The 288,358-nt window shown below is 43.1% G+C and overlaps 4 protein-coding genes across 12 annotated transcripts; 2 read left to right on the top strand and 2 right to left on the bottom strand.

The window, feature by feature from the left end:
- Window positions 1-9,317: 9,317 nt before the first annotated feature.
- On the bottom strand, window positions 9,318-122,547 carry MEIKIN (meiotic kinetochore factor). Its single transcript, XM_029216812.1, has 12 exons — window positions 122,436-122,547; window positions 122,195-122,288; window positions 121,706-121,793; window positions 119,961-120,021; window positions 116,236-116,373; window positions 108,898-109,017; window positions 99,321-99,360; window positions 91,086-91,150; window positions 82,635-82,705; window positions 67,397-67,477; window positions 56,756-56,875; window positions 9,318-9,362 (listed from the first exon to the last, which is right to left on the bottom strand). Exons 1-12 carry the CDS (start codon window positions 122,545-122,547, stop codon window positions 9,318-9,320), a joined length of 1,035 nt encoding a protein of 344 aa, XP_029072645.1.
- Window positions 122,548-126,138: 3,591 nt separating this feature from the next.
- On the bottom strand, window positions 126,139-188,749 carry ACSL6 (acyl-CoA synthetase long chain family member 6). 9 transcript variants are annotated; one of them, XM_029216512.1, is made up of 21 exons: window positions 188,192-188,264; window positions 170,531-170,751; window positions 167,043-167,157; window positions 166,288-166,352; window positions 165,908-166,009; window positions 165,307-165,406; window positions 164,542-164,720; window positions 163,487-163,519; window positions 162,091-162,142; window positions 152,795-152,868; window positions 151,002-151,079; window positions 149,544-149,678; window positions 149,009-149,143; window positions 147,839-147,934; window positions 146,603-146,675; window positions 144,662-144,750; window positions 143,817-143,933; window positions 140,711-140,854; window positions 139,592-139,693; window positions 138,573-138,644; window positions 129,334-129,802 (listed from the first exon to the last, which is right to left on the bottom strand). In XM_029216512.1, exons 1-21 carry the CDS (start codon window positions 188,259-188,261, stop codon window positions 129,665-129,667), a joined length of 2,190 nt encoding a protein of 729 aa, XP_029072345.1. In that variant the 5' UTR covers window positions 188,262-188,264; the 3' UTR covers window positions 129,334-129,664. The 9 variants fall into 9 exon arrangements, 7 of the variants coding, with proteins under 7 accessions (XP_029072349.1, XP_029072343.1, XP_029072345.1 ...); XM_029216513.1 differs by lacking the exons at window positions 151,002-151,079; window positions 188,192-188,264 and adding exons at window positions 151,137-151,214; window positions 188,644-188,749 and having other exon boundaries at window positions 129,337-129,802; XM_029216511.1 differs by lacking the exon at window positions 151,002-151,079 and adding an exon at window positions 151,137-151,214 and having other exon boundaries at window positions 129,337-129,802.
- A 56,783-nt stretch (window positions 188,750-245,532) lies between these two features.
- On the top strand, window positions 245,533-247,327 carry LOC114892128 (interleukin-3-like). The gene is made up of 4 exons (XM_029216813.1): window positions 245,533-245,697; window positions 246,834-246,926; window positions 247,055-247,090; window positions 247,208-247,327. Exons 1-4 carry the CDS (start codon window positions 245,533-245,535, stop codon window positions 247,325-247,327), a joined length of 414 nt encoding a protein of 137 aa, XP_029072646.1.
- An 11,624-nt stretch (window positions 247,328-258,951) lies between these two features.
- CSF2 (colony stimulating factor 2) lies at window positions 258,952-261,362 on the top strand. The gene is made up of 4 exons (XM_029217908.1): window positions 258,952-259,139; window positions 259,240-259,281; window positions 260,018-260,143; window positions 260,928-261,362. Exons 1-4 carry the CDS (start codon window positions 258,981-258,983, stop codon window positions 261,033-261,035), a joined length of 435 nt encoding a protein of 144 aa, XP_029073741.1. The 5' UTR covers window positions 258,952-258,980; the 3' UTR covers window positions 261,036-261,362.
- The last annotated feature ends 26,996 nt before the right edge of the window (window positions 261,363-288,358 follow it).

Genomic DNA, 288,358 nt, shown 5'->3' on the forward strand with positions numbered 1-288,358 from the left:
CCGAATTTTTCACGTGTTAATATTTTTTCCACATTTATCCTTGAATCTGAAGAACTTCATACAGTACTGTAAATTTAACTTACATTGAGTTTGATGTCAGTTCTTGTGAAGAGCTTCTGCATGTAACAGACACACAGTTAAAGAACACAGCAGAGTACAACATTTGCAGGACCAATTTTGGAACCAACAGATGTGACCTCTCATTTGCCATCTTATATATCAGTTTTACCAGCTCCTTCTAAATGTGTGTATTATTTGTAAGGAAAAGAAGGAAAACCCTAAGACTTGTCTAATAACTTAGTGGAGAATGTGTGTGTTGGGTTTAGGATGGATAGCAAAGTCTTTTTGAGCTGTGTTATCTAACTTGTATATACAACTGTAATTAAAAGTTTGGATTCACCTGTTTCTCGGGGTTTACAATGATGAATCATTTGAAAACTCTGGAAATGTGACTAGGATATGATTTAAGACTGTGGAAGTGAAGAAGCTCTTCAAGTGCTAAAACTAAAGACTTCCAGTTTGGGGCTCAAATTCAGTTAAGTACTGTTTGTATGCCAGGATATGTGAGATGTAAATGTAATAGGTCACTTTTCACCCTTGTAGCTATAAAATAAAAATTCTGTAAAATAGAAATAGATTGTACTACTGAATTAACAAAAGTTATACTAAAGTATCATGTTTAAAAAAAGATGTTTATATATATATATATATATCATGTTTATATATATATATATATACACACACACACAGAGTTAAGCTGTTGCTGTTACCCTGTCTGGATTTGAAAAATGTGCTGATATATATATATATACACACACACACACATCCACATATATATATATGTGTATATATATGAAATACACACACACACACATATATATTATATACCCGCACACATCTAAAATGGCCTAAAGCAGACATCCATGTAATTACAGCTGCAAAATGAAGACATTTCGGAGAGAACATTGTATCATAGTTCATTCATTTGCAGTGGATCTTTGTTCCTTTTTACTGTGGTAATTTTAGAAATGAGTGTCAAGTTTGAAATTAGATCTGCTAAGTTGGGGTTTTGCTGCTTGAACTCGGCACTGGGTCCTCAAATAAACTGATGTGAATGTAGTATTTTCCCCTGTGTGAAGAAGCAGCCGCACCCCAACAGAATAGGAGGAAAAATCTAGAACTGTTTCAAGTTTTATCTTTTTGTATATGAAAATAATATAATAATAATAATAATAATTTTGGTCTGAACACTCAAAAGAACTTCCTAGATACAACTTAGTTTTGATTTGTTGAATAATTAAACCCAGAATTGTGACATTACCTGCTGTCATAAATTAATATGATAGGCCAAAAAGATCAAATTAAGAGAAGTTTATTTTTATCATTTTACTGAAGTATAACATACACACAGAAAAGTACACATATGTGTACTATACAGCTTGTTGGGTCTTCAGAAACTTAACACACCCATGTAACCAGCATCCAGATAATGAAACTGAACACTACCAGTACCCTAGAATTCCCTCTTATAACGCTTTCCAGTTAATACCCGCTCCCCAACAAGGACATCCACTGTGGTGATTTCCATCATAGTTTAGTTTGCCTAGTTTTGTACTAAATATAAGTAATATTAAATGTACTGTATTGTGTTTGGCTTCTTATGTGGGACTCATCAATATTGTTGCAAGTAACTATATACTGTTGATTCTCACTGCTATATAGCACCCTAATGAATGAATATACCACAGTTTATTTGTCCATTCTACTGTTGATGGGCATATTCGGATAGTTTCCAGTTTGAAGCTATTACCAACAGTGCTGCTATGAACATGCTAGTATATATCTTATGATGAACATATGTACCCATTACAGTGGATACACTGTATATATATATACAGTGTCATATATATGTTAGCCACCCCTGTCATCACCCAATAAGCCAATGAACAAAGTGGCCATCATGGCAGGGATGGAGGTTATTCGTGGTCTCAGCAAAACAGACTGGAAGTGGAATTGCTGGGTCTTTAGTGTCCAGGGAAATGGAATTGCTGGGTCTCTTTTCCATCTCAGTGAAACTTCTAGGGTTCCAGTGGTATTAGAGATATGCCTTATAAGGTAAAGGATAAGTTGTTGCATCTGGCCTCTCCTACAACCAAAAAGGAGACAACATGTAGTGGGCCATTTTAGATTTTGGAGTCAACATATTTCCTCATTTGTGTGTACTACTCCAGCCCACTTACTAAGTGACCTAAAAAGTTGCTGGTTTTGAGGGAGTTTCAGAATAAAGAGAAGGCTCTGCAAAAGGTCCAGGCTACTGTGCCACTTGTACCATATAATCCAGCAGATCCAATGGTGCTTGAAATGTCAGTGGCAGAAAGAGATGCTGTTTGGAGCTTGTAGGTGAATAATCACAGTACAGGCCCTGAGGATTTTGGAGCAAAGCGCTGCCACCCTCTGTGGGTAATTACTCTCTTTTTGAGAAATAGCTTTTGCTCTGCTACTAGGTCTTAGTAGAGATTGAACACTTAACCGTGGGCCACGAAGTTACAATGAGAGCTGAGCTACCCATCATGAATTGTGTGTTGTCTAATGCACCAAGCCATAAAGTTGGCTGTGAAGAGCAGCACTCTGTTAGCAAATGGAAACAGTATATATGAGACTGAGCTCAAGCAGGCCCTGAAGGCACAAGTAAGTTATATGAGGAAGTGGCCCAAATGCCCATGGCCCCCTACTCCTGGTACATTATCTTCTCTCTCCCTGCCTGCTTTAATGGCATCATGGGGAGTTCTCTATGGTCAGGTGACTGAGGAGAATAAAGCTGAGGCTTCGTTTACAGATGGTTCTGCAAGATATGCAGACACCACCTGAAAGTGAACAGCTATAGCACCTACAGCTTCTTTCTGGGACATCCCTGAAGGAAACTGGTGAAGGGATAAAGTGAGCAGAACTTCAAGCAGTACATTTGGTTGTTCACTTTGCTGGAAGGAGAAATGGCCAGATGTTTGATTATATACTGATTCATGGGCTGTGACCAATAGTCTGGCTAGATGGTCAGGGACTCAGAAGGCACATGATTTGAAAATTGGTACCAAGAAAATATGGGAAGAGGCATGTGGATAGAACTCTCTGAATGCGCAAAAAACATGATGATATATGTGTCCCACATGAACGCTCACCAAAGGGTTATCTAAGCAGAGGAAAATTTTCATAATCAAGTGGATAAGATGACCTGTTATGTGGATACCCATTAGCTTCTTTCCCCAGCCACCCCTGTCATCACCCAATAAGCCAATGAACAAAGTGGCCATAGTGGCAGGGAGGGAGGTTATGCATGGTCTCAGCAAAACAGACTTGCACTCACCAAAGTCAACCTGGCTACAGCCACTGCTGAGTACCCAATCTGTCAGCAGCAGAGACCAACACCTAGTTGGTCTCTGATATGGCACCATTCCCTGGAGAGGTCAGCCAGCTACCTGGTGGCAAGAGGTTGATTACATTGGTCCGCTTCCGTCATGATCAGGGCAGCATTTTATTCTTACTGGAATAGTAAGAATAAATTACTCTGGATATGGATTTGCCTTCCCTGCACATAATGCTTCTGCTAAAAATCACCAACCAAAGATTTATGGAATGCCCTATCCACCATCATGGTATCCCACAACATTGTTTCTGATTACAGAACTCACTTCACAGCAAAAGTAGTTTGGCAATAGACCCAAGCTCATGGAATTCACTGGTCTTACCATGTTCCCCACCATTCTGAAGCAGCTGGCCTGACAGAATGGTGGAAAGGCCTTTGGAATACTCAGTTACAGCACCAACTAGGTGGCAATACCTTGCAGGGCTGAGGCAAGGTTCTGCAGAAGGTTGTGTATGCTCTGAATCAGCATCCAGTACATGGTACTGTTTCTCCCATAGCCAGGATTCACAGGCCCAGGAGTCAAGCGGTAGAAATGGAAGTGAGACTATTCAATACTACCCCTGGTGACCCACTGCAAAATTTTTGCCTCCTTTTGCCATGACTTTATGCTCTGCAGGTCTAGAGGTCTTAGTTCCAAAGGGAGTAATGCAGGAGTCACAACAATGATTCCACTGAACTAGAAATTAAGACAGCCACCTGCCCACTTTGAGCTTCTCATGCCTCTGAGTCAACAGGCAAAGAAGGAACTTACTGTGCTGGCTGGGGTGATTGATCCTGACTACCAAGGGGAAACTGGACTACTACTCCATGATGGAGGTAGGGAAGAGTATGTCTGGAATACAGGAGATCATTTAGAGCATCTCTTAGTACTACCATGCCCCATGATTAAGGTCAATGGAAAACTACAATAACCCAATCTAAGCAGGACTACTAACAGCACGGGCCCTTCAGAAATGAGGGTTGTGTCACCTGACCAGTTAAAGAACCACAACCAGCTGAGATGCTTACTGAGGGGAGAGGGAATATGGAATGGGTAGTGGAGGAAGGTAGTTATAAATACCCGTTATGACCACATGACTAGTCAAGCAAATATCTTTGTTTTCTTCTCTCTCTCATGCCCATATCATATAACATAAGTTGTATTAATATCAGTTAACTTTGTATCATAGTATTTAAGTTATATGATATCAAGCAGAAGAACAAACATCACCCATCCTCTTCTGGGGAAGGAGTTAGTACATTTTCAGTTTTATTTACAGCAGTTGTATTATGTTAGGCAGAAGTATGACTTTGTTATTGTCTTTATTTGGAGATTAAATATGGTTTAAGGAAATGTGTATGAATGCATAGTTGACATGGAGTGGACTGTGATGGTTAGTTGTATGCGTCAACTTGGCTAGGCAACATTACCCAATTAAATTAAATATTAATCTTCGTGTTGCTGTGAAGGTATTTTGTAGGTTCAGCTAACATACGTAATAACTAACTTTAAGTAAAGAAATTATCCTTGATAATGTAGGTAGGCCTCATCCAATCAACTGAAAGACCTTAAGAGCAAAACTGAGGTTCCTCTGAAGAAGAAAAATTCCTCCTGAGGACTGACCGTATCATTAGCTCCTGCCCAAGAGTTTCCAGCCTGCCCTAGAGTTTTCAGCCAGACCCTCCAATTGCATAAGTCAATTCTCTGAAATAAATCTCTTTGTATACGTATACATAGTTTGTGGCTATATATGTCCTACTAGCTCTGTTTCTTTGGTAGAATTCTGACTGATACGGCATCTACTATTCCCTACCACTATGCTAAAAAAGCTATCAGAGATAGACATAGAAAGAAGTCTAGTATGTGGTTTCTGTCCTTTAAAAATTCATAACCTAAAGAATATGAAAAGTCAGCATTGTAAATTATGTCAGGTAGTAGTATATTATTCAGTGTCAAATGAGTGTCATCGAATTAAGTAGTCAAGGAACTTAGAGAAAAATAAAAAGATCTCTGTGGACTTCAGGAGTGCTCAGGGAACATTCTGTGGAGGAAATGGGGACAAGGATCAAGTTATACATAACCTATTAAGTTTCAATTGCTTCACTGCCTGCTTACCTTTCGAAGGTGCCCAAGCTCCATCGAGTAATTAGACATTCTGCCTGATATGCAGTGAGAGAAGTACAGAAAAACCTAAACTTGGCGTTTAGAAGCCTTTAAAGATTGAATTCCTCTCCACCACTTGGAAGCAGTGTGATCTTAGACAAATTTCATACTATAATACTTTAAGCTTCAGATTCTTAATATATTAAATGAGGACAGAGTATACATCCTGTCATCATAAAGTAATAGTTAGAAATAAAGAAGTTATAATAAGGTGCCTTTCACAGAGGAAGTGCTCAACCAATGTTAAGTGAATGCAAAAATATCTCCATATCTTTAAAAATGAAATATCTACTAAATATGAAACCCAACAACACTAAATTTCAGATAGTTATAAGAGGAAGTATCCTAGATAAACACACTTTAAATCAATGGCATAAGCTAATTTTTCAAGAGATGAAGTATCTGACTTTCAAAAAACTATTTTGCTCAGGTTCTGAAACCTGACCAAGTTTTTAACAATTTTACCATTTCCACTTTATGCCAGAACTCTCAGAATACAATCTATAATTGAACTTCCTGTATACATAAGGAATTTACAATTAAAAAATGTTTGGTGTCTTCCAAAAAGTAGGTTCTGCATTCATACTACAGTACCTTCAGGAGTATCTTTAGGAAGAGAATATTTCTTCTTCCTTACAATAACAGCTTTACTTTCCACTTGTCTAGTTCCTGGTGATGCTTTAATAATACAACATATTTCTGATGTATTTGAAGGAAACTGCAAAAGAAAAAAGCAGATATTGCATATTTTTTCCAGGTACTATATCTATAGAGTGTTTTATTTTATTTCAAAGGCAAATAGTCTCGATATCCATATATTTCATAGATATTAACAATAGAAAGCATCTATGAAATGCTTATTTCACTCCAGACACTAGGTAATTGGTTTTTAAACATTTGCTTATTTAATATTCACAAGAACCAGCAAAGCAGATTATATTACTCCCATTTGTAAAACAAGGAAACTTATGTTCAGAGAGGTTAGATAACTTATTTAAAAACAGAGAGAAAGTAATGAGTTGAGATTCAAGCACTCCAAAGTGGGAGAGAAAGTTTACAGGATTTACTGAGTTAAAACATAAATATAAATTTAAGTCAGAGCCAAACACTAGATTTCTTTGATTTCCCAACTCAGTTAATTTTTTTTGAAATTTTATGAGGAATATTTATTTCTTCTATAATTGATAGATTAAATTAAATCACCTTTTTATACCACTTTACATCCCTTCCCCCATAGCACTAACGTTTAGTCTTTCTAGTGGTTACCTTTATAACTTTTTTCTACATTGAAGTGTAGCTGATTTACAATATCATGTTACTTTCAGGTATACAGTGCAGTGATGATTCAGATAGATAGATATATATATATATATATATATATATATATATATATTTTCAGATTCTTTTCCCTTATAGGTTATTATAAAACACTGAGTATAGTTCCCTGTACTATTCAGTAGGTCCTTGCTGGTTATCTATTTTATATATAGTAGTGTGTATATATTAATCCCAACCTCCTAATTTATCCCTCCCCCCACCCCCCCCTTACCCTTTAGTAACCATAAGTTTGTTTTCTAGGCCTGTGAGTCTCTTTCTGTTTTGTAAATAAGTTCATTTATATTGGTTTTTTTTTTTAGATTCCACATAGAAGCGATATCATATGATATTTGTCTTTGTCTGGCTTACTTTACTTAGTATAATGATCTCTAGGTCCATCCATATTGCTGCAAATGGCATTATTTCATTCTTTTTTATGGCTGAGTAATATTCCATTGTATAAATATACCACATCTTCTTTATTCATCTGTCGATGGACATTTAAGTTGCTTCCATGTCTTGGCTACTGTAAATAGTGCTGCAATGAGCACTGGGGTGCATGTACCTTTTCAAATTATAGTTTTCTCTAGATATATGCCCAGGAGTGGAATTGTAGGATCATATGGTAGCTCTATTTTTAGTTTTTAAAGGAAACTCCATAATGTTCTCCATAGCAGCTGTACCAATTTACATTCCCACCAACAGTGTAGGAGGGTTCCACTGTAGTTTAGATTTGCATTTCTCTAATTAGCAATGTTGAGCATCTTTTCATGTGGTTTTTGGCCATCTGTATGTCTTCTTTGGAAAAATGTTTATTTAGGTCTTCTACCCATTTTTTCATTGGGTTGTTTGGTTTTTTGATACTAAGCTGCATGAGCCGTTTGTATATTTTGGAGATTAATCCCTTGTCGGTTGCATTGTTTGCAAATACTTTCTACCATTCTGTAGGGTGTCTCTTCATTTTGTTTATGGTTTCCTTTGCTGTGCAAAAGCTTTTAAGTTTAATTAGATACCATTTGTTTATTTTTGTTCTTATTTCCATTACTCTAGGAGACGGATCCAAAAAGATATTACTGCGACTATGTCAAAAAGTATCGTGTTTATGTTTTACTCTAGGAATTTTATACTATCTGGTCTTACATTTAGGTCTTTAATCCATTTTGAGTCTATTTTTGTGCATGGTGTTAGAGAATGTTCTAATTTCATTCTTTTACATGTAGCTGTCCAGTTTTCCCAGCACCGCTGATAACACTTCTGAGCACCAACAAGGTCACAAGACCCAGCCTAGCCAATCAATGTATTCCATGTCACTAGACACAGTGACTGGCTCAGAACAGGACACCGTAAATGGGCCAACAGGAAGAAAGGAATGCTGAACCTGAGATTGTGACAAAAAACCAGAATCGTTAAAGGGGGCCAAAATGGTCCCAGATTGATACTCAACCCTAGCTACACTTGTAGTAGAAACAGATAAAAATCTTAGGAGGATGAGATCTCCAATTTAGGTCCATAGGATTCTCATCAAATAAGAGCAACAAAATAAATGATCAGGGTCAAGGTCAGTGTCAGAGTTGTTCTTCAAGATTCAGCTCAGAATAGTTTTAAGCAGAAATGATGGACAAAATACATTTCACATCCTCATATAATTTTACTATAACAACAAGAAAGTAAGTACCAAAGGGGCTGTAAAAAACGCTATTGGTAATTTGATAGGGATTGTCAGTTAATTTAGACAATATCCCGTCAAGCAGACCGTCTCTAGAATAAAGAAATACCGTATCTTTCAAACATGACATATCTTGTCTCTTAGAACTCAGAAGTAGAGATACATATTTATGAAGGGCTCCTCCTATTTTAAATAAAGATTATACAGAAACCTCTTCAAATGTAAAATTCATATCATCCTCTGAAGTGGACATCTGCAATTTTCCTGCCCAGAATTCATTTTCCATCCTTCTGATACTGAACAGTACCAGAGTTTTCTTGGGAGAATCTACTCATTCAGCCCTTTGGCTGGTTGGAGAACCACTGGGAGAGACAGAAAGGTTGATGAAACCTGGACTTCACTCATGAGGAGTGCACAGGTACTGGCTTGCCCCCAGGCAGGTAAGACAGAGGTCTGCCCCAGCAGCTGCTGGGTTTCCAGCAGCCACCTCACAGCACTCCCCAACCTGAGTGAAGTGAACGCCCCAGCACAGTTCACTCCATGCCACAGCGTGGCACTGAATGTAGGGCAGCAGCTCAGGGGAAAAGACTCGACCTTGGGATGCAGAGGTGACCCGGTTCTGGGGCAGAGCCAAGGTAGAGCAGCAGTGCTGACTGCTGGTGTTTACTCAAGCAGCGCCCCAGAAACAGCCCAGACTTCTGACAACAGCACAGCCACTGGGTTTCCCCGCGACCACCTCGCTATGTACCCCAGCCCAAGCTGAGTGTGGCTCACTCCATGCCACACCACAGGTCTATATCTGGAGCAGCCATGACCTGGGAAAAAATGTGACGAACACAGGCAGAGCATTGGACTTCTGTAGGTACACAAGCCCTCCTTTGGGGCAAAGGTCCTGGTGCAGGGAGAAGGAAAAACAATTAAATACAGAGCCAGCATGAGCCCAACCCTCAGGGCTTCTACTCCAGCAGCTTAGGATCAGAACCCGCTGTGACTGGGTTGTGACAGCCATGCAGCAGAGAGGAAGTCCTGCCTCACAGCCTGTGCAAGTTCTAGCCCCTCCATCTCCAGCCCCACCTCCTCCAAGGTGATAGCTGCCAGCAACACTGAAGAAAGGCATGACTGGAGTCCACATCAAATCCATCCCTCCCACCAAAGGCACTGAGCACATACAGTCTACAGAGAAAAACTCCCATGTAAGAACACCCCTTCAAGACCATAACAGGTAACTGTTTGATTTAAATTCAAAGAGGCAGAGAAAGTTAAGTAAAACAAAAAGGCAGAGAAACTGCCCTCAATTGAAAGAGCAAGGGAAAAAACCCTGAAAAACAAAAATAAGCAATTTACCAGATAAAGAATTTAAATCATTGGTAATAAAAATATTAACTGAACTAGGAAAAATAATTGATCTAAACACTGATCATTTTAACAAGGAAAGAGAAAATACAAAAAAGACCTCATCAGAAATGAAAACTTCAATAGTTGAAATCAAAAAACACACTAGAAGGAATGAATAGCAGACTAAGTGATACAGAAGAATGCATAAGTGACCTAGAAGATAAAATAATGTAAATCATCCAATCAGAACAGCAGAAAGAAACACAAATTTTTTTAAAAAAAGCAACTTATGAGATCTTTAGGATAATATTAAGTGTGACAACATTCACATTATAGGGTTTCCAGAAGGAGAAGAGAGAGAAAAGGGGATTGAAAATGTATTTGAAGAAATTAGGCTGAAAACTTCGCAAATCTAGAAAAGGAAACATATATCCAGGTACAGGAAGCACAGAGGGTCCCAAACAAGATGAACCCAAACAGACCCATAGCAGGACACGTCATACTTAAAATGGCAAAAGTTAAAGATAAAGAGAGAATTCCAAAGGCAGCAAGAGAAAAACAAAGAGTCATATACAGGGGAATCCCCTTTTCGCTATCCTCTGATTTTTCTGCAGAAAGTTTGCAGGCCAGAAGGGAGCAGCATTATATTTTCAAAGCCCTAAAAGGGAAAAACCTACAACCAGGGGTACTCTATGCAGTAAGATTATCATTTAGAATAGAAGGAGAGATAGAGAGCTTCTCAAACAAGGAAAAACTATAAGAATTCATCAATATTAAACCTACTCTAAAAGAAATGTTGAAAGGTCTCTAAATGGAAAAGAAGTAAGAATCTAGAGGAAAGAGAAAATTCCACTAGGAAAGGCAGGTATATAGTAAGGATTGAAGATTACTTAAATAAACCACTGTGCAGATTAAAAGACAAAATATTGTAAGAGCAACTACAACTACAATTACCAGCAAAAGGATAAGCATGAAGATGTAAAATATGACATCAAAAACACAAAATGTTGGGGAGGGGAGTAAAAAATGGAGATCTTTTAGAATGTGTTTGAACTTAAATGAATACAAGTTTAAAACAAGTAGATATAATCATGGGTCAATATTATTTCTATGGTAACCACAAATCAGAAAGCTACAGTCGATAAAGAGAAATCAAAAAGAAATGTACCCAAGTACACTACTAAAGAAAATCATCAAACCACAATGGTAGAAACAAAAAGAAGAAGAAATCAACAGAGAACAACTACAAAAAACAACTGGAAAAAAGTAATAAAATGGCATAAGTACATACCTACTATAATTACTTTATGTGTCAATGGACTAAATGCTCCAGCCAAAAGACATAGTGTGGATGACTGGATTAAAAAAGACTCTTCAATATGCTGCCTATCTGAGGCTCACTTCAGGGCTAAAGACACACACAAAACTCAAAAACTGAAAGTGAGGGGATAGAAAATATATTTCATGTAAACAAAAACAACAAGAACGTGGGGGTAGCAATACTCATATCAAACAAAATAGATTTTAAAACAAAGGCTATAACAAAGATGAAGATTAATTATCATTCACAATGATAAAGGAATCAATACAAGAAGAGGATATTATACTCATTAACATATATGTACCCATACAGGAGCAACTACATATATAGAGCAAATACTAACAGACATAAAGAGAGAAATCAGCAATAATACAATAATAGTAGGGTACATTAACACCCCACTGGCATCAATGGACAGATCATCCAGACAGAAAATCAATAAAGAAACAGTGGTCTTAAATAACCCAATGGACTGGTTGTACTTAATACATATCTATAGGACGCTAAATCCAAAAACAGCAGAATACACATTCTTTTCAAGTGCACATAGAAAGTGCTCCAGGATAAATTACATATTGGGCCACAAAACAAGCCTCAACAAATTTAAGGGGATAGGAATTATTATCATGCATTTTTTTCCAACCACAATGGTATGTAAATACAAATCAACTACAGAAGGAAAAATGGGAAAAGAACAAACGTGTGGAGACTAAACAACATGATACTAAAAAACCAATGGGTCTATGATGAAATCGAAGAGTAAACCAAAAAATACCTCAAGACAAATGAAATGGAAAAAAAAGCTCCCAAAATCTATGAGATGCAGCAAAAACATTTCTAAGAGGGAAGTTTATAGCAATACAGCCTTCTTCAAGAAACAAGAAAAATCTCAAATAAACAACCTAACATTCCACTTAAAAGAATTAGACAAAGAAGAACAAACAAAGCCCAAAGTCAGCAGAAGGAAGGATAAAGGTTAGAGAGGAAATAAGTAAAATAGAGAGAAAAAACCATAGAAAAGATCAATAAAACCAAGAACTGTTTTTTTAAAAAAGATTTTAAAAATTGATACACTTTTAGCCAGGTTCATCAAGAAGGTAAAAGAGAGGACTCAAAATAATTAATGAATGAAAAAAAAAAATTAATGAAAGAGGAGAAATAACAACTGACAACAAAGAAATACCCCCCAAATCATAAGATAATACTATGAACAGTTAGTATGTCCACAAATTGGACAACCTGGAAGAAACTGACAAATTTATAGAAACATACAACCTGCCAAGACTGAACCAAAAAGCTACAAATAATTTAAACAGACCAATCACTAGAAGTGAAATAGAATCTGTAATTTAAAAAAAGCTCCCAGCAAACAAAAGTCCAGGAGCAGAGAGCTTCACAAGGGAATTCTACCAAACATGTAAAAAAGAATTAATACATATCCTTCTCAAACTATTCCAAAAATTGAAGAGGAAAGAACACTCTCAATTCATTCTATAAGGCCACCGTTGCCCTGATACCAAAAGCAGACAAAGACACTACAAAAAAAAGAAAATTACAGGCCAATATCTTTGATGAATATAGATGCAAAAATCCTCAACAAAATATCAGCAAACCAAATCCAGTAATATATAAAAAGGATCATATACATGATCAAGTTGGATTTATTCTAGGGTCACAAGGACAGTTCAACATTCGTAAATCAATCAGTGTGATACACCCCAATAACAAAAGCAAAGATAAAAATCACACGATCATCTCAATAGACACAGAAAAAGCATTTGACAAAATTCAACATCCATTCGTGATAAAAACTCTCATCAAAGTGGGTACAGAGGGAACATATCTCAACTTAATAAAAGCCATTTACAACAAGCCCACAGCTATCATACTCAATGGTGAAAAGCTGAAAGTCTTTCCTCTAAAATCAGAAAGAACACAGTGGGCAGAAGATGCCCACTCCCACCAATTCTATTTAACATAGTAATGGAAGGCCTAGCCACAGCAATAAGGTAAGAAAAACAAAGAAAATGTATCCAAATTGGAAGAGAAGAGGTAATACGATACTTTGTATAGAAAATCCTGAAGCCTCTACACCAAAATTATTAGCAATAATAAATGAATTTAGTAAAGTTGCATGACATGAGATTAATATACAGAAATCTGTTGCATTTCTATACACAAAGAAAGTAAAAAAAAACAAAAACAATCCTGTTTAAACACACATAGAAGAGAATAAAATAACTAGGAACAAAATTAACCAAGGAGGTGAAAGACCTGTACTCTAAAAACTATAAAACATTGATGAAAGAAACTGAAGATGATACAAAGAAATGAAAAGATATCCTGTGCTCTTGGATTGGAAGAATTAATATTTTTAAAATGGCCATACTACCCAAATCAATCTACAGATTTAATGCAATTGCTATCAAAATAAACATGACATTTTTCACATAACTAGAACAAATAGTCCTAAAAGTCGTATGGAACAACAAAAAGACCCTGAGTTGCCAAAATAATCTTGGGAAAAAAGAACAAAGCTGGAGGTATAACGCTTCCAGACTTCAGACTATACTACAAAGTTACAGTAATCAAAACAGCAGAGTAGTGGCACAAAAAGAGACACATAGATCAATGGAACAGAATAAAAAGCACAGAAATAAACCTACACAACTATGGTCAATTAATCTATGACAAAGGACACAAGAATATACAGTGGAGAAAAGGCAATCTCTTCAACAAGTGGTTCTGGGGGAAAATGAACAGCTACACGTAAAAGAATGAAATTAGAACATTTTCTAACACCGTTTACAAAAATACAAAATTACAAAATGGATTAAAGACCTAAATACAAGACCAGAAACCATAAAACTCCTAGAAGAAAACAAAGGTAGAACACTCTTTTACATAAATAGTGGCAATATTTTTTGAAAATGTCTCCTAAGGCAAAGAAATAGAAGCAAAAATAAACTAATGGGGCCTAAGTAAACTTAAAAGCTTTTGCATAGTAAAGGAAACCATAAACAAAATGAAAATACAACCTACAGAATGGGAGAAAATATTTGCAAATAATATGACCAACAAGGGGTTAATATCCAAAATATATAAACAGCTCATAAAACTCAATATCAATAAAAACAAACCACCCAATCAAAAAATGTCTAGAAGACCTAAATAGACATTTTTCCAAAGAAGACATACAGATGGCTAACAGGCATATGAAAAGATGCTCATCATCGCTAATTATTAAAGAAATGCAAATTGAAACAACAATGAGATATCACCTCACATCTGTCAGAATGGCTATCATCAAAAAGTCTACAAAAAACAAATGTTGGAGATGATGTGGAGAAAAGGGAACCCTTGTGCACTGTTGGTGGGAATGTAAATTGGTGCGACCATTATGGAAAACAGTATGGAGGCTCCTCAAAAAGAAAAAATTGAACTACCATTTGATCCAGCAATTCCATTCCTGGGTATATGTGCAGAAAAAAATGAAAACACTAATTTGAAAAGATACATGCACCACAATGTTCACAGCACCACTATTTACAATACCTAAGATATGTAAGCAACCCAAGTGTCCGTTGACAGATAAATGGATAAAGAAGATACAATATATACATACACACACACACACACACACACACAAACATATATATATATATATAAAAAATGAACCATTAGCCATAAAAAAGAATGAAATTCTGTCATTTGTAGCAATATGGATGGACCTAGAGAATATTATACTTCATGAAATAAGTCAGACCAAGAAAGACAAATACTTTATGACATCTCTTATATGTGGAGTCTAAAAAAATAATAATACAAATGAATATATATATATACAAAACAGAAATAGACTCACAGAGATAGAAAACAAACTTGTGGTTATCAAAGTGGAGATGGCAGGGGAGAGGGACAAATTAGGGGGACTGGAGTAACATAAAAACTACTATGTATAAAATAGATTAACAACAAGGATACATTGTAGAGCACAGGGATTATAGCCATTATTTTACAATAACTTATAATGGGGGTACAGTCTGCAAAAACACTGAATCACTATCTATACAACTGAAAATAGTATAATATTTTAAATCAAGTCTACTTCAATACAAACAATTAATTACTTTTAAAAATTAAAATAAGATAAAATCAGCAAAAGGAAAAGGCACATAGGGTGGAGTCCAGAAGAAAAGGCATACAGAACTGAATTCAGGAGGATAAGCTTCCAGTTGTCCACTCCTAGTTGAAGTCACATGGAGAACACTTATTTCTCCCATGTACAAAGTACTGCCAACCAGGGAAGCTCAGTGAGCCTTGGCATCAGGGTTTCTATTTGGAGTCAGTCACATAAGCATGCAGTGCCTGCATGACTGACCTCAGCTACTCAGACCCCAGTCCCCCAGAGGTCAAACTGATACAAGGTGGCCCAAAGCCTCAGGCAACAAAAACAGGTGTTTACCATAAATCACTTGCTAGCATAAACTATCTGGCCTGGCTCAGAACATACAAAAACACTGTTATCAGTCAGGATATGCCAGGGGCTCAGAGGTCATCTCCCAGGAGCCTCACCACAGGATAGGCCTGAGGACCTTGGGAAAGTGCAGATCTGATGATCTAACCCTTTCCTGCATACATATAATATACAAGGAAATGACAATTAGGGTAACAGAAGAGTCCCAACAGCAGTATGTAAGAGAGAAGACAGTGGAATGATAGCATCACAGAGCAGAGAGAAAAATCGCTCTCAACAAAGAAGTATGTACCCAATAGATGCAGAAAAAAATTTTAATAAAAATCACATTCACATCATAGCAAACTAGAAATAAGGGGAAGTTCTCAACCTAGTAAAGGATGTTGGTAGTCCTGAGTACTGTTTCTCAAAGACTTTTTATTTTTCGTGGAGAACATACACCTCCTATTCCCCTTCTGATTCAGTAAGGACACATGAGTATTTCTGGCCAATGAGTTTCTGTTGCGGCCTCTCCCGTTGCGAAGCACAGGTTCCAGACGCGCAGGCTCAGCGGCCATGGCTCACAGGCCCAGCCGCTTTGTGGCATGTGGGATCTTCCCGGACCAGGGCACGAACCCGTGTCCCCTGCGTCAGCAGGCAGACTCTCAACCACTGCGCCACCAGGGAAGCCCTGGCCAATGAGTTTAGAGCAGAAGTAATGAATGTCATTTCCAGGCCAGAATATTTAATTGCCAATGTAAGAAGACATTCCAGAGTTTTCTTTTTTTTTTTACTGGCATAATTTCTAGCAATATTCAAGATGCAGGCTGCTCTATGAGCAGGGCCCTAAGTCAACCCAATGAACATAGAGCATGATCAAGAAATGAACCTTTATTCTTTCAGCTGCTAAAATTCTTTTACTTGTTTCTTACCACAGGTTATCCAGCTTAGTACAAGTTATCTATAAAATAAGTTGCACAAGCTTTAAGCTTAACAGGGAGACTTTTTTTTTAACATCTTTATTGGAGTATAATTGCTTTACAGTGTTGTGTTAGTTACTGCTTTATAACAAACTGAATCAGCTATATGCATACATATATCACCATATCCCCTCCCTCTTGCGTCTCCCTCCCACCCTCCTTATCCCACCCCTCTAGGTAGTTGCAAAGTACCGAGCTGATCTCCCTGTGCCATGCAGCGGCTTCCCACTAGCTATTTTACATTTGGTAGTGTATATAGGTCAGTGCTACTCTCTCACTTCATCCCAGCTTACCTTATCCCCTCCTGTGTCAAGCCAATTCTCTATGTCTGTGTCTTTATTCCTGTCCTGCCCCTAGGTCCATCAGAACCATTTTTTTTTAAGATTCCATATATATGTCTTAGCATATGGTATTTGTTTTTCTATTTCTGACTTACTTCACTCTGTATGACAGAACCTAGGTCCATCTACCTCACTACAAATAACTCAATTTCATTTTGTTTTATGGCTGATTAATATTCCATTGAATATATGTGCCACATCTTCTTTATCCATTCATCTGTCGTTGGACACTTAGGTTGCTTCCATGTCCTGGCTATGTAAATAGTGCTGCAATGAACATTGTGTCACATGACTCTTTCTGAATTATGGTTTTCTCAGGGTCCATGTCCAGTAGTGGGATTGCTGGGTCACATGGTAGCTCTATTTGTAGTTTTTTAAGGAACCTCCATACTGTTCTCCATAGTGGCTGTATCAATTTACATTCCCACCAACAGTGCAGGAGGGTTCCCTCTTCTCCACACCCTCTCCAGCATTTATTGTTTGTAGATATTTTGATGATGGCCATTCTGACTGCTGTGAGGTGATACCTCATGGTACTTTTGATTTACATTTCTCTAATAATTAGTGATGTTGAGCATCTTTTCATACGTTTGTTGGCAATCTGTATATCTGCTTTGGAGAAATGACTATTTAGGTCTTCGGCCCATTTTTGAATTGGGTTGTTTGTTTTTTTGATATTGAGCTCCATGAGCTGACTGTATATTTTGGAGATTAATCCTTTGTCAGTTGCTTTGTTTGCAAATATTTTCTCCCATTCTGAGGGTTCCCTTTTCATCTTGTTAATGGTTTCCTTTACTGTGCAAAAGCATTTAAGTTTCATTAGGTCCCATTTGTTTATTTTTCTTTTTATTTCCATTTCTCCAGGAGGTGGATCAAAAAGGATCTTGCTGTGATTTATGTCATAGAGTGTTCTGCCTATGTTTTCCTCTAAGAGTTTGACAGTGTCTGGCCTTACATTTAGATCTTGAATCCATTTGGAGTTTATTTTTGTGTATGGTGTTAGGAAGTGTCCTAATTTCATTCTTTTACATGTAGCTGTCCAGTTTTCTCAGCACCACTTATTGCAGAGGCTGTCTTTCTCCACTGTATACTCTTCCTCCTTTATCAAAGATAAGGTAATAATACGTGCATGGGTTTATCTCTGGACTTTCTATCCTGTTCCATTGCTCTATATTTCTGGTTTTGTGCCAGTACCATACTGTCTTGATTACTGTAGCTTTGTAGTATAGTCTGAAGTCTGGGAGCCTGATTCCTCCAGCTCTGTTTTTCTTTCTCAAGATTGTTTTGGCTATTCAGGGTCTTTTGTGTTTCCATACAAATTGTGCAATTTTTTGTTCTACTTCTGTGAAAAATGCCATTGGTAGTTTGATAGGGATTGCACTGAATCTGTAGATTGCTTTGGGTAGTATAGGCATTTTCACAATGTTGATTCTTCCAATCCAAGAGCATGGTATATCTCTCCATCTGTTTGTATCATCTTTAATTTCTTTCATCAGTGTCTTATAGTTTTTTGCATACAGGTCTTTTGTCTCCTTAGGTAGGTTTATTCCCAGATGTTTTATTCTTTTTGTTACAATGGTAAATGGGAGTGTTTCCTTAATTTCTCTTTCAGATATTTCATCATTAGTGTATAGGAATGCCAGAGATTTCTGTGAATTAATTTTGTATCCTGCTACTTTACCAAATTCATTGATTAGCTCTAGTAGTTTTCTGGTAGCCTTTTTAGGATTCTCTATGTATAGTATTATGTCATCTGCAAACTGTGACAGTTTTACTTCTTCTTTTTCAGTTCGGATTCCTTTTATTTCTTTTTCTTCTCTTATTGCTGTGGGTAAAACTTACAAAACTCTGTTGAATAACAGTGGTGAGAGTGGGCAACCTTGTCTTATTCCTGATCTTTGAGGAAATGGTTTCAGTTTTTCACCACTGAGAACAATGTTGACTGTGCGCTTGTCATATATGGCCTTTATTATGTTGAGGTAGGTTCCCCCATGCCTACTTTCTGGAGAGTTTTTATCATAAATTGACGTTGAATTTTGTCAAAAGCTTTTTCTACATCTATTGAGATGATCATATGGTTTTTATCCTTCTGTGTGTTAATATAGTGTATCACAATGATTGATTTGCATATATTGAAGAATCTTTGCATTCCTGGGATAAACCCCACTTGATCATGGTGTATGATCCTTTTAATGTGCTGTTGGATTCTGTTTGCTACTATTTTGTTGAGGATTTTTGCATCTATGTTCATCAGTGATACTGGCCTGTAGTTTTCTTTCTTTGTAACATCTTTGTCTGGTTTTGGTATCCGGATGATGGTGGTCTCGTAGAATGAGTTTGGGAGTGTTCCTCCCTCTGCTATATTTTGAAAGAGTTTAAGAAGGATAGGTGTTAGGTCTTCTGTAAATGTTTGATAGAATTTGCCTGTGAAGCTATCTGGTCCTAGGCTTTTGTTTTTTGGAAGATTTTAAATCACAGTTTCAATTTCAATGCTTGTAATTGGTCTGCTTATATTTTCTATTTCCTCCTGGTCCTGTCTTGGAAGGTTGTGCTTTTCTGAGAATTTGTCCATTTCTTCCAGGTTTTCCATTTTACTGGCATATAGTTGCTTGTAGTAATCGTTCCTGAGCCTTTGTATTTCTGCAGTCTCAGTTGTTACTTCTCCTTTTTCATTTCTAATTCTGTTGGTTTGAGTCTCCTCCTGTCTTTTTTTTTTTTGGTGAGTCTGGCTAATGGTTTATCAATTTTGTTTATCTTCTCAAAGAACCAGCTTTTAGTTTTATTGATCTTTGCTACTGTTACCTTCATTTATTTCTGATCTGATCTTTATGATTTCTTTCCTTCTGCTAATGTTGGGGGGTTATTTTTGTTCTTCTTCCTCTAACTGCTTTAGGTGTAAGGTTAGGTTGTTTGGGATTTTTTTTGTTTCTTGAGGTAGGACTGTATTGCTATAAACTTTCCTCTTAGAATTGCTTTTTCTGCATCCCATACGTTTTGGGTCATCGTGTTTTCATTGTCATTTGTTTTTACGTTTTTGATTTCTCCTTTGATTTCTTCAGTGATCTCTTGTTACCTAGTAGTGTATTGTTTAGCTTCTGTGTGTTTGTATTTCTTACAGATTTTTTCCTATAATAGATATGTAGTCTCATAGCATTGTGGTCAGAAAACATACTTGATACGATTTCAATTTTCTTAAATTTACCAAGGCTTGATTTGTGACCCAAGATATTATCTATCCTGGAAAATGTTCCATGAGCACTTGAAAAGAAAGCGTATTCTGTTGTGTTTGGATGGAATGTCCAATGTCCTATAAATATCAATTATGTCCATCTTGTTTAATGTATCTTTTTTTTTTTTTTTTGCAGTACGCAGGCCTCTCACTGCTGCGGCCTCTCCCATTGTGGAGCACAGGCTCTGGACACGCAGACCCAGTGGCCATGGCTCACGGGCCCAGCCGCTCTGTGGCACGCGGGATGCTCCCAGACCAGGGCACAAACCCGTGTCCCCTGCATCAGCAGGCAGACCCTCAACCACTGCGCCACCAGGGAAGCCCTAATGTATCATTTAAAGCTTGTGTTTCCTTATTTTCATTTTGGATGACCTGTCCATTGGTGAAAGTGGGGCGTTAAAGTCCCCTACTATGATTGTGTTACTGTCGACTTCCCCTTTTATGGCTGTTAGCATCTGCCTTATGTATTGAGGTGCTCCTATGTTGGGTGCATAAATATTTACAATTGTTATATCTTCTTCTGGGATTGATCCATTGATCACTATGTAGTGTCATTCTTTGTCACTTGTAATAGTCTTTATTTTAAAGTGTATTCTGTCTGATACGAGTATTGCTACTGCACCTTTCTTTTGATTTCCATTTGTATGGAATATCTTTTTCCATCCCCTCACTTTCAGTCTGTATGTGTCTCTAGGTCTGAAGTGGGTCTCTTGTAGACAGCATATCTACAGGTCTTGTTTTTGTATCCATTCAACCAGTCTATGTCTTTTGGTTGGAGCATTTAATCTATTTACATTTAAGGTAATTATCGATAGTATGTTCCTATTACCATTTTCTTAATTGTTTTTGGTTTGTTATTGTAGGTCTTTTCCTTCTCTTGTGTCTCCCACCTACAGAAGTTCCTTTAGCACTTTGTTGTAAAGCGGTTTGGTGGTGCTGAATTATCTTTTGCTTATCGGTAAAGGTTTTAATTTCTCCATCAAATCTGAGTAAGAACCTTCCTGGGAAGAGTAATCTTGTTTGTAGGTTTTTCCCTTTCATCACTTTAAATATGTCCTGCCACTCCCTTCTGGCTTGCTTTCTACTGAAAAATCAGCTGTTAACCTTATGGGAATTCCTTTGTATGTTATTTGTTCCTTTTCCCTTGTTGCTTTTAATATTTTTTCTTTGTATTTAATTTTTGATAGTTTGATTAATATGTGTCTCGGTGAGTTTTTCTTTGGGTTTCTCCTGTATGGTACTCTCTGTGCTTCCTGGACTTATTTCCTTTCCCATGTTAGGGATGTTTTTCTACTATAATCTCTTTAAAGATTTTCTCAGACCCTTTCTTTTCCTCTTATTTTGGGACCCCTATAATTTGAATGCTGGTGTGTTTAATGTTGTCCCAGATGTCTCTGAGACTGTCCTCAATTCTTTTCATTCTTTTTTCTTTATTTTGCTCCCTGGCAGTTATTTCTGCCATTTTATCTTCCAGTTCACTTATCAGTTCTTCTGCCTCAGTTATTCTGTTATTGATTCCTTCTAGAGTATTTTTAATTTCAGTAATTTTATTGTTCATCACTGTTTGTTTGCTCTTTAGTTCTTCTAGATCCTTGTTAAATGTTACTTGTATTTTCTCCATTCTGTTTCTGAGATTTTGGATCATCTTTACTATCATTACTCTGAATTCTTTTTCAGGTAATTTGCCTATTTCACCTTCATTTATTTGGTCTTGTAGGTTTTTACCTTGCTCCTTCGACTGTAACATATTTTTTTGTCATTTCAATTTTTTTTTTTAAATGGGTGGTGCTGTATGCCTGTCTTACTGGTTGTTTGGCCTGAGACATCCAGCACTGGAGTTTGTAGGCAGTTAGACAGAGCTGGGTCTTGGTGCTGACATGAGGACCTCCAGGAGGCCTTACTCCGATTAATATTCCCTGGGGTCTGAGGTTCCCTGTTCGTCCAGCAGTTTGGACTCAGAGCTCCCACCACAGGAGCTCAGGCCCAACCTCCCCCCTGGGAACCAAGATCCCGCAAGGTTCGTGGCACAGTGAAAAAAAAAAAGAAAAAAAAAGGAAGAAAGAAAGAAAAAATGGAGCAGTAAAATATCAAAGAATAAAAAACAAAATAAAATTAGAAAGATAAAGAATATATTAGGAAAAATAAAACTGTAATTGAAACAACTGCAACAAGGTAAAATAAAACCACAGGAAGAAAAAGAAAAAAAGGGGGGGGCAACAAGCTAAAAGGAGAGATCACTAACAAAGTATAAAGTAAAATAAAATTAGAAAAATATTTATTAGGAAAAATATAAAGAATCAACAATAATGAATCAACAAGTTAAAACAGGGCTTCCATGGTGGTGCAGTGGTTGAGAATCCACCTGCCAATGCAGGAGACATGGGTTTGATCCCTGGTCCGGGAAGATCCCACATGCTGCGGAGCAACTAAGCCCGTGCACCACAACTACTGAGCCTGTGCTCTAGAGTCCGCAAGCCACAAGTACTGAGCCTGTGTGCTGCAACTACTGAAGCCCACGTACCTAGAGCCCACGCTCCACAATAAGAGAAGCCACTGAAATAAGAAGCTCACACACCACAACAAACAGTAGCCCCCACTCACCGCAACAAGAGAAAGCCCACTCACAGCAACGAAGACCCAATGCAGCCATAAATAAATAAATATTTATTAAAAAAAAACAAGAAAAAACACCAAAATAAAACAAGGTAAAACAGCACCCCAATCAATAAAACAAGGTAAAACAGCACCCCAAACTAAAAGAGGAAAAAAGAAAAGGAAAAAGAAAAAAAAACCTTGGCTATGGGGGCAGAGTTTAGGCAGGGGGTGGAACTTAGGCAGGGGCAGGGTTTAGTGTGGGGCAGGACCTAGGTGGGTAGGGTGGTGACGTTTGAGACTGGGGCGGGGCCTAGGCGGGTGACATTCAAGTGTGGGGCGGTCCTCTGCTTAGGAGCTGTGTGGAAGGGGAGAGGCAGCATGTCCAAAGGAGAGCCTCTGGAGTGTGGGGTTCCGGAGTTTGGAGGTAGGGCCCTGGGTGGAGGTGTAGGGGTGGGGCTTGGGCTCTGCACAGCAGGAGGGAGGCTCTGAATGCAGAGGATTAGGCCTGGGAGTCCAACAGGCTTCTGGGACAGGGAAAGCACTGGCCCGATTCCCTTCCGTTCCTTCGCACCCCTCTCCCACTGTCTCCCCAGGGTCTCCCCCATTGCTGCTGGACCCCTAACAGTGGGTGGGTACTGCTGGGTGTAGGGACTCCTTCCCTCCCCCAGCCACCCCTCAGGGGTGCCATCCTGGAGGTCTGGCCTTTACTTTTGCTCCGCCTTCCCTCCCTCCCTCCCACTCCCCTCAGGACTCCTGCAGCTGGAGGGGGCCTAGGTGGGCAGAGGATCAGGCCCAGGATCCCAGCAGGTTCTTGGGGGTCCAAGTGGGCAGGGGAACCCTGGCCACACTCCCTTTTGATCCTCTGCCCTCCCAATGGTTCTAAAATTTCCCCCTTTGGGCATGGGATCCCTTCCCCTCCTCCAGCTGCCCCTCAGGGTGCCAGTCCTGCCCCGCCTCCACTTCTCCTCCCCCTTCACTCCCCCCATGCCCCATGTCCTACCCGGTCACTGGGGTTTCCTCCTGTCCCCTTAGGTGTCTGTGGTCCCCCATGGGTGCCTGGTAGGTGCCCTAGTTGTGAGGAGATGCAAATTCTGCGTCCTCCTAGTACGCCATCTTGACTCGCCCCAACAGTGAAACCTTTTAAACAATTTCCCTTAAGATCTCAAATAAGAAATACGTTGTACTGGAGGTCTTATCCAGGACAATAAGGGACAATTCTCATGGAAAAAACAAAATTGTTATTATGCACAGATGATATGACTGTCTACATAGAAATCCAAAAGAATCCATATACATATATTAGCATTAATAAGATTTAGCAGAGTGCTGGCTCTGCTAAATATATACAAGTCATTTGTATTTCTATACTCTATAAACAAAAAGTTAAAAATGAAATTATAAAAAGACATCATTTACCACAGCATCAAATAATATAATGTACATAGGAATATGTTTAACAAAAAAAATACAAGGTCATTCTGGTTAAAATAATAAAACTTTATTGAAAAATATTGAGGAACACTTAAATAAATCAGGAAATATATAACGTTCATGGAATGAAAGATTTAGTAAAGATGTTAGTAATAAAAATAAAAGTAGAGCTTCCCTGGTGGCGCAGTGGTTGAGAGTCCGCCTGCCGATGCAGGAGACACAGGTTCGTGCCCTGGCCTGGGAAGATCCCACATGCCGCGGAGCGGCTAGGCCCGTGAGCCATGGCCACTGAGCCTGCGCGTCCAGAGCCTGTGCTCTGCAACGGGAGAGGCCACAACAGTGAGAGGCCCGCGTACCGCAAAATAAATAAATAAATAAATAAAATAAAATAAAAGTAGAGGAATGAATGGCACAAATCTTAGGACAGTCATTACTTATGGGAGAGGGTTAATGGAATCATAGTGAGACTCCTCAGGTTTCGGGGGGGGCGATATTTGTAATGTTCTATTTAATTGTCTGTATGGTAGGAGAACACAAGGGTGTTCATCTATTTTTTTCCATACACGTACTCTTTTATGAATGCTATATTTACATAAAGAGAAGGCAGTCGAATTCCCAGACCTACTCTCCTACTTCTTGTAACTGCTCTTCTCCAACTCAATCAAAAGACTGTAGGATTTGTCTATGAAAATGGTATAACAGATGGTTTCCTCTCTAAGGAATTTCCAGAAGTTGAAGTGGGAGGTACTGTACTAAAAGTAAGTGGTGCTGGGCTTCCCAGGTGGTACAGTGGTTAAAAATCCACCTGCCAATGCAGGGGACGTGGGTTTGATCCCTGGTCCAGGAAGATCCCACATGCCATGGAGCAACTAACCCCGTGTGCCACAACTACTGAGCCTGCGCTCTAGAGCCCATGAGCCACCACTACTGAGCCCGTGTGCCACAACTACTGAAGCCCACGCACCTAGAGCCCATGCTCCACAAGAGAAGCCACTGCAATGAGAAGCCTGTGCACTGCAACGAAGAGTAGCCCTGCTTGCCACAACTAGAGAAAAGCCCACACACAGCAACAAAGATCCAACTCAGCCAAAAATAAAAAAATATATAAAATAAATAAATGTATTTATTTATTTATTTATTTGCAGTATGCGGGCCTCTCACTGTTGTGGCCTCTCCCGTTGCAGAGCACAGGCTCCGGACGCACAGGCTCAGCGGCCATGGCTCACGGGCCTAGCTGCTCCGTGGCATGTGGGATCTTCCCGGACTGGGGCACGAACCTGTGTCCCCTGCATCGGCAGGCAGACTCTCAACCACTGTGCCACCAAGGAAGCCCAATAAATATATTTATTTAAAAAAAAGAAATTTGGGACAAGAAGGAAAGTAGATTACCAGCTTAATCTAATCTTTCAGATTGCTTCTATTTTTCTGTCTTTTTTCTTTGAATTTTATTTTATTTATTTTTTTAGACAGCAGTTTCTTATTAGTTATCCATTTTATACATATTAGTGTATATATGTCAATCCCAATCTCCCAATTCATCACAAAAGTGGTGCTGAGACTCCCAACCCTAAGAGGCTTTTATCCTCCAGGCAAGAGATTGAAAGATTTTGCTCTCTGCAGTCCAAAAGGAAAGAGCTAATGTTGCTGATACAAGTAAAAGGTTCAGCAAAATCACCCTACAATGAATTTCACAGTTGACAAGCTCTACCCAGGAACTAGGGTGTCCAATCAGCTTTTTAGATCCACAATCTTAAATATGAGTAGAGAGATAGAGAAAGAGAGAGAGAGAAAGAAAGAAAGAGAGAAAAAGAAAGAAAGAAAGGAAGGAAGGAAGGAAGGAAGGAAGGAAGAAAGAAAGGAAGAAAGAAAGAGAAAGAAAGAGAAAGAGAAAGAAAGAAGGATGGAAGGAAGAAGGGGAGGGAGGGAGGAAAGGAGGGAGAGAAGGAGGGAGGGAGGGAGAAGAGAAGAACAGAGGGGATGGGAGGAAAGAAGAGAGGAAAAGAGGGAAAAAGAAGAAAATTAAAGAAAAGAAGGAAGGATACATCTTGGAGGAAACAGAGACTACAGTAGTAAAAGAAAACATCGACATTAGCTAATTAACATTACAAGATATGGCAACCATGAAAAAAGTGTATTATAAAGCGACATCCAGAGAACAAAAAGGAGCTCTTGTACATTACAAATATTATAGCATTAATGCAAAATCTTCAATATAAGATGTGGAAGATAAAACTGAGGGAATCTCCCAGAAAGCAGAACAAAAGGATAAAGAGATTATTTTAAAGATAAGAATTTGAAAGGGCTGGTACAGGAAGTCCACTATGCAAATAATAGATGTTCCAGAAAAATGAGAAAGAACAGAGAGAAGGAGATTATCAATGAGATAATATGAAAAAAAATCCCCAAACCAAAGTGTTTATGCTTCCAGGTTAAAAGAATCCACCATGTTCTAGCATAACACATGGACAAAAACCTATACCAAGGAACATGATCATGAAATTTCAAGACACTGAGGATAAGGAGAAGATCCTTCTGACCTCCACAGAGGAAAAACTGTTCATTAATAAAAGACTAGGAACAAGAATGATTCTCAAAATAATACTGAAAACCAGAACTATAATAGAATTATGCTAGCAAAGAAAATTATTTCCAACCTAGAATTCCCCAACCAGCTTAAACTACCAATCATATGTGAGGATGGAATAAAAAGATTTTCAATCTCTAACAATTTCTATACCATGTTCACTTTCTCAGGAGGCTAATGGATGATCACTTCCACCAAAATACGGCAGAAAGAGAAAGCTACAGGATAGAAGAAACAGGAGAGAGGCAAAGTAAATTCTTAGGATCATTGTATAGGGAGATCCTAGGAAGATAACTATGCCCCAGGCATAGTTGAAATTCATAGAAAACTTCATGAAACTGAAAATCCTGAGGGGCCACATGGATAACTGGCAAAGAGTTTAGGATTGATTAGACAGAAAAACAAGAAGACAAGTTATGGGTTGAATTGTGGCCTCCCAAACAAAGATATGTTGAAGTCCTAACCCTCAATACTTGTGAAGGTGACCTAATTTGAAAATAGGGTCTTCACAGATTTAATCAAGATAAGGTCATTAGAAGTGGGCCTTAATCCAGTATGACTGCTATCCTTCAAAGAAGAGGAAAATTTGGACACAAAACACACATGGAGAATGCCATAAGAAGACAAAGAAACACACAGACAGCCACACAAAGATAGAGGCAGAGATTGGAGATATGCTGCCACAAACCAATAAACGCCTGGGGCTAAGAGAAGCCAGAAGAGGGAAGGAAGGATCCTCCCCTAGAGGCTTCAAAGGGAATATGGCCCTGCCAACACCTTGATTTGAGACTACTAGCTTCCAGAACTGTGAAAGAATAAATTTCTGTTCTTTCAAGAAGCCACATAGCTTATGGTACTTTTTTATTGGAGCTCTAGGGAACTAATACAACAAGTAAACAAGATAAGTATTTACTCCAGAAAAAACAAGGAAAAGTGGTCATAGTTTACCAAATACCATAAATAGGGTAGAACCTCCATTGATTTTAAGATTTACGAAACTGAATTGGAGAAAAACTTATTAAGTCTCAGTCTCATAAAACGGCCATTTTCAGAGTACCTGGGGGGAAAAAAAGGAAAATCTTTTCTCTGTCATCCACCATCTGACTCCAAGGCTGACATTCACCTGAGGTTCCTATCTGTATTAGTTGTTTATAGTTTGAGGTTGATTGATTGGGCCAACATCCATTTTGATAGATTGGTGCTCTATACCCCTGCCTGAACCATTAAGTATTTTGAAGATAAACCTTTTCCCAACTCAAAGACTCAGTGCATTTCCAGAATGAAAATCTTCTATATATGTAACTGATATTTGAGGTTGCTTTGATTTCCAGTATTTTTTAAAAATATGTTTATTTATTTTGGCTGCACCAGGTCTTAGTTGCGTCACGTGGGATCTTTGTTGCAGCACGCTGGATGTTTTAGTTGCAGTAGCAGACTTCTTCTTAGTTGTGGCATGGGGACTTCTTAGTTGCGGCACGTGGACTACTAGTTGTGGCATGCAGACTCTTAGTTGTGGCATGAATGTGGGATGTAGTTCCCTGGCCAGGGATCAAACCTGGGCCCCCTGCATTGGGAGCATGGAGTCTTACCCACTGGACCACCAGGGAAGTCCCTGATTTCCAGTATTTTGAAGGAAAAACTTGGAAAGTGCTATCAAAATATAGAGAAAAAGGACCAAAAGAGGCAAACAATGAGAGAAAAGATAGATCAATACAGAAAACAACAAAAAAGTTAAAATAAAGATTATTTGTATTAGAACAGAGAATAAATGAAATTAAGCCATAATCAGAGATACACTAGAAAATGTTTGAGCTAAAAAAGAAATTATATGAGAGGAATGAAAGGGTTCAACATATTCCTAAAGTCCCTCTTCCCCTTTTATCCTTCCACTTTTAATGAGATATAGTTGCCATATAACACTGTATGAGTTTAAGGTGTAAGCATAATGACTTGACATATGTATATATTGTGAATTGATTATCACAGTAAGTTTAGTTATTATGCATCACCTCATGTATTTGCAAAAAAGCTGTTTTTCCCTTGGGATGAGATCTTTTACAATCTACTCTCTTAGCAACTCTCAAAGATACCATACAGAATTGTTCCCTCCTCCAATCAAAGAGAATGACATTAAAGTACATCTTCAAAAGAAAGATGTTTTCTAGGCTTGCATGGTAGCACAGTGGTTAAGAATCCACCTGCCAATGCAGGGGACGTGGGTTTGAGCCAGGAGCTGGGAAGATCCCACATGCCATGGAGAAACTAAGCCCATGTGGCACAACTACTGAGCCATGCACCTAGAGCCCACGCTTTGCAACAAGAGAAGCCACCGCAGTGAAGCCTGCGCACCACAACAAAGAGTGGCCCCTGCTCACCACAGCTAGAGAAAGCCCACGATCAGCAACAAGGACTCAACACAGCCAAAAATAAATAAATAAATCTATGAAAAGAAAAAAAAGAAGAAAGATGTTTTCTGCTAACAAGTTACCAGGTAGAAAAATAAACAAGTTGTCTGAAAAGGAAAATAAACTAGGCTGGTCTCCTCAATACTAAAGACACAAAAAATAATTATAGTGGGCTCTGACAGCTATTGTTTTGTCTGCTCAGCATGCTTCTCATCCTCTTTGGGGTTATAACTTTGCTTTCTGACTAAAAATGTGGGCAAGTGACCTAGGGTTGGCCAATTATAATTTGACATTTCCCTGGCAATGACAATTGGTCCATGAAGCAGGCATGTGATCCAAGCAAAGCTAACTACAGTCCTTACCGAGGAGGTAAATACATATACACAGAGAAATAAACCTCTCCTCTTCAATCCAGGCAACGAGGAAGAAACACCCACCTTAAATGACAAGTTATACCAGAGGGACTTTGTGTGTGTGTGTGTGTGTGTGTGTGTGTGTGTATAGAACATTTCATCCAAAAGCAGCACAATACAGTCTTTTGAAGAGCACATGCAACATTCTTCAGGATAGACCACATGCTAGGCCACAAAACAAGCCTCTGTAATTTTAAGAAAATTGAAACAATATAAATTATCTTTTCTGAGCACAATGCTATGAGACTAGAAATCAACTGCAGGAAAAGAAAACTGCAAAAAACACAAACATGTTGAGGATAACAATATGCTATAAAACAACCAATGGATCACTGAAGAAATCAAAGAGTAAATTAAAACAATACCTGGAGACAAATGAAAAAAACCACAACGATTCAAAATCTGTGGGATGCAGCAAAAGCAGTTCTAAGAGGGAAATTTATAGCGATACAAGCTTATCTCAGGAAACAAGAAAAATCTCAAATAAATAACCTAAACTTAAACATAAAGGAACTAGAAAAAGAAGAACAAACAAAACCCAAAGTTAGTAGAAGGAAAGAAATCATAAAGATCAGAGCAGAAATAAATGAAATAGAGAAAAAGAAAACAATAGAAAAGATCAATGAAACTAATGGCTAGTTCTTTGAAAATATACACAAAATTGATAAACCTTTAGCCAGACTCATCAAGAAAAAATGAGAGGGGCCAAATCAATAAAATCAGAAATGAAAGAGAAGTTATAACTGATACCACAGAAATACAAAGGATCCTAAGAGACAACTAAGTACAATTATATGACAATAAAATGGACAATATAGAAGAAATGGACAAATTCTTAGAAATGTACAATTTCGCAAGACTGAACCAGGAAGAAATGGAAAATATGAACACACCAATTGCCAGTAATGAAGTTGAATCAGTAATTTAAAAACTCCCAACAAACAAAAGTCCAAGACCAGATGGCTTCACAGGTGAGTTCTACCAAACATGTACAGAAGAATTAACACCTAACCTTCACAAACTATTACAAAAAATTGCAGAGGAAAGAATGCTGCCACACTCATTCAAGGCCAGCATAACCCTGATACTAAAACCAGACAAAGATACCATACACACACACAAAATTACAAGCCAATATCACTGATGAGCATAGATGCAAATATCTTCAACAAAATATTAGCAAATTGAATACCAACAATACAATAAAAGGAACATACACCATGATCAAGTGGAATTTATCCCAGGGAATGCAAGAATTTTTCAATATCCACAAATCAATGTGATATACCACATTAACAACCTAAAGAATAAAAAACATACGACCATCTCAATAGATGCAGAAAAAGATTTTGACGAAATTCAATGTCAATTTATGCTAAAAACTCTCCAGAAAGTAAGCATAGACAGAACACACCTCAACTTAAGATATATGACAAACACACAGCTAACATCATACTCAACAGTGAAGACCTGAAAGCATTTCCTCTAAGATCAGGAACAAGACAAAGATGCCCACTCTCGCCAATTTTATTTAACATAGTATTGGAAGTCCTAGCCATAGCACTCAGACAAGAAGAAGAAATAGAAGGAATCCAAATTGGAAAGGAAGAAATAAAACTGCCACTGTTTGCAAATGACATGATACTATACATAGAAAATCCTAAAGATGCCACCAAAAACTACTAGAGCTCATCAATGAATTTGGTAAAGGTGCAGAATACAATATTAAAATACAGAAATCTGTTGCATTTCTACATACTAACAACAAACAATCAGAAAGAGGACATTTACCATTGCATCAAAAAGAATAAAATACCTAGGAATAAACCTACCTAAGGAGGTAAAAAACCTATACCCAAAAAACTATAAGATATGAAACTGAAGACAACAGAAACAGATGGAGAGAGATGCCATGTTCGTGAATTAGAAGAATTAGTTGTTAAAATGACCACACTGCCCAGGGCAATCTACAGAGTCAATGCAATCCCTATCAAAGTACCAATGGCATTTTTCACAGAACTAGAAGAAATAATTTTAAAATTTGTATGTAAACATAAAAGACCCCAAACTGCCAAAATAATCTTGAGAAAGAACAGAGCTCGAGAAGCCACCCCCGCGACTTCAGACTGTACTACAAAGCTACAGTAATCAAAACAGCATAGTACTGGCACAAAAACAGACACACAGATCAATGGAACTGAATAGAGAGCCCAGAAATGGCTCTCTTATGGTCAATTAATCTACAACAAAGGACACAAGAATATACAATGAAGAAAAAAGTCTCTTCAACAAAAAAGAGGAAACTGGAAAAACTGGACAGCTACATGTAAAAGAATGAGGTTAGAACATTCTTTAACACCATATACAAAATAAACTCAAAATGGATTAAAGACCTAAACGTAAGACTGGAAACCATAAAAATCCTAGAAGAAAACATAGGTGGAACACTCTGTGACATAGATCTTAGAAATTATTTTTTGACTCTGTCTCCTAAAGTAAAGGAAATAGAAGCAAAAATAAACAAACAGGACCTAATTAAACTTAAAAGCTTTTGCATAGCAAAGGGTTTTTATACGTAACTCATCCTTCCTTCATATGGATAAAGAGATTTTCAAATAATAAAAGCTCTAAAAATGTGTCACTGTATTCTTCACGAAAATCTTGTCTTTAGACACACCTCACCTAAGAAATAAATGAAACTTAAGAACTCAAAAAAGGGAGGCTCCTGATATAAGACAAGGGGTGCCAAATACTGAAACATGATACCTGTTAATAATTGTAAATTTAGCTACAAAACTGAATGCAAATATTTTAGTTAGGAAGGAAAGGTATACTAAAATCATCATTTTAAATGCAGGGACTCAAATGATCGTGTTTTTCCCTGAGAATGAATAACATGTTAAAGTAGACTTCTGAAAAGTTTAAAGGTGAAGCTTCTGGATCAAGATAGTTTATTGATTATATATAAAAAAGAATGAAACTACATATATATATGTGTATATATATATATATATATATATATATATATATATACACACACACACACACACACACACATACACACAATGGAATACTATTCAGCCATAAAAAGAAGGAAATTCTGCCATTTGTAACAATATACATAAGCCTCAAGAGCATAATGCTAAGTGAAGTAAGACAGCAAAAGACAAAAACTGTATGAACTCATCTATATGTGGAATCTAAAAACATCAAACTCAGAAACAGAGTAGAATGATGGTTGCCGGGAGCTGAGGGGTGGAGGAAATGGGGAGATGATGGTCAAGGGATCCAAACTTTTAGTTATAAAATGAATAAATCCCAGGGATCTAAGTAAGGTACAGCATGATAACTATAGTATACTTGAATGTTGGCATGAGAACATAGTTTTAATGTTCTCACCATAACAACAACAAAAAACTAAATGGTAACTGTGTGAGGGGAAGGATATGTTAATTAACCTTATTGTAGGGTATGTATACACACACACATAATAGCAATATATACATGTATGAAATTATCACATTGTAACCTTAAATTATACAATATTTTATGTCAATTATATCTCAACAAGAACAAAAAAGAAAAATCAGAGGTAAGTTTGTGTTGTTCTTCCCAAAAGCACATCAGGAAAACTCTAAACCTAGAATTAATGGCATGAACAAATTGAGCAGCAGTAGGCTATGGGATACAAACCAAGATAATTTAAAAATTTATATGAAAACATCTAGACCAGTTGAATTTCATCATGAACAGCACTTCTGCAGGTTTTGTCTTCTAGCTCCCCCTTCCTCCAAATTACTCTCTAAAGCACTAATCTCAAAGTTTATTCCATACGATCTTATTTGTTTTGCCATATCTACACAGCAATTTTACTATTAATATTTTCTTTAAATTAACTAACTTTTTATTTAATTTTAAAAGGACACTATTTTATATACCTCATATAAGTGGAATCGAGAAGTATTTGTCCTTGTGACTTCCCTGGTGGTCCAGTGTTAAAGAATCTGCCTTCCAATGCAGGGGAAGGCAGGTTCGATCCCTGGTCAGGGAACTAAGATCCCACATGCTGCGGGGCAACTAAGCCCATGCACCACAGCTACTGAGCTCGCACACCTCAACGAAAGAGCCCACGTGCCACAAACTACAGAGCCCACACACTCTGGAGCCCGTGCACCACAACTACAGAGCTCACGTGCCCTGGAGCCCATGTACCACAACTAGAGAGAGAAAACCTGCATGCCACAACCAGAGAGAAGCCCGCGCACCACAATGAAGAGACTGAGCCCCACAACGAAAGATCCTGCATGCCACAACTAAGACCCGACACAGCTAAAAAAAACAATTAAAGAAAATAAATAATAATAAATTTTAAAAAAAGTATTTGTCCTTCTGTGAATGCCTTATTTCACTTAGCATAATGTTCTCTAGGTTTCTTCATGTTATCCTGTATCTCAGGATTTCCTTCTTTTTAAAATGCTGAATAATGTTCCACTGTCCACCACATTTAAAAAAAAAATCTATCCATCTGTCAATGGGAGATTTAGGCTGTTTGCACATTTTGGCTATTGTGAATAGTGCTGCAATGAACCTGGAGTGCTAATAGTTCTCTGAGATACTGATTTCAATTCTTTGGATAAATACCCATAAGTGGGATTGCTGGATCATACAGCAGTTCTATTTTTAATTTTTAAAGAAACCTCCACACTGCTTTCCATAGCAACTGCACCATTTCTGCATTTCCACCAACAGTGTACAAGGGTTCCAAAATCCCCACAACTTCTCTAACATTTGTTGCCCTTTTTATAAAAATAGCAAAGAACAGAATTGTGCTTGCCAGAAACTGGGGCGGGGTGGGGGGGAGGAGTTGCTAATCAATGGATATAAGATTTCAGTGATGCAAAATGAATAAGCTCTAGAGACCTGCTGTATAATATTGTGCCTATAGACAATAATCTTTAAAAATCTGTTAAAAGGGTAGATCTCATGTAAGTATTCTTATCAAAATAAAACTAAAATAAATATAACCAAACAAGAGGAAAATGTGCATTATTTTCATGAATGGATAATTATTAATACTTGTCATAAATAAAAGGTAATCCTAAAAACAAATACAATAAAGGGCTTCCCTGGTGGCTCAGTGGTTAAGAATCTGCTTGACGATGCAAGGGACATGGGTTCGAGCCCTGGTCCAGGAAGATCCCACATGCCGCAGAGCAGCTAAGCTCATGCGCCACCACTACTGAGCCCATGTGCCACAACTACTGAAGCCCGCGTGCCTAGAGCCTGAGCTCCCCAACAAGAGAAGCCACCGCAGTGAGAAGCCTGTGCACTGCAACAAAGAATAGCCCCCGCTCGCCGCAACTAGAAAAAGCCACATGCAGCACTGTGAGAAGACCCAATGTGGCCAAAAATAATAAATAAATAAATTTATAAAAAACACAAATACAATAAAAACACAGCAAAGTTACTGAATTTTTGAATTTTGAGATATACATTTTTATTGAACTATACTGACAGTTTATTAGTAGATCAAATTTGACTCTAAATGACAAATTTAAAAGAAAGTTTGAGTTACTTAATTCTAACAAAATCATAAAGGTCAAAATCAATAAAATGGTATTCAAAACTCTAAATTGACCAACTTCTTCTCACCATTCGGCTTTATCTTGTATCATCCTCCCACTTGTTTTCACCACTCCAGTCATGATAGCATTCCCTCAGGCCCTTATAGTCTTGATATAAGGATTAAGGGCTTTACACCAAGTAGTCCTGAAACACCCTTCCTAACCTTCCTTGCCTAGATTACTCTTACTTATCATTAAGACCTAACATCAACTTTTAGTTCCTTAGAAAAGCTTTCCATTACCTTCTCAACCAGGCCAAGTGCCCCTCTCATAGGTTCTCATAGTACCATGTACCGCTCTCTTTGTAGTACTTGTCAGAGTTGTAATTTTCCTCTTGTGTCTCTCTTCCCCACCAGACAGAAAGGAAGATACTTTGTCCGCATTTCCTTTTTTTTTAAAGATTTTTTTGATGTGGATATTTTCAAAGTCTTTATTGAATTTGTTACAATACTGTTTCTGTTTTTGGGGGGGTTTTTATGTTTTGTTTTTTTGTTTCCAAGGCATGTGGGATCTTAGCTCCCTGACCAGGGATTGAACCTGCAATCCCTGCATTGGAAGGCAAAGTCTTAACCACTGGACTGCCAGGGAAGTCCCTGCATTTACTAATGAAGAATGCCTTTGATGGACTCATTATTAGACTAGACACAGCTGAGGAAAGAATATTTGAGTCTGAAGATAGTACAATAGAAACTTCCCAAACTGAAAAGCTAAGAGAAAAAAGACTGAAAAAACCATAATAGAATGCTAAGAATTGTGGGACAACTACAAAAGGAGTGACATATACATAATTGGAATTCCAGAAGGAGAAGGAACAGAAACAACATTTGAAGCAATGATGACTAAGAATTTTCATAAATTAATGTCAGACATCAAATCACAGATCCAGGAACCTAAGAGAATACAAAGCAGGATAAATGCTCAAAAAACTACATATAAGCATATCAGATGTGAACATAAGAAAATCAAACAGAAAGAAAATATCTTGAAGGAAACCAGAGGGGAAAACACCTTACTTATAGAAGAGCTAAGATAAGATTTACAGACCTCTCCTCAGAAATCATTCAGGAAAGAGAAGAATGAAGTGAAATATTTAAAGTGTTGACAGAAAAACAAACAAAACTAGAATTCAGTACTCTGTGAAATTATCCTTCAAAAGTGAAGGAGAAATACAGACTTTCTCAGACAAACAAAAATTGAGGGGATTTGTTGCCAGTAGGCCTGCTTTGAAAGAAATATTAATACAATTTCCTCAGGAAGAAGGAAAATGATATAGATCAGAAAATTGGATCTACATAAAGAAAGAAAGAGCAATGGAGAATAAGTAAGTGAAGATAAATTAAAACTTTTATCTTTTTAATTGAAAAATCAATTGTCAGTTAAAATAAACAATCAATTAAAAACCAATTATTAATTGTTCTAACAGATAACAGTTTGTTCAAAATAATAATAGCAATAATATATTCAATTATGAACACTTATGTAAATATCTTAGGTATAAATGTACATATGCTTATGTATAATGAAATGAATGACAACAGTGATATAAGGGATGGGGAAAATGAATTAGGATTATTTTGTTATTATAAGGTACTTGCACTACCTGTGAAGTGGATAGTGTTATTTAAAAGTGAACTTGGATCAGCTGTAAATGTATACTGAAAACACTAGGGTAACCACTAAAAAAAGTAAAAAAGAAGTATAACTAATGTGCTAAGAAAGAAGAGAAAACATAATCATGCAATATGCTCAATTAAAACTGCAAAAGGCAGAAAAAATGAGGAAGACAAAAATAGGAACAAAGAATGGGGCAACAAATAGAAAAACAGTAGCAAATATGCTAGATATTTATCCAATTATATCACTAATCACTTTGAATGTCAATGGCCTAAATGCACCAATTTAAAGACAGAGATGGTCAGAGTGCATCAAAAACCACAACACAACTATATGTTGGCTACAAGAAAAACACTTTAAATATAAAGACACACATAGATTAAAACTAAATAGAGAGATGTGATGAGGTAAATATGGCAGAATAGGAGGACCTGGAGTTCACCTCTCCCCACAGATACATCAAGAATACATCCACAAATGGAACAATTAGCATAGAGAACCTGCTGAACACTAGCAAAGGACCTCGGACGCCTAAAAGGACAAGAAAAGATCCCCAAATAACCAGGTAGGACAAAAGAGAGTAAAGGAAGAAAAAGAAAAGAGGAAACAGGATGGAACCCACACCACTGCGGGGGAGCTGAAGGAGAGGAGAAGCCCCCTCACCACAGGGAGATCAGCTGAGATAGAAGGGGAGCTTCAGGAGCTACTGGAGGAAAGTGCAGCAACTGGTCTGTGGCAGGCAGAACAGAGCAAGACTTACACAAATGGTCTGTGCCACAGCTCTGCATGCCCCAGCCTAAGATGGGTGTCCACCAGTGCTGACAGGGGTTGGGTGCTAGAATGTGGGGTTTGGAGAGTGGACCGGGGGAGAGGACTGCTGTTGGCTGCATGGAGACAGCCTGAGGGGACGGCAGTGAGGAGTTATGCAACCAAGAATGCTCCTGGAAGAAGCTTGGACTTCCATAGAAACGAGGTGCATTTTGAGTGATGCATGAAGGGCGGAGCCGCCATCACAGCTTCTCCTCACACACCAGCCCCTGCCTCCACAGGCACTAGGAGTGGCTCCCGCTGGAGCAAGGGCACTTGCTGGTGACCCAGTTGGTCACCGCCTCCTGCCCCTCCCACCTAAGTGAGCGAGCATGCCCCAGTCAGTTGCTGCCCCAACCCCTCCCACTGAAACAAGCCAGAGCGCCCCCAGTGGCTGTCTTCGCCCCCTCTTGCCTGGGCAGGGAGCAGATGCCTGAGGGTGGCCCATAAGCAGAGGTGGGGCCAAAACCAAAGCTGAGTCCCAGGGGCTGTGTGACTAACGAAGAACTGAAATCTCTCCTTACAGCTGCACAAGCTGTAGATTAAACCCCTGCAATCAGTTGGTAAACCCAGTACCTGCAGAACATCTGAATGAACAATGAGTGCTCCCACAACTGAGATGGGTCTAGCTTCAGCAGCTGTGGACTTTGGGGGCAAGTACACATGAGAGTTGGGGCAGGTCAGAGTCTGAGCTGCCCCCACAGTGCCCACAGCAGGTCCACAGACCTTCCTCAAGGTCTTGGAGGGTCTCCTGGGGAGGCGGGAGTTGGATGTAGCTCACCATGGGGGCAAGAACACTGGTAGCAGAGACCCCAGGGAAATTTTGTTGTTCTACTTTTTATTTTTATTGTTCTTAAATTTTTTTAAAGCATTTTTTATTTTTCTATTATTTTATTATATTTATTTCTTGTATGTTTTTGTTTGGATTTGGGGGAGGTTCTGTATTTTTGGTTGTTTTTGTTTGTTGTTTTCTTTGTTTTTTGGTTTTTTGTGTTTTTGTGTTTTTGAATTTTTCTTTGGTTGGTTGTTTTCTTGTTTTTTGTTTTCTTTGGGTTTTTTTGTTTGTTTTGTTTTTATGGTTTGTTTTGGTTTTTGTTTGTCTGTCTTGTTTTGTGGTCTCTCTCTTTTTTTTTTTTGGCCACGCTGCACAGCTTGGGGTCTTGGTTCTCCGGCTGGGGGTTGAACCCAAGCCCCTGCGATGGGAGCACCGAGTCCTGGCCATGGACTGCCAGGGAATTCCCAGCCCCAGGGAATATTAATTGGTGTGAGCTCTCCTGAAGGTCCCCATCTCGGCACCAAGACCCAGTACCGCCTAACAGCCTGTAAGCTCCAATGCCAGAATGCCTCAGGCAAACAACCAGCAAGAGAGGAATACAGCCCCACCCATCCCATCAGCTGACAGGCTGCCTAAAGTCATACTAAGCTCACAGACACCCCAAAACACACCCTTTGACATGGCCCTGCCCAGCAGAGGGACAAGACCCAGCTCCACCCACCAGAAGGCAGGCACCAGTCCCTCCCACCAGGAAGCCTACAAAAGCCCCTGGACCAACCTCACCCAGCAGGGGGCAGGCAACAGAAGCAAGAGGAACTATTACCCTGCAGCCTGCGGAAAGCAGACCACAAACACAGAAAGTCAAACAAAATGAGACAAAGAAATATGCTGCAGATGAAGGAACAAGGTAAAAACCTATAAGACGAACTAAATGAAGAGGAGATAGGCAATCTACCTCAAGAAGAATTCAGAGTAACAATAGTAAAGATAATCCAAGATCTTAGAAAAGGAAAGGAGGCACAGATCAAGGAGATACAAGAAATGTTTAACAAGGACCTAGAAGAACTAAAGAACAAAGAAATAGTGATGAACAATATCATAACTGAAATGAAAAATACACTAGAAGGAATCAATAGCAGAATAACTGAGGCAGAAGAACAGATAAGTGAGCTGGAAGATAGAATGGTGAAATCACTGCTGCAGAACAGAATAAAGAAAAAAAGAATGAAAAGAAATGAGGACAGTCTCAGAGACTTCTGGGACAACATTAAATGCCTCAAATGATAGGGGTCCCAGAAGAAGAAGAGAAAGAGAAGGGACTGAGAAAATATTTGAAGAGATTATAATTGAAAACTTCCCTAACATGGGAAAGGAAATAGTAACCCAAGGCCAGGAAGCACAGAGAGTCCCATACAGGATAAACCCAAGGAAAAACACACAGAGACACTTATTAATTAATCTAACTTAAACAAAAATTAAACACAAGGAAAAAAAAATAAAAGCAGCAAGAAAAAAGCAACAAATAACATACACGGGGATCCACATAAGGTTATCAGCTGATTTTCCAGCAGAAACTCAGCAGGCCAAAAGGGAGTGGCATGATATATTTAAAGTGATAAAAGGGAAAAACCTACAACCAAGAATACTCTACCCAGGAGACTCTCATTCAGATTCAACAGAGGTATTAAAAGCTTTACAGACAAGCAAAAGTTAAGAGAATTCAGCATCACCAAACCAGCAGTACAACAAATGCTAAAGGAACTTCTCTAGGCAGGAAACACAAGAGAAGACAACAAAAGAGGAAAGGAAGAAAAAAGACCTACAGAAACAAACCCAAAACAATTAAGAAAATGGCAATCAGAACATACATATGGATAGTTACCTTAAATGTAAATGGATTAAATGTTCTGACCAAAAGACGCAACTGGCTAAATGGATACAAAAATGAGACCCACTGTTTACAAGAGACCCACATACAGACTAAAAGTGAGGGGATGGAAAAAGATATTCCATACAAATGGAAATCAAAAGAAAGCTGGAGTAGCAATACTCATATCAGACAAAATACACTTTAAAAGGCTATTACAAGAGACAAGGAAGGACACTACACAATGATCAAGGGATCAATCCGAGAAGAAGATATAATAATTGTAAATATATATGCACCCAACATAGGAGCACCTCAATATATAAGGGACATGCTAACTGCCATAAAAGGGGAAATCGATAGTAAAACAATAATAGTGGGGGACTTTAACACCCCACTCACACCAATGGACAGATCATTCAGACGGAAAATTAGTAAGGAAACACAAGCCTTAAATGACAGATTAGACCAGACAGACTTAATTGATATTTATAGGACATTCCATCCGAAAGCAGCAGAATATACATTCTTCTCAATTGCACACAGAACATTCTCCAGGATAGATCTAACCTTGGGCCACAAATCAAGCCTCGGTAAATTTAAGAAAACTGAAGTCACATCAACACATCTCACAACGCTGTGAGATTAGAAATCAATTACAAGAAAAAATCTGTAAAAAACACAAACATGTGGAGGCTAAAAAGTATGTTACTAAATAATCAATGGATCACTGAAGAAATCAAAGAGGAAATCAAAAAATACCTAGAGACAAATGACAATGAGCACATGACAATCCAAAACCTATGGGATGCAGCAAAAGCAGTTCTAAGAGGGAACTTTATAGTAATACATCTTACCTCAAAAAACAAGAAAAATCTCAAATAAGCAACCTATCCTTATACCTAAAGTAACTAAACAAACAAGAACAAACAAAACCCAGATTAGCAGAAGGAAAGAAATCATAAAGATCAGAGCAGAAATAAATAAAATACAGGCAAAGAAAATAATAACAAAGATCACTGAAACTAAAAGCTGCTTCTTTGAGAAGATAAACAAAATTGATAAACCCTTAGCCAGACTCATCAAGAAAAAAAGGGAGAGGATGCAAATCAATAAAATTAGAAACGAAAAAGAAGTTACAACAGACACCACAGAAATACAAAGGATCATAAAAGACTACTACAAGCAACTATACACCAACAAAACGGACAACCTTGAAGAAATGGACAAATTCTTAGGAAGATACAACCTTCCAAGACTAAACCAGGAAGAAATAGAAAATATGAACAGACCAATCACAAGTACTGAATTTGAAACTGTGACTAAAAAACTTGCAACAAACAAAAGTCCAGGACCAGATGGCTTCACAGGCGAATTCTATCAAACATTTAGGGAAGAGTTAACACCTACCCTTCTGAAACTCTTCCAAAAAGTTGCAGAGGAAGGAACACTCCCAAGCTCATTCTACGAGGTCACCACCACCCTGGTACCAAAACCAGACAAAGGTATCACAAAAAAAATTACAGGCCAATATCACTGATGAACATAGATGCAAAACTCCTCAACAAAATACTAGCAAACAGAATCCAACAACACATTAAAAGGATCATACACCACGATCAAGTGGGATGTATCCCAGGAATGCAAGGATTTTTTAATATACACAGATCAATCAATGTGATATACCATATTAACAAATTGAAGAATAAAAACCATATGATCATCTCAATAAATGCAGAAAAAGCTTTTGACAAAATTCAACACCCATTTATGGTAAAAACTCTCCAGAAAGTGGGCATAGAGGGAACATACCTCAACATAATAAAGGCCATATACAACAAACCCACAGCAAACATCATTCTCAGTGGTGAAAAGCTGAAAGAATTTCCTCTAAGATCAGGAACAAGACAAGGATGTCCACTCTCACCACTATTATTCAACATAGTTTTGGAAGTTTTAGCCATGGCAATCAGAGAAGAAAAAGAAATAAAAGGAATCCAAATCAGAAAAGAAGTAAAACTGTCACTGTTTGCAGATGACATGATACTATACATAGAAAACCTTAAAGATGCTACCGTAAAACTACTAGAGCTCATCAATGCATTTGGTAAAGTTGCAGGATACAAAATTAATACACAGAAATCTCTTGCATTCCTATACACTAACAATGAAAGATCAGAAAGAGAAATCAAGGAAACAATCCCATTGCATCAAAAAGAATAAAATACCTAGAAATAAACCTACCTAAGGAGGCAAAAGACGTGTACTCAAAAAACTATACAATACTGATGAAAGAAATCAAAGATGACACAAACAGATGAAGAGATGTACCATGTTCTTGGATTGGAAGAATCAATATTGTGAAAATGACTATACTACCCAAAGCAATCTACAGTTTCAGTGCAATCCCTATGAAATTACCAATGGCATTTTTCACAGAATTAGAGAAAAAATTTTATGATCTGTATGGAAACACAAAAGGGCACAAATAGCCAAAGCAATCCTGAGAAAGAAAAGCAGAGCTGGAGGAAGTCCCTGACTTAAGACTATACTATAATACAAAGTTACAGTAACCAAAACAGTATGGAACTGGCACAAAAACAGAAATATAGATCAACAGAATAGGATAGAAAGTCCAGAGATAAACCCATGCACCTGTGGCTACCTAATCTATGACAAAGGAGGCAAGAATATACAGTGGAGAAGAGACAGTCTCTTCAATAAGTGGTGCTAGGAAAACTGGACAGCTACATGTAAAAGAATGAAATTTGAACACTCCCTAACACCATACACAAAAATAAACTCAAAATGGATTAAAGACCTAAATGTTAAGGCTGAATACTGTAAAACTCTTAGAGGAAAACTTAGTCAGAACACTCTCTGACATAAATTGCAGCAAAATCTTTTTCAATCCACCTCCCAGAGTAATGAAAATAAAAACAAAAATAAACAAATGGGATCTTATTAAACTTAAAAGCTTTTGCACAGCAAAAAAAATAAAACCATCAACAAAATGAAAAGAGACAACCTATGAGACAACCCTGAGAATGGAAGAAAATATTTGCCAACGAAGCGACCGACAAGGGCTTAATCTCCAAAATATATAAACACCTCATGCAGCTCAGTATTAAAAAAACCAAACAATCCAATCAAAAAATGGGTGGAAGATCTAAATAGACATTTCTCCGAAGAAGACATACAGATGGTTAAAAATCACATGAAAAGATGCTTGTCACTAATTATTAGAGAAATGCAAATGAAAACTGCAATGAAGTATCACCTCACACCAGTCAGAATAGCCCTCATCAAAAAATCTACAAACAATAAATGCTGGAGAGGCTGTGGAGAAAAGGGAATCCTCCTACACTGTTGGTGGGAATGTAAACTGGTACAGCCACTATGGAGAATAGTATGGAGGTTCCTTAAAAAACTGAAAATAGTGCTAACATATGATCCAGCAATCCCACTCCTGGACATATATCCAGAGAAAACCATCATTTGAAAAGATACATGCGCCACAATGTTCATTGCAGCATTACTTACAATAGCCAGGACATGGGAGCAACCTAAACGTCCATCAGCAGCAGAATGGATAAAGAAGTTGTGGTACATATATACAATGGAATATTACTTAGCCATAAAAGAATGAAATACTGTAATGCCATTTGCAGCAACAAGATGAACCTAGAGATTGTCATACTGAGTGAAGTAAGTCAGAGAAAGACAAATATCATATGATATCACTTATATGTGGCATCTTAAAAAAAGGGTACAAATGAACTTACCTACAAAACAGAAATATAGTTACAGATGTAGAAAATAAAAACTTATGGTTACCAGAGGGTATGGGGGGGAGGGATAAATTGGAAGATTGGGATTGACATATACACAGTAATATATATAAAATAGATAACTATTAAGGACCTACTGTACTTAATAGTACAGTAATTAAGGACCTACTGTACTTACAGTACTCTGTAATGGCCTATATAGGAAAAACATCTAAAAACGAGTGGATATATGTATACGTATAACAGATTCACTTTGTTGTACATCTGAAACTATTGAATAACAACTTGTAAATAAACTATACTCCAACAAAAATTTAAAAGAAAAAGTAAATGGAGAAAGATATAACATGCTAACACTAATCAAAAGAAAGTAGTAGTAGCTATGTTAATATTAGATAGAACAGACTCCAAAGTAAGGAAAGTTATAAGGGGTAGAGCAGGGCATTACGTAATGATAAATAAGTCAATTCTTCATGAAGACATAAAAATTCTTAATGTGTATGTACCTAACAACAGAGCATCTATATGAGGCAAAAATGGATAGAACAGAAAGGAGAAATGGATAAATCCACTATAGTACCTGGAGACTTTAAAACCCTCTCTCTCTGAAATAGATCCAGCAGGCAGAAAACAAGTGGCGACATAGTCGAACTCAACAGCACCATCAATCAACTGGATACATTGGACATCTACAGACTATTTCATCCAACAACAGCAGATTACACATTTTTATCAAGCTCACATGGAATGTTCACCAAGATATATCACATTCTAGGCAACAAAACATATCTTAACAAGTTTAAAATAATAGAAGTCATACAGTATGTGCTAATAGGTCACAATGGAATGAAACTAGAAATCAGTAACAGAAAGACAGCTGGAAAATCCCCAAATACTTAGAGATTAATACTTAGAGATAAATAACACATGGGTCAAAGAAGAAATCTCAAGATATATTTTAAACCATTTTGAACTAAATGAAAATGAAAACACAACCTATGAAACTTTGTGGGGTACAGCAAAAGCAGTGCTTAGAGGGAAATTGATAGCATTGAATATTCATATCAGAAAAGACGAAAGACCTAAAATAAAGAATCTATGTTTGCACCTAGGAAAACAGAAAAAAAAAAAAGAGAGCAAATTAAATCCAAAGTAAACAGAAGAAAAGAAATAATAAGAATTAGAGCAAAAACCAATGAAATTGAAAAGAGAAAACCAATAGAGAAAATGAACAAAAACAAAAGCTGGTTCTTTGAAGAGGTCAATAAAATTGACAAGCCTCTATACAGGCTAACTAGGAAAAAAAAGGAGAAATGACCCAAATTATTACTATCAGAAATGAAAGAGAAGACAATACTACAATAGAGCCCACAAAATTTAAAAGGATGATAAAAGAATACTATGAACAACTTTATGCCTACACCTTTGATAACTTACATGAAATGGACCAGTTCCTTGAAAGGCACAATCTTCCAAAATGCACTCAAAGAAAAGACAACCTGGATAGCCCTATATCTATTAAAGATATTGAATCAATAATGAATAACCTTCCAAAACAGAAAGCACCAGGCCCAGATGAGTTCAATGGTGAATTCCACCAAACATTTAAGGAATGAATTACGCCAATTCTCTACAATCTTTATCAGAAGACAAAAGCAGAGGGGACACTTCCTAACTTATTCTCCAAGGCCAGCATAATCCTAATACTAACACTAAAAAAAGACATTACAAGTAAGAAAACTATAGACCAATATCTCTCATGAACATAGATGTAAAATCCTCAGCAAAATATTAACAAATCAAATGCAACAATGTATAAAAAAGAATTATACACCAAGATCAAGTGGGATTTAACCCAGGTATGCAAGGCTGGCTCATCATTTAAAAATCAATTAATGCAACCTATCACATTAACAGGCTAAGGAAGAAAAACCACATAATCATATCAGTAGATGCAGAAAAAGCATTGACAAAATACAATACTCATTTATGATTAAAAACTCTCAGTAAACTAGGAATAGAGGGGAACTTCTTCAACTTGCTAAAGAACATCTATTAAAAAATACCTACAGCTAACATCATATTTAATGGTAAAAAACTTGAAACTTTCCCACTAAGATCAGGTATAAGACAAGGATGTCCCCTCTCACCACTGTTTTTCAACATTGTACTGGAAGTCTTTGCTAATTCAAGAAGGCAAGAAAGGAAATAAAAGATATTCAGAGTGTAAAGAAGGCATAAAGCTGTTGTTATTTGCAGATGACATGATTGTCTATGCAGAAAATCCAAAAGAGTCAACAACAACAACAACAACAACAGCAAAACTCCTGGAGCTAGTAAGCAATTATGGCAAGGTTGCAGGATACAAGGTTAATATACAAAAGTCAATTGCTTTCCTATATACCAACAATGGACAATTGGAATTTGAAATTAAAAACACATTACCATTTATATTAGCACCCCCCAAAATGAATTATTTAGGTATACATCTAACAAAATATGCATAAGATCTATATGAGAAAAACTATAAAACTCTGATTAAAGACATCAAAAAAGAATGAAATAAATGGAGATATATTTCATGGTCATAGATAAGACAACTCAATATTGTCAAAATGGCAGTTCATCCCAACTTAATCTATAGATTCAGCACAATCCCAATAAAAATCTCACCAAGTTATTTTGTGGATATTGAAAAACTGATTCTAAAGTTTATATGAAAAGGCAAAAGACCCAGATTAGAGAACACAATATTGAAGGAGAAGAACAAAGTCAGAGGACAGACACTATCCAACTTTAAGACTTATTATAAAGCTATAGTAATCATGAGAGTGTGATATTGGCAAAAAAGTGGACAAACAGATCAATGGAACAGAAGAGAGAACCCAGAAATAGACCCTCATACATACTCAACTGATCTTTGACAAAGGAGCAAAGGAAATACAATGAAGCAAAATACTCTATTCAACAAATGGTGCTGGAACAATGGACATCCATATACAAAAAAAAAAGACAACATAGGAGAAAACCTAGATGAACTTGGGTATGGTGATGTTTTTTTAGATATGACATCAAAGACATGATCCATGAAAGAAATAATTGATAAGCTAGATTTACTTAAAATTTAAAACTTCTGCTTTGCAGAAGGGAGTATCAAGAGAATTAGAAGAAAAGCCACAAATTGGGAGAAAATATTTGTAAAATGTACATCTGATAAAGGACTGTTATTCAAAATATACAAAGAGGGACTTCCCTGATGGTCCAGTGGTTAAGAATCCACCTTCCAATGCAGGGGACTAATGATCCCTGGTTGGAGAACTAAGATCCCACATGCCGGGGGGCAACTAAACCTGCACGCTCTAGAGCCCATGCGCTGCAACTACTGAGCCTGCACACTCTGGAGCCTGTGCACCACAACTAGAGAGCCCGTGTGCTCTAGAGCCTACGCACCACAACTAGAGAGAAGTCCCCACGCCGCAACGAAGAGCCTATACGCCTCAGCTAAGACCAGACACAGCCAAATAAATAAATAATAAAAAAACAAAAAAAAAACAAAAATCCCCCAAATATACAAAGAGCTGTTAAACTCAACAATAAGAAAACAAACAACACAATTAAAAAATGGGCCAGGGCTTCCCTAGTGGCGCAGTGGTTGAGAGTCCGCCTGCCTATGCAGGAGACACGGGTTCGTGCCCCGGTCCGGGAAGAACCCACATGCCGCGGAGCGGCTAGGCCCGTGAGCCATGGTCGCTGAGCCTGCGTGTCCGGAGCCTGTGCTCTGCAACGGGAGAGGCCACAACAGTGAGAGGCCCGCGTACTGCAAAAAAAAAATGGCCAAACAGCTTAACAGACACCTCACCAAAGAAGATATACAGCTGGCAAGTAAGCATAGGAAAGGATGCTCCATATCATATTTTCACATCAGGGATATGCAAATTAAAACAACAATGAGATGCCACTACACACCTACTAGAATGGCCAAACCCCAAAACACTGAAAACAGTAAATGTTGGTGAAGATGTGGAGCAAGACAAACTCTCATTTCTTGCTGGTGGGCCTGCAAAATGGTATAGCCATTTTGTAGGATAATTTGGTGATTTCTTACAAAACTAAACATACTCCTACCATTTGATCTAGCAATTTCACTCCATGGTATTTATCCAAATCAGTTGAAAACTTATGTCTACACAAAAATCTGCACATGGATATTTACAGCAGCTTTTATTCATAATTGCTAAAACCTGGAAGCAACCAAGATGTCTTTCTATGGGTGAGTGGATAAATAAACATCCAGACAATGGAATATCACTCAGTGCTAAAAAGAAATGAGCTATTAAGTCTTGAAAAGACATGGAGGAACCTAAAATGCACATTACTAAGTGAAAGGAGACAAACTGAAAAAGCTACATACTGTATGTTTCCAACTATATGACATTTTGGAAAAGGTAAAACTATGGAGATAATTAAATTAAAAGATCAATGATTGTCAGGGGTAGGTGAGGGGAGATGAATAGGTAGAGCACAGAGGATATTTAGGGCAGTGAAAATACTCTATACAATACTATAATTATAGGCGTACCTTGTTTTATTGCTCTCTGCTTTACTGCACTTTGCACATACTGTATTTTATTTACAAATTGATGTTTTGTGACAACCTTGTGTTCAGCAAGTCTACTGGTGCCAGTTTTCCAATAGCATTTGCTCACTTCATGTTTCTGTGTCACATTTCGGTAATTCATACATATTTCAAATATTTTCATTATTATATTTGTTATGGTCATTAGCGATCAGTGAACTTTGATTATTATAATTGTTTTGGCATTTTTTAGCAATAAAGTATTTTTTAATTAAGTTTTTTTAAATTTAATGCTACTACACACTTAAACAACTACAGTATAGTATAAATATAATTATATATGCATATAATTTTATATGCAAGTTTTCTGAAACCAAAATACTTGTGTAACTCACTTTATTGTGATATTCACTTTATTGCTGTGGTCTGGAACTGAACCTGCAATAACTCTGAGGTATGCCTGTAATATCATTATACTTTTGTCCAAACCCACAGAATGTACAACACCAAGATTGAAGTCCAATTTAAACTATGGATTTGGGTGATTATGATATGTCAATGTAGGCTTATTCTTGGTAAAAAAATGTACCATTCTGGTGAATGATGTTGATAATGGTTATGGCTATGCATGTGTGGGAGTAGTGAGTATATGAGAGATCACTGAACCTTCCTCTCAATTTTGCTATAAAACTAAGACTTCTCTAAAAATTTTTTTAAGTAAAAAGATGCAAAAATATACACCATGCTAACAACAGTCAAAAGAAAGCTGGAGTAGCTATATTAGTATCAGACAAAGGAGATTTCTATGCAAAGAATATTACCAGGGATAAATAAGGTCTTTCATGATATAGGGGTGAATTAATCAAGAAGACATAACAATCCTAAACACTGTAAATGTTTATACACCTAGTAACAGAGCTTCAAAATATGTGAAACAAAAAAGAATAGGACTAAAAGGAGAAATAGAGAAATCTACCATTATAGTACGAGATTTCAATACCTCTTAATAATCAATAGACCAAGTAGGCAAAAAATTAGCAAGGATATAGTCAACTTGAACATCATTACCAATCAATCTGACCTGATTGACATTTATAGACCACTTTACCCAACAGAAGCAGAATACACATTATGCTCAAGTACACACAGAACATTCACCAAAATAAACCATATTGGTTATAAAACATGTCTCAACAAATTTAAAAGGATTCTAGGCATATAACGTATGGTCTCAGACCACAATGGAATGAAATTAGAAATCTGTAACAGAAATATCTCTGGAAAATTTTCAGATATTTGGGTAATAGAACACTTCTAAAAGCCCATGGATCAAAGAATAAATAAATAGGGGAAGTGGAAAGTATTTGAAGTGCATGAAAATGAAAACACAGCATGTCAAAACTTGTGGGTTGCTGCTAAAGCAGTAGTTGAAGGAATTGTGTAGCATTAAAACCTATATTAGAAAAGAAGAAAGGTCTCATATCAATGACCTCAGCTTCCACCTTAAGAAAGTGAAAAAAGAAGAGCTAATTAAACCCAAAGTAAGCAGACTAAAGAAAATATCAGAGCAGAAACCAGGTTGTTTAGGGAAAAAAAAAAGAGAGAAAACACAAATTATCAATATCAGGAATGAGAAAGATTACATTACTACAGATGCCAATATATTAAAGAATAATAAGAGATTATAAATATTTGACAATAAATGAATAAGTTTATAGAAAATGGACAAATTCCTTGAAATACACAAACTACCAAAGTTCACTCAAGAAGAAAGAGATAAGTTGAATAGCCCTAAAGAGGTTGTAACTATAGTTTATTTCCTTCCAACACAGAAAATTCCAGGCCTAGACAGCTTCAATAGTGAATTCCACCCAACATTTAAGGCAAAAATAATACTATCTCTTTTCCAGAAAATCGAAGAGGAATACTTCCTGACTTGTTCTATGAGGTTATCATTACTCTGATACCAAAACCAGACATACACATCAAAAGAAAATAAAAGTACAGACCCTCATGAACAATGATGCAAAAATTTAAGCAAATCAAATCCAAAAATATATAAAAATACACCACAACCAAGTAGGGTTTATCCTAGGATGCAGAGTTGATTTAACATAATGTCAATCAATATATCATATTCAATTCACAATCATCATCAATTCACCATATTAACAAACTGAAAAAGAAAAACCCTATGATCACCTTAAAAGACACAAGAAGTACCTTTGGCAAAAATCCAACATCCATTCCTGATAAACTCTCTCAAGCATATTAGGAATAGAAGGAAACTTCCTCAACCTAAGAAAAACCTACAGATAATATCATACTTAATAGTGAACTACTGCAAGGATGTCTGCTCTCCCTACTGCTCTCTCTCAACATTGTACAGGAGGATGGAGCCAATGCAATTATGCAAGAAAAAAAAGGCATCCATATTGGAAAGGAAGAAGTAAAACTGTTTTTATTCACAGATGACGTAATTGCCTATGGTCTAATGGAACCTTTAGGGGAAGAAACTACTAGAGCTAATAATTAAGACTAGCAAGTTTACAGTACCTTTGTTATGAACTGAGGGTTTGTGTCCCTACAAAATTCATATGTTGAAGTCATAACCCTCAATGAGACTGTATTTGGAGATAGGGTCTATGAGAGGGTGATATGAGTTCATAAGGGTGAGGCCCAAATCTGAGAGGTCTGGTGCCCTCATAAGAAAAGGAAGAAACACCAGAGCCCTCTCTTTCTTTGTGCAAAGAGAGAAAAGACCATGTGAAGTCATAGCAAGATGGTGGCCATCTACAAGTGAGGAAAAGAGCCCTATCAGGAACTGAATAGGCCAGCACTTTGGTCTTGGACTTCCTGGCCTCCAGAACTAGGAAAAAATAAACTTCTGTTGTTTAATCCCCCCCAGTCTATGGTATTTTGTTATGGCAGCCCAAGAAGACTAATATAATAATCAAATACAAAAAAAATGTGTATTTCTATATGCTAGCAATGAATAGTGAGAAACTGAAATTAATAGCATCAAAAATATGAAATATTGAAATTAGGTGAGAAATAATAATATCAGGTGGGAATAATGACCTGTGCAGTAAAAATTACAAAATATTTCGGAGAAATATTGAAAAACACCTAAATAAATGGGCAGATACGCCTTTTTCTTAAGATGGGAAACTCAATCTTGCTATGATGTCAATTACCCTCAAATTAATCTACAGATTCAATGCAATCTTAATCAAAATCCTGTCAGGGTTTTGTTTTTTTCTTTTTTTGTAGAAATTGACAAGCTGATCCTAAAATTCATATAGAAATGCAAAGGACCTAGAATAGCCAAAACAACTGAAAAAGAATAACAAAGTTAGAGGGGTAACACTATCTGATTTCAAGAATTACTATAGTGCCACATTATTCAATATTGCATGGTATTGGCATAAAGGTAAACAAGTAGATGAATGGAACAATATAGAGAATTCAGACACAAACCCATACATATATAGGGATAACTGTTTTTCAGCAAAGATGCAAAGGCAATACAGTGAAGAAAGGATAGCATTTCCACAAATGGTGCTAGAATAACTGAATGTCAATATGCAAAAAAATGAACTTGAATCCGTACCTTACATCATATAATAAAATTAATTCAGGGCTTCCCTGGTGGCGCAGTGGTTGAGAATCTGCCTGCCAATGCAGGGGACACGGGTTTGAGCCCTGGTCTGGGAAGATCCCACATGCCACGGAACAACTAGGCCCGTGAGCCACAACTACTGAGCCTGCGCATATGGAGCTTGTGCTCCACAACAACAGAGGCCGCGACAGTGAGAGGCCTGTGCACTGCGATGAAGAGTGGCCCCCACTCACCGCAACTAGAGAAAGCCCTCGCACAGAAACGAAGACCCAACACAGCCAAAAATAAATAAATAAATAGCGTTCCCTTAAAAAAAAATTAATTCATAGGCATAAGTGTAAAACTTTAAACTATAAAACTTCTAGAAGAAAACATAGAAGATCGGACTTCCCTGGTGGCACAGTAGTTAAGAATCTGCCTGCCAATGCAGGGGACACAGGTTTGATCCCTGGTCTGGGAAGATCCCACATGCTGAGGAGCGACTGGGCCTGTGCGCCACAACTACTGAGCCTGTGCTCTAGAGCCCGCAAGCTACAACTACTGAGCATGTGTGCCACAACTACTGAAGCCCACGTGCCTACAGCCCATACTCCACAACAAGAGAAGCCACCACAGTGAGAAGCCTGTGCACTGCAACGAAGAGTAGCCCCCACTCGCTGCAACTAGACAAAGCCTGCATGTAGCAATGAAGACCTGACGCAGCCAAAAATAAATAAATAAATTTATTTATTTAAAAAAAAAGAAAACATAGAATATCTCTGTGACCTTGGGTTAGGCAAAGATTTCTTAGATATGACAACAAAGGCACACCCCATTAAAAAGCTGACAAGTTGGACTTTGTTGAAGTTAAAAATTTATATTCTTCAAATGACACTGTTTCACAAGCAACTACATGTTTCAAACACTGCTAGTGGAAATGTAAAATATGATAGAACCACTTTGGAAAACAGCTTGGCAATTTCCACTCTTAGATATCTACCCAAGAGGAAAGAAAATATACATCCATACTGTAAAAGAAAGTATATTCTGATACTTGTTAAAACAATAAGGAAGACTTTATTCAAAACTATTGTAATAGGGGTACTGCAATAGGAGAGAGAGATTGGGTCCAACTCCAAATACAGCAAAGACAGCTGGGGATTTATAGCCAATGAAGAGAGTGAAGTCATCAGAGGATGGAAAACTGCTATGAGGAGACATCAAGGGTACGGGGATTCTTGCTAAACTGATCTGTGATACTATGATTTACGATAGGAAATATATATTTGGTCTTTGCCCGCATTTCTGGTATAGAGCTCCTAAAACCCTTGGAATTTTCTAAGTGATGAGAGCAATGAGGTATCTTTTGTTACATTAATAAAGTGACTTTTGAACTGCACTTAAGGATAAGGGACTTCCCTGATGGTGCAGTGGTTAAGAATCCACCTGCCAATGCAGGGGACACAGGTTTGAGCCCTGTCCGGGAAGATCCCACATGCCGTTGAGCAACTAAGCCTGTGTGCCACAACTACTGAGCCTGCACTCTAGAGCCTGCGAGCCACAACTACTGAGCCCACGTGCCACAACTAGTGAAGCCCACGGACCTAGAGCCCGTGCTCTGCAACAAGAGAAGCCACCACAATGAGAAGCCCACGCACCACAACGAAGAGTAGCCCCCGCTCACCACCACTAGAGAAAGCCTGTGTGCAGCAAGAAAGACCCAACATAGCCAAAAAATAAATAAATAAGTTAATTAATTAAAAAAAAAAAAAAAAAGGATGGGCTGGTTGCCAGGGAAACCAGCTATGTGATTACAGGGTTGGAAATTTCAGGCCCACACCATAACCTCTCCTCATAAGGGAAGAGAGAGAAGCTAGAGGTTGAATGAATCACCAATGACCATTGATTTAATCAACCATGCCTGTGTAATTAAGCCTCCATAAAACTCCAAAAGTACAGGGTTCAAACAGCTTCTGGGTTGGTGAGATTTGGGGAGAACAGCACTCCAAGAAAAAGCATGGAAGCTCTGCACCCTTTCCTCATACCTTGCCCTATGCATGTCTTCTATCTGGCTGTTCCTTAATTATATCCTTTTATAATAAACCAGTAATTTAGTAAGTAAAATGTTTTTCTGAGTTCTGTGAGCTGCTCTAAAAAATTAATCAAACCCAAGGAGAGGGTTGTGAGAACCTCTGATTTATAGCCAGTAAGTCAGAAGTAAATGTAACAACCTGGACTTGTGACTGGAGTCTGAAGTCCAAGAATGGGGTCATAGGAACCTCCAATTTGTAGCCAGTCTGTCAGAAACATAGGTAATAACCTGGGCTTGCAATTGGTGTCTGAAGTGGAAGGTGTTCCTGTGGGACGGAGTCTTTTATCTGCAGAATCTGATTCTATCTCTGGGTAGATAGTGTCAGAATTGGGTTGAAATCTATGATACCCAGCTGGTGCCTGGAGCATCGCTTGTTGGAAGTGTGGGGAAACCCTCCACATTGCACACTCGTTGAAATTGGGTCCAGGAACCGAATTAGACTTAATAGGCCAGGCTGCTAAAGGCAGCCAGGGTGATCAGGTATCAGGGGTGGGGAACTCTCTCTACACTGATGTAGCAGAATTCTTGCTAAAACTGTATTCAAGGATGGACACAGAAGCCCAAGGTCAAGGCCAAGTTGAGAAGAGGGCTCAGAGTAGCCTAACTCAAGTTTGATCAAGGAGAGATTCTTTGTCAATACAAATACTTGTACACAAATGTTCCCAGCAGCTAAACAATCTGAATGTCCATAAATAGGTGAATGGTTAAATAAATTATGGTATACCATGCAATGGAATACTACTTAGCAATAAAAAGGAACAAACTATTGATACACTCAACAACATGGCTGAATCTCATAATTATGCTGAGTAAAAGAAGACAGACCAAAAAACTCTCCCTCTCTCTCTCTCAGTCTCTCTCTCTCTCTCCCTCTCCTCCTCCCTTCCCCCTCCCCCCCCACCCCCCTCTCTCTCTCTCCTCCAAAATCCAATCTATAATGACAGTAACTAGATCAGTAGTTTCTTAGGGAGCAGAGGATGGGGCAGGAAGAAAGAAATTATAAAATGGTAGGCGGAAATTTTGGTGATGGATATTTTCACTATCTTGATTGTGGTGGTTGTTTCAAAGGTGCTTACATACGTAAAAACTTCTAAATTGCACACTTTAAATATGTGCAGTTCATTGCATGTCAATTATATTATACCTCAATAAAGAATGTTTTTTTAAAAAAGCAATAGTTCTGGGCTTCCCTGGTGGCGCAGTGGTTGAGAGTCCGCCTGCCGATGCAGGGGACATGGGTTCGTGCCCCGATCCGGGAAAATCCCACGTGCCGCGGAGCGGCTGGGCCCTTGAGCCATGGCCGCTGAGCCTGCGCGTCCAGAGCCTGTGCTCCGCAACGGGAGAGGCCACAACAGTGAGAGGCCCGCGTACCGCAAAAAAAAAAAAAAGGCAATAGTTCTCAGTTTCAACTGGGATCTCAACAATGGGCTATAATCTTGGTTTCCCTAATTCTTCCATTCCCCCAAACTCCTATTTCAAACTATTTTTACTATCCTTAAGCCTCTTACCCTATATTCTTTCTTTCTCTTACTCTCTTTCTCTGAAGATTATCCCTCAAGATGCCTCTAGTCTCAGACTTTTACAATCTGCTCTCCACCCCTGGAGCCAAAATAAACTTTATACAAGAACATTTGATATATCCTGTTTACAATCCCTTGCCAGCCCCACCTCAAGAAAAAATCCAAATTCCTTAACATGGATTATAAGACTCTCTTTGATACTGGCCCCTGTTGATCTCTACAATCTCATCTCCAGCTTTCTCCTCACCACCTGCATCCCCACCTTCACTCCAGGGTCACAGTGAAAAGATCTAGCTGCAATGAACCACTGCCCATCCCTAAATTCTGCCTCTTAATTTCTTTTTCTCTCTGCCTCTTTGTCTTATTCTTTATCTCTGTCTCTCTTGTCTGCCCTCTCTCCCCTTCTTTCTGTCTCTTTCTCTCTCCCTCTCTCTCTTCTGTTCTTCTCTCTTTTTCTGGTCATCCTCTTTCTTTACTCCCACCCCACACCCCATGGCCCTTAGAGTTATGAGTTTTATTAGTGGATCATAGTACTTCCATATATTCATTCTAACACAACTAGGTTGATGTCTACAATTTATATGCACAGACAAAAACTGAGTTTTGGATTCAAGTAGGATAATACTATTTCCTCTAGTTGTTTAATATCCCTAGGTCCTGATGATGCAAAGTGTTTTGGCTGTGGCAGCCTAATATCCTTTATTTGGAATTATATCTGATAGCTGACTCCACAAGTAGATGATGTTAGCCTCAACTGAGTTACAGATCTCTTAAAGTATCTCATATACAAAGTATCCAATATAACAGTAATTATTTCTTTAAGTAAGTGAAGGAAAATTTGAAAATACTACCTCATTTGAAGAATTTTCTTGCAAAGTTGACACAGGAACAATTTCATTTGAATTAACATAATTGCTGACATTTGGAAACAGTTCTTCAAAAGATGTTTTTTGCACTGAGGACAAATCAATCTATAAAAGAATATATTACTCTTTTGTAGAAGCTCAATGTGGCAAAAACAATATTTTTAATTAAAGGAAAGTTGAACTACTCTCTCAATAGAATGATTTTCTTGTGAACTTGACATATGAATAATTTTATCTGAATTAATATAATTGCTGATATTTAGAAATACTTCTTCAAAAGATGCATGTTTAACTGGGAACAAGTGAATCTATAAAGAAGAATACAAGGCTCCTTAGCTTTAAAATTATTTTTTAAATAGGAATTTTCGTTTGCTAAAGTACAATTTAATTTTTATATATTAAGTACCTACTAAATGAAATTCACATACCCAGCAACTACACCTCATGGAATAATTTCTCCTGCTCTTCCCTTAACTGTCAGCCTTCCCCAGTGTTCTACCCTTGCCTTCTTTTTGCCTGCCAATTGTACACTAGAGATTTTTAAATCTCTTTCTCTTTCCTGAGCACCATAACCATATCATTATCAGGTTACTTAAATCACCACATACTTCTACATCAAATTCAAAATATTTAAAACCAAAGTCATGATCCATACTCTTTAGTTTGGGATTCCAAGAAGCTTTGTCATGTTGACTATCTAGATCAGACTAGGTCTGGCCTGAACCTAGGCTACACCACATGTATGTGTGCCCAAAATGAATTATCAACTGCGCTGGGTAGGGAGTGGGGGGGCATCTGCCTTTGCCTAGCTCCTCTTCCTTGTAGGGGGACAGAACAACTTCAGGCCTATCAATGTGTATCTTGAAACAGTGTTAGGAAGGTCACATTAAAGTGAGGCCCTAGAAAATGAAAATCTCCAGAAATCCTTGAGTCAACTGGCCTCCTTTCAGTGTAGTCAGCCAAGGAATGACAGCTTGGAATTGAGGGGAATCTATATGCCTCATTTGGTGTAGAAGAACCAAAGGGCAATTAGTCTCAGACTCATTTGGTAACAAAATGTAAACCTTAAAATGTTAAGCCATTAAGTGTTCTCAAAAGTATTTTTATTTATTAAAAGACACTGGTATTTACCTACAGAATGGGAGAAAATATTTGAAAATCCTTTATCTGATAAGGGTCTAGTATCTAGAACATATAAAGAACACTTACAACTCAACAATAAAAAGACAAATAACCTAACTTTTAAATGAGCAAAGGATCTGAGTAGACATTTCTCCAAAGAAGATACACAAAGGGCCAATAAGCTCCATTACAAAATCACAATGAGATACAACTTCACACCCAAAAAGATGGATGATAGTAAGTGTTGGTAAGAATATAGACAAATCAGAACACTCATACACTGCTGCTGGGAATGTAAAACTATTCAACCACTCTGGAAAACAGTCTATCAGTTCCTCTAATGACCAACCATAGAGTTACCTTATAACCCTTCAATTTTACTTCTAGGTATACATTCAAGAGAAATGAAAACATATATCCACACAAAAGCTTGTACCTGGGTGTTTATGGCAGCTTTATTCATAATAGTCCAAAGGCAGAAATAACCCAAATGGCCATGAACACAATAGAATATTGTTTGGCCATGAAAAGGAAAGAAGTACTGATACCTTGAAAACATTATGCTAAGTAAAAGAAGTCAGTCACAAAAGACTACATATTATATGATTTTATTCATATAAAATGTCCAGGAAATCTACTGAGATGGAAAGCGGATTAGTGGTTTCTTTGGGCCAGATAGTGGGATGGAGGAATAAGGGGATAATAGTAATGGTTAAAGGGTACAGGGTTTGTTTTTAAGGTGATAAAAATGTTCTAAAATTGACTGGGGTGATAATGGCACATATTTGTGAATATACTAAAAAACGCTGAAATTTATACTCTAAATAGGTGAACTGTACCTCAATAAAGCTGTTTTTAAAAGTCCACCACAAAAAAAGTATTAAACATACAGTTACCATGTAACCGATTAATTCTTTTTCCACTTATAGGTACATACCCAAGAAAACTGAAAACATATATCCATACAAAGACTTGTACACGAACACTCATAGCACTATTATTCATCCAAATGCCCATAAACTGATGAATTAGAAAATAAAATGTGGTATATCCTTATAATGGGATATTATTCAGCCATAAATAAGGAACAAGGTACTGATAAATGCTGTAACATGGATGAATCTTGAAAATATTATAAGTGAAAGCAGCTAGACACAAAAAGGCCACATACTGTATGATACAATTTCTATGAAATGGCCACTTATTAATAAGCAAACCTAAAAACACAGAAAGTAGATTAGTAATTTCCAGGAGCTGAAGGGTGAGATGGGGGGAATGGTAAGTGACTGCTAAGGGGGTGATGAAAAATGTTCCTAAAAATGTTCCTGAATGTTCCTAAATTAGGGGTCAACGGCTGCACAACCTTCTGAGTATACTAAAAGTCACTGAATTCACACTTTAGCAAGGTGAATTTTATAAAATGTGAATTATAGCTTAATTTTAAAAAGATGTTGGTATTTACAAAATAGTCAAAAGATTAGTTTTGTAGGGGAAAAAACTCATTTTTAAACACTTATTTATCATATATACATTTTAACCCAAAATATAAAACAAAAATGAATAAAAAATGAAAGTCATTTTCTGGAAAAAGTATTTATCTTTAGAACACTGGAAAGATTATGAGCAGAGTGTTCACAGAAATCTTTTCCCCATCTTGAAAAAGTGATCTTTGGTTAACTCTCCAACTCTGTTCCACTAGGATAAAGGTAAGAATGTCAACTGTATTACTAGGTAACATTGCTTAGGGTAAAAATGGTATCTGATTGAGAAATTGCATCTGGACTGGGAGGAACTATACGCACACTATAAGTAAATAAATACCAGAAAAGGCACCATATTTTGGGCTTCCCTGACTCTTGTAATTAGGCATATCCCTTGTGGGGACCCTGGAAGCTGCGCCTATGTGTTATTACAAAAGATACTGGATCTCATCTCCTTGTATCTGAGCTGTCCCCAGACTGCTATATAAGCTACTACATGGACTTCTGTGAGGACTGCTCCTGCTGAAGAGGAATATCTGATCCTGCTCTACTGTATACCTGCTGTATACCTAAACAGCTGTATACCTGCTGTTTAGTTGAACCTAAGAAGAACCCCGGGTGGGTAAGAGCTAAATTATAGATTCTTAGAAGAAAACACAGGGAGAAACCTTCATGACACTGCATTTAATAATGAATTCTTGGATATGACACAAAAGCAAAGGCAACAAAAACAACAACAACAAAAGATAAACTGGACTACATAAAAATTTAAAACTTTTCTGCATCAAAGGACACTATCAACAGAATGAAAAGGTAACCCACAAAATAGGAGAAAATATTTGCAAACCATATATCTGATAAGGGGTTAATATCTAGAATATATAAAGAACTCCTATAACTGAACAACAAAAAAATAAACAACCTGATTTTTTAAATGTGCAAAGAACTTGAAAAGACACTTCTCAAAAGAAGATATAAAAATGGTTAATAAGCATATGAAAAGATGCTCAACATCATTGGCCATTAGGGAAATACAAATCAAAACCACAAGGAGAGAGAGGAGCTTCAAGATGGTGGAGGAGTAAGACGTGGAGATCACGTTCCTCCCCACAAATACATCAGAAATACATCTACATGTGGAACAACTCCTACAGAACACCTACTGAACGCTGGCAGAAGAACTCAGACCTCCCAAAAGGCAAGAAACTCCCCACGTACCTGGTCTGAGCTGTGTGTATGACAGGCTCTTGGTGCTCCAGCCAGGCATCAGGGCTGTGCCTCTGAGGTGGGAGAGCCAAGTTCAGGACACTGGTCCACAAGAGACCGCCCAGCTCCATGTAATATCAAATGGTGAAAATCTCCCAGAGATCTCCATCTCAACGCGAAGACCCAGCTCCACTCAATGACCAGCAAGCTACAGTGCTCGACACCCTATGCCAAACAACTAGCAGGACAGGAACACACCCCCACCCATTAGCAGAGAGGCTGCCTAATATCATAATAAGCCCACAGACACCCCAAAACACACCACCAGACGTGGACCTGCGCACCAGAAAGACAAGATCCAGCCTCATCCACCAGAACACAGGCACTAGTCCCCTCAACCAGGACGCTTACACAACCCACTGAACCAACCTTAGCCACTGGGGGCAGAAACCAAAAACAACGGGAACTACGAACCTGTAGCCTGCGAAAATGAGACCCCAAACACAGTAAGTTAAGCAAAATGAGAAGAGAGAGAAACACACTGCAGATGAAGGAGCAAGGTAAAAACACACTAGACCTAACAAATGAAGAGGAAATAGGCAGTCTACCTGAAAAAGAATTCAGAATAATGATAGTAAAGACGATCCAAACTCTCGGAAATAGAATGGAAAAAATACAAGAAACGTTTAACAAGGACCTAGAAGAACTAAGCAGGAAACAAGCAACGATTAACAACACAAAAAATGAAATTAAAAATACTCTAGAAGGGATCAATAGCAGAATAACTGAGGCAGAAGAATGGATAAGTGACCTGGAAGGTAAAGTAGTGGAAATAGCTACTGCAGAGCAGAATAAAGAAAAAAGAATGAAAAGAATTGAGGACAGTCTCAGAGACTTCTGGGACAACATTAAACTCACCAACATTCGAATTATAGGGGTCCCAGAAGAAGAATAGAAAAAGAAACGGACTGGGAAAATATGTGAAGAGATTATAGTTGAAAACTTCACTAATATGAGCAAGGAAATAGTTAATCAAGTCCAGGAAGCACAGAGAGTCCCATACAGGATAAATTCAAGGAGAAACACGCCAAGACACATATTAATCAAACTGTCAAAAATTAAATAAAAGAAAACATATTAAAAGCAGCAAGGGAAAAACAACAAATAATGCAAAAGGGAATCCACATAAAGTTAACAGCTGATCTTTCAGCAGAAACTCTGCAAGCCAGAAGAGACTGGCAGGACATATATAAAGTGATGAAGGGGAAAAACCTACAACATAGATTACTCTACCCAGCAAGGATCTCATTCAGATTTGATGGACAAATCAAAACCTATACAGACAAGCAAAAGCTAAGAGAGTTCAGCACCACCAAACCAGCTTTACAACAAATGCTAAAGGAACTTCTCTAGGCAGAAAACACAAGAGAAGAAAAACACCTACAATAACAAACCCAAAACAATTTAGAAAATGGTAATAGGACCATACATATTGATAACTACCTTAAATGTAAATGGATTAAAGACTCCAACCAAAAGACACAGACTGGCTGAATGGATACAAAAACAAGACACGAATATATGCTGTCTACAAGAGGCCCACTTAGGACCTAGGGACACATACAGAGTGAAAGTGAGGGGAGGGAAAAAGATATTCCACGCAAATGGAAATCAAAAGAAATCTGGAGTAGCAATTCTCATATCAGACAAAATAGACTTTAAAATCAAGATTATTACAAGAGACAAAGAAGGACACTACATAACGATGAAGGGATCAATCCAAGAAGAAGATATAACAATAGTAAACATTTATGCACCCAACATAGGAGCACCTCAATACATAAGGCAAATGCTAACCACCATAAAAGGGGAAATCAACAGTAACACATTCATAGTAGGGGACTTTAACACCCCACTTTCACCAATGGACAGATCATCCAAAATGAAAACAAATAAGGAAACACAAGCTTTAAATGATACATTAAACAAGATGGACTTAATTGATATTTATAGGACATTCCATCCAAAAACAACAGAATACACTTTCTTCTCAAGTACTCATGGAACATTCTCCAGGATAGATCATATCTTGGGTCACAAATCAAGCCTTGGTAAATTTAAGAAAATTGAAATCATATCAAGTATCTTTGCCGACCACAATGCTATGAAACTAGATATCAACTACAGGAAAAAATCTGTAAAAAATACAAACACATGGAAGCTAAACAATACACTACTTAATAACCAAGAGATCACTGAAGAAATCAAAGAGGAAATCAAAAAATACCTAGAAACAAATGACAATGAAAACACAAGACCCAAAACCTATGCGATGCCACAAAAGCAGTTCTAAGAGGGAAGTTTAGAGCAATACAATCCTACCTTAAGAAACAGGAAACATCTTAAATAAACAACCTAACCTTACACCTAAAGCAATTAGTGAAAGAAGAACAAAAAAACCCCAAAGTTAGCAGAAGGAAAGAAATCATAAAGATCAGATCAGAAATAAATGAAAAAGAAATGAAGGAAACAATAGCAAAGATCAATAAAACTAAAAGCTGGTTCTTTGAGAAGATAAACAAAATTGATAAACCATTAGCCAGACTCATCAAGAAAAAAAGGCAGAAGAATCAAATCAACAGAATTAGCAATGAAAAAGGAGAAGTAACAACGGACACTGCAGGAATACAAAAGATCATGAGAGATTACTACAAGCAACTATATGCCAATAAAATGGAAAATCTGGAAGAAATAGACAAATTCTTAGAAATGCACAACCTTCCGAGACTGAACCAGGAAGAAATAGAAAATATGAACAGACCAATCACAAGCACTGAAAGTGAAACTGTGATTAAAAATCTTCCAACAGACAAGAGCTCAGGACCAGATGGCTTCACAGGCGAATTCTATCAAACATTTAGAGAAGAGCTAACACCTATTCTTATGAAACTCTTCCAAAATATAGCAGAGGGAGGAACACTCCCAAACTCATTCTACGAGGCCACCATCACCCTGATACCAAAACCAGACAAAGATGTCACAAAGAAAGAAAACTACACGCCAATATCACTGATGAACATAGATGCAAAAATCCTCAACAAAATACATGCAAACAGAATCCAACAGCACATTAAAAGCATCATACACCATGATCAAGTGGGGTTTATCCCACGAATGCAAGGATTCTTCAATATACACAAATCAATCAATGTGATACAACATATTAACAAATTGAAGGAGAAAAACCATATGATCATCTCAATAGATGCAGAGAAAGCTTTCAACAAACTTCAATACCCATTTATGATAAAAACCCTCCAGAAACTAGGCATAGAGGGAACTTACCTCAACATAATAAAGGACATATATGACAAACCCACAGCCAATGTCGTCCTCAATGGTGAAAAACTGAAACCATTTCCACTAAGATCAGGCACAAGACAAGGTTGCCCACTCTCACCACTCTTATTCAACATAGTTTTGGAAGTTTTAGCCACAGCAATCAGAGAAGAAAAAGAAATAAAAGGAATCCAAATCGGAAAAGAAGAAGTAAAGCTGTCACTGTTTGCAGATGACATGATACTATACATAGAGAATCCTCAAGATGCTACCAGAAAACTACTAGAGCTAATCAATGAACTTCATAAAGTAGCAGGATACAAAATTAAATGCACAGAAATCTCTGGCATTGCTATACACTAGTGACGAAAAATCTGAAAGAGAAATTAAGGAAACACTCCCATTTACCATTGCAACAAAAAGAATAAAATACCTAGGAATAAATCTACCTAAGGAGACAAAAGACCTGTATGCAGAAAATTATAAGACGCTGATGAAAGAAATTAAAGATGATACAGACAGATGGAGAGATATACCAATTCCTTGGATTGGAAGAATCAACATTGTGAAAATGACTATGCTACCCAAAGCAATCTACAGATTCAGTGCAATCCCTATCAAACTACCACTGGCATTTTTCACAGAACTAGTACCAAAAATTGCACAATTTGTATGGAAACACAAGAGTCCAAATAGCCAAAGCAATCTTGAGAAAGAAAAACAGGAGCTGAAGGAATCAAGCTCCCTGACTTCAGACTATACTACAAAGCTACAGTAATCAAGACAGTATGGTACTAGCACAAAAACAGAAATATAGAACAATGGTACAGGATAGAAAGCCCAGAGATAAACCCACGCACATATGGTCACCTTACCTTCGATAAAGAAGGCAAGAATATACAGTGGAGAAAACACAGCCTCTTCAATAAGTGGCGCTAGGAAAACTGGACAGCTACATGTAAAAGAATGAAATTAGAAGACTTCCTAACACCATACACAAAAATAAACTCCAAATGGATTAAAGACCTAAATGTAAGGCCAGACACTATCAAACTCTTAGAGGAAAACACAGGCAGAACACTCTATGACATAAATCACAGCAAGATCCTTTTTGACCCACCTCTTAGGTAAATGGAAATAAAACCAAAAATAAACAAATGGGACCTAATGAAACTTAAAAGCTTTTGCACAGAAAAGGAAACCATAAAGAAGACCAAAAGACAACCCTCAGAATGGGAGAAAATATTTGCAAATGAAGCAACTGACAAAGGATTAATCTCCAAAATTTACAAGCAGCTCATGCAGCTCAATATCAAAAAAACAAACAATGCAATCCAAAAATAGGCAGAAGATCTATATAGACATTTCTCCAAAGAAGATACACAGATTGCCAACAAACACATAAAAGAATGCTCAACTTCATTTATCATTAGAGAAATGAAAATCAAAACTACAATGAGATATCATCTCACACCAGTCAGAATGGCCATCACAAAAAATCTACAAACAATAAATACTGGAGAGGGTGTGGAGAAATGGGAATCCTGTTGCACTGTTGGTGGGAATTGATACAGCCACAATGGAGAACATTATGGAGGTTCCTTAAAAAACTAAAAATAGCACTACCATACAACCCAGCAATCCCACTACTGGGCATATACCCTGAGGAAACCATAATTCAAAAAGAGTCATGTACCACAACGGTCACTGCTGCTCTATTTACAATAGCCAGGACATGCTCTATTTACAATAGCCAGGACATGGAAGCAACCTAAGTGTGCATCATCAGATAAATGGATAAAGAAGATGTGGCACATATATACAATGGAATATTACTCAGCCATAAAAAGTAACGAAATTGAGTTATTTGGAGTGAGGTGGATGGACCTAGAGTCTGCTATACAGAGTGATGTCAGAAAGAGAAAAACAATTACTGTATGCTAACACATATATATGGAATCTAAAAAAAAAAATGGTCATGAAGAACCTAAGGGAAAGACGGGAATAAAGATGCAGACCTACTAGAGAATGGACTTGAGGATACGGGGAGGGGGAAGGGTAAACTGGCACAAAGTGAGAGAGTGGCATGGACACATATACACTACCAAATGTAAAACCGATAGCTAGTGGGAAGCAGCCGCATAGCACAGGGAGATCAGCTCGGTGCTTTGTGACCACCTAGAGGGGGGTGGGCGGGAGGGAGATGCAAGAGGGAAGAGATACGGGAATGTGTGTGTATGTATGGCTGATTCACTTTGTTGTAGAGCAGAGGCTAGCACACAATTGTCAAGCAATTATACTCCAATAAAGGTGTTAAAAAAAAAACCACAAGGAGATACCATCTCACATCTATTATTTTAAAAAAAACACAGAAAGTAACAAGTGTTAGCAAGGATGTAGAGAAATTGGAACCTTTGTAAATTGTGGTGCGAATGTAAAATAGTGCAACTGACATGGAAAACAGTATGGTGGCTCCTCAAAAAGGTAAAAAGAGAATTACTATAGAATCTAGCAATTCCACTTCAAGTAATATACCCAAAAGAATTGAAAGCAGGGTCACAAAGAGATATTTTTACACCCATATTCATAGCAGCATTATTCACAATAGCCAAAAGATGGAAGCAACCAAATGCCCATAGACAGAAAAATGGATAAACAAAATGTGGTATATTCACACAATGTAATATTATTTAGCCTTTAAAAAGGAAGTATATTCTGACACATGCTACAACATAGATAAACCTTGAAGACATTATGCTAAGTGAAATAAGTCAGTCACAAAAAAGACAAATACTGTATGATTCCATTTATATGAAGTACCTAGAACAATCAGATTCATAGAGACAGAAAGTAGAATGGTGGTAACAAGGGACTGGGGGAAGAAAGAATGGGGAGTTACTGTTTAATGGGTATGAAATTTCAGTTTTGCAAGATGAAAAATTTCTTAGTATGGTTGGTGGTGATGGTTGCACAACAATGTGAATGTACTTGAACTGCACATTTAAAAATGGTTAAAATGGGGCTTCCCTGGTGGCACAGTGGTTGAGAGTCCGCCTGCCGATGCAGGGGACACGGGTTCGTGCCCCGGTCCAGGAAGATCCCACATGCCGTGGAGCGGCTGGGCCCGTGAGCCATGGCAGCTGAGCCTGCGCGTCCGGAGCCTGTGCTCCGCAACGGGAGAGGCCACAACAGTGAGAGGCCCGCGTACCACAAAAAAAAAAAAAAAAAGGTTAAAATGGTAAATTTTATGTTATATATATTTTGCCACAATAAAAAAATTTTTTAAAGAAGACAGAAATCTTTCTTTCATGTATACCAGTATATAGAGTACTTCCAGTGAAAGTATGTTTATGCAACAGAAATTACAGACATTATTGTCTATGTGCGATGTTCCCCTGGTCTAAGAGAAATAGAATAATGGGAAGAACAGGGAGCCAGAAAATAGATACTACCAGTGCCAAATGCTAATAACACTTACCATTAAACTAGCTGTTTGTGAAGACGGAGTACTTGTTAACAGGCCTCTGCTTTTCTTATCAGAAGTACTGGAATGTGTGTTCTATCAGTATTTTGTGAAATAGGGAATTGAATAGCAGAAAGAAATAAAATACCTTAATACAGTACAAACAAAATTTTAATAGTATACTAGATCATATGTCATAGTAATAAAATCTTAATATGCTAATTAAATTTTAAAACACTAGACAGGAAACTAAAGAATTTTTTGGCTTGAGCTAGGTCAAACAACCTCCAAGAGAACTCTATGTGGTAAAAATTATATATCTCTTTGAATAGGTGTCATTACATGCTGCAAAGCCTGGAACCCAAATTCATAAAACCTGAACATCACAGGGAAGTTGTGTTAGGTTTCTTTTTTCTTTCTTTCGTCTTTTCTTTCTTGAACTCTTTCTTTCTGGCTTAAAATCTCTTAAACTAGTTGTTCAAGACATAATCTGGAATATTTATTAGGAAGATTTTATCAAAAAAATTATAAGTAAATTTACCTAGTACACTAAATATGTTAGTTCTCTAATTTATTACCTATATGATCTTTTAATTTGTTCATCTGAACAATAGGGATTATTCTACCCTAGGAATTGCCATGCAAAGGTTACAAATAATACATGCTGTTCCACTGCAAGGAGTGCAGTTAGCTGATACTGCCCAGCTGCAACACCTTTAGAATCTGCTTCAGCTTTCAGGTTGAGGCCATCATCTTCTAGGGCAAGCCTCAGCCAACATCTAAGCATAGCAGACCAACATAATATTCCTGTAATGGACAATCTTTGCTCCAGACCTCCCCACTGGGAGAGCCTTTGTCAGATCTGCATTGAAGACTGAGGCTATTCCAGCCCAATCTTTCTTCCTCCCTGCTTTCCTTTCTCAGGTATTACCCCCTCCAATATGCCATTTGAACACTTTTTTTTTTTTTTTTTTGCGTTATTAGGGCCTCTCACTGTTGTGGCCTCTCCCGTTGCGGAGCACAGGCTCCGGACACACAGGCTCAGCGGCCATGGCTCACAGGCCCAGCCGCTCCCCGGCATGTGGGATCTTCCCGGACCGGGGCACGAACCCGTGTCCCCTGCATCGGCAGGCGGACTCTCGACCACTGCGCCACCAGGGAAGCCCTGAACTCTTAATTCTGCCGGAATAATCTCTTCCCAGTGGTCTCAAGTGACACAATTGTCAACAGTCAATCCATTTAAAAAACATCTGCCTGGGGCTTCCCTGGTGGCGCAGTGGTCGAGAGTCCGCCTGCCGATGCAGGGCACATGGGTTCCTGCCCCGGTACAGGAAGATCCCACATGCCGCGGAGCAGCTGGCCCCGTGAGCCATGGCCGCTGAGCCTGCGCGTCCGGAGCCTGTGCTCCGCAACGGGAGACGCCGCAACAGTGAGAGGCCCGCATACCGCAAAAAAAAAAAAAAAAATCTGCCTGTATATAGCTGTAAGTACATAGATTCTCCGCATTTTTTCCTAGATTTGCTAAGACATTAATGCATACCTAAATTTTCCTAATAAGTACATTTTCTTTTTATAGTCTTTTCAAGAATTAGTTAATAAAAGGCCAGTGCTTACCAACGGAGGTTTGAGGGGCTGAGGCAGCAGAACTTTAGCAACTGATCTACCTGCACTGCTTTCTACAACAGACCTCTGGTGAGATGATGGAACCTTGATATTTAGGTGATGAGAGCTTAATGTTGTTTGAGAACTTGTATCTCTAGGTTCAGGATCTTTTTCAGGCTGAAACAAATTCAGAATCATAAAACACATTTTACAATGCTATAAAAACATTTGTATCATGTCTCAGATGTCCTATTTTTGTTTTATATATATTTGTGTTATAATTGTTATAATTAAAATGGGATCTATATTTCTATCTATAATTCCCTCAAATTGAAAGAAAGTTTTAAACTTAAAAAGTTTTTTTTAAAAAAGTAAGGTTTTTAATATATTTAAGGAAAAAAAATCTGTTGAAAGACAAACTAGTCTGAAATATACTCAGCTCAAAAAATTGTCCTACCACATTTAAGGTAACATCTCCCAAATAGTGTTTTGTGAAAAGAAAAATGATAATAAGATCTATTTATTTGTCACTATTTAAAACTAAATTTTAGAGAAAACATTAAATATATTTATATAAATATCTTTATTATGCAATAATCTTCATTTAAAAAATAAAAAGTCCTTTCTAAGATATCAGGAAGCTGCAACTACAAGAAAGTGTATTGCGGGCTTCCCTGGGGGCGCAGTGGTTGAGAGTCCACCTGCCGATGCAGGGGACACGGGTTCGTGCCCCGGTCCGGGAAGATCCCACATGCCGTGGAGCGGCTGGGCCCGTGAGCCATGGCCGATGAGCCTGTGCGTCTGGAGCCTGTGCTCTGCAATGGGAGAGGCCACAACAGTGAGAGGCCTGCGTACCGCCAAAAAACAAAAACAAAAACAACCAAACAAACAAAAAAGGAAAGTGTATTGCTTTACCAACTAGTCCCTGCACTGAAAACTGTTCAGTGACTGCTTGTCCTAAGTTATGTGACTTGTCTTATGCTTTCAAGATGTGTTTATAATAATATTCAGGGACTTCCCTGGTGGTTAAGAATCCACCTGCCAATGAAGGGGACATGGGTTCGAGCCCTGGTCCGGGAAGATCCCACATGCCGTGGAGCAGCTAAGCCCATGCGCTACAACTACTGAGCCTGCACTCTAGAGCCCACGAGCCACAACTACTGAGTCCGTGTGCCACAACTACTGAAGCCCACATGCCTAGAGCCCATGCTACGCAATAAAGACAAGCCACCGCAATGAGAAGCCCGTGCACTGCAACGAAGAGTAGCCCCTGCTTGCTGCAACTAGAGAAAGCCCGTGCGCGGCAACGAAGACCCAACACAGCCAAAAATAAATTAATTAATTAATTAAAATAAATAAATAAATAAAGTAGAATAATATTCAAAGTTTAAATATATTCAACATAACTGAGGAGAATGCAATTTGAGAATGACAAGATTTTGAGTTGAGGGTAAGGGGATAAAGAGGATGATAAAGAAAGAGGAGGGGAGGAAAGTAGAAGAGGTATAAGGTATTGATATAGTCCAAGCAAAGGAAAGAACAAAGGTATGGAGCAAAGAGTGAGGTACTTACTGTCAACTAATAACTCCTTTCTTTCACTGAAAATTTCACACCTTGCATACAGCCTTTTCTCTCACTCCTGTCATCATTCTCAGCAATTTCATCATCCAAGGGAATAACCCAGCCAACCAACTGGTCTCTAAGTTGCTTGATCTCTGCATTTCCAATAACCTTTTCCCCTCATGGCATTTCATTCACTCTATGATCAAACTTAGCCCTTGCCATCAGTAGAAACTACAGAATCAATCAATTCAAATAGCTTCCTATATTTGTCCAACCCCTGCACAATTATCTTCAGGAAATAAACTTCCCTGTCATTGAAATCTCCAATTTACTGATCCTACAATGTTATCTCATCCACGATCTTTCTCCTGTCTTATTCCTTCCTTATCTACCACCAACCATCATTATAACTACTTTCTTAACGCTTTCTCCTCCTATCACAGATGCCTGACAAATCCCCAGCCTGATGAACCCTAACATCAATATCCACTGTACCACGAGTGCAATTAAGTGTTGGAGAAAATTATACAATGTGGCATACCAACAGCACCACAAACTCAAAAGGAGTAGCCACAGATTGGCACCTCTTCTACACTTCTCTAGCTTCTCATGACTATTTCAAAATCACCCAATTTTCCTTAAACCTCTAGCCTCCTTCCTTCTACCATCTGCAGCTGACATCTTTGGCTCATCCTTCCCTGCAACAATAAAAGACATCAAACAGCATCCAACTACTCACTCGAGACTCATAATTTTGGGGGCCCAGTGCAAATTAAAATTGTGGGGCCCCAATGTTTAAAAGCTATTTAAAATGTCAAGATGGTGAAAACAGAGCATTAAATGAAGCATGGGGTCCTTCCAAGCACAATACCCGCCCTGCTACCACTGTATCTACAAGTATATCACAAGAGAAATCTCCCTCCTCTTTTAAATGCCAGTTCCTCCACTGGTATTCTGGATCTCATCCTTCCTCATCTTTTCAAGGACTTCTCTCCTCCATATAATAGTATAGGGAGGCTTTTTGTTTTTATTTTTTAAAATAGCTTTATTGAGATATAAATCACCATAAAATTCACCCATTTAAAGAGTAAAATTCAGTGGTTTTTAATACATTCACAGGGTTGCGCAATCATCACCACAGCCTATTTTAGAACATTTTTGTCCCCACTAAAAGAAACCCCATAACCATTAGCAGTCAATCTCCATTCCATCCCCATCAGCCCTAAGTAACTACTAATCTATGGCTGTCTTTATATATTTGCCTATCTTGGACACTTCTTATAAATGAGGTCATATAATATGTGGCCTTTTGTGACTGGCTTATTTCACAGTGCATAGTTTTTTCAAGGTTCATCCAAGTTGTTGCATGTATCAGTGCTTCATTGGTTTTTATTGCCAAATAATATTCTCCTGTATGGATATACCACATTTTATTTACCTATTCATCAGGAGATGGACACTGGTGTTGTTTCCACTTTTTGCCTGTTGTGAATAAATGCTGTCAAGAACATTCATGTATAAGTTTTTGTAAGGATGTATGCTTTTATTTCTCCTGGGTATAAACCTAAGAGTAGAATTGCTGAGTCCTACGGTAACTCCACGTTTAAAATTTTGAAGAACTGCCAAATTGTTTTACAAATCAGCTGTACTATTCTACATTCACACCACAATGTTTGAAGGTTCTCATTTCTCCACATCATCACCAACATTTATTATTGTCTGTCTTGTTTTTCTTTTTTTGGCCGTGCTGTGCAGCTTGCAGAATTGTAGTTCCCTGACCAGGGAATGAACCCGGGCCACAGCAGTGAAAGTGCCGAGTCCTAACCACTGGACCACCATGGAATTCCCTTATCTGTCTTTTTGATTATAGTCATCCTAGTGGATATGAAGTCATACCTCATTGTGGTTTTGATTTGCATTTCCCTAATGACTAAGGATATTGAGCATCTTTTCATGTACTTATTGGCCATCTGTATATCTTCTTCAAAATAATATAAGGAAGTTCTCATAGACCAGCATCCCAGAAATGGTAAAGCTATAGTCAGAAAGAGAAACTTAGGAACACAGCTTTTGAGAAGGGGCAGAACATGCAAGAGCATAAGAAATGGCATTTAATGTAACATGTGACACACAAATTATAAGATGCTTGATTTGTATAGAAAGGTGTGCGTGTGTGTGTTTGTGTGTGTGTGTGTGTGTGTGAGAGAGAGAGAGAGAGAGAGAGAGAGAGAGATGATGGAGTATGAAACTGAGACAGCATGCATGGAAACAGGAAAGGGAAATGTAACCAGGAGGAAGCAAAGAAGCATGGAAAAGAAAACATAGAAGTATGTGGAAGATTTTTCATTGCTTTAGGTTAAAAAAGTGAAATTCAGGTCAACTTCAACTAGATCTCTATGTCACAGGGAGCTCCAGTTGCCTACTGAGTTACATTCAACTATTGCCTCTTCTTTCCTTCTATTATTCCCATTAGCCCTCAAAAATGGTCCCACATATCCCATCTTTAAAACAAAACAGAATAAATTTCCTCTGACCCTGCCTCTCCCTCTAGTTACTGTTCTTTTCCCCTATTTCCCATCAGAGTTAATCTCTATAGATAATCATTACTTCCTTACTTTATTTTTTTCTTTTTTCCCACCTTTATTGAGGAATAATTGACAAATATAATAATATATATATTTAAAGCATACAAGTGATAATTTGATATACATATACATTGTGGAATGATTACCAAGATCAAGGTAATTAACATATCCATCACCTCACATAGTTAATATTAGTGGAGTGTGCATTGTGAGAAAGCTTAAAATATATTTTCAGCAACTTTTAAAATATACAATACCATATTATTAACTATTATCACCATGCTAATGTCAGACCCTCAGAACTTATTTTTCTTATAACTGAAAGTTTGTACTGTTTAACCTACATCTCACCATTTTCTCATCCCCCAGACCCTGGCAACCACTGTTCTATTCTCTGTAATGAAATTGGCTTTTCCCCCCCACATATAAGCAATACCATACAGTATTTATCTTTCTCTGGTTTATTTCACTTAGCATAATGCCCTATGGGTTCATACAGATTGTCGCAAATGGCAAGATTTCCTTCTTTTTATGGCTGAATAATATGCCATTTTCTATATCTATATCACATTTTCTTTATCCATTTATCCAGTGAAGGACATTTAGGTTGTTTCCATATCTCGTTATTGTGAATAATGCTGCAATGAACATGGGAGTGCAGATAACTCCTCAAGATACTTATTTCACTTCCTTTGGATACATACCTGGGAGTGAGATTGCTGGATTACATGGTAGTTCTACTTTTAATTTTTTGAGGAACTGCTATATGGTTGTCCATAATGGTTGTACCAATTTACATTCCCGCCAACAGTGTATAAATGTTCCCTTTTCTCCACATCGTTGCCAACATTTGTTAGCTTTGGCTTTTTGATAATAGCCATCCTAACAGGTTCAAGGTGCTATCTCATTGTGGTTTTGATTTGCATTTCCCTTATGATTAGTGATATTGAGCACATTTTCATGTACCTATCGACCACCTGTATATGCTCTTTGGGAAAATGTCTATTCAGGTACTTTGTCCATTTAAAAATTGAATTATTTGCTTTTTGCTCTTGAGTTATATAGGTTCTTTATATATTTTGGATATTAACCCCTTACAAGATACGTGATTTGCAAATATTTTCACTCGTTCTGTAGGTTACCTTTTAAATTTACTGACTGTTCCTTTTCTATGCAGAAGTTCTTTAGTTTGATGTAGTCCCACTTGTTTATTTTAGCTTTTGTTGTGTGTTCTGGTGCCTTATCAAAGAAATCATTGCCAAGACCCATGTCAAGCTTTTTCCCTACGTTTTCTTCTTCGAGTTTTTAGGGTTTCAGGTCTTATATGTAAGTCTTGAATCCATTTCGAGTTAATTTCTGTGACTAATGTAAGATGGGGGTTCCAGTTTCATTCCTTTGCATGTGGATATCCAGTTTCCCCATTACCATTTATTGAAGAGACTATCCTTTCCCCATTTTATGTACTTGGCACCCTTGTCAAAAATCAATTGGCTAGGGCTTCCCTGGTGGAGCAGTGGTTGAGAGTCCACCTGCCGATGCAGGGGACACGGGTTTGTGCCCCGGTCCGGGAGGATCCCACATGCCGCGGAGAGGCTGGGCTCATGGGCCAGGGCCGCTGAGCCTGCCCGTCCAGAGCCTGTGCTCCGCGACGGGAGAAGCCACAGCAGTGATAGACCCGCATACCGCAAAAAAAAAAAAAAAAAAAAAAAATCAATTGGCTATACGTGCGTAGGTTTATGTGTGTGCTCTCTACTGGTCTATGTGCCTCTTTTTATGCCAGTACCATACTGTTTTCATTTCTATAGTTTTGTAATATAAATTGAAAACAAGAAATGTGATGTCTCCAGCTTTTTTCTTTCTCAAGATTGCTTTAGGTATTTCGGTTCTATTGTGGTTTGATACAAATTTTAGAATAGTTTTTCTATTTCTGTGAAAAATGCCATTGGAATTTTGATAGGGATTGCACTGAATCTGTTGATCACTTTGGATAGTATGGACATTTTCACAACACTAATTCTTCCAATCCAAGAATACGGGATATTTTTCCATTTATTTCTGTCTTCTTCAATTACTTTCATCAATGTCTTACAGTTTTCAGTGTACAGGTCTTTTACTTGCTTGGTTAAATTTATCTCTAAGTATTTTATTGTTTTTGATGCTACTGTAAATGGGATTTTAAAAGGAAAAACCTGTTTTACCTCTTATGAGTCTTTCTCCTGTGAGTCTACTTTACTACTCACACAAAACCCGCACGGTCTGGTCACCAAATGTGTGTGGGGGTTTCTCCAGAACAAGCAATTTTCTACAATGCCAGCTAGGCAGCCTACAGTTCAACTCAGTACTAACACTATCTTCCTGGGGATAGTGTCAAATCCCACAGGTTAAGGGCTCAGCCTCACAAGACTGTTCCCATCCTACTTCAGATGACAATTGTGAGTAGTAGGTTACCCACAACTTCTGTCTGATTTGGATACAAATCAGAGGTTCCCATCACCCCCACCTCAGGTTTGATTAATTTGCTAGGGCAGCTTACAGAACTGAGGGAAACACTTACTTACATTTACCAATTTATTAAAGGATATATATGAACAGCCAGATAAAAAAACACATAAGGTGAGGTCGGGGAGAGTTCCAAGTGCAGGAGCTTCTGTGCTCAACCTGGCAGCTCTCTGTACCCTCTACTATTGGGACTTTTATGGAGCTTTCCTCACATAGTCATGATCAATTATTAACTTCATTTCCAGCCCCTCACCCCTCTCTGGAGAAGGGGAAGCTGTGGGCTGAAAATTCCAAGCTTCTAATCATGGCTTCATCTTTCTGGTGACCAGTCCCTATGCCAGAGCCATCCAGAAGCCCATCCAGAGTTGCTTCATTAAAACAAAATATCCACTAGTACTCTTATCACTTAGGAATTTACAAGGTTGTAGGAGTCCTGTGTCAGGGATGAAGTCAAAGACCACATATTAAAACAAAGAGATGCTCCTAGCATTCTTACACTTAGGAAATTATAAGGGTTTAGGAGTTCTGTGCCAGAAACTGGGGGCAGAGACCAGTATATATATTTTTTCTATTATCTCACAGGATTGCCTTCTACTTTCTCTTTCAGATAGTTTTTTGTTAGTGTATAGAAATGAAACCGATTTTTGTATGTTGATTTTGTATCCTACAATTTTATTGAATTTGTTTATTAGTTCTAAAGGTTTTTGGTGGAGTCTTTATGGTTTTCAATATAGGATCAAGTCATCTGTAAACAGAGATAATTTCACTTCTTCCTTTCTTAATTGGATGCCTTTTATTTCTTTTTCTTGCCTAATTACTCTAGCTAGGACTTCCAATACTATGTTGAATAGTATAGTAGAAGTGGCAAGAGTGGGCATCCTTTTCTTATTCTTGATCTTAGAGGAAGGGCTTTGAACTTTTCACCACTGACTATGATGTTAGCTATGCGCTTGTCATATATGGCCTTTATTATGATGAGGTACATTCCTTCTATACCTAATTTAATGAGAGTTTTCATCATGAAATGATGTTGAATTTTGTCAAATGCTTTTTCAACATCTATTGAAATGATCATATGGTTTTTACCCTTCATTCTGTTAATGTGGTGTATCACATGAATTTATTTCCCTATGTTGAACCATCCTTGAGTCCCAGGGATAAATCTCACTTGATAATGGTATATGGTCCTTTTAATGTGTCCTTAAATTTGGTTTGATGGCATTTTGGTGAGGATTTTTACATCTATGTTCAGTGGGGATATTGGCCTGTAATTTTCTTTCAATGCCCTGATCTGAATTTAGTAACCGTGGTAATGCTGGCCTCAGAAATGAGTTTGGAAGTGTTCCTCTTCAACTTTTTGGAAGAGTTTGAGAAAGACTCATATTAATTCTTCTTTAAACGTTTGGTAGAATGCACCAGTGAAGCTAACTGGTTCCTTTTATTTGCTGGGAAATTTTTAATTACTGATTTAATCTCCTTGGTCATTATTGGTCTGTTCAGATTCCCTATTACTTTGTGATTCAGTCTTGGTAAGTTGTACATTTCTAGGAATTTATCCATATCTTCTAAGTTATCAAATTTGTTCATATATAATTATTCATAGAAGTCTGTTATGACCCTCTGCATCTCTGTGGTATCAGTTGTAATGCCTCCTCTTTCATTTATAATTAATTTGAGTCATCTCTCTTTTTTTCTTAGTCTAGATAGAAGTTTCTCAATTGTTTATCTTTTAATGAAACCAACTGTTAGTTTAGTTAATCATTTTTATTGTCTCTCTAGTTTCTAGATCATTTCTTTCTGCTCTAATATTTTAATTTTCTTCCTTCTGCTAACTTTGGACTTAGTTTGTTCTTCTTTTTCTAGTTCCCTGAAGTATAAGATTAGGCTGTTACTTGAGGTTTTAATTTTTTCTTAATGTAGGTGTTTAACACTATAAACTTCTCTTGTAAGGCTGCTTTTGATGTATCCCATAAGTTTTGGTATGTTGTGTTTCCATTTTCATTTGTCTCAAGATTTTTTTTTTTTTTTTGCGGTACACGGGCCTCTCACTGTTGTGGACTCTCCCATTGTGGAGCACAGGCTCCGGACGCGCAGGCTCAGTGGCCATGGCTCATGGGCCTAGCCGCTCCGCAACATGTGGGATCTTCCTGGACCGGGGCACGAACCCATGTCCCCTGCATTGGCAGGTGGACTCTCAATGACTGTGCCACCAGGGAAGCCCTCAAGATATATTTTTTTAATTAATTAATTTATTTTTGTTGTGTTGGGTCTTCGTTTCGATGCGAGGGCTTTCTCTAGTTGTGGCAAGCGGGGGCCACTCTTCATCACGGTGCGTGGGCCTCTCACTATCAAAGCCTCTCTTGTTGTGGAGCACAAGTTCCAGACGTGCAGGCTCAGTAGTTGTGGCTCACGGGCCTAGCCGCTCCGCGGCATGTGGGATCCTCCCAGACCAGGGCTCGAACCTATGTCCCCTGCACCAGCAGGCAGACTCTCAACCACTGCACCACCAGGGAAGCCCCTCCTCAAGATATTTTTAATAGCTCTTTTGATTTATTCTTTGACTCATCAGTTTTTCATAAGTATGTTGTTTAATTTCCAAATATTTGAGTTTTCCAGCTTTGCTCTTATTGTTGATTTTTAGTTTTATACCATTGCAGTCAGAAAATATACTTGATATAATTTCAGTCTTATTAAATTTGTTAAAGACTTGTTTTGTGAATGTATGATCTATTCTGGAACATGTTTCCTGTGCACTTGAGAAGAATGTGGATTCTACCGTTGTTGGGTGGAATGTTCTGTATATGTCTGTTAGGTGCATTTAGTCTGAAGTGTAGTTCAAGTCCATTATTTCCTCACTGATTTTCAGTCTGGATAATTTATCCATTTTTGAAAGTCAGGTTTTGAAGTCCCTTACTCTTATTGCACTGCTGCCTATTTCTGCTTTTAGATCTGTTAATAATTGTTTAATATACTTCAGTGCTTCAAAATTCAGTAAGTATATACTTACAATTGTTATATCCTCTTGATGAACTGACCCCTTTATCACTATATAATGGCATTCTTTGTCTCTTATTACAGCTTTTGACTTAAAAATCTATTTTGTCTCAGATAAGTATAGCTACCCTTGTTCTATTCGGGTTTCTATTTGTATGGAATAACTTTGTCCATCCCTTCACTTTCAGCCTTAGTGTCCTTAAAGCTTAAGTGGGTCTCTAGTAGACAGCATATAGTCATTTTGTTTTCATTTAGCTGCTCTATATCTTTTAAATGAAGAATTTAAAACATTTACATTTAGAATAATTACTGAGAGGTGCAGACTTATTGATAGTAAGGACTATCACCATTTTGTTAATTGCTTTCTGATTATTTTATAGTTCCTTTGTTCCTTTCTTCCTCTATTGCTGTCTTTCTTTGTGAATTGATGGGTTTTTTTCCTAGTGGTATGCTTTGATTCTTTTCTCTTTATCATTGTGTATCTCTCACAGATTTTTGCTTTTTGATTACCTAAGGCATTCATAATACATCTTATAATAGTCTACTTTAAGCTGAAAACAAATTAACTTCAATTGCATTAAAAAGTTTTATACATTTACTTTCCCCTCCACACACACATTTTATATTGTTTATGTCCCAATTTGCTTATTTATATATTTTATACTTTCTCAATTTCTATAACTCTTTAACCTATTCCAATCTAGTTTCCTAACTAGTCCACTAAAATTATTATTGCCAAAGTCATCAATTTCCTTCTAGATCCTAAATGCAATTGACTTTTAAAAAATTAACAAACTTCATATTTTACAGCAGTTTGAGGTTCACAGCAAAACTCAGCTGAATGTACAGAGTTCCCATATACCCCTTTGTCCCCAATCATGCACAACCTCCCCTACTATTGACACACTACACCACAGTGGTACATTTGTTAAGATAGATAAACCTATACTGACATGTTATTTTCCTTCTTCCTGAAGAACTTTAAATAGTTCTTACAAGGCAAGCCTACTGGCAACAAATTCCCTCAATTTTTGTTTGTCTGAGAAAGTATGTATTTCTCCTCCACTTTTGAAGGATAACTTCACAGGGTACTGAATTCTAGTTGGTGGTTGTTTTCTCTCAATACTTTAAATATTTCACTTCACTCTCTTCTTGCTTGAATGTTTTCTGAGGAGAGGTCTGTAAATCTTACCTTTGCTCTTCTATAGGTAAGGTGTTTTTCCTTCTGGCTTCTTTCAAGATATTTTCTTTGCTTGATTTTCTGATGTTCAAATCTGATATTTCTATATGTAGTTTTGGGGGCATTTATCCTGCTTTGTATTCTCTCAATTTCCTGGATCTGTGGTTTAATGTCTGACATTTTAATTTTGGAAAATTTTTAGTCATTATTGTTTCAAATGTTGCTTCTGTTCCTTTCTCTGTTTCCTTCCACCTGGAATCCTAATTATGTATATGTTACACCTTTTGTAGTTGTCCCACAGTTTTTTTTTTTTTTTAGTCCTTTTTTCTCTTTGCTTTTCAGTTTGGGAAGTTTCTATTGTCATGTCCTCAGACTCAGATATTCTTTCCTTAGCTGTGTCTATTCTACTACTGAGTCCATCAAAGGCATTCTTCATTCCTGCTATAGTGTTTTTGATTTCTAGCACTCCTTTGATTATTTCTTAGAATTTCCATCTCTCTGCTTATATTGCATGTTGTCTACTTTTTCCTATAACTGCCTTAGCACATTAATCATAGTTATTTTACATTTCTGGTCTGATCATTCTAACACTACTGCCACATCTGACTCTGGCTCTGATGCTTAATCAGCTTTTTTAAACAGTAGTTTTTGCCCTTTAGTATGGCTTGTAATTTTTTGCTAAAATGTGGACATGATGTACTGGGTAATAGCAACTGTGGTGAATACGTCTTTAGTGATGCACTGATAAATTGTAGGGATGGGGAAGCATTCTACAGTTCTATGATTAGGTCTCAGTCTTTTATTGAGCCTGTGCCCCTGAACTGCAAACATCACCAGTTCTTCTCAGTTTTTTCCCCCTTGAGTTGAGACAGGATGGCTAGAAAGGACCATCTTGTAGTAATCGGGTACTTCCATTCGCCCATGTGGAAGGCTCGAGGGAGCTGGAATTGAATAATTTCCTTCCTCCACTTGGAAGGGGAGAGCTGGCTGGAATCAGGTACTTCCCCTCCCCAGGTAGGTTAGGCTCTGATAAAACCCCAGCAAGTTAGGCTATTGTAAAACACTTTCTGTTGAGGGCAGGCTTTGTTAAGAAGAACAGAATATTCTGATGTATTTCAAAATGGTTCCTTTTCCCTTTCCACTACCAGAAGCATGAGGGTATTCTTCTCTGATTTTCACTGTGAGGATCTGGTAGAGTTTCTGGAGGTAAAACTCACAAAACTGTGGAGGTTCCTCTGATGACTGGGTCCCTCTTGAGTTTTTAACTTTCAGAGTTGTCCACACTGAGCCTTTAGCAATTCATCAATCACACTTTTGGGTTTCCCACCCCAGCACTGGTTCACAGGGAGGTTTCTGTTCATGTGTTTCTGCTCGGGTAAGTCATTATTCTATGTATCCACCTGTCTTCTTTCCATATTTTGGTGTAGCAGTTGACCATGTGACCTTACTTACTTCTTCGAAAGATCTATAAAGAGTTGCTTATTTTTCAGTTTGTTCAGGTTTCTACTTGTTGTTAGGACAGAGTAGTGACTTCTAAGTTCCTTTCATGTTGGACCAGAAACTGGAAATCCTCCAATTTTTCACAAATCTTTATAACACTGGACCTCCAAGCAGCACTCACCATAGTTGGCCACTCTCCCTTTAAGGAGCAAAAGCTCTCCTCCTTTACCTTCTATGATACCATATGCTGTTTATTTTCCCCGTTCTCTCTGCTGCCCACTTTTCCTTTTCCATGTGACTGTAGAGTTTTTCAAGAATTGATCCTGGACCCCCTTTTCTTCCTTACTCTCTAGATACTCCTTCCCAGGTGATTTCACCCATTACCATGAATTTTAAAATATCTATAATATTGTATACTCCTGTTCTGTTTTCCTGACCTGGAAACTTACAGCCAATGGCCCTTCCAACATTTTCATCTTTATGTGCCTTCAGATCTCCTGCCTTTCCTATCACATTATCTAGCACCTTTATCCATCAAAGCTGCTTAAGACACAAACCTAGAAGCCTTTATTGACACCTCTCACTCTTTCATCCTCTATGTCCAATCCATAAACTCTATAGGCAAAATTATCTTTAATCCACACATATTATTCCATCTCTCCTACAAAACATCCTAGTTAAAGCCATCACCATCTCCCACCAAAAACCTTTGCAACTTTCTATTAATGAATCTTCCTGCTGACACTCTTGCCCTCTTTCAGTTTGCTCCCCAAAGTATATAGTGACCATACGGTACAGTGGAAAAAGTACAGGTTTTAGATTGAGAAAGACTTGTCACAAGCTCCTCAAGCATATTGGTTAATATCTAAACCCCATTTTTCTCAGTTATAAAATTGCTAAAAAATAAAACAAATGAAAAACTTACCTGATAGGAATGCTATAAAAAACATATAATGAAAAGTATAATAATACTTTACTCTGAGTAGCCACTCAGATAATAGCTCCTGTTATATACATAATCAAGTCTGAATTCCTCCCCAAAGACCTCTAGATTCCAGGCCTAATGTACTGATTTTCAGTTCCTTAGCATAGAACACTGTTCTGGCTACAAAGTAAATGTGTTATTTTCACTTTAAATTAATTATTAATAGACATCCAATTTAAGGAAATTGGAAAATTTTTAAGTTTTAATCCTCTTTCATTAACTTTATATAGAGTATATATTCATGCAACAATAATGCAATCTAATTGCTAAGCTCCAAAAATGATTTCCATTATTGGCTTAAATAGCTGAAAAATAATTCCTATAAAAGTGTTGTTTAAAAGAAAATAGTATGTCCCATATTAATGAAATTTATGGTTTATAAGGTTATTCTGCTTCAATACTTGCTTTTTTCTTTGTTTTTTGAGGGGTTGAAGGGTAATTTTTCTCAGCAAGTAAAACTCCACAAGATGCATTATCTATAATAAAAATATACTTTAGTATTTTCATTATTTAACCTGTCATTAACTCTAAGTACAGAAAAGAGAACTCAAATTTGAGGAAAAAATGGATTTTAATGACTATGATTTTGTAATAGTTTTAGAAGAAAAACTTAATGTATGTTGAACAACCTGACTTGCTACAGAAAGGAGAAAGAATTCTTAAAAATACCTTTATCTCAAGAGCTCCAGGTTTCACAGGAGTAAATAAACTGTATATAAAAGATTTACCTTTCAATTAGTAGAGAAAGTTGCATGTGATTAGAATTCTTCATTAATTATCCTTCCATTTCTACTATCCTGTATTTTCAGTCTCTCCCTTTCTACTCCAACTTTCCTACCAGCACTTAAAACATACTCAGGCCTCTTTCATCTTACCAAAAACTTTACCTGTACCCCAAAACCTTTCCTGCTACATAGATCCCAATAGCCTTTCAAATCACCTCCTTCTGCAGTCCACTATCCACACTGTATACCTAAAATACAAATCTAATATCATCTTTTTTGATGATATTCATTTTTATTTTTATTTTTATTTCCTCATCTTGCTCCAGTCACACTAGCCTCTTTTCTCTTTTTCCAACATGATAAACACATTCCCATCTCATGGACTTTTCACTTGTGATGCCCTTATGCCTGGCATGCTCTGCCACCAGATTTTCACATGGCCCACTCTCTCACTTCATTCAAGCTCTGTGCGAATGTCACCTCCTCAGAGAGGCCTATCCTGATTAGCCTGTCTAAAACAGCATCCCTAGTCACACACTCTGTTTTTACCCTTCTTTATTTTCCCTCATTACTCTTATTTTTGATGTTGTGATATATGTATTTATCTGTTTTTATCTGTTTATTTTCTTTCTTTCTCCACTATAACATAAACTCTGTTAGGGCAAGAAATTTGTCATGTTCCCCAGCAACTAAAACAGTTTGTGTTACACTGTAGGTGCTTAATAAATATTCGTTGAATGAGTGAAATTAACGAATGATGAGATAAGGTGTCTCTGAAACATCCAAGTGGAGATGTCCAGAAGGCAGCTACATATAAGGGTCTTACCTCAGAGGAGAGTCTAGAATGGAAAATTTCGAAGCCCTTCCTTCTATAGAACACTTATACATATCAGGGAGTAGACTGAACAGAAATTAAAATCTAGGAATCAGCCTTTAAGAACTCCCACATTTAATAGCTAATAGCAGTAGATAAGATTGCAAAGAAGACTGAGCAGGAGATGTCTGAGAAGTAATTTCTTGTTTGTTTGTTTCTATTACTAGACTATGAACCCCTGAGGGCAGGAATAGAGCCAATTCTTGGTTTCCTAACACTTAGTAAAGAGCCTAACAAACAACTGGAACAAACTTGGATTTGCTGAATTAAAGAATGTGTAAAAAATAACTCTAGAGTAAGATGTAATTTATTTACTTTGAAATTTTAAGTCAATCAACCACATAAAAGTAAGAATACACAAGCATACATAATTACAGAATCAATATTCTGGCTTACTACCAGGCTTTATAAATAATATTTTCCACAGCCAAAATCTGGCAAGAACTAGGTAAAATCATGATTGTTTTTGATACCCTTACCAACTTTCCCTTTCATATCTTTCTTCCCTTGTTCACAAGTTCCTTAATTGTGATCTATAAAGCAAATCTTCCTTCTAATGCTCACCCTCCAAGGTAGTAGGTGCTACTCTTTCCAAGGATGTGTGCTTTTACAAGTTTAGTTTTTATCACTAGATTCAATTCCCTTAGAACAGAAACCATCTTAAGCATTTTTATACCCACACTTCCTAACATAATACCTGGCATTTTCTAAATGCTCATTAAGACAACCGCTTAAAGTGAAGACAACACCAAAAAAACTCTTTTTTTTCAGTTCATACAAACATTTATATCCATCAGGAGCAAAACAAGCAATTCTTTCAATTTATCCCCAAACAGATGCTATAAAACTTCTTGCAGGAAATAAAGAAAATAGAAATCTGAAATACAATAGATGTTAATAAGGTTGTAAAGGTCTTGCTATGTTTATTCTAATAGTAAACTAAATAATAGAGGGCCAAAAATGCAAGGCACTTTGTTGATTCTTTTATTTTTCAACCGTCACACATAACTCCAATGCATCTGTTTACTGATTATCTTCCTCTCCTACGAATGAAATTTACAAGGTCAGGGAAAATACATCACTCCCTATCGGTATATATAGTAATATCTAGTACAGAATACATACTCAGTAAATGTTTATTAAATGAATTAATGATGGGTGCTGTGGGGATAGTTAAGACCTAACCTCACATATCTTCATTTCTTAAATACAACCACACTAAAAAGCACTCAATTTCCTGGGCTACCAGTTTTCTTAACATATACTGCAGCACTGTGACAAAAATGAATAGAGGGAGTCAGGGTCAAGATGGTGTACTAGGAGGAAACAAAATTCGCATCTCCTCACAACTAGGGCACCTAGCAGGCACCGATGGGGGACCACGGACACCTAAGGGGATGGAGGAACCCCCAACGACTGGTGATCTCTCCTTCTGGCTTGTACCCCCACCCCACCCCACCCTTATTTTTTCTTTTTTCTGTTGTGGTTTTATTTTACCTTGTTGCAGATGTTTCAATTATAGTTTTATTTTTCCTAATATATCTTTCATCTTTCTAATTTTATTTTTTTTTATTCTTTGATACTGTACTGCTCCTTTTTTTCTTCTTCTTATTTTTTTTTTTAAGCACACCACGAAGCTTGTGGGATCTTGGTTCCCAAGCTGGAGGTCAGGCTGAAGCTCCTGTGGCGGGAGTTCCAAGTCAAAACCACTGGACTAACAGAGAAACTTCAGATCCCAGTGAATATCAATCAGAGTGAGGTCTCCTGGAGATCCTCATCTCAGCACCAAGACCCAGCTCTATCCAACTGCCTGCAAACTCCAGTTCTGGATGTCTCAGGCCAAACAACCAGTAAGACAGGAATACAGCACCACACATCAAAAAAAAAAAAAACAAAAATGAAGCAACAAAAAAATATGTTACACACAAAGAAGCAAGGTAAAAACCTACAAGACCAAATAAATGAAGGCGAAATAGGCAACCTACCTGAAAAAGAATTCAGAGTAATGATAGTAAAGATGATCCAAAATCTCAGACACAGAATGGAGAAAATACAAGAAACACTTAACAAGGCTCTAGAAGAACTAAAGAGCAAACAAATAGTGATGAAGAACACAATTAGTGAAATTAAAAATACTCTAGAAGGAATCAATAACAGAATAACTGAGGCAGAAGAACAGATAAGTGAGCTGGAAGATAATATGGTGGAAATAACTGCCAGGGAGCAGAATAAAGAAAAAAGAATGAAAAGAATTGATGACAGTCTCAGAGACCTCTGGGACAACATTAAATGCACCAACGTTCGAATTATAGGGGTCCCAAAAAAGTAGAGAAAAAAAGGGATCTGAGAAAATATTTGAAGAGATTATAGTTGAAAACTTCCCAACATGAGAATGGAAATAGTTAATCAATTCCAGGAAGCACAGAGAGTCCCATACAGGATAAATCCAAGGAGAAACACGCCAAGACACATATTAATCAAACTATCAAAAATTAAGTAGAAAGTAAAAATATTAAAAGCAGCAAGGAAAAAGGAACAAATAACATACAAGGGAATCCCCATAAGGTTAATAGCCGATTTTTCAGCAGAAACTCTGCAAGCCATAAGGGAGTGGCAGGACATATTTAAAGTGATGAAAAGGAAAAACATACAACCAAGATTACTCTACCCAGCAAGGATCTCATTCAGATTTGACGGAGAAATTAAAACCTTTACAGATAAGCAAAAGTTAAGAGAATTCAGCACCACCAAACCAGCTTTACAATAAATGCTGAAGGAACTTCTCTAGGCGGGAAACACAAGAGAAGGAAAAGACCTACAAAAACAAACCCAAAGCAATTAACAAAATGGTAATAGGAACATACATTTTGATAATTACCTTAAGTGCAAATGGATTAAATGCTCCAACCAAAAGACATAGACTGGCTGAATGGATACAAAAACAAGACCCGTATATATGCTGTCTACAAGAGACCCACTTCAGACCTAGGAACACATACAGACTGAAAGTGAGGGGATGGAAAAAGATGTTCCATGCAAATGGAAATTACAAGAAAGCAGGAGTAGCAATTCTCATATCAGACACAAGAGACCTTAAAATAAAGACTATTACAAGAGACAAAGAAGGACACTACATAATGATCAAGGGATCAATCCAAGAAGAAGATATAACAATTGTAAATATTTATGCACCCAACATAGGAGCACCTCAATACATAAGGGAAATGCTAACAGCCATAAAAGGGGAAATCGACAGTAACACAATCATAGTAGGGATTTAACACCCCACTTTCACCAATGGACAGATCATCCAAAATGAAAATAAATAAGGAAACACAAGCTTTAAATGATACATTAAACAAGATGGACGTAATTGATATTTATAGGACATTCCATCCAAAAACAACAGAATACACTTTCTTCTCAAGTGCTCATGGAACATTCTCTAGGATAGATCATATCTTGGGTCACAAATCAAGCCTTGGTAAATTTAAGAAAATTGAAACTGTATCAAGTATCTTTTCCGATCACAACACTATGAGACTACATATCTATTACAGGAAAAAACCTGTAAAAAATACAAACACACGGAGGCTAAACAATACACTACTAAATAAACAAGAGATCACTGAAGAAATCAAAGAGGAAATCAAAAAATACCTAGAAACAAATGACAATGAAAACAGGATGACCCAAAACCTATGGGATGCAGCAAAAGCAATTCTAAGAGGGAAGTTTATAGCAATACAATCCTACCTCAAGAAAAAAGAAAAATCTCAAACAACCTAACCTTACACCTAAAGCAGTTAGAGAAAGAAGAACCAAAAAACCCCAAAGTTAGCAGAAGGAAAGAAATCATAAAAATCAGATCAGAAATAAATGAAAAATAAATGAAGGTAACAACAGCAAAGATCAATAAAACTAAAACCTGGTTCTTTAACAAGATAAACAAAATGGATAAAACATTAGCCAGACTCACTAAGAAAAAAAGAGAGAAGACTCAGATCAATAGAATTGGAAATGAAAAAGGAGAAGTAACAACTGAGACTGCAGAAATACCAAGGCTCATGAGAGATTACTGTAAGCAACTATATGCCAATAAAATGGAAACCTGGAAGAAATGGACAAATTCTAAGAAAAGCACAACCTTCCGAGACTGAACCAGGAAGAAATAGAAAATATGAACAGACCAATCACGAGCACTGAAATTGAAACTGTGATTAAAAATCTTCCAACAAACAAAAGCCTAGGACCAGATGGCTTCACAGGCAAATTCTATCAAACATTTAGAGAAGACTTAACACCTATCCTTCTGAAACTCTGCCAAAATATAGCAGAGGGAGGAACACTCCCAAACTCATTCTACAAGGCCACCTTTACCCTGATGCCAAAACCAGACAAAGGGGCTTCCCTGGTGGCACAGTGGTTGAGAGTCTGCCTGCCGATGCAGGGGACACGGGTTCGTGCCCTGGTCCGGGAAGATCCCACATGAGCAGAGCGGCTGGGCCCGTGGGCCATGGCCACTGAGCCTGCACATCCGGAGCCTGTGCTCCACAACGGGAGAGGCCACAACAGTGAGAGGCCCGCATACTGGAAAAAAACAAAAAAAACAAACAAAATACCAGACAAAGATGTCACAAAGAAACTACAGGCCAATATCACTGATGAACCTAGATGCAAAAATCCTCAAAAAAATACTAGCAAACAATCCAACAGCACATTAAAAGGATCATACACCATGATAAGTGGGGTTTATCCCAGGAATGCAAAGATTCTTCAATCAATCATTGTGATACAACATATTAACAAACAGAAGGATAAAAACCATATGATCATCTCAATAGATGCATAAAAAGCTTTTGACAAAATTCAACATGAATTTATGATAAAATCTCTCCAGAAAGTAGGCATAGAGGGAACCTACCTAAACATAATAAAGGCCGTATAAGACAACCCCACAGCCAACATCGTTCTCAATCATGAAAAAATGAAACCATTTCCTCTAAGATCAGGAACAAGACAAGGTTGCCCACTCTCACCACTATTATTCAACATAGTTTTGGAAGTTTTAGTCACAGCAATCAGAGAAGAAAAAGAAATAAAAGGAATCCAAATTGGAAAAGAAGAAGTAAAACTGTCACTGTTTGCAGATAACATGATACTATACATAGAGAATCCTAAAGATGCTACCAGAAAAGTACTAGAGCTAATCAATCAATTTGGTAGAGTAGCAGGATACAAAATTAATGCACAGAAATCACTTGCATTCCTATACGCTAATGATGAAAAATCTGATAAATTATTGAAACACTCCCATTTACCACTGCAACAAAAAGAATCAAATACCTAGGAATAAACCTACCTAAGGAGACAAAAGACCTGTATGCAGAAAACTATAAGACTCTGATGAAGGAAATTAAAGATGATACAAATAGATGGAGAGATATACCATATCCTTGGATTGGAAGAATCAACATTGTGAAAATGTCTATACTACCCAAAACAATCTACAGATTCAGTGCAATCCCTATCAAACTACCAATGTCATTTTTCACAGAACTAGAACAAAAAATTGCACAATTTGTATGGAAACACAAAAGACCCCAAATAGCCAAAACAATCTTGAGAAAAAAAAACAGAGCTGGACGAATCAGGCTCCCAGACTTCAGACTATACTACAAAGCTACAGTAATCAAGACCATATGGTACTGGCACAAAAACAGAAATATAGATCAATGGAAGAGGACAGAAAGCCCAGAGATAAACCCACGCACATACGATCACCTTATGTTTGATAAACAAGGCATGAGTATACAATGGAGAAAAGACAGCCTCTTCAATAAGTGGTGCTGGGAAAACTGGACAGCTGCATGTAAAAGAATGAAATTAGAACACTCCCTAACACCATACACAAAAATAAACTCCAAATGGATTAAAGACCTAAATGTAAGGCCACTCTAAAACTCTTAGAGGAAAACATAGGCAAAACATTCTATGACATAAATCACAACAAGATCCTTTTTGACCCACCTCGTAGAGAAATGGAAATAAAAACAAAAATAAACAAAGGGGACCTAATGAAACTTCAAAGCTTTTGCACACTAAAGGAAACCATAAACATGACTCAAAGGCAACCCTCAGATGGGAGAAAATATTTGCAAACGAAGCAAGTGACAAAGGATTAATCTCAAAATATACAACAGCTCATGTTGCTCAATATCAAAAAAACAAACAACCCAACCCAAAAATGGGCAGAAGACCTAAACAGACATTTCTCCAAAGCAGATATACAGATTGCCAACAAACATATGAAAAGATGCTCAACATCACTAATCATTACAGAAATGCAAAACAAAACTACAATGAGGTATCACCTCACACCAGTCAGAATGGCCATCAACAAAAATCTACAAACAATAAATGCTGGAGAGGGTGTGGAGAAAAGGGAACCCTGTTGCACTGTTGGTGAGAATGTAAATTGATACAGCCACTATGGAGAACAGTATGGAGGTTCCTTAAAAAGCTAAAAATAGAACTACCACATGACCCAGCAATCCCACTACTGGGCATGGACCCTGAGAAAACCATAATTCAGACAGAGTCATGTACCACAATGTTCAGTGCAGCTGTATTTACAATAGCCAGGACATGGAAGCAACCTAAGTGTCCATCAATAGATGAATGGATAAAGAAGATGTGGCACATATATACAATGGAATATTACTCAGCCATAAAAAGAAATGAAATTCAGTTATTTGTAGTGAGGTGGATGGACCTAGAGTCTGTCCTACAGAGTGAAGTAAGTCAGAAAGAGAAAAACAAATAGTGTATGCTAACATATATATATGGAATCTAAAAGAAAATGGTTCTAATGAACCTAGGGGCAGGACAGGAATAAAGACACAGACATAGAGAATGGACTTGAGGAATGGGGAGGGGGAAGGGTAAGCAGGGACGAAGTGAGAGAGTAGCATTGACATATATACACTACCAAAGGTAACATAGATAGCTACTGGGAAGCAGCTGCATGGCACCAGGAGATCAGCTCAGTGCTTTGCAACTACCTAGAGGGGTCAGATAAGGAGGGTGGGAGGGGGATGCAAGAGGGAGGGGATGTGGTAATACATGTATGCATATAGCTGATTCAGTTTGTTATACAGCAGAAACTAACACAACACTGTAAAGCAATTATACTCCAATAAAGATGTTAAAAATAAATAGAGGATTATGAAAATGATTAGTTTCATTACTAATTACCTGATTCTGAACTTGCAGTACTCTTTGGTTTTGGAGAAATACTTTGGTCTGCTAACATCATCATGCTAGAATAAGAACAAATTAATGGGATTCTTTTACTCTTTCAGTAACTTTTGAGAATCCTCAAATAATACTTAAAGACATTTCAATGCAATCAATTATCCTATAGAAAAAATAAAGCTAGTTAGAAAAAATGCTAACATATTTATATGAACAAATAGTTTCATAATAAAGGGCAATATACTTATACGTTCATCAGTGTGAGATAATATGTGTAGAGGACAAAGCATAGTATTTAGAATCAGACAGACCTTGATTTAAAGCTCAGTTCTGCTACTTACACTTCAGTGGCCTTGGGAAAGTTACTTTAACTGTCTTGAGTCTTGATTATCTCATTTATGGAAAAGGAATAGCAATCTTGTTTTCCAGGATTCTTTTTTTTTTTTTTTTTAAGAAATGATACCTCATTACCTTTTTAAAGAAAATATTTATTTTGGCTGTGCTGGGTTTTAGTTGTGGCACGCAGGATGTTCTTTGTGAATGCAGGATCTTTTTTTTTAGTTGCAGCATGTGGACTTCTTAGTTGAGGCATGCCGACTCTTAGTTGCAGCATGACTCTTAGTTGTGGCATACATGTGGGATCTAGTTCCCCAACTAGGTATCGAACCTGGGCCCCCTGTATTGGGAGCGTGGAGTCTTACCCACTGGACCACCTGGGACGTCCCTTGTTTTCCAGGATTCTTGTGGTAAGGATCTCAAGTAACATTAGAAATAATACTTAAAAAAAATTAATACTCTGTTCTATTTTATACTTTCACAAATGAGACTGCCCCCAATCTTATCGAAATGTGTAAAAGAGGATTAGCTATTACAAGAGGAATACAAAAGAATCAAACCTCAGCCTTTGACCACCAAAGTGGAATTTCTGAGTCCCCAGCAAGACAGTGGAGTTGAAAACTGAATGTGAGAAAATGATTTTTAAATTCCTATTACTGCTTTGGTGAAAAGTTGAACTCAGTATGCAAAAAAGTATTTTATTCCTTCATATTTCCTCTTTAAATTCATCCTGTTAAAAACTATAATTCAAGCCTGGAAATGGAAACAACCTAAGTGCCCATCATCGGATGAATGGATAAAGAAGATGTGGCACATATATACAATGGAATATTACTCAGCCATAAAAAGAAACGAAATTGAGCTATTTGTAATGAGGTGGATAGACCTAGAGTCTGTCATACAGAGTGAAGTAAGTCAGAAAGAAAAAGACAAATACCGTATGCTAACACATATATATGGAATTTAAGAAGAAAAAAAATGTCATGAAGAACCTAGGGGCAAGACAGAAATAAAGACACAGACCTACTAGAGAACGGACTTGAGGATATGGGGAGGGGGAAGGGTGAGCTGTGACAGGGCGAAAGAGAGTCATGGACATATACACACTAACAAACGTTAAGGTAGATAGCTAGTGGGAAGCAGCCGCATGGCACAGGGATATCGGCTCGGTGCTTTGTGACCACCTGGAGGGATGGGATAGGGAGGGTGGGAGGGAGGGAGACGCAAGAGGGAAGAGATATGGGAACATATGTATAACTGATTCACTTTGTTATAAAGCAGAAACTAACACACCATTGTAAAGCAATTATACCCCAATAAAGATGTTAAAAAAAAAAACACTATAATTCAGAAAGACACATACACCCCCATGTTCATAGTAGCACTATTCACAATAGCCAAGACATGGAAACAACCTAAATGTCCATCAGTAGATGAATGAATAAAGAAGATGCGGTACATATATACAATGGAATACTATTCAGTCATAAAAAAGAACAAAATAATGCTATTTGCAGCAACATGGATGCAACTAGAGATTATCATACTAAGTGAAATAAGGAAGAGAAAGACAAATACCATACTATATCACTTATACATGGAATCTAAAATATGACACAAAAGAACCTATCTATGAAACAGAAACAGAATGACAGACATAGAGAACAGACTGGTGGTTGCCAAAGGGGAGAGGATTGGGGGAGGGATGGAGTGGGAGGTTGGAGTTAGCAGATGTAAGCTTTTATATATAGAATTTATAAACAACAAGGTCCTACTGTATAGCACAGAGAACTATATTCAATATCCTATGATAAACCATAATGGAAAAGAATATTTTAAAAAGAATGTATATATATGTATAACGGAATCACTTTGCTGCACAGCAGAAATTAACACAGCATTGTAAATAAACTATACTTCAATAAAAAATATTGGAAAAAGGAATCAGATACAAAAAAATAAATTCATCCTGTCAAAATAGTACTTTCTTGCCCCTTTCAGGTGTATTCTGTTGCTTTTGTGGTATTCTCTGGCCTATAGTCATTTTTATTTTATTTTATTTTATTTATTTATTTTTTGCGGTACGTGGGCCTCTCACTGTTGTGGCCTCTCCCATTGCGGAGCACAGGCTCCGGACGCGCAGGCTCAGCGGCCACGGCTCACGGGCCCAGCTGCTCCGCGGCATGTGGGGTCTTCCCGGACCGGGGCATGAACCCATGTCCCCTGCATCGGCAGGCGGACTCTCAACCACTACGCCACCAGGGAAGCCCAACAGACATTTCTAGGTAATAAAAAGCCCAGCATAATATCACAACACTAAACTCTTATTATCCAACTTAAACCTCTTCCTTCTCCCAACTGAGGTCTGATTTAGACTCATAGCCTGCAGTGAGGAAAGCAACCATCGCTGTTTTTTTCCTCTATTTCTTGCTCTTTTTCCTTCCCCATTTGTTAACTACTCTTTAGGATCCTTTGGCATTGGAGTAGCAGGAAAGAACTGTAGGAAAGGTCTTTCTTAACTGATACTATTCTAATATGTCCTTGGTGCCCTTTGGGCATGACAGATAACCAAATGCTGACTCTTTCAAACCTGAAGTAGTTTTTTTTTAATAAATTTATTTATTTTATTTTTGACTGCGTTGGGTCTTTGTTGCTGTGCACGGGCTTTCTCTAGTTGCAGCGAGTGGGGGCCACTCTTCGTTGCGGTGCGTGGGCCTCTCACTGCGGTGGCTTCTCTTGTTGCAGAGCACGGGCTCTAGGTGCGCAGGCTTCAGTAGTTGTGGCTTGCAGGCTCTAGAGCGCGGGCTCAGTAATTGTGGCGCACGGGCCTAGTTGCTCCACGGCATGGGGGATCTTCCCGGACCAGGGCTTGAACCTGTGTCCCCTGCATTGGCAGGCCGATTCTTAACCACTGCACCACCAGGGAAGCCCAAACCTGAAGTATTTTGAAGGGTTCGGTGATAAGATTTCCCTATCTCTGGGGCTGTCTCACTTGCTCTTTATGATGTCCTCAGCTTTTCAATTTGATGGTAAAATTTCCAGTCTCTTTCAGTCAAGTTTATTTTGTCCTTTCCAGGAAGTCGTATTTGGCATGATCCCTTTCAAGATGATCCCTTCTGTGGGATCTATGTCTGACGTCTGGGCAATATGCACAAATCTTTGCTGTGCCAAACTCTGAAAGTATTTCTAGTGTCCTCTTTATCAGCCATTCCAAAGCATCTAACAGACTTTCTTGCTTTTAGCTTTACCAGGTGTGAGTCAGAAGCCAAATTCCAGGGAACATACGTTGAACTTTCCAAATGGATCTCTGGAAGCTTCTCTCTTGTGTTGAGGTGAGGGAGAAGTTTTCTCCTCTCCTTGCATATGACATCAATAACTCTTATCAAAGAAACATTCTTGATCATTTCATCCTCTCAGTGCATTCTTTGTCTTTTCTTAAAATAGCTTAGAGATTGGTGATGGTCTAATGTTAAAAGAATTAGGTTTTGATCTCACCTATTACAAATTCTACATAGATGGTTCTACACAGAATAGGGGATGGGGTAATTGTCATTTTTATTTTGTTCTCATCTATTAAGGTCACTGTCCAAACTCTAAGGCTACATGAAAGCACATTTAACATCCTGCTACATTCCTCAAGGTCCTATTAACATATATAGATTAAGGCTTGTAGACAGAACCACAGAGTTTTACATGAACTACAGAGTTTTACTGTAAGAACTCATGTGACCTAAGATAGATCCCCCCTCTATGCCTTCCAGCCTAAAGGTTTATTGGAAAGATAAAGGGGACACAGGCTTAGGAAACAAGCAGTTAGACAATGGGGACTGACTTCTCTCCTTCAAGCCCAAAATCTGGAGGTGGGGGTAATAGGTGTGATGATGACATTAGAAGAGGTGAAGAGAAAGCCCAAAGTAGAGGGCATGTGCCAAACTCCCTGTTTAGAACTCTAGGAGAAAACATCCACACAAGGAGGAAACTCAACATAAAAATAAGAGCTTGGGATACTCAGGCAGAGAGGAGGCCTCAGCCCTCCTAAGAGTCCCTTAATTCCTGTATACTGTAAACTAGTTCTCAAGGTTCCACATACCAAAGGCAATGCAGAGAAGGTGGTCAAATTTAGAACCAAAATACCTGGCATAGGGCTGTTGTGTCTAGGTGAGTTTACCACGAAGGTTGTAGAAAGGCAACTAAGTCAAAGTCTGGATGGAGGACTTCAATGAGACTTAAGGGGTTTGGGGCGGCAATAAAAGCTAAGGTGAGGAAAAATCAGCAACGGAGGACTTCAGGCCCAAAATACAGCTGTAAGTTCATCAATGACTTTATCAGTAGAGTCCAGCCCAGGTACGAACTAGTCTTGAAACCTGCAGCACAAATCAGTAAAAATTCAGAGACAACTTGTGGATCCCAGACACCCTCAAGACCCAACTTCACCCCTCCCCCACCTCTGGCCTATACACCTATATTTAGGGTGACGATTTGTCCAAACTGGGACCTTTCTGAGAGTAAAAGGAAGCTCTATAAAAGATTATGTGAGAACAGCAGGCACACACTGGGACTGTCCCAGGCAAATCAAGAGGTATGATCATCCTCAGGAATATGGAGTGGGAGAAAATATGAAAGACTCAGCTTTTACCCAAAAGAGACTTTTACCTGGAAGTAACTGGATGGCATTAATAACTTTAACTCATCATTTCCCTGCTAAACAGGGGAGAAAGGTGATCAAAGCCCATGAGAATTTTAGATCAGTTATTTAAAAAAATAAGTCAATAAAGCTATATTTTCTTAATAATTTAGCCTTAGAATTTTTGCTGTTGTTCACCAAGGAAGAATAATTCACCCAAGAATAACAGTCATTGATTTTCTTTTCTTCAGAAATTTCTCATCATTTAGATGCAAGCATAACTATAAGGAGCCTATCACACTAAAACTATTCTTTTCTCACTCTACACACTTTCCCAAGGGAACAACTATGCTTTCAGCCCAGAACCTTTCCCTTGCTTTCCAGGCTGGGATATACAAATGCCTGCTAGATATCTCCACTTCAAAGTGCTGTAGGTATTTCAGTGTTTTCCAGACCTGTCACTCCAACTCACTCTTGCTTTTCTATTTGTGTTCCTTCATGTAGTGAATGAGTCATCATTCATCCTGTTTCCTAAGTCAGAGGGCTGAGGGTCATCATGGACTCCATCTTCCTCTCTTAACCGTCCAATCATTAACAACAGTTGATTATCACTCTTGAATTGTTCTCAAGTTTTCCTTCTAAGCAATCCTTGCCACTAAAGTTCAGGTCCTAATCATGCCTCACTTGGAATGCCACAATAGTCATCCCTTCAATCTAATCACTCCTAATCCATCTTCTTCTTTGCTGCAAGAGTGATTGCACGAGACAGAAATATGATGCATATGTTTGCGAAGAGGTAGGATGATTGGCAAGAATTTTGGTTGGGTAATTAAAAATTCCACAGAAATTTTTGCTCAGCAGTTTATCAGTCCTTGCCCCCACACACTCAGCAACACAAAGTACCAATACTATAGATCCTCATCAAAGAAGACCATATTGTACTGTCTACCATTTAATTCTGGTAAAAAAAAAATCTGGTTATATCTATATCGCCTATTAAAAATCATATCTCCTTGGTTTCCTTGGTCCTAACTTTGTCTTTTTTAACAGATTTACTGATATAATTCACATACCATATAATTTACCAATTTAGAGTGTGTAATTCAATGGTTTTTAGTATATTCAGAGAGTTGTGCAACCACCATCACAGTCAATTCTCAGAACATTTTCATCACCCCAAAAAGAAACCCTGTACCCACTAGCAGTCAATGCTCATTTCTTCCCAAACCCCCCAGTCTTAGGCAATCATTAATCTGCTTTCTGTCTCTATAGATTTGTCTATTCTTGCTATCTTATATGAATGAAACCATAAAATATGTGGTCTTGTACGACTGGCTTCTTTCAGTTAGCATAATATTTACAGGGTTCATCCATGTTTAGTGCATATCAGAATTTCACTTCTTTTTGCTGTTGAATAACATCCCATTACAGATATACCATATTTTATTTATCTATTCATCAGTAGATGGATATTTGGATTGTTTCTACTTTTTGGCTGTTATGAATAAACTTGCTGTGAACATTCATGTACAAGTTTTTGTGTACACATAGTTTTCATTTCTCTTAGGTATGCAAAACTAGGACTGAATTGCTGGGTCACATTTGGAGGAGCTGCCAAACTATTTTCCAAAGCACCTTCGCTATTTAAAATTCTCATCAGCCATGTATGAGAGTTCCAACTTCTCCACATCCAAGACAATACTTGTTATCTGTCTCTTTGATTATAACCATCCCAGTGGGTGTGAAGTGGTATCTCAATGAAGTTGATTTGCATTTCCCGAATGGATAATGATAGTAAGTATCTTTTCATGTGCTTATTGGCCATTTGTTTATCTTCTATGGAGAAATGCCTGTTCAGATGCTTTGTCCATTTTTAAATCAGGTTATTTGTCCTTTTATTGTTGAGTTGTAAGAGTTCTTTACATACTCTGCATACAATTCCCTTATTAGATATATGATTTGCAAATATATTCTCCCATTGTGTATACTGTCTTTTCACTTTCGTGATGGCGTCTCCTGACTTTGTTTTTAAACTTGTATGAATTTTGTGTAAGTTCTTTCAACCTTTGAAGATTAGGTGTTTAAAAAAATCATTATATTTTCAGTCCTACTGAAAATCTTTCATAGGCTCTCATCATATTCAGGAAAAAATAAAAATACCAGCTCTTAAGGTATTCATGATCCAGAATGTGACCACCTCCTTGAACGTCTCTCTCACATACCTTACCCTTCAGTCTACATGCCCTAAGCCAAACTCATCTGCCCCTGGTAATATGTTTCTCCTCAGTCTTCCCCATCTTAATAAATGGCAACTCCATCCTTCCAGTTGCTCAAGCCAAAACCATGGTGTTAGCCTTGACTACTTTCATACTTCACCACTCAGTCCTTCAGTGGATCCTCTTAGTTCTGCTTTCAAAATATATCCAAAATCCTACCTCTTACTATCTCCCCTCTTGCCACTCTGGTCCATACTCCAATATTTCTTGCCCAGATTAGGGGAGTAGTCTCCTAACTATAATTTCCCTAATTCCTTGCCTCATCATAGTCTATTCTCAACACAGCAGCTAGCATGATTCTTTTAAAACATAAGTCATATCATATCATCCTTCTAAACCCTTCAAAGGCCTTCCAATTCACTTATATTTGACTAAAGTGCCTTATACGATCCGGCCTCTTGCTTCTTCTCTCACTTTATCTCTTACGTCACTCCTCCTCCCTCACTTCACACCAGGAGCCCAGGCCTTCTTGCCTCAGGGCATGGCTCCAGCTATTCCCTCTACCTGGAATGCTCTTTTCTCCAATGAGTTACACAGCTTGCTCTGTCTCCTTCTTTAGGTCTCTGCTCAAATGCTGCCTTTTCAATGGTGAGTCTCGGACCACACCACTTAAAAGAGCAAATCTCTATCCCAATACTCCCTAGTCCCCTATTTTGTTTTATTTTTCTCCATAGCATTCATTACCATATAGCATGGTATAAATTTACTTGCTTATTTATTTATTGTCCATCTCCTCCAACTAGAATGTGGACTCAAAGAAGGCAGAGATTTTGTTTTTAATCAATTTTGTTCATTACAGCAATTAGATAGATAGACAGACAGATGGACAGTTAGCAAATATACCTCCAGCAATCAGAACAGTTCTGGTATACAGTGAGTCCTCAACAAACACTGAATAAACAAACATCTGAATTTGTGGGTTACCAATCATACTTGCTATATAACTATTAGTACACAAAGTTTTAAAAGCACAACAACTTTTAAAATGTTAGTTCTTACACTTTCCTATGGCATTTCTGATAGTCTTCTGAAGAGGTACCTAAGAAAGGAAAAAAAACAATCTGTTAGAAATATAATTCAGGGGAGGGTAACCAAGATGGCAGAATAGAAGAATGTGGAACTCACCTCCCACAGCAAACACATCAAAAATACATATACATGTAGAACAATTCTCATGGAAAACTAACTGGAAACTGGCAGAAAAAACTCCTATACAACCAAAGCTGTGAGACAGATCTCCACATAACCAGGTGAGATGGAAGAAAACGGCACTGGGTCAGGACTTGTGCCCCTGGGAGAGATCTGTAAGGAAGAAAAGGTCCACATGGGTGGACCCTCACCCTGGGGAGCAAGCAAGTCAAGCCCAACCTGGACATCATAGTCCTTGGGTCCTGTGCACAGGAGACAAGTGCCCTGGCCTGCTGGGAAATCTGCTGAGACAGACAGAAGGGCTGAAAAAGCCTAGACTCTACCTTAAGGAGTACACACATTCTGGCTTGCTAACAATCAGGGCAAAGAGAACCTCATGTCACTTCTCAACCCAAAGGGGCAAGTACCCCAGCCCCACTCACTCCACACTATAGCCTGGTGTAGGTTCTGGGCAAAGACTTAATCTAGCTACCCAGAGACAGACCAGGGTGCCTGGGGTGAGATCCGGGTTGAGCTGTGGTGGGTACTGTCAGCGTGCGCATAGGGTGGCATCAAAAGAGTGTGCAGTGGTTAGGCCCTGAACTTCGAGCACATAGGCCCTGGGAGAGGGCTCCATCTAGCTACGCAGAGACCACCAAGAGGGCCTGGAGTGTGATCTGGGCGGAGCCGTGGAGGCCATTGTCAGCACGCTCAGGAATACATGGTGGTTCGGCTCCCAGTGAGAGTGCCCTGGCTCCACCAATTCCACACCACACCTTAGTGGTAGATGTGGAGCAGGCAGGTCTTGGGAGAGGTCTGCTACAGAGGCAGACCAGATCTCAGGAGGAAGCACAGCCACCTCAGTTCCTATATCCACAATGCCCTGACCGCCAGCCACAGCCTATGTCACACCACAGCCTTGCACTATATCTGGGACAAATACAACAGAGAAAGGGATGCGAACTTAAGCAGCTGCTGAGCAGAATAACAGATGCCTACACAGGTGGCACACAGGTCCTCTGTGACTGAACAAGCCTCACTTACTTTGGGACGGGACAGACTCAAGGGCAACAGAGCCTGATCAGACCCAACCCTCAGAGCTTCTAATCCAGCAACTGGGGAGCAGACCTGCCTCTGACAAAGTGGTGACAGCCACTGAGCAGAGAGGAAGCCCTGCCTCACATTCTGCATAGGCTCTAGATACTCTAGCATGAACCACACCCCCTATCAAGGGGATAACAGCCAGAAAAACCTGAGGACGGACATGGCTGGGGTCTATACCAAAACCAGCCTTTGCACCAAAACACTGGACACACACAGCCTGCACCAGGATGCTCCCACATAAAAAACACCCTTTCAAGACCATAGTAGATAACTCTTTCTCTTAAATTAATAGAGACAAAGTTAAGTAAAATGAAAAGTCAGAGGAGCTACTCCGAATTAAAAGAACAATGATCCTCTGTAAGAAAAAAACAATGAAACTGAGCTCACCAGTCTACTAGACCTTGAACTCAAAAAGGCAGTAATAAAATGGCTAACATAATTAAGAAAGATTATTGATAGAAATGCAGATCACTGTAACAAGGAACTAGAAATTATAAAAATGAACCAATCAAAAGTGGACAATTCAATTACCAAGATAAAAACCAATCTAGAAGCAATGAATAGCAAACTAAATGACACAGTAGAACAAATAAGTGATCTGGAAGATAGAATAATAGAAATCACCCAAGCAGAACAGCAGATAAGCAACAGGGGTGCGGAGGGCAAACCGGAGAGATTCCCACACAGAGGATGGGTGCCAACAGGCACTCACCAGCCCTAGAGGCTTGTCTGCTCACCCGCTGGGGTGGGCGGGGGCTGGGAGCTGAGTCAGGCTACGGTCAGAGCGCAGGGAGAGGACTGGGGCGCAGGGAGAGGACTGGGGCGTGAACACAGCCTGAAGGGGTTAGTGCACCACAGGTAGCCGGGAGGGAGTCTGGGAAAAAGTCTGCACCTGCCGAAGAGGCAAGAGACTTTCTCTTCCCTCTTTGTTTCCTGGTGCGTGAGGAGAGGGGATTAAGAGCGCTGCTTAAAGGAGCACCAAAGATGGGCGCGAGCCGCGGCTATCAGCGCGGACCCCAGAGACGGGCATGAGACGCTAAGGCTGCTGCTGCCGCCACCAAGAAGCCTGTGTGCGAGCACAGGTCACTATCCACACCTACCCTCCCGGAAGCCTGTGCAGCCCGCCACTGCCAGGGTCCCATGATCCAGGCACAACTTCCCCGGGAGAACGCACGGCGCGCTTCAGGCTGCTGCAACGTCACGCAGGCCTCTGCCGCCGCAGGCTCGCCCCGCATCTGTACCCCACCCTCCGCCAGGACTGAGTGAGCCAGAGCCCCCGAATCAGCGGCTCCTTTAACCCCGTCCTGTCTGAGCGAAGAACAGACACCCTCCGGCGACCTACACACAGAGGCGGGGCCAAATCCAAAGCTGAACCCCAGGAGCTGTGCGAACAAAGAAGAGAAAGGGAAATTTCTCCCAGCAGCCTCAGGAGCAGCGGATTCGATCTCCACAATCAACTTGATGTACCCTGCATTGGTGGAATACATGAATAGACACCGAATCATCCCAAATTGAGGAAGTGGACTTTGAGAGCAAGATTTATTATTTTTTCCCCTTTTCCTCTTTTTGTGACTGTGTATGTGTATGCTTCTGTGTGAGATTTTGTCTGTATAGCTTTGCGTTCACCATTTGTCACAGGGTTCTGTCCGTCCATTTTTTGTTTTTTACATTAAAAAATTTTTTTTCTTAATAATTATTTTTATTTTAATAAATTTATTTTATTTTAACTTACTCTATTTTATTTTATTTTATCTTCTTCCTTTCTTCCTTTCTTTCTTTCTTTCTTTCTTTCTTTCTTTCTTTCTTTCTTTCTTCTTTTTATCCCATTTATTCTGAGCCGTGTGGATGAAAGGCTCTTGGTGCTGCAGCCAGGAGTCAGTGCTGTGCCTCTGACATGGGAGAGCCAACTTCGGGACACTGGTCCACAAGAGACCTCCCAGCTCCACATAATATCAAATGGCGAAAATCTCTCAGAGATCTCCATCTCAACACCAACACCCAGCTTCACTCAACGACCAGCAAGCTACAATGCTGGACACCCTATGCCAAACAACTAGCAAGACAGGAACACAACCCCACCCATTAGCAGAGAGGCTGCCTAATATCATAATAAGCCCACAGACACCCCAAAACACACCACAAGACGTGGACCTGCCCACCAGGAAGACAAGATCCAGTCTCATCCACCAGAACACAGGCACTAGTCCCCTCAACCAGGAAGCCTACACAACCCTCTGAACCAACTTTAGCCACTTGGGACAGACACCAAAAACAACGGGAAATACGAACCTGCAGCCTGCAAAAAGGAGACCCCAAACACAGTAAGATAAGCAAAATGAGAAGACAGGGAAACACACAGCAGATGAAGGAGCAAGATAAAAACCCACCAGACCTAACAAATGAAGAGGAAATAGGCAGTCTACCTGAAAAAGAATTCAGAATAACGATAGTAAAGATGATCCAAAATCTTGGAAATAGAATACAGAAAATGCAAGAAACATTTAACAAGGACCTAGAAGAACTAAAGAGGAAACAAGCAACAATTAACAACACAATAAATGAAGTTAAAAATACTCTAGAAGGGATCAATAGCAGAATAACTGAGGCAGAAGAACGGATAAGAGACCTGAAAGATAAAATAGTGGAAATGACTACTGCAGAGCAGAAAAAAGAATGAAAAGAACTGAGGACAGTCTCAGAGACATCTGGGACAACATTAAACGCACCAACATCCGAATTATAGGGGTCCCAGAAGAAGAATAGAAAAAGAAACGGACTAGGAAAATATGTGAAGAGATTATAGTTGAAAACTTCACTAATATGAGCAAGGAAATAGTTAATCAAGTCCAGGAAGCACAGAGAGTCCCATACAGGATAAATCCAAGGAGAAACATGCCAAGACACATATTAATCAAACTGTCAAAAATTAAACACAAAGAAAACATATTAAAAGCAGCAAGGGAAAAACAACAAATAACACACAAGGGAATCCCCATAAGGTTAACAGCTGATCTTTCAGTAGAAACTCTGCAAGCCAGAAGAGACTGGCAGGACATATTTAAAGTGATGAAGGAGAAAACCTGCAACCAAGATTACTCTACCCAGCAAGAATCTCATTCAGATTTGATGGAGAAATTAAAACCTTTACAGACAAGCAAAAGCTGAGAGAGTTCAGCACCATAAAACCAGCTTTACAACAAATGCTAAAGGAACTTCTCTAGTCAAGAAACATAAGAGAAGGAAAAGACCTACAATAACAAACCCAAAACAATTAAGAAAATGGGAATAGGAACATACAGATTGATAATTACCATAAATGTAAATGGATTAAATGCTCCCACCAAAAGACACAGACTGGCTGAATGGATACAAAAACAAGACCCATATATATGCTGTCTACAAGAGACCCACTTCAGACCTAGGGACACATACAGACTGAAAGTGATGGGAAGGAAAAAGATATTCCATGCAAATGGAAACCAAAAGAAAGCTGGAGTAGCAATTCTCATATCAGACAAAATAGACTTTAAAATAAAGACTATTACAAGAGACAAAGAAGGCCACTACATAATGATCAAGGGATCGATCCAAGAAGATATAACAATTGTATATATTTATGCACCCAACATAGGAGTACCTCAACACATAAGGCAAATACTAACAGCCATAAAAGGGGAAATTGACAGTAACACATTCATAGTAGAGGACTTTAATGCCCCACTTTCACCAATGGATAGATCATCCAAAATGAAAACAAATAAGGAAACACAAGCTTTAAATGATACATTAAACAATATGGACTTAATTGATATTTATAGGACATTCCATCCAAAAACAACAGAATACACATTTTTCTCAAGTGCTCATGGAACATTCTCCAGGATAGATCATATCTTGGGTCACAAATCAAGCCTTGGTAAATTTAAGAAAATTGAAATTGTATCAAGTATCTTTTCCAACCACAACGCTATGAGACTAGACATCAATTACAGGAAAATATCTGTAAAAAATACGAACACATGGAGGCTAAACAATACACTACTTAATAACGAAGTGATCACTGAAGAAATCAAAGAGGAAATCAAAAAATACCTAGAATCAAATGACAATGGAGACATGACAACCCAAAACCTATGGGATGCAGCAAAAGCAGTTCTAAGAGGGAAGTTTATAGCAATACAGTCCTACCTTAAGAAACAGGAAATATCTCGAATAAAAAACCAACCTTGCACCTAAAGCAATTAGAGAAAGAAGAACAAAAAAACCCCAAAGTTAGCAGAAGGAAAGAAATCATAAAGATCAGATCAGAAATAAATGAGGAAGAAATGAAGGAAACAATAGCAAAGATCAATAAAACTTAAAGCTGGTTCTTTGAGAAGATAAACAAAATTGATAAACCATTAGCCAGACTCATCAAGAAAAAAAGGGAGAAGACTCAAATCAATAGAATTAGAAATGAAAAAGAAGAAGTAACAACTGACACTGCAGAAATACAAAGGCTCAGAAGAGATTACTACAAGCAACTCTATGCCAATAAAATGGACAACCTGGAAGAAATGGACAAATTCTTAGAAATGCACAACCTGCCAAGACTGAATCAGGAGGAAATAGAAAATATGAACAGACCAATCACAAGCACTGAAATTGAAACGGTGATTAAAAATCTTCCAACAAACAAAAGCCGAGGACCAGATGTCTTCACAGGCCAATTCTATCAAACCTTTAGAGAAGAGCTAACACCTATCCTTCTCAAACTCTTCCAAAATACAGCAGAGGGAGGAACACTCCCAAACTCATTCTTCGAGGCCACCATCACCCTGATACCAAAACCCGACAAGGATGTCACAAAGAAACAAAACTACAGGCCAATATCACTGATGAACATAGACGCAGAAATCCTCAACAAAATACCAGCAAACAGAATCCAACGGCACATTAAAAGGATCATACACCATGGTCAAGTGGGGTTTATTCCAGGAATGCAAGGATTCTTCAATATACGCAAATCAATGAACGTGATACACCATATTAACAAATTGAAGGAGAAAAACCATATGATCATCTCAATAGATGCAGAGAAAGCTTTCGACAAAATTCAACACCCATTTATGATAAAAACCCTGCATAAAGAAGGCATAGTGGGAATTTACCTCAACATAATAAAGGCCATATATGACAAACCCACAGCCAGTATCGTCCTCAATGGTGAAAAACTGAAAGCATTTCCACTAAGATCAGGAACAAGACAAGGTTGCCCACTCTCACCACTCGTATTCAACATAGTTTTGGAAGTTTTAGCCACAGCAATCAGAGAAGAAAAGGAAATAAAGGAATCCAAATCGGAAAAGAAGAAGTAAAGCTGTCACTGTTTGCAGATGACATGATACTATACACAGAGAATCCTAAAGATGCTACCAGAAAACTACTAGAACTAATCAATGAATTTGGTAAAGTAGCAGGATACAAAATTAATGCACAGAAATCTCTGGCATTCTATACACTAATGATTAAAAATCTGAATGTGAAATCAAGAAAACACTCCCATTTACTATTGCAACAAAAAGAATCAAATACCTAGGAATAAACCTACCTAAGGAGACAAAAGACCTCTATGCAGAAATTATGACACTGATGAAAGAAATTAAAGATAATACAAATAGATGGAGAGATATACCATGTTCTTGGATTGGAAGAATCAACACTGTGAAAATGACTATACTACCCAAAGCAATCTACAGATTCAATGCAATCCCTATCAAACTACCACTGGCATTCTTCACAGAACTAGAACAAAAAATTTCACAACCTGTATGGAAACACAAAAGACCCCGAATAGCCAAAGCAATCTTGAGAACGAAAAACAGAGCTGGAGGAATCAGGCTCCCTGACTTCAGACTATACTACAAAGCTGCAGTAATCAAGACAGTATGGTACTGGTACAAAAACAGAAAGATAGATCAATGGAACAGGATAGAAAGCCCAGAGATAAACCAAGCACATATGGTCACCTTATCTTTGATAAAGGAGGCAGGAATGTACAGTGGAGAAAGGACAGCCTCTTCAATAAGTGGTGCTGGGAAAACTGGACAGCTACATGTAAAAGAATGAAACTAGAACTCTCCGTAACACCATACACAAAAATAAACTCCAAATGGATTGAAGACCTAAATGTAAGGCCAGAAACTATCAAACTCTTAGAGGAAAACATAGGCAGAACACTCTATGACATAAATCACAGCAAGATCCTTTTTGACCCACCTCCTAGAGAAATGGAAATAAAAACGAAAATACACAAATGGGACCTAATGAAACTTCAAAGGTTTTGCACAGCAAAGAAAACCATAAACAAGACCAAAAGACAACCCTCAGAATGGGAGAAAATATTTGCAAATGAAGCAAATGACAAAGGATTAATCTCCAAAATTTACAAGCAGCTCATGCAGCTCAATAACAAAAAAACAAACAACCCAATCCAAAAATGGGCAGAAGACCTAAATAGACATTTCTCCAAAGAAGATATACAGACTGCCAACAAACACATGAAGGAATGCTCAACATCATTAATCATTAGAGAAATGCAAATCAAAACTACAATGAGATATCACCTCACACCAGTCAGAATGGCCATCACCAAAAAATCTAGAAACAATAAATGCTGGAGAGGGTGTGGAGAAAAGGGAACCCTCTTGCACTGTTGGTGGGAATGTAAACTGATACAGCCACTATGGAGAACAGTATGGAGGTTCCTTAAAAAACTACAAATAGAACTACCATATGACCCAGCAATCCCACTACTGGGCATATACCCTGAGAAAACCATAATTCAAAAAGAGTCATGTACCAAAATGTTCATTTCAGCTCTATTTACAATAGCCAGGAGATGGAAACAACCTAAGTGTCCATCACTGGACGAATGGATAAAGAAGATGTGGCACATATACACAATGGAATATTACTCAGCCATAAAAAGAAAGGAAATTGAGTTATTTGTAGTGAGCTGGATGGACCTAGAGTCTGTCATACAGAGTGAAGTAAGTCAGAAAGAGAAAGACAAATACCGTATGCTAACACATATATATGGAATCTAAGAAAAAAAAATGTCATGAAGAACCTAGGGGTAAGACAGGAATAAAGACACAGACCTACAAGAGAGTGGACTTGAGGATATGGGGAGGGGGAAGGGTAAGCTGTGACAAAGTGAGAGAGAGGCATGGACATATATACACTACCAAACGCAAGGTAGATAGCTAGTGGGAAGCAGCCGCATAGCACAGGGAGATCAGCTCGGTGCTTTGTGACTGCTTGGAGGGGTGGGATAGGGAGGGTGCGAGGGAGGGAGACGTAAGAGGGAAGAGCTATGGGAACATATGTATATGTATAACTGATTCACTTTGTTATAAAGCAGAAACTAACACACTATTGTAAAGCAATTATACTCCAATAAAGATAAAAAAAAAAAAAAAGAAAATCACCATGAGATGAACACCACAGAAAGAACTGTGGCAATCAAGTTCTTCTGATGAATGGTAATATCAGTGAATGAAAGTTTGAGGAGAAACAGGACTTATGGAGCCTCAAACTATCTTTTTCTAGGTATTTATTAACTACAGAGGGAAACTAGGAACTTTACAGTGGAGAAAACCAGCAGATACCACCCTAATTAAGTGAAGTTTAACATCACCAATAAGAAGATATATGTACTGACATTAAGAATTCCTTAATACATCATTTCTGTGATGTTCTTATCAAAAATTGCATAATCTCTTTCCAATCATGAGAAAACACTAGACAAATTCAAACTGAGGGACATTCTACAAAATAACTGATCAGTAATCTTCAAAAGCATCAAGCTTATGAAAGACAAACACTGAGGATCTGTCACAGATCTCAGTAGACTAAGGGAGAAATAACAATCTAATTCAATGTAGGATCCTAGATAGGATCCTGAAACAGAAGAAAAGACGTTAGTGGAAAAACTGGTGAAACGTGAATAAGGTCTGTAGTTTAGTTAACAGTTTAATACCAATGTTAATTTCCTGATTATCACCATTGTATTACGGTTGTATAAGATAGTATTTCAGAAAGCTGGATGGGAGGTATATGGGAACCCTTAGTATTACTTTTGCAACTTTTCTTCAAGTCTAAAATTCAAAATAAATGTTTTAAGAAAGTAAACCCATATGTACTTAAGCTACTTACTATTAGTCAGATATGATGTGTAGCCAAAGGTAATCCTCATCAATGAATTTAGCTTAGAAATCATTCAAAAGAAAAAGTACTTTGCTTTTCCAATATAGACAAGGGTTTCCTCTTGTGATATGAGGAAAAAGAATGTGAAACTTACCTAAAATTGCAGAGAGGTTTGAAAACTGTAGTGCCTTCTGTATCGGTACTGCTTTACTGGTGTCCAAAAGAGTGGAATTCTTACATAGCAAGTTTTCTTCCAACATGGGACACTCCCAATCTAAAAAAGCAGGGAGAAATGGCACAAAATTTTGAACAACAGCACACAAGTGGCAGATTACCTTTTTCTCCTCAACTTAGGTCCCCAGCCCATACCAAGCTATGGTAGTTGAAGAAAGTTTGGGTGAGACAGAGAAAAACAGACAAGCCTTGACGGCATCAGGATATTAAATAATCTTTGGGCTTTTGCAGTCCCCTAACACTCTTATTTCCTTTTACCCACCTTTCCCATTGTCCTCATACTATTATATCACATATTTATTTAGGCCAATATTCAATATAGACATAATGATGATAAATTGCCATAAAAATCTTAATTTTTACTCTTGTGGTATATACCATGACCACCTTTTGTTTTTCCTGGAGTCAATAAAAGTCTTGTTTGTTTAGTTTTCTCTGTATTTTTCATCTATTTAATCCTAAACTCTACCAAATTGTATAAATCCATTCTGTTTATTCCATCCTCAGATGTTCTGAAATTTTATAATGTTTTGTGTTGGTGTTTTTCATCTATTGTGCTAGGCACAGTATGGCCCTTTTAACCCAGAAATCATATTCTTTAGCTCTAGAAAGTGTTCTGGAATTGTATCTCTGATAATTTTCTTCCTTCTGTTTATTTCATTATCTTTTTCTGGAACTCCTATTATTTGATATTAGATTTCATATATTGCTTCTCTAACTTACCTTTTTTCGCCATTTTTTGTGTTTTCCTCCTGACTTTTTTTTTTTCTTTCTGGGAAATCTCCTCAACTTAGCCTCTAATCCTTCTATTGAGTTTTCTATTCTGCTACTGCATTTAATTTGTTCTCTGAATATTCACCCCCCTTTTTTTCCCACAGCATCCTATTCCTATTCAATGGATGCAATATACATTTTTTTTATCTCAGTGAAGGTTTTTTTTTCCAGTATCTTCCTTGTATTCCTATTTCTGCTTGGTTTCTTCTCTTATTTTTAATTTTATTATGGTGGGAACACTTAACATAAGACATACCCTCAAATTTGTAAGAGTGCAATAGAGTATTGTTAACTGTAGGCACAGTGCTGTGCAGCAGATTTCTAGAACTTATTCATCTTGCATAACTGAAATTATTCCTGTTGAATAGCAACTCCCCACACCCCTTTCTTCCAGGGTCCTGGCAACCAACATTCTACTCTCTACTTCTATGAATTTGACTTCTTTAGATATCTCATACAGGTGGAATCATATAGTATTTTTCTTCCTGTGACTGGCTTATTTCACTTACCATAGTGTCCTCAAAGTTCTTCCATAGTGTTGCATATAGCAGGATATCCTTCTTTTTTTTTTCTCACATCTTTACTGGAGTATAATTGCTTTACAATGGTGTGTTAGTTTCTGCTTTATAACAAAGTGAATCAGCTATACATATACATATATCCTGATATTCCTTTGTATGTATTCCTTTGTATTCCAATGCATTCCATTGTATGCATATACCTTATTTTCTTCCTCCATTCGTCCCTCAATGGTCACTTAGGTTGTTTCCACATTGGGTTATTGTGAAAAAGGCTGCAATGAACACGGGAGTGCAAATATATCTTCTAGGTCCTGACTGCAATTAGTTTGAATAAACACTCAGAAGTGGGATTGGTGGATCATATATGGTAGTTCTACTTCTAATTTTTTGAGTAACTGCCATACGGTGTTCCATTGCAGCTTCACTATGTTACACTCCCATCAACAGTGTAGAAGGGTGTCCAATTTCTCCATATCCTTGCCAACACTTCTTTTTTTTTTAAAATAATAACCTAATAACATCCTAAGAGTTGTGAGGTGATATCTCACTATGGTCTTGATTTGCGTTTCCCTAATGGTTAGTGATCTTTTCATATACCTGTTGGCAATGTGAATGTCTTCTTTAGGGGAAATGTCTATTCAAGTTCTTTTGTCATTTTTTAATCAGGTTATTTGGATTTTTTTCCTTTTGAATTGTGGGAGTTTCCAATATATTTTGGATATTAATCCCTTATCAGATATGTGGTTTTCAAATATTTTCTCCCTTTTTATAGGTTGCCTTTTCACCCTGTTGATTGTTTCTTCTTCTGTGCAGAAGCTTTTTAGTTTTATCAAGGCTCACTTGTCTAATTTTGCTTTTGTTCCCTGTGCTTTTGGTGTCACATAAAGAAATAACTGCCAAGACCAATTGCCATGAAGATTTTCCCCTATGTTTTCTTCTAGGAGTTTTACAGTTGCTGTTCTCACGTTTAAGTCCTTACTACATTTTGAGTTGACTTTTCTGTATGATATAAGGTAAGGGTCCAATTTCATTCTTTTGTATCTGGATATCCAGTTTTGCCAACATCATTTGTTGAAGAGACTATTTCTCCCACATTGTGTATTCTTGGCACTCTTGTGAAAGATCAGGTGACCATATATTTATGGATTTAGTTTTGGGCCCTATATTCTGTCCTACTGGTCTACATGTCTGTATTGCCAGTACTATAATGTTATATTTACTGTAGCTTTGCAATATATTGATACTTTGAAATCAGTTAAGTGTTGATTTTCTGTCCAAATGTTCTATCCAGTATTACAAGTGGGGGTACTGAAGTCTCCTACTATGATTGTATTGATGCCTATTCCTACCTTCATTTCTGTCAGTGTTTGCCTCATATGTTAGGTGTTCTGATGTTGGGTGAATATTTATTCATAATTGTTATGTGTTCCTGATGAACTGACCCTTATATAATTATATAACGTCCTTCTTTGTCTCTTATAATAGTTATTGACTTAAAGTCTATTTTTATCTGATATAAGTATAGCCCCTCCTGCTCTCTTTTGGTCACCATTTGCATGGAGTATCTTTCCCCATCCATTTACTTTCAGTCCATGTGTGTCCTTAAATCTAAAATGAGTCTTTTGTAGACAGCATATGGCTGGATTTTTTTTCAATCTATTCAGCCACTCTTTGTCTTTTGATTGGGTTTAATCCATTTATAGTTACAGTAATTATTGATAGAGAAGGACTATTACAATTTTGTTGTTTTCTGTTTTGTAGTTCTTTTACCTCTCTTTCCTCTTTTGCCATGTTCCTTTGTCTTTCACTGATTCTTTTATGTTGATATGCTTTGACTCCTTTCTATTTTTCTTTTGTGTCTCCTCTATAGGTATTTTGTGAGTGTGTGGTTACCATGGGGCTTACACAAAACATAGTTTAAACGGTCTACTTTAAGCCGATAACAATTTAACAAACTCTACACTTTTACTTCACCCCTCAAACACACTTTGCAATACTGATGTTACAATTTACATCCTTTTATATGGTGTATCCATTGACATATTTTTATAGTCATATTTAATACTTTTGTCATTTAACTTTTATACTAGAATTAAGTGATTTATATGTCACTGTTATAGTATTAGTATATTTGTCTATATACTTACCAGTGAGTTTTATACTTTCATATGCTTTTATGTTGCTGTTTTAGAGTCCTTTGTTTCAACTTGAAAAACTCCCTCTAGCATTTCTTGTAAGGCAGGTCTAGTGATGATTAACTCCTTCAGCTTTCGTTTGTCTGGAAAATTCCTTATCTTCTCTTCATTTCTTAAGGACAGCTTTGCTGGTTAGAGTATTGTTGGTTGACAGTTTTTTTCTTTCAGCACTTTGTCTGTAAAATTCCACTCCCTTCTTGCCCGCAAGGTTTCTCCTGAGAAATCCGCTGATAGTCTAATGGGGTCCCCTTGTACATATCAAGTCACTTTTTTAGTTGCTGCTTTCAAAATTCTCTTTTTGTCTTTGACTTTTGACAATTTGATTATGTGCACCCATGTGAATTTCTTTGGTTCATCTTATTTGAGGTTTGTTGGGGTTCCTAGGTCTGGATGTAGATTTCCTTCCCCAGACTTAGGAAGTTTTCAGCCACCATTTCTGTGAAAAAGCCTTCTGGCCCTTTCTCGTTCCCTCCCTTCCTACCTCCCTTTTCCCTATGGGACTCCCACAATCCATATACTGATCTGTTTTCTTAACAGAAATCTCAAACTTTCTTCATTCTTTTATATTCTTTTTCCTTTTTGCTCCTCTGACTGGATAATTTCAAATGACTTATCTTTGAGTTTGCCGATTCTTTCTTCTGCTTGGTCTAGTCCAATCTCTTTTACTGGGTTTTTAAAATTCATTTACTGTTTTTCTCAGCTCTAAGATTTCTTTTTGGTTAACTTTTTTCCCTATCTCTTTCTTAAAATTCTCACTTTCTCTGTGCATTGTTCTCCTGAGCTCTTTATGAACATTTGTTGAACATCTTTATGACAATTATTTTGAATTCTCTGTCAGGTAGTTCATATATTTCCATTTAATTAGGGTCAGTTTCTGGAGCTTTATCTTATTCCCATTTTTTGGACCATGTTTCCCTGTTTCTTTTTCTTTAATGATTTGTGTTGGTATCTGCACATTAGAAAAAACAGCCACCTCTCCCAGTCTTCACAGATAGGTGTCGTACAGAAGACCTTCACCAATCTTCCCAACCAGAGATTCTGGGATCCTCTCAAACCTTCTTGCCAGTTCAAACCATAGTCTTTGTTCTTAGTGCCCATGAGGAATCTAGAATACACCAAGTCCCATCAGTGCTCCAAGACAGATGAGACAAAAACTATTCCTTTGAGCAGCCCCCGGAAATGTTGGAATGTTGGACACAGTCCAACTCTTTCCCGCTCCAGAGAGAAGCCGGGATCTAGTGAATGTTTTTATGCTAGGACAAAATACTATCTTTGTTTCAGCACCCATCAGACTTCTAGAGTATGTCAGGTCCCATCAGCCCTCTGAGGCAGATAAGACAGTAGGCAATTCTTTGACCATTCCCAGAAAATTGAGAACTTTTGACACATGCTTCAGTCCTTTCCCTCCCTCCCTAGGGAGAAGCTGGAAGCTGAAGGTTTCCTGCCAACCTGTGCTGGGGGTGTGAATTATGGTGAAAGGGTGTCTTGAATTTTCCTACTGGCTTCTCTGGGTGTGGGGGGGGCTGAGTTGGGTCTTTGTTGCTGCGTGCGGGCTTTCTCTAGTTGCGTCAAGTGGGGGTTACTCTTCTTTGTTGTGGTGCACGGGCTTCTCATTGTGGTGGCTTCTCTTGTTGCTGAGCATGGGTTCTAGGTGTGCGGGCTTCAGTAGTTGTGGCTTGCAGGCTCTAGAGCACAGGCTCAGTACTTGTGGCACAAGGGCTTGGTTGCTCCGCGGCACGTGGGATCTTCCCAGACCAGGGATCGAACCCGTGTCCCCTGCATTGGCAAGTGGATTCTTAACTACTGTGCCACCAGGGAAGTCCTTCCTACTGCCTTTGATGTGACTGGTCTCAAGCTTGCCTGAGGTGCAGGAGCCCCTCAACTAGTTTTTAGATTTCTCACAAAGGGAATTAGTCCACGTATTGTTGTTGAATTGGTGTGTCCCTGGGGGAAGGCAGGTCTAGGGTTTCCTATTCCAACACCTTACTGACCCACTACCATATTTTGCTTTGTTCTGATCTCTATGTTTTATGTTAGAGGGTTTTCTCAGAAGTCTAGTAGTCCTTGGCTCTCTGAGGGCCCTAAATGGCTAAGTGGGATCTCTATGGCTTAGTTGGGGCTTGTCACATAGGCAGCTTCACTGTAGGGTCCTTGTCAGTTTCACTGAAGGACTACTGAGGCCAGTATCTTTAGATACTTTCTTTAGGGTTGCTCAGATTTCTCAGGAAAAAACCTTCCATTCTCTTGCCTGAAAGTTTCAATTCTGGGTGCTAGCATTCTGGAAGCTGAACAGAGTAATGAGCTGTTGGGTTAGGATGAGAATAGGCACTGGGTGAGCAAGTACCACAATTTGGAATGTACACTTGCATTTAATTCCCCCTTTCTGCATTCACTACAGTATCTGAAGCAGTTGGTTTTTTCTGTATAATAAATAACACTGAAATGCCAGTAGCATAAAATGAAAGCATTTATTTCTTATACTCATGTCTACTGTTTGGCTCAAGCAGCTCTGCTTTAGATTATATGGGTCTGGTGATCAGCTGGAGCAGCTCTCTGAAGTCTGCAGTCTGCCTGGGGCTATCCTGCTCTGTATCTCTTATTCTGGAGTCCCACAGGAGAGGTAAAAGCTAATTAGGATACACATGTGGTCCCTGACTTATAATGGTTCAACTTACAGTTTTTTCCATCATAAGTGGAAGAAGATCTGTATTCGTCTCACGATGGCAAAAGGATAAGAGGACAAGCCCAATCATGTATGCACATATCAAAAGTCTGTTTATGTATCACTCACTGATATCCTATTGCCCAAAGTAAGTCATATGGTCAACTCCAAAGCAAAAGAGTGAGGAAGTACACTTCATCCACTATGAGGCTATGACAAGGGTATGGCTATATAACACTACTACAGGGGAATAAGCAATTGGGACTAACATTTCAAAATACCATGGTATCCCTGCTATTAACAGTGCCTAGTATCCTCCAGTCCAGAGTCCCTCTGTTTCAAAACACCCCAAAGAATAAATCTCCAGACTCCATTTGAGTAGGAAAGGAGAAGTCACCACATCTTTTGTGTTTCAGACACAGCTTTTTACAAGTATTTTACAAGCCACATTGAAAACTTTTCTGGGATACTATGGTATTGTACAAACTAACTTGTTTCTGGGGTATTCTCATTGTTGATTTAGGACTCAGTTTTTTCAATTCTGCTTTATCAGACCATTTGCTCTCTAGCTTTCCAAACTTTATGCTTTATTCTTCCCCATTCTCTTTACTCTTATGTGCTTATGTCTTTTTAAAAAAGCCATTGCGCAAAGTTGTGGAGGAAGGCATGTGTTCAATCTGCATCATTAACCAAAGGCTCTTAATTATACATATACTAAATGTAAATAACTGTTAATTTGTAGAAAAAATTCAGACAGGGAGATGGTCTAGTCAAGCTTTTAGTTATTGAAAAGTAAGAGAAGTATAGGAAGTAAAAGATAGCTCATGGTTCAAGAGAACAAGTATACATATGTTATGTGCAAAACTGCTTACTAACTGGATATGTATTACATATAAATGCTAATCTTTTCATCCTTCCCTGATCTGAGGGCTTTTGATCTATAGTCCTATGTGACTGAGCATGGAACACAATGGATAGTGGGCAGAAGAAGGTTTTGGTGGAAAAGAAGTATACCTCCTCAAAAGGAACATTATTCATTGCAGGATTTGTGGACAAAGGAGCAATTTCTATAGTGGAGCAACTTAAGGTTGAAATTATTTTCTCACCTAAATAATCTGATCCTCTGAAGAGTTCAGGCGACGGGAAGCTACTTAAACTCTCTTCAAAAGTCTTGTATTCTGTATAAGAGTCTGTGATTGAGTAACTTAGAAGAGAGCTAGAAATATCATGCTGTAAACTTAGTCCTGTAGAATAAACAAACAAACAAAAAGGGTAAAATGTTTCAATAGTAAACAGATTCAAAATGCTAAGAATTCAAAGTTGTAGAAATGTACATGCAGTTATATACTAATAATGTAAAATTACACATACAACTGAAAAGGCATACTATTGTACACAATCTTAAATTGTACTTCAATCTGAGAAAATAATTCTGTTTTTGATATGGAGAAAATGCACTATAAATCTTTTCCATTGTTTTTCAAAGTTTTATAATTTATTCCTTCCCTACTTTGGTTCAGTTATAATTCTTGGCTGAAAAATGCAAGTTTTATCAACTATACTTCAATAAAAAATAAATATAAATAAATAAAATGTATACTTTTTTTTTTTTTTTTGCGGTATGCGGGCCTGTCACTGTTGTGGCCTCTCCCGCTGCGGAGCACAGCGCAGGCTCAGCGGACGTGCAGGCTCAGCGGCCATGGCTCATGGGCACAGCCGCTCCGCGGCATGTAGGATCTTCCTGGACCGGGGCACGAACCCGTGTCCCCTGCATCGGCAGGCGGACTCTCAACCACTGTGCCACCAGGGAAGCCCATCTAATTGCTACTTTTAAGGATTTCCAAAAATCCTATTTTCAACATTAACTCTATCTATTCCTTCAGGAGTATGATTCCTCTAATTTCTGAAACTTCAGCTTGCCTCCGTTTGCTTCTTGGTTTGTTCTAGGTATCTAGGTTTCAGCTTTTTTTTCCTGTCTGTTAGGCCTATTATAATTTATTCATCTACATTCCAAATTCCAAACTTTTGCTGATTATCTCTTGTCAGCTGAGGTCTCTTTTTCTCTATGTTGTGGATTCATGCCTTTTTTAATGGCTTTATTGGTATTTTAGTGAGGTTTCAGAAGGGAGAAGTAAACATATATGTTCAATCCTCCATATTAAATATGAAATCCTGAGTTAATTTTCATCATGTTGCAAAATTACTAGATTCCAAGACAGAATTAAAACAAGTAATTATATGTTAAATAGAATTCTGTGGGCTGCTCAAAACCTAACCATTTATATTTTATTATAGCATAAAGTATTCTAGGTCTCAAATATCAATCAACAAATGAACTCAGAATACAACCAGTTTGTTAGAGAGTCTATTTTCTATTTCCTCATACCTTTCACACATCAATTTGATAAAGCTAGTAACCAAGGACATTTATCATATATTTAAACTACAATTTAAAAAAATACTGTTTATGGTAAAATTGTTTATTTCCTCTAAATAGAGTAGAAAACTCATTCAACAAGCATTTCAAACTATTTTATGTCCCAAGAATGGAATAGGAAGATAAAAGATAGTGCTTATTTTCAATAGCTTTAGGGCCTAGAGGAACAAAAACAATTATACTGCTGTTTTGAGTCCTATGACAGTGCCATAGAATTACCAGGATAGAACAACTCATCTAGAAAGAGAGAAGAGCAGTCAGGAAAGGCTTCCCAGTAGAGATAGCACCTGAATCTATTTTTGAAGAACTAGCAGAAGTTAACCAGGCAAAGAGGAGAGAAGAAGAAGGAGGGAAAAGCATTTGTTGAGAACCTCCCATGCTCTTTTGCACTATAGTTTAAGAAAATTCCTCTATTTTCTAGCTAGCTAATTTAATTTTCAGCTGAATACATCTCAATATTAGGTTAATTTCTTGTTTTAAAATTTGATGATATTTTTAGTTTCCAGGGACTATAATTTTTTTTTATAGCAGCATGTTATATTATGGATTCAACGGCCTCTTGTCTCTAAAGAGATATTTAAAGTTTTCTACCATTTCCCTCAGGTGTTAATTCTTTTGTTTGTTGCATTTGTGGCCTCTCTTCCATGGCACTGATTTTCTTCAAAGATTTGACTGTTTCTGATTGTTCATATCTCTATTTGAGAATCTGTTTGTATGGCACAGAGTATAAATTCTGAAACAACAACCTACCTCTGGAGATTTTAGAAGAGTGATGAGACATTCTTGGAACTTACGGTCTAGGTGGGGATGTCCTCCTGTATTTTCCAGGTATTGTAGGTTACATGGGGACACTGCCCTATTTGGCTAGTATCCACATTGGAAGTCTCTTATATCAGAATTCCCACTTCAGAGAGCCATAATGTATCTTCTTCCTGGACTTAGCAACCATAAGCATAATCTATATTTTTAACTTTTTGCCCCTCTGCTGTGTGGCAATCAATCTGGAGTTACTTCAGACTCCCTTCTGCTTCTCACACCAGTTCCAACATTGACCCTAAGGAGCCAAAGTGAAGACTTAGTTCACTTTGCTTGGCAGTAATTCCTCGGGTTTTGACCTGGCAGCAGGCACTGGGAGCTGCCAGTGTTTCCAGTGTAAGAAGGGGATGAGAAGGGTGACAGGTCATACAGTGCCAGAACGTAGTGCTTAATCCACCACCTTGACAACTCCTTCAGGGTCCCATCTATTACAGTGTTTTGCATTTACTGACCAAGTGTTTTGAGTTAAGTGCATCTCCAGAGCTATTCTTACCTCTGCAGTGGTTTTTCTCTGCTCTTCATTTATTCATCAGCTGGATCTCATCTGTTTTTAAGAATTCCTCAGTATTTTTGATGTGGTAATGGCATCCTTTCTTGTTTTCAAAAATAACTTCAATTACACCAAACTTCTATCAGTAGCCCTCCATATCCAACTGCCTATTTGACATTACTACTTAGGCATCTTAAACACACCCATAACTTATTAAAAAGAGAATTTATTATCTTTCCCTCAAACAAGGTTTTTTCAGTGAATGCTACCACCTTATACTCAGTTATGCAAGCCAGAAACACGTGTCATCTTTGATATCTCCATCTTCTTCACTCTTCATTTGCCAAATTCTGTCAATTTCATTTCCTACAACAGCCATAAGATATGCCCACTTCTTTCCATTTCCAATGTCATCCCATAGTACAAAGAGCCATCATTCCTCCCCTTAACTACTGCGATAGCCTCCCAACTGGTCTATTTACATCTACTCCTACTTTTTTCCATACTGTAGCTAATACGATCATATCATTCTGTATTTAAAAAACTTCAGTGGCTTCCTGCTGCTCCAAAGATAAACATCAGTATCTTTGGCATGGCCTATAAGGCTATGCAAAGCCTCAGTTTGTCCAACCTTGTCTTATTATCACACTTCCTCCTCTCTACTTCAGCCACACTGGCCTTCTTTCAGTTCACTGAACACAAAATGCTCAGTCCCATGTTAGGGTCTTTGCACATGTTGTTCCTTCTGCCTGGATTTCTCTTTATTCACCTCTCTTTATAGTTCAGCTCTTCTTTTTTTCAGATCTCAATTAAATTGCCATTCCCTCATGGAAGTCTTCCCTAATCTCTTCAACTAAATTCAGTTACACTCAAGTTAACCTCACTTTTGTAGCACTTATCGCAATTATAATTTACTGGTGTGTGCTTGAAGGCTTTGAGGATGAAGTCTACAGCACAGGCCGAAGGATTCAACTTGGACCAGGAGAAAGACATCTCTTCCACTGAGATGGGAAGATAAGGCAGAGATACAAATGGATGCTTATGTTTGTAAGAAAGCAAGTTGAAGAAGTTCACGTTGCCAGTCTTACCTGATACTCGTTCACTATTTGATAAACTACTATCAACCTGGAGGTCATCTGTCACTGACTCCTATGTGAAATAAGAATTAAAGATATAACACCAATTATGAGATGGAATATTTTTATATTATAATATTATAACACATTGATTTGGTTATTTCAAAAATGCAAAACTAGTATCAACTTTGTATATCAGTTTCATATGTAATACATTCTTTCAGCTTATTGATACAGATGTAGTCTTATATTTAATATTAAATCTTAAAATATAATATTATGGACATATCTAGGGAGTCAACTAACTATTGTGGGATAAACCAGCAACTAGAAAATAAAGATGAATATTTTTCTGACACCGTAAGTAGGAAAGAATTTTTTCCCTCTAAATATGAAAGCAAAATAAATCAAAAGAAAATGATTGATAAATAAGTCTAAAATACCAAAAATAAAATTAAAGGCAAACAAATGTGGAAATATTTGTAACGTGTGTGTAAAAGTACAACAATCTTCAATATATAATGAGTAAGTATTTCACCAAAAAATCACACAAATGGCCAATAAAATGAGAAAAAATATCAACCTTACTAGTATTCAAAGAAATGGAAAGTAAAACAACATGCTACTTTTCATCTATCAAATATCTATCTATCGATCGATAAGTAGATAGATAGATATTTTAAGTTTCAGATAAGATGGTGCCAACTGGCCAACATGAATCAAAACTTTAAATATAATCCAACCCTTGACCCACTGCAACATATTTGTCTTAGGATATCAATCTGAGGTACACACAAAAAATTTCTGTGGTAGGATATCTACTGATATCTAAAACAGCAAAACCTTAGAAACAATCTCAATCTCCCAACCACAGAAAAATAGTTATACAAATTATAGTATACTTATGTATAAGACAAAGCACTATGCAGACACTAAAAACCATATTTTTGAAGATTACTTAATGTTAGAGGAATTTACACAATGAGATAATTTGTAAAAAAAAATTTTAAAGGCACAGAAAAAAGGAATGGAAGGAAAAGTACAAAACTTAAAAGAAACTGATTAAACATTTTTTTGCATAGTCTGAATAATCTATTAGGGACACTTAACACTGTTAAAATCTGGGGAAAAGCCTTTTTTAAAAAAATGCCTTTTGTTAAAACTGCCCTCCCCCAAAAAACATGTCAAAGAGAAATACGCGAGCTAAAATGCTGGACTGTGACTATCCAATTTAATGCTAATGTCAGATGAGTCACAAGCAATTTTTAAAATCTGGATTTCTCCAAACTACTGCTACACATGTTTAAAATACTGTACAGAATCCACATTAAATACAGTAGATCAGGAAGTTATATAATATTCTAATGATAATGAATCCTCTGTTTCTAACTGTTAATGCAAAGTCAAATGAGAAAACATGAAAATGGCTTTGAAATGTTTAAGTGCTACCAAACATTAGAGAATTACTAAGAAACACTTTATATCTGTCACACAGAAAATTAGCCAGTAATGAATATTTCTTAAATTTTTGTCAAAGGAAAGAAAAAACAAAAATGCACGGCTATGAGTCTACCAGAATCATTAATTCAAGGCCCTGTCTGAAGATACAGCATCAATGTTTATAAAAACACTAGAAAGCTATGTAGTCTCTATAGAACAAAGACCATATTATATTTTCATATAAGACCAGAGGTACATCAGGCACCACTGGTCTCTACCCTAAGCTTATCCAAGGACCATAGGAGAAACATACATACACTCAATGGAGCAATCTTCTCATCCTGGGCTTCTTCACTAGTGCTATTTTCATGCAGGCTTTTCTCTCCTGTACCTCTTAACTGAGTGCTAACAAAAAACAACACAATTAGTTTGCACCGTCTGGACTTGGCTCTCCACGTCCCTGATCACTATTCACACTGTTATAGTCTGAAAAGCTCTGTGGGAACATAATTAACAAGAAGTAAGGAACACAGTAGGTGAATTGTATCAATAACCAATTGATGCCACGAATGCTTTCCCGGAGGTTTTCTCTCACTTGCTTTCAGGCAACTTGGTAAAACTTTTTTTTTTTTTTCTTAATATATCTCTTTCCTAAGTCAAATTTCTAGCTCTGTGTTCGGAGAACAACGAAATCAGAACACACTATTTTCTTCACTGACTCTTAGAATGAAAGGCTATTAGGAGAAAATCAGGATTGAAATTTTGAGGTGGCCAGAGGCATGGGGCCGTTACTCGTGGATACGCACCTCGGTGGCCCGGAGCTGCTACCTCCCAGCCGACTCCGCTCTGATTTCTCTGTGATTCTCTGCAAACCGCGCGTTTTGCCACTTCTTTTCAGGCCTAAGAGAGGGTGACATGCTTCAGGGAAAAAGCTTTGGAGGCCTGCCCGCGGGCCTCGGAGGTCCCTGGGGCTTAGGCCCAGCCCACCCCGTGTCCCACTCCGCAGGCCAGCCACACGGCGCTTACAGTGGGCAGACAGCTTCCGGCCGGGCCCTGACGGGGCCTCCGCCTTAGCCGGGGCACCTAGATCTGGCGTTGGGGTTAGGTTGAGCCTATGGCTGGCCCGCTTTTTGCGCGTATAGACCCGTAGTGACCACATTGCCACCCCACCGCCAGGCCTCGGAGGGCTCTTGGCCCTCGAAGGCCTGTCTCGTCTTCTTCCTGAGGAACCGAGCTACGCCAGAGGGAACCAGCGTCCAGGCCTGGCCTGCGGGGCAGCCCGAGAGGAATGAAAGAAGTGAGAAAAAAACAACAGGCCCACAGCGCCAAACCCCACGCTGGTCTGGAAACGCCGCCTCACTCCCGCCTTTTTATCTCCGAGGAGTCACGCGGTGGCTTCTGGGAAGACACAGTGAAGTGGCAGTGCCCCGCCCTCCTGGAGGCGCAGCGCCAGGGAACTTGGTGGTGGGCGGGGGGCCTGGACCTTGGACTCTAGGCGCAGGCTCTCTCGCCTCGCGCTGAAGGGAAAATTAATGGAAAAAGACTTTTCATCGTCCAGGAGGTTGTTCTTTTGCTTTTCATTTTCTCATTAGTCTGATGGGCCCAACACCTGGTACTGATGCCTGGGCCGCTCTCCTTAGCAACATTACCAGGAAGGCCATGGTAATGGAGTTTGAAGTCTCTAAGCACACGGAGTCTAGCTGGGGGTCAGCCTGACTCAGTGCAGGAAGGTCAGAGAGGAATGAAAGCACGTTATGGTGACGGGGCATGTCCTCCTGAGCAATCAACTTCAGTCCCTGGGGCCGCCAATTTACTGGGGGCGGGCATGGTACTTGAGAGTCTAACCAGGCATTAGAAGAGCTTAGGTTCCAGGAGGTTTCTTCTCAGGGACAAGCAGAATCCCTTAGCCCCTGCCTAGAAGCTACCTCCTGGACATCCCTGGGCAGCCTTGTGGTTAAGGTAGTGAGTTCCACAAGGGATGCCCTCCTAGTGCCCTGAGGCTCAGCTCTTTTGCTCTGCCCAAAGGAAGTCACATAGGAATGACCACTCATTCTCTCCATACACCCAGGTTGAACCATCTGGCTGCATCTGATAAACATATTGTGCCTATAATAACCACCTTCTTATTTTAAAAAAATGTCATTTCACAACATTAAAAAATGCTGTTTGTATAGATGAAATTAGAAAAACACAGACTTTTTCTGTGATGCTCCAATATTGCCTGTAAATATAGCACACATATAGCCACAATATTTTCATAATAAAATCACTGAATTTTTTATTCAAAATCTGCTCGTAGAAAGTCACTTATTAATAATTAAAACAATCACTAATTAATCGTTAGACTTAACTTTGTAAAGAACAGAGGGTAGGCATTCTTACCTGATTAGATATAGTGCTTTGAGTCACTGAATCACTACTTACTTAGCACCTCACTCTGTGTTAGGCATTGTGGTAGGTCCTGGGGATACAGAAGTGAATTAGAAATGGTTCTTCAATCAAGGATCTCACAATTTTGTTGCAGTATAAAGCAGTTATCGTATTTCAACATCTTCTCTTTAGTCACATCCATAATATGCTGACAGGCAGTCTCTAGTTTACAAGCCAGGTCTCCAGGCTCCCTTCTTGCCCTTTGGAGAATGTTGTGAAAAAAAAACTTGGAGCTCTTAAATGACCTTTGGGAGGTATAGATCCTGGGATGCCCTAGACCTAGAAATGGAAGAAACATTGAAAAAGGAAAACAGCTTAAAGCAAAAGTTGATCTGCCCTTTGGTGGCCCTATTCTCTAGAACTGTCTCTCTATACTGAATTACATTCACTGAAGTGCCATCAAGTAAAGGTTTATGGGAGTTAATGCCTAGGGTTTCAAAACTGGAAATAACCTTTGGTGTGATTCCTTGAGCCAAAAGGGTCCTTAGAGATGATCTTGCTGTCCCCTCAATTCGAAGCTGAGCAAACCACAACACAGGAGGCTCATTATGACAGGTGGTTGACCTAGGTGGCATGGATCTCCTGACATTTGGCTAGTGTGCTTGCCATGCTCCCATTCCTCCTAACACATGGCTGGGAAAGGGATGGGGGGAACAAGGAAAAGAGCTCGAAGCCCTAAGTAGCAAGGGGAGGGGAAGGGACTACATACAGACTTGCAATTTAAAGTTTCACCTACCCAGCCTATAAAAGGGGAATGAAATGTGTCCCCTACAAAAGGGTGAGGTAGGGCAGAGATATCTCAACTCAATCACCTGTCTCCCTCCACTCCGTCCTCAAATACACAAATGCCAGTGCAAGCATTCAGCCATGAGTGTTAAACTGAACATCTTCCATTTCCCTGTTGTATTGCTTCCATGTCTACACTCAGAATTCTTTCAGTGTTTCAGTTCAGTCATGTGGTTTTGACTAGATTGGAACAGTCATGGAGATGCTAACTTCCATGGGAAAAGAAAATCCAAATTTTTAATAGATTTCTGAAGAAAGCTTTTGGGAAAACAGCCAGTTCATGGGTTTAGGATTCCCTGGAGCCGAGAGGAAATCTTCCTGAATACCGTTTTCTTATCAAGTGACTCCCCCACCCCCCAGCCCCAAGAGGCTTCATTTGTAGTACCATCCACAGGCTTTAGGGTCCAACTGAAAATCGGCTTATTTTTGCTTAGTTGACAGGATTGGAAAAAAAATAACAGTGATAGATGAAAAGTATCTTTAGGTATTGCAGTCTTAATGCTATGCAACATATGTAAAAGGGCCAAGGAGATTATAGACATTTCTTGAGCATCCACTATGGGCCAGACCTTCTGCAGCCCCAGGCAACTCAGTCTTAGTGAGAGTGGGGCAAAGGGACAATCAACCATGCAACCATGTGGGAAGCTTCTTAGAGAAAAGGATAGTTGAACTGAGTTTTAAGATATGAATGATAGGAATTAGGGGGGTTAAAGGAAAGGGTATTCTATGAAAAGGGGACCTAAAAGCATGATGCTTTTAGGGCACTGCAAAAAGTAGTTGGTATGATTGGAGCCAATACTCTATAGAGGAAGGGCTGGAGAAGAGATGCTGGGCCTTGTGTGCTGAAGCAGGGAGTCTGAACTTTATCCTGGAAACTGTGGAATATTAAGCAGGAGAGTGGCACGACCAGATTTTCAATTTAGAAAGATCCCCCTGACTGAAATGTGGATGGTGAAATTTGAGGAAGCTGGGGTGGAAACAGGAAGACGAATTTTAAAAGCAGTGTAATATTCCAGACAAGAGATGAGAGTGGCCCCAACTACACTAAAAGCTGTGAAAATAGAGAGAAGTAGATGGTAGCAAATATATGGCAGAATCTGCATAATTTACACATGGCAGAATGTACAATTTTAAGAAAGTGTACCGCTGTGTATGGGTAAAAGACATTATGGAAATACTGTTTAAGGACCATCATGATGGAAAATTTGAATACAATTTTTTGTTCTTTTAAAAATATAAAAATGAAGTAAATACAGGACACATTTGGTAATAGCAAATGTGCAAGGAAAAGGATAGGTTCTCTGGGGGGCCATAAGTCTTTAGAGTTTGGGGACCCTTATAAAGGACGTAGAGTATGCTGACTAGTGATATAGCTTGATACAGTGTTTACCATAAGCACTATGATCTATGATCACCAAGTATACTAACATCAGGGGATTATGCTAAATAAATATTATAAAATAGTAATTATAAGCAACTTTGAGAAACAAAAAATCTTTATTTTTTACAAATGTTTTCATAAATGCATTTTATATTTGATATGCATGCTACTATAACAAAGCAACTAAAAATATAATTACAGTTAAAATAATTTTATGCATATTTAAAAGGTAATTTTTTAATCTCAACTTTTAAAAATTGAAAGTAGAATAAGCAGTTCTTGCAAAAATATCCATTGCCCTCCATGCAATTTTTGCAATGACTTAACAAGGAAAATAAAAATAATCAGTCAAATGAATGCTTAAAAGCCACTGTCACCTCATGAAAACCTTTTGTTTGGGACCAAGTTTAGAAATGCTTGTGTTCCAGGTAGTATATATCTATTGCCTCTGGGTTATAACCATTCATGTGTTCTAACTGAAGAGTTTCTCATTAGGGCTTTGTCCTCACTTGAATGCTAATTCCATTCTTACTGCAGTTAACTGTAGATTCACAGAAAGGACTGTGTAGCATACTTGAGAGAAAATTCAGACTACCAGGATCATTTTTTCTTTTCATGTATATGCTTCCTTAAAATAGAAATAGGCAAGAAAATACAGCAACATAGCTCATATAGTTTATCAATTTTATATATGATTTTCCATTCTTTTTTTCCTGAGATATGAAGCAAGTTTGTAAGTGGTCTGTTTTCATGCAAAAATACATTTTTCCATTCTTTACATTCATTTCACAGTATTTTGTATTCTAAGTAACTATATCACATTTGTGCTTTATACATTTGGAAAATAAAGAATAATTCATTCCCTTTACTGCAGAAAAATAAAAGATCAGAGGTTCTTTGATGGGTAATACAATCAAAGTAAGTGCTGACTTCAAGTTGCTAAAACATTACCTGACTATAAAAATTGCAATGAAAAAATCCTATTTTTTCTCATGCTTGCAGTTTTACCTAAATTTAGAACGAAAGGTTGACTTGCTCATGTGAGGGAGACTAGGTATGTTTATTCCTTAGACTCCTGAGTTCGTGAGTTCCTAATATGTGAAGCTAGGCCTGCACATACCTGGTCAGTTTCCTCTCTCACCTGGAGGAGAATCACAATACAAAGATGTCTTTTATGGCAAAAGGAAAAAAAAATTGGTGTATATTCTATTTTATATCTTTATAAACAACAAGATTAGTTTGTAAAATGTAAGAATTACTAACACATTTAAATGAGAAAGAGATAAAAGGCCAAACATTTAAGAACATGTTTATGTTAAGTAATTGATCTCCGTTATACCTCTAGACTTAAATTGGATCTGATGTCCACTATGAATGTAAATGTCTTAAGTACACAGCCTTTTTCTACATTGGTTAAAGAGAAATACAAACTTTTCCCCCTCAAAATAAAGTTGGGAACTCTGAAGTAAGAAGGATTTTTTTTCCATTAACACATATTGTTTCATTTCTCCTTTATTAAAAAATTCAGTAGAGTTAAACAGTGGAAAAAATAAATGTACAAGCAATATATTTAGGGCCCACTGTTTACTGTTCTCAGCACATCTGCCAGAACCTATTTATATGCCCAAGTGTGATGATTTTCACAGGAATCAGGAAGGCGAATAGAAACATAAGATCTTTAAAGTGAGAAAGAGAAGAAATCTTAAGTTATCCATAATCAATTATCTCTAACTATTATTAGGTATAAATGTTATCAAAATAAATTTTAAATTATTTGCTTATAATTTCATTGTCTAAAATCCTTTGGAAACAAAGACAAATGTGAAATTTAGTTGAGCAGAAGGACAATGGGAAAGAGGTTCATTTTCCTCAAGATGTGAAGCTACTTCCCTTTAAAATAATACAAATATCCAATTCAGGTAATGATTTTCTCTTTTAATTAGTCAAATATATATTAAATATAAAAAAATTAATGCTATGTATAATAGATGTGGCCTTGGACATTTTTAGTATTTGTTTATTTAGAAATGCCTTTAAAAATTAATGTGCACAGAACTAGGTCATCTACTAAAAGTCAAATTTATAAGTGCAAGTAGTGGGACTGCAGAGAGAATCCAGCAAAGGAATATGTAAAAGATTGGATAAATACATCAAATGAAGCTGTGGTTGTCCACTTTTGTGAAGACTGAAATATAAGTGTATAATCACTGGTGCAGATTCATCTAGTAAGCCTGTGTGATTATGCAGTTTCTAACCGACAGCATTTATTGACAGTTTGGATTTGCTCCAGGGGTAAGGAGCTTCTGGACTGTGAATACTGCCCCCATCTCTGCTTTCAGAGTCCTGTCTCTACAGAAGAAAACACTTTCCTAGGGACAGTTTCTTCTGTAGATGCAGTCTGTAGCTTGGAACCTAACTGCTGTCCATGCTGGGCTTTAATTATACGACATTGTTGGCACCCAGGTGCAAGAAGTATTTAAACACATAACGCCAAGAAAGGAGGTTTTCATGGGTAAGCTTAGAAGGGTTTAGAGATTCTATGCATGAAATTATTTCCCAAGGAGATATTTATCTATGATGGACGTAAATAGTTTTCTAGGGGTATTCTGAAGAGGTTCTTCAAACTTACGTTGTTGAAAAATTATTTCATTTGGAAATAACATCCCCCCCTCCCTACATCCTGCCGTGATAATCTCTTACTGGAAGAAAGTGAAGCTGTTCAGAATTATTGCCATATGGGTTTCGCAGGCCTGGCATGGACACATTGAGAATGGAAAGACTGGAAGAACCCAGCAAGGAACATCAGTACATTAATTGCTGCCCACCCTGAGAAATAATTCTGGGTTTCTTCTCCCAAGTCTTCCCTAAAGGTCCATTCATTGCAGAGCAGAGTCAAACAGACATCTTTTATAATTCATGTGGTAAGACATCCATGAATATACACATACTATCCTTGAAGTAGTTGTACATTACATTTTTTTCTGGGTAGCTCCTTAATATTTGAATGAGCTTAATAAATAAGAAAATGTATTGAAAGATCTTTGTAAAATGTTATGTAAATACATTTGTTTTAAGAATACTTGAATTTGCATTCTTCATAAATAAAAGTAAAAATTGGAGAGAAAATTTTTTCACGTCAATGAGGATTGTTATGTTTAAAGAATCTGAAGTTATGTAGAATGTGAGCTATCATGTTTTGTTTCAGAATGATTCTGTATTAGTTTTAATTTTTTAAGTCTGATTTAATTGTGATTTTGACCATCAGTTATTGAATGAGGTAGTCCACATTGCCTAGATATTTGCTGTACCTGGTTACTATTCCACAAATAATTAAGTACAATATATCAGTTATGTTTTTCCTTTATGTTTAATAGAAGTTCTGTGAACACTGAGAATATATTACTTTTAGTGGTACACAGTTCTTGAGAAAATTCTTGATTTTTACAATGCCATTTGTGATATTTTTAGCAGCTTACTACAATATCATTGTAATAAAAATAAAGTATACTCGGTGATGAGAGAGAAAATATTGTTAAAGACCTCTTGGGACAGGAAGAGGCTCAGTCATAAGGTCACGTGCTTTTCATTTTCAGCTGCATCATTCTGACACATTACTTTCAAAAAATAACTATAATATTGCTACATTGTCCATTATACTGAGAAGAACTTCCCTTGAACTTCACATGGAGATTGAGTAAAGCTCTTCTATTTGTTTTTTGAAGTACTCTCTCAGCTCAGGTCTCTTAGCCTTTAGTGTTGGTGTCAGCAAGCCATTTTGAACTGAGAACATATCACAGTGGATGTGAATGGCTTTAACCTAAAAACCAAATGCAGAACACATCTTTATCAGGAATATAACACAGCATTCATAGCATACATGATAAAAGTAGACAGGCATATGGGAATAGAAATATTGATATAAAAACACTATGCCTATTTAAAAGTCAGAGTTATCCTAATAACATTTCAGCCTATTTGATATGTCTGAAAGCCACCTTTTTTCCTTCTTACTCCTCCATTTAGCCAGTCAACAGAAATGAGTTAATTCCTTACTCTGTGCCAGGCACGGAGGACACAAAGGGGGATCATGAGCACCGCTGCCCTCGGGGAGTGCACAGTGGAATCCAGTAGAGCAGACACACTGGGCAATTATTAGACAATGCGGTATACACAGGATGAAGGGCACCTAACTCAGTTATGGCAGGGAAGAGAGAGGAGCAGTCAGGGAAGCCTTCTCAAATCAGGTGAGTGTTAAAGGACGAGTAAGAGTTAACCAGCAAAGGAGGAGAAGTGGGTGGAGAAGGGCATTTCCAGGCAGAGGCAACCCTATGACCAAAGCTATGGGAGTGAGAAATGGCAGAGTATGAAAAAGGAAATCCAAGTGATTTCTGTTGTAGTTACATAAAGTAGGAGGCAAAGTGGGTGAGAGATGAAGCTGAAGTGGTAGATGGGGCAGTTTATAGAGGAAAACAGTAGGAGATTTTTATACAGGACAATGACATGGCTGAATATACAATTTATAAAGATCTCTCCAAGAGAAATGTGAAGATGGCTTTTAAGAATGTTAAGATTAGAAGCAGGGAAACCAATCAGAAGGACCTGACCAATCCACAGGAGAGAAGAAGATAAGGGCCTGCACCTACAGAAGTGGCAGAGACAGAGACAAGTAAGCAGTTCTAAGAGCGATTTAGAGATAAATGGGCAGGATGTAATAAAGGAGGCAGCCTTGAGGACTTCCAGGTTTCTGGCTTGGAGGGCTGCATGGACAATGGTGCCATTCACAGGAGAAATATAAAGTCTAGGCGGGGACATGACGAATCTGTGTTAAAAAAAAAAAGTTCTGCCAGAAAATGTGATCACATTATTGGAAGGAGGAATGGAGGGATCAGACTTAGTGTTCGTGTTGCCTATTTCCATGAGGCAGATTCCAGGCCTCCTCATGCAAAGTCTCTTTGCAAGCCTGAATGGGGGACCAGAGAGATAGACGAACTAACCTGGGAAGGCCTGGGCAGTCTCTTCCCACGTGAGATTCCAGCTGAAAGGGTGACTGTCAGTTCAACCAGAATTTTATGATCTGGGCTTGAGCTGAATCCTGGAGTGACAGTGTCTCTAAGAAATTGTATCCTGACTGACAACTGGGTCTACATTCAATTATTTTGTTGAGACAACAGATCCATATTATTAAATGGCAAATGAATTGCTATATATAGACTTTAAAAAATTAACTCAAAATATATGCGCTAAATACATATATATTTTCACTTGTTGTTTTGCTTAATTGGCATTTATTGAGCAACTACCATGTGTCAGGTATAGTGTAAGGCACCAGGGATACAAAGAAGAACAAGACACAATCTCTGCACACATGGAGCTTACAATCTAATGAGGGATGCTGCAGTATGATAATACTACTATAGGGACGAGCAGTTGTCAGTTGCTTTCCCAGTATCACTCCCTATCCTCCATGCTAATAAAACCCAGGTTTTATTTGGGGCCAAAATGTTCTATGTAAACTATGACAATCCTATGTCCTGATTTCCCAGGCTCCCTTGCAGCTAAGGTGTAGTCATAAGATCCATCTGTGGCTAGTGAGAAGGGAAAGCTTTTGCTTTCCTAACAAAAGGTTCAGACATACCTATTTCTACCCACTCTCTTTTTTTCCTTCCTTGAATATGGACAATGTCCAAAGCAGTAGCAGCCACAGAAAGTGATAAGCCAACATACTAAGAAGGGAGAGTGGAAAGATAGGCAGAGCCTAGGTCTTTGAGAACCTGTACCTGCCTTGGACTGCCTATGTTCAGACTTCTTATGTGAGAACACCAAAAAAACACACCCTATGTGTTTAAGACCCTGAGGGTTTTCTTTTAGAGCTGAATGCCTTTCTGATATAGCACCTAACCCAGTCTCTGGAGCAGGATTCATTGAAAAGGGATGCTTGAGTTGAACTCTGGAGGATAAGTAGGCTTTGGCCAGATGAAGATAGCAAGGGGAAGGGAGAGGCTGTTATATGGCTCTAGGCAGAGGCAACATGTGCCAAAACACACTTGGGACATCACAAGTATAGGCTGCAGCAGGTGATACAAATAAAGAAGAAGAAAGAGATGGGGCTGTGGAGATAGGCTGGGGCCAAATTACAAAGGATCAATATGCCAAGGTAGGGATTTTGGACATAATTCTTTAAACAATTTTTAAACAGTGAGAGACAGTACTAGAATGCATCTTTGGAAAGATTACCCTGTTAAGAGAGGATTAAAATGAGGTAGAAGTGGAAGCTGGAAGACCAGCCAAAAGGCAAGATTGATGGTGATTTAGGCTATAAAGTTGGCTGTGGAGATGGAAATAGATTTGGGGAGTAGAAAGGACAGGACTTACAATTGGTTTGGGTAATTGATAGAGAAAGAGATTTTAAGACTGGCTCTAGATTTCTGCTTGAGCAGAAGAACTGGAGGAGGAGCAGAAAGATTCTTTGGAGGCAGGAAGATCAAATATTCATGTCAAGTTTGAAATGCTTCTGAGACATCCAAGTGGTTTTTGGACATTGGATATATTAGTATTAGTATGTAGGACACAGCTTCAGCCTGGGCTTGAGACAGAGAAGGAGTTTCTTGAGGAGTAGAAAGGAACGGGGTTGTGGGTTACAGAAGCCAGGAGAACAAGAGTGAAAGGTTACTGTGGCATATGTTACTGTCATATGAGAATTGTTAATTAAAATCAATGGATACAATCAGGAAATGACTTATTTCAAAAATCAGTCTATGCACCACCTCACACCCATTAGGCTGGCTATTATCCAGAAAACAGAAATAACAAGTGTTGGTGAGGATATAGAGAAACTGGAATATATACCCAAAAGAATTGAAAGCAGGATCTCAAAGAGATATTTGTAAATCCATGTTCATAGCAGCATTATTCACAATAGCTAAAACAGGGAAGCAATGCAAATGTCCATCAGCAGATGAATGGATAGGCAAAATGTGGCATAGACATACAATGGAATATTATTTACATAAAGTAAGGAAATTCTGACACATGCTACAACATGGATGAACTTTGAGGGCGTTAGGCTAAGTGAAATAAGCCAGTCACAAAAACACAAGTACTTAGAGTAGTCAAAGTCATAGGGACAGAAAGTAAAATGGTGGTTTCTGGAGGCTGGGGGGAGGGAGGGAACTGGGAGTTATTGTTCAAGGGGTACAGAGTTTCATTCTACAAAATGAAAAGAGTTACAGAAATGGATGGTGGTGATGGTTGTACAACATTATGAATGTATTAATGCCACTGAACTGCACACGTTAAAAATGGTTAAGATGGTAAATTTTATGTTATGTGTATTTAACCACCAAAAATTTAAAAATTGGAAAAAATCAATGTATGCAAATAGTTGCAAAAAATTCAACATGTCAGTGATTGTTTTCCAAATCTCTGATGCTAACAGTCTTGTGTCCTGGCAGGTGGGCATTGCAATATGACAAAGAAGTCTTTCCTCAGAAAATTCTCCATTGCATTCACTGATTTTTCAGATCAAAGACTCAATATACAAAGAAGACCCCTAAAACAGCTACACTTTCTACTTCTTAATAAGTTTTTAAGAAAAATTCTAATGAATTCTGGCATTTTTTAAACCCATGCTTGTAATTTTAAAATGTGATAATTTTCAAATGAGCACAGCATTAATAAATGAGATTCATCTTTGTCTCTTTAGAAATTTGTTTAAATGAAGGATTCACTTTTGCTATAAAAAGAATAGCATTTTAAGGGATTCGTGTGTGGTGGGAAGGGGAGGACTGGACTTTAGGCTAAAATTAAAGCTAGCATTACAGGTAGCCGCCTCAACTTTACCTTACACACTGAAAGGATTTCTACTTGGATATCCAGCATAAATAACTGGAAATCTGAGGCTCTTGGCTAAAAAGAGGCATTATCGAATGTTTCAAAATTTGTTAAGGTTCTTGTAAAAAGTGTTTTGTTTGAAAATTCTCTCAACTCCAATATAAAATAAAAATTTTCTGAATTTTTTTCATGGCAAAATAAAAACAATTTAAAAAAAGAAAATTCTCTTAGTGTTTTTGATGCTCAAAGAATTTGATTTGGTAAGGAATAGGGCTGCCAGTTTTTGTACCCTCTGGAATATACTTTTTTCCTAATTTGTTTTGATCAAACATAAATCATCCTAGGGGATCCAAAATTCACTGGAAACAGGTCCCAAGGGAGACGTTTTTAGACCACAGTGCACTGAGAGCTAGGGGTTCTGCAGTGGCCTCTGCTGGGCGGGGGTATAGAGGTGGAGATGGGCGTGAAGGTGGAGTGTAGACAGACACGGGTGGGATGAGGTGGGGGAGAGGCAGAAGTGCATTGGAGGCGGGGTGGGGGAGGGATGAGTGAGGGGGCTGGGTTGAGGGGTGGGAGGTGGAAGACAGGCTCTGGCTCAAGCCCCAAACCTACCAGAGTAGCACTGCTCTTATGTTTTGTACGTGCTCCTAAGGTGCATAAGATGTCATCTAAGTTCTGCTACTCAAGTTCAGAAATCACCATTTGATAACAAAACTAGCTAGCTTGAAGAAAATATGAACAAAATCCAAATCAAACTTAATCCTAGATACAGTGATTTAACTTAGTAACTCATGTTTACCTCCATGAAATGAAAAACTGGCAGTGCTAATATCCTTAATTTTTTTTTTGAAGTTCCTTTCTGATAGAAACAGTATCACATAAAGACTTCTGGCAAGTGTAAACGATCTATCCACCTTCTTCTGTAAATGAAATTAATAATATAATTTTATAGGAGATGCCAATGCCAAGATACAATTTCTACAAGTGTCCTGGCAGCCTGGGTTTCAGCTCATCTGCATTCCTAACAGCATGTGGAGAACATGTGTAATTGAGACAAGAATCTATGTTCAGTACAGGGACTTGGGAGAACACCTTTGAAAATACAGCAGTGACAAGCAGAAGCTTCAAACAATACAGTACAGGGAAGACGACTCTCATAGGGAGAGCTACATACACTATTTAGATGGTAAGTAGAATGTAAAAGAAAACACTATGATCTTAGGAAGAAAGAACTGCATCTGCTGGTAGATTTTGAGTATCTGTCAAACCAGCAACCTGTAGCAGGCCTAAAGTGCTGACTGGGGCATCTGCAGTTCAATGTGGCTCTCTACAACATAGTCTCTGCCTGAGGAGAGGAAACACAATTAAATACAGTGTTGAGGGAAGCCAAGTAATATGGCACTCAGCTCACCTTTCAGCCACTTAGTGAGCAGATCAGAGTGGCACTACTGCCAGTCCCTGCTCCAGTCTGACCTACAGCCCTGGCTCTATTTAAATTCTTCCATGAAAATACCTATACAAATTGTGCCAGTGACTAAAAGTCTAATCAGTAAGTGGGAAAAAAATGAGTCAAAACAGTTCTTTAACTGACCTTAACTGTGGGCCCCAAAACCTATAGTTAGTTTATTTTCAGAAGTAAACCAATGGTAAAACGAAGTTTCATTTTTTATAAATAATTACATATTTTCTAATAAAACCAAACTGTTGCATTATGGGGGGAAAAAGGAACGAGAGTCTTTAGTCTCCCTTTATGCCTAACACAACATAAAACTTGTTTTCCAGTTTGCAATAAGCAAAGTTTTTGTTGAGGAAAGAAGGAAGGAGATGCTTAATGTTACCTCCCTTTCTGAAACTACACTCTTGTCACAGAAAAGTGATTCTATAGTTTTTTTTTAATTTAAAGATACTATAACATTTAAATATTATATTGGAATATAATGCCTCAAAAATGTCAATGTATGCCAACTCATTAAAGCAAAGAAATTTTCATAATTCTGAAAAAAAAAACTATTTAAAATCTTTCAATGGTATTACTCTGTGAAACACTTTAACACACAATATTGCTTGTAGATAATAAACACAGAGTGAATAATTTAGGACAAGAGAAATTTTAAAATTTTAAATTAGGGAAATGTTAAATTCATTTCTGATTTAAAGGTAAATTGATTAGGTAAGTATTCATTTCAATGACAAGAAATACAGTAAAATATATTTAGCAAGGGCTTTGCAGTCCGAATTTGAAAACTGTCAAGTTTCAAAGTTCACTTTGTATTTTATATGCCTATGCAAACTAATAAGGCATAGAAATGTCAAAAAAAAAGGTTAAATCGCAGTTAAGTATGCTCATATACTTCACAAGAACCTACATATTTTAATTATTGGTAACAGTTATTTTAAATGCTTCTTATCTACTCATTAAATCTCCATAAATTGATAATGGTTGGCCTAGTTCTAGGAATTGTCTGTTTCTGGAAATCAAATTACATTAATTTTTCATCTAATTCAAAGTTTCATTCAGATCAATGCTGCCCAGTAAGTCTGAACTCCTAAAGCTTCTGTTGAATGATTTAAGCCTTGGGCTTGGATATCTATTGGGGGAGGAGGGGGGGTAAAAAATTAGCATTAAGCCTTAATTGATCATTCCTTTTTGAGGAAAAGGGAAAAGGACTAGCTGACAATAGATTATGGATTAACTCAAGTAATTTATGTTGAGCTTTGGAACACAACTAGGAGCACACACCAACAAAGAGGAGAATGAGAACAGAGAAAATGAAGAGGTAACAGCCTTGGCAATAAAACTCAGGCCTTTGGGATGCCACATGACTTCTCTGTATTTAAGGTTACCATGGCGAGGGAGGGCCGATTATTAGAGCAGAAACTTTGCTTAAGGCGTATGGAAAGTCAAGAATACGTGTCCTCTCAGTAAAAGCTCTAACTTGAGCAATGGTTAACACTGGAACCTTAACCAAAGGTTTCTTTTAAACATAAGCTTAAGAGTGGTAGTCTTTTCCAAGGAGAGGAATCTGTTACAATTCTCCACCTGCTCTGAGGCAGATCACGCAGCCCACATCCAGCAGGGGGCATGCAAGCCTTGGGAATCACAAGGGTATCCGCAGGATCCCCAGTGCACCCCCAGCGCCCTTACAGCCATCCATTCAGGTAATAGGGAGCCCAGATCAACCAGGTCTCCAACCACTCATTTGTGGCGCCTGCTCTACAGGATCACATCTACAGTCACACAGCTCCCCGTAATGGAAGAGCAATGAAGTCAGTTTTAGCAAATTTAGAAATTTAATTATCATGCCAGAAATGACCTTGCATTCAGAAAGATAAATATGACTTGCCTGAATGCCTCAGATTTTATAATTTTTAAAAATAAGGATTTATTCATCCAGGCCTTATTTGCCCTAAAACACACTGATGGATGAGGGTAAAGCAGTTTCTCTCAAGCTAGATTAATGTAAAGATCCATTTCAAAAGAAAAACAATTCCCTCAAACCCTGAAACTATATTTAGATTTCCTCACTTTGAAACTTAAGAAATTAAAAGTCTTAATCTGTGGAAATGTTTTCTAATTGTCAAACAACTGCTGTAAGGGTTTATATTTAAAACCGGTTTAAAAATGTTTTTAGGTTAACATCAAAATGAACATATACAAAGGGGCTTCCCTGGTGGCGCAGTAGTTGAGAATCTGCCTGCCAATGCAGGAGACACGGGTTCAAGCCCTGGTCCGGGAAGATCCCACATGCCGCGGAGTAACTAAGCCCGTGAGCCACAACTACTGAGCCCGTGTGCCACAACTACTGAAGCCCAAGTGCCCCAGAGCCCATGCTCCGCAACAAGAGAAGCCACCGCAGTGAGAAGCCCGCGCACCACAACAAAGAGTAGCTCCCGCTCGCCGCAACTAGAGAAAGCCCGTGCGCAGCAACGAAGACCCAACACAGCCAAAAATAAATAAATAAATAAATTTATATTAAAAAAAAAAGAACAGATAAAATTTAAAATTCTCATAAACCTTGCAGATCCTTAATACTATATTTGGGGACACTGTTGGAGAACCATTTTATTGAAAACAATTAAATACATACTAGGAAATTTTTAAAAATCAGCATATTAATATTTTTCTGTTTGAAGAATTTTTCTTTTTGAATTTGTGACTAAAGAGGATTATAAATGGCATGTGTAAGTAGGACCAAGTACGCTTATGAACTCAGTTACAAAAGAGAACCCCAACCTTGCAAAGACGGAAAGTCTTAGAGGTCTGCTGTGTCCACTCCCAACATACTCTTTGTTTCCTCCTCTTTGTTCAGGGCCTGCTGGGCTGACAGATCACTGGCCCCAGGAGTGCAATCTTTCTGATGTCCTAGCAAGTAAGCTTGCCTGCTGCAGCCAAGAAGAGAGTCCCCATAAAAATAAAAATAAGACAGGACTCTGGTCTTGAGTACTGCATGCAGCTTGGAGACACACCATGTAGACATGCTGTACCAGTTATGGCTAGGGTAATATTTCAGCTTTATGAACATCTGTGATTATGAGGACAATAAGCACAGTCTCACTCAGCCTACGACCGATTTTAATTAGGATGCAGGCTGTTGCAAAGTCAGCTTAGAACAGGCCTTCAGGGGTCCGTTGGTACACAGCCTGCCTGCAGGCCACAGCGTGGAGGATAGGGAATCTAGGTCAGGGTCACTGTTGGTTACTTTAATTCTCATCCCTGCATAAAGGGCAGTAACAAGTATGGAGAAGGTAACAGTTACCTGTTCAAAAGAATGGAGTCCACTTTCTTTTCCTAACCTCACCATATCTTCCAAAATGGCTTTCCTCAGCTCCTGAATTGAACCATATAGGTAAAATTACAAGGCAAAAACACATTTCAAAATGGAGATAGAAGAATCAATGAGTTGTGAGCAAAGTACAACTGGCAATCATACCAACACTCCCCCCACCTTTCAAACCCCCAACTAGGGCTGACGCTCCCTGGCAGCAAGCCAATCACCATCCCTCATCTGGCAAGTAAGTGCCCGCATGGCCTAAGGAGTGTCCAACAACAGGCTAAGGGACCACTCAATTTTGTTTTTTAAAGCAGACCTCTGGTCAGCCTAGTGAGTCTCAGGGGCCCTGTCACCCCCAGAAGAGCCCAGGGCCTGGTGGGAGCTCTAGGGTTCATGGCTGCTGCTAAGAAACAGATCATGTGACTGAGGGGCCGATGCTGAGTCAGGGCACAGAGATCCTCTGAGTCAGGGCACAGAGATCCTGGCACAGTACATGTGCCAGGAGAAGGCTTCCGGAAGGTGTGAGCGGCAAATGTTCTAAGCAGGGAGAACTGTGCTCCTTTTTCAATTCCATGACTGTTTCTCTAAGCCCAGTAGATATAAAAGCTACCTCTCATTGGGAGAGAGCAGGGCCAGTGAGTTAGAAGGCCTATTCTCACATCTGACACTGCTGTTAACCAGCTGTGTGGCTTTGGGCAAGCCGCCTCCCTCTCTGGACTCTCCTGAAAGCTGCAAAACAGCAGGGCTGGACAAGCTTTCTCTGATGTCTCCTGGCTGGAAAATTCAATAGTTTATCAAGTGTTCTAAGAAGAGATATGAGCTCCTTCTACAACAATGACAAAAGACAAACCTCTGGTTTAGGATTCCTACCATTTATAAAATAAAGTTAGAAATTTCCCTATAGGTTCAAATTTCACTTGGGCTACTGTTTTTGTATGTCCTCTCATTATGCAGTATCACAGAAGGTCCAGCAGTCTTTTGGGGAACAGCCCCAAGGTACAGACCTTATTTGTGCAGAGCTCTGCATACGTCCCTTCAATTCCTCTCTTCTGGGCCCAAGAGGGCATGACTTCCGGGTCGGGCACGACTATGCCCACCAAAAAGGCCTGCGATCCCACCAAAAGAAAACACAGTTATGACAAAAGCTTTTAAAGTGGTTATTTGCGGTCTAGCGTTAAAACTAATCTCTTGGTATTCTCAGACTCCACTCTTTTCTAAAAATATGTATATGTTTATGTTATGAAACATATCACACATTCTTGACAGAAATATTCTTGAATATTTCTAATATATTTCCCTAACTTCGTAAAAAGTTTATTAATAAAAAATAAGCTTAAGAAGATTAGGAATCAGTAAGGTTAGTCCTGTATGTACCTTTGATTCTCATGCCAATCTTAAATGAGTACATCTTTAGGATACTGATCAACCAACTCTACAATCCAAAACACATACATTTCTAAGGATTTCCAGACCATTTTGAAATTGATTCATTAGTATGGTCCTCATTCTTTAAGAACACCATTTTAATTTTTAAATCATTTTCTTAAAAAATAATTTAATAGTCTTTAATTACATAAATCCAATGATAGCACAGAATATATTCACAGTGATCTTTCTGACTTCAGATCTAAATGATACCAGAAAGCAGAATAAATATAAATCCCCTTCAAATAATTTAATCCTGTACTATATTAGCACATTAGCTTAATATATTAAGATATATCATCAGTATCATTATTTGCAATACTGCACCTATTTATCTGTAAAGTTCTTATGTGTATTTCAAAATCAAAACAGCAGAAACCCTGAATCTTGCTTCAGCATATTACCTCAAAATTCCCCTTGGAAGTAGACAGAGCATAAGTTAAAAGTAGTGGGAATGTTATTACTACTACTTTAAGCAACTTAGTTACCTAACTGCAATTTACCAAACTATAAGCAATTAAGATTTCTCCCTTAGAAAGGCATTTTCTCTCATGATCCTATACGCCAGAGAATACCAGGATCTGATTGGAAATTAATGTTCATCACTTTAATCAAATACCAGTTACTTAGGAAACCATTCCCAGAGTACTCATCAGGCCCAAAGTACGTGTGGGAGGGCTGAGGCCTAGGGGACTCACCTTTAAGCTGTCCCCATGGACATACATTTGTGCAACAGGCTCACTCCGGATGTAGATGTTCTCAATCATCTCGGGCGCAATATATTCTCCCTGAGCAAGTTTAAATATGTGCTTCTTCCGATCAATAATTTTAAGAGTTCCAGCCTGTGGAATTGGACAAGCGGCTTCATAAAATGGCGGCATTCCCAAGCCTGAGCCCCTCACTCATTAGTGCCATAGCCCCTCACCTCTCCAACGCCTGGTCTCACCCTGCAAGTCCCACCAGATCTGCTCGTGCACCTGACATCTCTGCTCTCATGGAGCCACTGCACAGCTGGAGAGGGACACCGTGCACAAGGGTGGATGGCTCCCAAGCTCTCCTGGGCCCTGAGTGCCCACTGTCCTGTACCCTCACCATGTGCCCTACTCCCCCTCCCACCCCTGCCACCCTGGTGCCCGGCAACAGGTGCCCTCCTCCTCAGGAGGCCACCCACCTTCCCATCAGGGCTCCTCTCACCCAGGCCCTCGCTCCAGCTGTCGCTTTTCTCAGCAGCATCTTCAGATTCTCCCCCTTGAACCATGCTTAGGCCACCACTCCCAAAGAGCAGCCTCTCCATCCTTCAGCACATAGCACAGCTCTGGCAGAGGACCCCAGGTGGCATTAGGAGCCCTCTCCCTCCAGGACCTCTGCAGCAGGCAGGCCACCCCTTGGACAGTGAGTGCTTGTGCCCCTGGCCTCCAGGAACCCCACTCACCTCCCTGACTCCCTTCAAAACTTTTTGAATTTCCAAGGTGAATAGGTGGGTCTCTCTCCTTTGGCTCTCTCCTTGAATGTTGCAACTTCCTCACCTTCACTGACGATGCTCCTTGAGGTGACCACCGTTTATCTCCTAAGTGGCCACTCCTGCATACGTCTGAACTTCCAGCCAGAGCTCTTCACTGAGCTCCAGACCCAGAACCTCACTATCCTCCAAACTCTACAAAAACCAGGCCCTTTTCCCTGCACGATGCAACATGCCCTAAAGGAAGCTCATCCTTCTCCTCCTCAAGGCTGTCCCATTCCCCAAGCCCCAAACCTGGAGATGGCCTTGCCATTGGCCTCTCCTGGGACTTCCAGCAGTCAGGCTCATCTGTCCTCACTCATAAATCCTTCTCACAGACACCTCCTCCTCCATCAAAACCACTTCCTTACTGAACGTGTGCACACACTCTGGCCCTGCTGTATCTGTTCAATCATCAGAACCAGAGTAGTCTCGCCAGAAGAGAAAAACAAGCAGGCCTTGTTTTGCTCAAAATCCAGGCTGGACATCAGAGCCTTTCCCTACACTGGCTTCTTTGGTCCTCGTGGCACCCCATGAGCTGGTTGTCATCACCTCCATTTCATAAATGGTGAAGGTGAGGATTAGAGAGGTCAGTTAACGCCTCCAAGGCCACATAGCTAGGAGGTGGGAGAACCAGGACTTAAACCAGGTCTTTCTGGATCAGACACTTAGACCTTTTCCTTGATCTATCTAATACTATTTCAAAATAGTAATAATTTTAAAAACTGACTCCCACAAACTGCCTGCCTACTGCCTTGGGCTCTGAGTTCAGGCACAGCACTAGGTGCTTCACATGAATCAATTTACTTGCTTCTCACAACACCCTGCAAGGTGGGTGGTTTCATCCAAGTTACAGGGCATCAGTGGCAGATCCAGAGTTTTGTGGGACTTCAAGTTTTTTCCAGTTTTGAGACCCCCACCTTTAAGAAAAATAATATAAAATGAAGTGCAGAGCCTTGAAAGGGGCCTACGCAAGTGAAGGCTGAAGCCTAGGCTTCGTTAGCTGATGGGACAATCTACCCTTTGCCAGTGTCCAGGGCCCTGCTGCTTCTCCAGCCTCCCTCCTCCACATCTGCGGGCCCTCAGTTAGAACTCCTTGCCTCACACCTCTAGTGTCTCTCTACTTAGCACATGCTATTACTCCTGCCCTGACTGTCCTTCCCACTCTCCCTTCTCCTCTTGGAACAGGACTTAAATGCTGAGACTCAGAGCCAGTAGGCGCTTGTCCTTCTCCCCTAGGTGAGCATGACCCTCATCTCATGCCCATCACACTGGGTTGGGAACTGTCTAAAGATGTGTCTCTCCCCTGAGCATAGTTCCTGGCCCAGGGATACATCCATGTCTGCTGCAAGAGTGAGGGTGTCTCAAAGTGAAATGCGCAGTTCCAAGCAGGGGCAAATCAGCTCACCAGCCCAGAGGGCCCCTGGAGGGCTCAACATCATTCACCTGTCCAATAAATTCAACATCTCAGAACTCCACCCAAAATCTTAGCAATCTCCCAGAGACACAGGAAAGGTTTCCTGGGGTGGGCTGCTGCAGGTGGAGGCTCTCGGTTTCAGTTACATAGTTTTTTTCTGGTCATAGTTTCCATCTAAGCATCTCCTGTGTGCCAGGTATTGTGCTAAGGGCTTTACAGGTATAATCTCATTTGTTCCTTACAACAATGACCATAGAGGTAAGCAATGTTATCACCTCCATTTTACAAATGACAGAATGAGGCACCATTACTGGTTTTGGCTAAAAGTTGGGGGCCACCGCTAAAGAATGCCATGTAGCCTTACTTTCTTATTCTATAACTGAGTCAATACAGAGCCCCAGAGAGGGATGAAGCTTTGCTCAAGGTCATGAGGGCAGCTGCTAGCAGAGACAAAGGAACGCCAGCATCCTCCTGCCCAGCTCCAAGCTCTTCACACTGCTCAGTGCCACCTGTCAGCTGGCGGCCAGTGTCCATGGGCTCCCAGGCCCTGCCTTCGTCAGATCTCCCAGAGTTACGAGCCCCATGCTCCTTGTACTTCACCCATCGGATTCCAGAACACTGTCAGATCTCTTCCTGGAAACCTCCTAAGGGTAGGGGGTAGGGCTCAAACTCCAGTTCTATGCTCCCAGAAGATCCCTGTCACCTTCATCAGGAGGATGCAGGAGGAGGCTCTGGGGGCGAGGTAAGAAAGAACCTCCCATTTCCCAGAGGTATTCTGGAATGATTACTTGTCAGGGTGGATATAAAGACTCCTGCCTTGGAGTGAATCAGATTATACACACCCCCACCACCAACATGTGTGGAGGCCCACGGTTCCAAACATACATACTGGCAGCCACTTCCCAATGTCTCCAGTGTGAAGCCAGCCGTCGTCGTCCAGGGCCTCCTTTGTCCTCTCCGGATCTTTCAAGTAACCTTTGAACACATTTGGTCCTCTCACACATATCTGTAGGGACAAATGCCCGGTTTCTCTCAGCCCACAGCATAAGGAATCCTGATATGAGGCTGTCACGAGGCGTGTGTAGAAAAATGTACACTATCCCTCAGGAAATCCACTGTGGAAACTACAGTGATGGAAACAGGGGACAGGAATAGCCGCCAGCGTTCTCACCTGTCTCCTGCCTTCTCTCAAGCAGTGTCCTCTCCAACTACCTCTCTGCCGTCCCTTCTTCCTCAGGAACACTGCGGCTTTCGGTATGCACTGCTTTGTGACACTGGATGGGGTCTCATCAGATACTGAAAGCTGGCTGATTCTACCAGAGGTGCTTGAGCCCCCTGCTTCATGACCAGGCACTCAGCTTTCCTATCTACTCCCATGGAATGAACAAGCACAGGCCAGCTCTATCTACCCCATCTGGCCTATTTGCAAATGGTCATGTTTCTGCCTGCACAGATACACAGCAACAAGCCATGCCAGTTAAGAAAAAAATGGATTTTTAAAACAGTCTGCGAATCCCAAATCTTGTTTTGGACCAGCCCAGTCCCAGCCTTGAGGGTTGGTTACTTCATAAACAGGACAGAAAATGCTCAATTCAGTTGAGTCAAATTAATCAATGATATAAAATGACTTTACACATAGGGTGAAAGGAAAACAATTCCATTTCCATTTTTTTTTCTTTTCCTCGCTACATGTAGAGCATCCACAAACATGAATGGCTAAACGTTCAAGTTTACCTCTCCTTCTCCTTTGCTGGTCCAATAGTTCAGTTCCTTGACATCCACGAGCTTGATATGATTGCAGGGCAGAGGTGCTCCTACGTGTCCTAGAACACCAGAACAATGTGCATTTGTCAGTGTTTAGATTAATTTCGGCACTGAAGATGCTCCATGCCATGTGAAACCCCTCAAGTGGTCAAAGTGGGGAATCGTGGATGGAAAGCAATACACCTCTAGATGGGCGTTTGTCACAAGCAAGCATTGATGATAAAACAAAGTTCTGGAGAAAGGAGAGGCCAACCTCTGCTGGGCCTTTGTTTTACATCTGATTCTTAAACAGCCGGCCAGGCTTACATGGCCCAGAGTCAACCTGTACAGGGTCTCTGGGGAGGCTCATACCCACACCAACCAAATAGTCAGGATTTTTTTATATTAAAACACTTTCCCCATCATCAGATCATATGTTTTGGTTTGGGGATCATACAATATAGTCATTATTGCTTTTTCTTCCAGTCACCAGACTGTTGAAATGGAAAACAAGGATGAGGCAACTCGCCACCCCACCCCCTCAAATAAGACTACAAATTTTCTTGGTCTTATATACTCCAACCACAAAACTACATCTAAGTCATTTTCTAGTAATTGTGGTTGTTACACAATTCACTGGCAAGGCGGACGATTTTTAAGCAGATGCTGGCCAAGGTCCTGAAATAAAGTGAGCCACATAAACAAAAAGCAGGCTGTGACACTTTCGTTTCTCTTCTAAATGAGAGACCGCCAAATCTTTTATAATATTGTACAAAGATACCGATCTTCTCATACTCAATAACCTTTGCAAGTTTTTATGGTAAGGATGCATAAAAAAGGTAAAACCTCAAAAGCCTCACATAGGAAAATGCAGGACATCATAAGAGGGAAGAAAGTGTCCAAAGGAAGGGTATACATGTAAATGATCAGTAAATATGATCGCAGTAACAAGAACAAAGTTAATGAGCCAGGACCTCAGAAGATGGTCCGTGTAGTAAAGGTGCCAGTGGTAGGGAGATCAAAAACTTCACATACAAGATAGGCTTTATTCAGCTAGAGTTTAAGGAGATAAAACTTCTGTACCTGATTTTGCCAAATGTGATTTCAATTTAGAATCCACCTATCATGTTTCTGCTGACTACCTCAAGGTGCTCTGAAAATAGTATTACACAACTAAGCATATTTCTTTTCTGTGCACATCATCCTAAATTTTCTAGTTTGTAGCTGAGCAAACTTAAGCGTGAAGCGTGGCTCCAGGCTCACAGAGGAAGTTGGTATCCTGAAGAATTCTTTTGCTGAATGTTTTTCAGATGATTGTATTTGGTCCAAGTTTAGTGACAGCCAATACATGGGCTACCTACTGCTTCCTCCTTGCCCTGAAAGATAGGTCCCTTCAGAATGAGGGTGTGGATAGTAGCTGCTCCTTTCTGAGGTTGCCACTGCCTTTTAGATGTTGCTATCACAGGAGACCATAGTTCCAAAGAGCCTCTGAAATGGCTCTTCAAGAAACAGCGCACTGGCTGCTATAAGCTTGCCTCTCCTTCCTAAATCATATCCAATTCACAGCCTGCTTCCTTCATTCTGAAATGACTGTAAGCAAGACTGTGTGATATTTAGAAACTAGAAAATCCAATATATTGATATCATAGGCATTTTTCTACCTGGAGCTGTATTTTGTGATTTACTACTTTTTTTTAACATAACTTCTATTTATTTATAAAAGAAATAGGAAAATACAAAATATAGTAGGAAATACAAAAATATGTAACAAAAAGAAACAGATCCATAATGCCACAACACAGACAAAACTACCATCATTGTTTTTCTTCTGTTTCTTCTGCTGTTTCCTATGTGCCCATGTAAATATACTTTCCATGAGGAAGTTTAGAGCCTGCTGTTCTAACTCATTCCCACATCTCCAGCCAATCCTACCTGATGTCCAGTCCCCGGGTGTAGTGAAGGTACATCCAGCTGTGCACTCAGTTTGGCCATAACCTTCATAAACCTTCAAGCAAAACACAGAAACCATACTGTAGGTGCCCACCTGCCTGCAGATAGCTGGCTGCCCTTTTCAGCCAGCTAACCTCTCACGGAGCATCTGGCTGCTCCATGCTGGGGACGGTGGGAGGGGAGGTGCTCTGGAAGTAGGTACCTTCAGGAGAAACTGAACACAGACAACAGATGTAGCTACTCTGCTTGGAAGAAATGCTATTTTTAACCACAGACACTTAGTAGATAAGGTTATACGGTTTGGGATAAAGACTTCTAACCTATTTTCAACCACTGACTCTATTTCTAATTTGAATAATATGTATTAAAGACAAACATTTTAAAATCCAATAAAGGTTTTGTCTCTGTAAGATATTCCCCTTCAGAGCCCCATGTGCTCGCATGAATAGACCATGTGGGAGAGCTGCCTTTAGGAGCGGTCAGCTCATGTCGGTGTAGAACAGGAAGTCAGCATAAGAAGCCCATGGCTTCTTTTTTCCTTCCCTTTTTTTTTTTTTTTTTTTTTTGGCGGCTTGCAGGATCTTAGTTCCCCAGCCAGGGATTGAGCCCACGGCAGTGAAAGCGCTGAGTCCTAACCACTGGACCGCCAGGGAATTCCCAGGAAGCCCACGGCTTCTAAAGGATAAAATTTTAAGCATGCACATTTATGAAGTAGATGTGCCTACTTTACTTAAAACCCACCAGTCACAACTATGTTACTATAGTCTGCATAAGTTGGAACCTGACAAACATTAATTGAATGGATAAATAAAGGAATGAATTTTTTTAGCAATGACAAAACCTACTGAATCAAATAAAAACACACAAATGAACTTTTATCCCCCTCCCTCGTGCTCCTTCTCTGGGCTGGGAAATAGTCTGCAGGCTGGAGAATGCAGAGATGCTGGTACAGGTGTGGGACAGGTTCTCCAGCACACTGATGATCCATATACAGTTTTCTCCCAGAGTGGATACACACCTGGGCTTTCCACAATGTCACAAGGTTATCTTGGCTATCAGTGACCCTGGGCTTTTTACATCTTCAGAGAAGGGAGCTTTTATTCCACAAAGATCTTGCCCCCAGAATACTTCTCTGTACAGTAGAGGGTATAATGGGTTTCCTGCCCTGTCCTAACACTCACCCCACTGCCCCCAGGGAAGGCCACATAAAGGAAATACCTGGCACCCCAGAGCCGCCCGAAGGAATCCCAGGACTGTTGGTGACGCGGGGGCTGCTCCAGTGACAATCATCCGCACGCACCCACCAAGACTGGCCTGTGGGAAGAGAGAAGAACCTGCCAGAGTCTGTGCTGTGGCAAGTGGAGTGTAGCTCACCTGGGCCTCACCTAACATCAACGTTCAGCAGCTGTACCCTACCTGGACCCTAGGGTTGGGATCAGAGAGGCCGCCTGAGGCTGTACAACACATGAGCTGAGGAAGCCCCCTTCTTCCAAATGAACCAGCCCAATCAGCTTTGCAATCCAACCCACAATATGGCCAACTCTTTTATGTATTTTGAGATAAGGGCCATTAATCTGTGTGGCATTCTATAATTTTGGTTCTCCCTTTCTTAAAATACACAGCTGTTCCCTCACTCTCCCATCATTTGCAAGCATCCAATACAATTACTGAGGACAATTTCTTCCCACTTCCACCTTAATGGCAGGGCCTTTTTTCATTTCTAAATCAATGCCATGAGCTATTTACTATGCACTGCAGAGGTCAAAGAATTTTTTAAACACTTTGTTTCTGTAAGTTGAGCCAAGAGATTTTAAATATTAATTTTCATAGCTAAAAATAGAGTAGTAAGGAAAAATGAGTACTGGTACACATTAACTACAAGTTCTTTGAGTAATGCACAGCTTTAAAACTTTAGTGAGGAGAAAGGAATGAGTAATTCATAAACAGCTTGGTTTAGGAGAGGCTGAAGAGATGGGAAACACGGAGGGAAAGGAAGATTCTTGGTCATCTGGCTAGAACCTTGTGCTACTGGAAAGCCACCGTGGCCAAGGCTACAGGGAGGGGCAAGAGAATCTTCGAGCCCCAAGAGCTGCTTGCTTGGTGAATCTGACTACCCAAGGGCAAAGCTGCCCTACTGCCTATAGAGGTCAAGGAACTTACTTGCCAGGAGTCCTCCTTGCTGGTTGCCTTTGGCAAATGTAACACATCTCCAATGAACAAAAATGGGTCCTTTAAAATTTCAGTGGTAGCTTAAGCTTTGATTTCATTAGCAAAAAGTTACTGTTTTATAAGATTACACACCATTGGGATGAACTTCTCTAATTCTTCTGTAAGGTCACCCATTGGACACTTGGGTGCCACTCTATCATCACTTGTTCATTTTCTTACCTGAATCTTATGAAAGAAGAGTTCATCCCAGATACTATCATTCCTGATGATTCCACTCTGGACCTCAGCCTGTTTACGCTTTGCTGCAAATTCCAGGAGCCAGCGCTTTAATGATGTGTCTGCCTGGCTGAAGATCTGAGGAACAGAAGTTGGAAACAGCTGTAAAGACTGCAGGTCCCACCTCTAGATACACCCCCAGGAAGAAGGCCTAGATTGGCCCGCAGAGAAGCCACACTCTATTTCTGCCCCTGCAGGAGGTCACTGAATGTGTGACATCCAGCTAAAGGTTAACGCTACCAAGGCCCAGGCATGTTGTTGGGAAAGAAGCCCTCCCCCCAAAATCTCCCAACCAGGGTTTTGGAGAATAGGAAGAAAACAGGAGAAGGAGGGGTGACAGTCAGGGAATACAAGAGAAGAGGCAATTTCCAGGACCTGGGGCTGGTGGTGTAGAAAGCCTGCCTGGGGCTCCAGCCTCTGTCCAAACAAGCAGATATGCAGCTGCTCAGCCTGGCCAGAGACTCCCCGCAGAGCTCACCTTGTCGTACATGCGGTTCAGTAGTCGTGGGACCACAGGGAAGATGGTGGGACACAGAGCCTTCATGTCATCTGAGAGGAGGCGGATGTCTCCCTGGAAGAAGCCGACGCGCCCTCCGTGGCAGTAGACGACAGACTGGAAGAAGTGGACAGGAAGGGAGGAGTCCCTCAGGGCGGTCACTCCTGGCTGTAATCCAGAGCTGTCCAAAGCTCTGCCCCACACGGAGGGTGCCGGTGACACCCCTCACCCAGCTCTGGCTGCTGCCTTGGGACACTGAAGGAAGCCATTAGAGGTGACACCCCCCCACACACACACCCCTCCCCACCAAGTCCCACTCAGACATGGAGAGAAGAAGCAGGAGACAGGGTGGAATCCTGAGCCTTTGGGAGATGCCAGAGCAGCCAGTCTCACTGGTGCCTGCCCCTTCAAGCTTACTCCCAAAGCCTGGACAGGGGCCTCCCTGAGGACTCAGTCTCTGAGCTGTACAACACCCTATCGGTGTGTCCGCTCCAGGTCTCAGAGCGCCTGTGGTCTTCCCCAGGGATACCTCGGCAACTCTGGAAGGGTATGCAGTGCCCACAAGTACTGGAGGTGCTGCTAATGTTGGCGGTGGGAGGCCAAGGCAGAGCCTGGCTGGTTGCTAATGGGACTAAGAGTATGCCAGGGGCTCCTTTCTGTCATGCTCAGAGCTATTCTATATGGGAAACAGAATTTCTAATCTCTGTTTTACAGATGAGGAATGCAAAGGTCACAGAGGTAAAGAAAGGGATTTGCCTAGAGTCCCAAAACTAGTTCACTGTAATTGCTGGCATGCGAATCCGGGTCTGGAAAGCTTGAAAGCACGCCCTAGTGTACCAGACCTCCCCCAAGGCAAAATGGGAGAGGCTTAGGAGATAGTTTATGCACAGGCTGGTCCCTTAAGTGACACACACGGATAATTCTTTGTCCCCACAACCTCAGGAGGACTCCTCCATTCTCTCTGTGTCCCCACAAGGCCTGTCCCAGGTCCAATCATAACACCAGTCCCATCCACAGCCTGAGGGGCCATGATACTTTGACTCCCCTTTCAACTTCACTGTCTTGTTTCCTTTTTTAGGAGTTTAGTGAGTGATGAAAGTTACAGAATATAGGTGTTTGGGCCATAAATGGAGCCATACTGTACAGAGCTTGAATGGTAAAGCACTTCTGCAGAGCTGCAATGCTCTCTGAGCAGCTGGGGCCTTTCTCAGCCAAGGTGTGTCCACAGTAAAACAAGCAGGCCTGGGTCCTCCCTGGAGCAGTGCTCACAGGAGGGACAGATCAGGGGGTCCAAGGTCCTCTGACCCCTCTGACCCCTGTGGCACCTTCCAAGGACAGGCCAGTTTAGTTCTACTTCAAGCTGCCAGTGACAAGTGTGACACCCTGCTAGGGTTCTGGGTTCTGGGCTCAGACTGTGCCTCCCTGAAGCCAGGGCCTTACCTGCACCATTCGCTCAAACATGTGTGCTAAAGGCAAATAGGAAATGTGCACATCCGCACAAGTGGGAGCCCACTGACTCTGTAAGAAAACAGAAGGAGCCCAGGCAAGGCCCGGTCAGTCAGGCGGGCGTCTTACCTGGATGACTCTCTCAAACATGTGAGCCAGAGGCAGGAAGGAGATGAGCACATCGTCCTGTCTCGGAAAGATCACTTTCTGCAGGTGCCGGGCATGGGAGACAGAAAGGAAAGAAACACTGACAGGAAGACGACAAGAGAGTCATAAAACAATAAAGAGAAAATGACCTGGAGGGGCAAACATGAAGAGGGGAAGGGCAGTGGGGAAGGGGGGACAGAGAGAGAGGTGAGATGACAGAGAGAGAAAAGTGAGAGAGAGAGGAGAAAGAGGAAGATGGGAGGCGCAGAAAGAAAAGAGAGAGAGAGACAGAGAGACAGGGCAGTGTAGGAAGCGGAGTGTTAGGTAGAAGCGCCAGTGGGTCTAGGTTATCTGCAGAAGCAAAGAGCCAACTGAAGCACACATAAACCAGCAGAGTCGAGCTCCGCAGGGAAGTCTCCTCTGGGAGGGCCTGCACCTTGTTCAGTCTTCGCGCCAGACCGGCATGCCTCTCCCTCCCCACAGCTGCAGGATCTGCCTCAGGCCCCACTTCACCAGCTTTCCTGGGCCACCCGGACAGCGATTCAGAGGGTCTCAGCCTGTTGGCACTTTCTGGTCCTCCTTCGAGAGAAAGGGGCCAAGAGAACCCTAGGTCTATGCCTACTGGGGCTGGGGTACGTGCCCCGGACAGAGGTGTGGTGGGTGAAACCAGGCCTCATAAGCTACAGCCTGGGAACATGGCCTTAAAGTGGATGGCCAAGAGGGACCCCACTCTCCAGGATGGGTCTGACCCCAGGGACAGGGGCTGCCCTGGCCAGGGGGCCCCATTCAGGGATGAGCTCTCCTTGGCTGAGTTCCCTGCCCTCCGCCCTTTTACAGAGGTCTTCAGTCTCCTGGGCTGGCTTTTGGACGAGTTTGGACAAGCCCAGGGAACCTTGCTCATGGCTCGCGGTCTGGGCTCAGCTACCAACAGTGTCTCACAGTTTTCCACCAAAATATATAACAAATGGGCATATGCTCCATAATGCCATCTGGCATAAATGTGGATAGCGATTTTCTCCACAGTAGAGAAAAGGCTTAATTTATATAGGAAAAGGTACATTCCTTTCTCCTTTAGGAAAGTGTAGGACATTCAGATACTCACCACTTGTGGAAGAAGGTCCTTCTTTCTTAGCCGCTTAAAAAGTGCTAACATGTTTTTGTCAGGCCAAGTTAACAAGCTTTTTTGATTTTAGATTTACCTTTTTTTAAGTACAGCTTTATAAATTAGCAGTTGCCATTGTTTCTCAGACTCTAGTAGTCCTTAAACACAAAATGACTGAATTAAACCCTGACCTACTTGGAAAAACAAGTTATTAAGGATTACTTTTAAATAAAGGTATACATAAAACCATCAGGTATCTTAATATTTGAAGTTAAAAATGAAAAATAGGTTTCCACGTTTTTCTTTCTGGGATCTGAGCACTCTCAGAAATCAACTGAATATTAACCAGGTATGGATCATTTCAGTGTTTGGGGTTAAAAGTATCTGTGAAAGTGAGGTTGCTCTAATGAGAAGAGAAACTCCTGCCTGTGAAAGGCAGCCCAGATTGTATCAGGGAAAAAAAAGAAAACCCAAAAAACCTCTGAGGCTTGAGGGTGTCCTTGAGAGACACCTGCATTGGTGAGTCTACTTTATTCACCTCTGTCACTTTCAGAAAGCCTGAGAAATCAGCCACCACGTTCCCATGGGTGAGCATCGCACCTTTTGGGTTCCCTGAAAGGAGAGAGCAAGAAGGAGAATTAGTGGGAAGCTCAAGGGCCACTCTTTGAGAACAGCACCGGAGTCACCAGTCCCAGTCACCCAGAGCTGTCCACGCAAACCTCTGGCCTTCGTCCACAGCTGCCTTCAGAGTCCCAGGCAGATGAATGCTGTGTCAGGGACCTTCATTCTGTAGACACTTGAAGCCCATCTTGAGGCTCCCAGGTGCTTGAGACCAGAAGGCAGGTGACACAGCTTGGAGTCACCTCAAGCGCCTCAAGGAGTGCCTCAGGACTGATGGGTTGGCCTGCACCTTCCCTTCTGCCTTCCTCAAGGAGCACAGGCTCTTGGCCTCCAGTCTCCTTATACATATACCCAGTAAACTATGCCACTCTCTGGGCCTGAGCAGTTCTAGTGTCCAGAATCCAGCAGTCAATTGTGCTGGCAGAGGACTTCCTTGCTGCATCCAGCACCTGGAAAGGCCCCAGCTCAGGCCAGGCCAGAGGTCCAGACTGCTGGGGCAGCCCTCCTGCCTGCTCACTGGCAGAGATGAGACATGGATATTCTTGCTTTGTCTTGACATGACCTTTCACTGCTGCTCATGAGGAAGCCCAGGGCTGCTAGGATGGCTCAGAGGACAGAGATCAGGTGGGGACAGAAGGCACAGCAGGCTGTGGAGGGAGGCTGTTGGCCACCATTTCATGTCAACGTGGATACAACACTGCCACTGCTGCTGGACAGATCTGAGCAGGCTCAAATCCTGGCCTTGCCGCTCCTTGGCAGTGTAACACTGGCAAGTCATTTTTCCTCTCTCAGTTTCCTAACCTATAAAATAGGGACAATGACACCCACCTCATAGGGCTCTATAAGGTCTAAGGACACAGCCATGTACAAAAGACATTAAATTAGAAGTTTCCACTGAGGCAGAAGATACAACAGCTGTGAAACTCCAAAAGTGAGGGGCTAGACCATGTGCAGAATTTACCCAAGAAATATCAAATAAACCAAAATGTTAACTTTGCAACCCTCACCCAGAAAGAGGTTAAAAAAAGGGCTGAGTTGAGGTTAAAGAGTATTATAGTAAATGCCACTGAATTTTTCACTTTAAAATGGTTAATTTTATGCTATGTGAATTTCACCTCCATAAGAAAGGGGTGGGGGTTGGGGAGAGAGAATATGAATGAATGAGGAAGAATTTGTGAGAAGGATTTCTTTGGCGAGAGAGCTATGCTGAGTGCTACAGCCCATCAAAAGGGGAGAAATGAGGGGTCCTCTCTCCCATCTCCAATCTGAAACCCAAGCTAACTCAGCCACTAATGAGATTGCTTCAAAAGCCCAATCATGTTCCCTACAGCTTGGGCTGGGGGGTCCCAAAAAGAAAGGTGAAGAAGGCCGTGGCTGCAAAAAAACCAATAAATCCCAGAAACTGGATATGGAGTCTGCAGAAGGAACAATAGTGGTGGTGGGAATGGTGTGTTAAAAAGGAATCTTGAAGGAAACAATAGCAAAGATCAATAAAACTAAATGCTGGTTCTTTGAGAAGATAAACTAAATTGATAAACCATTAGCCAGACTCACCAAGAAAAAAAGGGAGAAGGCTCAAATCATAGAATTAGAAATGAAAAAGGAGAAGTAACAACTGACACTACAAAAATACAAAGGATCAGGAGAGATTACTACGAGCAACTCTATGCCAATAAAATGGACAACCTGGAAGAAATGGGCAAATTCTTAGAAAAGCACAACCTTCCAAGACTGAACCAGGAAAACTAGAAAATATAAACAGACCAATCACAAGCACGGAAATTGAAACTGTGATTAAAAGTCTTCCAACAAAAAAAAAGCCCAGGACCAGATGGCCTCATAAGCAAATCCTATCAAACATTTAGAGAAGAGCTAACACCTATCCTTCTTAAACTCTTCCAAAATATAGCAGAGGGAGGAACACTCCCAAACTCATTCTACGAGGCCACCATCACCCTGATACCAAAACCAGACAAAGATGTCACAAAGGGGGGCTTCCCCGGTGGCACAGTGGTTAAGAATCCGCCTGCTAATGCAGGGGACACGGGTTCAAGTTCTGGTCCGGGAAGATACCACATGCCGTGGAGAACCTAAGCCCGTGCGCCACAACTACTGAAGCCTGGGCACCTAGATCCCGTGCCTCACAGCAAGAGAAGCCACCAAAATGAGAAGCCCGTGCACTGCAGTGAAGAGTAGCCCCCACTTGCCGCAACTAGAAAAAGCCTGCACACAGCAACAAAGACCCAATGCAGCCAAAAATAAAAAATAAATTAATTTTTTAAAAAATGTCACAAAGAAAGAAAACTACAGGCCAGTATCACTGATGAATATAGATGCAAAAATCCTCAACAAAATACTAGGAAACAGAATCCAACAGCACATTAAAACGATCATACACCATGATCAAGGGGGGTTTATCCCAGAAATTCAAAGATTCTTCAATATACGCAAATCAATCAATGTGATACCCCATATTAACAAATTGAAGAATAAAAACCATATGATCCTCTCAATAGATGCAGAAAAATCTTTCAACAAAATTCAACATCCGCTTACGATAAAAACCCTCCAGAAAGTAGGCATAGAGGGAACCTACCTCAACATAATAAAGGCCATATATGACAAACCCATGGTCAACATCATCCTCAATGGTGAAAAACTGAAACCATTTCCACTAAGATCAGGAACAAGACAAGGCTGCCCACTCTCACCACTATTATTCAACATAGTTTTGGAAGGTTTAGCCACAGCAATCAGAGAAGAAAAAGAAATAAAAGGAACACAAATCAGAAAAGAAGTAAAGCTGTCACTGTTTGCAGATGACATGATACTATACATAGAGAATCCTAAAGATGCTACCAGAAAACTACTAGAGCTAGTCAATGAATGTGGTAAAGGAGCAGGATACAAAATTAATGCACAGAGATGTCTTGCATTCGTCTACACTAACAACAAAAAATCTGAAAGTGAAATTAAGGAACACTCCCATTTACCATTGCAACAAAAAGAATAAAATACCTAGGAATAAACCTACCTAAGGAGAAAAAGGACCTGTATGCAGAAAACTATAAGACACTGAGGAAAGAAATTAGATGATACAAATAGATGGAGAGATATACCATGTTCTTGGATTGGAAGAATCAACATTGTGAAAATGACTATACTACCCAAAGCAATCTACAGATTCAATGCAATCCCTATCAAACTACCACTGGCATTTTCACAGAACTAGAACAAAGAATTTCACAATTTGTATGGAAACACAAAAGACCCCAAATAGCCAACGCAATCTTGAAGAAAGAAAAATAGAGCTGGAGGAGTCAGGCTCCCTGACTTCAGACTATACTACAAAGCTACAGTAATCAAGACAGTATGGTACTGGCACAAAAACAGAAATATAGATCAATGGAACAGGATAGAAAGCCCAGAGATAAACCCACACACATATGGTCACCTTATCTTTGATAAAGGAGGCAAGAATATACAGTGGAGAAAAGATAGCCTCTTCAATAAGTGGTGCTGGGAAAACTGGACAGCTACATGTAAAAGAATGAAACTAGAACTCTCCCTAACACCATACACAAAAATAAACTCCAAATGGATTAAAGACCTAAATGTAAGGCCAGGCACTATCAAACTCTTAGAGGAAAACACAGGCAGAACACTCTATGACATACATCACAGCAAGATCCTTTTTGACCCACCTCCCAGAGAAATGGAAATAAAAACAAAAATACACAAATGGGACCTAATGACACTTAAAAGCTTTTTCACAGCAAAGGACACCATAAACAAGACAACCCTCAGAATGGGAGAAAATATTTGCAAACGAAGCAACAGACAAAGGATTAATCTCCAAAATTCACAAGCAGTCCATGCAGCTCAATATCAAAAAAACAAACAACCCAATCCAATAATGGGCAGAAGACCTAAACAGACATTTCCCCAAAGAAGATATACAGAATGCCAACAAACATATGAAAGAGTGCTCAACATCATTAATCATTAGAGAAATGCAAATCAAAACTACAGTGAGCTATCACCTCACACCAGTCAGAATGGCCATCATCAAGAAACCTACAAACAATAAATGCTAGAGAGGGTGTGGAGAAAAGGGAACCCTCTTGCACTGTTGGTGGGAACGTAAATTGATACAGCTACTATGGAGAACAGTATGGAGGTTCCTTAAAAAACTAAAAATAGCACTACCATATGACCCATCAATCCCACTCCTGGGCATATACCCTGAGCAAACCATAATTCAAAAAGAGTCATGTACCACAATGTTCACTGAAGCACTATTTACAATAACCAGGACATGGAAGCAACCTAAGTGTCCATCGACAGATGAATGGATAAAGAAGATGTGGCACATATATACAATGGATATTACTCAGCCATAAAAAGAAATGAAATTGAGTTATTTGGAGTGAGGTGGATGGACCTAGAGTCTGTCAAACAGAGCGAAGTAAGTCCGAAAGAGAAAGACAAATACCATATGCTAACATATATATATGGAATCAAAAAAAAAAAAAAAAATTGGTCAAGAAGAAACTAGTGGCAGCACAGGAAAAAAGACACAGACCTACTAGAGAATGGACTTGAGGATATGGGGAGGGGGAAGGGTAAGCTGGGACAAAGTGAGAGAGTGGCATGGACATATATACACTACCAAATGTAAAACCAATAGCTAGTGGGAAGCAGCTGTATAGCACAGGGAGATCAGCTCGGTGCTTTGTGACCACCTAGAGGGGTGGGATAGGGAGGGTGGGAGAGAGGGAGATGCAAGAGGGAAGAGATATGGGAACATATGTGTATGTATAACTGATTCACTTTGTTATTAAAAAAAAGAAATCATACAATATTTTGTGCCTTTTTTCTTTCGCTCAACATTAAGGTATATAATTTTCTATTTGCAGATATACCATTCTATTGCTGAAGGGTCATTTGAGTTGTTTCCAGACTTTGACTTTTCAAATCGTGTTGCTGGGAACATTATGGAGCATGCCTTTTGGTGACACAGCCAAGCTTCTTAAAAGAATTGTCAGGCTTCCCTGGTGGCGCAGTGGTTGAGAGTCCACCAGCCGATGCAAGGGACGCGGGTTCGTGCCCCGGTCTGGGAAGATCCCACGTGCCGCGGAGCGGCTGGGCCCGTGAGCCATGGCCGCTAAGCCTGCGCGTCCAGAGCCCGTGCTCTGCAACGGGAGAGGCCACAACAGTGAGAGGACCGCGTACCGCCAAAAAAAAAAAAAAAAAAAAGAATTGTCCACACTTGCTGAGTTGACATCCTTACCTCCCATCCACTCCTCAGTCCATCATAATCAGTTTCTGCTTCCAACCTCCCCTGTCTCAGGAGCACCAGCAGGTGTTTTTGTGGCAGCATCCTATGGGTACAGCTTAGCCATCGACAATGCTGACAGGTTCTATTCTCCTCTAGCCTCTCTGGCTGCTCCTGCTCAGCCTTTATTTGGAACTCCTACCCCCATCATTCCTCTCCTGTCAGGATTCCCAGGCCCTGCAACCAGACCTCTCTTTTCCTCAGTCGACTCTCCCTCAAAGAAACATTTTCTTTCTTGCTGCTGGTCCTCTGCACATGCTGTTCCCTTTGCTGAGAATGCCCTTCCTCCTCTTCTCCTCCAGCTGCCAATCCTTCAAGACTCTGCTTAGATTTGAAATCCCTTCTGTCCCGCTGTCCTGACCTCTTGGTGGCCTAGCACTCCATGTACCCTGGGATGTAGACCCTCGAGGCAGTGAACTGCCTCATGACATGAGCTGTGTGCTCATGAGGGCAGGGTCGTGTCTTGTCCATCCCTGTGTCCTCAGCCTCCAACACTAGGTCTGATGCATAGTGGATGCTCAATAAATGAGCTGAATGAATGAATCTACATAAATTAGAAAAAGAATGCTAAAAACCCATAGACTAAGAACGATATGTTTTAAAAGACCACTGTAGGGACTTCCCTGGTGGTCCAGTGGTAAAGAATCTGCCTTACAATGCAGGGGACGTGGGTTCAATCCCACATGCCGCAGGGCAACTAAGCCCACGTGCCCTGGAGCCTGTGCACCACAACTAGAGAAGTGAAAACCCGCATGCCACAACTAAAGAGGAGACTGTGCACCACAACGAAAGATCCCGCATGCCTCAGTGAAGATCCCGCATGCCTCAACTAAGACCCAGTGCAGCCAAAAATATATAAAATAAATAAATAATAAATAAATAAATAATAAAATAAAAGACCACTGTATTTTCTTCTCTAGGAAGGGAGGGTAGCACATGAACACATAAAGATACATCTGAACTATCATTCATGGGGCCCAAGTCCCCAGACTGGGCTACGTTATACCCACAAATTATCTTTTATTTGGAGAGGGCAGCTTGATTTCAGTCCAGCTGATGGTTATTCTGAAACGAACAACCAACCACACACCCACCCATTAGCCATCCCTGAGTACAGACAAACCCCAAGCTCTCACCTCCTCCAGGGCCTTCTTGCCCTAACTAGTGGCTCCAAAGCACTGGCCTATTCTGGGAATTTCCACATATGTTTCCATCACACATCAAGAGAAAAATCTTCCCAGAATGATCTCACCAGAATCATGATTCAAATGTCAGATTCAGATCATATTTTCCATCTTTCCTCATTGAAAGAACGATGTGGCTCTTGATGAAGCTGAGGCCAGGACAATTATGGAAGGGAAGCTGTATCCACAGCTGTGATGTGCTGGACAAGAGGATGGCTACCAGAGGCACAGCACAGGCTTAGGCTAATGCCAAGGAAATCCACACGTGCAGCCAAGCAGGGTAACGTCAGGTAAGAGGCCTGCTCACTCCCCCAGCTCTGCCCTGGCACCAGCCACACCGCTGGAGTGGGAGGTTTGGGCAGCAAATCACAACCTGTTTTCTAGCCTCCATACATTCTGCTTCTACCACATAGAGCCTGGGCAGGATGGCTCAGCTTCCAATTGAGACTCCATGGGCTGAAAAAGCACTGGACATGAGGCCTGCCCTCTGCAGCTAGGCAACAACACATTTCTGCATCATCAAGTTCTTTTCCAGATCCAGGGGCAGCAGCTGTGACTAACTGACTCAGAAGATGTGGCATCTATATACAATGGAATATTACTCAGCCATAAAAAGAAACGAAATTGAGTTATTTGGAGTGAGGTGGATGGACCTAGAGTCTGTCATACAGAGTGAAGTAAGTCAGAAAGAGATAGACAAATACCGTATGCTAACACATATATATGGAATCTAAAAAAAAAAAAGGTCATGAAGAACCTAGGGGTAAGATGGGAATAAAGTCACAGACTTACTAGAGAATGGACTTGAGGATATGGGGATGGGGAAGGGTAAGCTGTGCCAAAGTGAGAGAGTGCCATGGACATATATACACTACCAAACGTAAAATAGATAGCTAGTGGGAAGCAGCCGCATAGCACAGGGAGATCAGCTCGGTGCTTTGTGACCACCTAGATGGGTGGGATAGGGAGGGTGGGAGGGAGGGAGACGCAGGAGGGAAGAGATATGGGAACAGATGTATAACTAATTCACTTTGCTATAAAGCAGAAACTAACACACCATTGTAAAGCAATTATACTCCAATAAAGATGTTAAAAAAAAAAAAAAGCCAGGGGGCACTCTTGAACAGCAAGGGTCCAAAGCTAAAGGCCGCAGTAGTGACCTGCCCCCAAACCCAGGGTGGAGGGACATGTCACCAAAATTTCACATTGTGAAACTCTTGACAAAAAGCAACAAAAACCTGAAGAGCATTTTTGAATTCTGGGCTGGCTCTGGATGTCAGCTCCTGGAAAGCAAAGGCTGTGTTATTTCTCTCCTGACAGGGTTTAGCAGTCAGGTGGAAATTCTCAGACCCACTTGAGTTAATGGCAAAAACCCACTCTGATTCAATAACATCATGCTTATCGTGATCTACCCACAAGGATTATCCTGCCTGGGGGGCTGGTCAAGGATCTGCCAACTGCCTTGGAGGCTCCATCTGTGGAAGGCGTGGGGAACTCCAGGTCACTGCCCATCAAGAGCTATCATCAAGGTAGGCCAGCCCTAGGTCTGGAAAACAGGCTGGAACCTTCTTGCCCCTTCAGGCCGAGGGCAAGTGACTTCCCGAGTCATCAGATGAGATGAAGAGGCAGCAGTGGGGAGAGCACTGGGCTGTGAAATGGGAGAACAGGGCACAAGGCCTCTGCCTCCAATTGCTGTTGGTGTCCCCTTGGATAGTCTCCACCCCACCTGCCTCACAGGTCGTGCTGAGGCCCCAGTGACACAGTGATAGGGTGAACGGGCCACTGCAGGCTGCAAAGTACTGTGCCTGTAGCCGTGGTCCTCAGGTGCGTTCTGCCTCCCCTAGGAAGCCTTCCTTGGCTGTTCTCACTGACACTGATGCACGTGTTCCTCTGTCAGCACCGGGCATGGACTGCATCATTTTCTCTCCCTGACAGCCTTGCCCACGGCATAGATCATCTGTGCAGATTATCTTGCCCCAGATCATCTGCACTGCCCTTTCACACACTTCCCCACCTCCAACTTGGCACCTTTAACCACCCAGGTAAGAAATGGGGACAGGGACTTCCCTGGTGGTCCAGCAGTTAAGACTCCATGCTCCAATGCATGGGGGCCCGGGTTCTAACCCTGGTCAGGGAACTAGATCCCTCATGCTGCAACTGAAGGTCCCGTGTGCCGCAACTAAGATCTGGCACAGCCAAATAAATAAATATTAAAAAAAGAAAGAAAGAAAGAAACTGGGGACAGTGGTGGCAGCGGGGCTCATGGCCCCCCAGCAAGTGGTGGAGGTGGGACTTAAAACCAGGCTCTCAGACACCAAATCCCACACTCCTTCCCCAGTCCCTGACACAAAGTCCAGGCAGGGGCAGGAAAGCAGAGGAGTGAGAGTCCCTCCTCCGAGTAATGACGTGCCCCAGCTGCCCAGCCCACCTCTGGCCCCAGCTCCAGGAAGTCTGTAGCACCCACCCCACCCCAGACACCCCCAGTCCACACCGTCCATTCACTTCCAGCCGCCCCATGTTGCCTCCGTTGGCCACTGGGAGCAGCAGGAAGGACCCAGTGTCTGGAGCCAGGCACAGGACAAGGCTCAGCCCATCCCACAGAGGGTGCCGGAGACGTGTCAGTCATTCTGCCAAAGCTGCCAGGGAAAGGTGCAGGTGGCCCTGGCTGGTGGGCTAGGAGCCTCTGCTTACCTGTCGTGCCGCTTGTGAAACACACAATGGAGAGGTCACTGGGTTTCGGGGGCTGCAGAGGTGAGAAGAGGAGTGTGTTACAGAGACCCTGTGTGCCCAGCCTGGGCTCCTCCACCAGCCAGCCCCTCTGAGCACACCCCCGTGTGTGCACTGTGTGAGGGTGCAGGCATGTGTCAGCACATGTGCATGGCCCTGCATGCTGTCATTGGAAAGGTGAGCAGGCAAGTCCCCAGGAAAGAGGAAGAAAAACCAAGGAAACCTAACTGGACATGGACGTCGATCTGTCCCACCAACCTCACACCTGCTCCTGCTGCCTCGCCTACTTGAGGCTGAGCTGAATTCTAATGGGATTGGGTTGCAGCGGCCATACCTAGGCCTCTATCAAAGATCTCACCGTTCTAGGGAATGTGACCCACTTCCTCCTTCCTTCCCACTTTCTCCCAAGTGTCTGGGTTTAGGCTTGGGAACGGAAAATGTAACCCAAGAACTGAGCTGCCCACTCTGTCACTAAGATTGCTCTGCATCAGGCCCTTGCCCTGGCACTGTGCACATAGTCCTGGGGTCACCAGGAGGAGCCCACCATGACCACTTGCATGTAGAGGATGGCTTCCCGGAGGAGGTGACATGAGTTGAGACTGAAGGACAAGCAAGATCTCTCCAGATGAAGTGACGGTGGGCATTCTGGGAGAGGAACCAGCCTGGGCACTGTCAGAGGCACAAGAGACAGCATGCTGCGGGGCCAGAGAGCAGCTCTCTAAGGCTGGGGCACAGTGTGTAGAGGTGGGGACATACCAGGGGCTACTCATGGTGAAGGGCCCTGGGAAGCAGGGATTGACCTGCTGAGGCCTGTGTGTGAGAAAGCTCACAGGCTGGTGAGAGCGGGAAGAGCTGAGCTGCAGAGGGAGCTGGAGGCAAGAGGCCTGGTTAGAAAGCTCACAGCCCCTATAAGACCCTCCCAGGGGCTGTGACCCTCCCTGGTGACTCGAGTCCAGGGAGGATCACTCGGGGCCGACACACAGAAAAGTTCAGAGAGCAAAGATGAACAAAGACAGCAGATGCTACAAGGGGTCCGCTTCCGAGTCTGTTGCTGCTCCTGTCCATCCCATCCTCGGGAGAGACTGCTACATCGAAAGGGAAAACATAAGACCTCCCAAAGAAAAAGTTACTGGAGACCCAAGGGTGTCCAGGATTGGCTGCCCTTTTATCTCCCTCCCAATGTCTGACTCCCGTTCCAGGTCGTCCTGGGTGCCCCAAGGGGACATTTCCTGAGTTGCTTATTAACACAGAGCTGCTACTCTGGCCCCTCTACTGAGCCTTGTGCACAGCGAGGGAGTCTGTGAGGACGTGCCCTGGACACTATAGTGCTCAGTCAAAACCTGCTGGCAGATGAGCTTACCACAGGAACGTGGTGATTCCGCTGGCCACAGTCCTGGAAGAGGAAAACACTGTTTTTAAATGCTTGAGAGTTCTAATCAATCAAAATAAACTCAGCACAGTACGCCCTGTTCCCGCAGCAAGCCCAGAGTCCCAGACTCCCTGCCCAGATGTGGCCCGCGCAGAGACACCACCTCAGCGGTCTCTCCTCAGATACACATCCAGGCCTTGGCCACCCATGCATCCCAGACAGCGGCCTGGGGCCCAGGAAGAGGCTAAGCACTGTGCACATGCACAAGGGGGAGACAGCCTGAGGGGCCCACGGTACGTCTAGACGCATGCTCAAGACACAGTGGCTAGGTGGCCCGGGCTTGCAACTAAGTGGTCAGGGCTGGAGGGGAAGATGGGGGCTGCCAGCTTAGGTGTGGCCCCTAAAGCCATGGAGGGGCACAGGCCCTCCATGGCTTTGTGGGTACATTTAAGAGCAGACAGGGAGACAGGAGGAGAAATGGAGGGTCCACAGGCCTAGATCCAGGAGGGCACAGTGGGGGTCAGCTGCTACTGAGCAAAAGGCCTGAGGCCCCAGAGGATGTCCTGGGTCACTCCAGCAGGCCATAAGCTGCCACCAGCCTAATGTCTCTGCGGAGGCCATGCAAAGGAAAATTGGTTCTGCTGGCTGCTGGGGGTCTGGGACACAACTGCAAGAACCTCTCCAAGACTTCTGGACCTCAAGTTTACTACAGTCCTCAGGCTCAGACAGGCTGGCTGTTAGCTGGAAATGAGGAGGCTCCGGAGGCTGTGGGTGTGGCTCTGGGGCAGGCTGGCACCACCATCTACCTGTTGGTGCCTGTGTCACTAACTGTGCCAAATAACTGAGCCCATCTCAAAGAGGATGCCTGTGGGTACCAACCCCACTACCCACCACCAGCCCTTGTGAAGCCTGCCCTGTTTGAACCCTGACACACCCTGATGGCCCAAGACATCCATCCTAGGGCATAAGACGGGCAGATAACCGGCAGCTCTGGCTCAGCGGCCAACCAGCTGTGGCCAGGAAACAGCCCAGAAGCAGACCCTCACCTCCACAGCCTGCATGGACTTAATGACCACCCCGCAGTCTTGCCCTCTGTCTTTCAAAGCTTCCTCAAATGGTTCCATGAGGATGATCAGCTTGAGCCCTGGTGTCTCCTTCCTCTCCACGTGCTCCAGCAGAACCACGGCTTTCTGAGGTTTATCCACGATCACAGTGCTGATGTCGGCTGCAGGGACCACCAAGGAGAGTCAGGCTGTGCGGGCACAGGCTGTGACCGTGGGCAGCACATGCCAGGCAGTGGAACCATGGGCTGTGTGTGCCACATGATAAGCTTGTGTGTAAATAAATACATACGACAGGCCATGTGGGACATGTATTGTGTCCAGAGGAAAGTGCACAGAGCCTGGATGGAGCCAAGGGCAGAAGACTAGGGAGTCTCCCGGGGTAGATTCCAAGCATTCCTTTTCTTCAGGCTCAGCCCCCATCGTCCCTGGTCTGTTTGAGATATTTACCACCCCACAGCATCTTCCTCAAGCTGAAGTGAACTCAGAGGGTTGGCAGCCCTACGTGGAGGCTGGTACAGAGTCTCCTTCTTGGCAGCCCTACCCTGTGGAAGGAGCCTTTGGGTGAAGTCCAACTGGGGACAGCTGGACTCAGGAAGCCAACTCAAGGGCCAAAGTGGAAGCCCCCAGTGTTCTCTGAGAGCAGAAGCAAAGTACTTACTAGTGTCAAACAATCAGCATAAGCTGAAAAGGGCTGGGAGGAGGAGGTGGGGCTGGCTGCCAGGGGCAGGAGTGGGCAGCTGGGCTCACCTGTGTCGATGATGTAGCGGACTGCCCCTGGGCCCAGGGTGTCATAGAGCGGGACCACCACCATAGAGTATGTGTAGCAGGCAAGCTCTGCGATGATCCACTGTGGGGACACACAGGTTGGGGGGAAGGGGGAGCACAGAGCAGACAGCAGGGCTGCACTGCCCTCAGGCCTTAGGCACGGGGCTCCCTGATCGGGGTCCTGTGCCGAGAGCGCTCCGCACAAGGCAAGGGATCCATAAAGCTGACCCGTTGAGCCTGCTCCCCAACGGTCTTCTAAACTTGCTTGCCCCAGGGAATTACGGGACTCGAAATAACCCCAGGCCCACCTCCAGGGTTTGCATGGCCTTCTTCCCCAGATCCTTCTTCCCCCATGGCTCAGGGAGCCACTGTTTGGACAGCTAGGTAGGGTGTAGATGGAACTTGGCTGGAATGTCCAGCCCTGATGAGGGACAGAGCCAAGGGAGTGGGGGATGGCACGGACCAACGATCTCCAGTTTTCCTCTTGTCCCAGGCCCTACAGACAGCGGGAGCAGAGCTGTTCTACGGTACCCAAGCTTGTGTTCCACTGATGCTTCTAAAACCAGTTAAGGCAGGTGCTCACCTCTGGTCGATTTTGTGCAAAAATGCCGATAAACTGATCTGTACATGGTTTACAATTGTGCTGGAGAAGTCCAGACCCTAGAAATTCAGCCCTGTCGGCCACCTGCACACAAACATGGGGCAGTGATGGGAAAACAAGGACTCTTCATCAGGGAAGGGAGATCCCTAGGGGGGATTTCCAAGGTCTGAGGGAGCTCCCCAACTCCCTACTCAGTGATGCTGGAAGTCCTGAGAGGTTGCTGCCTGGAGTTTGGCAGACAGTCCAGGCAAGGAAAAAAATGACTCTCTGAGAGCCTCCAGGGTGCCCACAAGCCCCCCCCACCCCGCCAAGTGCCAGGTCTGTGTGGGTGGACAGGGTGGGGCCTGTCTTCTATTACTCACCTCCTGGTAGGACAGCCACTGATAAGGCTTCTTGGGATTCCTGAAGCCAAGACAGGGTCCATTCCCTACATAGAGATAAGCAGGCCTTGTGCCAGGGAGGAGGGCAGGGTGTGGGAGCCACTGAACCTGCCCATCAGACACCTGGATCAATATCCCATCCTGGGAGGCGGTGCATGGGCCAAATGAACTGCTCCCCAGCTGTCTGTCTAACCTGCTGAAGTCCAAGAAGGCCTAAAGTGCACAAGCATGGCATCTCCCCAGGGAGATCAGGAAGGCCCAAGAATGGGAACTGACACAGCGCTAGTTCCCACAATGACCTGTGTGATGCAGCCCCAAGAAGACATGGAGACCTGGGGGCCACTGGCCAGAGGTGGCAGTTTGCCTCTCTGTGACAACTCCCTTCACCCCACGCCATGGGTCACCCAGACATCTCGGAGGCTCAGGTTCAGAACCATGCCAGCCAGTAGCCTGCTAGTTCAAGGCTCACGAGGGGCTGCAAATAGGAGATATAGAATATGAGCAAAGAGACAGCTTAAGGTCAGCAGTTCTCAGGGCTGTAATAAAGCTGAGGTCAGCCCTTTGGCCTCATAATGCAGCTACTTGTCTGGGTGGCAGGAGGGCCAAGAATGGCTTCTCTCCTCTGAACCTGGGCATGACTCGCCTGCCATACCCCTGGAACCATGCTTGCTCACCCACACCCTTGCACCTGCTCAACCCCTGCCACAGCCCTTCCACACCCCCATGGCCCCTCTCACCTGAGACGCTAAGTCCACGGCGGAACACCTCGTACATGGTCCTGGCATCGTCATAGTAGTGGGTGAGCAGTTGAGGGCCATCCCCTATCACGGATCGCCGGGCCCCACCACTGTCCTATGAGCCAAGCACAGGCCAGAGAAGCTGGCTGATGCAGGCAGGCAGGGGTATCAGGAGAGGGCACCAGCATGCACCAGGCTGTACATGGCTTGGATACACACCTGGGCCACATAGTTGGAGCTGGGACACACTCTGTGTGCACTCACACACGTGGCCTACACGCACCTGGGCTGTACACACACAAACTCCACACACATTCATGTACACGTGGCTTGTACACACTGGACCTGTATGCATCCACACTCAAACACAGGCGGCTCATGCCCAGGGGCCCAGTACACTGGTCTCCCACACACATACCCACACAGCAGGCAGCATACACTAAATGCCCAGAATCTTCAGTTACTGTTCATACACACCCGTGGTTCACTCATACAGCAGAGTGGGGAGTGCTGGCTAGAGTCAGGCTGCCCCTTGCATCAGGACCAACCTGCAAAGGTGTTGCTGCTATGCACGTAGGTTAAGAATCACTTGGGAGCTGTCTTTAGCTAAGAAGGCTGCCATCCATCATTCACATAACAGTGTGATGAGTTGGAGGACTGGATGGGAAAAGAGGCCTAGAAGGCGGTGGAGGGAATGGCGTAGTAGATGCCCGGGCCCTCAGTAGTATGGATCCAGAGTGGGACTGTAGCAAACACCATCTGTGCTGGGGGGCGGGGGAAAGGAGCTGGGCTTCTCCTGCCTCTTTCCCTTCCACATGCCACCCCTCCTCAGGCTCCCCAAACCCAGCACTCTCCAGTATCACGGCTCCACCTCTTCTCTGAGCACTATTTGGGCTGCACTGGGCTGGCCCATGGTCCGCTACCCCTCTTGGAACATCAGGTCTGAGGAAAAATGTGACAGAAACAGAGCCAACAGTCAAAACCACAGGCAGCACTCAGCTGTTCTGCAGTGGAAAGTTCTGTTTGGCCAGTGCTTCCTGAGCACCAGGCCCATGCAGGACCTCTGTGGGAATCTGGGGACAGATACAGTCAGACCTGGTTAGCACTCACAGAAATGAGACAGCAAGAGGCTGTGTGCCAGTGACAGAAGGGGCTCAGTGGGCAGGTATGTCAGAGAGTGGCTGCTGAGCTGGGTTTTGAAGGATACAAAGAGGGGGCTTCCCTGATGGCGCAGTGGTTATGAATCTGCCTGCCAATGCAGGGGACACGGGTTTGAGCCCTGGTCCGGGAAGATCCCACATGCTGCAGAGCAACTAAGCCCATGTGCCACAACTACAGAGCCTGCACTCTAGAGCCCGCGAGCCACAATTACTGAGCCCATGTGCCACAACTACTGAAGCCCGCGTGCCTAGAGCCTGTGCTCCGCAACAAGAGGAGCCACCACAACGAGAAGTCCTCGCACTGCAACAAAGAGTAGCCCCCGCTTGCCGCAACTAGAGAAAGCCCATGCGCAGCAACAAAGACCCAACGCAGCCAAAATAAATAAATTAATTAAATAAAGAAATAGAAAAAAATTTTTTTAAAAACAAAAGGATTTACTGGGAAGAATGAGGAACAAGGAATGGCAGTTTCACCAGAGGCAACAGGGAGTGCAAACACATGGGGCAGGAGGCACCTGGGAGACTGTAGGCAATTCATGCCACTCCAAGTGGTAAATGGAGGAGGCCAGAAAGGCTCCAGATCAAGGTGAGGAGTCTGAGCTTTAGGTTGAGGGCAACGGGGAGCAAGCAAGGATTTTAAGCCAGGGTGAGTGACATGATATGAATTGTTTCCTACCGTGTAGCACACAGAGTAAATGCTACCAGGCCCTCTATGATCTGGGCCCCTCTTACCTCTCTTATCTCATTTCCTACCACTCTCCTTTCCTCCTTCACTATAGTCACTCCAGATTCCTACACTCCTGGGGGATGAAGCAAGGGAGGGCTCCATCCTCCCCAGGAAGGGAGACCTTAGCTGTGTCCATGCCCTGTCCTCCCAGCCAGACCCGTGAGGCGACTCACTCTGTGGTGCTCAACCTGACCCCATCCAGACCACTGTCACCTCCAGCCCAGAAGCCCCAGTTGCCTCCTCATGCCTGCCCCTGCCAAAGCCACAGCAAAAACTGGCCCTGTCTCTCCTACTACTGACAGCCTCAAATAAATCCAGGCTGTCCATCTCCAAGGGTCCCTGCCCAGTTAATGGGGCTTTGTCCTTGCTGGCCTCTCCAGATGAGTTGTAACTGTAAGCTTACCAAAAATAATTCATCTTAGTGCTTTCTCTGCATCATCTCACCAAATCCTTACCATAACTTTAGGAAGCAGATACTCTTTTTATTGCCCACTTGACACATGAGGAAACTGAGGCTCAGAGAGTTAAGAAACAGCCGAGGACCATCAGGCTAGTAAGAGGCACGGCCAGCCTGCAAACCCACGGCTGCTGGTAACCACAGGCTACTGACGCATCCGCAGCCCCTCTCCACCTCCCAGCCACACCACATGAATCGCCATTTCCCAAAGGCACCAGGTGTGTTATCACACACTCTCACCTCTGCACACATCATTCCCTCTGCTGGAAAAACGCCCTAAAGATCCCAGCCCTATCTCGACCTGAGCCCTCTCCCACCAGGCCAAACTCTGTCACGCTTTTGATCGGTACCTGCACGACATACCATCGAGAGCAAAAGCAAGGTGCTGCACAGTGTATGCGGTATGTTATCATTTTAAAAGTGGGCAGACATCTATACATTTGCTTGTGGACAAGTGCTAACACAATTCTCAGGGGAAGAGAACTTAGACGCAAGGGGAAGAAGGTGGAAGCTTTTCAGTCTATGTCCTTTGGTTGCTTTTGAACTGTGTGACTATATCATCTATTCAAAATAAATGGAATTCAAGTTCTTTAAAAAGGCAAAATAAACTCCATAAACTTAAGAAAGAAATCTTACTGGTCCTTCTAGACAGAGCCTGGAACACGCTTGTCCAGGCTGGGCCACCATCCCTTCTTCCCTCAGTGGCTCTACCTGTGAGTCCATGTGCTCTGGGAGGGCAGGGCCCTGGGTGGGCTCAGCTCTGGGTCCCAGTTCCAGACCAGGGTTGGGCACAGGGAGAATCTGGGAGGGAGTTTACCTGGCAGCCCCTTGAGCACATGCTTAGACCACCTACTGAGGCAACTGTAAGCCAAGGTCCCCTACCCAAGAAGCAGGCAAACCAGAGGCCCAGGGCAAAGCCAAGGTCAGTCTCTGCCCAGGCTTTAGTTACTGGGAGAGGCAGAAGGAGCATCTAGTAGGATAGCCTGCCCAGGGGCACTTCTGGGCTTACTGGCTGGCTGCCGGGAGAAACGGAGATTCTCTGGGCCATCTGAGGTCAAATAAGCCATAAGTTTGGCTTCTTCCTTCAAGGTGCCTGTCCCCCGCCTACTACTTCCCACAGCCCAATTGCTCACACCCTGCTCACCTCCACCTCCTCTGACTGCAGCAGGAGATTGCACGGTGGTTGCAAGGCCTTTGGCCGGTGAGTGAACCAGTAGGCGAGGATGGCAGCCAGTGCACCCATACTCACGAGGGTGGTGGCTGAGAGGCTGCGGAAAAACTGGCCCAAGTCGCCTAGCTCGGGCAGCCGCAGCATCCTCAGGATCTCCTGAGTCTGCATCTTCTCCAGAAGCGAGAGGATGAACTCTGCAGGAAACAAGAGGCAGGTGAAGGAGGAGCCCTGATAGGAGGCAAGGGAGCAGTACTGGGCCTCTCCTCCCACCTGTCTTGCGTCACAGGCGACACAGTGATCTTGGCCAGGCCTCGAACGAGTTGGGGTACACAGGCTCCTGGTGCAACACAGTGTATGCTGAAAGCTGGGTGCCTGGAAGGGCCTTTCCCGGTGACAGGCCAGAGAGCCCTTAGCAGTCATACCTGACAGTCAGACATCCGGCCCAGTTTTCCTGAGAAACATACACTCAGGGCCTGGGCCCTGCCTGACATGTACTTCCACATCTTTCAGGAATAGAGAGCGTGCTCTGACAGCTCTGGAGTTAACACCTCCTGAGCCCTAGGGCCCGGGTGTACTGCCTCTCCTGTGTGGTCATAGAATTTTGCTTATCCTTGCTCCTGCGACGTGGACTGGACAGAGGGGCAGCAGGTGTGCCTAGCACAGTGCCCAGAACGACGGGGGGTGAAGGGATGCAAACTCCTTCCACTCCACCTCAAAGCTGCCAGCACCAGGCTCTCACCCTAAGGGACCCAGAGAAAGCAAGGTGGCAGAGCCCACAGAACAGCCCTGACAGACACTTCCTGCCCCCGAGATCTGAGGACAATGACCTACCTGACAAGGGTCCAGTGGATGACACACAGCAGAGTCCCCTTAGGCCCACATCCTGGCCCACCATGGGGTCTCCCTGAAGAAAAGTTGTAGCCAAAGGCCTGCCAGCGCCAGAGGTAATGCTGGGGCCATCTTTCTGAGGAATAGCAGAGATCCCAAGAGCAGCCAGGGTGAGGTCCGGGCACTGTTCTCTGACCCCAGACTGCACTGCAGCTCTGCACCACCACAGACCAAGACCCAAGAAGAAGAGCTAGCCCCACCATTAACTAGGCCTGTGTTGTCCTCCCTGGGATCCCATCTGCTAATGTCCAGAGGAAAAAGGAGGTGCCAGAGGGGAGCAGGAGGTAAGCTGGTGGGAAGGGAAAGGAATGAAGGCTCGGAGAGAAAGGGCTCAGCAAAGTGCTGTGTGCACTCCTAGGGATAACGAGAATCTCTCATGACATTGCATATGGTGGTCTGGGTGCCACGCTCACCCACTGCAGTCCAAGTGGACACAGTGGGCCTACAGGGGCACATGGAGGATGCCCTGAGGTGGGCAGTGGGAGCTTTTCTGTGAGAAGCACTGGTGACTGAATTTGGTCCAAAGAGGGAAGTCCCCAAGTGCTACCATGTCCTCCTGTTAGCTGCTAGGTAGTGTTGGCAGAACAGACACATGACCAGCAGGGCTCAGGGGTCTGTCTGCACTTTGCCTAGGGCCAGCTGGATACTTTATCCCCACTGGGGCCTTCTTGGTGTTACTGTCCACCTGAAGGGCCTAAAGCTAGAAGTGCTGCATGACACCTATAGGTCTGCCAGCTCAATGAGGATTGTGTGGGCTCCAGGCTGACAGTCACTGGCCTTCCATCCCCAACCTTTGGGAGCATGGCTGTTGTTTTCCTTCTTGGGAAAGAATGAGAAACCCAACAACAGCTACTCTGCAGCCACGGGATATGAGCCAAACAGCAATTTTGAGAAGAGAGAAGAGAGGTCCGCTGAACTCCCAATAAGTGGCATTTGTGCTGAACTGTAACATCACCACACCAAAAATAAGGTCAAGGCTGTGCAAAGCCATTGTAGAGAAAGCAGGCAAAGCTCCGGAGTTCAAGTCCCTTCTCCTGCACTTATGAGCTATGCTAGGTCGAGCACACCCCACTTCTTTAGACCTCTTCTTCCCCATCTTTAAAATGGGGACATTATCACTCAGGCATGTAAAGCTCCTCATACTGGATCTGGCATAGCTGGAGGCATGCTGGGACTAAAGAGATGGCTACAGGTATGCCTGTCAGACCAAGGAGGCTGCTCAGTCCAGGTAGGAATAACCACTGGACAGAGGTGGCCGAATCCAGGTAGTACGGACCCACAGGAGTTTATGCTCTACAGGTGGCACGACAGGCTGTCTGAGTCCGGGGAACACTCATCAACCACCTACAGGCTCTGGGTGAGAGAAGTGAGCCCCCAGCCAGCCAGAGCACTCTCACTGAGTCCCTGAGGCGGAGATCCAGTTTTACCAGCAGCCTCCTTGAACGGGATCAGTTTTGAGGCCATCCCACAGAAACAAACCACTCCTGGCATACTGGTCAAATTAAGGTTCTGCATCAGCGGAGGGCAGACTATGGACCGCAGTGAATTCACCAAGGAAAGCTGCTCTGGGGAAGACGCTTGGCAGGAGGCCAGCTGGCTTTCCTGGGAGATTTACTTCCTTAAGCTGCAAATGGCAGACTAAGTCACAGCCAGGCCCATCAGATAAATGACTCACTACATAGTGGAAAATCTAGATATGCCCACCAGCTCCTGGGGTGAGCTCTGAGAGCTGAGTGAGGTTTCCTCTAATGGACTGAACTGACTCCATGGGCTAGGAAGCCAAGGCCCAAGAAGTCCTGGCTCAGCTCTAAGGCTCAAGTACGTGGTCCCAAAAGTTTTAGAGAAAACCCCGGAAGGATGCCTTACTACCTCCAGTCCCCAGCCCTTGGCAGTTGCTCACAGGCCCTAAGCCAAAAGTGGGCACTGGCTGCAATGCTGGGGTTGTCACAGAACACAGACAAGAATGGCCAAGGCATCCACCCACCCACCCATCCACCTAGCCATTCACCTAGCAGACTCTCATATGGCCTCTGCTCTGAGCTAGCTCAGTGCTGGGCACTGGGACAAGCCAGATGTGGGCCTGCCCACAATCTTACGGGGGAAATACATGAGGCAGTAGGCAGTGCCGTGAGTGCCGTTTGGGCTGTGCATGGGGAACCAGAGAAGATGCCCAACTCAGGTACGGAGAGTCAGGGCAGGCTTCTGGCAGGAAGTGGTATTGATGCTGAGACTGAAGGATAAAGAGGAAAGGGTGTCCCAAGCAGAGGGAAGCAAATATGCAAAGGTTGGAGCTGAGGGAGACCATGGAGCACTTAGCAAACTATATAGTCTCTCAGGAAATAAAGTCTTGAGCCCATGAAATCTTGTACGAGGGTCAGTGCCACAAGTCTGAGGCTGGTTTCCCAGATGTGCAGAGCTTTCGGCCATCACCAAAGTATCACAGTTTCCAGGAGAGGGAAGAAGAGAACTTGCCTAAACTTCCTGAATTGCTAGTGTGTGGGAGCCCATGCCTACACACTGCACTGCTCGATCCTCATGACAGCTCCACGTACTCATTATAAGGTGAGGACATAGAGACTCCACTGAAGAAGTTACCTGCCATTCACAGGGACACAGTGAGCAAGCAAGGGAGCCAGGACTCGAGCCCCAGACGACTATGGCCTCTCAAACCACTGCCTTGTGTTGCAGCGCAACCCTAACCCTTGCCTACACTGTACGATCCATACCCAAACCCATGCTCTCCTCTGCAGTAGTGCTGAACCCACAGAAAACCATCTTCAGGCCTGTTCAGAAGAGCTCAGGCAGGTTGCAGGGGGTAGGGGCCACCAGAGCCCGTAAGCAGGGCTCCGCCAGTCAGGCCAGTCACTTGCTCTTCACCACGCACACACCACAGGTGGGCTCCCTCCTGGCCTCACCTTATGAACTTGCCGTCCTCCTATGGCTGGGTTCTCTTCCAGGAAGCCCACTCGCCTAGGACACTGGAGGGTGGTGGGAAAAAGGCTTGGCTACCCACTCCTCCTCAGGCTTCTATTTAGGTGTCCACCCCTAAGGAGGCGTCTGAAGTGACTGCAGCTCCTCTAGTCCTAAGGCTGAGCCTGTGCCCCTTCCTGGCTGGGCAGCAACCAGAGGTTGTCATTCGTACAGGCTTGCCAACCTCAGACAGTCACGGGTGCTTGCACATACCGTGAGATGCCCTTCAGACCGCCGGGAGCCACTGGAGTGGAGAGCTGCAAATTCAGGTCCTCTGAGGACATGGACCTCAGAGCCAGCCTGTGCCACCAGGCCTTTGGCTTGGGGCTGAGCAGAGCCTGGGCCTGGGAGTCTGGTCTTATCTCATTATTTCACAGGGCCTTGGCCTCTTCTGACCTCCTCTCCTTCTCTGTCCCTGGGGTCCCAGCCATGGCTGCCTCCTTCCATGCCCCCAGGAGGCTCTCTTGGTTGCAGCAGCATGGGGCACAGGGGGCATGGGGGAGGGGGACAGCACCCAAGGGAATCAGTGGTGCTGGTGTTGCCAAGAAAGCAGCTATGAGTGTTTGTAAATATTCACCTGGCAGGGGTACCCAGCCCTCAGCATCAACTAGCCTCTTCTCCTCTAGCACATCCTATGCCTTCGCCTTGGGCATAGACCAGTTCAGAATACCAAGTGGTGGCACAGGCTGGTTCAGGGCACATGGAAGGTGGGTAGTGAGAGGCATAGCTGTCAAAACCCAGGAAGGGAGAGAATGGGAGGAAGGGGGCCCTGGTCAGAAGTATTTTGACTTCAAGGGGGCAGAAGCAGAGCCACAGGGCACATTTCCAGTGGAGATGGCCCTGAGACCCATGGCTCCACTCCAAGAGCCCTCTGCTGGTCCAGCTTCCTGACTCTAGACCTTCACGATCTAGCAAGATGGTTCTATCAGGACTACTTCCTAAACACCTCCCAAACGTGACCACTCCTCTCCAGCCTCCTGGCCTGGCCTGGTCCAGCCACCACCAAGTGCTGTCCAGACTCCCACACCAATCTCCTCACAGGTCTCCTTGCTCTAACCAGTGTTTACACTGATACCAAAGTTATGTTCCTGATACACAGACATAACCATATCATGCCGCGGCTCAAAAACCTTACCTGGCTCCCTCCTACCTTAGGACAAAAATTCAAACTCATAATGCTGGCACTGAGACCCTCCATGATCCTCAGATTCTTCCCTCCCCTTAGAATCACACCAGCTTCGCTCTGTATCAGCCTGGAGGCAGGTGGGGGTCCTTGCAATGGGGTTCCGGGTCTGTGCAAACTTCTGAGGGCTTCAGAAATGGGGAAGCACAAGGCAAGCCAGCAGATCATTAAAGAACCTCCTTAACTCCCAGTGAAGAGCTCTGAAATGAAATCATAACCTCCCAGGGGCCAGGGTCCCCAGCAAACAAGTCAGGGAAAGGGCCCAAAGGGAAGTTCTTGTGCTGGACTGACCCAGGTCCAAATCCTGACTCATACTCTTGACAGCTGTATGACCTTGGACAAGTCACTTTACCCCTCTAGCCTCATATCAAAAATCTCATGGACAGAGAATAAGGTACCAGGCATGCAGTAAGGGAGACATTCAGTAGACAGAAGTTAGCTGAAGCAGTAACTCTGTCTCTGCCAGCCAAAAGGGCTCAAAGACAACTTGCAAAATTACATGCATTCACATCCTACCTTTCCAGCAGGCTCCTGGCACTGGGGAGGCAGCTGAGCTGGTCCCACTAGTACCAGCCTCCCTTTATGAAGGATGCGTGGGGTTTAGGGAGAGAGCTTACCACATCTTGATCAAAGCTCAAAAGTGGAAGGCCCTGCCCCAGGTCTGCCCTCCTGGGGTCAGCCGATGGCAACAAATGCCTGCTCTGAGAAGCCAGCTGGTGGTAGAGGTTCTAGCAGTGGTGGCAGAGGCTCCCTGGCAGCTGTGGCAGCAGGTCTGGCAGGGACCCGGGCACAGAACAGCTCTATGGGGAGCCACTGGCCCCTCCAGGCCCCCCGCTGCCCCTCCCCTGCATCTGCACACGGGGTAGTGCTGGCTCAGATCAGCTCAGAGGCAAGCAACCCAGCCTTAACCCCAACTCTGCCAGGTTGCAAGAGCCTCAGTTCACACCCCTCTGCTTCTCCCCACCCCTACCCTGTCTTCAGTCCTGGAGAGGAATTCGTCAGAAGGGTTGCCTAAGGACAAAGTCTTCTTACACAACTATCTGTGGCACTGATTAAGGGCCAGGCCCTCAGCCGTGGGCTGGGGACCTGCAGGCCGCACAGCGGTAGGGGTGGTGGGAATGGTGGAAGCGGGCGTGGAGAGGCCAGATCCCTGGTGCCCAGGGCGGCCTGCACCGTTGCCCAGGAATCTCCTCCAGCACCTTCCAGGGGCTGTCCCCACCCCCCAACCCCACAAGGTCACAACCAGTCTACTCGGGGAGAGGAAGGAGATTAGGCACAGTCCCAGATAAAACATCTGCTCAGAGATGCTCTGGGCAGTGGGGACACTCCAGACCAAGCACCAAGGTCAGCAGGTAGAAGATAATGGCTTAGCTCCCCCACAGACCCCAGGGCAGCACACCAGCCCCTCCTTAAAGCCTGCCCTGAGAGACGCTTTCCTGGCTTGCCAGGGGGATGGCCATCCTGGAGCCAGAATCCACACCCAGGCCTGCTGGAACCAAAGCTGAGCCCCAAACTCCCTCAACGCCTCTGGCAGACAGACTGGGACAGTGAGGTCCCAGGACACCCAGGGCCTCACTCCTGCAAGATTTCTCCACTGGGTGAGGAGTTGGGGTGGTGATTGCGTACGGCCTTTTTTGACTCCTACTTCCAAGGCCAGGGTGTGGCTGGGCTCACAGCAGGCACATGGTAGCCGCTGTGGAGAGTAAAAGGCAGGTCCAGCCTGCAGGACCCAGCTCACCACTCCCAGGCCCTACTCACAACCGGTGCTTCCAAGTCTTCCAGGACAGGGCCGCTGTCTGCCCAACACCATCCGCCTCCTCTGCAGCAAGACCGCCCCAGGTCGCGGCCCAGCACTCTGAGCTCCCTCTCGAGAGCTGTGTTCATAACCTGCCTGGAAACTCTAGAGCCCGCAGGCCTTGCAACACCTTCCCTGGGGCTGATAGGGCTTCCACTGCTCACCCCACCATCTGGGGCAGGTGGGCCGCGCAGAGAGCTTCCTGCCTCAGCAGCACTAACCTGGAACTTGGCAAAAGCTTGCCTGGGCCCCCAGGCCCCAGCCTCTGGCAACACACCTGGAGGAAGCTTTAAAATGCACAAATGCCTGAGGACCAACCCTCAGCCCCCAAAGCCCCTTTTCCTTCCTTCTTGGCAGGACCTTTACTTTTCTCTGTATACTTTCAGAGATGTTGTTAACTAAGACGAAAGCCTCCTTTAATCCTTCTCAGGGCAGCTTCTGGGGCAGAAAATCCAGTAGACACAACCAAGGTCCTGGCTGACGGAAAACCACACAGGGTGCCAGAGGCAGAGAGTTACGGCCCAGCAGTGCTGCCCCAGGAAGTGTGTGGCCCAGGTACTAGGTTAAGAAAAGCACAAATCTCACCATCACACCTGTGTGACCCTGATCTGTAGAGACACAAACACAGCAGCCCACACTCAGCTGGCCCCCACCCCATCCACACAGGGATTCACGCTTGTCTGTGCTGTGAGAGGGGCTTTCTCTCCACCTTCCTCCTGGGTTTTAATTAGAGTCACAGAACCACAGACGACTGGGGCAGACATGGGGTCAAGGGCATCCCCGAGCTGGGAATTGCCAGGTGAGACCCACCCCATGTTCCCCCAAGAGAGACGGGCCCAGGATTCAGGGTTGCTGGGTTACAGGGTGGCTCGCCTGCCGAACCTCCCTGAGGAGCCTGATTATAGCTCTGAAGGTTTACTTAAGCCTCTTGAATGTAGAAAGGCCTAACTAAAGTTGGCTGTGCCTGACCACTGCACAGGGCCCCTGTCTCAATAGCCCGACCCCACCGTGAACATGCCTCCCCTCCAGCAATTCACTGGGGGTGGGAAGCAGCCCCCAGCACCCTCCGCCCCCATCCTCAGGCCAGCACCTCTTAAGAATCTCACTCACCCTAAGCCCTGGTCAGGGAACGTGGGCCCACAGTCCTGACAACACCACCAAGAAGCCAGGCTCAAACAATACTTTCAGACACTTAAAAATACAAATAGCCTTGAGAGCAGAGGAGCAAAGAGAAACAGTGTCTTTCACGAGCTCTGAGATAAAAGTTGTCCTTACCACGAATCAGGCCTGACAAAATTCTCAGAACGAGGAGGGACAGCAGAGGTTATGACAGTGGCAACGCTCCCTTTAGAAATATTTCCAGGGGACGAAGACTAGGACTGACGGTGTGGATGAGCCTTGGCCTCATCGTCCTTCCTGCCACACCAAGCCCTGGGATGGCAGGCAGAACCCTAGGGACAGTGGCAAGGGCCAATGAGTGCTACACAAGCAGAGGACACCCCCTGGCCAGGCCCCACTGTGCAGGAAGCCAAATCCTGTGGCTGCAACATGATCCTTTCCCCTCCCAGCCCGTCTAGGTTAGGGCAACCAGTGTCCTGGCCTCAGGAGCAGTGATTCATTTCCATCACTGGCCCAAACTGAGGACACAATGCAAACCCTACAGGCTCAAGCTCAGAAAGAGAACATGGGCTGCTCCAGGCAGGGCCATGCTGTCAGAGCTCAACTGCAGGTGGCCAGGGTACAGGGGAAACAGGATGTAACCACCTCCAGCGAGGGGGAAGCACCTTGCAGGAGGGAGGAGGGCTCTGTTGAGATGCGGTTCGGGTCGTTGAGGTGGGGAGAGCAACAGAGGGATTTGCTTTTGCCCAATTGTTCCCTCAGGAGCAACTGGGGACAACCTGCTGGGGCAGGGGGAGGGGAGATTCACAAGACAGAACCTAAGACATATCCTCAGTCAGGAACGGGGAGCAAGGAGATCAGGAACAGGGCGGGAAGGAGAGTTCTGAGAAGGGGACAGAGTCCTAGAAAGAGCCTACTAGATGCTGGGGCTCCTGGGAAGGAGGCAGCGAGGCTGGGAAGATAGCATTTAGCTGCAGAGGGAAAAAGATGGTGATATGTACTATATATAGCCTCATGCTTTTGAAGTCCCAGCCACAAGCTAACAGGACCCATCCGCTCACCTGACCTAGCACCTTGGGGTTTTAGGATGCCAAAGTGTCCCAGGCAAGCTGTCCTTCCAGATCCCAGCCAAAGGGACCCCTGCTGCAGCCAGGAGCCAATAAGGCGCCTATACCCACCATTCCAGGGGTCACTGTTATTTTGCAGGAATGACAATGAGCAGAGAAAAGGGAGTTTTGCTTTTGGTTAAAGGCAAATTTTCTGGGACTCTGATAAACACCTTAATTTTCTGGCTTCCTCATACTTTGACAAAGTTCCTCTTCTGAATGGCACAAGGAGAAACAAATCTGAGCCTCACTCCGCTCAGCAGAAGCCTGTGCTGCTCAGTGGGACCCTGCCACCTCCTCAGTCATCCCTCTGGAGGCCAGGGCCACACAGCAGCTGCTGCCTTTCACCACCCTCCAGCCGCCAAGGCCTGCTGTTGACCGGTGAGAGCCGGTGGCATCCACAGAGTTAAAACCAGGCTCAAGCAGCCCAGCCCTCAGCTGGTCCGGAGGACTGAGAACGCAGGCCTCCTTTTCAAGGCCAAGATGAATGGGGAATATGCAAATCACCGCCTCCCAAGGAGCAGCGGCAGGGGAGGGCCCACTGCTGGCAGGCCCACACCTCTCCACCGGGGTCTGTCACATGAAAGTGTTTGTATTCCTGCCGCTGCCTCTGGCACCCAGCCAGGCTGGGGCTGTTCTCACCGGAAAACAAAAATCTCTTTCAGACCAAAGCAAAACGAGGCCCTGGCTGGCCCAGGAAGGTTGCTGGACGTTGTTCACACCGACCCACTGACAGCACCCATCACTTGGATTCTCACTGAACCCACCACCTTTCCAGAGGGAGCTGGAGGGAGGCCTCTGCGGCCGCTGCGGAAAGAAAGCACTGCGTCAGGTCAGGGTGGACGGGACCAAGAAATGGGATCGGCCCATTCTGAGGCTCTGTTGTTTTGTCCTTCTCAGAAATAGTAATGACTGGGCCTCAGGTAGCCACCTTTTTTAATGAGGGAACTTCCAGCAATTCTCATGGTGTTGATGGTAAATGTGGACAAAGAAAGGGGAAGAAAAATGTGACAGTAAACAAAAGCCCTTGCAGGGCACTGACAGGACTTTGAAGAATGGAGGTCACATGTACTCTCTGCCTGCTGCCCAGAGTGTTGCTGCCACAGGTGGCCCTCGAGCTGTGGGTGGGGTTTGTGACCCAGAGCCCAATGTGCACAATCACGCTCCAGAGCTTGGACTCCATCCACCACAGAGACTCCACGACAAGGTCAGACTTCAATCTTGTTCAGACTTTCAGAGGCCAGAAATGCTGCTCTTCTGACACCCTAGGGTCACGAGGAGCTGTCCATTAACCATGGCACAAATATACAAATGTCTGTATCTATATCTATCTACTTATTTTTTAAACAAATGTATCAATAACAAAACAAAACCCAACCAAACTGCCAGCATATTTTATTGCAAGATAGATGGAAGAACATGATCTCAGAATAAAGGAGAGTCATTTGACTTGAACAACTCAACAGTGTTGCCTTCATTTTCCACATTTTTTTGGAATGTATTGTTGCAAATTTCCTCATTACACATAGCACTGTGGATGATACTGAGTGAAGAAACCAGGCACAAAATAGTGCACACTCTAGGCACTATTCTCCCAGAGACAGGACAAACACAGGTGAGGCTAATCTATGTGTACAGCACAAAGCTTATAACCTATGAAGCATGGCTGCTACTCAGACTCCCATTAACAGGAGACAATGACACAGCAAGATCTCAATCACACGTATGATCATTTGGCCTGAGAGGAAATCTAGGACAAAACCACCCGGGAGCTGATTCTGAACCAATAGGAGGGTTTGGAGATGCTCCACAGATCTGCAATCCAAAGGAAACAGGCCCTGTCAGCCTCTCAGCCCAGAGAAAATGCCCATCTTTGATGACCGTGCACTGCTGCCTCCCTCCTCAGGTCCTCCTACTGTCAGCTGGGGCCACACAGTATGCCCATGAAGCCCAGAGGCCAGGCATGTCTCTGGGAGGGTTCATGGGGCTGCCCCAGGGAGGAAAAGCAGGAGGTAGAGGAGAAAGAAAAGAAACGTCAGTCCAGATGGAAAAGGGGTCTTCACAGGTCACAGCTTTCCCTGCTGTCTGACCTGTGGCAAGGAGATCAGGGACACATGTACCCAAATCTCCCAACAGCCCACTGGCCAGGGGAAGCCACCCTCCCTTTCTCTCCACCACCCCAGGCAGAGGCAGGCTGAGGCGGAGGCGGCCTGCAGGCTGGGTGGGGGCTGAGTATGGGTGAGTCGAAGGTGTCCCCCAGAGAAGCACATCCAATCCATCTGCACGAAGGTACATTCTCCACCATTAAGCAGGGTCCTGAGGTCTAAGTGGCTTCATGCAGCTAGGGGACACAGAAGAAGGGCCAGAAACACTGCTCCTTCCAAAGTCAAGAGGGGGACTTCCCTGGTGGCGCAGTGGTTAAGAATCCATCTGCCAGTGCAGGGGTCACGGGTTCAATCCCTGGTCCGGGAAGATCCCACATGCCGCGAAACAACTAAGCCCATGCGCCACAGCTAGTGAGCCTGCGCTCTAGAGCCCGTGAGCCACAACTACTGAAGCCCGCATGCCTAGAGCCCCTGCTCTGCAACAAGAGAAGCCACCACAATGAGAAGCCCGCGCACTGCAACGAAGAGTAGCCCGCCACTCTCCACAACTAGAGAAAGCCTGTGCAGCAAGGAAGACCCTACGCAGCCAAAAATAAATAAATTAAATAAATTAAGCAAACAAAGTCAAGGGGTCACTGCAGGCCTAGATGGGTCCTCCCTGAGGCCCCCTTCTCCATGCTGATACCTGCTTTCCTCTTATTGGTCTCTAGGGCCTCACCATCAGCCTCTGGCCAACCTCCCTGTCCCATCTCACTGGCGGGCCCACATCCCATCTTGCTGCCCTCTTTGTCCCAGCTCTGGCTACCTTCCCATCCCCGTTTCTGTCCTTGCTGTGTGGCCTCCAGTTGGCCTTGCTGTCTACTCTCTGGCTGACCTTACTGTCCCTCCCAGTAGCCCTCCTGTCTATGTGGCAGGACCTACAGTCAGTGCCCAGAATGGTTTATAGCCAAGGCTGGGGCAAGGGTGAGTGGTCAGGAGGAACCCCACTGGGGACTCTTCAGCCACCAGAACAATCTAGAGAAACAAACAAACAGGGAAAACACACTAGTGGTAAAAACAGGGCTCTGCAGCAGGACAAGTCCTGCTCAGTCCCTGATTATCTACCTCCCGTGCTGGTAGGTCAAGCTGTGGTACCCTGGGAGTAGGGCAGTGTTGCCGGTGTTGATTAGTGGGCTCTGTCTCAGAGCTGCCCACTCAACCTGGGCCTGCCTGTCCTCTCTCTCCATTCCTCCAATAGCCATCAATCACTAGGTCTGCTCCTGGCCCTAACAGGTGCCAACCCAGATTTGCTTACCCCAGGGTCTGGGAACAGATGCTGACTGTTACCTCACTGGCACCATCCAGGCCTGGTTCCTATTCTAAAGCTCCAGGAGACAGTTACCTCAGAATGCAGGCCTGAATGAGCAGATGACAAATCAGAAGCTCATCACCCCCAACTCTCCATGGACACCCCCAAGCACCCCTACTCCCTGGAGTAGCTGTCGGGAGAGCAAAGTTCTCCAGGAAGAGCTCGTAAGCAGGCACAGATGGGACTTCTTGGGATTTGAAATCTTTCAGGCTCTGAGATTACAGATTGGGCTTCTGAACAGATAGCTCAGCTTGGCTCAGAATCTGTCCAAGCCCATTTCCCATCCTCCTACTTCTGCCTGTCACAGATCCCAAGCCTCACACAAATCAGGAGCCACACAAAGTAACTGGGTCTGAGAATGACCACACCAACTATGGGCTCCTGGAGCAGCTGAGCAATTATGTGGGACCACCCCTGGGCCTCACCTGAAGGCCAACCCCAAGGACCCAAAGTAGCATCTCACTAACAATGCTCCCCTCCTGGGGCCCAATGGGCGGTTAGTGGGGACTCTGGCCAGGCCAACGCAGGAGTGGGGCCATCACACCAGATCATCCAGTGAGCTGAGGACCTTGACTAGGGCCTCCTTTCAGCTCTGCTTGGCCGGAGTTCCCAGCCTACTGGGAGACTGGAAATCTGGAGCTCTAAGGAAACAACAGAATCTCATCCTCAGAGAAGACTATCTTCTGTGAAACCAGTCACACCACAGCTGCCAGTGTGGTCATTCACTCACTCGTTAATTCAACAAACACTTCTGGAGCACCCGCTTCTGTTCCGGGTTCTCCACTGAAGGCTGATCTGGCTCTGCCTGCAAGGAGTTCACACCTGCTTTCCCCTACAGCTTCTACCATATTGGTGATATCCCCCAGCTAGGCATAGAGCCTGGCACCCAGTAGGAGAACACTCAAGGTCTGTTGTCAGCCAATGGACTTGTAGTGAGAAAACACCTCATTATTAAGATAAATTGTTCTCAGGGAATTCTTCATATCATTCATTTATGCAATCAACACTGATGCACACTGTGTACCGGCCCTGGCTTGGGCGCGGGGAGGAGACACCCTGGCTCTGCCCTCAAGGAGATCATAGGGCTAGTAGAGGAGGCAAAAGACTGTAGTTCAGTGGCACGTGTGCCAGCAGGAGATGCATGCGGCTTGAGTAGTGTAGGGACAGTGTCACCTTGGCCATCCACATGCCCAGTTTGGGCCATATGTCCTTGATGCATCTACCACACAGAATGAAGCCTGTGCTGCCTGGCCTGGCCTTCTAGTGCCCGCAGAGGCCAGCCCTGGAGACCCCGCTGGCTGAGCAGAGTCTGTCCCTAACTCTCATTGATTCATCTTCCCAATCTTTTCTCACACGGATCCCTCTGCCTGGAACGCCTTTTCTTTCCCTACCCACTTTCTGCACGTCAGAATCCTGTACCTCCTTTGAGGAAGGCTTAGCTCAAGGTGTTATAACTTTAGCTAACATTCAGTGAGCCCTTTCCTATGTGCCAGCCCCTGCTCTTTGCTCTTTACACCTTTCTTCTCTTTAAACCCTCCCCGTCCAAGGACTGCTCCTTTGTCTGTGCCCACTGACTTAGCCTCAGGCCCTGCCTGATCCTGCCTGATCCTCCGGGTCCCTTCTTGGCCTGGAGTCTGAGCATGTGGTCTGACTCACAGCTCTCAGGAGTTGCTTCACCACTGAACCTCCTTGTGTCTTTGTGCCACGTCTATTAAATGGGGATAACAGCACCACAATGTTGTGGGTAAGATTAAAGGAAAGCTTGGGGAACTGTAGAACATGGTGCTGGACATGTGATGGGTGCTCAGGGCAACAGCAGTCAAGTCAGCATGTTTGCAACAACACTTCCCCCATGAAAACACTGCTCCCCCCCAAAAGTACTTCATTCAACGAATATCTGAGTGCCTACTACATGCCAGGCACTGGCTAGTTACACACTGCTGCTTCTGTTACACCAATGCCTGTAACTTCGGCCTCTTTTTGCAAACTCCTCATGCTCACTTATCCTGCATGCTGTGTGTGGGGGACAGTCCTGGGTCCCATCTGGGACTGTAGCTGAGCCAAGTTCGGCCTTCTGAAGGTCAACCCAAGAGCCCCTGTAATCACAAGGGACAGAAAACCTGCCAGAGAGCAGAATGGCTGGGTTCTGCCACCCCCTGGTGTCAGTGTGCTCTCACTGGGAGCACCCCTGTATCCTACCACGGGCCAGCGAGGGAGAGAAGGCACTGAGGTACGAATTCTCCCACACAGTGGTGCACCATGTGCAAATCCAGGCCTTATCTTGTGAGGCATGCCCTCAGATGTGCTGCCTGGTGCCCCACCATCTGTCAGGGCCCTGGCTGCCTTCTTGGGCCCCCTGGGATGGCCCCAGACCTCACACCAGTCCTCCACCCTAATGGGAGCAGCGGTGTGGGGAGAATCTGATGGGGCTGGGCTGAGCTAGGCTGTGCAAGTCTGCACCTGCCCTGGATACCTACAGCCAGGTTGCTGCCACACCAATCTCTGCCACCAGGGCCAGCCCCCATTCCCCTAAGGGTCACAGCTAGGGCCTCCTACCTTCCTCTTCCTGGAACCCAGCCTCAACTGGGCCATCCTTTGGCCACAGTTATTCTCATCCATAACATCACAACAGCCTCCCACTGCTCTCCCAGCCTCCACCCTCCTCCTTCTGGCTCAGCCTGGCCACTGCAGCTAAATCGAGGGCTCCTCTGCCCCCCTAAATAAAACCCTTTTCTCTAAAATCCCCTCCCATCCAGACTCCATCCCGACTCCATCCCCTCCTACAAGCTAGGCTCCTCAGGCACAAGACCCTAAAGACCCACCTCCACCACAGTTCTTCCTGCACACTTTTGCTGGCCTGATTTTCTCTACCTGGGGTTTGGCCTACCTGACTCTGACAAAACACCCCTCCCTATATGCTGCAAAAGCCCACTCAGACAGATGGTTGGGTATATGGTGCACAGACTGGACACTGTAGAAGGACACAGGGCTGCATCAGCCTAGAAATTCATCCACCAGGAGGGGAGCCTCTTTCTACTTTGTACAAGGGTGCCATATAGGCAGGCAGAAGTGCCAATCCATTGCTCCCATAGTCCTCTGAGTGCTCACAGCACTGAGACCATGTTTTCCTGGGCCAGGCACAGCATCTGACTCACCACACTGGATCTATTTTGTTTCCTTGTTTATTACTCAATACACAGGTGGGATCTGGGCTGGCCTCAGCGGGGAACAGGACAAATACAGCCCTAGCTCTCCTAAGGCTCAGAGTACATGGCTGCTTCCCCCATATAATCAGTTCCTTCTCCAGGTGGCTCCCCTCTACCCTTCCCTTGTCTCCCTAGGGCTGGATTGGGTGGCAAACGGCACATAACTCTACAAAGAGTAATATCACTTCAGGGGGCCTCTCCTATTTCTAACTGAGCCAGAGAGATCTGGCAGCTGCCATGGGACCCTGGCGATTACAAGGCAGAATGTGTTCTCAGTGTTAGCCTAGGTGTCCTCTCTGCCCTCAAAAAAAGGCTGGGGTCCAGGTAAAGTCCCAAGCAAGGTGGACGTGATCTGCGAATGCCACAATGTGTCTGAAGTGGGTACCACACACCAGCCTCAGTGTCTCACTCTTACACCAAGTATGGCATCTTTGAGGAATTTCCTGTACCCACTGAGAAACTTGGTCTGTAGGGAAGAAGATGTCACCTGTACCAAGAGTCACCCTGCTTGACTATTCTGAGGCCCCTGAACAGTCTTTCACTGAGACAGTCTCCCCATTCTAGGAGGCGCCTGACCGCTTTGGGAAACACTCCACGCCGAAGTAGGACAGAAGACCAGTTTGAGTTAGCACCTGCTGAATCCCACTTTCAGACAAGCATCCCGCACTGTAAGGACTTTTTTTCTCAGAGGCTGATGACTCCTGCCACATGTGGCTCTGTAGCCCCCAGGCACTTCCCTGTAGCCGCAGAAGACCAAGGCTCCAGAGAGCTACCCTTGGACCCATGGCTGGGTGGGGGCCTCCTAAGGGTAGGGCAAAGGGGTCCTGGCACAGGGAAAAGGCTCTGAGACCATCATCCAAGCAATGAATGGTGGCTGTTACTATCATCATCGTCATCACCACTATTTTGATGACTCCTGCCCTTTATACTCAACCCTAGCTCTAGCTCCAGCCCTGCCTGTTGGATGAGCACATCAGGCCCAGAGTGCCCCTGCACCGCTTGGCCTCAGACACGGCAGACAGAAGGAGCTTAGGGAGCTGAGGGGATTAGGGAGGCCTCACTCTCCCCAGCTCAGGGGCAGTGTCCCTGTGGCCTGGCTCAGGGCAATGGTGGCAGGGGCTGCCCACCACTACCTGGCCTACCAACCCTCTAGGTTCAAGCCTGATACCAGGAAGCACTTAGCAATGATGAATCAATTAAAACTCAGATCAAATCCTAATCTGTCAGATATTATCCGTGTGACATTGGGCAAGTCAATTAACCTCTGAACCTCAGTAAAAAAAGAGCACCACCAACCTCCTAGGATTTGCTGTGAATATTAAATAACACAGGCAAAGTTTCAGTTAAGGATTTCAAAAGGGTCGCCTTCCTTCCCTTCTTCGGCTCAGAAAGAATCTTACTACCTCCTCTGATGATGCTGTTTGAGCATGAAATAATAATAAAACTAACATTCATAAAGCACTTGCTCTGGGTCAGGTCCAACTTAAAGCCAGTTTAAGGTTCGAGCACTTCACATACATTATGAGACTGAATTTGCACATGGGGGTATGGGTGGGGGTGGGTGGAGACCCTTTAGTGGTATCATAACCTAGAGGAACCCAACACTCACAGAGGGGAGTGGCTGGTGTAGGCAGCAAAACTGGTGGATGACTGCGCCCTGGGTGAGAGCCCAGGTCCTGTGTGGGGAGGGGGCAAGAGCATTGGGCAGGGATTCAGAAGGGGTTCTCAAGGTTTCTTGAGAGGATGCAGGGGTGAGAGGCTGACTCCTGTGAGGGGAAGAGGTGGGCGCTGGCAGGGTGGGGACACAAGCCATGGGCATAGCTGAGGAGCCAGGTGAACCCTGGTTTACAGAAATCGTGTACTCTGGCTGAAGGGTGGGGGTGGGCAGGAGGGGTTGTGAGGAAGCCCTCTCACCAGGATCAGGAAGCCCCAGGTCAGTCCCGGTCATGTCCTTGACCTGCTGTGGGACCTCAGGGTCCAACATCCTCAGGGTCTGCATCCTGGAGATAGACAAGGATGAACTGTCTGTCCCTGGACTTGGCCTTGGGGGACGAGTGGCCTCAGGGCCTAGTCTGCTCGGCGGATGGTCCTCACTATAAGGGGCGGGGGGAGTCGAGAACCGGAGGGAAGTTGTTGTGAGGTCTCGGAGAGCAAGGCCCCTCATTTTCACTGACACAGGCACTTCCCAGACGCGGCCCGGAGCCCGCCAGAATTTGGAAGGGGATAGACCTGGGGGGCCCAGGGTAGTCCTGAAAGGATGGCTCGGCAGCCGGGGCTGGGGGATCACCCCCAGCCCGGGACCAAGACCCCACAGCGTGCCAGGGATGAGGGTCACAGAAGAGGACGGGGAGAGGGGGAAGACTTACCCGAGAACAGCCAGAGGGAGCCCCCCGACACGAGGAAGAAGGTCAGCATGTCGCTCAGCGGGACCCAAATGGGCCCGGCACGGCCTCCCCGGCCCACAGCCCCGCAGCCCCAGCAGAAGCCGCGCAGCCGCTGCCGCCGGGTATTTTTAGCCCCCGCCCCCCCCCCCGCCCGGCTCCGCAGCGCCCCGCCTCCGCGCGCGGCTGCGGTGTCTTGGCGGGAGGGGGAGGGCGCCACGGGCCCGCTCTGCACCGGAGCCCCCTTCCAGCCCCCTTCCAGCCCCGCCGCGGTCCAGGTCCGGGCGCTCCGCACGCTCACAGCCGCCTGGGAACCGCCGAGGCCCCGGGCGGGGGAGGGGCCAGGCTGCAGAGCCGACCGGCCCTCTCCGCCCCGCCTAACGTCACGACCCGGAGTTCTGGGGAAACCGGCAGGAGAGGGCAGCACGGGCGACGAGCGTAGGAGCGCGACGCCGCGCGCACCCCACCAACGCGCGACCCTTACCCCTACCCAGCGCGATGCTGGCTTTTATGGCTGGGCGGGCTCGGGTGGCAGAGAGGTCGCGGTCACCTGTTCTAGGAGGCACACTTGCCGGTGGGCCGGTTGCGGCTGACGCTAACGCCCCCTAGGACCCCAGTTTTCAGACACCAGGAGCCTCTGGATGTCAGGTCTGCAAGCCAAAGAGGAGAGAGGGCGGTGAGGGTCTATTTAGGATCTGGAAAAGGGGCAGCTACGCCGGATAGTGCCCATATTCTCTGGGGACCTCAGATCTCTCTTTCTGGGAAGATTGGATCTGAGGCCACCCAAGGTCACAGGAGGCTCCATGTGGTAACAGGCTGCCACACAGGGTCACATGAAGTCACAGGAAGCCACATGGAATCACAGGTGTTCCACCAGAACACAGGCAATCCTGGTCTTCACACACAATCTTATGTGGCACATGAGGTCTCAAGAGGCCCCTAGTAGCTAAAATGAATGGCCACATAGGCACCTACGGTCACAGATCGCCACACTGCTAGCTGAGCGGTTGTGTTACCAAACTGAACTCATCCCGCCTGAGGCACAGCAAAGCGAATCTACTGACACCAGGTTTTGGTGAAGGAGAGTACAGTGTTTATCACAGTGCTCCAAGCAAGGGAGTGGAAGATAAACCTCAGATACACTTCAACTTGGTCTTTGAGTTAGGATTTTTTAAAGAACAAACAGGCTGGAATTAATTGTCTTGTGACATTTCTTCATTGTAGTTTTGAAACTCGGGATGTCCCTGGTTTATGATGCTCTGGCCAGGTGGTCCATGGCTTGCAGTCTGTTAGCTCATCTTGCCCTGGAGAAACAACCTGAGTTTGCATATTAATGATGATATCTCTAATAACTTTTAGTACATTAATAATGTTATCAACAACAGCAATTTTAGTCATCTGATTCTGGTTGATTACTGTTTGGTTAGCAGAGGATTGAGGTCAGAGGGGATAAGAAAGGGGATAAAGTTTTGGGTAGAGAGATTAATCATAAACTCAGTAAAGGAACTCAATTTTAGGGGGACTTGGCTTCAATCCTGAAACTGAGCGGGGCCCTGTGGGGCTCCCAGGCACAGAGGTTTCTTTTTGTCCCCCATTTCTTGTAGGCAAGACTCCAGCCTCCGTGACCTTCCCGGAGTTCCAAAGGGCAGATTCGAACAGTTGCTAATCAAGGGAGGAGCAGCCAAGAAACCACCTGAGTCAAGATTAGGAGACCTGACCATCTGAGACAGCACACACCCTAATCTTGTCAGCAACCCCACCCTTGGGAAGTATTGTCAAAACTCCTCATCAAATCGTCCTGGGTTGGGACACATAGTTTTTTGAGGCAGGAGCCCGCTGCGTCCCTCTTTGCCTGGCAAAGTAACAAAGCTATCCTTTTCTACTTCACCCAAAACTCTGTCTCTCAGATTCGATTTGGCACCGGTGTACAGAGAAGTTGAGCTTTCGGCATCAATCCCCACTCCTGTTTTAACTTTCCCCCAAATCTTTGAGGGAACAGAGTGATGACTATTCTATTTCCTGCTGAAATGGGGCATAGTCCTGCCTCAATTTGGGGAATGGAAACATTGCATACCAAGTTGGACATGTTTCCGAGTTCCGGGTCTTAGACCCAAGACTTATGTGATTAAATTTTAGTCCCCTGGTCCACCATTTTGGTGCAACAGCTTATAGCACATTTTATTTATTTATTTTTCAAAACATCTTTATTGGAGTATAATTGCTTTACAATGGTGTGTTAGTTTCTGCTTTATAACAACGTGAATCAGCTATACATATACATATATCCCCATATCTCCTCCCTCTTGTGTCTCCCTCCCATCCTCCCTATCCCACCCCTCTAGGTGGTCACAAAACACTGAGCTGATCTCCCTGTACAGCGCATTTTATAATCAGATAACCAATTAGAAGTAAGAGGAGTGACAACCCAAACTTTAATAAACCTTGGAAAATAGATCTTGTTCCCTGAGGAATTCAGGAGAATAAGCCTGAAAACCAGCCTGGACCTGGTACTAATGGGGAGACTTGTAGCCAGGTAGCCAATTTCCTAATTCTGTGTAAGTAGGTTTTTAACTTCTGATATGGTATTAACATATACATAACAGGAGCTATTAGCTACTACACATATGTTTCCTTTTTCTGCTAAAATCTATTCTAAAGCAATTTTATTGTCTAGTACTAGTCTGGCTAAAGAATCTAATGCCTTCTGCTGGGAGGCTAAAGCTGTCTCATTTGTTACTAATATTCCTAAAGTAAGATCAAGATTTCATAGTCACCTTGAGACCATAAGGTTGCAGTTGAGGGCTGCTAGCAGATGTTGAGAACAGCTGGTGGTGTTCCTGAGTCTGATACAGTTCAGAAAATTCAAGTCCTCAGTAATATAGGAAGAAATCTGAAACCATGGCCACCCAGTTCTATTTGGGATGTCTGAACCACAGTTACTCTATTTTGATTTCTAAATACATTTTTTTCCTTAATGGTTAAAGCAGATGTAATACAATGTATGTTCAACAAGCCACATAATAGGCTGTTCCAGTTTAATTTAAATGATGTATAAGCCAGAATGACTTTCCCAGAGCTCAATATGTGAAAATTTCTTTGATCATTTACACTTTTGTTTGCAAATCTTTCGATATATCAAAATATTTGTCCTGTGATGCCAAGATGATTGCTGCCTCCCTGAATCCATCATGTCCCTCAGTGCTAGACCTCCTTTTTGTTTATACATATCTATAGCTATATCTATATAGATATCTATATCTACTATGTCTATCTATCTCTATATATACATAGACAGAGAGATATGCCTAGTTATCTACATTGGGTGAAAACTAATCAGACATAGTGAACAAGTTCAGAGGTCTGATTATGGGGAAACATTTTATAGGATATACATTTTATCCATTACACCAAATTGTCACACAAATATTGTACATGTGCTTTTAGCAGAAGACCTAAAGCAAGCAGTGATACCTGTCATGAGCAGTTATACTCTGATAACTTCACTAGAGAATTTTCCTTCTATCCTGAACATTGGGGCAACAGTATGGTTAGAAGTAAAATAATAACTTTCAATTTTGATAGGAGACAAACATTTGGTAAACAGTTCAATTGAATTAGTAAGATGGGTCTTACAGACCTGGTCTAGATTCTTGGGTCAACAGTCTACCACTGCTGTCATCTTCTTCTCCTTCTCATCTTGATGTGGGTGTCATTTGTGGTCAGTAGTCCTTTCTGTAGGCCAGTCCAGTGAAGATACCCTTCTTAAGTGGGAAATCTGAATTCAAGAGTCAATTCCTTTCAGTTTTGCTGTGCAAGAGCTACTTAAGTGTACCTAATAAGGGTCTTTTCATCTAGGTTAGAGACAGTCCTTTAACTGATGCCTTTTCCAGGATGAATAATTTCCTGGTTGCAGGTCATGGGGCATCTGATCTTCATCCAAAGATAAACTGCTGTGATAAGCTTCAGAAACAAATTTAGAGTGTCCTTTTAATAATTCAATTAAACTTTACAATAATGTAGTATAATAACAAGGAGTTATCTGGGAAGTGAGTCTTAGGCAGTAAATACAGTTCTCAACTAACAAAACTAGAATTTAATATCCACTGGAACATAATCTTTTTCTCTCTAAAATTACCCTAATTTCTACCAAATACAGCCAAATTAAGACTAATTTGTCGGGCTTCCCTGGTGGTGCACTGGTTAAGAATCTGCCTGCCAGTGCAGAGGACACAGGTTCCTGCCCTGGTCCAGGAAGATCCCACATGCTGTGGAGCAACTAAGCCCGTGCGCCACAACTACTGAGCCTGCGCTCTACAGCCCACAAGCCACAACTACTGAGCCTGCGTGCTCAACTACTGAAGCCTGCGCCCCTAGAGCCCGTGCTCCTACAACCAGAGAAGCCATCGCAATGAGAAGCCTGCACACCACAACGAAGAGTAGCCCCCACTCTCCTGCTGCAACTAGAGAAAGCCTGCGTGCAGCAACGAAGACCCAACACAGCCCAAAAAAATAATAAAGAAATAAATTAAAGAAATAGAAAAAAAATTTTTTTTAAAGACTAATTTGTTTGCAAAATAAGTCTGGTTTTAGTAAACTTGGCCTGATTATTTACAAAAGTGTAATTGATCATATAGGCTCTTTTAAATCAGCTGTGCTGGAACTTTTCATAAGGAATCTCAGATTGAACTTTTTAAAAGGACTCTCAAGGCCAGGAAAGCCACTCCAGCCAAGGGCTTATCACAGATTCTGCTTGCGATATCTATAGATTTGGGTGAATTCTTCTCTTCTCGAGGACCCCCAAATGCCTTGAGATTCCTGCACCTGTCAGAAGGTGATCTTCCTTATTCACCTGATAAGGCTGCTGGAAACCTAAGAGTTTACAATTTCTGGAAGGATCAGGTAGAGAGAAAAGGTAAATATTTCAGTTCTCCTTATGAAGGTATAATTTATCAAGCTGCTGGAAGTCATAATTAGCTTAAGGGGAAAGGTTTACTTATATCTGGAGAACACAGATTAAAGTCAGTAATATTTCAGATAAAAACCATTTTATAAAACCATATTCTCCAGTTCACTCAGTCCTATGTAATGAATCCTTCATCAGGATTCGTTTTTCTTACCCAGTTCAGTGGCATAATCTGCAAGATATCAGAAACCTGTACTTTCCATGAATCTTCTTGAAGATGAGGCATTTTTTGCAAAAGCATTATAGTACAATAATAAACTCTATAAATGACAAAAAAACTTCAAAAGGCATCATTAAAGATCTTATTACAATGCAACTGACAAAGAAACTTGGTTACTGCTATGACAGACAACATTGTAAAATAATAACTAGAATTATGATTGATAGCGTTTTATTAGGGCATACCAGATTTTTTAGGAATTCCATATCATTTCTAACATATCTATATTAACAATATTTACCCATACAGTATAACCTGAGAATGTTTATCACTCTTTGACAATGCTTCCCATGTAATTTAAAATACCAAATAATCCTAGTTAGTTTAATAGCTCTCTCTGAGGTTCTTCAGGGGCCCTTTAGAAAACTCAAAGTTAGCTAGAGGTCAAATGAACTTTAATTAGAATTTGACCTTTGGGAAATTTGTCAAAAATATCAAAAAGTTTCAAAACACTTGGTCAAATAGGGTCATAGGTCACTGTGAAACAGTACTTATTCACTTAACCAAACTGACAATAAAAGATATCAAAAGCAGGGCTTCCCTGGTGGCGCAGTGGTTGAAAGTCCGCCTGCTGATGCAGGCAACACAGGTTCGTGCCCCTGTCAGGGAAGATCCCACATGCCACGGAGCGGCTGGGCCCGTGAGCCATGGACGCTGAGCCTGCGTGTCTGGAGCCTGTGCTCCACCACGGGAGAGGCCACAACAGTGAGAGGCCCGCATACCGCAAAAAAAAAAAAAAAAAGATATCAAAAGCAAATACAAAGAGTTACAACAAATTTCTTAAAAGCTTGTAAAGAAACTTATGATGTTACCAAAAGCAGCTCAATATTAAAAAAAAAGAACAAAAACCCTTTGTTCTCTTGACAGAGAGAAACCAAATTCAGGCTTTTCACCATCTTACCTTTAATATTAACATTGATTTACTCAAATTCATTCTGATTTTAGTTACTCTTGACCACACACAGAATTCCTTTCTTTTTTTTCTCTAGGAATTTTCTTTGTATTTCCACTCAACTTTTATGTATTTTTTTTCTTATTAGTCATCCATTTTATACACATCAGTGTATACATGTCAATCCCAATCTCCCAGTTCATCACACCACCAACCCCCCACCACTTTCCCCGCTTGGTGTCCATAGGTTTGTTCTCTTCATCTGTGTCTCTAATTCTGTCCTGCAAACCGGTTCGTCTGTACCATTTTTCTAGGTTCCACATATATGCGTTAATATATGATATTTGTTTTTCTCTTTCTGACTTACTTCACTCTGTATGACAGTCTCTAGATGCATCCACATCTCTACAAATGACCCAATTTCGTTCCTTTTTATGGCTGAGTAATATTCCATTGTATATATGTACCACAACTTCTTCATCCATTTGTCTGCCGCTGGGCATTTACGTTGCTTCCATGACCTGGCTATTGTAAATAGTGCTGCAATGAACATTGGGGTGCATGTGTCTTTTTGAATTATGGTTTTTTCTGGGTATATGCCCAGTAGTGGGATTGCTGGGTCATATGGTAGTGCTATTTTTAGTTCTTTAAGGAACCTCCATACTGTTCTCCATAGTGGCTGTATCAATTTACAGTCCCCAAAACAGTGCAAGAGGGTTCCCTTTTTCTCCACACCCTCTCCAGCATTTGTTGTTTGTAGATTTTCTGATGATGCCCATTCTAACTGGTGTGAGGTGATACCTCATTGTAGTTTTGATTTGCATTTCTCTAATAATTAGTGATGTTGAGCAGCTCTTCATGTGCTTCGTGGCCATCTGTATGTCTTCTTTGGAGAAATGTCTATTTAGGTCTTCTATCCATTTTTGGATTGCGTTGTTTTATTTTTTTAATATTGAGGTGCATGATCTGTTTATATATTTTGGAGATTAACCTTTGTGTGATGATTCATTTGCAAATATTTTCTCCCATTCTGAGGGCTGTCTTTTCGTCTTGTTTATGGTTTCCTTTGCTGTGCAAAAGCTTTGAAGATGGGCTTCCCTGGTGGTGCAGAGGTTGAGAGTCCGCCTACTGATGCAGAGGACATGGGTTCGTGCCCCGGTCCGGGAAGATACCACATGCCGCGGAGCGGCTGGGCCCGTGAGCCATGGCCACTGAGCCTGCGCGTCTGGAGACTGTGGTCCACGACGGGAGAGGCCACAACAGTGACAGGCCCATGTACCGCAAAAAAAAAAAAAAAAAAAGATTTGAAGTTTCATTAGGTCCCATTTCTCTATTTTTGTTTTTATTTCCATTACCTTAGGAGGTGAATCAAAAAATATCTTGCTGTGATTTATGTCAAAGAGTGTTCTTCCTATGTTTTCCTCTAAGAGTTTTATAGTGCCCGGTCTTACATGTAGGTCTCTAATCCATTTTGAGTTTATTTTTCTGTATGGTGTTAGGGAGTGTTCTAATTTCATTCTTTTACATGTAGCTGTCCAGTTTTCCCAGCACCACTTATTGAAGAGACTGTCTCTTCTCCATTGTATATCTTTGCCTCCTTTGTCATAGATTAGTTGACCATAGGTGCGTGGGTTTAATCTCTGGGCTTTCTCTCCTGTTCCATTGATCTATATTTCTGTTTTTGTGCCAGTACCATATTGTCTTGATTACTGTAGCTTTGTTGTATAGTCTGAAGTCAGGGAGCCTGATTCCTCCAGCTCTGTTTTTTTCCCCCAAGACTGCTTTGGCTATTCGGGGTCTTCTGTGTCTCCATATAAATTTTAAGATTTCTTGTTCTAGTTCTGTAAAAATTGCCATTGGTAATTTGATAGGGATTGCATTGAACCTGTAGACTGCTTTGGGTAGTATAGTCATTTTCACAATATTGATTCTTCCAATCCAAGAACGTGGTATATCTCTCCATCTGATGGTATCATCTTTAATTTCTTTCATCAGTGTCTTATAGTTTTCTGCATACAGGTCTTTTGTCTCCCTAGGTAGCTTTATTCCTAGGTATTTTATTCTTTTTGGTGCAGTGGTAAATGGGAGTGTTTCCTTAATTTCTCTTTCAGATTTTTCATCATTAGTGTATAGGAATGCAAGAGATTCCTCTGCATTAATTTTGTATCCTGCAACTTTACCAAATTCATTGATTAGCTCTAGTAGTTTTCTGGTGGCATCTTTAGGATTCTCTATGTATAGTATCATGTCATCTGCAAACAGTGAGAGTTTTACTTCTTCTTTTCTGATTTCTATTCCTTTTATTTATTTTTCTTCTCTGATTGCCATGGCTAGAACTTCCAAAATTATGTTGAATAATAGTGGTGAGAGTGGACATTCTTGTCTTGTTCCTGATCATAGAGGAAGTGCCTTCAGTTTTGCACCATTGAGAATGATGTTTGCTGTGGGTATGTCATATATGGCCTTTATTATGTTGAGGTAGGTTCCCTCTATGCCCACTTTCTGTAGGGTTTTTATCATAAATGGGTGTTGAATTTTGTCAAAAGCTTTTTCTGCGTCTATTGAGATGATCATATGTTTTTTGTTTTTTTTTGTTTCTTGGTACATGGGCCTCTCACTGTTGTGGCCTCTCCCGTTGCGGAGCACAGGCTTCGGACGCGCAGGCTCAACGGCCATGGCTCACGAGCCCAGCCGCTCCGCAGCATGTGAGATCTTCCCGGACCAGGGAACGAACCCGTGTCCCCTGCATCGGCAAGTGGACTCTCAACCACTGCGCCACCAGGGAAGCCCAATCATATGGTTTTTATTCTTCAATTTGTTAATATGGTGTATCACATTGATTGACTTGCATATATTGAAGAATCCTTGCATCACTGGGATAAACCCCACTTGATCATGGTGTGTGATCATGGTGTGTTGTTGGATTCTGTTTGCTAGAATTTTGTTGAAGATTTTTGCATCTATATTCAATCAGTGATATTGGTCTGTAATTTTCTTTTTTTGTAGTATCTTTGTCTGGTTTTGGTATCAGGGTGATGGTGGCCTCATAGAATGAATTTGGGAGTGTTCCTTCCTCTGCAACTTTTTGGAAGAGTTTGAGAAGGATGCGTGTTAGCTCTTCTCTAAATGTTTGATAGAATTCACCTGTGAAGCTATCTGGTCCTGGGCTTTTGTTTGTTGGAAGATTTTTAATCACACTTTCAATTTCAGTACTTGTGATTGGTCTGTTCATATGTTCTATTTCTTCCTGGTTCAGTCTTGGAAGGTTATACCTTTCTAAGAATTTGCCCATTTTTTCCAGGTTGTCCATTTTATTGGCATAGAATTGCTTGTAGTACTCTTAGGATGCTTTGTATTTCTGCGGTGTCTGTTGTAACTTCTCCTTTTTCATTTCTAATTTTATTGATTTGAGTCCTCTCCCTCTTTTTCTTGATGAGTCTGGCTAATATTTAACAATTTTGTTTATCTTCTCAAATAACCAGCTTTTACTTTTACTGATCTTTGCTATTGTATTCTTTGTTTCTATTTCATTTATTTCTGCTCTGATTTTTATGATTTCTTTCCTTCTGCTAACTTTGGGTTTTGTTTGTTCTTTCTCTAGTTCCTTTAGGTGTAAGGTTAGATTGTTTATTTGAGTTTTTTCTTGTTTCTTGAGGTAGGCTTGTATAGCTATAAACTTCCCTCTTAGAACTGCTTATGCTGCATCCCATAGGTTTTGGATCGTCGTGTTTTCATGGTCATCTGTCTCTAGGTATTTTTTGATTTCGTCTTTGATTTCTTCAGTGATCTCTTGGTTATTTAGTAACGTATTGTTTACCCTCCATGTGCTTGTGTTTTTAACGTTTTTTTCCCTGTCATTAATTTCTAATCTCATAGAGTTGTGGTCAGAAAAGATGCTTGATATGATTTCAATTTTCTTAAATTTACTGAGGCTTGATTTGTGACACAAGATGTCATCTATCCTGGAGAATGATCTGTGCGCACTTGAGAAGAAAGTGTAATCTGCTGTTTTTGGATGGAATGTCTTATAAATATCAATTAAATTTATCTGGTCTGTTGTGTCATTTAAAGCTTGTGTTTTCCTATTAATTTTCTGTTTGGATGATCTGTCCATTGGTGTAAGTGAGGTGTTAAAGTCCCCCACTATTACTGTGTTACTGTCAACTTCCTCTTTTAGAGCTGTTAGCAGTTGACTTATGTATTAAGGTGCTCCTGTGTTGGGTGCATAAGCATTTATAATTGTTATATCTTCTTCTTGGATTGATCCCTTGATCATTACATAGTGTCCTTCCTTGTCTCTTGTAACATTCTTTATTTTAAAGTCTATTTTATCTGATATGAGTATTGCTACTCCAGCTTTCTTTTGATTTCCATGCATGGAATATCTTTTTCCATCCCCCCCACTTTCAGTCTGTATGTGTCCCTAGGTCTGAAGTGGGTCTCTTGTAGACAGCATATATATATGGGTCTTGTTTTTGTATCCATTCCGCAAGCCTGTGTCTTTTGGTTGGAGCATTTAATCCATTCAAGTTTAAGGTAATTATCGACATGTATGTTCCTATTACCATTTTCTTAATTGTTTTGGGTTTGTTTTTGCAGGTTCTTTTCTTCTCCTGTGTTTCCTGCCTAGAGAAGTTCCTTTAGCATTTGTTGTAGAGCTGGTTTGGTGGTGCTGAATTCTCGTAGCTTTTGCTTGTCTGTAAAGCTTTTGACTTCTCCATCGAATCTGAATGAGATCCTTGTCAGGTAGGGTAATCTTGGTTGTAGGTTCTTCCCTTTCATCACTTTAAGTATATCATGCCACTCTCTTCTGGCTTGTAGAGTTTCTGCTGAGAAATCAGCTGTTAACCTTATGGGAGGTCTCTTGTATGTTATTTGTCGTTTTTCCCTTGCTGCTTTCAATAATTTTCTTTGTCTTTAATTTTTGCCAATTTGATTACTATGTATCTTGGCATGTTTCTCCTTGGGCTTATCCTGTATGGGACTCTCTGCACTTCCTGGACTTGGGTGGCTATTTCTTTTCCCATGTTAGGGAAGTTTTCAACTATAATCTCTTCAAATATTTTCTTGGGTCCTTTCTCTCTCTTCTCCTTCTGGGACCCCTATAATGCGAATGTTGTTGTGTCTAATGTTGTCCCAGAGGTCACTTAGGCTGTCTTCATTTCTCCTCATTCTTTTTTCTTTATTCTGTCCTGCAGCAGTGAATTCCACCATTCTGTCTTCCAGGTCACTTATCCGTTCTTCTGCCACAGTTGTTCTGCTATTGATTCCTTCTAGTGTATTTTTCATTCTGTTATTGTATTGTTCATCTCTGTTTTTTTGTTTGTTTTTTTTTTTTTTTGCGGTATGCGGGCCTCTCACTGTTGTGGCCTCTCCCATTGCGGAGCACAGGCTCCACAGGCTCAGCAGCCATGGCTCACGGGCCCAGCTGCTCCATGGCATGTGGGATATTCCCGGACCGGGGCACGAACCCATGTCCCCTGCATCGGCAGGCAGACTCTCAACCACTGCCCCACCAGGGAAGCCCATCTCTGTTTGTTTGTTCTTTAATTCTTATAGATCTTTGTTAAACATTTCTTGCATCTTCTCGATCTTTGCCTCCACTCTTTTTCTGAGGTCCTGGATCATCTTCACTATCATTCTTCTGAATTCTTTTTCTGGAAGATTGCCTATCTCCATTTCCTTTAGTTGTTTTCCTGGGGTTTTATCTTGTTCCTTCATCTGGTACATAGCCCTAGGCCTTTTCATCTTGTTTATCTTTCTGTGTATGGTTTTTGTTCCACAGGCTGCAGGATTATAGTTCTTCTTGCTTCTGCTGTCTGCCCTCTGGTGGATGAGGCTATCTAAGAGGCTTGTGTAAGTTTCCTGATGGGAGGGACTCGAATTCCTTTCTAAAGATTTTTTTTTCCTCTTGCAAATCTTCTACAACTTTCTATATCTATATTAATTTGTCCCTTATTTTCTCTCCTATTTAGAAATAACCAGATTTCAGACAAAATTATTTTCCCTTAACAAGATGCCTTTCCATTCCTCATACCTTCTTTTTCCTTGCATACAAAGATGTTTTCCTTATTAATTTTCAGTTTTAATTACATATATAATTAGAATTCTCAACTCTTAAAAACTTTAATTTCTAGTGAAAAGTAAGAAGTAAGCAACTATGAACTGTCTTACATTAGCATTCTGTAGATTGGCAAACTTATAAATATTATTTGTAATTTCTAAAAACATGTGCTTACATTCCAAAATTGTCTTGGTGTGACGCTAAACATATTTATTAATAGTTCTAAATATCTTTAGTGTCTCTGTAAAAGGAAGCCTATGTTCAGCAATTAATGTTCCAGTATTTCATTTTATTTGGGAATGACCTAGATATTTTGAAAACTTTCATCACTTAATTTAGCAAACATTTAAAGTTTCAAGCAACCAAAAGCTGGAGAGACTGTTTTTAAGCAGACATTCCTAAAACATAATTATCCTTGAAGAGTTTACCTAAAAGCTTTTATCTCATTTATATTTAATTGACTTATAAAAATTTCATCATACCAAGTTATTATTGTTTTTGCTGACAAATTTTGTAACAGATATAATAAGATCTTATTTGATGTCTAGTAAACCTAGGTACAATAAAATTATTATACTTAATGTTGATGGCTCTAAAGACATGTCTGTATTTTCTTTTAATATTTATTTATGCATTTACTTGGCTATGCCAGGTCTTAATTGCAGTACATGGGATCTTTGTTGCTGCGTGCGGGATCTTCCTGGAAGCATATGGGATCTTTAGTTGCAGCATAAGAACTCTTAGTTGTGGCATGTGGGATATAGTTCCCTACCCAGGGATCGAACTCGGGTCCCCTGCATTGGGAGCATGGAATCTTTGCCACTGGACCACCAAGGAAGTCCCGCCATGTCTGTATTAATTAAACCAGCTCACTTAAACTAACTTTAATACCAAATATTAATTTAATATGAAATATTTCCCAGCTCATGTAAACCTGAAATTCACTGGGGTTAGTTACTTTTATATTTCTGGGAATTATGTATGCACTCAACTTCCTTTAAGCCGATTAAATACAGCTATTTAGAAATTAATTTTGGTAAGGCTGAGATCTTCAAGATGGCAGAGGAGTAAGACTTGGAGATCACCTTCCTCCCCACAAATACATCAGAAATACATCTACATGTGGCACAACTCCTGTAGAACACCTACTGAACGCTGGCAGAAGACCTCAGACTTTCCAAAAGGCAAGAAACTTCCCAGGTACCTGGGTAGGGCAAAACAAAAAAGAAAAAACAGAAACAAAAGAATAGGGATGGGACCTGCACCTCTGGGAGGGAGCTGTGAAGGAGGAAATGTTTCCACACACTAGGAAGCCCCTTCTCTCTTTCTTTTTTCTTTTTTTATTACTTAAAATTTTTTAAAAATATTTTATTTATTTATTTTTCTTTCTTTCTTTCTTTTTTTCTCCCTTTTCTTCTGAGCCGTGTGGCTGGCAGGGTCTTCGTGCTCTGGCCAGGTGTCAGGCCTGTGCCTCTGAGGTGGGAGAGCTGAGTTGAGGACATTGGTCTACCAGAGACCTCCCAGCTCCACATAATATCAAATGGTGAAATCTCTCCCAGACATCTGTATCTCAATGCTAAGACCCAGCTCCACTCAACGACCAGCAAGCTACAGTGCCAGACACCCTATGCCAAACAGCTAGCAAGACAGGAACACAACCCCAACCATTAACAGAGAGGCTGCCTAAAATCATAATAAGGTCACAGACACCCCAAAACACAGCACTGGACGTGATCATACCACCAGAAAGACAAGATCCAGCCTCATCCACCAGAAAACAGGCACCAGTCTCCTCCACCAGGAAGCCTACACAGCCCATTGAGCCAAACTTAGCCACTAGGGGCAGACACCAAAAACAACGGGAACTACGAACCTGCAGCCTGCAAAAAGGAAACCCCAAACACAATAAGTTAAGCAAAATGAGAAGACACAGAAACACACAGCAGATGAAGGAGCAAGGTAAAAACTCACCAGACCAAACAAATAACAGGCAGTCTACCTGAAAAAGAATTCAGAGTAATGATAGTAAAGGTGATCCAATATCTTGGAAATAGAATGGAGAAAATGCAAGAAACATTTAACAAGGACCTAGAAGAACTAAAGAGAAAACAAACAATGATGAACGACACAAGAAATGAAATTAAAAACTCTCTAGAAGGAATCAATAGCAGAATAACTGAGGGAGAAGAATGGATAAGTGACCTGGAAGATAAAATAGTGGAAATAACTACCACAGGGAAGAATAAAAAAAAAGAATGAAAAGAATTGAGGACAGTCTCAGAGACCTCTGGGACAACATTAAATGCACCAACATTCGAATTCTAGGGGTCCCAGAAGAAGGAGAGAAAAAGGAAGGGACTGAGAAAATATTTGAAGAGATTATATTTGAAAACTTCCCTAATATGGGAAAGGATATAGTCAATCAAGTCCAGGAAGCGCAGAGAGTCCCATACAGGATAAATCCAAGGAGAGACACACCAAGACACATGTTAATCAAACTATCAAATATTAAGTAGAAAGAAGAATATTAAAAGCAGCAAGGGAAAAACAACAAATAACACACAAGGGAATCCCCATAAGCTTAACAGCTGCTCTTTCAGCAGAAACTCTGCAGGCCAGAAGGGAGTGGCAGGAACTATTTAAAGTGATGAAAGGGAAAAACTTACAACCAAGATTACTATATCCAGCAAGGATCTCATTCAGATTCGACAGAGAAATTAAGACCTTTACAGACAAGCAAAAGCTAAGAGCATTCAGCACCACCAAACCAGCTTCACAACAAATGCTAAAGGAACTTCTCTAGGCAGGAAACACAAGAGAAGCATAAGACCTACAACAACAACCCCCAAACAATTAAGAAAATGCTAATAAGTACATATTGATAACTACCTAAAATGTAAATGGATTAAATGCTCCAACCAAAAGACATAGACTGGCTAAATGGATACAAAAACAAGACCCGTATATATGCTGTCTACAAGAGACCCACTTCAGACCTAGGGACACATACAGACTGAAAGTGAGGGGATGGAAAAAGATATTCCATGCAAATGGAAATCAAAAGAAAGCTGGAGTAGCAATTCTCATATCAGACAAAACAGACTTTAAATATCAAGATTATTACAAGAGACAAAGAAGGACACTACATAATGATCAATCCAAGAAGAAGATATAACAATTGTAAATTTTTATGCTCCCAACATAGGAGCACCTCAATACATAAGGCAAATGCTAACAGCCATAAAAGGGGAAATCGACAGTAACACATTCATAGTAGGGGACTCTAATACCCCACTTTCACCAATGGATAGATCATCCAAAATGAAAATAAATAAGGAAACACAAGCTTTAAATGATACATTAAACAAGATGGACTTAATTGATATTTATAGGACATTCCATCCAAAAACAACAGAATACCCTTTCTTCTCAAGTACTCATGGAACATTCTCCAGGACAGATCATATCTTGGGTCACAAATCAAGCCTTGGTAAATTTAAGAAAATTGAAATCGTATCAAGTATCTTTTCCGATCACAACATTATGACACTAGATATCAATTACAGGAAAAAATCTGTAAAAAATACAAATACATAAAGGCTGAACAGTACACTACTAAATAACCAAGAGATCACTGAAGAAATCAAAGAGGAAATCAAAAAATACCTAGAGACAAATGACAATGAAAACATGATGACCCAAAACCTATGGGATGCAGCAAAAGCAGTTCTAAGAGGGAAGTTTAGAGCAATACAATCCTACCTCAAGAAGCAAGAAACAACATCTCAAATAAACAACCTAACCTTACACCTAAGGCAAATAGAGAAAGAACAAAAAACCCCAAAGTTAGCAGAAGGAAAGAAATCATAAAGATCAGATCATAAATAAATGAAAAAGAAATGAAGGAAACAATAGCAAAGATCAATAAAACTAAAAGCTGGTTCTTTGATAAGATAAACAAAATGGATAAACCGTTAGCCAGACTCATCAAGAAAAAAAGGGAGAAGACTCAGATCAATAGAATTGGAAATGAAAAAGGAGAAGTAACAACTGAGACTGCAGAAATACAAAGTGTCATGAGAGATTACTACAAGCAACTATATGCCAATAAAATGGACAACCTGGAAGAATTGGACAAATTCTTAGAAAAGCACAACCTTCCGAGACTGAACCAGGAAGAAATAGAAAATATAAACAGACCAGTCACAAGCACTGAAATTGAGACTGTGATTTAAAATCTTCCAACAAACAAAAGCCCAGGACCAGATGGCTTCACAGGTGAATTCTATCAAACATTTAGAGAAGAGCTAACACCTATCCTTCTCAAACTCTTCCACAATATAGCAGAGGGAGGAACACTCCCAAAATCATTCTACAAGGTCACCATCACCCTGATACCAAAACCAGACAAAGATGTCACAAAGAAAGAAAACTACAAGCCAATATCACTGATGAATATAGATGCAAAACTCCTCAACAAAATTCTAGGAAACAGAATCCAACAGCACATTAAAAGGATAATACACCATGATCAAGTGGGGTTTATCCCAGGAATGCAAGGATTCTTCAATAAACACAGATCAATCAATGTGATATACCATATTAACAAATTGAAGGAGAAAAACCATATGATCATCTCAATAGATGCAGAGAAAGCTTTCGACAAAATTCAACACCCATTTATGATAAAATCCCTACAGAAAGTAGGCATAGAGGGAACTTACCTCAACATAATAAAGGCCATATATGACAAACCCACAGCCAACATCGTTTTCAATGGTGAAACACTGAAACCAATTCCTCTATGATCAGGAAGAAGACAAGGTTGTCCACTCTTACCACTATTATTCAACATAGTTTTGGAAGTTTTAGCCACAGCAATCAGAGAATAAAAAGAAATAAAAGTAATCCAAATCAGAAAAGAAGAAGTAAAGCTGTCACTGTTTGCAGATAATACGACACTATACGTAGAGAATCCTAAAGATGCTACCAGAAAACTACTAGAGCTAATCAATCAATATGGTAAATTAGCAGGATACAAAATTAATGTACAGAAATCTCTTGCATTCCTATACACTAATGACAAAGAACCTGAAAGAGAAATTAAGAAAACTCTCCCATTTACCATTGCAACAAAAAGAATAAAATACCTAGGAATAAAGCTACCTAGGGAGACAAAAGACCTGTATGCAGAAAACTATAAGACACTGATGAAAGAAATTAAAGATGATGGAAACAGATGGAGAGATATACCATGTTCTTGGATTGGAAGAATCAACACTGTGAAAATGATTATACTACCCAAAGCAATCTACAGGTTCAATGCAATCCCTGTCAAACTACCAATGGCATTTTTCACAGAACTAGAACAAAGAATTTCACAATTTGTATGGAAACACAAAAGACCGCAAATAGCCAAAGTAATGTTGAGAAAGAAAAACAGAGCTGGAGGAATCAGGCTCCCTGACTTCAGACTATACTACAAAGCTACAGTAATCAAGAGAATATGGTACTGGCACATAAACAGAAATATAGATCAATGGAACAGGATAGAAAGCCCAGAGATAAACCCACACACATATGGTCACCTTATCTTTGGTAAAGGAGGCAAGAATATACAATGGAGAAAAGACAGTCTCTTCAATAAGTGGTGCTGGGAAAAGTGGACAGCTACATGTAAAAGAATGAAACTAGAACTCTCCCTAACACCATACACAAAAATAAACTCCAAATGGATTAAAGACCTAAATGTAAGGCCAGGCACTATCAAACTCTTAGAGGAAAACACAGGCAGAACACTCTATGACATACATCACAGCAAGATCCTTTTTGACCCACCTCCTAGAGAAATGGAAATAAAAACAAAAACAAATAAATGGGACCTAATGAAACTTAAAAGCTTTTGCACAGCAAAGGACACCATAAACAAGACGAAAAGACAACCCTCAGAATGGGAGAAAATATTTGCAAATGAAGCAACTGACAAAGGATTAATCTCTAAAATTTACAAGCAGCTCGTGCAGCTCAATATCAAAAAAACAAACAACCCAATCCAAAAATGGGCAGAAGACCTAAATAGACATTTCTCCAAAGAAGACAAAGATGGCCAAGAAGCACATGAAAAGCTGCTCAACATCACTGATTATTAGAGAAATGCAAATCAAAACTACAATGAGGTATCACCTCACACCAGTCAGAATGGCCATCATCAAAAAATGTACAAACAATAAATGCTGGGGGGGTGTGGAGAAAAGGGTACTGCCTTGCACTGTTGGTGGGAATGTAAACTGATACAGCCACTATGGAGAACAGTATGGAGGTTCCTTATAAAGCTAAAAATAGAACTACCATATGACCCAGCAATCCCACTACTGGGCATATACTCTGAGAGAACCATAATTCAGAAAGGGTTATGTACCACAATGTTCATTGCAGCTCTATTTACAATAGCCAGGAGATGGAAACAACCTAAGTGTCCATCATCGGATGAATGCATAAAGAAGATGTGGCACATATATACAATGGAATATTACTCAGCCATAAAAAGAAATGAAATTTGAGTTATTTGTAGTGAGGTGGATGGACCTAGAGACTGTCATACAGAGTGAAGTAAGCCAGAAAGAGAAAAGCAAATACCGTATGCTAACATATATATATGGAATCCAAAAAAAAAAAAAAGGTTCTGAAGAACCTAGGGGCAGGACAGGAATAAAGACGCAGACATGGGACTTGAGGACACAGGGAAGGGGAAGGGAAAGCTGGGACAAAGTGAGAGAGTGGCATGGACATATATACATCACCAAATGTAAAATAGATAGCTAGTGGGAAGCAGCTGCATAGCAGCTGCATAGCATAGGGAGATCAACTCTGTGCTTTGTGCCCACCTAGAAGGCTGGGATAGGGAGGGTGGGAGGGAGACACAAGAAGGAGGAGATATGGGGATATATGTATACATATAGCTGATTCACTTTGTTATAAAGCAGAAACTAACACACCATTGTAAAGCAATTATACTTCAATAAAGATGTTAAAAAAATTTTTTTGGTAAGACCATCCAAATATAAAGACATATATTTACAATGCACACATAAACATATAGAGAGACACAACCAGAGATTTCAGCGCTTCATTTTAAAACTTAGTAATGAATCAGGTATTACAATATAAAACTCACTAGCTATAAATACTAGTTGGAATAAGTTTTAAAAGGCCTCTTTTCCCTTTTTTTCTTCAGTCTCAAGAATTGGAGATGGTCTAGATAATATAAAGGTGAGTTCCTGAGAGCCTGTTAGAACATTTACATCTCAAAGGCACAGGGAGAGAAAAGCAATTTCCCCCTAGAAGGACTTGTTCCCTTAGAGTAAAAGTTCTGAAAAGATGTTTTATCAAGCCAGCAAAACCAGTTTTGGATTGTTAAATGAGCCTTGTCTTGGTCATTTTTCTCCAGAGCCTAAAGAATATTGTGACCATGTGGTGTTACCCATATACATTTGACTTTAGTCACAGAACCATAAATAAGGTGGTCCAATTTCATAGGATGCGTCATAAAGGGCTGTTTTTAGGAACTGAACTTTTGTTGCCCCTGTCTGCCAACTAAAATAGTGCACCTGCTTCAACACAAATATACACTCGCACACGTACATAAGTCAAACCGAGATAAGTCAAACCAGTTCCGAAAGGCTCAAAGCCAAGTTCCCAAAGGCTCACTGCAATACAATAGCATAGAAGCCTACACATAAGGAACTTCATCACATTTTCCTTCCCTTTTACAAAACAGTTCTAGTTGATAAATGGCATTATAATTTACAGAGCCATTAGGGGCCATTGTTCTCCTGATTTTAAGGAGTACTGAAGTTAAGCAGTGTTACAATAAAATACAATTTTTTTCTTTTCATAGATGCATAACTAAAATTTCCCAATTCTGTAAAATACACCCTAGGGGGCTACAAGATGGAAAAGAGCTCTGATTACCTATTATTAGCTGTTCACGGCCAGCGTTGTCAAATATCAAGCAAACCAACCAACCAATGCAAAGCGGTCTCTCGGGGTCACAGTTCCCTAATTCAAAAGGGAAAATCCCAACCAATGCCCTGCCAAAGATGAAGGCAAATGCATCAGAGAAAAATACCGTGCTGTTGTCACACATGAGCTCTGCTACTTGCCAGAGACCTCTCAACAAGCCAGTGACTTGTGTCTTTCACCACATGACTGAGAGCTCCATCGGCCAACAATGCCCAGTCAGCAGAAAGCCCTCAGGGCTCTCCATGAGACAGAAGCATTCAGGCAGCTGCTAGACAGGATCTGAGAGCCACCACTGGCCAGGGGCCAATATGCCGTGGGTGAGATGTCTACACGGGATGGTGGTCCTTTTGTGGTTGTAAAAATTGTAACTTAACTAAACTCCGGGCTACTCACCTAATGCTCAGCAAAACCAATCTACTGACACCAGGTTGTGGTAAAGGAAAGTACAGCATTTATTGCACAGTGCTAAGCAAGAGAGTGGAAGATAAGCCTCAAATCCACTCCAACCTGGTGTTTGAGTTAGGGTATTTTTTAAAAGGGGAAGAACAAAGAGGCTGGAATTAATCATCTTGTGACATTTCTTAATCCTAGTCTCGTGAGTCAGGATGCCTCTGATTTATGATTCTCTTGCCAGGTGGTCCATGACTCAGGATCTGTTAGCTCATCTTGCCCTGGAGAAACAATCTGTGTTTGTACATTAGTGATGGTATCTATAATAGCAATTTTAGCACATTAATGACGTTACTGACATCATAGTCATCTGACTGGTTGATTACTGTTCAGTTAGCAGAGGACTGAGATCAGAGGGGACAAGAAAGGGGATAAAGTTTTGGATAGAGAGATCATCATAAACTCAGTAAGGGAACTCAGTTTTAGGCAGACTTGGTTTCAGCTGGACACCTTCTGTTTCAGTGTCTGGGATTGAAAGGAGGAAGCCCAGTTGCACATTCTTCTGGGAGAATGAGTGTAGTTATTTTGGTGGGTTCTAGTGGACACGTACACCTGGATTTCAAGGTCACCTCCTCCAATACTCTTTCTTGTTCTCAAATATGCATGTACCACCAGGTCTCCAGCACCGAGGACAGTGCTCAGGCAGCCCAACCCTGTCTATAAGCAGCCCTCCCAGGCCAGGCATTAGCTGACTCAGGAAGAAAAGGGTAGGAAATCAGAGAGCAGAGGTCAGGCAGTGGAGGGTGGAAGGGCCAGAGGTCTCTTCAGACCCAGCAGAGGCCTCCTTCCCTGTGCGCATGAGCGCTCACAGCTCAGCAGCTAGGGTGTGAGTTTGTGTAGGGGCCTGTGCCTGTAGTACCAATATATGACATATGTGTGCCCAGCCTGTCTATGTACACCTTGTGGATGCAAGTGTGCAGGTATATACCTCTGAGACACTTCCTGTGTTTATAATAGGCACTTCCACCTTCTTCCCCATCGTAGAACCTGGACTCCTAGGAGAGCTGCTCCTGCTGAACTCAGACACAGCCTGGCAGGGACTTTGGAATCTCTCATGCTCCAAGCTTGGCAGGGATCCTCCAAGAGAGTGTCATATGGCTGTCAGAATCCCATCCCTTTACTCCCACTAGCAGCAGATTAACTAAAGACCTTCTGGTACTCAGAAGGAAACTCAGGGGAAACCAGAAGGCTGGGCAGAAAGAAGGTATGTCCCCATATCAGATTATCTTAGAGAAGTGGACAGATAACTTCTCCTAGGTCAGAGGGCCAGCAAAGCATTTCTTCGCAGAGCAAGTGGCCCAGGAGCCATGCCTCAAGCCCCAGGCCCAGCCTTCCTCTGCAGCACTCAGGTGCAGAAGTGCTCCAGGTCCTTGCGTGACTCCTGGCAGCCTCCTCTCCAGAGTGATGTCATGGGACACATTTAGTCTGGCCTCCTGCAGGATGTCGCATCCAGTTACTATTCCTACAGCTATCTCTGCTACTTGTAAACATTTTAATTCAAAAACCTGTACTGAAGCTGTGACACATTACAGCTTAACGTTATTATTTTCCTTTTTTTTCACTGAGCATGGCTTGGTACCTCCCTGAGGAATGGGGAAGGAAGACCAGGAAGACCTCTCCTCTCTAGGCCTGTTCCTATCACTAGGTAAGGGGTTTTGTTCTTTCCTATCCTGGGCTTCAGAGATCTCCACCCTGCTCTGTGGTTAACCATCTATGCACCATTTGTGAGCCTGGGCAGTTGTGACGCTGCATGGGCGTGGCAGCCATGGAGCCCAACAGGAGGGAATCCAGGGCCCAGAGATACCTAGGCCAGGCTGGAGGACCCTTGGATTTCTCTTTTTTAGCAAGGTCACCCACAGTAGTGGTTGGCACTGTTCATGCCATCTCCTCCCAGATCAGCATCTCTGAGAGGGCAGGCAAGCATGATCCTGATCATGTTTTCAGCCCTGGCACAGGGCCTGACCCAAAGAATGCAGAGAACCTTATCCCACTCAACAGAGCAGGAGACTGAAGTCTAGAGGTGAGAGCATCTGCCTCAGGTCACACAGCACTTCTGGCCTCCAGACTCTTACTTGTTCATTCATTCAGCTCATGTTTACCAATAATGTGCCTGGCCCCCTCCTGGGCACTGCAGAGGCAGGAGAGACAAATAGGAAGCAGCAGTAACAGCAGTCCAGGGTGGTGAACGTGATGACACACATTCAACCCAGGGGAGACCTCCTGGAGGAGGAAAATATTTGAGTTGGGCTCTTAAATCTTGCCAGGCATCAAAGTGGGGCATAGGACAGCACTCCCAGTCCTGGCTCTGATGTTGTCATGCTGTGCAGCCCTGAGCAAGTTTGTCCCTCTCTGTGTTCACTGGTACAAGTGGGGGCGGATCTAGAGGCTTCTGGGCATCAGGACTAACTAGTGATAAATCTGCTGCCTCTTTATCATCACAAGTGGCAACTTTCTGTTCTGCAAGACCTCATGTCCACTCTATGTCCAGCCTGCTAGTGACCCTAAGAGCCAGTCAAGGATGGACTCAGCCACTTTGGGCCCAGGTTTTCCTGCAGCTAGGACATCTGGGCCATGCTTCTCTGATAGTGATGGACCCTCTGTTATTTGAGCTCTCCAACATTTTTGAACACTCTCCTATATTTTGATATTTTGATTGTATACACATTGTAAGTACCTCCTTCCCAAGGTAGAATCCAGAAAACTTTCTTTTCCAGCCTCCCTTGCAGGAACAGGTAGATAAGTGACTTAGACTGTACCAGTGAGATGAACCCTCATGAGCCTTTGATTCGAAAGCCAACAATGAGTGGGAGAGAGTCCTACACGTGGGCTCCATCTTGCTGAAACAAGGCAGAAGCAAGAATCCGCCTGCCAATGCAGGGGACACGGCTTCGAGCCCTGGTCCGGAAGATCCCACATGCCGCGGAGCAACTAAGCCCATGAACCACAACTACTGACACTGCGCTCTAGAGCCTGCGAGCCACAACTACTGAGCCTGCGTGCCACAACTACTGAAGCCTGCACGCCTAGAGCCCATGCTCCACAACAAGAGAAGCCACCGCAACGAGAAGCTCGCGCACCGCAATGAAGAGTAGCCCCCGCTCGCCACAACTAGAGAAAGCCCGCGTGCAGCAATGAAAACCCAACGCAGCCAAAAATAAATAAATAAATAAATTTTAAAAATAATAAATAAATAAAGTACATTATTAAAAAAAATGATGACGCAGTAAGACTGAACAATGACACAGAGAGATGTTTGTGGCATGTGGCCAGTTGAAAAATGCAGGTTATAAAACAATATATTCAGTATGATTCCAATTATGTTTAAAAGCATTTATACATTCATGGGGAAAAACGGAAGAAAGGTTAACAGTGATTATCACCGAGTGGTCGGATTATAAGGGGTTATTTTTTCTTTTCTTTGAATTTACCAAATTTGCTACAATGAATAGACATTTTTGCAACAAGAAAAAAATCTATTATAAAAAGAAGTATTTCCAGAGCTCTCTCTTGGTTCAGAAAGGGTTGGGATGTTTGAGAGGGAGAAGCATGTCATGGGAAGATCATGACAGAAATCAGAATGATGTCCCCTCCTACATGGCATGAACTACAAGGCGTGAGTAGAGGGTCAGTGCTACTGGACTCCTCACATCCTGACCTGTGGTTTCTTGGCATCTGCCCCAGTCCTCCTCTTCTCTGGTGGCCATTAGAAGTCCACACGGTCAGGACTGAGGTGGCCATGTGGACCTTAAGAGTGACTCATGGCAGCCCAGGAAGATGTTATAGAGGGTAGGAGGTGGACAGAGGCAGACCTTTTTAGAGGTGGTGGAAGGAGGAGCTCTCGAGGACGGGCCAGTGCTGGGAAGTCAAAGGAGAAGTGAATTTTCAGAACAGGATGGTACATCTCCTGGAGGGAGTCAGGCTGCTTCCCAGTCTCAGAGCTTCTTACAGGGAACCAAAAAATCAATGCCCAAGACACTGCCCACATGGGCTCAGACCCACAGATAAAAAAAAAAACAGTGCTTTGAGAGGGTACCCTCAGGGCCAGGAGAGAAACAAGAGCACAACACAAAGCACTTCAAAGATTAGGACTGACATATATACACTACCATGTGTAAAAGAGATAGCTAGTGGGAACCTGCTGTACAGCACAGGGAGCTCAGCTCAGTGCTCTGTGATGACCTAGCTGGGTGGAATGGGGATGGGGGTGGGTGGGAGGGAGGTCCAAGTGGGAGGGAATATAGGTATGCATATAGCTGATTCACTTTGTTGTACAGTGGAAACAAATACAACATTGTAAAGCAATTATATGCCAATTAAAAAAAATAGGTGGGGAAAAAACTACTGGTTAGAAATCTCCTAGAAGGCACCAGAAAGGTGCAGAAGGGGGCTGCCAAAAGAAACAACCCCAAGGACCTGTGGCTGACTCCCCAGAAGAGCCACCTAAGTGGGAGCTCAATACATCTGAGCCAGCTGTTCCGTCCTCCCTAATCCCACAGAGGCCCAGGGAGGAGCAGGGACTTGCTCGAGGTCACACAGAAAATTAAGACAAAGACCAAAACACGGACATTCTGACTCCCAGTCTAACGTGCTATCCATTACCCCCTAAGGAGAATTCTATTTAATTTGAAGACATAAATAATCACTATATTATATAAAGTATTTGAAACCATATAAAAACATTATTTGTCATCTAATTCAATTTATGAAGTAAATATAGACAGAATTCCAAACGTTGATGTGACATCAAACTTTTAAACAATTAAAAATAGATAGGTCTCTAGTGAGTATCACAAAACAGAAGCAGACTCACAGATATAGAGAACAAACTAGTGGTTACTAGTGGGGAGAGGAAATGGGGAGGAAATACAGGCGTAAGGGATTAAGAGGTACAAACTATTAGCTATAAAATAAGCTATAAGAATATATTGTACAACATGGGGAATATAGCCAATATTTTATAATAACTATAAATGGAACATAAACTTTAAAAATTGTGAATTACTATATTGTACACATTTTACTTTATAATATTGTACATCAACTATACTTCAATTAAAAAATAATAATAAATTAAAAAAAAAAAAAAACGATAGGTCAGGGACTTCCCTGGTGGTCCAGTGGGTAAGACTCTGCTCCCAATGCAGGGGGCCTGGGTTTGATCCCTGGTCGGGGAACTAGATCACACTTGCATGCCACAACTAAAGATCTCGCATGCTGCAACGAAGATCCCACGTGCTGCAACTAAGACCTGGCACAGCCAAAATAAATAAAAATAAATAAATATTTTTTTAAAATAGGCCAATATCAGATATAAATATGGGCACCAAAAAAATCCTAAATAAAATGTTAACTGATGATTAAATATGTAACTTGAATTTCCACTAACATAAAATACAATATATCTCCAGTGTGCCAGGCTGATATGGAACAAGCAGTCAGGGCAGTACCTAAAGATTTGTTGAGCATTATCCAGGTGTAATTACACAATGAGCTCATGTTCTACCCTTAGCAACTCTAAGATATAAGGATGCTAGGATTATCTCTACAGCAGCTTCTTTAGGAAATGTTGCTCTCACTATGACCTTCAATCCATCCAAAGCTTTACAATGGGGGCTGTCATGTTCACACAGGTGACTCTGTACCCTGGTCACCAGGGATTGGTCAAAATGACCAATAACTGGAACAATCGCTGGACCCATTGTAGCTCTTCCCTGGGAATTTGGAACTGGAATTTTAGTCCTTTTCTGCAGAGAGTACACATCTGCAGAGAACACGAAAAATGAAGCAAATACACCCAGAGAAGCAGAGATGAGAAACAGAGAGAAATTCATTGTTGAGTTCTCTATGGGCCAGTGAGGGGTGAGGGAAGTCAGTGCAAGAAACAAGACCAGAAGAGGGCTCAGGCTCAACTATGTTGCATCTCAAAACAAATCCCCAGGGAAAGATTTTTTTAGCCAGTCCATGCTAGATTCTGAACTTCTGGTGACCTTCATTTCCAACTGTGGCTGCAACTCTGATTCCAGAGTGCCCTGGAGGCCCAGGTGCATTCCTGCGTTTGGAGCATATGAGGTACTTCCCAGTGACCTCTAATCAATCTTTAGATGGCTTGGGTAGGTTACTACTGCTTGCAATCATTTGTACTAAAATACCTAATTTTGCAGATGAGGATATTGAGGTTTAGAGAGCTGAAGTAACTTGCCTAAGATCCCACAGCTAGCCTGAGATTTGTCCAAAGCCATCCAACTCCCAAGCCCGTGTTCTTTCCTTTACATGTATTAACAGGAAAATTGGCAAAAGTCATATTAAAGAGGAATCCACAACAATTCAACATCTTTTCTCAATAAAATCTCTTAAAATTAGAAATAGAGGATTTCCTAAGTAAAAAAGAAAAGCAAGAGTTAATTTCTTGGGAAGAGGAGACTTGAATTCAGGAGCCAATCTACTTTCTAGTGGGAAAAGATGACAAGTATAACCCTAGGAACCTGAGTCTGCGGTCATCCCTAAAGCTATTAAAGCCTCATTGTGGTTTGTGTGGCAGCATACCCCAGAGAGAAGGAAAGAGAATATCCTGTGCATTCATAGAAACACTGGGGGGAACCACAAGCTCTCAGTGATGACATACAGCAGGGAATCCAACCAAAATACCAGTTCATCCTGCATACATGTGCTGTACAACTCCAACCTCATTCAAAATAATTTCCAAAAAATCTTTTTAATCTGTAGAATGAAAGCTCCCAAACAAGGAAAAGGTAATGGAACGTAAATCACCCAGGATGGACACGGTGGGCCCAAGCGTATACTGAAGAGAGGACAGTTTCACAAGGTGAATTCCCAGAGAACGTGGGGTAAAGAGTGAGGGAGGTGATGCTCACCTGTGGGAGCATCAGACTGAAATCCACAAGGCCACCCTCTCCACCCAAGAGAGGCCTGCCACCTGCCACCTCCTCCACTCAGTACTCATGCTGGTATGTGCTCAGTCATCTGGCTTTCAGGAGACACTCAATACAAGTCGGGTGTTGTAGGATTTCAGAATGAAAAAGAAATCATGAAGCAGTTGTAAATACCAACAGGACCTGTTCAGGCAGAGAATTAGAAACAATTTGCCCTAGGGGCAGCATTTTTTGTGCCAAAGTCAGCATGGGTCTTATGGGAGTGGGGAGGATGGACCTCTAAACTATGCCCTTGGAAAGGCTCAGGAAGGATGTCCTCAGGTGGTGAGAGCAGGCATTGGCACTTGAAGGAAGAAGGAGATTAGCAGACTGGTCCTCCTTCCAGGCACCTCTGCTCCCTCTGGCCCCCTTCCACGGACCCTGCCCAACAACATATACACATTCAGCTCCTCTTCTTCCTTGGGCTCTCCCATTCCCATCACCATGTTTCTCAAGGGCAGGTCCTCCTGCCAGAGCAGGAATTCAGGGCCTCCAGCTAGCTCCAAATGCCCATGACCAGATTCTACTGAACCTCCAGCTGTATTACCCACAACTCCCTACCATGTGCTCTCTGCTTCACCTGGTTTTTGCTCCTCCCAGGAGACCTGATTCTGTGGTTCCTTGGCTGGGCAAACCGTGTCTGTCCTGTTTCACCCTAGACATCTATGCATCCAGATCAGACTCATCTTTCCAAGGCAAGCACAAATGATCCCGTTGGGGGAAGATCGTCCATATTCCTCTGAGGGCAGGAGTCCATGTTGATCTGTCCTCTGGTTTGAGGTACTCAAACTTAGTTCTTCCTCCACCTGTAGATGGAAGAGAGAAGGAGGAAAGCCAAAAAGTGAGCACCTAGAGGGTAGAAACTCCAACAGAAGCAACTAAAAACTTTTGTACTACCCAGGAGTGTTTGTAAGGTGATTGAATATTTATTAAATATGAAAACAAATGTAACAGAAAATATACAGGGAAATATTTCCTTTACAAAAGCAACAAAGAAAAAAATAGAAAATGGGAGTAAACAAGACATGTTCAGGACCTAGATGAAGAGCAAGAAGGCTCAAATGAATGAAGAGATGAATGACATTCCTGGATTAAAATACTAAATATTACAAAGATATCAATTCTCCCCAAAGTTTTATTTACATTTAATGCAATCTCATTTAATTAATCTCTTTTGTTAAATTTAAAACTTAACAAAATGGGTTTAAATTTAATTTGAAGAATGTTCATGTACAATACTGGCTGAGACATTTTTTAAAGTAGAATAATACTAAAAATTAGGGACAGGTGGTGGTGGGATGAATTGGGAGATCGGGATTGACATATATACACTAATATGTATAAAATAGATAACTAGTAAAAAAAATAAAGAAAAAAAAATTAGGGACTTCCCTGGTGGCGCAGTGGATAAAACTCCGCGCTCCCAAAGCAGGGAGCCTGGGTTTGATCCCTGGTGAGGGAACTAGATCCCACACGCATGCCGCAACTAAGAGTTCACACGCCATGGCTAAGGAGCCTGCCTGCTGCAACTAAGGGGTGCGTGTGCTGCAACTAAGACCTGGTGCAACCAAAAAAAAAAAAAAAAATACTGCCACAATAATAAATGTCACAATAAATAATATAATGAATCACACAAAAGTTAAATCTGTGGCACAGAAATAGATCAATTTACTAGAAAGCTCAAACACTAAACAAAAATAGTACATGAAATTTTTAAATTTTGCAACTCAAAAATATTTATTATATGAGGAGCTCTTACAAATCAATTAGAAAAAACACACCCTGAAAAGAATAAGGGGCAAGAAGATGACTAAGCAATACAGAAAAGAAAAAAAAATACAAATAGCTTGTAAACATAAAAATTAGCCAATCTCACAAGTAATCAAAGAAAAATTCAGTAAAAATAAGGTACATGTTTAGTATTATTTATCAAAGTTTAAAACATGGTAATAGATTCCACTGAAAAGGGTTGAGGACGTGTGTTTGGATCAGCCTTTTGGGGTGGCAGGGCAATTAGACAAATGTATAGAAGTTTTAAGTAAGCACATTCAATCCACGAATTGCACTTCTAGGAATCTATCTTCTGAAAGTAATGTGTAGCAATAGCTATATATGAATAGTCAAAGATGTTCAGCCTGATATTACCTATAGCATAAAATATTTGAGGCAACTTCAATATCTACCAATAGTGGGTTATATTTTAAAAATTATTATATACACATAGGATAAAATACCATGCAGCCATTAAAAATAAGGGCGTAAGAGAATACACAATAATGCCAGAAAATGGTCACATGGCATTAAGTGAAAACAAGCTGTAAAATCCACTCTTCTGACAAATATTTATTGAACGACTCCCAGGTGCTACTGAACAGCAATGAACAAGATAACGTTCCTACTCTCATGAAAGCTTCCGTTCCATTATAAAATTTATAAACCAGACTCTAAGCATGGTTCCAACTAAAAAAAAAAGGAAGATGTGGTTTATAACCACATCTCCCTTTATATAAGGGAGTCAAAAAAGACACAAAATGATGTGTCAAGAGAGAAAGCTTGGGATTGAGGGTGGTTTTTGTACTCTTTTTGGTACTTTTCTGAGTTTTCCAAATTGTCTGTCATGAACATATATTACATTTGTAGCCAGAATGAAAATTAAAAAATGTCATCTCTTTTCAACGAATGTGAGTGGGACCTATGCAGGCAGTGGCTGTAGAGAAGACAGGCTGGGTAGGCGTGGGCTGGCTGCTCTGGGGATGGACTGAGGGGATGCAGGGGAAGGACTGCACTAGCGGAAGTGGGTGTGGGCTCCAGATAACGCAGGGTGAACAGTGGGAGGAAAGAAAAGTCCAGGCAAAGGAACATCTTATAGGTGTTTATCTAATATCCTCCCCCACAAAATCACATTGATCCTGATTACGGTGTCTTTCCCATGAGTCAGTGTCCTCTCATGCCCAGGCATGGCTGAGGCCCAAGCCTCCCCTGAGGACAGAGAGGTTGCTCACTGATTTGACTCAATCCTTCCTGGCTTTTTCCTTTTCCCTTTTTGAATCTCTCCTGCCTTTTTGGAAACTGGGTTTCAGAGTTGATCACTCATTTGATCACTTGTTCACTTTCATTTACTAAATGTTGTCACTTTTGGGCTCCTTCTAGTGTCCAGGCAATGGTGGCCAAGATTCTTGCCCACACCCTCAGCTGTTATAGATGTCCCCCCTGTCATTCCCGTGACAATCAATCCAGCCACGTCCAAGCCAAGTCTCTCTTCCCAAGAGACCTGAGGTCCCAGAGTCAGCCATGGGTAGATCTTGCCCCTGGGAATTAGAGTGATGGTCTTTGCATGCTGACCATCCCTCAGGTGGTTTCTTTCACTGGTGTGAATGAAGCTCTGCAGTGGAGTTTGGTATTTCCTCTTTGCAGCATGAACTAAGAAACAAAGCTCAGAAGGAGGTTAATACTTCAAAACATTAACATGGCACATGCGATAGCTTAGACTAGTTTATAGGGCTTCTGCCAGGCCAGGTACCACCATCATCTTAGGGCAGCCTCCAGGATGACCTGGACTTTTAGGACCCTGTTCCTGCCCTCCCCTTCCAGTCAATAACTTCTGCGACCCCAGTTCTCCCCTTTCATCGCCCTTACCCTTATACATCCCACACAAACAGGGCCTCATGACTTTCCAGCATTCATGCTGTTCTTCCCACCATGCTGGCCATTGGACCTCTACTGTCCCTCATCCTTCACTTTCATTTCTGTCCAACCCCAGCTGCACTGCTGCCCACCCCTCCCAACTCCCTATCAGTCATTTTTGTCAGAACCCAGGACTTTCCTCCTGTGCTGATGCCACAGTGAATAGGGTTTAGTCCTTTACTTCACTCTGCTCACCCCTGTGCAAGCCTGGTGTGTTGAGAGGAGGTGGATGTGGGTAGTCACAATATTGTAGGCTGCATGCTCTAACACCAAGTGGTCTGAGGGGCAAAGAGGGGCTCCTAGCCCAGGGCTGCTCTGAGTCCAAGTTCATCCCAGAACAGAGAAGAAAATGACTGTCCTGTGGTCAGGCTGCTCCCCTTGGACCACAACTCCATGGACAACATGGGCACTGAATCCAGCCACGATGACCTAAGTTTTACTTGATTTCATGACCCTCCCAGATGTCATACCTTTTTTCTTCCCCATTGACAGCCAAACTCCTTGAAAGAGTCATCTATATTCACTATTCCACTTCCTCACCTCACAGTCTGTCCCTGAGGTGTCACTTGTCAAGGTCATTGATGAGCACCATGTTGGATCCACGTCTTTGTTCTCATCTTGCTTTTTTGCTCAGCAGCTTTCAACTCAGCTGAAGGAAAACATTCTCCTGAATATTTTCCTCTCTTAAGTCCATGATTACACATTCCCCAGGCTTTCCTTCTATCTCACTGGCTGCTCCTTTGTTCTCCCTTTGCTGGCTTCTCTTTAGAAGAGTCCTTCCTCGAAATGTTGGCATGCCCCAGGGATGAATTCTCAGATTTGCATTTATACTCCTCAGGTATCCTCTTCTAGGCTCATGCTGTAAGTACTATCTATACACCAATGACAAGTGTTTATTTCCCACTCTGACCTCTCTCCTGAGCTTCGGACTCCTACATCCAGCTTTCCCCTTGGTAGTTCCTGTTGTACATCTAAGTGGCATCTCTAATGAACCATGGCTCTGTGGACCTTAGGGCTGCTTTCCCAGCATCCATTCTGTTCCTCCCCCTTTTGTAAGCTGATATTCCTGTCCACACCTCCAGGGATGGTCTCTGATTGGTGAAGACAATTAATATAACCCCATTCCCATTTGCCACAGTGATTGGTGATCTAAATTGATCCAATCAAATTGAACAAAAGTTTAGAAATTTTGTTTAATGGTTAGGCAGTAGAAGCTTCTTCTTCTGATGGGTGTTGAGACTGAAACAATACAGTCATTTTATCCCACTGAGGGAAGCCAGATTGAGGACAAAGCCAGATTAAGGATCCATGGATCAAAACATGCTTGGGTTCTGGACTTTTCAGTTATTAGAGTCAATACGTTCCAGTTGATATTTAGGCCAGTTTGACTTGTACTTTGTTACTCTCCAATTGGAGCCTCATGACCATATGAGAGTAAACACAGAACTGTCATGTTCCTACCACCCTATCAACCTACTTTTCTGTGGTCTTCCCCATTTCAGTTCATGGCACCCCAATCCATTCAATGGTTCAGCCCAAATCTTCCAACTCATCCCTGACTCCTTTTATACTCTCACACCCTGTGTCTTGTCTGTCAGCAACTCTTTCAGTTCTGCTTTCAAAATGTATGGAGAATCCATTCTCTCCTACTCTTGTCCCACTGCTGTCTACTCTCTCACAGCAGCCAGATGAATCTTTAAAAAACCTAAAATTAGATTACATCATTAGCCTGCTTTAAAATCCTCCAACTTGGAATAGAATTCAGAGTCCTTACCAGGCCTAACGACTGTATGGGATCTAGCCCTGCCTACCTTATTGACTCATCCCCTTCCACTGCCCCCTCCCCAACTGCACTGGTTTCCTCTTCCTCAAAGTCTCCCTGTACTCCCATGGAAGGCCTCGGCACTGCTCTTCTATATCCCCACTTCTTCCTGTGGTTGCTTCTCTCTTGTCACTCAGGTGTGGACTCAGATGTCCCCTCCTCAGGAGGCCCTGCTTGAGGACACCACCTCATGATGCTCACCAAGTCAAACTCTATCACAGTGCCTTGTTTTATTTTATTAATGACACTTATCACTGTCTGAAATTGTCTTTTTTTGTGCATGTGTTCACTTCTTTATTGTCTGTCTCTCTCCCTCTCCTGGTTGTTCCTTGATGGCTGGCCCAGTCTTGTTCATTATTGTATCCTAAGACCTAACATTCATTGCATTTGGACAGATTGTGAATCTCAGCAATGTTTGTGGCCATCGAAGCAGCAGTAGATTGTTGAGGCCTTGCTAATGTAGGACGCTGTGTCCCACTGCAGTGGAAGCCCCAAGTCCTCCACCAGGCTTCTGGGCAGAGCGGGGGTGTAGAGGCAGATGACAGGGCCCAGGGGAGAATCCATGAGGCTTTCAGAGACCTGGGCTCCAGATGGTGGTTCACATTAGTTCCTAGCTGTTCTATGGAAAAAGCGTCAGAGAAAAGGGGCCCAAGAAACCTCTGCAGCCGCAGTCACAGGAAGCCCCAGCCCAGAGAGGCCTTGGGGCGGGGTGTGTGTGGGGAGGTCTCCAGTCACCCTGAGGCCTTTGGTCACAGATTCCATTACTGCTGGGGCCCAGAGTCCCTGGTGTCAGCGACCACCTTGGCCACTGCCGTTCCGAGGGCAGGCAGTGCTATCTAGGAGGGAGTGGGTACTGCTGCCATCACAAGGCCTTGGGTCACATCCAGGACTCAGCCGGACTGAGGCCACTCAGGCCCAGGCCAAGGAGGGGCTGCTGCACACGTTTCCTGGCACATACTTCCTTTCTCCTTTTAGAGAAGCAAATGTCGCTGGGGCCTTGGCCACAGCTTCCTGCCTCCTTCTGAGATCAGAAGCCACAGCTGCAGTCTCAGTAGCTGCCCTGCCAGACTAGCTTCAGAGACCCAGGGCCAGGCACACTGCCCCCACCCCCACCTTTCCCAAAGTGGATGCCCTAAGAGCAGGGCGTGCCTAGTGACAACCTGCTTGATACCTCCGGGAGTGGCAGCTCTGGCTCTGAGGGACCAGAGAGCTCTGGGCAGATCTGCACTCAGCACAGGCGGGGCAGAGCTCCCCACCACTCCAGCTCCATGCTCTGGAAAAAATCACCGATCCACTAAGCAGTGGGCGCAGATGCACGTACTGAGGGGCTGCCTGTGGTCTGCCACCCTGGGCTGAGAGCTTCACTCAAGCACCCACTGGCTCCAAGATGGACACCTCTCCCTCATCTGACCCTGCCCTCCAGCCAGAGCATGTCTGTGGTGCTCCACTGGGCCACTCTCTCTGTCACTGCTGCCCCTGTTGCTTCCTCCTTTCCCTGCCGTCTTCCCTCCTGTTGGCTGACTTCCCATCTTATCCTTCAAGAATCAGTTCACAGGGCCTTCTTCCTGCAAGCCCTCCATCAACCCCACCAGCTGAGTGGAGGCACTTCTCTCTGCTCCCACGACCTCAGCACCACATTGTGTTTCTCAAGGAGGCTGCCACCAAGTTCCCCAAGGGCCGCCTTGGCCACCGTATTTTAATTCATTATCCCTCCCTCCTCTTCTCACCCTTTCCCAGATCCCTTACTCTGCTCTACGTTTTCCAAAGCATTTATCACCTTCTAATGTACCATATACTTTTTATTAGGACCTTATTGTTGTATTGTCTTTCTCCCTGCCAAGCTTCACAAGGGCAGGGATCTTTCACTTATGTACACTAAGCCCTCAGAAGAACATCTGGCATTTAGCTGGTGATCAAAATATATTAGTGGAATGAATGATGGAAGGAAGGAACCATAGTTGTCTGTTTACTTGTTGGTGAGCTCCTCTAGGGCAGGGCCTAAAGATAAGGAATCTCTATATCCTCAGCACTCAGCCAAGGATTGTGTGCAGAGCAGGAATCAGTAAATTAAAGCCTTCAGCCTGGCATTCAAGGCTCCCATCATCTACAACCAAGATTCTTGCCAGCCTCATTCTGCAAAGTAAAGCAGGAAGGAAGTGGTTATGGCTAAAAGGGTGGCCACATGGATTGGCTTTGCCATCCTCACCGTGGGTCACTCCTGTCTGCCCACTCTGTCAATGTCTGGATCACTGCATGAATGGGACAGATGCCCAAATCTCCTGCCAATCATCAGTGGAGAGTTGAACCTGGGTGTGAATGATTCTAATATCTGAGCAAGTGTGTGAACTTCATCAGCGTGAGTTGTGTGACCATAAGATATGCTCTGGGGATACTCAGAAATAACTGAGGGATATTGTAGGGGCCTGGATGTGTGTGGGAAAGGGCATTTCCTGCAATTGTCCCAATTCCTGGAATTACAGTGGGGAGGGGAATTACATATTATAAATCAAGGAAGGGGCTTCCCTGGTGGCGCAGTGGCTGAGAGTCCGCCTGCCGACGCAGGGGACGCGGGTTCATGCCCCCGTCCGGGAAGATCCCACATGCTGCGGGGCGGCTGGGCCCGTGAGCCATGGCCGCTGAGCCTGCGCGTCCGGAGCCTGTGCTCCGCAACGGGAGAGGCCACAACAGTGAGAGGCCCGCGTACCGCAAAGAAAAAAAAAGAGGAAGGAACCAATTCTTCATTAAATGGTGATGGACAAAATGGTTATTTGGGGGGAAAAAAGCCTGTTAAAATCCCTACCTCACACTACCCAACAAAATTAATTCCAGCTGCTTAAAACAAAATGTTAAAAAAAAATAATAGAAGAAAAAATATTTATCCTCTCATTTGGTGGGAGAGGATTTGCTAAGAACAAAAAGCAATGAAAGAATTCATCCAAGAGAAATCGAAGTATATATCCACATAAGGACTTGTACTTGAATGATAGCAGTTTTATGCATAGTAGCTCCCAAACTGGAAACAACCCACATTTTCATGGCTAGATAAATGTTTAAACAAATTATGGACCAGCCACACAATGAAGCACTACTCAGCAATAAAAAGGAAGGTACTATACATTTGCAGCAACGTGGATGGACCTAGAGATTATCATATTAAGTGAAGTAAGTCAGACAAAGACAAATATCATATGATATCATTTATACGTAGAATCTTAAAAAATGATACAAATGAACTTATTTACAAAACAGAAATAGAATCACAGACATAGAAAACAAATATATGGTTACCAAAGGAGATAGTGGGGAGTAGGGCAGAGATAAATTAGGAGTTTGCAATTAACATATACACCCTACTATATATAAAATAGGTAAACAGCAAAGACCTCCTGTTTAGCACAGGGAACTATACTCAATATCTTGTAATAACCTATAATGGAAAAGAATCTGAAAAAGAGCCATATAAAACTGAATCACTTTGCTGTATGCTTTAAACTAAAACAACGTTGTAAATTAGCTATACTTCAATAAAAAATCATTAAAAAAAGGAAGTTACTATTGATACATGCAACTGCACAGGTGACTCTCAAAATAATTATGCTGACTAAAAGAAGCCAGACAAAAATGACAACATACTGTATGATTCCATTTACATAAAATTCTAGAAAATGTAAAGCATATAGTAGTGAATGGGTAGAAGGAAGAGATTACAAAGGAGTATGAGGAAACTTTTTGGAGTGATGCATATGTTCATGATCTTAATTGTGGTTATGCTTTTACACTTGCCTTCATATGTTAAAACTTAACAAATTGTACAATTTTAAAATGTGCAGTTTATTGTATGTCAGTTGTATCTAAATAAAACTGCTTTCAAAAAAGTCAGTGAAAAAAATCACAGATAAAATGATAAATGTATTTTTAAACTTCTGAGTTATACCTTACATGTAATAATATGTACAGGTATTATGTGTACAATTCAGTGAATTTTTATATATGTATACACTTCTGTAAGCAACACTCAGATCAGGATCTGGGACGTTTCCAGTACTCCAGAAGGCTCCCTCATGTCACCCACTACACAATATCCCCCCAAAAGTAACCCAAAAAAGGCCAGTTGATTTGCTAGCATACAAATTTAAAACTTCTATGTGTGAAAAATCACCTTGAATTACATTAACAAGTACTTAACATTCTGGAGAAAATATTTCCCACAAATATTACATAAAGTGGTGCTAATATGGAAAGCTCTTACAAGGAAAATACTTGAGATGTCAGTGGAAAAATGGGCAAAAGACATGAATGAACAAGTCATGAAGGAAGAAAGGAAGGAGAGAGAGAAAGAGAACAGAGAGAAAGGAAAGAAGACATTTAACCAGTCAGTCAACAAGAATTTATGATAGGACTGCTGTCATCTAGGCACTGAGCTAGGTGCTGAGATTATAAGAGGAAAGAAGACATAGTCTTCATAGTGTAGCGAGAAAGATGGACAAATGGCCATTAAAAGAGGTCGTCCAGTGGTTAGGACTCCGCGATTTCACGGCCAAGGGCGCAGGTTTGATCCCTGGTCAGGGAAATAAGATCCCACAAGCTGCGCGGAGTGGCAAAAAAAAAAGAAAAGGAGAATAAAGTCTTCAATCCACTGAGGAAGCACTGGGGCTTTCTGACCCTAGAGTAGGTGTCTGACCCAGCTGTGGAATTTTCCTGGAGGAAGAAGTGTCTGAGCTCAAGCCTGAGAGGGCAAGAGGAGGGAGGTGTGGGAAGGTAGGGGAGGACACCAGCATTCGTTCTTGAGTGCAAGAACAAGTGAGTACAGGCCTGGATGGGAGGGAAAGGAGCATGAGCTGCAGGGGCAAGGGGAGTGATGGGAGAGGAGGCTGGAGGGACTAGAAGCCATGACCTTGAGCACCAGGCAACAGAGAAACTCTGAAGCATTTTGAGGAGCACGAGAATGAAATCACTAGACCTGAATGCCCATGTGCTTCAGAGGGAGCAAGCCCTCCAGCAGTGCTCTCTTTAGGGTAGCCTTATTGGGTAGTGGGCTCACGGCACACACTGGAGCAGAAAAAAAGGAGAGATGCGGCTGGGGAGAGAACAGAACTGCCACCCAGACCTCAGTCCCCCTCCTTGTCACTTGTGGTCCCTAGGCTCTTGCTTTCCTTATTAACTTCCCGTATTTCCCAAGAAATCAAGGAAAGAAGACCTGATGACAATTACATAAAAGGAGAACACTGGCAAATATTAAGCTAGTTTTGTTCTCCCAGTAAATTATGTTGCCCCACAAGGCTTCCCCAATTCCTGCAGATGGAATATGAAGCACATAGGACTTCCAAGGATGGATGTTATCTCAGAAACAGAGAAAAGGCTTTAAACTTTCAAAAGCTCAGACTCTTAAGGATTCAGGACACAGGGTACAACTGCAAGATGATTTAGTGCCAGGTCTCTTGCCCAACTTGATAAAGGTTTCCTGGGCTGGTGGAGGGGAGTGTTCGGGGTAGGGGGAGCCAAAGTCCCGTCCCTTCCTTAAGTTTGGCCAGAGGGATTTAAGGGATCTCAGTGTAGAAGGGTACTCCCTTGTTTGGTTTAGCTAGAGGTTTTCCAAACTAGTAGAGATGAAAAAAATGACCAAAACAAACAAACAAAAAGAAACAAACCCAAAAAAACTAATCCAAAAGAACAAAAATAAATAAATAGAACAGGCAGGAAAAATGAAAGTCACTATGTAAGATGATAAAATTTATCCAAAATATGACAGTAATATTACATTTGAATTAAAAACAATGAAACATTCCAAGTAAAAGATAAAGGCTGTCTGACTAGATTAAAAAGCAAAAGGAGTGGGACTTCCCTGCGGGTCCAGTGGTTGAGACTCCAAGCTCCCACTGCAGGGGGCACGGGTTTTCTCCCTGGTCAGGGAACTTGGATCCCACATGCCACATGGCGCAGCCAAAAAACAAAAACCAAAAGGAGAGACATACCTGAAGTGTAAGAGAAGTTGAAAGCAAAAGACTGAAGAAAGATATACCATGCAAACAATAACAAAAGAATGTGAAGTAAGACAAACATCCTTTTAGAAATAAAAGGATTTTAAAATTCATTGTCACTGGGCTTCCCTGGTGGCGCAGTGGTTGAGAGTCCGCCTGCTGATGCAGGGGACGCGGGTTCGTGCCCCAGTCCGGGAAGATCCCACATGCCACAGAGCGGCTAGGCCCGTGAGCCATGGCTGCTGAGCCTGTGTGTCCGGAGCCTGTGCTCCACAACGGGAGAGGCCACAACAGTGAGAGGCCCGTGTACCGCAAAAAAAAAGAAAAAAAATTCATTGTCACTTTATAACAATGAACTGCTCAACTCAAGAGTATACAATTTAAATATTATATGCACAACTTCAAAATATGTAAAGGAAACGGAACTATAAGGATGATTAGACAAATTCACAATCATGGTGGAAGATCTTCTCTGTGACTGACAGAATAACAACCAAAAATTCCAAAAATTCAGTAAGGATACAAAGACTTGAACAACACAGTAAGAAAATGCCCCAACCAATTTTGATGAATGCATTTTGTATAAAATGCTTTATTCATTAACTAAAGAATACAGAATCTTTTCAAATACACATGGAACATTTATAAAAATTGACTATATACTAAGCCATAAAGTAAGTCTTAACAGATTTCCAAGGGTGACATCATCTAGAGCTACACTATCCAATATGGTAACCACTAGGCACATGCCAAGGACTTGAAATGTGGCTAGTCCTAATTATGATATGCTGTATGTGTAAAATATACACTGTATTTTGAAGACTTAGTATGAAAAAAAATCTAAAATATGGCATTTATTTTTATATTGATTACATGTTGATACTATTTTGGATATATGAGGTTAGATAAAACACATTATTAAAATTAATTTCCACCTGCCTCTTTTTACTTTTTTAAATGTGGCTATTAGAAAATTTTTAATTACATATGTAGCTTGCATTATATTTCTATTGAGCAGCACTGATAATACAGCATATTCTCTGACCACAAAACAAGTAAGAAGGAATTACTAGGAAAAAAAAAGGAAGAAAACTAGAAATCCCCAAATACTTGGATATTAAGAAATACACTTCATAAATAGCCCACGTGTCAAAGAAGAATTCAAAATGGAAATTAGAAAATATTTGAACTGGATAACAAAATACAAAATACAACTTACCAAAATCCGTGAGATGTTGCTAAAGCAGTAAATATGGCAAATTTTAGAGCAGGGGTTGGCAAAATCCAGCCAATGGACCAAATCCAGGCCACAGCCTTATTCTGTAAATAAAATTTTATTGGAACTCAGTTACTTCCATTTGTTTATTTATTGCCTGTTGCTGACTTCATGCTATTATGGCAGAACTGAGTAGCTCTGACAGAGATCTGTCAAGCTAAAATATATTTACTGGGACTTCCCTGGTGGCACAGTGGTTAAGAATCCGCCTACCAATGCAGGGGACACAGGTTTGAGCCCTGGTCTGGTAAGATCCCACATGCCGTAGAGCAACTAAGCCCATGCGTCACAACTACTGAGCCTGCACTCTAGAGGCTGCAAACCACAACTACTGAGCCTGTGCGCCACAACTACTGAAGCCTGTGCGCCTAGAGCCCATGCTCCTCAATGAGAAGCCACGGCAATGAGAAGCCCATGCACCACAGTGAAGAGTAGCCCCTGCTCGCCACAACTAGAGAAACCCTGAGCCCAGCAACGAAGACCCAATGCAGCACCCCCCCCAAAAAATATATATATACACTATTTGGTCTTTTACAGAAAAATTATTTGGTTTAGAGCCTTAAGTACATACATTAGAAAGGAGTAAAGAGTGAAAGGTAACAAGTTAAGCATCCACGTCAAGAAATGTGACGAAGAACAGCAAAATAAACCCAAAGAAAATGTATGAAATGAAATAATAAAGAGCAAACAGTAATGAAATAGAAAATGAGCATATGCTAGAAAGGATCAACAAAGCTCAAAGCTGGCTTTTTGAAAAACCTAAAACAATTAACAAACCTCTAGTGAAATAATAAAAAAAAAGTAGAGAGAAGAATTCATAACCAATATGAAAAGCCATATGCTAACAAAATTTAGATAAAAATCAGCAAATTAGGATAAAATTATAACCTCAAAATTGACTCAAGGAGAAAGAGAAAACATGAATAATTCTACAACCTATAAAATAATGGATTCGGTAAGGAAACTCTGACCCCAAACGGGTTCAACAGTGAATTCTTCCCAAAATATTCAAGGAAGACATAGTTCCAATCTTATACAACCTCCTCCAGAGACTGTAAAATGAGGAAACACTGCTGTGATACCAAAACTGGACAGACAATATGAGAAGGCATTCTCACTAGAATAATGATATGCTTTATCATCCAAACCAGGGCACTTTTGAGAGTGAAAGAAACTGCTATTAATAATGATATCAGGATGACAAGTATTAACTGGGGTTGTCCCAAGCAAAACAGGACATATGTTCCCCTCAATCTCACTCATAAACGTAGATGCAAAAATCCTAAAAAAATTAGGACACACAAACTAGCAACACATAAAAATGGTAATAATATATGATAACCATGTTGGGCTTTTTCAGAATACAGATTATTTTAACTCTAAAAATAATGTGATTCACCACATTAACAGATTAAAGAAGAAAACACAGGATCATCACAATATATGTGGAAAAGATTTTGGTACAATTAACATCCATTCATGATTAAAAAAAAAAACCTCTCAGCAAACCTAGGAATAGAGGGAACTTCCTTAATCTGATAAGGGATATGTGCAATAAACTTAGAAGAAACACACTTAATGGTAAAACAATTGAATCTTTCCCTTTGAGATCTGTAACAAGACAATGATGCATGATACCACTACTTCTATTTAACTCTGCACAGGATGTCCTAGTCTGTATAGTAAAGCAAGGAAAATAAATAAAAGATATAAAAATAAGAAAAGTAGAAGCAAAATGCCGTTATTCACAGATGGTTTACCTGTATATGTATAAAGTTCAAAAATATCTACAGGTAAAGCTTTAATAGTGATAAGAGAGTTTATAAATTTGCTGGATACAAAATCAATCTATATAAATTATATTTCTCTATACCAGATAAAACTTACTAATGTGAATTTTAAAAAATATATCATTACTAATATTACATCAAAATACCAACTTCCTAAGAATAAATCTAACAAAAGATGTAAAAGTTCTCTACTGAGAAAATTTTAAACTTTATTGAGAGACATTAAAGAAATAAAAAAAGGATATACTATGTCCATGGATTATGTCTTAATATTTTAAAGGATACCATTTTACTTAAATTGATATATAGAATCAATGCAATCCCAAACTCCCAGCATTTTGGGGGGTGGGGTGGGGTGAGGGGAGAAACTGACAGGCTGATTTAAAATTGACGTGGATAAAGAATAGCCAACGGCTTCCCTGGTGGCGCAGTGGTTGAGAGTCCGCCTGCCGATGCAGGGGACACTGGTTCGAGCCCGAGTCTGGGAGGATCCCACGTGCCGCGGAGCGGCTGGGCCTGTGAGCCATGGCCGCTGAGCCTGCGCGTCCGAAGCCTGTGCTCCGCAACTGGAGAGGCCACAACAGTGAAAGGCCGCATACTGCAAAAAAAAAAAAAAAGAATAGCCAAGACACTCTTGTTGGTTTTTTTTTAAATTTATTTAAGTTATTTATTTTTGGCTTGTTGGGTCTTTGTTGCCACGCATGGGCTTTCTCTAGCTGCAGCGAGCGGGGGCCACTCTTTGTTGTGGTGTGCAGGCTTCTCATTGCAGTGGCTTCTCTTGTTTCAGAGCACAGGCTCTAGGCGCGCGGGCTTCAGTAGTTCCTGCATGCAGACTCTGGAGCGCAGGCTTGGTAGTTGTGGCACACGGGCTTAGTTGCTCCACGGCACGTGGGATCTTCCTGGGCCAGGGTTCAAACTTGCGTCCCCTGCATCAGCAGGCAGATTCTTAACCACTGCGCCACCAGGGAAGCCCCTAGCCAAGACCCTCTTGAAGAAAAAGGACAGGTGGGAAAATTTGTTCTACCAGATATATTATACATTATAATAAAGATGAATTATAAAATTTAAGACAGTGTGATATTGATTCAAAAAGAAACAGACCAATGGAAGAGAAAAGAGAGCCCAGAAAGAGACCCACACCCACATATAAATGAACGCTTGAAATACGATAGTGATAGTAATGCAATTCAACAGGGAAAGGACAGCCTTCTCAAAATGGTGCTGGGAAAAATGAGTATTAATATGGAAACAAACCAGAGCCCTACCTTATACTATCCCGGGTCAATTAAACACATCAATGTGAAAAGCAAAACTATAAAGTTTTTATGTAGTATATGAGAAAACCTCATGGCCTTGAGGTAGGGAAGTAAGAAATTACTAAAGAACTTCGTTTCCTCAAAAGATACCATGGAGTGACAAGAAACAGAGTGGAAGAAGATACATGCAGCATATATACAATCCACAGAGCGTTAGTATATAGAATATTTAAAGAAATCCTACAAATAAAGTTGCAGATAATCCCAGAGCAAAAGGTTGGACAGATGCTTCACATCAGAGGAAATCCAAATGGTTGATAAACCTATGAAAAAGTTCTCAACCTCATTAGTAACCAGCACAAGGCAGATTTAAAGCACAATGAGATATTATTTATGTCTACCAGATGGTAAAACATTTTCAAGTTTGGAAAACCAAAGAGAACTAGAAAAGCTTTTAGAATGAAGAGAGTTTGGCAAGATGGTAGTACAATTCATTGCCTTCTCCACCATCCTCTCTTCCTCCACCCTGAGCAAATTCCATGGCAGATCTAAATCTGCTTAGCAGACATTCCCAAACATCAAAAGTATACAGCCTGGGGCTGTGCCAGATCCTGCCATAAGCAATAGGTTTCCAGCCACTAGAGCCATCTTCACGTGGTGCTTCCACCTGCTTGCTACCCTGATTGCCTGGTGTTCAAGCCCAGAATGTTTATTCTCACAGGACTCCCAGACTAGTCCCCTATCCCCCACCCAGGGCTCCTAGGGCACAGGAGGAAGCCGATGTGGCTCACCACGGAAACCTCTGGGCCTAGTACACATGCTCTCATCAACAGAGAGAACCGTAGGTAAAACCGAGGCATACAGGAGGGCAGATATTGCTCTCTGGGTAGGTGAGGAAGCTAGGAGGGCCACACAGAGGTGACCATGAGTTGAGTCTCAAGATGAAGAGGCATTCACCAGAGGGTGAGGAGCCAAGGACCCCCAGCTGAAGAAGGTCCAGGGATCAGGGTGGAGAGAACCCTAGGATTGGTGCTCTGCGGGCCCTGTCGCTACACTGAGAGATCTGAGCAATAGGAAACCTCAAGAAGAGTCCCAGGTCAACTGAGAAAACATCTAGACTAGATTTTTTTTAGGAGTAAAATATACATAACATAAAATTTACCATTTAAATCATTTTTAAGTGCACAGTTCAGTAGCATTAAGTGCATTCATATTGTTGTGCAACCATCACCACCATCCATCTCCTCTTTCATCTTCCCAAACTGAAACTCTGTACCTATTAAAGGATAACTCCTCATTTCCCCCTCCCCTCAGTCCCTGGCAACCACCATTCTACATTCTGTCTCTATGAATTTGGCTACTTGAAGTACCTCACATAAGCAGAGTGCAATATTTGTCCTTTTGTGTCTGGCTTATTTCACTTAGCACAGTGTCTTCAAGCTTCATCCATGTTGAAGCATGTATCAGAATTCCCTCCCTTTACTAAGGCTGAATAATATTCCATTGTATCTATTTGCCATATTTTGTTAGATGTATTGATGGACACTTGGTTTGTTTCCACTTTTGGCTATTGTGAATACAGCTGCTACTGCAGACTGAAGGTTTTTCCCTCCAAAATTCATATGTTGAAATCTAATCCCCAAAGTGATGGTATTTGGAGGTGGGGCCTTTGAAGGTGATTAGGTCATGAGGACAGAGACTACATGAATGGGATTCGTGCCCTTATAAAAGAAACCACAGAGAGCTCCCTTGCCTCTTCTTCCATGTGAGGTTATAGCAAAAAGACAGCCATCTATAAACCAAGAAACAGCCCCTCATCAGACACCAAATCTGCCAGCATCTTGATCTTGGACTTTCCAGCCTCCAGAACTGTGAGAAATAAATTTCTGTTGTTTATTAGCTACCCTGTCTATGGTATTTTGTTAAAGCAGCCCATACAGATTAACATAGCTGCTATGAACATTGGTATATAACTAAAGACTAGATGTTTCAAAGTGAGGAACTAATGCAATTTCAGTTAAGAAAACAACCATTAGGGAATTCCCTGGTGGTCCAGTGGTTAGGACTTCGTGCTTCCACTGCCAGGGGCCCTGGCTTGATCCTTAGTCGGGGAACTAAGATCCTGTATGCTGCGTGGCATGGCCAAAAAAAAAAAAAAAACAACCAACCATTAGAGAGGCCAGTACAATTACTGGGTGGGCCAAAGGGTTCGTTCGATTTTTTCCATAAGATGGCTCTAGTAGCACCTAGTTGTCTTTAACTTCATTCGAAACAATTTTGTTAGATTGTATGTGACAGCTGTCATATCAGCATGCATTTAAAAAAAGACTTATCAAAATTGGTGGGTTTTTGTGTAGCCATTTTAATATTGAAGATGGAAGAGAAAAGCAACATTTTCGGCATATTATGCTTTATTATTTCAAGAAAGGTAAAAACGCAACTGAAACACACAAAAAGATTTGTTCAGTGTATGGAGAAGGTGCTGTGACTGATCGAACGTGTCAAAAGTGGTTTGCAAAGTTTCATGCTGGAGATTTCTTGCTGGACGATGCTCCACAGTCGGGTAGACCAGTTGAAGTTGATAGTGATCACATCGAAACAATAATTGAGAACAATCAATGTCATATCACTTTGGAGATAGTCCACATACTCAAAATATCCAAATCAAGCACTGAAAATCATTTGCACCAGCTTGGTTATGTGAATCGCTTTGATGTTTGGGTTCCACGTAAGTTAAGCGGAAAAAAACCTTCTTGACCATATTTCTGCATGTGATTCTCTACTGAAACATAATGAAAATGTTCCATTTTTAAAACAAATTTTGACAGGTGATGAAAAGTGGATACTGTTCAATAATGTGGAACAGAAGAAATCATGTGCAAGTGAAGTGAACCACCACCAACTACACCAAAGGGCCAGTCTTCATCCAAAGAAGGTGATGTATATATGGTGGAATTGGAAGGGAGTCCTCTCTTATGAGCTCCTTCCGGAAAACCAAACAATTAATTCCAAGTACTGCTCCCACTTAGAGCAACTGAAAGCCGCACTCAATGAAAAGCGTCCAAAATTAGTCAACAGAAAATGCATAATCTTCCATCAGGATAACGCAAGCCCGCATGTTTCTTTGATGACCACGCAAAAACTGTTACAGCTTGGCTGGGAAGTTCTGATTCATCCACCGTATTCACCAGGCGTTGTACCTTCGATTTCCAGTTATTTCGGTCTTTACAAAATTCTTGTAATGGAAAAAATCTCCATTCCATGGAAGACTGTAAAAGGCACCTGGAACACTTCCTTGCTCAAAAAGATAAAAAGTTTTGGGAAGATGTAATTATGAAATTGCCTGAAAAATGGCAGAATGTAGTGGAACAAAAGGGTGAATACATTGTCCAATAAAGTTCTTGGTGAAAATGAAAAATGTGTCTTATTTTTACTTAAAAAACCGAAGACACTTTTTGGCCCACCCAATAAAAAAAAAAGCACATTTTCATATTGTGTGGTGTGGGCTATACTCTTCTTATCCTGTACACCCCTGGGTATGGCTCCCAGGAGGTGGAGGATGGCAAGAAGGGTGAAGGAGAATCGAAGGCCTATTTAAATAGAGGTGAGGGGAATTTAGGGGGTCAGGATCCCAAACTGACAAGGACCACTTGTTTCCTGGTCTGGAAGGAGCCCTGTGGATCTTCAGTGGGGATTTCCTTAGGAGGAAAACTAGGCTATGTTTCTCTTGGGGCCTGGTCCAAGTAGGTTGACCACTGGAGGACAAAGCCGGGGTGATATGAGCAGAGAGGTGTCCAGAAATGCCGCTCTGACAGCTGTGGGAAATAGGGTCGGAGGTCAGCTTGGGAGCTGTGGTGGAAACTCAGGCAGCCAGGCCTGGGTCAGGATGTGGGTGCCCATGGGAATGATGAGAAGTGGACAGAGCAGGGAGGTACTAGGAAGCAGATGCAGGCAGTGGGGAGAGAGTGATGAGCAGGAGGGTGAGGCCGATGGTGGTGACCAAGCCACGGAGAAGGAGCAGGTCCTGGGTGAGCCTGCTCAGGGCACAGGACAGGGAAATACTAGGGATACACTCAGAGATAGAATCGCAAGAGGAATCAACCCCGCAGCGTTAATGAAATTAACTGCAGAGTGTGGGAATCATGATCCAGCCTCAAGTCAGATGGAGAAACCTCTAGAAATGCAACACTGGGCACAAAGTGACTCTTTACAAAGCAATTATTTTTCCCAGAGGAGAAGGAACCCCTTTGAAATCTGAGATAAAAATGAAAGTGGTGTCTCACCTCCTGTGAGCTCTGGCTCAGAGGTTCCTTAGAGGCCTCCATTATTAAGATAAATAACTCCACAATAGGGTAGATAAAAAATAAATAAACTGTTACATAAACTTATGACACAATTGTTGGTAACCCTGAGACCAAACTTGAGCAGCCTGGTTCAGAAGCCAGATGTTCAGCAGCTGAGATCTGTGACGGAGCAGAGCAGTAACTGGAATATCAAGGAGGACTGAGACCCGGGACCTGAGCCCAGCTCTGTTCCCTGGGAAGGCAAAGGCCTGGACTCGGGGACTCTACACAAGGTTGTGAGAGTAGTGGGCAGCTCGGTAAGGACTCCAGGGCATCATCCAGGGTTTTCAGGAAGATACTCAACTTCTTCAAGAACTCCTTAAAATCTCTCTGCTAGGGTGTGCTCTACTCCCTTTGAGGAAATCACAAATTTGGGTCAGGTGTGGGGAATGTGGAAGGTATATGGCAGGTGCCATGCTCAGTCGGGGCAGTGGGCGCCCCAGCCTGGCTGGCAGCTTACCTGGGATGTGGTCTTGGGGATGATCAGGGTTTGCAGGAGTTCCTGTGGACCACAGACAAGAGAAGCCAGTCAGCCTTTGGGGGAAGCCAGGAAGGCAGTGGGGGGCCTCTGTGACTAAGCAGGTATTGGGTGGCAGCTCTACCCCCAGCCCCGGAGGGGGTGGTCACAGAGGAGGGGGTAGGAACTGGGAAACGGGGGCAGAACATCTGCTCCTGTTTGGGAAAGGGCAAGACAAGGTCACTCACTCTGACCTGGAGTGGACTCTTCTGGGGACGTGGAGACCCCGGTGCCAGAGGGACCCTCCCCAGCCTCGCATACCTCACGCTACTTCAGATTTTTACTGATGGTTAAAGACACATTAAAGATACTGACAAACTTCTCTAAGGCGTTCCAGAAGGAAGCCAAGTTAGACTTCAGATGGGCTTTTCTCTGCTGGGACCAAGAGTGTGTGAGACAGGGCTGGGGAGCGGCTGTCCTCCTCGTGGCCTTGTCTGTCATCCCTGATGCCTCCTTCCTGGAGAGGTCTTCAGCAGAGCCCTCCACCCTGTCCCGCAGCCCGCCAGCTCACCAGCTCTGTCCTGACCCCAACCCCAGGAAGAACCCAGCTGCCCTAAGGGCACACACCTGAGGTGGTCACAGCATGTTCTGGCAAAGGCCAGTCAAGGCAGGGCCCATCCCACCTCCTGGCTCCAGGTAGCCTGCGGAAGGGGCTTGGGTGAATGGAGAACACTTCTTGAACCAGCTGCCGGAGAAGAACCCAAAGGGAAGGAAGCCAGCTTGGCTAAAACAAAATTTTAGAACTCCCACACTTCGGAAAACACAACTACGGCACAGCCCCACATGAGACAAAGAATAGGGTGATGGACGTATCTGCCATTAAGATGCCAGGTAAAGATTAAGACTCAGGAGAGACCCATTAATATGCCAGGTAAAGAGTTAAGACTCAGAGGAGACCATCCAGGTGCGCCTGACCCCAGTGCACCCAAGCCTAGAGCAGTGACCAGCAACACGATGGCAGTCACCAGCAAGGAGACAGTGGGCCCTCAGCTTCAGCGCTCACCTTCAGCATGTGCCACTGATCAAAGTGTTTAGATTCCTGCAGGGGAGAAGGGAGAACCCATGAGTGCCACTGGCCTGAGGTTGAGCCAGGCTGTCCCTGCCCCATGCCCAGCATGGCCCCAGCTACTCACAGAGGTGATCGTCAGGTTATTCTGGATTTCAGAGAGGATGTACCAGTAGCAGCAGGCCTGGGGCTGGTTTCAGGGGGTCCCTAAGGGCCGGGGGTTTGGGAGGCTGAAGGGAAGGAAGATGCGGAAGCAGGAGGCAGAGGGATCCCCACATCTCTGAGCTGCTGGGATTGACTGTGGTCCTCCCTGATCCTATGGAAATCTGAAATGGCCTGGCTTCTCTTAAAGGCCCAGTGGAGTCAGGGGGAGGTTGGGAGATGGGGTGATGGTGGGGTGTGTGAAGAAGCCCCAGATGGGCTGATACCCTTTTCTGATATAGAACCTCCACGACAAACAAATCAACCTATGCATCATTTTTTGGTACTCAAGATCAGTAAAACTTGAAAAACTGTTCTCAAAGCATTTCTTTCTTTCTTTTCTTTTCTTCTTCATTTTTTTTTTTTTTTTTGGCTGCAAGTCTTGCAGGATCTTAGTTCCCTGACCAGCAATTGAATCTGTGCCCTTGGTAGTGAAAGCACGGAGGCCTAACCACTGGACCACCGGGGAATTCCCTCAAAGGGTTTCACTTCACCTTACCAAGGAAGATAAGAGCCACTGCCCACTGGACAGAGTGGGCGCAGGTGAGAGGGCAGCCTAGCTCTGAGTTCGCCCAGGCCTATCTGTGCCTCTTCCCAGCTGGGATCTGGTCCTGTTGCCCTCTGACAGCTCTGACTCTCTGTCACCATCCTCACAGGCCTCCCACTCTGCCTGAGAGGCAGACAAGATTCTGCCTGGGAACATCTTCTACGTGGCTAACAATCTGTGTGAAGCCTCAAACATGTAGAAGAGTACACTTGACCCTTGACCAACGCAGGGATTAGGGGCACTGACATCCCCACAGTTGAAAATCCACATGTAACTTTTGACTCCTCAAAAACTTTACTACTAATAGGCTACTGCTGACCAGAAGCCTTACTGATAAAGTAACAGTCAGTTAACACTTATTTTGTATATGTACTATACACTGTATTCTTACAATGAAGTAACCTAGAGAAAAAAATGTTAAGAAAGTCATAAGGAAAATACATTTACAGTACTGTACTGTATTTATTGATTCCACAAGTTTATGTTGTGTTTCTAAGATGAATTGTCTGCCTGTCAGTACCTATACCTACAACAATGCTATCTTATATGATACCAAACACTGTAGATGTTATGTGTATTACTAACAGTAGACATCAAAAAGGAAAAGATAATATGAAAAAGAAATTCATACTTTTTTAAAGGTATAAAGATTCATGCATTGATATTGAAGAAGCAGCAATATGACTGCTTTATTGTAGCCCAGTGTAATCAACAGGATTGCTTCATGGTAGCTCAGCCTATACACTAATGAATAAATCGTTATACAACTGTCATGGCATACTGTATTACAGTCATATTCATAATACAGTATTGGAAACATTGTTACATTTTTTAAAATCCACCAATCTGTGACAATATGCTGATACGAAATTTCTCCAATTACAAGAGAGAGAGGCATACTGTAGCATAATGCGATTCTTTGAAAGCAAAGTTATAAAACAGTAAGAAAACTAACACATTATTAATTTTATATTAAATGTCACACTTTATGCCTACATAAGGATAGACTAGTATCCGCATATATTTTATGCATTCATGACACACTGTTTTCTTAATATCTTCAATATTTCTACGCTCCACAGCTCATCTGTCAATTTTTTCAAATTGTTGCAAATCTCCAAAATTTTTTCCAATATATTTATTTAAAAAAATCCATGTATAAGTGGAACCACACAGTTCAAAACCATGTTGTTCAAGGGTCAACTATATTTTTTAAGAGCCTGGAACACTGTGTTACTAGCATTTAAGTCCCAACATTGTCACCTCACAGTTTTGGGGGCAGCTTCCTTGAGAATGGGGACTGTGGGGCTGAGGGCCCTATATGCCTGTCCCTCCCCTGGCTCCTGGTTTTGTCTGAGATAAATATAATGAACACAGTAGGAATGAACGCATGTTCCAAGTCTTTGTATTCCAGGTGAGCAACAAGAGAGTGACAGGCACCAAATGCCTATACATTAATAACAAGAATGACATGGCCACCCCCAGTTCCCCGGATACTGGAGCAGTGGCTAGTAGGGTTGAGGTCAACAGACAGAACATCTGCATCCCCAAACCCAGATCTACTTGGGAGCACTTCCTCTGCGACTTGCCTGGCTCCAGACCATCCTTGAGATGTTAGATGTCCCTTCCTCCAGTCCTCCCCCACAGTCCAGATGGGAGAGGCTGCCCTACTTCTGGGCTTTTCCTACCCTTTCCTACCCCACCCCCGACCCCACCAGGCTTATCATCCTAAACAGTGCTTCTCCATCTGTCTTCTCTATTAGACTGAGCTTGGGGAGGAGGTCCACTCGGCACAGGTGTGCCCCAAGGAGGCCGCATCCCTGCAGCATGGGCTAGAATTCTGAGGGTGCACAGGTTGAGGTTGTACAGGCCCCGGGGAAGGAGTACAGAGCTGGGTGGGACAGGAAGCTGGTCCTTTCCCTCTGAGCCTACCCAGGAGGCTCCTTCCTGCACTCTCTGCTGAGGTGGACACGTGAAACTGATGACACTGCTTGGCCAGCCAGGAGCCCTGAGCTGCCTTCTGTATTGACAAAACCAGGCGGTGTGGTCAGGGCCACCAGTGAAAGTGCAAGTGAGGTCATGGGGAAACTAAATCTGACACATGATGCAGTGGAGAGGGTGACAGAGGAGCTAGTCATGATGATGGAGCCCTGGGTCCCTGCCAGTGATGGGCACCCAGAAACTCCACCAGGCCTATGGGGGTGAGTGACAGGAAGGAACAGGAGTGAACCTCTGGATGAATGGGCCCCAGGGGCCAGGACCGCGGACACTGTGCCCCACTCTGAATGTATCTGGGCAACAGGCGGGACCAAGCCAAGCCTGCAGGGGTCTGTAGGACAGGGCCCAAGGACCCACTCTGAAACCCACAGGGTCTCTTCCTGCAGACCCCAGGCAGCAGTTCTGGGCTGGCTCTCCTGCCCCAGCTCTAGCAGGGCCTCCCTTGTGCCCGCCCAGGGCTGGGCACCCTTAGTTCATTTCCCTTCGTGATCACAATCAGCCAGCCTGTGGAGGAAGCTTTCCCTGGGCTGGATTGACACAGGTGCCTGGGGTGAGATCACTTCCTAACAGGGGGCCAGGCCTCTCCCGGGGGTCAGGCAGGACTGTGGCCTGCAGGGGAGGAAAGGAGGGTTCCTGTGATTTCACCTGAAGCAGCTTCTTTAGAGTCAAGGCAAACCTCAAAGGAGACTCCTGGAGGAGGCCCAGGCTCTGCCTGCTTCCCCTGAGAAGCTGCAGAAGCTCTGTGGAAGGTTCCCACCTGTCCTCCACAGGGGCAGCTGGGCAGCCCTTCTGAATCACATTTGCTTGGAGGAATGTGACTCTGTTCCTCGCACAAATGCGCCATCCTTGCTCCCTTCCCAGCCCTTCATGGCCTCCTCCCATGTCCCCTTCACCTTGCCTCAGGGGCCTGCCTTTCTACACTCTAGCCCAGTGAAGCCTTGGATTGTCCCAACCTCCTCACCCTCTGACCCCTGGATGCCAGCCCCTCAAGGTCATCCCTAGCAGTCAGTTCACATTCCCCAACCATGCCACCCTCCATTCTTCAATGGCTGACTTGGCCTCCTATTTCCCAGGGAAGACAGAAGCCATTGTTCCCTCCTGCCACCAAACCCACTGCACCTTCCCAGACTGGGCCCACCCAGGCAGCCCTCCCCTGAGCTCTCTGCTCAGGTGGGCCTGTGATACCTGATGTCGGGAGCCCTCCCTGTGACCATCCCCCTCAGGCACTCACTACACTGGCCCAACATCCAAGTCTCTCACCTAGTCCCAGCTCATCTCCAGCAGAGAGATACTCGAGTTTCCCTGCCTGGAAAGATCCTTCTCTGACCCCTTGACTCTTCTAGCTGCCTTTCTCTCCTTCTCTTCAGAATAGATCTACGAAGAGCTGCCTGCCGTCTCTGTCTCACCCTCCTTCACTCCTCAGCCCACTACCACCGGCTTCTGCCCCCACCATACATTAAAACTGCTCTCCCAGAGGCTCCAGTGGCCTCCTTGTCAACAATCCCAGGGGCCACATCTTATCTTTACCCTATTGTCCCCCTCCCGCCACCTGGCATCACCTCCTAATTTGTCACTTTCCAGTGCTGTCATGGTGGGTGCTCAGCCTCTGGGGTCAGACAGACTTGCTTGCTTTCAGCCCTGGGCGATGTTGCTTCCTAGCTGCATGAACTCAACTTCTCTGAGCCTCAGTTTCCTCTTCTGTAAAATGGGGATCATAATCATCCCTGCCTCAGGCTCATTGTGAGGATTAAATGAATTAACCCATAAAAAGAACTCTGTGCCCGGCAGTGGAAGTTAGCTGTTAGAGTCTTTACCTGCATCTGGTTTTCTCCATCCCCACCAGAATCAACCAGCTCCAGCCTTCCCACTATCTGTGGTCCAGACAACTTCCCCGCCTCTGCACTGGCCAACCTGCTGTCCTGATTCTTCCCAGCCATTCTCCCCACAGTAGCTAGACTGGGCTTCCTGGGACCCAAACCTTCCAGGGACCACACCTGTCGCTGGCTGAAAACCCCACAATGCTTCCAGTGCTCCTAGCATGAAGCCTAAACCTCCTCCTCCTTTCATAGACTTTATAACTATTTTTTAAACAAGAGGCAAACTACAAAGGTCAAGATTTACAACAACACTACTCAGAATTTTTCTTTGCTACAATACAACGTGAAGTCAGGACTGTTTAAGAAGGCTTGCAGGAATGTTCGGCCTCCATAGCTTTAAAATTCCCTCAAAAAGCTCATTTACATAAAAAAGAGGTTTTTCTCTATAAGAAATCACATTTTTTTGTGTGTGTGCACAGGTCTCAAAACTCTTATATAGAATGTAATACCAAACCACAGTTGAGTATTTAAGCAGCCCTGGGTCTCTGGGACATGAACCCCCGCCCCTGCCTGAGTTGAATACTTTAAATCAGAACTTTTTTTTTTAATTCTTATTTTTCTTCCACACTTTAAAGTTGAAATATAGTTAATGTACAATATTATATAAGTTATAGGTGTACAGTACAGTGATTCACAAAATTTAAAACTTATACTCATTTATAGTTATTATAAAATATTGGCTATATTCCCCTTGTTGTACAACATATCCTTGTAGCTTATTTTATACCTCATAGTTTGTACCTCTTACTCCCCTACTTCTATATTGCCCCTCCCTGCTTTTCTCTCCTCACAGGTAACCACTAGTTTGTTCTCTATATTTGTTAGTCTGCTTCCTTTTTGTTATATTCACTAGCTTGTTGTATTTTTTAGATTCCACATATGAGTAATACAATACAGTATATCTTTCTCTGTTTGACTTATTTCACGTAGCATAATGCCCTCCATGTCCATCCATGCTGTTGCAAATGGCAAAATGTCATTCTTTTTCGTGGCTGAGTAACATTCCACTGGGTATATATATGTACCACATTTTCTTTATCCATTCATCTGTTGATGGACACTTAGGTTGCTTCTATATCTTGGCAATTAAATCAGAGCTTCTTAAATATCATGTGAATCACCTGAGGACCTGGTCAAAAGGCAATTTTTGAATCAGAAAGTCTGGGGTGAAGTCTGAGGGTCTGAACTTCACACAAGCTCCCAGCTGATGGTGAAGCTGCAGGTCCGAGGTCCAAGCTGAGTAGGAAGGCTTTATGTCTATCTCTGCCCACAAGATGGTGCATCTCTTAAGGAGAGGAACGGTATCTGCTTTATTCACAGTGTCTGCACAAAGCAAGTGCTTCATAAGTTTGTTGAATGAATTGTTCTTAGTGGGTACCCAGTCCTAAGGCTCCCTACTTGTTTCTGTTGCCTCATGTCACTCATGCCTTTGAGACACTCCCCTTGCTTTTTGAGGATGCTCTGGGCCCAGATCCAAGGGCTGAGCTAGGAGCCACGTATATCGGCCACAGGCATTATTCTTATGACATTTCCTTGCATCACAGCCTCTTCACCTGCCTCTGCTGCAACCACATCTTGGTCCTTGTCTTCACCAGATCTCCATCTGCTCAGAAGCCTGAAACACCCAAATTCCCCCACCTCAGCATAACCTCCTATCCTTCATCTCCCCACACGGATCATATCACACTGCACCCCAGCCCCTGGCATTTCCATCCTGTCTCTCTTCTCCCCCGCCGCCACAGCCCCAATCATCTCAAAGAACTCTTCCCCATGTCCCTGTTACACTTATCCCTTTACCAACACCTCCTGCCCTGGGCCTGTGTCAGGGCCTGATGTGCCCCATGGGGCAGCAGTTTGCCTCTTCCTTCAGGGGCTGCCCTCTAAGCCCCCCACCTTCCTAGTTTGCCTGCTTCCCATCTGGCTGCTGCTTCTCTGATTCTTTGTGGACTCTCCCGTGGTCTATCCCTGCCCTCTGCCCTGTTCAGCAAACCCTTCCTTCTGGCCTGCATCTGCCAAATCACACTTCAGCACAGACTGGGATCCAGACCCCTGAGACACAACTCTCTCCTTTGGTCACTGGACCGCATCACCAGAGGCCCAGCATGAAACCTCTCTTCCTTTCCCTCGCCCTTCAGACCTTGTCAATCCCACCACCTAAACCTACCCAGGCCAGCCCCCTCCTCCTACTTCCCAGTGACATCTTCCTCAAGGGCCCCCATCAATGGGCCCCTGAGCCCAGCTCCTCTGTGCTACCAGAGGGACTGCCCAGGGCCTGCAGCCAGGCCTCCACCAGGGGCTAACATCCCACAGCACAGGGCAGAGTTGGGCTGTGCTATTATCACATCAATAAGAGAATGGGCGTCTGGTGCCTGAGCTCCATCTGCCACCCACCAGGAACAGAGAGTGTAGAGGAGAAGCTGCCCAAAGCCTGGGAGGCAAACCACTGGGGGCTTTAACACCAGTAATTCAGTGCTAGGAGTGGGTATCAAGAGATGTGCACTCAGTGGACGAGCCCACAGGTGGATGGTTAGCCATGTGACCGGCTGCCAGACAAACTCTTGCCTGTTCCACTGGGCCTTCACCTGGCCACCCATGCAGAACCAGGCAGTGCCAGGTGGGGCGGGCAGCAGAGGGTCAGGGCTGTCCAGGGGATGGCAGGACCAGGTCCCACTGGGCAGGAGGCTCAAGGGAGCTCAGAGTCAGGGGGCCGCTCCCCTGTCAGACAGGTCCTTTTACCTGTCCCCACTCTGCCCAGTGACCTGCCTGTCTCTTAGCCTCCTTGGCAAGATGAGGAGATACCCTGTAAGTAATTTTTTTTTTTTCCAAGTTTCACTGATTTTGAGTACTAAAAAGTGATGAATAAGTCTGTGGTTTGCTACGGAGGTTCCATGTCAGATAAAGATTCTTCTGAAGCCCGCCCGCCACACCCCCGCTCGCCCGCGGCACGGGCCTGCTGCATAAAAGACGGCGGCTGTCTCAGACACTTCATAATGCCACGAAAGACCCGGACAAGACAGAATCCATCCTGCCAGCCCAAACATGCGCAGCCTGCCCATCCTGCATCGGCTCCTGTTCCTGCTCGCACTCCCCACCCCTCAGGCACAAGGGGCACCGGTCAAGACACCAGGAACCCAACAATGCTATGTACTCAGCCTGATCCGGGAAATTATAAATGAGCGAGACAAGCTACCTGTGGCTTCAGAAGTGAGTAGCTGGGATAAGGTTGGCAAGGGGCAGGGAAGGGCTGGCAGGTGCCTCAGGCCAACAGGACTCATGGGCTCTCTCCCTCTGCCCCTACAGGACTTCTTGAACTCAAACGAAAAGAGGAGGCTGATGGTAAGAGTTCAGCCCCACACATGGGTGCACTTGGGTGGGTCCCCATTCACCTCCTGCCTGGGTGACCTCAGGCATGTCACTTCACCTTGACTAGCTTCGGTGTTTTCATCTGTAAATAGGGTTAACAGCACCTGTCTCAGTGGGGTTGTTGTGAGGATTAAATGCACACTGTGTGTCAAGTTCCCAGACCAGCGTCTGGTGCTTAGCAGCTGCTCAATACATTTCCCCTGTCATGGCTATAATAATGAAAATGATTTTTTTTTAAATTACAAAATGAAAAGGCAGTTCTAGGTGAACAATATCACAGGTTTTAAGCTCAGTTTTCGGTGGAGCATCCTCTGGGCTGGCAGACTAAAATTTCCCTCAGGATCATGTTTGCTTCCCTCCTTTTCCTTGAATAATTGTCGTATTTTCAACTCTGATCAGCCCAAGTTATCATCATTTATAGCTATTTTTCCTAAAGTGGTTATCTCACTTTTGCTTGCATGGCATTATTTGGGTAAAACAAGAGGTGGAATCTGTCCTGAGTTTACTGGCCATTTGTATTCCCCCTCTCTTAGGCACTCACAGTTCACACACTGCACCCGTTTCCATGCTGGGGCCTCTGTGACTGTCTTCCTGATTTCTAGGAGCCCTTAATTCAGTCAAGGCCTCTTGCTGCAAATATTTTCCTTGGCCAACCCTTTGCCTTTTTAGAGCCTGTTTTGGGAAATTTTTTCTCCCCAAGTGCAGAAGATCCACCCAGGCCCTTCATGCAGCTCACAGGAGCCAGGGGCTCGGGATGTGGGTGACATAAGGCTTGCCTGGGGTGTGCACTCACCTCTAGGCCTGTGCCCTTCAGAGCAGTTCAGGGACCCACCTGGGGCAAGAAGGGGACAAGGAGGGGATTGTCCAGGGATGTCCCTGAAAGCACGCTTGGAAAACTGTGGGGATGACTTCAGCCCAGCCATGGGAAGGACACTCTCCAACCTTTCCCCACTTACATGAATTCTTTGTCCCCTTAGAAAACAAGCCTCTGGCGGCCAAACCTGGAAAAATTCCTGACATTTGCCACAAATTCCCTTGGAGAGGATTCGAAAATCACGAAAAATCTTAAGGTATGTGAAGCTGTCAAGGGTTTTGTCATCCCTGCCTTGGCCCTGCCCTGCCTCTGGGGAGGAGGGTAGCAGGTCCTGCTTCTTTTCCAGGCAAGTCTCTGACTGTCTGCTTCTGTCTCTTCCCACAGGAAATCCAGCCAATCCTGCCCACAACCATGACCACGGTAAGTTGCCCCCTAGATGTCCCTGCAGGTGATGGCCTCAGCTATGACCTGACCCCAGCCTGTCATCCACCTTCCAACCTGGCTCCATCTAATGCCACCTTCTTGGTTTCTTCACAGGAAGAGCCAATCCTTATTGAGAAGGATAACTTGGGTGATTTCTGGCTGAAACTGAAGGAATATCTGTCTGCCATTAGAGACTCTCTGAATTGTAAGAACACACAGAGCCCTAACGTCTGAAGTCCGAAGCTCAACTCCCTCCCTGGAGCCTCGGAACGTCAGTAACAGCAGATGTCCTAAGTTTCTTGGATGTCTCTCACATAGTCTGGGACTGGAAGAATTTCATTTTCTCCTGTGGAGTCAGATTAATTGTTAATTACCTAATTCCTGAAATGTGCAGCCCCCATTTGTCCTTCTGTGATTATTCTCATTTTTATTCTATTGAGACTATTTATTTATGTATTTATTTATTACTTTGTGCAATGTGAAGGGTATTTATTTTAGCAGAGGAGCCATGTCTTGCTCCTTCTGAACAAGATTCAAGATGGGGACTTTGGGGCATGTTCATTTGTACCTCAGGTTTTAAACTGGTTTCTATATATCTGTGAAAACAAACCACACTTTCTGAACAAATGCTTTGTTGCTAGTGTCTCATTTTTACTCAGGTCTTAGTAACTCTCTTGCCTGATGATTTAACACACCTCCCTACCACCAGATGGGCCTGGAACCCACACCCTGGCAATCTGTGGTCCACTGGGGAGCCAGATTGAGTTTTAGAAAATGCAAATATGACCATGTTGGTTTATACTTCATTTTCCAGTCCTCAGGGTCTTCTGGACCTTGTCCAGATCATTAGGATAGTATAAAAGGCCTGGTTCCACGCAGCGCTTCTATTTCCTTTCTCCCACAGCTACCTACCTCCTTGATGCTCCAGGTAACAGAAGCACTGTGGCTTCCTAGAGGAACCACACACCTTGCTTCCTACCTCTAAACCTTTACCCACACTGTAACCTCAGCCTCGCATTCCCTGATCCTGACTCAACACGCCCAGGTTCATTTAAAGAAGCTGTTAACTACTTGAAGTAACAAGTAACACTCTGATTATTTAAAGAGCCCTTTTCCAGCACGTTTTCTAATGCATAGTCATTAAAGGGATGAATGAAGGTAGAGAAAAAGAAGGTGCAATGTAGTTTTTGAATTAGATCAGACTGAAATCTTTCTTATTAAAGTAGACAAGAAATAACATAATAAAGACAAGTCAGACAAAAACAGTCTCCTGTATCTTATAAAGGATGCGAAAATGTGTGCAGTAATTCTTTTTTTTTTTTTAATTTACTATAAAATGTCTGTGCTTGGGGGATTTGGAATCCTATTGAAAAAGAAAAAATGAATACATGGAGGAAAAAAAGACCAGCTCAAATGTTGCATACCTCTGGGTTATCCACACTACTCCAGGACAGAGCTCTTCTCTGAAACAGGTGCGTAGGCAGGGACCCACTGGAAGGACAGCCAGTGTGGCCCTGAGGTGGCACAGACTGACCTGAATGATGGAGACTGGGGCATCACTGAATGTGGCTTCAGTCTGCCACCTGACCGTTGGAGTCCCACTGACCCTTTAGCTCTGAGTGCCTCCCTCTCTGGTTCCCCTGCACCCTGCCCAGGTGCACTTCCTCCAGTCTGGGGGTTCAGGGGAGAAGAGGCAGAGCAAACTTTCCTGTCACCATGCTAAGGAGTAATGTCATCCTCTCTGACTCCTCACAAGTCCCATAAGAGCTTTGGGTGCTGAACATCTATGTGTCAGGCCCCCTACTGGACACTGGGAATATGGCAGTGACTAGACAGATGGAAGGTATCCAGGGAGCTTGCTCTAGATTGAATGGCCTGGGAAGGTCTTTCTGACGAGGGGACATATAGGTTGAAACCTGAATGACAAGAAAGTGCCAGCCATGCAGCAATCAGGGAGGAAAGAACTCTGGAAAGAGGGAACAACAGCCAGTGCCTGGAGACTGAAATGTGCTGAGAGCACTCATGGAACAGAAGGAAGAGCCCACAATTCTCCCTCAGTTTCTCTCCCTTCCCTCCTCAGGCTTTATAAAAATTCAAAACCTACATTGGTGTGTATACTTTTTTTCCTGAAAATAAAAACCTCATGAAATTGTCATAGTGTACACATTTTTTTCTTTTTTTCTTATTGTCTACATACCAGAGTTTATTAAATGCTGTATTTTAATTGTTCACATTTTATTTTAAAAATATTACTTAGAATTACCTTGTGCTTAAAAATGAATATACTGTAGAAAAGAGACATTCTCATTTATTATTGATGAAAGTGTAAAATTTTCAAACTCTTTGAAAGGTAAGCTGCTATTATCTACTTAAATGTGATAGGCATACCTTGGGATTATTTGTTATATACATACGTGTGTATATATGAGCACAAATAATTATTACTCTATTGATATATGTTTTATAATAATAATCTATATGTCCTTTAATAGATAATTTGTTAAATAACATAGTTATGAAGTGTATGCTATCTGGTTTCTGACTATAGGCACATTTATGTATTTGTCTAGCTATCTACCTCCCTCACTTTATATCTGTATATTTTGTTATAAAATTAACTACTTCATGGTTAAGAATGGGGGAAGAAAAAGATATAAAACAGTGTAAAACTATCTACCATTTGTGTTAATAAAAAAATTTTTAAAAAACCCCCAAAACCCAAAACCACAACCTGTGTTAGTGGCAAATGACTGCAGGAGGTGGGGGTCAGTGGTCAGGTCAGACAACACAGACTTGGTGCAGAAAGATCAGAGGACATGGAGTATAGGCAGGATCTGGGTGGAGGTGACATGCTTGAGAAGGGGGTGGGCCTTTTCAGGTTTCCTGGGGGCTTTTCATTGCCCTTCTTGTACAGCAGTCCAGCCTGCTTCAGGCTGAAGTGGGACAAACATGAGCCCAGCACACTCAGGCTCATCCTTGACCCCAAACCTCAGACCCTGCCTGGGTCTAACACAACCAGGCCCAAGCACAGCCCTGGTCCTGGGGCCCAGAACCAACAGGTGCTCAGTTCCCAGTCAAGTTAGGGTATTTTCACATCATGTCCATCTGCCTTCAGGGAGAGGGCTGATGACTCCATGACCCAACAGGAGACCCTGGGGTGCTTGAGTCTCTCCTTAAGGTCTTTTTTCAGAGCCTGCCCAGACTGTCCTTAGTGCCAGGTTTATAGGTCCAGTTGCCACAAGGGGGCACCAAAGCCCCATCATAAGTCCCACAATGTCCAAGTGAAGGCCAAAGTTCCCACCTTCCCAAATCCAAGGTGCTTCTTCAGCAGGAAAGCAGATAACCTCAACCAGGAATTTTATTTTTTAATTTTAAAAATATTATGGAAAAGAATCTGAAGAAGAAAAAAATATATGTATATGTATATAAAACTAAAACTGAATAACTGCTGTCACCTGAAACACTGGAAATCAACTATACTTCAATTTTTTTTAATTATCGTTTTTTTACTGCGAGGGCAATATGAGAGAGCATAGATGCGCTTTACTGATAAACTTTGAAATACAGAAAAATAAAGCAAAGAGAAATTGCCAGGAAGGCAAACGCCTGAGGAGAGAACTCAGAGAGGCATTGCCCACCTCCCTCCATGCTGCAAATCCTCTTGCTCCAGGAAGGGGTTCTGCTCCTCCCACCCTGGCCTTGAATCTGCATTTGACTGAGTTCAGCGAACACCCTGAGGACCCTCCACAGCTTACCCAGGCTGGGGCAGGGGATTGGGGAGACACTGAGTCAGGCCTCCGGGGGCCTCTTGGCCATGTCCAGTTGGCCCAGGATGGTGTGGTAGGGGTTACTACATACAGAGCCATGGATGGATGGGTGTGGATCTCGTCAGAGGTGTTTCTCTCAGGAGGTAATGCACAGGGAGCTTGATAAAGGAGTAGGAGTTCATCAGGCAGCCAGAGGTGCAGAGAAGGACGTCAGGCAGATGGCACCAGGGAGTAAGGGTGTGGAGGTCTAAGAGCATAGGGTGAGTTGGGGGTCACAGGAGAGTTTAGGCAGTTTATAGGGCCACAGTGTGGGTGCCAGGTGGCCAGGTAGAGACAAGTCCCCCAGAGCTCCCTTGGTCAGGGAGCCCCAGGCACCTCTGGGTCTCAGCCTGGTCCCTCGCCATTCCTCCCTCTCTTTGCCTAGCCTAGCCCAGCCTGGCCTGGACACTGTAGAGACAGCAAGACTAGACAACCATGCCTGAGGAGTTGGGGGTGTATGGAGGGGGAGGGATAGGATGGGGCTACATCACTGTTTTTAATGCCAACAGGAAAGAGCCAGGGCAGAGGGAGAGAAGCTGGAGGAAAGAGGGGCCAGCCAAGCAGAGCCGGATCCCCGGGGCCATGGTGGGAAGGAGGGAGGGAGAGGCAGAGGTTGTGTGGGCCAGAGTGGAGGGTTGAGTGAGTTCTCACCATGGGCTGGGGTCTCAATTTTCTCCTTGTAAACCTCAGGTCAGGCTCATGGAGGGGAAGATGGATCAGGCAAAGGGACTCAGAATCCCCTTAATGACCAGATGAAGTCTATGACTGCCTTCATTTTACATATGAAAAAAAAATGAGGCACAGAGAATATGACTCCAGAGCCTCTGAATCCTCAAGCCACAGTGTTTTGGCCAATGCCCACTGAAGCAGAGGAGCCCTTTAAGTCTGGTTTAGGGCCCACCTGGGGTCTCCTCCTTGACTGGACCCAGGCCTCCAGAAGTACCTACTGGCTCCAAGACCTCCTGGTTTCAGCTCCAGGGGCGCAAAGCACAGCCGTGGTGCCTCAGCTCCATCCTCCATTCATTGAATCACCACATGTTTATCGCCAAAATCCTCTACATGCACATTTGTCCCTTCTCCTACCCAGCACCCCCCACATATGCACACACACTGGGCTTAGATCCAGGCTCGTTCCCATACCCACGCCTCATGGAGTTTCTGGGAGAGAGACCACTGGCTCACAGCCACCCCCTACCTCGACTGGTAGTCAAGGCTTCCTCTCTCCTACCCAGCTCCTCAGAGATCCCAGACTCAACTTCCACCTCCAGCCTTGGCTCATGCTGTGGCCCTCCAGGAGCCCTCCCTACTCCCCAGGGTCCACAGAATCCTAGCCTGAGGCCTTCTCACCTCCTCCTCAGACAGGCGCCCTTGACCATGCTGCCCCTGGGACTTCCTTCAGCAGACAATGGGCGAGTGTCTCCACTCACCCTGACCTGGAGGGCACCACATGGGCCATGCCAGAGATGAAGTGGTGCAGCCAGGGACAGAAAACTGTGACAGTGAAGATGTGTACCTCTGAGGAGAGCTGTGCCAGGAAAGGAGGGTGGCTGTGCCCGTACCTGTACCCAGGTGGGAAGCACGGGGTTGTAAGAGCACCTGGTACTGGGGCACTGGTGGCAGAGTGCTGGCAGTGAGGGTCCACATCCGGGGGTGATGCTGGTAGGGTGCTCCTTCTCCTTCTGCTGTTATCTGTCCTGACCCCTATGGGGAAAAGGACGAGGGCTCCCTTGAGCATGGTAATAAAACAATGGATCCCTCAGAGGGGCTCTGAGCCTTGAATGGGGGTGGGGGAAACACTTTGGCCAAGCCCACCCCACATCAGTGAGCATCCAATAAATGTGACTCTGTTCTCCCCAGGCTGAGGGCCGGACTCAATGGCTGCTTTTTCCTACAAGGCAAGGCCCTGGGCCCTTGGCAGGGCCACCTCCTCCTACCCAGGACAGGGGGCAGGATTAGGGAGGAAAGTGCTCTGTAGCCGTGTGGTCAATTGGCTCTTTCCAGGAAAATCCATTTGACTGAGTCATTTCCAGTCTGCTGACCTTGAATACCCAGGCTGCCTGGCAGGGTTTGCCTCCTGGGGCTGGGTGTGGGGCAGTGTTGGGGTACTGGGGAAAGGTCTGCACAGGAAACCTAAATCCACCCTTACCAGAAGCCTCTACCAGCTAAGCCTGTGGCCAGGGAGGCAGAGAGCTGGTGTGGCCTCTCTGAGATGGAAGGTGACTTTCCTCCTGGAAATGAGTTGTCACAGCTCAGATAATTAGTCAACAAACTTTTCCTATCTGCACCAAGCCCTGTGCTGGGGAGGAGGAGGACGGGACCCTCCCACTGGCCCTCCATCTGGCCCTGAAGACTTTCAGTCTTGTAGGGGAGCAGTGGACCCTCCCATTGTATGGTCCAGGCTGGGATGGGGGGAATTCAGAGCTGAGGAATCTCAAGGAACCACTTGTCCCAGCTTGGTGGTCCCAGGGGCCAGAGACTTTTCCTGGGAGATGCTGCCTCCCAGTGCTTGCTGAAGGGGCAAGTAGAGTCAGGTGGGCAAGTCAGGCTGTCAGAGGGAGGAGGAGGATAGGACAGGGGGAGAGTGTTTGGGGCACAGACAGGCAGAGAGTTTTAGGAACAGGTATGGTGAAGAGGAGGCAGGTTACAAAGTGTGCTGTGGAGTGTAAGCGAGAAGAGTTAGAACTACTCTCCATGTGTCAAAGGTGAGGACCCAGGGGATGAAAAAGCAGGTCTGCAGGGTCTAAGGGCCCACAGGAGGGTTCGACGGTTCAGAGGCTACGTGTGTAGGAGACAGACTGGGAGCAGTCCCCGTTCACGTGATGGCTAAGGCCACAGAGTGTTATTCGGGAAGAAGAGCTGAAGGCCAGGACAGCAGTGTTCAGGGGCCAGAGGCATGATAGCTGGGCAAGAGACTGGCCAGTGGCCAGTGGTCCTTGGAGAGTAGGAAAGGAGGAGCAGGAGCCACAAGGTGAGGTCCACACCAGCAGGGTGGCCTATGGGCATTGAAGTTGGCACACGAAGGATAGGAGTCCATGGGTTTGGCAGTGAGGTTTGTGGGGAGCCACACATCTTTCTTCTGGAAAGATGACATCAGGGCTGAGGTCATGACATGGGCAGGCATTCCTAGATTGCATGCCATGGAAAGTGACAGCGATAACATCGAGTGGGTGCACTAAGGCGAGGGTGGGGGGTGAGGACCTAGATGGGCAGTGTGACTCCTTTTTGGCACGTTTCCCACAGGGTCAGGAGAAAACCCTCTGGAAGGGGTTTCCTATGGGTGTCCCTCCCACTGACTCTGGGGAAAATTAGGGGCTTGTGGCGTCCCCGGAATCTTTTTCACAGGGGAAGTTATGAAGGGGAAGGAAATGGGCCTGAGTTTCTCACATCCCATGGGACCTCTGCACAGGCATCTCAGCTGATCTCACCCTCCCTGGGCCTGCCACCCCTTGTCTTCCCTGGGGACCTGAGGACCAGGAGACCAGTGCCCACCCAGTCCACACTATCATTGATGACAGAGATGGGATTTGAACCCGTATCTGTTCCTGCTCCCCTGATGTCTTCTAACTCAGGGATCAGAAAGCCAGGAAATGCTGGTCACCTGGGTAGACCAGCAGAGGGATGTCCCCCTCAGGGCAGCTGTAAAGGGAGACTCCTCCAGGTGTGGGCAGGGAAGCTAGAGTGTCCTGTTACTGTCCCCAGGAAGTCCTGGGAGCCAAAGGCACAATTTCCCCAGCAGAGCCTGCCATCCAGGCATCTCTATGTCTCAGGCTTGGACTCTCTACCGCTGATCCCTGGGTAGCCCAAGAAAGTTCCTTGGTTTCTAAAGCCCAAACTGGGCAGAGACTCAGCCTTACTGGAATTTTCAGGGATAGCTACCCTTTGCCCAGCTGCAGACCTAGATAGCATCTTTCTGGACAGATGTGGTGAGGTGGAGAGCCCAACCACCACCCAGATTCAGGGCTCATGGGGTCCTGCATCACCCTCAGGAGAACCCAGTGAATGGCTCGTCCTTCCTGAGAGGGGTTTCTGGTCACCTCAGGCCATACCATACACACAAAGCTACATCTTTGACCTTTGTGGTTGCAGCTCCAGTTGGAGCTTTCCTGCATCTCATCTAAATCTCCAGAGATGCACCTCAAAAAGGCCAGGCTGTCCAGAAGAGCAATTCTTGTCCTGCTCTCTGGGTATCCCCAGACCGCTGGCACTGGCGAATCCTGATTGGTCTGGGAGGATCTGAGGGTGGTTAACCCCCAACCATGTGTGTGTGGACTCTACATCCATATAGCCCAGCTTCCAGGGAGCTGGAGGTGTGGCCGACCTCACAGGCCCCTGCACTCAGAGCTCACTTCTGGTGGTCATGTTGGGTAGGTGGTAGGGAGGACAAGGCCCAGACTCATGGGCACAGTGTTAAGGGTACCAATCAAGATGTGCACAGAGAATGAGCCAGGAGGGGGCGGTCATGAAATGAGAGTGAAGCAAGTTAAGAGAAGGCCTTGAGGGGACTCACTGGGTGTGTGGGTTGGGGGTGGGAGGTGAATGAGGAACCTCTGACATCGGGGTTCTGGTTCAGGCAGCTGGGTGGACAGCAAGGCCACTTGCTGTGATGGGGTAGACCCAAGGTATCAGAAAGGTTTGGGAAGCCAGTCCAGACTGGACTGGATGTGGCAAATTTGAGAGGCCAGGGGAACTTCAGAAGACTCAGTTGTGGCCACATGGGCCCAAAGGTAGGAGAGAAGTCATGGCACAAGACATCTGGAAGTCATTGGTGAAGAGGAAGTTCCCAGCACCAGAGCACTGCACAGAGTGAGCCAGGCCTTGGGTAGTGCCCAGGGATGCCAACTTTAAGGCAGAGCCAAGGATAATGAGATGTCTTCACTTCACTCCTTGGTTCTTGGAGCTTCCTTGCTGTTTCCCAGGATCCAACAACTGTACACTCGGGAAATGACACTCCAAGGGTGGGTGTGCACCAGGCCTGCCCTCCCCCAACCTATGCCTCCCACCCGCCCAGAGGACTTCCTCCAGGGTTGGAAATGCATTCCCCAGCTGTGAATCTCTATCCCTTAAGCTCATCCCCAGATAGGAGTGTCATCAGATAGCTAGAAGGGGCTGCTGCCTTCATTTGCCTCCTTGGGATTAAAAAAAAACCACTGGAGGCTTCATTAAAAATTAAAAGAGAGAGAAATCATTACCAGAAGCCTTTACTATTTCCAAAGTCCTGAGGATGCCCCTCACTGCCCTCTATGTTTGTCCAGGCAAAGGTGCTGGGTGGGAGCCTGGGGACCCTGGCCCAGCTGCCTCACCAGTCCCTCTGGAACTGATGGGCCAGTTAAGGTTGCAGATGCAAGCTTTCTATTCTGGGCAAGATGGTTGGTTCTGGAACGACCTTCCTTCAGGACTTTTCTGAAGTGTCAGGACTCCCTCAGACTCTCCCTGCAGCCCTGTTTGGGCAGGTGTGTCTCATGTTTCCAGTTCTGTTCTTCAGGTCCCAGAGGGCCGTGGCCTTGAGCCCCGAGCTCCCTGTTATGTACCTCTGCCTCTGGAGAGAGCCCCCCACCTCCTTCCAGCACCTCCCCCAAAGGCCCCCCAGCCCCTCACAAGGGTGACAGTCCCCCTCCCAGGACTCAGACTGAGGGCCCAGCAGGAGTAGTGATAAAGGGGTCAGTGAACTGTGGGGAAGGGGAGGGAGGTGGCCCACAAAGTCTCTGGGATGACCAGAGGGGTCCTTGGGGATCTCTCCTCTCAGCCCTGGGGCCATCAACTCATAACTCCCTCTCCCTAAACATACACTCATCCTACTCCCTCAGGCCATGTCTTAGCGAGAGTGTGCCAAGTCCCCTGTGCAGTGCCAGGGGTACAGCAGCTGCCTTTGTGTTGGATGCAGGGCTGGAGCCTGCCTTCAAGCTTTGCCACTTCTCACTGCATGACTGTGGATTGTTACTTCCACCTCTGGGTCCCAGTTAGTTTATCTCCACAAGGAGATGAAGGCCCACTTTGCAGGTAACAACTCCCTAACAAGGGAGTTCTGGGCTGCATAAGGGGATATTTTCTGTTTTGGCTGACTGGGTGCCTCCCTCTTCCCACCTCTGTCTCCCTTTTGTAAAGAAAGGATGAGAGGGGAGTGACGGCCAGTGTCTGGGCCAGTCTCCATATAGCCTGTGGCCCCCATCCTCCACCACACAGCCTCCAGGGCACTGTCTGACACAGACCTCCACTCTGTGTGGCATCTTCACCCAGTGTCCTTGACCCTCTGTTCCCCGCTGAGTGCTTCCTGGTAGGGGCTGAGCAGAGGTTTCATGGAAAAGGTAGAGGAAGGGCCAGGGCCTTGACATGCCACACTCTCACCCCCAGCCTGGCCACCTAGGAATGTCCCATCAGGCTCAGAAGGGTAGGGCTGGCCTCACGGTGTGCCCCAGATCCTGGCAGGGGCTCCAGTGGGGTCTGGAGGACTGAGGCCTGGCTTCCCTGTACAAGGGCAACAACCCTCCTGCTATGCAGTGAAACTTGCCAGGGCTGCAGGCTCGGGCCACAGTACTCAAACCATGAGTTCTACCTGCTTCCCAGGGCTGTCCACTTGAGCTCAGCAGCATGTCCTCACTTATGTCTGACCCCATCAATCTAGGTTAAATCACCCTCTGGGGCCCAGAAGCTCCTAGTGTGGGGAGCTTCTCTTATATCAGAAGGGCACCTGCAGAGGCATGGGGGCTCACACAGATGTACCTCATGTAAAACATCCCCCCCTCCTGACACATCTCTAAGTACAGACATCAACCACCCTGGCACACAGACACTCAGAAACGTAAGTGTGTGGACCCATATCCCTTCGACCACAAAACTCATGGCATGCGGAAGTAAACACCAACTCGTGCTGTGCTCTCCAAAGTCCATTGTGAAAATCAAACACTTGTCAGCCGCTCAAGAGCCTGTGACTTTTCCAGAAGCAGTTTCTGTTCCAGAGGGAGGCCTCTGGAGCTGGAGGTGGGCTGGGGCAGGGGCCACATAGGAAGCTAAGCCCAGAAGACCTTGGTTGAAAAGCCATTGTCCCCTGTACCTCCTGTGAACGCAGCCATGACCCTGTTGGTGCCTAATGCCTGCCAGAGGCTGTAGCTAGCAGCACAGTGCCCACCTCAGAGGGGACAGTCTGCTCTGCAGAGGGAAGCGAGGTTCACACAATTCAAGGGAAGAGTCACTCAGCAAGGTGGAGTTGGAAGCAGGATTTGAACTCAGAACCCTGACCCACCCCCACTGAGAGCCCCAACTCACTTCTGCAGCTTGGGAGCTGCATATGGCTGTGTAAACCAGGATTGTTGCTATTAGATGAGATCTTACCATGGAGGAATGTTCTGGAATCTTGCTGGCTGGACTTGTACATGGTTGTCATTCCCTCAGCTCACAGGGGCTGTGGGGCAGAGGTTCCTGGCTGGGAACAGCTTGCTGACTGCTCTGGGTCCTTGGTGGGAGATGAGGTGAGCTGTCGCAGGACTATGTCATTTGGCTGGAATCTGCCTAGGTGGACAGTGGGGCAGGCCTCTGAGAGTCCTCCTCACACTCATATCTCACTGTGGCTACAGCTACGGGCTCTAGGAAGAGAAGGGGAGGCTGGAGTTGGAATGGGCCCCAGTGTGGCACAGCCGGCCCAAAGGTCTCTTGGGATAACAGGCAGGATGGGAAGCCGGGGAGGAGGGCGGGGGTAGGAGCTCGATTCAATGTCTCCCAGTCCCCACCCCCCAGCCACTTCAGGCCAGGAAGTCCATGCTGTGCCCAGAGGCCCCTCAGAGGGAGGGGGAAGACTTGGCAGGTCAGACTGCCCAGGAGGGCTGGAGAACGCTCAAGAAGGCGGGCAGGTGGGCTGCCAATTCTTGGAAAGACTAATTAACGAAAACCCCCAAGGCTGACCACCTTGGGGAAAGGCTCACCTTTCCATGTGTAGCCGATAAGGGCCAGGAGATTCCACAGTTCAGGTAGTTCCCCCGCCTCCCTGGTGTTTTGTGGTCACCATTAATCATTTCCTCTAACTGTGTATATAAGAGCTCTTTTGCCAGTGAGCCCAGTGCTCAGAGAGAAAGGCTAAAGTCCTAAGGAGGATGTGGCTGCAGAACCTACTTCTCCTGAGCACTGTGGTCTGCAGCACCTCCGCACCCACCCACCCACCCAGCCCTGCCACCCGGCCCTGGCAGCATGTGGATGCCATCAAGGAGGCCCTGAGCATTCTGAACCACAGTAAAGACACTGCTGCTGTGATGGTGAGTGAGGGAGGGAGCACAGGCCATGCCTGGGTCACCTCGCTGGCCTGGACCTGGCATGCCTGTCAGCTTGATAACACAACATTTTCCTTTTCTACAGAATGAAACAACAGAAGTCATCTCTGAAATGTTTGACTCCCAGGTAAGATACCTCTCTGACACAACTTCTCAAAGGCCTCGGCCCTGGGGAGTGACTCCATTTTAGATGGACTGTCACAGGGTTGTCCACTTTCTCTCCAGTCAGCTGGTTGCCAGAAGGAGGGCTGCTCAGGAGGCCACTGGCTTTGCCCCTGTGGCAGTCATGTGAGCTTCTTTACTAGCTGACCAGCCATGGACAGACCTAGCATTCAAGGGGCTAGGGGTCACCAAGGGACAGGTGGGTAAGTGGGAGTTATGTCATGAGACAGGGAATGTGGACATGGGGCACTCACTGTGGCCTGAGACCAAGCCCTGTGGACACGGTGCTGGCTACTGACGGGCACAGAAGGGTTTCAGGAACAAACTTTGCTCACACAGCAGGTCTGGGTGAGGGTCCCCTCTTCCTTCCCCCTGAATGCTGGGAGGACAGTGACCTCTTTTTTTCTGAAGACTGGGACCCTCTTGAGATGCCAGGCCAAGGGAATGTGGCTGTATTGGCTGGGAATGGCCTGAGCTGAGTGGTGAGGACGAGTCAGACTTGTGCCTGCAGTGGACAGGGAAACAGGGCAGTGTGTATAACCAGGTCCAGCCTGAGATTAGTCAAGAATAATCCTGTGCCCCTCCCAGGCCCTGCTCTTGGGAGATAGGGATGAGAACAGGAAGGAGTGATGGGGAGGGTGTCCTGTGCCTACCAGAGCACACTTGGCCACTGCTCACCAAAGAATGGACATTTCCCCCAGGAGCCGACATGCCTGCAGACTCGCCTGGAGCTGTACAAGCAGGGCCTGCGGGGCAGCCTCACTAGTCTCGAGGGCCCCTTGAGCATGATGGCCAGCCACTACAAGCAGCACTGCCCCCCCACTCAGGTGAGTGCCCACATCAGGTCCCCAAGCGGGAAGGTCTCATTCTAGGAGGGTGGAGGAATGGTTGGGGAGAGACCTTTGGCTGTGGGTGTTCACAACCCCAAAGGGTTTCTGAGTCAACAGATTTTTAATGACTAGCCCCTCCTGAGAGGGAGCAACTCTAGGAGTTAAAACCCTGGACTCGAGAGCCTATGGCACTCCCTAGTGGGAGCTGCTACTATCTTTATTATTACCATTAATGAGGTCAGAGGTGAGGCAAATACAAGGAAACTCAAGACCTGCCTAAGGCCCAGAGGAAGTTCTGGGGTCCAAGTGCCGCCTCCTAAAAGCACTTTCCCCTGGCCCCTCCTGGGATGCCTGGATTGCACGGAAGCAAGGAGGAAAGCTTACCTGAAATGGAAAAAGGCCCCAAACATTCCTTTCCGGTGGGAAAAGAGTGAAGCCTGTGGCCTTGACTCCTGCCCCTTCTGGGCTCCTAGAGATGGCCTGGGCCCAACTGCTGTGCCCTGGCCTGGGACCAAAGAGGCAGTGGCCCAGCTGCCCAGCAGACCAGCCTCCGGCTTGCACTTTATTAGGCCCCTGGCCCCGGCTGCCATTGACAGAGCTGTGCACCTTTTGGGTGACACATGGGTGGCAGCATGTCACCTGACCCAGGTCAGCAGGTGGGCCCCAGACAGGCCTTCTGGCCTCTGAGTTCTAAGACGCAGCACAGAAACATGCTGATGCTTCCCCCACATTACCCACTCATGCCTGGACTCAACATATATTTTTTCTTTTCTTTCTTAAGGAAACTTCTTGTGAAACCCAGATTATCACCTTTAAAAGTTTCAAAGAGAACCTGAAGGATTTTCTTTTTACCATCCCCTTTGACTGCTGGGAGGCAGTCCAGAAGTGAAGCAGGCCAGACCGGCCAGAAGCCAGCCTGGGAGTTTACCTCACAGATCGCTGCCCTCCCATCCACAAAGAGCCAAACAAAACTCAGGATCTTCACCCTGGAGGGACCACAGGGTGGGCCAGGGCTGTAGGGAGCACAGACTTGCTCTGGGCCATGTTGACCCTGATACGGGTGTGGTAGGGGAAACAGGAGATGTTTTACACTGGCAGGGATCAGTAATATTTATTTATATATTTATGTATTTTAATATTTATTTATTTATTTATTTTATTTCATACCCCATATTTATTCAAGATGTTTTACCATAATAATAAATTATTAAAAATCTGTTTTTATTTGTGCAGTTTTTCAGTTTGTTTTCTACCATGAGCGAATGCTCAAGGTGCTCTCCTTTACCCAGGTCAGGGAGGGGAGGAAGCTGGGAGTTGGGGCAGGGAACAGGGGCCTGCAGCAGATCAGGCACAATTGGACAGGCAGTGCTGTCAGAGCACAGGGGAGGTGACAGCCCTCCTGGGTGTAACATTCTGCACATCTGGACATGCTTCCGTGGATGCTCAAAGGCTCCCACCCCAGAGAGAGGTTTCCAGGTTCACTTGGAAGTCCAAGTAACCCAGACAGTGGGAATCTTGCTCCAGAAAAGGGGGATCACCCTTCCTGGGCAGGCGGGGGGTTCCTGGGCTTGGCTGGTCACTGGCTGAATGGGCAAAACACCTGTGCCCTTCAGAGGCCTGGACCCTGTGGCCATGCCCTGTCCCTCACACTCAGGGCTTCAGCCACTCCCAAGGTGAACTAGCAGATGGATTAGCTGTTCAGGGAAAAAGAAACCAAACCACAGGGGTCAGAGCTCAGTATATTTACCAAACTTTCCCCAAGATGAGCGATCTTAATCTTTGAGAGTCAGAATGTAAGTTCATAATTTGTTGGTACATGGCTCTAGTGTGGCATGTTTTGGAGCTAGTTTTTGTTTTTACATGAAGTTTTGCATGTAATTAGGCATTTTCCCCCCAAATCCACGGCCTTCAGGCTGAGAAAATAGTAGCTCTCCTTCCTCTCCTTGCTTTGCCAATGGGGCTGGAGGACTTGTTCCTGAACCTCTTCTCCTGTGTCCCTCCTGGGGTCTGTGAGGAAGAGGGTGTGTCCCCAAGCGTCAAGTGGGCAGCAGGGCCAGCCTTTACCTTGATGGGTGGGCCTGGGGAAGCTTGTTTGGTGCAGTTCTAGCTCCTGCCTGGCTCTTTCTCCGTCCTACTTGCTCCCTTTGCTCTGGCTATCTCACCTGCAGACAGCGCCAGTCCTGGCCAAAGACCTGCCCCACACACAGGCAGAAAGGTCATGACTTCAGATGTGATCATGAATAAAACTTCTTATAGAAAGCCTGAATTTCAGCAAAGACAAGATTCCTCTAAGTATGCTGTAGTCATAGAAAATGCATGAAAAACACATCTTGCCCAGAGATAAGGTAGGTCCTCTCTGTCTTCCATATAAACCAGTGATAACTGATAAGAGATTTAGCATTTTCTTAGAACTTGTATATAGGTACCTCTCCCCACAGAAATGCTATCAAGCCCAGGGCTCGGATCAGCTTGGAGCCACCCTCAACTTATACCGTGAACCTATACGTGCTCCTGGGGCTTGGAAAGCCATTCCACCCCAATGAAGATAGCCAGCGTGTCTCCCCAGGACAATCACACAGCAGTCTGTGCTGAGATTCAGAAAGAACTCATGGCTGACAACATAACACACAACGTAAGTCTAGGTCTTCATCAAACATCACTTTGCTCTCAGTGGCCCTTTGGGTTTCTAATCAACTTTTCCCACTTCTAGGGTTCCTTCAAAAGGCCCCAGAACACCAGTGAGGTAAGGAGAAGTCACCCCATGGTCATTTCTGACCACATTTGAAAGGGATCACCCAGGGCAGAGACAAGAACAAAAGTTGTTGGGTCAAGAAATCTGGGGAGAAAGCTGGGAGTTTGAAGATCAAGTCTCCGGCTCAGTCAGCAGATGAACCAGCAGCCAGATTTTGCCAGGCTCTCTGATCACCGTCCCAGAGCAGCCCTGAGCCTGGAGGGAGACCACATCCCCGCTGCAAAGCTCACAGGGCCCATGGGTCTCCTGTGGGAGAATCAGGGTAGCTCCTGAATTTGAGTCCAGAGCTCCATCTGGCCAGGGTAACCAGGAATGGATGAGGTTGAGGGTCAGCCGATTTTGCTGGGCACCACCACCAACTCAATGCCCCCAACCCTGTTTTAGGAGCTCTGCTATGGGAAGTTTAGAGAGGGTTTCATCTCCACCCTGAATGAAATCTCTAAGAAATATAACAATGATTACCACATAGTAAAGGACATGGAAGAACTTACCAAAATCTGCCCAAAGCTGAAAGTAAGTAGCTGAAAGTAGTAAGAGCAGGGCTGGTTGTGGACTCAGCCTGGGGAAAGGGAAGGGCCAACCCCAGTTGGGTGGCCAGTCTAAACTGGCTCCGGTTTGCCCTGCCCTTGGGGCCCCTTCTGGGCTAAGGAGCTCCACTGGGAGCCCACAATGTGGGGATGGGCAGTGGCTTAGGGGGACATGTTGCGGGGAAACAACTGAGGTGCCCTGCTTTCTTGGCCCACCTTGCTCTTTGTCTGCTGTGTCCTCCTGCCCTGCATGTCCTCATGTCCCTGTCCTGGGAAGCCACAAGACCTCCCCACACCCTGCTGGGTCTCTCCCCAGAGCTATGGATGGTCCTCAGACCTGGGGCTCCACTATCACCAGATGGTCCCCAGTGCCCTCCCTAAGAAAGACGGGGAGGGCCTGCCTGAGTTACCTCCTAGGGGATGAGGGGGGGTCTTACAGGGCCTTTATGACTGGGAGAACAGAATTTGCTTTTATTTTTTTCTGCTAAGATAAATATGTATTTCTTATTTAGTCAACAGAACCACACAAGAACTGCACTACTGAGACAAGTAATTTCTCAAAGTTCAAAGAAGCCTTACAGAGCATTGTCATATCTACAGAGGGATGGAAATTTGTAAAAGGACCAAGGGCATCCTCTGAGACCTCATCCTCTCACGTCCTGGTGCCCTAGAGTTTCAGGAAATGGGACTGGAGAAGCCTCAGGAACAATTTACAGCCAGGGTGGGGTAAGACTTTGCTGACCCTGGGTCAGCAGATGAGGCTGAGGGTGGGTAATGATGGGGGTGTGCTTGAGGAAATATTTCTGTAACTGATACATCAGCACTTGCTGCTTTAATAAAGCTGGGGTGTGGAAATGCTGACGAGTAAGAGTCATGATAGTGTCCACTCTCTCTGGGGCCTTGATACACTGGAAGGGGCAGGGGGCTGGGGTTGATGGTGCCATACCAGGGCTCCTGACCTAGAGGGCCAGGGGTCTCTCAGGAAGGGACGCTCAAGAAGGCGAGTGGGAACCCCACCTCATCTGCCCCTCCACTGTACTTCCAGTGCCAGTGGACACCCAGTAGGGGCCCCATCAATGCCAATGTCAGCTTGTTATTGCTCCCCTTCTTCCTGTGTCCTTCAAAACTCAAATCAGATCCTTTCCCAGACACCCCTCCCCAGCCTCACTCAGCACCCATCCACGCCTGATCCAAAGGTCCAAGGCCCTTCCTCCTTTGGTCTCTACTACAGCTCCTGGGGAGCTCGAAGTCTAGTTCATCCCCACCGCCACCCCCCGAGGACTCGTTGTGGCCACAGAAGGGTCAGCCTTAGTAAATGGCTCAGGAGAATGGGGGATTTCAGGCTACTCACAGAGGACTTGGCACAGTGGGGGACCTGGACCAGGTGGGGGGGCCCATGGGGGCCAGGGGCATTTCCAAACCCCCAGCTTCATCTAAACCTGCAAAGAACTCTGACTTCAAAGCCCCTCCCCTGGCCCGCTAAGCCTCTCACAACAGCCTCCAGTATCTCGTTGGCATAATAGCTCCTCCCCGACTACTAACACCCTCACACCCTCAAAGCATGGGGCCTGCCTGTGGGAAATCCGCCAGTCACGCGGGTCCTGAAGGGCTGCCAAACTGGGCTACCAAGCTCTGACTCCCCCACCCTCAATTCGAACCCTAACCCTAATCATTTGCACAGTTTATTAGAGGTGACTGGGATTACCCCACGATCTAAACAGCTTCCTACAATCCAAACCTTCAGACCAAACCAGGAGAGATAAAGATATATTGTTCTGGACTATAATTAGGCATCAAGCTGTAACCACAACTAGGCACAGGCCAGCCTTGTACAGAGTCTGCACATCTACCCATTGACAGGTCTTGCTCAGCTATAAAGCTTCGGATTGTGCCTGCAGCCAGCACACAGATCCAGCACAGCCCCGCCCACCCTCATCCCTTGCCCCAGGATTTTCACGCCTCTCCCTGCTCATCTCCACTGTGAGGGCCACTACAGGTTGGAGGTCAGCAAGTGTGACTGAGGGAAGTTGCCCAATTATCTCAGAACGTGGAGGATGGACCTGTGATTCAGGTTCAGCTGGTACAGGGCCAGGGGCCAAGGCTGGTTTCAGCCCAGAGAAAGCCCATGGTCCAATCCCCAGAGGCTATGAGCTCCTATCCCTTGAGCAAACCATACAAGTGCTCAGAGTTCCCAAGGCCACTACTCTCTGACTGGAAGTAGGGTCTGCGGGGTGCTTGGCAGCATGGAATTGCTGAGACATGCGGGCAGGAAGAACTGCCAGGTGGGAGGGCCATGTGGGTACCACTCTGGACCCACCATTGTGTGGTCCCCTAGGTAGGCCTGAGCCCACAGTTCCCTGGGAGCCTACTGGCACATCTGCCTCAGGAGCTAAGGACAGGCTGGCACATTGGAAGGCCAGAGCTCTGGGCTGGACACATATGCACAAGAGGCATAGCCCTGACCATCCTGGGTACCCCCTTTCCCTAGGAGGCCAGGAAACAGGTCCAAATTATATTCTTCCATGGGAGATAACCATGCGCAGGCCTGCGGCAGGCCCACTTTAACCCTAAGGAAACACTCTTGGCTGTGCCAGGCCCACCTCTAGGCCAGAAGGAAGAACAGGGCTGGGTGGTCTGAGGAGATAGGCACATCCATACATCAAGACTTCCCAGGACACTTGAACAGTCCCCTCCCTTCACGGGGGCCTCCCCAGGGACCACCCCAACCTGCTATCGCTTTCTGCCTCCTGGGTGCCCCATCCCCCTTCAGAAATCAGTGGTACTGAGGCTGGAACCAGGAATCGAAAACATGCACCTAAAGCAGCAGTGCAGCCCTCTCTCATATGCTAGACCTTGAGAACTGGAATAGCCCCATTGGCAGCCACATGGCAGTCTCTTTCAAGGGCCATAGTGTGTCCACATCCTTTGACTCAGCATTCACATTCAGGGAGATCACACAAAAGACAGAAGGAGGGAAGCTTCATCCACAGAAATAACCAATCTGCCAATCCATGAAATAAAATGACGGACATGAAGCTAACATGACAACATGTCAAGGCACCTGTGAAAGGTCCAGAATGGCACTGATGCCCGGATGACCCCCTGTGGGTCAAGAGCCGGAAGAGAATTTAGATGATGATTTAGGTGGTGGGATGGCAGGTGAGTTCTCTCCTTGGTTTTCTACCCTGTGATGGCTGTTAGTGTGGCCACGGCTGGATCTGAGGAGAGAGGCTGAGTGCCAAGGTCAGTGGGCATCATGTGGTCTCCTTGCTTATACAAAATTTGCATCCTCAGTGTCCCCAGCTAAATGGGATCCTCAGTGATGGCTTGCATTGCATCGACTGATTTCCCCAAATTGGTTGTTCAGCCAAGATGCTGGTGATTAGCGCGCAATTGGGACTGCATCTCTCAAAGCCCAGAGCACTGTTACCTTCTTTCTGAGATAGCATGGATAGCAAAAGAGGCCTGTCTGCTCTTCCTTGTCAGGCAGGGCAGCTCTCAGTTTGGGCCTGGAGGTTGCAAGGCGCTGTCCAGGCAATCTTGATTATCCTCACAACTGTCCTGTGCGTGGAGTCTCTGACTGGGGCTATACATCTGGCCTGCCACCCAGCCCCAAATGAGCAGGACTGGCCCTGGAAATCAGGGCCTGAGCCCTTACACCTTTTGCTTCCTGGTTGCCTGCACATGTATGTGCTTGGGAATTCGAGGTCCATATAATTGGAAGTGGAAGGCAGGGGCTGCATGGACCAGGCGCATACTGTGCCAACCTGCTATTTGTGTTGAATGCACGAGGCTGGTTGTTGTAGATCCAGAAGCTCCTCCTCTGGACCCTCCCACCTTGTTACATGGGCTTCACAAATAAGAAATCTGGCATGTAGGTCTCTTGGGGTCTCAGTTTTCTTATCTGTGAAATGGGGTTGTGGCAGGAGCAGAGAGGCCCCAGCCCTAGATCGGCCTGACACAAGGAGGCCCAGACAGATGCAGGGCCCTGCTGCCCGAGCCCTAGGTCAGAGCTCTGCTGAGAGCACCCTGATACTGGCCCTATTCCTCTGAGGAGAGGGGAGGCCAGAATGCTCATGGCATCAAGGTCTGCAGAGCAGGGCCAGCCCCCAAGATGGGAGCTGGGGATGAGGAAGGGCCATCTCACCTACTGTCAGTGCTGGCAGCTCTCTGCCCTAATGCCCAGAGAGGCCCAGGACTTCCTCAGGACAGTAAGGTGAGCCAGACAGAATCCTCAGAACTGGTTCCACAGAAGCCCCCTTTCTAGGCCCTCAGAAGGGCTGCTGGGCACAGACCTTGCCCTTGGAAAAGACTGACCAATTTCCTACATATGAGGAGACCCCGAGTTATGGCTGCCAGTAAAGATGCAGCTTCACAAGTTATTTTTCATTGTGGTTTGAGATAACAACAGTGAAACAGTTTCATGTTGCTGCCACTGATGTTATCTCTGGCCCAGACCTGTTCTTTCAACCTGGAAATGATTAATCAAAATTTTATCTCCCTTTTCTTTTTCTCAAATTCAAAGAAAGATGAGTACAAACTCCCTAAGTTCTGCCCTCAAACACAGCTCCTGGGTCCTCACCCAAGGCGAAGGTTGGCATTTCCTTCAAGAGCCTGCAGTTCTTCTAAAGGCTGAGAAAAACCTTTTAAAATTATTTTACTTTTTAAAAATCGAGTCATTGTACAATAAAGTACACAAATCTTAAGTGTACAGTTCAGTGAACTTTTACGTATGTTTATACCAATATAACCAGCATCCAGAGCAAGATATAGAACATTTTCCAGCACCCCAAAGGCTTCCTGTGCTCTCTCGCTCCTAGTCAGTATCCACTCCCCTAAGTATAGCCACCTTTCCAACCTCTTATCACCATAAAGTCGTTTTGCCCATTCTTGAACTTCATTTAAGTGGGATCATAGGCTGTGCTCTCTTTTATGTCTGACTTCTTTTGTTCAGTATTATATCTGTACAATTCTTTCTGGTTGTTGCATGTAGCTGTAGTCGGTTCCTTTCTGTTTCTGTATAGTATTCCATTGCATCCCAAATATATTTTCTCATTCTACTGCTGATGGATATTTTGGCTGTTTCTGCTTCCTGGCTAATATTAATAAAGCTACTATGAACACTCTTGTGCTCACAGTTTGGTGAGCATACATATGCATTTCTGTTGGAAATGCTGGGAATGGTGTGGAATTACTGGGTCATAGGATATATGTATTTTAGCTTAGTTGGTACTGCCAAACTTTTTTGCATGGAAGTCTTCTATAAACAACATTGTTGTGGATTTTCCTGCCTTCTGTAGATACTGCTTGTCCATCAGACACTGGATCTCTCCTCTTCCTTCTCATGGTCTGAAGCTATTTCCCAAACATTCTCATCATTATTAGAAATTCTCTTCTACGGTGTTCAGTCTCGCCCAACCATCAACATTCTGACAAGCCAATTGCTGGGAAACAAAACCCAAATCCGACTAAGCCTGGTCCGAGGTCAGCCCTTGCTCACAGGGTTGTGGGGCCTGCCCTTGGGGGGCTTGGCTTGGGCAGGCTGCAGTGAAGCACGTGCACTGAGAAGAGCAGAAGTTAGCCAGTTAATTGTTCTCCAGTTGCCCATGCTGTCATGGCTGTGGGTGGGCTGCCTCTACTTCCAGCATTTCCAGTGCCTCCTTGGGGCAGTTAGCTCAAGAAGGGCCCGATCTGACTTGGGTGTGGATGTTGTCTTGCCAGTGCACTGTGGAGTGCAGCCCTCATCCACAAGTCTCTGGCCCCAGAGCCTCTGGGAGGCCTGAAGAAACTGTTAGGTACCACTGTCCTAGGAGAGAGACCAGGCCAAGGAGCTCAGCTTGGGGTCCTCTCGGGGTCTCAGTTCCCTAGTCAGTCTCCAGTCTCCTGCCATGTCCTGGTGCTTTCACCTTCCTTGTCCCTTTCAAATCTTTCCACTCCTCTCTATCCTACAGCCTCGCCCTGGCCCACCCCACCTCTCCCACACAGATGTCTACCACGATTGTCCCATGGGCACTTGTCTCTCGACAGGTCCCTCCTGCTTTGCTCCCCAGGCAGCCAGATGGATTCATGCACCTATTAATTCACTCAACAAATATTTACTGAGTCCTACAAAGTGTCAAGAACTATGCCAGGCGCCGCAAAGAACCCAACACTTGAGGTGCTTATATTTTAGTGCATTAGTCTGGCTGTGTCCCATATGGGCTGCCTGCCGGCTCAGTATGAGCTCCAAGCCCTTTGGTCTGGCCGAAGACCCTGCTCTGCCATTCTGGCCCCACGGTCCCAGAGACCCCTCCAGGCTCACTGCTCGTAGCTCTCTGTTTCCCGCACCACAACCCTGGGCTCCAGGAACAGGAACCAGCTGCAACTCTCCTACCATCTCCAGGCCCCTGTGCCTGGAATGTATCCCAGTCAAATGGCTGACATTTTTCTCCCAGTGGGACAGACCAGTGTCCAGTGGGAGGTGGACACGTCCTTTACTGGGGCATCCTCCTCCTAAACATTTATTCTGGGGCTTGCCTGGCTACCTTCTAGGCCTTAGGGGAGCACTATCATCTGTTGGGGGACTGTTAGGTCTCTGCTCTGAACTACAGCTCTATCCCCCAGGTCTGGGGAGGACCACTCACTGCATAGGTGCCAGCAGTGACTGTGTTCCAGAGTCTGAGGAAAGTGAGCCTCTTCTCACCTCTGATTAATAGAAATATTTACAGGTTTTATGGAAGTCAGGATGGAAAGGCAGCATGAATTTCCCTAAGTTTAGAAAATGCTCTGTGGGGCAAAGATCAGCACCAGGCTATAAGGTACTCCATACACAACCAGGGATGTTGTTATCATTATCCTTATCAACAACAGCAACTGAGAGACGAGCCAAGAGGATGACCTTGGGTCACCCAGGAGGCGGTGGAGCTGAGAACCCAACATCAGCATAGCTGCCTGCTCCCTCTCCCACTTAACGGATTTAGAAACTATCTTAAAGGAAGCAAAAGAAGGGAGGGAAGCCCAGCTCCCCAGCAATGTGTCATACTTCCTCCTGCCCAGAACCTGGGGCAGCCCCAAGTTGTCCTGGTGGAAGCCCTGACTCCCGCCCAGGCCTATTGCGCCAGCAGGGCTGGATAAGTGTGGGGTCATTTCATGTGCTGGGAGTGGAGGCCAGGGAAACAGCAACTGTTGCTGGAGCCACAGCTTCAACTCAAAAACTACATGATAACTCATAGTCTTGCCCATCCCCCCACACCCAGGACAGTCTCCCTGACTGACCCCACAACTCTTAGGCCCCTTCTCCTACTGGGATTTCTGTAGGGAAGCTGCTGTAGGTCCTCCCAGGTCTTCAACTGAAACAGAAGCTCTAGCCCTCCTCAAGGCCAGAGGTGCGGCTATGCCCAGCCTAGCTTCACAGAAGACCTGTGACTCAGACCCTAACACCTCCTCTCACAGGTCTAACCCCTGGAAATGCATACCAACCAGTTTTGGAACCCAGGCAGAAATCAAAGGAAGCTGCAAGAGCCTCAGGCCATGCCGCGAGCCACAGTCACACCAAAGGCTCCCGCACCTTTGATGCTTAGGGACAGAGAGAGACAGGCTTGGGCTCCAGACCAAACAAAAACACTAGGCATGGCTGTGGGCCTGGGTCCCCTAGTTATCATGAACTTCCGTGGTAGGAAGGAGTATCTTTCCTTGGTGTCGGCCAGTTGGAAAGTCCAGGGGTCACAGGCAGACAGACAGAACAGGCCCATGACAGTGACAGACAAACAGAGAGACACAGACTGAAGCTCCTGACAGTAAGAGATGGACAGACCCTGACACTGACAGATTCAGGCAAAGCTTGGAAGGGACAGATGCAAAGACCACCTGGGGACAGTTGTAGTGACAGACATACAGGCAGATGAACAGACTTAGAGTCCCAGCAGGTACAGACAAAGACACAGCTGCTGCTGTGGTCAGGGTGAGAGGTGGCAGTTCTGCCCTGAGCTCAGCCCTAGAGGTTCTTGGAGTTTCTCTCTCTTGGCACTGCAATCAGAGACTTTGAGGGACTCTTTCCAGGGCCACAATTCCCTCTGCCCCATGATCCTCAGGAATGGAGAAAGCTGCGGCCCTCACTGTCCCTGGAACTGTAACCGAGCAGGACCCTATGAGGCCTTCCCAGAATAGACCCCCACCCATGTCCTCCACCTGCCTTTTGTCTGTAGAAAAATTTTAGTCAAAGAATACATTTTATCAGAGAAGTGAGAAAATACAGAAAGAAAGGAAAACAGTCAAGCAAGACAAAATAATAATACTTTAGCCATTAAATAAAGTCAAGGACCTTTAGTTCCTCCTCAAGGGCTATAGATAATATTCTGAGCCATGTCTTTTGAGCTGTTTTGCAGATCCTGAAACCCCCACCAGGTGAAAGAAGTTAACTGTGTGCTGCCCACAAGCACATAGACCCCAGACAGACCACTTGGAACCAGAAGGTTGATGATGCTGACTCCCGATTGCCATCAACCAATCAGAAGAATGCCCACGAGCTGATCACGCCCTGCTCCTTGAACACTGTAAGACTCCTCACTACCCGTTCCAGGGTGGGACACACAGTTTTGAGGGCATCAGCCCACTGTGGTCCCCTCTGCCTGGCAAAGAAATAAAACTATTCTTTTCTACTTCACCCAAAAATCTGTCTCCGCGTTTCTATTTGGCACCGGTGAACAGAGTCAGCAACAGGGCCAGATTCAAGAATCAATTCATACCCCTGTCACATGCCCCCTTCCAAACCTTGTGGGGCAGGAACAGCTCCCCCATATCCCTCCTGAGGCCACCTACTCACAGCACAGTGGAACTGCTTGTCCTGGAAAAGGTCTTATTAGGAGCCACTGTGAGTACAGGCTCTGTGGGCACAGTGGACAGTACCAGGTAGAGGCTGCAGTCCAGTGCTCCTGTGGTTATCAGAGGATGCTTAGCTCCAATTGGCCAACTTCTCTTCACCTCCATGACCTCCAAGGCCCAGAGACCTGAGGACCTAAAAGGTCCTGGCCAAGGGGAGAGACTCCAGGCCAGACAAGAATGGGAAGATTAGCCTCTTTCATAGTTAGAGAGACTGAGACTGACTTGGACACACTCAGCTCTGTCTGTAGAGTCCAAGAACCCCTGGGAAGGGGTAAGACTTTCTTACCTTGAAGGGACCTTTGTGCTGAAACCATGACCAGGCTGCCTGCCTCAGGCTGGGCCCCTGGGATGAAGACTCTGAGACAGAGACTGGCATGTAGGATTGCTCGTGGAAGGGGAGGGGAGGGGAGGGGGCAGGATTGAACAGAGGGAGAAGCTGGATCCAATGCAGTCACAACAAAAGTCTCAGCTGAGCCAACAGAGAGTTCTAGAGCTGGGATGATCCCTCAGAGTTTTCCTCATTTGGGGTGAGGAGGTTAAACCATATTCCTTGATATTGATCAGTAATTAGATGTAGGCTGTCCCTGGAAGGGGGCATGACTTCAGGCATGGCAATGTTTTTTCACCCAAGGAAATCCCCAAAGAGAGGGGATGCCTGCCAAGAGGTACCTTCCAGCAGAACTCCTAAGCTGGGGGAATAAGCCTTTGACTCCTGAAGGGTGTTCTGGATAGCACACCATTACATCCACCACAGTCCACCCCTTGAACTGTTTGGATCCACTTCTTCATATAACCACTTCCCATAGGTTCTGTGAGCAGCTCCTCCAGGATTTTAGTGCTGTGTATGCCGTTACATGTTTAACAACTGGCTCTTAAAAAACAAAGGCCAAACCTTGATTTGAACATTTGTAAATTATCATTGTGTAAATACTCCCACTAAGGCAATTTGAAGTTTGTAATGGTTTGAAAACTGGTTGGCAAAAACTTAGCAATGGGCTCTCTCAAGCCAGGCTGAATCACCGATGATTCTGATATGCTTCTCTTCTTAAAGGAAGCATAGAAGAGAAAGATTAGCGAGATGAACTACAGCCCCTGCTGTTGTAGTTGATCTCAGGGCCACAGTTAGCACTCATCTCCTCCTCTTCTATCTATTGCAGATTCCCTCAGTTAGCACTGAGCATATACTCATCTTGATGGCTTCCCCAGTGGCATAACCCAGTCCCTCATCCCTGAGGATCTAATTCCTGATCTGATTCGATTTTAGCCTGGGGTTTCTGCACTTGTCCCTTTACTGTCAAAATTGCGGGGAGGAGTACCAGAGAGACACTCAAGTGGATCCCACTGTGTAGCACTGTGTAGCGGTACCCTTTCCTCCTCCTGAAGATCAGGCTTAGGTACCCCTGCCAAGAGTACTTCTTTTCTGTTGGTCTCTGGAAAAAAGGAGGCAAAATTCCCTGGCAACAGTCTTGGCTTACAGTTTAACGGGACTCTTGCTGTGGTCTCAGGTGGAAGTGTTCCTTACTGGGGAAACAGGATCTCTAAACCTACAGAGTCCAGAGTTGCAGGGATAGAAAGCACAAATTTCCCAAGTGGGTCACTGGGTGATGGTAAAACGGGTCATTCCTGCTTCTGTCTCTTGGTTCTCAGGCCCTTGTATTATATCTATTGGAACTTGAATCCATATAAGGGTCTTTCACTTACAGTGAGAACTATGTCTTGGAGGATGGCTTATCATCCCTGTAAAGTACCACTCCTAAGCTGGCGCTTCAACTATGCCTCCAACAAGCTGTTGTACAACATTCTATTGGGTTGGCAGCTCCTAGATGGTGCAGTATGTGATATGATCAGTGGTCCCTAGAGTCATGGACTTACTGCTTCTTTGCCATAAAGTGGATCTCTTGGTTTGACATACTATATGAGATCCCATGCTAGTGGATCAAATACTCCGAAAGCCCTTGAATAGTGATTTGGCTAAGGCCCTGAAGCTAGGAAAGGCAAACCCATTCCTGGAATGTGTATTTATTTTTGTCAAAATGAATCACTTGCCCTTCCAGGGTTTTAGAGGGCCATGTAGTCAATTAGCAACCAAGTGGCCTGTTGATCTCTCTGACTCACGGTACTGTATTTGGAGCTCAAAGTTGGTCTCTGTTGCTGGCAGGCTAGACATTTGACAATGGCGATAGCTAAATCAACTGTGGTAAGAGCTCATGGTATTGGGTTTATGTATAGCTTGCATCCCTGTCCCCAAGGCTACTCCATTCATGTACCCACTGAGCCAGCACTGGGGTACAATGACAGAAGCTGGATGATATTAGCTGGCAGAGTCATTGTGTTTACCCAATTATTGTACCTCTTACATTGTGGTATGCTTCCTGGTGGGCATTAACATGCAACATGAAGCTCTTCATACTTCACGCCACTAATGTCCCTCCATTGCATGCCTCTGTACTACACTTCCTTGTCCCAGGTCTTCTAGTCTTTCTCATTCCAGGTCCCGGAGCAGCCAGCCAAGCCATTTGCCACTGCCCTTGAGTTCATATATATTTTAATTTCAGACAACCTTTCTACACAAAGTCAATGGCCAGGTATACCACCTGAAGCTCTAGCCCATCGGATTTTTTCTCAATATTGTCTTTCAAGGTCACCCGAGTGGAGCTGTAGTATAGTAACTAACCATTTCTGGCCTGACTCACATACTGATCTGACCTATTTGTAAACCAAGTGTGGGCTTTTACCTCCTCCATCAGCTGGTCTAGGGGATCACCCATGTATCCATAGGTGTGAGCACAGGGAGAGGCTCTGGTGCCACAGAAGCAGACACATGAAGTCCTGGCTTACTTGTTTGTGAAGCTTACTTGTGCCCTCCAATCCTGCTCATACTTGATTCCCAATGTACAACTTCCATTTTATGATGGGTTGTTGCTAGGCTTGCCTGACTTTCTCAGTCAGGCCCTCCAGATCCATCAGGGCTCAGGAAAATAACAGGAGCTGTTTTTCAAAAGGTGTATAATTCCTCAAGGAAAATGCTATGGCTTTGTTCCATAACCTCAGGGACCCAATGTATTTCCCACTACTGATATCTTTAAGAACCACAGGATCTGATGATTCATAAGGTCCAAATAGCAGGGTTATTTGTACTATAGCCTGAAAACACTGCAGAGCCCTTTCCTACCTGGGGCCCCACTCAAAGGTGGCAGGCCTTTGTGTTACTGCCAGGTATATGGGTCACAGTAATATTCCCAGGTGTGCAGTAGTTTACATCTATAACCCTAAGAGGCCTACCAAACATGGTGCTTCCTTCTTCATGGTGAGAAGTAGAACATGTAGTCATTTGTCCTATACGTCAGAGGAAATTTCCTGACATGCTCTAGACCACTGGATTCCTAAAAACTTTACTGATGTGGCAGGCTCTGAATCTTCACAGGGGTTATCTTCTGGAGTACGTGTATCTTGTCATGGCTATCAATGTGTTAGTCACTTCTTGATCATCGTGTCTGATCAGCATAACATTATTTTATAACATCTTTATTGGAGTATAACTGCTTTATAGTGTTGTGTTAGTTTCTGCTGTATAACAAAGTGAATCAGCTATATGCATACATATATCCCCATATCCCCTCCCTCTTGCGTCTCCCTCCCACCCTCCTCATCCCACCCCTCTAGGTGGTCACAAAGCACCGAGCTGATCTCCCTGTGCCATGCAGCTGCTTCCCACTAGCTGTCTATTTTACATTTGGTAGCGTATATATGTCAATGCTACTCTCTCACTTCATCCCAGCTTACCCTTCCCCCTCCCCGTGTCCTCAAGTCCATTCTCTACATCTGTGTCTTTATTCCTGTCCTGCCCCTAGATTCATTAGAACCATTTTTTTTTTTAGATTCCATATATATGTGTTAGCATACGGTATTTGTTTTTCTCTTTCTGACTTACTTCATTCTGTATGACAGACTCTAGGTCCATCCACCTCACTACAAATAACTCAATTTCGTTTCTCTTTATGGCTGAGTAATATTCCATTGTATATACAGCATAACATTATTGATAGAGTAGACCAGTGTGATGTTCTGCAGGAAGGAGCGATAACCTAACCCTGGAAATTTATACTGTTGTTTGTTCCAAGTAAATGCAAACTATTTCTAATAAGGGTAGAAAAGAATGGAGTCACCAGATCAGTGTCCACACACTGTATGCCTGAGGTCATGTTAATCTACTGCAGCAAAGATAGAACACCTGGCAGGCACAGTGGCTGCAACTGTGGCTACTATTTGCTGAATTGGTAGTAGCCCACTGCCATCTTCTAGGGTGTATCTGAGTTTTATTGGTAAATTAAAGAAGATACAATGGACTTCCTTTAGGTCTTTAATGGTGGCACTAATTTCTGCCATCACCTCTGGAATGTGATATTGTTGTTTTTTTGTTTGTTTGTTTGTTTTTTGCGGTACACGGGCCTCTCACTGTTGTGGCCTCTCCCGTTGCGGAGACAGGCCCCGGACGCGCAGGCTCAGCGGCCATGGCTCACGGGCCCAGCTGCTCCGCGGCATGTGGGATCTTCCCGGACTGGGGCACGAACCCACGTCCCCTGCATCAGCAGGCGGACTCTCAACCACTGCGCCACCAGGGAAGCCCTGTGATATTGTTTTTGATTTACTATTTTGGCTGGAATAGGGAGAAGTTTTTAAGGTTTCCACTTGGCTTTCCTCACTATGATAGCTCTTACCACACAGGCCAAGGACCCAATATAGAAGATTATGCTAGCCATGAAGTATGTTTATCTGATTATATCACCGGGTGAGTGTGTGGACCTAGAGAGCCTGCTATGAGCAGGATTCAGACCAAGAATCTATTAATTATCTGAACCACATATGCCCCCAACTCTAACAAGAAGGTGCTATTTCAGGTCTCTAGAGAATAATTTCAACTCAAATCCTGTGTTTCATAGTCCTTGAAATGCTTGTGTATTCTTTTCCCAGTATCTAAATAAATATCCAAATAAATGGCCACATGTTCCCTTGGGGAAGGGCTGGGGAAATCATTATCATGCACATTTGCTGTGGTATTACGGGATCCTTCCTTCTGGAGATCTGGCTTCTTCTTCAAACAATGCATTCTGAGTCTGAAAACTGATTCTGGTCTGGAAACTTAGCAAGGGACTTGTGATTGGGATGACTAGGCTCATCATCCTTGATTGACTGCTTTTGATTGTACTGAATGAGCAGTACTACTCTCAGTGAGCTCAGTTCTGTGACAATATCTCCTACTGTCATTCCTGACCTACTGAGGACAACCACTGCTTTACTTCTTAGTGAGGCTGGTGCCCTTCTTTCCAGCACACTCTTTACTGTTTTGGTATCTTTGGGGCCCTTGGGTGGGTTTTCCAACCTTACTTAGTACCTCACTCCTGCACACCCACTTCCTCCACAGTCTGCCACAGCAATTCTAACATGCCTATCTCACTTATTTTTCCATGCTTCTAGGAACCATTCTAATGGTGTATTTGCATCATCTCCTGGGGTCCTTGCCACAGTTTTAAATACTGCATCCTTGGACAGTGATCTCAAATCCATAAACGTTTATCCAAATTTGCTCTAAGCTTTTCATTATCTTTTCCTGAGAATCAGTTAAGCTTAGCAATAGTTACCCAATTCCATTATCCTTGGAGTAACTAATTCCCCTATGTTTCTCAAACAGCTGATAAATTGCACCAGCTAATGCACTCTCTTCCAACAGGAGTAGAAACATTAACAACTGCACTATTACCTTGTGCCAGAGACTGTGCTTCACAAACAACTGTGAAGGGGTGGGTCCTCACTGGCAGCCAGGGAGTACTCACTGTGCCTCAGCCTTCAGGTACCAGGGACACCCATCAGGCAATGAGCAGATTCAGCCCCATCTGGGTCAGGGAGCTGGGGAGTTGGGTATAGTTTCTTGGGCAGGTAGTCCCAGGGCAGTCTTTGAAGGGAGGAGGAGGAGTCATCTGCCAGGTGGCAAAGGGGTAGGAAAGAACATGCCTGTGACGGGATGAGTAAGAGAGAGCCTTTCCTTCATGGCAGAAGTCCTGGTGAGAAGCATGGCAGGGATTAGCTAATACTAGGGTGGAGGCTGAAGCCAGACAGGAGAATTCTGGGCCCAGTAGCTCACAGTTAGTGTGGTTTCAAAATGGTGCAATTTCTCCCCAGAGAAGGGCATGCAGAAGTATGTCTGGGGAATACCATGAGTCTGAGGTGCTGTTTAGGGGTAGTATATTAAGAAAAGATAGGGGCCCCAGTTGGAGGGTACAGGTCCTCATTTAGCCCTCAGACCAAAGTTTGAGACACTTACGTAGCCAAGGAGAGAAAGGACAGAGTCCCAAGTAACTTGCAAACCTAGAATGTAGGCAGAGGAGGAGGCAACTGCAGAAGAATGGCTAGGGACTGAAAAGAGAGGGAGGGAGGGAGCCAGGAGTGGTGGCATCATGGAGACAGTGAAGACCAAGAGGTCAGAAAACTTCCCTGAACCTGGAGAGAGCAGGTCAGTGCAGGGTGAGGTGGCGTCTACTGACAGGGCCTTGGGGCAGCTGGGGGTGAGGGGCGATGGGGAATGAGGAGGTGATGTGAGTGGAAGAGGCCTAGATAGTTCAGACCCTTGAGGCCGGGCTCTTTTTTTTTTTTTGCAGTACACGGGCCTCTCACTGTTGTGGCCTCTCCCGTTGCGGAACACAGGCTCCGGACGTGCAGGCTCAGCGGCCATGGCTCACGGGCCCAGCTGCTCCGCGGCATGTGGGATCTTCCCGAACCAGGACACGAACCTGCATCCCCTGCATCGGCAGGCGGACTCTCAACCACTGTGACACCAGGGAAGCCCGAGGCTGGGCTCTTTTAACAGGTTGGATATTGAGCAGGATTCAGGTAGAGCAGCTCTCGGCCTGTGGGTCACCCCAGCTTCCTTTCTCAAGCTTCCCCCAGAGGCTTGTTGGAGCAGGATGGACAGGAACTGTACTCAGGTCCAGGTGCCAGCTCATCCCTGGGTTTCCCCGGGGGCGGGTCCAACTGGTCCGCCTGTCCATTCTGAGCTCTTCTTAGGCAGGGCTATATCCAGCAGTTTTGAAGGCTTTCCAGTGAGATACAGTGCTTTTGTCCCATGGAACCTAAAGGGAAATCCCAGCTCTGGCCCCCACCCCTTGACTAAGGCCTCCAGAATCTGGGCCAGAGGCCAGGGTGGAGCAAGTCACTGAATCAGGACAGCGGTTTTCTGTCCACACATTCCCCTACCATCTGCACCCCAGAAGATGACTCTATAGGAGTGGGGAGCTGAAGTCCATAGAGTCACTGGAATGAGTTACATCATTTCTTTAAGGCTCACCACAATCATGTGAGACCACGACACCCCTCTTTCACAGATGGCGTAACTGAAGCTGCAAGCAGAGAAATAATTTGTTGAGATCTATAAAGCCCCAGAGTAGCAAAGATGAGACTTGGAACCTAGTCTCCGAGACTCCTTGTCAGGTGTTCTTCCATTACCCTCTCTGCCACTCAGCATGAACCAGCCAGGATAAGATACTAAGAGGGATGGCAGGTCTTGGTAGCATCAGGATGCCAGCTGGACCTGGGTCCTCTAAGTGTCTGCCCCCTGCCTGCTTCAGGACCCTGAGCGTGAGCCTTATGGCCCATCTAGCACCCCGAGCTCCCACTTATATCTCACATCTCAGCCTTCCACAGCCTCACTCCTCCTTGAGCCGTCAGCCCCCAGTACCCACTGAGAACTTCCTCCTAGATGACCCAGACTCTTCACAACCACCAGTGTGGTAGAACCATTTTACCAACAGAGAGACTAAAACACAGAGGAGTCCAGGGAGCCAGGGCAGTTGAGAGCACACGGGTCCAACACCTGCCCTAGGGCAGGCCCCCAAGTGTCCATGAATGGCAGATATGAGGGATAGCAGCCTTGTATCTCAGCCACCTCAGTAAGGACAAGGATGAGGCACCTGGGGCAGCCCCAGCTCCAGGGCCTTCAGAGGGGATCTCCTCTCCTTGTTCCCCACAGGAAATGTGGTGTTGGCCGGCCAGCCACAGAGGCCTGGGCATCCCCACGGAGCAGCCTTACCTCTCCGCCCTCTGGCCCTCTCCCCATCTTTATCACACTGGCAGTCACGCTTCTTATCTCAGAGCCTGGCTTCCTGCTGCTTTTGAAGAGACATGTGGCCTACCACTGGCTGACTGCCACCCTGCTAAGAGGTCCCTGCCCCATCTCCTGGAGTCATAGCAGGCTTGTCCCTTGCTCGCCACCAAGGAGAGGCTCTCTCCTCTCCACTCAGCACCCAATCACTCTAAGGACTATCAAACAACCTAGTGACTGGAATGTGAGTTCTTCTGAAGGATGGATAGAATGATGAATGGACTGATGGATTCATTCAACAAATAAATACTTATTGAGCACCTACCTGCTGCATATGCACTGTCCTGGGCATTGGGGACAAGTGGGAAATAAGACAGATTGTCTGCTCTCTTGGTACTTACATTCTGGTAGGGGAGATAGCACAGCAGTAAACAAAAGAATTCCCCAGATAATGTCGGAGATAAGAGCAATGGAGATAATAAAAGAGATGATGGCATGGAATCTTTGGAGTGCTCAATGGGAGGACACATTTGGCTGAGACCTGACAAAAAGGAGCTGGATTTACATTTTTAAAGGATCACTCATGCTACAGTACTGGCCAAATGCATTGGAAGGGGGATCAGTGAGGAGGTTGCCAGAGATGATGAACTGATCTGGACAGTGGGGGTAACAAGGGGCAAGATGGGTCAGGAAAGGGGCCACAGAGAATAGGGAACAGAAGACAGAGCACAGGAGGGAGGCAGGGTGCAGTGCTCAGTGGCCTGGTAGGTGGATACCACTTGCCTCAACTTTCCCACCCTCTGCTCCTCAACTGGCCTGGCCTCTTGGAGGCCTCCACTGAATGCCCTTGGACAGAGCCAGAGTATCCAGAAGGAGGTGGGGACAGATTGTGAGGGCATGTGGGGCCTGACCCAGCAGGCTCTGTCCTCACTCTCAGGGCACCCTGATTCTGGTCATATGAGAAATTGGACTTGAAATGTAGTAAGTACCCTTCTTCCTAATGTTCCTGTACCTCAAAATCCTGGAACTTTCAAGCGTGGATGTCACAGCTGCTGCTTATTCACTGCTCGCCACTCAGCACTTTGGCCACGATCCAGGCTGACACCCAGAGAGTGATGCCCACTGAAGCTCTAGCACGTTGGTCATCAGGCATCTCAGCTGGCATCCTCCCCATCTGGAGCAGCTTCTGACCTCCTGGCCATGGGAGAGCAGAGAGGAGTGTAAGACAGAGGTTAGCAACACAGGGCCAGGGGAGGATGGCTGCCAGAGGAAGAATAGTCAGCGGTCAGCAGAGGCTTGTTGCTTACTACCTGCTCACACTGTTGCTCACCACCAAGGGGAGGATATCTACTCAGCATCCAAGCCCCAAAGTTCCCAGAGCAGGAGGGCTGGGGTGTCAAGATGAAGGGGGCAGAAACAGAGACAGCTGCAGCATAAATGGCAATATCAGGTTTGAGGCAGAGGCCCCATGGGGGCATTCAGTGTTGGGGCAAAAGTCACTGAAGTCACTCCCATCAGCACACCTCAGTGCGGGGCAGGCACGGGGAGGCAGAGGTCAGGTATCTGTGACCTGTTCAGTGATATTCCCCCTCACCAGTTTGGCACTCTGCAGTGGGATTCCAAAGGTCAGAGAGTATGAGAATGGAGTCATTTTCAGGAACTGGACTACTCTGGACTCTAAGAATGAGCCTAGGGAAAGGAAACACTGTTGGATATGGGCTTCCGATCTAGAGGACCCCAAGTCTCCAAAGGCAAGTACTCAAACACTCTGCTTCTGCACTATTTGATAGCTTTCTTGAGAAACCATATGGGAACTTAGCCTGTCCCTTGAACTATTTTACAGGCCAAAGAAGCCTGTATATTGGAGATTCACTTGCCAACACCAAGTGGCAACACTGGCAGGTGCCCATAAACCAAATATCCAGAATTTAAAGAGAATAAGAATAAGATCACTGTTCTCATATATGCCAGTCCTATCAGCGGCCCTCAAATAGAACTTCTGGACGTGAAGATTTTGTTATTCTGAAGCTATCAAAGATGTTTCATATATGTACCTGGAGCCCTCACACTATCAACTAGTGTAGAGTTGTTCATACACTTCTGCCTGGAGCAAAGGCTCTTTCCAAGTGTGTAGGTGAGTGAGAGTGAGCACAGATCTGGGTCTGGGCAGTCACCAACTGCAATGGAAGAGGGGAGTTTGAGCACTTCTGGGGAAGGTTATCTCTTTTCCTAAGCTGTTGCCATCTCACGTGCCCTTGCTTGGCCAGTCCAACTGCATTACAGCAGGGTCAGGCTGTCCCTCAGATGAAGCAAATGTCACCACTGAAAACACCTCATGAGAAAGCCTATCCATCACGTGGGTACCACACAAATCTTACTTGAACATTTCACAGACTTCTTAAAAATTACTCTATTGTCTTAATAATGATATAAATTTACTGTTAAAAATCCAAACAAGGGGCCTTCCCTGGTGGCACAGTGGTTAAGAATCTGCCTGCCAATGCAGGGGACATGGGTTCGAGCCCTGGTCTGGGAAGATCCCACATGCTGTGGAGCAACTAAGCCTGTGCACCACAACTACTGAGCCTGTGCTCCAGAGCCTGAGAACCACAACTCCTGAAGCCCGGGCACCTAGAGCCCATGTTCTGCAACAAGAGAAGCCATCGCAATGAGAAGCCCGCACACCACAACGAAGAGTAGCCCCTGCTCACCGCAACTAGAGAAAGCCTGTGCACAGCAACAAAGACCCAACACAGCCAAAAAAAAAAAAATACTCTCACAAAAAAAAAGTCCAAACAAGTAAAGCAAAAAGCATCCCATATCCAGAGATGGCTCTTTGGTTAACATCCTTCAACCTCTCTTTCCTTATTCATAGAGTCAAGTACACATTCATACCCTTTGTGAAAAAAATGTCTTACAATACATGTTATAACCTTTTTGTTTTGTTCATTCAGCAACTGCAATGTGCCACATGCCAGCAACTTTATTCAGAGACAAATGATTCAAAGAGCTAAGAGAAAGTTGTGACGTAATGTTATGTCAGCTAACTCTCTTTTGATAATAAAAAGTGTAGCTTCTGAGAAATTGCTTCCCTTAATCTCTGCTCACTGTGATGAGAAGGTCTTGCCTCTTGCTCAGCTGACACCTGCAGAGTGACTGACATGGAAATGATGAGCGCACAGATGAGAGGCTGCCTGGGCACCAAGGTGCCACTGATGCAGAAGCTCATCATCATGTTGGTGTGTCAACATTGCCAAGAAACTTTTGACAAATTGAAAGACCCTGTTAGCAACAGTGAAAGTTTTCTGAAGGGTGAGAAAACCACTGGGGAGGAGACTGTTTTGACATCTGCTCATTATTTCTACAGAAAGGCAATTAGTCAAATTGGCTTAGAGGACCCCTAATTGCTCATGCTTCACCCACCTGTATGAGAAAGGAAAAGGGAAAGTGACATTTACTGAGAGCTAGCTATGTGTGAGTGCTAATGACTTTCACATATTATCTTATTTAATCCTCACTACAGCCCGGTGAAGTGGATAACATTATCCCACTTTACATGTTTGAAAGTGAACTCCTGATCTTCCCCTTCAAACCTGCCCTACTGTAGCCTTCCTTATCTCCAGCAATGTCAAGTCCTTCTTTCCACCTGCCCAGAGTAAAACCCTTGGAGTCAACATTGACTCTGCTCTCTCATATATTCTATATCTAATCCATCAGCAAATCCTGATGGCTCTCCTTTCAAAATACATCGAGAGTCCAACATTTCTTACCATCTCCACTGCACCAGTGATGGTTCAAGCCACTATTATCTTCTGCCTAAAATATACCTCAGTAAACGCCTGGCTAATTTCCCTGCTTCTACCTGTGCTCTGCTTTATAGTCTATTCTCAACTCAGCAGCCAGAGTGATCCTGTTACAATCTAGGTTAGATTGTGGGACTCTTCAAAACTCTCCAGTGGCTCTGTGTTTTATCAGAGCAAAAGCCAAAGTTCCCACAATGGCCTACAAGGCCCAACGTCATCTGCCCCTTCATCTTTCCATTACCTCTCTCACTTTTCCCCTGTGCGCCACCCCCTCACTCATGCTGCTCCAGCCTTGCCAGCTCCCTTGCTGTTCCTTGAACACAACAGCCTCAGGGCCTTTGCACTGGTTCCTCTCTCTGTCTGGAATAGCCAAACTCCTTCAACCACTTTCAAGTCTTTGCTCAGATGTTATTTTCTCAAAGATGTTATTTTATCAAAGAGATATGCCCTGCCCACCCTATTTGAGACTGAACCCCTTCTACCAGCACTCCCAGCAGCCCAAATCCCCCTTATCTTGCTCTGTTTTTTTTTTCCTGTAGCACTTATCACCTTCTAACATGTTATCAAGATTGTTGTTTATTTTCTGCCTCTCATGCTATGATACACATTTCTAAAGGCAGGAATACTTCTCTGTTTCCTCTATTGATGACTCCCAAGTACCTAAATGAGTACCTGGTACACAGAAGATGCTCAAGCAATATATGCTGAATGAATGAATAATGAACCGGGGCAAAATGAAGACTTAGTAAACTACCTAAGGTCTGGCAACTAGTAGGTGGCTGAGTTAGAAGTTGGAGCCAGGTCCCTTGGACTCCAAAAATCGGGCTATTTCTACCAAATGTCTCTCAGAAAGAAGGAGGCAAAGGATCCAAAAGCAAACTGACTATGGAACTTTTGCTTACAGGACAATCTGGGGACTTTTTAGGGGTTGGTGCCCATTCAGAGCTGGGCCCACCTCCAGCTGTAACTGTACCCTCGCCTAGATTCAACACACAATGGCCAGCCTGAGCAGTGGCCCTGAGTCACCCCATAAGACATCAGTTGATTAAGGTGCAATATGAGAAACACTGTGAAAAGGATGTCTGTGAAAGGTTAGAGTAATGTCTGGGGCTGGCCCACCTGTGTATTTAAAAGAGTCACTTCCTTATGAACTTGGATTCCTGTTTTTCTGAGAGCAGAGTGACCACCTCACTTCTACCCACTTGTCCTCTTGATTTGTTGTCTTTAGTTTGTACACGAACCACCATTTGCCTGACAAGCCTCCCTCTAAACCTTCCCAGGCTGTGGCAGCTTGTTTGCTGCTCCTACTTCTCATGTATAGCAAGCCATCCTCTTCCTGAATTCTCTCCCCTAAGAAGACTGCACACTCTAAGAAGGCAGTCCAAAGCTTGGAGGCTAAGTTATTTCTTGGTCCCCTCCTCTAACCTACATCAGCACCAGGAGCCTGGGTAAGGTGGGTAGATGGGTTCTGTCACTTCACAGGCATGTAAAAGGGCCTTGGAGTCTCCCAAACATCTGGGACACTGGGCCAATCCTTGGTCCCACCAGAACTGAGGCAGCAGCCAAGACTTCCAAAAACGAAGGGTACTTTCAAACAAGCAAGCAAGCAAACAAACCAACAAACAAATTCCTTTTGCCACATTAAGACTATTTCTGAATGAAATAAGACCAGGAAAAGCCTAGGTCCTCCAGCTGCATCCCACTCTGCCTGCCTCAAAGGCAGCAACTCCTGCTTCCCTGTGTTCCTATCCACCAAACACATGCTCCAACTGAAGAGTTCATCACAGAGGACAGCTGGAGCCAGCTGTAAGCTTGAGGAGGAGAGGCCTGCCTAGAGGCCAGAGGGGACCCCCACTCCACCCCTTTCCACTTAGGAAAATGCCACCAGCTGGCAACCGAGATGCATGACTATCCCCATGGCTTTGGGGGCAAGGTTCAGGGGTCAGCTCTCCTCAGCCCTCAGCCTGGCAGTGCTCCACCAACTCCAGGAGCAGGAATGCCCCTCAGAGGCACACGATGGAGACCAGGAGCTGTGATGAGACAACCCAGTAGTTTGAAAGAAGGGGCTGAGTAGGCAAAACTCCCACAGAGGGGTAGCCTTCGCCTAATTCTGTCTCCCTGAGTGAGGTCCACCCTGGGGATCCAAGTGTGAACACCACACAGCCCCATCTTTCTAATGGGCAAGGAGCTCTGAACACTATATAGTTTCCTGAAAGTGCTTTATGAAAGCCTCCATTAATATATTCCTTGGCTTAAGACTTTCTCTTTTCTTAAAATGAAAATGCCCCAGAAAGGTCACAGATTGGGCCTTCACAGTTACTTCACAGAGTACAAAGGTCTTCCTTTGAGTGGATTTTCTGGGATCTACTCTCTACCCACATCCCTTCATTGAGATCGTAAAGGATTTCTTGTCCAAACTAAATCTCCTGAGGAGGACAAAGTGTACAAGAAGTTGGCTGTGCAGGGCTTCCCTGGTGGTGCAGTGGTTGAGAGTCTGCCTGCCGATGCAGGGGACACGGGTTCGTGCCCCGGTCCGGGAGGATCCCACATGCCGTGGAGCGGCTGGGTCCATGAGCCATGGCCGCTGAGCCTGTGTGTCTGGAGCCTGTGCTCCACAACTGGGAGAGGCCACAACAGTGAGAGGCCCACGTACCGAAAAAAAAAAAAAAAGAAGTTGGCTGTGCAGAAGCTCCACAAACAGGGCAGGCACACAGATGGTCCAACCTCAGTGCTCAAGGCCTCCAGGGCTCCTGGCCTGCTGCTGAGGCCTACCCTGAGGAGGCAGGGCTGCCACACTGGAGCTCCATCCCTGTCAGCCTCTCACAGAGGAGCAGGAGCCAGGAGCTGGGGCAAGGATTATCTTGGTGACTAATAAGCTAATTGTGGAAAATTACAACTTCCTGAGCTTGGTCTATCAGAGGTGGCCACAAAACTCTTTATGATGTGGCCAAAAATTCCTCCTGCCACCACAGCCCTTGAAAATAGGTCAAAGACACCTTCTATGTAACTCTCAAAGCAGGCCTTAGCTCATACCATCAAACTGTGTCAATACACTGCAAACACTGGAGCTTTTGTGAGAATACTCTTATCATCTCTAGGTCTGAGCCCAGCCCTGGCTCTGGGCTGGTCGTCAGTCCTGCCCTCCTTGATCCTCCTCAGGGGACTGACTGACTATGGAGACCAAAGAGAAGGTTTCCTGCTCTTTGCCCCCAGAAAGCCTGTCTACAGGCCTCTCTGGGACAAGAGTGTTTCCTCCTGTATACCAACCAAGGCCTAAAGGCCTGGCCTCATCTCCCAGGCTACACCTCACACAAAAGCAGGGGAAGGGGTAGATTAGGCACTGGCAGAGACTTTAATTATGCTTCCTTCAGCTTTTGAGAGGCCCCAGGCTTGTGGCAGGTGCTCATGGCTGGCTGCTGCCTGGATCAGACATGCAGAGCTCCCTCCCTGAATGTTGGGTATCCCATTGGCAGTATGGTGCAAGGGTCAGCACATAACCTGGCTCTGATGCCACCCACACTAACTGTGTAACCCTGGGCCATCTCTCTTAGCACAGTGAAGCCTGTCTTCTCTTAGAATGGGGGCAGCATTCTCTGCTACAGGGGTTGCTGTGGAAGCCCTAGGGTACATGACAGCAGATGAAAATGGGCTTTGTAGACCCTTGTGGAGGTGAGCATACTGCCCCTGTCTCCTATTTCCTATGTTCAGGCCTTGGCAGAGACAGAAACCATTCAGCTCTGAGGGTGCCAACCAGTGGGGCTTTACCTCTAAGAAGACAGGACTCTCTGAAAGTTCTGTGCCTGTTCTTCTGCTTTTGTGTCTGTTGCTACTAGCAGGAGTCCCAAACTCCAGGTCTGAAGCAGTGATGGAATCTCTAGTGTAGCTATCATGGGTCCGAGTGTTCTCCCTTCTAAGAAGCTCGAGAAAGTGCTGACCTGGAGAAGATGCCCCACTAAATGCCTGCCATCCAAGATGACACTTCTCTTGACCCAAAAGCCTCATCTCATCACTGGCCTACGCCTCAGCCTGGATGGGGGTCCTGTCCTGACAGGACCCTCAGAGCCTCCAGGCAGTTCTTGCCAGGGATAAAAGGCCCTGAGTCAGCCTGGCCTAGAGCCAGCCTATGCTGAGTCTCAAGAGTCTGCCTTGAGGTCAAGGCCAAAAACAATGACTCAGGAA

The sequence above is a fragment of the Monodon monoceros genome, unplaced genomic scaffold (assembly GCF_005190385.1).
Source record: "Monodon monoceros isolate NGI ecotype Baffin Bay Population unplaced genomic scaffold, NGI_Narwhal_1 Super_Scaffold_12, whole genome shotgun sequence".
In the NCBI taxonomy this organism is placed as follows: domain Eukaryota; kingdom Metazoa; phylum Chordata; class Mammalia; order Artiodactyla; family Monodontidae; genus Monodon; species Monodon monoceros.

Coding starts and splice junctions, on each gene's coding strand:
- MEIKIN (XM_029216812.1), bottom strand. CDS start 122,547: ATGTGGTCACTACGGGTCTATACGCGCAAAAAGCGGGCCAGCCATAGG. Junction 120,022..121,705: donor AGAAGATTGCTCCATTGAGT/GTATGTATGTTT, acceptor TATTTCACATAG/GAGTCAGTGACAGATGACCT. Junction 67,478..82,634: donor CTCAAAAAACAAAGAAAAAA/GCAAGTATTGAA, acceptor AAATACTGATAG/AACACACATTCCAGTACTTC.
- ACSL6 (XM_029216512.1), bottom strand. CDS start 188,261: ATGTTGGACCCTGAGGTCCCACAGCAGGTCAAGGACATGACCGGGACT. Junction 170,752..188,191: donor CCTGGGGCTTCCTGATCCTG/GTGAGAGGGCTT, acceptor TGTTTCCTGCAG/AGTTCATCCTCTCGCTTCTG. Junction 163,520..164,541: donor AGTCCATGCAGGCTGTGGAG/GTGAGGGTCTGC, acceptor TTCCTCTTCCAG/GACTGTGGCCAGCGGAATCA.
- LOC114892128 (XM_029216813.1), top strand. CDS start 245,533: ATGCGCAGCCTGCCCATCCTGCATCGGCTCCTGTTCCTGCTCGCACTC. Junction 246,927..247,054: donor AAATCACGAAAAATCTTAAG/GTATGTGAAGCT, acceptor CTCTTCCCACAG/GAAATCCAGCCAATCCTGCC. Junction 247,091..247,207: donor TGCCCACAACCATGACCACG/GTAAGTTGCCCC, acceptor GTTTCTTCACAG/GAAGAGCCAATCCTTATTGA.
- CSF2 (XM_029217908.1), top strand. CDS start 258,981: ATGTGGCTGCAGAACCTACTTCTCCTGAGCACTGTGGTCTGCAGCACC. Junction 259,140..259,239: donor AAGACACTGCTGCTGTGATG/GTGAGTGAGGGA, acceptor CCTTTTCTACAG/AATGAAACAACAGAAGTCAT. Junction 259,282..260,017: donor CTGAAATGTTTGACTCCCAG/GTAAGATACCTC, acceptor CATTTCCCCCAG/GAGCCGACATGCCTGCAGAC.